Here is a 207933-nt window from a genome sequence, read left to right as displayed (position 1 = left end):
TCATTACCTAAACGAGTAAAAATAATTTAAAAACTACTTTGTGGATCAGAGATTATTCAGAAAGATAGACACACAATTCTGGAGTCACTCAGCGGGTGAGGCAGCATCTCTGGAGAAAAGGAAAAGAGTCAAGACCCTTCTTCAGACCCTAATCGTCACCTATTCGTTCTCTCCAGAGATGCTGCCTGATCCACCGAGTTACTCCAGAATGTTTGTGTCTATCTTCGGTGTAAACCAGCATCTGCAGTTCCTTCCTGCAGGGATTATTCAATGATGTGTTGAAAAAGGGCCTGGTCTTTAGTGAGGAAGGGTTTTCTGGCAAGTGGGTAAGCAGGTATATTAGTACGTTTGGTAGTCCGAGGTGCGAGCTGCGTGAGGTGTGTCATTTTGCTCCAACATCAGAAGCTCGCTTGTTTTGTTTGTGAGCAAAATGAAGAACAAACATTGGCAGTTAATAACCCCAATGAACTCATTACAGTGGATAATTTCAAACAGTCTTGTAAAAACTCAGAATTATATCCAGATGGTTGATACACAGTGGCTTAATTATAATAGACACCACCCAATGCTCCTACAGTGTGTGTGTGCTCTTACTAAATATTCAAAGCATCTGAAAAACAAAAGGTCTTATCCTGAGCAATACTTTCAATCTCTCACCAGAGCATTTACAATGCACAACACCCTTCCCAAACAGTCGGTCCACAAACAGAATATCTTAGATATCAAAGGTAGAGAAAAAAACTGGAGAAACTCAGCGGGTGAGGCAGCATCTATGGAGCGAAGGAATAGGTGAATAGGAGACCCGAAACGTCACCTATTCCTTCGCTCCATAGATGCTGCCTCACCTGCTGAGTTTCTCCAGCAATTTTCCAGCATCTGCAGCTCTTTCTTAAACATCTTAGATACCAATAAGCTTTCATGTAATCTCAGTCTAGATTGTGCTACCCGTAAGATCTATTCACCTCTTCCTTGCCTAGATTATTCCAGTGTCCCCTTTGGAAGGAAATATAGTGGCAAGTATCAAGTGTTCCTTTGTGGAATTGACAGGGTGAATTGGGCATTCAATTTAATTGTAGTGGACTGTGTCCTTTTAAAGTGAACATGGTGTTGAAGAATAGATAAGACACAAAATGCTGGAGTAACTCTGGCAGGATCTCTGGATAGATGGAGCGGGTGATGCTTCCGGTCGAGACCCTTCTTCAGAAGATTCATCCTCGGATGCTTTAACTTTTATGACCCAACAATGATCAAAATCCTCAATTAGAGCTGAGCCTCAACAACAACAGCTGAGGAGAAAGGGGCAAGGTCAGCTCACTCCATTGTGCATGACTGGGCTGTATTGAACTGCATTTCCTGCCGACTTCATAATCTAGTCTATATTTATTACATTATCTGGCCTCTTTTTATGGGGCCAAAGTCAAAATCAGATGTACCGTAATCCCAATCGACTTTAGTCACACAAAATGCAAATGACTTGGCACAGGTACATCACAGAACTTCCACTACAAGCAATTTCTCAGCACTGAAAGACACAACATGTACAGCTTACTACATTTAATTACATGGACGGAGGACATCATTGTACCTTTTGAATGTATAACACTATCATGGTGGTCACAGGAGTGATTATATTCATCACCATTTCATAAAGTTTCATTCATTGCCATCAACAGGGCAATCATTTCCCATTTCATTTTGCCTACCTTGATGATAAATGCCCATCTTGATTTCAAGCGTCAATATCTGTTTTGATCTTTGTAATCTCCATGTCTCGTGATTTCACTTTGGAGCTCCTGTGTAATCCACTCCCTGAGTTTTGCTCGTTACAGACTACTCTACAGTGTCATTATGGAGCAGATCATTCTGGTGCAACCCTAAAGGGCCTGTCCCACTGTAAGAGGTAATTCATGAGTCCCCCCCGAGTTTTCCCCTGATTCAGAGAAGAGAGATCGAGCAACTGTCCATATGGTGCCAGTGCAATAACCTGGCCCTCAACACCAGCAAAACCAAGGAACTGATTGTGGACTTTGGAAGGAGTAGGAGAGGGACCCACAGCCCCATTTATATCAACGGGTCGATGGTTGAAAGGGTCAAGAACTTCAAATTCCTGGGCGTGCACATCTCTGAAGATCTTTCCTGGTCCGAGAACACTAACGCAATTATCAAAAAAGCACATCAGCGCCTCTACTTCCTGAGAAGATTACGGAGAGTCGGATTGTCAAGGAAGACTCTCTCTAACTTTTACAGGTGCACAGTTGAGAGCATGCTGACCAGTTGCATCGTGGCTTGGTTTGTCAATTTGAGCACCCTGGAGAGGAAAAGACTACAAAAAGTAGTAAACACTGCCCAGTCCATCATCGGCTCTGACCTTCCTTCCATCGAGGGGATTTATCGCAGTCGCTGCCTCAAAAAGGCTGGCAGTATCATCAAAGACCCACACCATCCTGGCCACACACTCATCTCCCTGCTACCTTCAGGTAGTAGGTCCAGGAGCCTGAAGACTACAACAACCAGATTCAGGAATAACTACTTCCCCTCAGCCATCAGGCTATTAAACCTGGCTCGGACAAAACTCTGATTATTAATAACCACTTTCTGTTATTTGCACTTTACCAGTTTATTTATTCATGTGTGTATATATTTATATCATGGTATATGGACACATTTATCTGTTTTGTAGTAAATGCCTACTATTTTTTCTGTGTGCTTAAGCAAAGCAAGAATGTCATTGTCCTATACAAGGACACATGACAATAAACTCACTTGAACTTGAACTTGATTCGAACTCGGAGAACGTCCATAGCGAGTCCGTCGGAGTTCGTGGATGTCTCGTAGCGGCTCATACGAGTAACGGTAGGTACTCGGGAAATCCGGTAAACTATGAAAAATGTCCACGAGTAAAATAAATACTCGTGATGAAACAATTCGTTACTTTTTACTCGTACGAGTCGCTACAAGACATCCACGAACTCCTACGGAACCGCTACGGACATTCTCCGAGTTCGAATCAGGGGAAAACTCGGGAGAACTCTTGAATTACCTCGTACAGTGGGACAAGGGCTTTATGCTGGCATATAAAGATATCCTTGTGCTCCCTATTCCACCAACAGCCTTCCCTCTCCCAGTTATAAAAGTTCCCTAATTCAGAGGAATTATAATTTTAATCAGTATATTTTGAAATAATACATTTAAAAGTACTGAATTCATTTTTAGTTCAAATTTACAACAAATTGAAAACATTTTCACAGCTCCCGTACTATTTTTCCTTAGTCATCAAACTAGTAGAACAGTCTCATTTGGATCACATCCAAAGAGAAGGCAGTTCATGACTGCAAATACGGCTACAAATGTCCAAAAGTGCCAAAAGTGTATTTGCCAATCTGCCATCAGAAAGCAACCATTTGCAATGTTCAGCACAAAGATCCAACTTTGTTATATCTCCCAACTAACAATGATCTACATTTTCCTTGATCTCCATTCCCTTTGTCCTGTGTTCACACCTTACTCTGCCCTATCTATACACTTCCTTATCTATGTACCGCCCATTCCCCTGACATCAGTCTGAAGAATGGTCTCGACCCGAAACGTCACCCATTCCTTCTCCCCAGAGATGCTGCCTGTCCCGCTGGGTTACTCCAGCATTTTGGGTTACTTACTGGTATCACATCAGTGATCCCTAGTTCTCATCAACAAAGACAACATTAAACAAGGTACTCAACGTGTCTCTATGACTTAGTTGGACAAACAGTCTGAGAATTTCAAAGAAATGAAGGGTAAAAATTAGTTGGAAGATAAAGTTGATGTTATCAGGAGTCCTTCTTTCACCTCCGCAACATCGCCAAAATGAGACCCTCTCTCACACCTCCTGCTGCTGAAAGACTCATCCATGCCTTCATCTCCTCCCGACTGGACTACTGCAACTCACTTGTCCTTGGCATCAGCTCCACCTACATCAACCGACTCCAACTGGTCCAGAACGCAACCGCCCGACTCATCTCCCACACCAAATCCTGGCATCACATCACTCCAGTCCTCAAACAACTTCACTGGCTTCCCATCTCCCACCGGATCACCTACAAAATCCTGATCCTCACCTACAAAGCCCTCCACCATCTGGCCCCTCCATATCTCACTGACCTCCTCTCCCCCTACCAACCCTCACGGTCCCTCAGATCCACATCAGCCGGTCTCCTCTCCATCAACAAATCCAACCTCTGCAGTTTTGGGGACATAGCCTTCTCCAGGGCAGCTCCCAGGCTCTGGAACTCCCTCCCCCAACTGATCCGCAATTCAGTGTCCCTCACCATCTTCCAGTCCTGCCTCAAGACCCATCTCTTCACCTCTGCCTATCCTTAGCCCCACGTCCCCCTCCCTTTTCATCTGTGCTTGAATTGCCTCATATTGTGTTTTGAATTGAATTCTGTCTTTAATTTGTGTACTAGTCATGTCTCTACTATTTATTTCATTCCGCTTACATGTTTTTCCTCTATTTGCTAAATTTTTGTAAGGTGTCCTTGAGACTCTTGAAAGGCGCCCATAAATAAAATGTATTATTATTATTTATTATATTGTTCGATGATGATGCTAAACCCACCAGAGGAAAAGATGCAATGTGGCCATTGTATGCAATTCCATTGTAGGCGAGACTACAGAGGTAAAAGGGCTTAACAACCATGGTCTCATCCAGATACCTTAGTCAAATCTGCACCAGGTACCTCAATGACATTGGTTATGGATGTTTCATTTGATATAACAGGGACAACACTTTGAGTGGTGAACTCAAGCCAGGCTTGCTGGGTAAGATGGACACAACTTTGGGAGGCTCTAATTGGGAGATTGTAAATTAGTTGGGAAGCATAGAGGGGTCAAGGTGTTTTCTGAACGATGGGCTGATGTGATGCTGGTTTTGAAAGAGAGCGGGGCAATAGCCGAGAAGAAATAATCAGCCAATCTGGAGACCAGAGCGGAAATGTAATCAGCCATTTCACAGTATTAGGGTCAGGGAAGCAAGAGATGGGTCTCATTGACAAGACACAGCGGTCAAGAAGGATGGTAGAGAGATTCTGGAGCAAAATGCACGTTCATTACGGGGGCAGTGGGGAATAGTTGGTGGGTAATAAGCAAGAACAGGAGCCGAGTCAGTCGTCTACATGTTCTCAGTCTTAGTGACAAAGAAATTCATGAATCCATTGTTCTTGTGAAGGTGGAGTAGAAGAGAGTTAATAGAAGTGTTTTTATTGCAGACGTGGAGTGTCATTCTTTCAGTCCAGAATTCTGGGACAGTAAGTGTAGGAACGAACTGCAGATGCTGGTTTACACCAAAGATAGACAAAGATAAAATGCTAGAGTAACTCAGCAGGACAGGCAGCATCTCCAGATAGAAGGAATGGGTGACGATTTGGATTGAGATCCTTCTTCAGACTGAGAGTCAGGGGAGAGAGAGAGACAGAGATATGGAAGGGTAAGGTGTGAAAACGAGACATCATCGTAAGTTGCTCTGGCAGATGAGAACAGGGAGTGATAATGCTTAGTTGCAGATACACAGATGGTGAATGGGTAAAAGTATTTGTTACAACTATTGAAGGTCAAGTCATAGTTCAGATATGATAGAATGCAAATTAAACCATTTTGCAATTTCTGATGGATATATTGGTCCACTAAATCCATCACTTCTCTCAATCCACTGGTTCAGCTTCCATTTCAGAGGGGATATGGAAGCTGAACACATACTGCCACCAGGCAGAGAGACTTAAAGGCCTGTCCCACTTAGGCAACTCTTCAGGCGGCTGCCGGGGACTAGTTTTAATGGAATTCACCTACGACACCTGGTGACAACCTACGACAGCAAAAATTGTTGCCACTGTGGCCAAAACGTTTTCAACATGTTGAAGATTTTTCGGCAGTCGCCAGAAGTCATCTAAAAAAAAAAATCACTTAAGTGGGACAAGCCCTTAATGGTTCTGAATAATGGAAAAGAATTAAATCTTTTTATTTGAATTTCACAGCAATTTGCATACAATGATAACAGACAGTGACAGTCAAGGCATAATTGTGCAACAGTATGCAAGCGACCCTCAAAGCCCTTACCCTTACCCACCTTCAACCCACCCGAATCAGGTCGGAACCAAACGGGGAAGTTCCAAGAAAGGGTTCCATGTATCTAGGAATGTCTTGGTAGAGCCTTTGAGAGAGAACCTAAGTTTTTCAAGCTTTAAATTGTAAAACACCTCCTTAATCCAGCGGGTGTGTGTCGGGGGACAGGTGAGCCTCCAGTTAAGCAAGATCAGTCTCCGGGCTAACAAGGTTGTAAAAGCTAGAACCCGTTTCACCGCAACAGAGAGGTTGGTGTTGGGAGGGGTACCGAAAATGGCTGACAGTGGGTTTGGAGGAATAGTCTGGCCGTAGGCTCTGCTTATCAAGTCGAAAGCACTCCTCCAAAAGGCTGCTAGCTTAGGGCAAGACCAAAACATATGGCTATGGTTGGCAGGAGATTGATTACATCTGTTGCAGGTGTCCCTAACAGCGGGGTAAATTCTAGATAATCTTGCATTTGTGTAGTGGACTTTGTGAAGGACTTTGCATTGGATTAGGCCATGACGGGCACATATGGAGGAAGAATGGGTCAAGTCCAAGGCAGAGTCCCATTGCTGGTCTGTTAGTTTCGTATTCAGCTCACCCTCCCACGCAGCTTTTAATGAGGTATGAGGTTTCAATATAACCGACCCTAACAAGTTATACAAAACAGAGATGCATTTCTTCCGGTTGGGATCTAGAGCTAAGATGGTATCGGTCAGGGTTTCAGGGGGGCGATTTGGGAAATGGGGGAATGTCTTCTTCACAAAATCCCTAATCTGGAAAAAACGAAAAAGGTGGGAGTTTGGGAGGCTATAGTTGGACGAGAGCTCCGCAAAAGACGAAAAGATGCCATCCTTGTATAGGTTTTTGATACTACTGATACCGTTGCTATGCCAGGTTTTGAATGCGTGGTCTGTACTTGAAGGTTTAAAGATGTGGTTTTTAAGCAGTGGGGTCAAGATGGAAGGGCCTTGTAAACCATAGTTTTTCCCGAGTTGACTCCATATCTTGAACGAGAGGGACGCAATTGGGCCTGCACCCACAGATGTTATAGAAAGGGGGAGTTGGGAGCATAGGACAGACCGCAACGGGAGACGTGAACTCGCCTTTTCCATGTGTACCCAGGTCGGTAGGTGGTCGCAATCATCATTCATCCAATACAGGAGTGTTTGCAAGTTAGCAGCCCAGTAGTATCGCCTAAAGTCAGGAAGTGCCAAACCGCCGTCACTCTTAGGAGACTGCAGTATCGCCTTTCGGATTCTAGCCGGTTTGCTACCCCAGAAAAATTTAGATATTGTCCTTTCTAATTTATCAAAAAAAGATTTAGTGATAAGTATAGGGACGTGCTGGAAAAGATACAGGAATTTGGGTAGGACAACCATCTTGACCAGATTTATCCGGCCCACGAGGGATAGCGGTAAAACTGACCAGCGGTCAAAATCTCTTTCAGCTTTCTCAACCAGAGGCAGAAAGTTTGTGCGGAACATATTAGATAAGGGTGTTGTGATAGAGACGCCGAGGTAGTGAAACCCGTCCTCTGCCCATTTGAATGAGGTTAAAGAGCGAGGGAGCTGCTTAGCCAATGAGTTAATCGGTAATAGCTCACTCTTTTGGTAGTTAAGTTAATAACCAGATTACGCACCAAACCGTTCTAAAACATTTGTAATCACAGGGAGAGAGCTGACTGGGTTTGAGATGTACAGGAGCAGGTCATCCGCATACAATGAGACTTTATGAGTTGTGTCGAACCGTGTAATACCTTTAAAGCCCTTCTCTGAGCGTAACCAGACCGCCAAGGGTTCTATCGTGAAATATCCACCAGAAGTTATAAACGGATGGATTTGCTTTACAGTTCATCTGAAGTATCAAATTTATTTTATACCTGACCTAGATATAATATAACCATTTGTTTTATTCCCAACCCTCAATGCCCACAGTGAAAGGGAAAATGAGGGGAAATTACCAAAAATATAATTTAGAAAGCTGGTTTTTCAAAAAAACGACACAAATTGCTGGAGTAATTAAACGGGTCAGGGAGCGTCTCTGGAGAACATGGATAGACAAAATAATTTGCTTGTTTGTAATTCAAAGCAATTAAAAAAGGTAAATCCTTAAAAATACCAGCATTAATTTAAAAAACACAATGATAATTCACACCTGTTTAAAGATAAGAACATTTTCAGGAGTCAAATAGTTTTGAAGAAACATTGGTTAAAACTAGTTATATGTTAGTTATGGTGGCGAGTGGCAGAAATGGTTGTATACAAAAGGGCCGCATCCACATAGGTCCAGTGACCCGTGCCAAAATCTGACCGAGGGTGATCTGTGGTTGTGGACCTTGCCTATTCTTTCTGTGACCATTTGGGCATCCTCCTACACCCCAAATACACATCGAGGGGTTAACTGGAAGCTGTAAATTGCCCCAAGTGCAGATAGATGGGTGGCAGGAGAATTGTAGGACTGAGAGGGGGGGGGGGGGGGGGGGGGGGGGAGGGAGAGTCAAGTGTCAAGAGTGTTTTATTGTCAAACTGAAACAGAACAATGAAATTCTCTCTCTTGCAGCAGCAGCAGCAAAACAGACAGGTAAACGTAATACTCTGTGAACACCATAATAAACAACAAAAAGTCCAGTGTAATAGATTGCAAGGAAATAGGAGGCGGGATTCTGAGAGCCGGCAAACATACAACGGGATCAAAAGAATCAAAAGTTCAGATCAAAAGGCAAATGACAGAATATAGCACAGATTTCTGTAACCAATGAAAGCAATGAAGGACCCGGCGTGGGGGTGGGGGGGGGGGGCACCATGAGGGGGGAAGGGGGAGGGGGAGAACAATGGAGGACCCAGGGTGAGGGGGGGGGGGAGGAGGATCAAAGGAGGGGCAGGCAGGGGGGGGGTACATTGTAGCTTTGTCAGTGCCCTTTATGTGGTGACTATATGCATACCTTGGGTATTGCAAGCAAAGAATTAACCTGTGACTTGTCACAAGTGACAAAGTATTCACTTCCATTCCATTCCAAAACTGCCCTTGAAGGCATAATGGGCAATAGCAGGACATGCATACATCTGGATCTGAGCTGCTAATTATCAACATTCAATTATTTATTTCAAAAATGTTTAATTTAACTTTGACAGCACTTTACTTACAGCAGTTAAATTACATTGACTGAAGTCGAGTGATGAGTGTTGCAGGCTGCCAAGTTACAGAATGGACTGCTTACCTGGGCACTTCAGATGTGCATTGTGAATGGAGGCATGGTTTGATAAAATCATGGCCTTAAGTGCTGCGCTGAATGATAGAAGGGAATTAGAAATTCCAAAATTGTCTCCCCCATCTAGGCTACTAAGAATTTATATTGGAGAGGTTTGAGACTACCCATTAATAAAAAATAGAAAACAGCAACTGAAATTCACAAAATAAGTGATGATGTTTTTCAAATCCATGTGGTTTAATATTCCCATTTCACAGGAATGTTATCCATAAGTTGCAGAGTTGCAGGTAGTCAGAAGCCAGATCTTTCCAACTTTGTTTACAAAACTTATGATGAGGGAAGAGCATGATTTCCAGTTCCACACACTAGTTTAATTTTGAGACATTGTGAATTATGCCAGTTCTGATGTAATTAGTAACAGCCATGACCCATAACACCTTTGGTTGGGGACCATTCAATCAAAGTCAAAGTCAAAGTAGCCTTTCGGTCTGAACAAAATTTTGTTGCCTTGCAGTCCTACATATAGTAAAAAATGACAAAAACACACAATAAACACAAATTAACATCCACCACAGTGATTTGAATACTCCTCACTGTGATGGAAGGCAAAAGTCTTAAGTCTGTCTCTTTCCTCCTTGTTCTCCCTCTGCACCGAGGCGATCCAGGCTTCGGATGTTGTTACCCCGCCGGGCGATGGTAAGTAATGTCAGTCCCGCGGCTGAATTCAAGCTCCGAGAACGGGCCGGTTCAACAACAGAGGACGAAGTTGTTGTCGCGGGAGCTCCTGAGAACAGGTCACCAACCTACGAGCTCCCAACAATGTCGTCCACCGGGCCCGCGGCCGATCTTCCGAGGTCGGGTCGCCGCTGCCCGCTCTGAGCGGGTCTCCACTGCCGCAGCTGCTGCCCGCTACGAGTTCGTGTCTCCACTGCCGCAGGCCCCAGCTCCGAGGCCGCCAGCTCCGCTATTAGGCCTCGGCGCAGGCAGAGACGGAGACGGGGGATACGACAAGAGAAGTCGCATCCCCCCCGAAATAAGAGACCAAAAACATGTTTCTCCCCCCCACCCACAATAAACCAAAAATTAACTAAAACAGGACAAAAGAAAATAAAAAAATAAAAAAAAAAAAAGACGGACTGCAGGCAAGCCACAGCTGCTAAGGCAGTGCCACCATTTACACTGGTGGAGAGGTTACCTATATCATATTGACCATAGATAGACACAAAATGCTGGGGTAACTCAGCGGGTCAGGCAGCATCCCGGGAGGAAAGAAATAGGTGACTTTTCGAGTCGAGTCCCTTCTTCAGACGGGTCTCTACCCAAAACGTCACCCATTCCTTTTCTCCAGAGAAGCTGTCTGACCTGCCGAGTTACTCCAGCTTTTTGTGTCTATCTTCGGTAAAGATCTTTTGTGTCCATCTTGTGTAAATCAGTTCCTTCCTACTCATATTAATCATAAACAGTCCAAAATTCATTTCCTATCTATCTTTCTATTCTTAATGTACAGTAATTAATCTTAAAAACGGCTTCCTTTACCCAATTCTGTTTTAGCCATAACACTGTGGTTTTATAAATATGCATAATTAAGAGGCAATCATTTCCTTTGCACCAGTGTCTTTCTTTGAGCAACTTAGTTAATATTATTTCCCTGCTTCTTTACCATTTCTATGCAGTTTTTCTCCTTTGAGAATATTTCCAACTCCCTTGAGGATATTACTGTTGAATATGCATCCCCAAACCACGAGGCAATATATTTAAAGTTCTTACAAATTGCATACAGCAAAGACAAAGCAAAGCAAATACAGAGCAATTGAGAATATATTAAAGGGCTGAACTAATATTGGAAATGATGACTCATTTACAAGGTGTACGAGCATCATGGGGCGCTTGTGTAATATGGGTCCTGGGCATGGCTACTAAAGTCGCCAGTACAGACAGTGACATCTAACAGGGCAAGCAAAGCATTAGGAACAATAGTCAGACGGATTGATATCAACTCACAAGTCGTTCTACCTTCTGAACCAAATTCTTGTCGCGGACCTGTTTCCACCAATCTTTCCACCACCACGCCCAAGAAGCGACAAGCCAGACATCATTCTATGCAGATGCCGAGAAGTGGGTTCAACTCTGGCTGAACTCTGGCTGGGCGTGCACATCTCTGAAGATCTCTCCTGGTCCGAGAACACTGATGCAATTATAAAGAAAGCACATCAGCGCCTCTACTTCCTGAGATTACGGAGAGTCAGTATGTCAAGGAGGACTCTCTCGAACTTCTACAGGTGCACAGTAGAGAGCATGCTGACCGGTTGCATCGTGGCTTGGTTCGGCAACTTGAGTGGCCAGGATCAGAAAAGACTACAGTGCCCAGTCCATCATTGGCTCTGACCTCCCTTCGATCGAGGGGATCTATCGCAGTCGTTGCCTCAAAATGACTGGCAGCATCATCAAGGACCCACACCATCCTGGCCACACACACATCTCTCCACTACCTTCAGGTAGAAGGTGCAGGAGCCTGTAGATTGCAACGACCAGGTTCAGGAATAGTTACTTCCCCACAGCCATCAGGTTATGGAACTCAACTCAAACAAAACTCTGAACATTAATAGCCCATTATCTGTTTATTTGCACGTTATCTTTTATTTATTCATGTGTGTATATATTTATATAATGCTATATGGACACACTGATCTGTTCTGTATTTATGCCTTTATATTCTGTTATGCAGAAGCAAAGCAAGAATTTCATTGTCCTATCTGGGACACATAAAAATAAACTGTTGAATCTTGAACAACTTCTAATCTTGTGTGTGCTCGATAAGAAGAACTGATAATTAATGTAAATGCCATATCAAGCTCAATTGTCAAAATCCTCACCAACTCCCTCTCCCTGCATGTCCCTAGCTGATTTATTATCCTAAGACGAACAGGTTTGTCGGTTAATTGGCTTGGAATATGTGTAAATTGTCCAAAGTGCGTGTAGGGTAGTGTTAATGTGCGGGGATCGCTCGCTGGCCGATGCGGACTCAGTGGGCCAAAGGGCCTGTTCCTGTGCTGTAACTCTAAAATATCAGGCCTTTCCCAATACCTTGCGATCATTTGCCAACTGTTGACATCTGCCTCAAGAGTCTGTAATTCATACAATTACCTCAGAGGCCTTTTTGACAAGGTGCTTGCCCAATTGAATTTGTCAAGCACGCATCATAATTCCAGTTATTGCTATATGTCCCAAGAATGTTTTTTTGGTTTAATTATTGATGAATGTACGTTATAAGCCTATTGATGTTACGCTTTTCAACAACTACCTTTATGTGGTCAAGGTAAAATGATATCAGGATTTGAAACCTTAGATCGATGGCATGCATGCAACCTGGAAGATTGAATTTCACCTGATATGAAACCTAGCAGCAGGCCATGACGCGTAATCTAAAAAACGAGACAGAAGTTTAAAGATAATTATTTCCATTCAAACAAACACACACATCTTGTCTTCTTACAAACGTTACAAGACAATAACTCTGCTGCAGTGGTTGTAGTGGGCTTTTTGGATAAAGTAAATAAAACATTCTTCCTGAACACTATTTATCTGATGACCAGAAGTCAGAGGAAGTAAACCTACACTATGCAAATGTATGAAGTAATCAATCCCAAAACATTCACCAAAGCCTTATCTTTTCCTTCATCGAAAAATAGTCTTTTTTTCCCCCCCAATGTTTGTATTGTTTTCGGTTTTGGATTAAATAATTTTCTTTTGGTTTAAACATGCATCCTAACCATGAGGCAGGACACAAGGCAGAATTTGGAGTTAATGTTATGCCCTATTTGACAAGCCTAGCATCTACATTGAGTCAAAGCACATAAATTGTCTTTTCACCCCCAAATGGTCTACAGATGTCATCAGTTGGCACTCCCAATTCCTTCATTAAATCCTAGTTACACACATAATTGTTTCAAAAAATGTTTAGAGATACAGCGCGGAAACAGGCCATTCGGCCCACCGAGTCCGCATCGACCAGCGATCCCCATGCATTAACACCATGCCACCCTAAATTTCTCCCACATGTTTCTCCGATTCTTCTTATCGAGTTCTTCTTATTCTCTGATGATTGTTATTTTCCTCAAATAGGCCTCGTGACTCACATGATTGGGTCAGAATAGCATTGGGAATTAATTAACAGGCAGGAAAGCAGAGGAGGATTAATATTTGTTGTGGGTTAATATGACACAAGGAGGAGAGCCAGAGCTACAGCCAGCACATATATCTATGGACTGAGAACAATACAACCACATTTATTAGAAACACAAAGCCAGGAATAAAAGTAAATTGGGAAAATGCACAGAAACCACAAGGGAGATTGGTTAACCGGTATGACAAAATATCAGCAGATGAGGTAAAGTTCTGAGAAATGTTCAATTATCAACTTTCGTAGTAAGAAAGGAACAGTGGATATTCAATATCTTAAGTATTCTTAAATATTCTTAAATATCAATTCTTAAAAGCCAAGACTGGGGATATATGTTGGCTATCAAGAACAGCGGCTCAGAGAGTCAGGGTAAAAGTCCATCATTGAGACGAGGAACCATTTCATCACTTGGAGAGTAGCAAATATTTGTAATTATCTGGTTCAGGGAGCTATGAACGCTGACGTATGTTCAAAATTGTGATCAATAGGGTTTCAGGCGCGAAAAGAACACAGGGGATGTCCCAGAAGCATGAGAGAGAAGTGAGAGAGAGGGGGCATGAGAGAGGAGGGGGGGGGGGGGGGGAGGGGTCGTGTGTGGGAGAGAGGGGGAGAGAAATGTGGGGGGGTCATGAGAGAAAGGGGCGGTGGTGAGAGAGATGGGGGGACCGAGAGAGAGGGGTGGGGGGGGGGAGGGGGGGGGGGGGGGGGGGGGGGGGGTGGGGGGGGAGAGAGGGGGGGGGGGGGGGGGGGGGAGTGTTGACGTGTTGGAAAAATGAAGTTGATACAGAAGTTCACCTTAAGGATTTGCTGATAGGCAGTTGAATAGTTGAGCAGGCTTACTGTGGTATTTTATACCTCTGCACCTATTAACTATCCTTGCATACCAAACTTATGCTCTTGTCATTGTTACCCGTTTCTCCTTAGATCTTTGATTTATTTAGGTCAATTTATATAAGTGCATGCTTGTTGCCTTCCCCAACAGAAATGAAACCCTATAAGTAAATTTGCTCACCCCCTCCCTCCCTCCTCCTTTTATTTAACCACCCTCAGCCTCTTAAAATGTGTCAAAACATCAACCTGTTTGAAACAACTGAAAAGATTTTGGGGGGGGGAATATGTTCTAAAACAAAATCAAAAAACCAAAGTCACAGATTACAATTCTGGACCGCTAACTTTTTTTTCTTTCACAGGTGAGCTGAACATTTATCCAAATACACAACACCTCCATCACATTGCTATGAGTATTATGTGGAAAGCAAGGGCAACATTTTAGCTGCTTCATCAATTGGAGTGAATGACACAGAAAAAAAACACAACCTTTTATTCTGGAAAACTACAACTGAAAACTACCACTTTGAGAAAAGTAAAACACCACTCACTTGTTGCACATTTTCTTTCCATTACAAGTTGTTCTGTAAAGTTTGGAAAGGCGAGGGTTTGCTTAGTCTACCACTAACAGCTGGCCACAACAGCAGCAAAGCTACTAGAGGAGCTGTCTATCATCTATGGCCAGTAGAGTGATGGCAACTCCAGGCAAAGGGGGCGGGGCACTCACCCGCAACGTCAATCAAACGCCCACCGCGAATCAGCAGCCACTTCCGGGGACGAGCCGTCCAATCAGGCAGCTGGAGGTGGGTTGGGGGCGGGACCAGCGCGAATGCGGAAGTGGACTGGAGAAGAAGAGGGCGGGAAAGATGAAGGCAGGAGCTGGGTGGCTGCAGGAGCAATGAGACCACTGTATTGTCATGTGTGTCCACTGCACGCCAGCAGATGTTGCATTAAGATCATCAGCACAAGAAGCAAGTAATCTGCCGCTCATGGCACATCTTTGCAGAATGCATGCAGTTATTTACAATACAATCACCCAGTGATTTGGGGTCACAAATAGCAGTGGAGCTGGCACAGCTGAATTACTCCAGCACTCTTGTCCATTTGTAGAAACTAATCTATTCGTACGTACACAAGGCACAGTTGATGATATTACTATTGTACACCATTTCCCGCTTTGTATTAATGTTTGCGGTGATTAGTGGACTCCAGCTCTGGAAGATGACCCAATTTCACAGTGGAGTAGGGATGAAATAGGTGCAGACAGCTGTGAATTCAAGGTGTATTTTATACTCTGCAGAGCTGTTCTTTTATGCGAAGGTCAGAATGTCCAGTGCACCGTCCGATTGCCGACTTGATGTCACTCGTAGAAAAACTTTCTCGCAATTGTTGGGTGAGTTTCTTCTGAGATTATAATCACTTTTAAAATATGTGCTGAATTAAACTCTGCCACGCATGGTTTGTTGATGTTAGGTGAAGCAGAGGGTATATGTACTTTTATCTGCACTGACCTTGCATTCTGTTAACATGTATGCATTAATGTTATATCCTTAACTTTTATATGCATTAACCTCTACCTCCTGTTCTGTATTATGTTTACATATTCTGTTGTGCTGCAGCAAGCAAGAATGTCATTGTCCTATCTGGGCCACATGACAATAAAACTCTCTTGAATTCTTGAGTATATCTGAAATGTTTACGAGAGGGTATAGGCTTAAGGTGCGAGTGAAAAGATTTAATGGGAACATGAAGGCCAAATTTTTCACTGAGATGGTGGTGGGTAAGTGGAACAAGCTGCCAGTTAAGGTGGGTGCGATAGCAACATTTAAAACTAAATTGGGCAGGTACATGGATAGGAAGGGTTTGGAGAAATGTGGGCAAAGGTCAGGATAAATGGAACTGCATTAGTTGGGATATCTTGGTCAGCATAGATGAGCTGGGTCAAAGGACCTATTTCTGTGGTGTATCACTGACTCTGCTAAGTAGAAACATTACTGCACAATTTGTAGGTTGAATGCACAGCATCCTGGTGCATGTGAAGGTATAGGTATGTGAATGGCACGTCAGTGAAACACTTTATCGTAGAATAGCATCAGGTTTCTTAAGTAATGTTGATATTGTGTTGGAAAGAACTGCACATGCTGATTTACACTGAAGATAGACACAAAATACTGAAGTAACTCAGCAGGGCAGGCAGCACCTCTGGATAGAAGGAATGGGTGATGTTTCAGGTTGAGACCCTTCTTCAGACTGAGAGTCAGGGGAGAGGGAGTCATAGAGATCAGGAAGTGTACGAGATCAAAAGAAATGAAGGTCAAGGAAAATGTAGAATAGATCATTGTTAGCTAGGAGAAGGTGACAACAAAACAGAGAGACAATGTCATCAGGGGAACGGTCAGACTGGTCAGAGAACTGGGAAGGGGAGGGATGGAGAGAGAGGGAAAGCAAGGGTTTTTTGAAGTTAGAGAAGTCAATGTTTGTACCACTGGGGTGTAAGCTGCCCAAGTGAAATATGAGGTGCTCTTCCTACAATTTGCACTGTGCCTCACTCCGACAATGGAGGGAGGAGGCCCAGGACTGAAAGTTCAGTGTGGGAATGGGAGGGGGAGTAACAGTGTTGAGCAACTGGTATTGTGTTGATCGAGCAAATGTAGAATATTCCATCTTGTTCCCACCTTTTGTTTTGAAGATGTGGGGATTGGGGGAGGTTTGGGGAGTAAGGGAGTGAATGCTTTGTTGTTGGACATCCAATCTGTGAGCTGTTTTTGCAGTTCGTGTTTATGTAGCTGGTCCAGTTGAGCAGCTTGTCAGTGGGGAGTGAGTCCTGGTTGTTGATGGTTGGCTACTTGGTGATGGCAATGCTGTCGAAATATGTGGTTAGACTTTCCTGATGGTTCAATGGGGGCATCATCATTATCAGCATTATCAGTAAATCAGCATTATCAGTAAGATCTGAAGGAAATGTGCTAATTAAACTATGATGAAAGTATTGTAAGTAACTTCAAAGTGTAGAATTTTGAAGAAAATAACTGAAAAACTTTTGAAAGAATGCAATTATAATGTAACTCAAAAGGGAAACGCATTCAATTACAAAGGACCAAAATTCATGTGATAGGAGCAGAATTAGGCCATTTGGCCCATCAAATCTACTCTGCCATTCAGTCATGGCTGATCTATCTCTCCCTCCTCACTCCACTCACTTGCCTTCTCCCCATAACCAATCAATTTCTCCAATTTCAGGTTCTCCTTTCAGGTTCTCCTTGCATTCTCCCTCCCTTTACCAGCTCTCCCACAGCCTACTGCCTCCGCTTCTTCCTTTCTTTTCCCCGCCCCAACCTCCCCATCAGTCTGAAGAAGGGTCTTGAGCCGAAACATCGCCGATTCCTTTGCTCCATAGATGCCACCTCACCCGCTGAGTTTCTCCAGCATTTTTGTCTATCTTCAATACTTATGCAGTAGTAGCAGCTCATGGGATACCCCAGTTATTTTACAGGAAGCTATCAAGTTCAAGTTCAAGTGAGTTTATTGTCATGTGTCCCTGTATAGGACAATTACATTCTTGGTTTGCTTCAGCACACAGAACATAGTAGGCATATGAGGACAAAGATACAGGTAGTAGTGGGACTTGTTTTTCATAATGCAGGTCATTGCCACCTTTGACGTCACAATGGGTGTTGCATGAAGTTGTTAGACACTTGCCTCTTCATTGGCAGCTGAGTCCCAAGTCCTGAAGGCAAGCTCAGAAATCTAAACTAACACTCGCTCAGTACTGAGGCGGTGGTTGTTGGCTTACTAATGTCATTTTTGGATTGCACCATTAAACTAAGATCACAGCTGTTTTATCAAAGTGATATACAAAATCCCATCATTGAATGCAAACTTCCTGTTGAAAATCAAAACTCTGATAATGCTAGAAATCTGCAATTTAAAAAGCCCGCTGGAAACACTGGTTTAGCAGACTGCAGGGTATCATACAGACAGCATATGTAGAAAGAAACTGTTAATATTTCAGGTTGAAGACTTTTGCAGAATTTGACTTCTCTCAGGTATGCTGACCAATATTGCTGCTCCAGTCGCTTCACTAAAACATGTAATTTGTTCATTATAACATTCTTGTTTAGGGGAACGTGCTAAGTGAAAACTCTGCTACAGTTCGTGCAAAACAACAGTGACTGCATCTCAAAATATTTCACTAGGTCTAAAGCATGGTTAGATGTTCAGAGGTCAAGAATGACACTTAGAAAGTCAATCCTTTATATTTTTTAAAAGCCACATTATGAAAAGCCACATTTTCCCCTTAATAAAAAAACACATTGCAATTAAATTAGTTGATATATCCTTACAAATAGTCATTTGAAATTACAACTAAAATCAGTTGCATCAAAAAACGAATTCTAATTGCATAATTAGTGATGTTAATTCCTGAGAATACTGATAATTTGCTAACATTGCTATGCTAACATAGATGATACAGAATTCTTTTAATGTTCAACATCATGGGAACCGAGTAATGCATTTTAAATATTTAATTAGTATTGATTTCTGGAGTAGTTTTGTTCCAGTAATAATAACAAAAGAATGTTTTCAATTGTGGATAATGTCATTGGGCTTCTTGGGGAATGAAGTGGGCACAGGGACCAATTCTCACTTTATTTTTGATGGTGTTCGAAATTAATCTGATTTGCGGATGTGGTCATAAAGTGACGTTAGGATATTCCACAATATGTTTAATTCCTTCAGGTTCGAGATCACGCAAGCAGAAGCGGAGATGTTCTTCAGAGCTTGTGCCCCGTGAGGCTGTAGTTCGGTTGATGAAGCACCATCAGAACCTTGGTGATCTGCTCCTTGAGGTACTCAACTCCACTTCCTTTGGCAATATTCCGAGCGGCTAAATTAGGAAATAAAAAGAGCACAGCAGAGCAGTTTACATTTTAAACATGGGAAAGATAATTCTCAAATTATGAAGAAGTTCAGTTTGAAAATAACGAATCATTTTCTTTGCAGGTTACTGGGTCAGGGAGTGAACGTGATGGTGTTGACTCTGATGATCACAATGCTGGTACACCTGCCAGGGGATCATTTATTGGTAAGTTTATATCATTCCTCATGGAATATTTCAGTTTTTTAATAATATCTTGTCATTGTTGGCATCCAGCGAACGGGATGGATGGAAAGCCACTGTCTGCAAAAACGGACCAAGCACATAATAACATTCATGCACAGCATGCAGCCACATATTACATGCAAGGTCAGTCAAACTATTCATAAAAGTCATTGATTTGTCAGTATAGAATAACAATCCTGAAGTTGCTTGAATTTGCTTTGGTGTTCAGAAATGAATTTTATTGGCCCCACCAGTTGGAACATGATTTAAAGAAGTGAATATGGTGATTTTTTTTTGGATTTTTTTTGGCCTATGAATTGTTCCACCACCTTATAAAGGAGGTACAACTTCAGTTACAACTGACAATTGTATAACATTCACCCTTTACTCTCCCGGCCTTCCATCTCAATGTTGACTGAGCACATTGGTGGGCAACAGTGAAGTAAGCCAATGAAGTAAGCAGTCGAACTCACTCTGAATCAGTGAATGGATTTGTAGTAACTGAGTAGTGGCATCTCAGAAACTAGTGCCTCTCAGCATCATTTTATTCCTCTTTTGGTAAATAAAGTGAATCCTTGCTGGAGGGATTATTGAAACATCAGTATGTCATGTTTGGACAAACAGACCGGCTGAATGTCATTTGTTGTCATTGATAAACGTGAGAGTACATTTACTGACTTATCTCTGACCTTCAGGTCCTGAGCATTTAAGCAACCGGGGAACCCAATTAAAATTAGACACAATGCTGGAGGAAATCAGCAGGCCAGGCAACATCTCTGGAGAGAAGGACTGGGGGACGTTTCGGATAGAGATCTTTTATCAACCTTTATCCTACACAAGAGGTGGCACAGTGGTAGAGTTGCTGCTTTGCAGTGCTCACAGTGCCAGAGACAGGGTTCGATAGGATGCTATCTGTACGGAGCTTGTACGTTCTCCCCATGACTGCATGGGTTTCCTCCGCATTTATCTCCTACACTCTAAAGACGCACAGGTTTGTAGGTTAATTGGCTTGGTATAAGTGTAAATTGTCCCTAGTGAGTGTAGGATAGTGTTAATGTGCGGGGAGTGCTGGTTGGTATGGACTCGGTGGGCCGAAGGGCCTGTTTCTGTGCTGTATCTCTAAACTAAGTTAAAACTAGTTTTGGACAAAACATGGTATTATTGATTATCTGGTGCTGATTATGATGCGTAGATAGTTAAAAAAAAAAAAAAAAAAAAATCCCATCATTGTAAAATTGTTTTACATTTCAGTCACTTAAGAAATTGAAAAGACTTGTATTTTTCTGATGTATCTTCTCAGCCTCGGTGTTTCGCGAGCAAGCTTTAATGAAGGACATGCCTCCGGGGCTTTTGACTGCCAGAACAGCTGTGGAGAAAATTCAGCAAATCGAGCAGCTTGGGCTTACACCCAGACACACAGTTATGTTGGATGCTGATCAGCGGGTAGGTGAATTAATTTTAGTGCGCGTTCAATTGGTTATCAGTAGTTCATTTGAAAATCTGCTTCACTAACTGAGATGGATCATTGGAGTCGGTATTGGGGCCTGAATTGATGGAGTATACGGGCTGACGGCGCAGCGGTAGAGTCGCTGCCTTACAGCGAATGCAGCGCGGGAGACCCAGGTTCGATCCGGACTACAGGTGCTGTCTGTAAGGAGTTTGTACGTTCTCCCCGTGATCTGCGTGGGTTTTCCTCCGAGATCTTCGGTGTCCTCCCACACTCCAAAGACGTACAGGTTTGATGGTTAATTGGCTTGGTATGAATGTAAAATTGTCCCTAGTGTGTGTAGGATAGTGTTAATGTGCATATCACTGGCCGGTACGGACTTGGTGGGCCGAAAGGCCTGTTTACGCGCTGTATCTCTAAACTAAAGTGCAGTAAATATCACAACTGAGAAGAAAACATTTGTATGAAGAAGGTTTTCAACCCGAAATGTCACCCTACCTCCAGAGATGCTGCCTGTCCCGCTGAGTTACTCCAGCATTCTGTGTCTATCTTCGGTTTAAACCAGCATCTGCAGTTCCTTCCGATAGAAAACTTTCTTTTGTTGGTTATCACAGTTAAGTCTTGTGCAATGCATGGATCTGAAGCTGCCAAAGTAGTGTTGGTCGCCTTGGGAAAGGTTTATATCAATGAAGTTGGGGGGTAGAGATGTTTAGATGTTTATCACTGCTTAGCCAATGGTTAGTTTGCGTACTTTACAAATACTCTAGACCATGTTGTTTTCAGACGAGAACAGAAGCTGCTGGGGACACTGACAGTCGGACAGATCCCGAGGAAAGAGAAAGAGTTATTATTTTTCTTTGATCTGCAACCTTAGCTCTGTTTTGGGTCGAGGCCCTTCTTCAGATTCGTCACCCATTCCTTCTCTCCAGCGATGCTGCCTGTTCCGCTGAGTTACTCCAGTATTTCGTGTCTGTTTGTAGATTGCCTGTTTATTTAACTTGGAGGAAGTTTGTAATGGTCCTTTTACAGCTGTTAATAGAGAGACGTTGTTGCTATGGAATCTTGCTTAAAAGACAAAGGTAGACAAACATGCTGGAGAAACTTAGCGGGTGAGGCAGCATCTATGGAGCGAAGGAATAGGTGATGTTTCAGGTCGAGACCCTTCTTCAGATGGTAGACAGATTTGAAGACTAAAAGACAGATGGAAGTGGTTAACACAAAGTAGAGTGATTTTACTTCAATAAATCTTTTCAGTATCGAAAAAGGACAACAACCAAAATACAAGATAGAAATAGATCTGCAATGCTTTTAATGATTTTTTTTAAAGATTATTAATTCTGAAAGGAATGGAATGATCACACTCAGTTTTTAAAACATAAAAGGAATGATTGGAAAGTAAAAAATTATAGATTTTGTTTTTTAACCATATAACAATTACAGCACGGAAACAGGCCATCTCGGCCCTACAAGTCCATGCCGAACAAATTTTTTTTCCCCTTAGTCCCACCTGCCTGCACTCGTACCATAACCCTCCATTCCCTTCTCATCCATATGCCTACCCAATTTATTTTTGAATTATACCAATGAACCTGCCTCCACCACTTCCACTGGGAGCTCATTCCACACCGTCACCACCACTCTCTGCGTAAAGAAGTTCCCCCTCATATTACCCCTAAACTTCTGTCCCTTAATTCTGAAGTCATGTCCTCTTGTTTGAATCTTCCCTATTCTCAAAGGGAAAAGCTTGTCCACATCAACTCTGTCTATCCCTCTCATCATTTTAAAGGCCTCTATCAGGTCCCCCCTTAACCTTCTGCGCTCCAGAGAATAAAGACCTAACTTATTCAACCTATCTCTGTAACTTAGTTGTTGAAACCCAGGCAACATTCTAGTAAATCTCCTCTGTACTCTCTCTATTTTGTTGACATCCTTCCTATAATCTTTTCACAGATCTTTTCACAGATAATCAAAAGAGGTAGAAACAGTGCATAATATACACAATGAAGAATCTTGTGGGACCAAACAGAAGTGCTTACTTTAATTTCCTGATACCACCGTTTGATAACACTGACCTGGCTTGTTCTATTACAGGGTAAACTTGTCTGTTTACTGCAGAGTTTGCGAGAACTGATGTCTACTGGAATGCTCAGCCGGTTGCAATTCAGGGAGGAGATTTGGAAAGCAAAGGTGAGAGAAATGCTTCATAATTATATAGTCGCATAGCTGCATTCTTATGTCACAGTCATGAATTCAAAGGTCAGGCGAATAGTCAATTTATTGCCAAAAATATCAGTTCATCAAGTTTTATTTAGCCCTAAATCTATTCCATTATGATATTGTCCAATAAATCTTGATTTGTTGTTTCAGTATGAGGTTTTACTTTCTGTGGGTGACGCTGTGTTGTAATGGTGATAGTTGAGGAAGTAAATGTTCACAGAGATAGATGATGTGTAATTCAAACAGTCATCAGTCTGAAGAAGGGTCGTGACCTGAAACATCACCCATTCCTACCAGCCAGAGATGCTCCAGCAGTTCCTCCAGCATTTTGTGTCTAAGTTATGTGTAATTCAAATGCGTGTTGTGTTTCTTGAGCGTTGTTGGAGCTGCAGTCGTTCAGGTGACGAGGATGTTACATCATACCCACCCCACCCTAGTCAGCCTACTAGTTCCACTCTTCGCATCCTCGTTTCCCTGTCAATAGCACATCTTCCCCAGCTAATAATGGGCCATTGTTGGACACCACCCTTCCTGAGGTCATCTGTTACCAGCCCTATTTTCTTTTGGTCTTCTATATAATTCAGTCTGAAGAGAGATTCCACCCCAAAATGTCACCTATTCCTTTTCTCCATAGATGCTGCCTGACCCACTGAGTGGCTCCAGCGTTTTGTGTCATACCGTCATTCTCTTGATTTGTATCGTGTCTATGGTCAAAATCTTTTGGAGGATTAAGGAGCAAGACCTTTCATGGTTAATCTAGTAACATTTCTGATCAGTGGTTATTCACAGGATATCAATGGTGAGGAGTTAAGCCATTGAAAGTGTTGGGAGCACTGAGATCTGGGGTTAGGGTAACTGATTTGAGAAGTTTGTTTGACCTGCATTTCTTTGGTCTATAAGGAATGTGTGTGTTAAGGGACTTTTCAATAGACACATGGATATACAGGGAATAGACGGATATGTATCTTGTGCAGGCAGAGGAGATCAGTTTAACAACATCATGTTCGGCATGGATATTAACATAGATACTTGGAAAATAAGTGCAGGAGGAGTCCATTCGTCCCTGAGTCAGCACCGCCATTCATTGTCATCATGGCTGATCATCTATCAATAACCCATGCCTGCCTTCTCCCCATATCCCTTGTTTCCACTAGCCCCCAGAGCTTTATCTAACTCTCTCTTAAATTAATCCAGTGATTTGGTCTCCACTGCCCTCTGTGGCAGGTAATTCCATAAATTCACAATTCTCTGGGTGAAAAAGTATTTTCTCACCTCAGTCTTAAATGACCTCCCCTTTATTCTAAGACTGTGGCCCCTGGTTCTGGACTCGCCCAACATTGGGACCATTTTTCCTGCATCTAGCTTGTCCAGTCTTATAGAAACATATAAAATATTGAATGCTGAGGGCCTGTTTCCGTGCTGTACTATTCAATGTTGTTTCTGGAGAGTGGTGATCAGGACTGTATACAGTACTGGGTCTATTACCTAAGGAGCATTCTGTGTTTCTGCTAATAAAATAAGGCATCCCATGAGCATTGTAAACTACCTTAACCTACTAGTCCTACTGCGTTTATAAAAATCTATAACCATATACTTCAGGCTTCTTCTGTTCTGCCACACTTCTCAAAGTTCTCCTACTTATTGTATGTTCTGTTGCACTTCCTCAGATAGACTGCCTTGCATTTGTGTTCAGTTGTGTTTCCTCTGCCCAAATGACAAATCAATCTGCATCCATCAGGAAGTGGAAAGCTTTCCTCATTCCAGGCAATCACATCGCCTGTCCGCTTACAAGCCTCCACATTTCTATCTAAGTAATTAGTGTGTGTAAGCGCATGCATGGGACTGGATCTGAGCCCACTGCAAACGGACATGAAATCACAATCTCATCCACCCGTTGATGCTTGGACAATGCAACTCACCCCCTCCATGACACACTGAGGAGCACCTTCAGCAACAGACTGGTTTCACCAAGATGCAGCACAGAACACCACAGGAGATCCTTCTTCCCTGTGGCAAACAAACTGTACAACTCCTTCCCTTCTGTCGTGGGTAGAGACTCTCCTCTCTTCTCCCCCCCCCCCCCCCCCCCCCCCCCCCCCTTATCTTTGCACATCCCCACTCCTTTCCACTCATCACTTTCATTTCATGTTTTGTGTATCTTGTGTTTTATGACTGTTGGCAGACCAATTTCCTTCCTGGGATAAATAAAGTTCTATCTCATCGTGTCGTATACTCTTCACTTTGAACTGCTGAGCAAATTTTGGATACGAATTACCACTTTCCTTTGGGCATGTAACGTTGACCTGGCTGCCTGCAAGACTTGTTTAAATTCTTGCTGATATCGATGTATGCTCCTTCAAATACATTCCCTCGTTCTATTGTATGGAACAATATGTTGATTTCAGAAAAAAGTACATGGACTCAACACATTTGCAAAGAGCTCTTTTAAAGATGCAAAGGTGCTCTAGCACCAAAACATGAATTTGAAACATAGAAAAATAGGTGCATGAGAAGGCCATTCACCCCTTTGAGCCAGCACCGCCATTCAATATGATCATGGCTGATCATCCAAAATCAGTACCCCGTTCCTGCCCCCCCCCCCCCCCCCCCCCCCCCCCCCATATCCCTTGATTCTGTTCACCTTAAGAGATAAATCTAACTCGCTCTTGAAAACATCCAGTGAATTGGCCTCCACTGCCTTCTGTGGCAGAGAATTCCACAGATTCGCAACTCTCTGGGTGAAAAAGATTTTCCTAATTTAATTTAATGAAAAAACTGCAGATGCTGGAAAAATTGACGGTAGACAAAAATGCTGGAGGAACTCAGCGGACGAGGCAGCATTTATGGAGAGAATAAATAGGCAAGGTTTTGGGCCGAGACCCTTCTTCAGACTGAAGAAGGGGTCTATGGAATCTAGATGCGGGAATGGGGAGTAAAGGCAAACGGCTGGAGGAACTCGGTGGCTCGAGCAGCATCTGTGGAGGTTTTGATCCGAAATATTTATAAATATAATAGAGCCCTTCAGCCTCTACACTTCACCGATGTTCCTTGCCCTGTTGAGTTCTGCCAGCAGTTTGCATCTTGCTCCTCATTAGCTTGTATCTCAACACTAAATAAGTGAAACCTTTTTTTCTGCTTTCTTGCCATAAGAATTAAAAATAAGAGTAATTATCTGATTCCAGTTAACTTTTTGGGTCATTCTTAAATATTCTACATCTGGTAAATTTCGATGTTAAAGACTGCATGTTCTGATGAATATAATTTTTATTTGACATTTACAAAATTCCTTATTCTGTTGAAGGAAGTACCCATGCTGGAAGTTGTTTGGCATTTGCAGAAGGAGAATATTGTGAGCCTGGAAGAGCTTGTAACAAGGTATGTCCATTGAACATATAGACAGCATCGTGCATTCTAGAGTCAAGAGTGTTTTATTGTCATATGTCCAGGGATGCAGTGCTGTTGGACGGGCCACACTGGAGCGCCGCTCCGGCACCTCTTTATTTATTAAAAAAAAAAAAAAAATTAACTTGCGGGTGTGTGGTTGGGGAACATGGTTGAAAGAGTGGGAAAGGAAAGACCCATCACTACTGAGGTTCACGTGCTGTCTATATCGTGGAGGTTGTGGGCCTGGTGCTGAGCCTGGAAATCTGGTGAGGTGATGGCTCTGGCCCGCTGGTGGCCGGTGGAGAGGCGAGGGTCGGCGGACATGAAGAAGGGTCTTGACCCGAAATGTCACCCATTCCTTCTCTCCAGAGATGCTGCCTGCCCCACTGAGTCACTCCAGCATTTTGTGTTTATAGGACATTGGTCAGGCTGCGTTAGGAGTATTGCCTCAACATGGGGGCTATTGAATGGACACAGAGTAGCAATGTTACAACATTTTGAGATTTAAAAAATCAAGTCTGCAATTTATCCCATCAGAAAAAAGCATAAACAGAAGTTTAATTTAACACATAATTCACTTTCATATATTCAGTATTAAAAAAGTTATGTCCATTTTCATACTATGAAATTAGCATCTTGTTCCCTATTGCTTTTCCATTGACAATACAATAGCTGTGATCGAGGACAGTCAAAAGCCCATAACTTTCTTAAAAATTAAGAGAACTGAATGACATTTTCAGTTATTTTAGATTTAAACATTCTGAAACAAATATGAAACGATCTTACTTGGATGACCCTAAATTAAAGCATATAATTAGTTAGTTACCTAATTGTAGCTAATTACAAAATTCAATTACTAGATCTAAACATCTATCCATTTCTTAAGAAAATGTTAACATTTTTAAATAGCCTAAGTGTCCAAATAACATTCACACAAGAATTCACAATACAACATGATTTTTAAATCTCATTGTCATGAATTTATAGGCCAAATGGAAGGAACTTAATGTTTAATTCCCGTAAATTAATGGCCATTTAAATCATCTTGCTAGTGGGATTTTGTGGAACCCGATCGATTGGAACGTTGCGGCTGCAGTGAATTTGAACCCCATATCGGCAGGAAAAACACTGCCGGTTCGTATGGGGCCAAATCACATTTTCGCCAATGAAATTTGGATTAAAGTCATCCTAAGAAGCAAGTTTATATGTAAAATAAACGACTTGCCTTATGCTTTGTCCCCTACGTGAGATCCGTCCTGTTGTAGGCGTTGACGGCGTTAGAAGTAGCTTTTTATTTTACTCCAGGAATTAAATTGTCCCGCGATTTTAAAAAAAACTTCAGAGTTAATCCCCCCCCCCCCCCCCCCCCCCCAAAGGTGCCAAAGTCGAGCACATGGCCAGTGGCAGAACTGCAGCGCCGCTGGAGGTAGGTATTGTAACATCGCTACCCAGAGGAGGTTCACCAGAATGAAGTCTGGTTCAGGGGTTACTGGCTACACCGAAAGATTGGACAGACTTTAATTGTTTTCTCTGGGAAGCTGGAGGGTGAGAGGAGGCATGATAGTGTAAAAAATAGTGAGAAACGGAGTGTAGATCGTCAGAATCTTTTTCCCAGGATAGAAATATCAAATACTAGAGGGCATAGCATTAGATGAGAGGGGCAATGTTTAAATGAGATGTGAAGAACAAGTATTTTTACACACTGGCTGGTGAGTGCCTGATTCGCTTTGCTGGGGGTGGTGGTGGGGTCAGGTATAATAATGCTATGGTGGTCCGAAGGGCCTGTTCCTGTACTGAACTGTTCTCTATTCTACACAGCTGAACAAAATCAGTTAATAGAGCTGGAAGGAAAAATCATCCTTTATTGCTAATGACTTGAACTATTCAGTAAAGACCAGTCGGACTGCCCTCCTGATTAAATTGTATCTGTATGCTGTGTTGTCACCTTCCCATAGCTAACAATGATCTATTCTACATTTCCAATGAGCTTCATCCACTGATGTCTCGTTTTCACACCTTGCCCTTCCTTATCTCTGCATCTCCCTCTCCCCTGACTGTCTGAAGAAGGGTCTCGACCTGAAACGTCCTCATTCCTTCTCTCCAGAGATGCTGCCTGTCCCGCTGAGTTACTCCAGCATTTTGTGTGTATTTTAAATATTCTTCCTTTGTACATGATCTCTTTCCCCCAAAAATGTGCTATGTGGACATATCTATAACATTCTCATATTTATCTGCATTATTTCAATGGCTGAGTGTTTTCTTTTTGGTGCCATTTAATTTTGTAAAATTGTATATATTTGCTCTGATGTTGTGAAGGCTCTGATTTATTTTTTGACCTCTGAATCATGATATGTTGGAGATAATGCTCTGCTTTAATTGCAAATGATATGGCAGGAGGAGAAAATAAGTACCCCGTTCTAGCTTTCCCATCCCTTGATTCCTTTAGCTCTCAGAGATAAATCTAACGCTCGCTTGAAAGCCTCCAGTGAATTGGCTTCCACTGCCTTCTGTGGCAGATAATTCCACATTCACAAATCTCTGGGTGCAAAAGATTTTCCTAATTTAATGTTTAAGAAAAAACTGCAGATGCTGGAAAAGCCGACGGTCTCGTCTATCTCAAACATTAACTGTTCTATTCCCATGGATGCTGTGTAAGATTTGAGATGTTTTCCCTCGTGCTACAATCAACAAAACCAAAGAGCTGCATTTTGGACTTTTTTTATACGGGACTGGGACTGAGAGAGAGAAAAGCTGCGGTCAGTTTTAACAAGGGATGTCACAATCAGTGTGGCCCAAGATGGCCGCGGGACCTCGTGACCAGCCACAAAAGCGAAACCCCAGAGCTCAGTCTCTGGGTTTCTGCAAAGTCACGGCCTGAACAATAGATGGATATTGGCCGTGCAGGAACCCCCGAACCAGATCGCAGTCCAGACACTGGGGCGCTGACATCAGCAGGCATCACAATGCCCCAATCCGACCTACATAGTTAATCTCGTTAAGGGAGCACAATAGCTCATAGAAACCTACCTGGCCGGTGATGGGAAAACCAGTTAAACCCATCACGCTTTATCGCGAAACAAATGAACAGACCGTCTAGCCATCACCGGTACTCCCGGACATAACGCAGAACAAAGAGAGAGCTCGAAACCCATCTTGTAAGCAAAGAGATCCCGAGATCTGGCGGGAGATAGGACGGGTCAGGATTAGAATAACTGGCCTTCTTTGGGTTTAAGAAGGAAAAAGGAGGGAGACACAGAAGGAGTCACTGAACGAATCTGGTGACTTGCGGAGAGGGAGAGAGGACACAGGACAGCGCTTAAAAAGAACACGGTGTCTAGTGTGACACTTACTCCGGCTGGAGTCCCCGCCACGTGGAAAGAAAAAGGAAAGCAATAGGACCCCTGGGCGAGGTGAACCCCCGGGACCACCCGAAAGACCGAGACGACCGCCGCCGACCCTTCCACAGCCACCTAATCGGAGGAAGCAGCACGACCAGCCAGTAACCTCAGTAATCGCCCCATAGTGAGCATGTACCCCGATCCTGCACATCCTGGACATAGTTTAGTGTAGAGGGGAGGGGGTTATATTAACGTGGGTGTAAGTGTAGATGAGCTGGCAAATTTTATGATGTGCCGTACGTTCCCCATCCCGCACTCGAGTGTTGTATCGTAGTTATTGCGTCTATGATCCCGAAACAGGAACTGTAATTATGCACATGCCTTCTAGAACTGTGTCATTATTCATGTACCGTAGTCCCAACCGCTAAATAAAAGTTTTTTTCCTGTTTAAACCCTGGTCTTCAAGTCTGGTCTGGTTGAATTTTCTGCACTATCAACGCTCCTGCAACTAAGTCCAGTGTCTAGAACCGTAGGGGGTGAGTGGGTCGAGCCACTCGAGGGGAACCAGTGTGCGCGGCCTGGTCGAGGGACCAGAGCAAACCACAGGGACCTTAGGTCGGGCAAAAGCTCGACGCAGAAAACCCTTACAGCTGTCGGATATGGCAGGAGGATAAATCTGCCTCGTCTCACACTGGTGCAAGCTACCCTTGCCTATGTTAGTCACATGTAATGAAAATGTACAAATTCTCTGACTTGACGGCCATTTCGGATTGCTTCACATTATTATTTTCAATCTATTCGGGGAAAGGTTTGAGGTTTTGTGTTTAAAAGAAGCACGGTAAACATTACCTGGTGCTCCACATTCCAAATCATCGGAGTTTCTGAATCATTGGATCATGATTTATTGCAATTTTATGGTATTTCACTATTTCCCCCTCAATAGTGTGCCCTAATCCTGGAATTCCCTTTCTAGCATCACTCTGCAAGCAAAGTCAACAGAAGGACTACTGTGTTTCAAGAAGGTGGCCCAACACCTTCCCCATTAGAGATGGGAATAAATGCTGGTGATGTCTAGAACAAATGAAAAAACCTCATGATATTTGACGGGAAGGTCTGAAGAAGGTTCTCGACCTGAAACGTCGCCTATTCCTTAGCTTCATAGATGCTGCCTCACCCGCTGAGTTTCTCCAACATTTTTGTCTACCTCATGATATTTGAATGTCATTGAAGGGGAAATGGTTCTCTTTATCTTTTTCCTTACACAACTTATCTTAATTTATAACAGTGGTACATACATTCTCCTCCCTCTTTGCGACGGCACAGGAGCTACTTCACCTCTACTCCCCCCCCCCCCCCCCCCCCCCCCCCCCCCCCTCCCCCCCCCCTACCCCCCCCCCCCCCCCCCCCCATGGCTTGAATAATAATACACTATATTTGAAAATTGCAGTGGATGTTTAAATCTGAACCCCTGGATTGATTGAAGGAGAATAAGCTCTGCTGTTTCTGTGTTACATACAGTAATCCTGATGTGACCTTTGCGGTACGCTGGCTGTTTGACAACTTGTGCCTGCTTTGTTCGGAGGCTGAGGATCAGTACCAGCATCAAGATATACCGAGGCAGATATTGTCAGGTAGGGGGGAAAAGTGAAATTATATAACACACAGTATATGCAAAAGTGGAATTGCCTAAATTCGGGAGAACAACATTAATTCAGAATGCTTTAGTTATCTTTGGTAATACTCAGAAGAAGGGTCTCGACCCGCATCGTCACCCATTCCTTCTCTCCAGAGATGCTGCTTGAGTTACTCCAGTTTTTTTTATCTATCCTTGTGCTTTAATCATTGTTACACATTGTTGTGTCTCAACCGATTCATCATTCCTTTCAGTTACAACCACTGGGTCAGTGTGCTTGCTTCCAGAAGCCTTGACTTGTGTACTACTTCAGCAATGGGCAGCCCAGACATAGACAAGCTCAGGAATCACCCTGAAACCTTCAGCAAATTGTTTTCTGCAAAAGCTTTAATAGTGGAGATCCCCGAGTTGTACAGTGGAATCAAAAAATAGTTTCCAAAACATTTATTTTACTTTAGTCTATAATTTTAATGTGAAGTGGAGTTTTATTTCAATTTTGTGTTTTCTCTCTGCAGATGCTGCATTACCTGCTGAGTAATTTCACCATTTGTTTTATTTCTCTTTGTCAGTATCTAGCATGTATTCTAACTCGTGGCTACAGCACAATTCCCCTCTCCATTGTTTTCTTTAATTTCCTATTTACTTCTTCAGATCGATCAGCAATGATCACCACCACCACTACCACTGCCACCACCTGAGTTATTCAACCCCTCTCGGTCTTCAGCCTCTCACAGACTTTCCTTTTGTTCTGTCCACCCTCCCTCTTTGCAATCTAAAATGTTTCTTTGTTTTGATGAGGTCATTATATTAAAGGTCACATGTCTCACTTGAATTTGTTGTTTTCATAAGTGGAGGGATAATATCTGCAACCATTGCAGGAGGTTTTGGCCCTTTACCTGCTGGTTCCGGACCATAAATGGAAGTTACTTTAATCGATGTCATTGCTTTTGCACGGGTGACAAACCTGGTCCTTACAGCCTGGTTACCGGTATCCACAATGAAAAATAAATTCTTGATAGATAAATAATGGCAACATTGCTTCTTTACGATGAATGCAAGAAAATGGTTGCAGAATTATACTTTTTTTTTCTCTGATGAATGGATGGTGCTTTTTTTGTTTGTTTTTATGGCAATATTGTACGGTACTTTAAAGTGTATTTCAATTAAGGTACTTCAAGTTCACCTAGTTAAATAAAGTAAGGATTAATTCACCCTTCGAGTGATAGTTATACTGCTTGGAGACGGATCGTTCAGTCTAATTTATCCACACTGACCATGGGGCCTTCCTGAGATGGTTCCATTTTCCTGTATTTGGCCCAAATCCCTCTAAATGTTTCTTATGAATGAACCTGTCCAAATCTCTCTTAAACATTGCAATTGTGTCAGCGCTCATCACATTCCCTGACAACATGTTCCATATACCCACCACCTCCTGTGTGAAAAAACTTCCCCCTCGGGTTCTCGCAAGATCATAAGAGATAGGAGCAGAATCAGGCCATTCAGCCCATCAAGTCTATTCCGCCATTCAATCATGGCTGATCTATCTCTCCCTCCTAACCCCATTCTCCTGCCTTCTCCCCATAACCCCCAACACCCGTGCAAAAGGTTCTCTTTAAATCTTTCCTTTCTCACCTCCAATCTGTGCCTTCCCACTTTAGATTCTCCTACCCTGGGGAACAAAATGAACGACCAACCACCTTGACTATGTCCATCAAGATTTTATGAATCTCTGTAAGATTGCCTATTGTTTTTTTTCAGGAAAAATATTGCCAGCCTTTTCAGTCTCTCTGTATAACTCAAACCCTTTAGCCACAAACACTTTATTGTGTTTTCTGCAACCTTCCTAGCTGAATCACACCTATAGTACGGAGACTAGAGCTGTTCATAATAAGCCGTGTGTAGGCTTTCCACCAATTTGTTCAGTTGCTGTATGATGTACCTACATGTATGCTCAATACCCTGTCCAGTGCAAACCAGCATGCCTCAAACTGCATAGGAAAGAACTTGTTTAAATCGAAGGTAGTCTCAAAATGCTGGAGTAACTCAGCGGAACAAGCAGCATCTGGAGAGAAGGAATGGGTGACGTTTCAAGTCGAGAATTCTTCCGATTGATGAGTCTGAAGAAGGGTCTCAACCCGAGATGTCACCCATTCCTTCTCACCAGAGATGCTGCCTGTCCTGCTGAGTTAAGGGCTTATCCCACTTACGTGTCCTTGGCACGCAAATTACGCGACCTCGTGGTCGCGTTGAGGAGCACGGGCATCATATGGCCGCGTGGGGCTGGTCCCACTGAGAAGCGCGGAGGGGTATGTAGTTGCGTGCGACATCGCGCGGGGCGCTGAAATTTTTGTAACAAACGAAATCGTCGCGTGCCAACGGCCTGTCGTGGAACTGACGGCCAAAGTGGGTCAGGCCCAAGACCCTGGCGCGATGCAACGTCTCACCTTCAACAGCAGCAGAAGAAGGCAAACGATCGCCGAACTCGGCATGGGGCTCACGGCACTTGGGGTCCGGATCCGCCCCCATTTTTACTCCCAGAGCGAGGCCAAGAAAATTGAAGATAGACACAAAATGCTGGAGTAACTCAGCGGGACCGGCAACATCTCTGGAGCGAAGCAATGGGTGACGTTTCGGGTCAAGACTCTTCTTTCAGACTGAAGAAGGGTCTCGACACGAGCATCACCCATTCCTTGTCTCCGGAGATGCTGCCGGTCCCGCTGAGATACTCCGGCATTTTGCGTGCATCTTCAAATGACGTCACGTGCTCCGGATGGCTGTGCGGTCGAATGAAGTCGCGCGCGTCCTTCGCGGGACCATCTAGGCTCAACGTAATTAGTGTGCCAAGGACACGCAAGTGGGAAAGGGGCTTTACTCCAGCATTTTTTGTCTGCCTTAATCTGCCTGCACTACCTTGTCTCTCCATGCCACTACTTGCAGAGTATTATGTACTTGTATCCCAAAGTATCTTTAATCTCTAAACTACACTCACCCTGGGCCCTGTCGTACATGGTGCATGCCCAGTCCAGCCCAACTTCACAAAATATATTACTTTGCTCTTGTTTGAGTTCAATTCCACCTGCCACTTCTTCGCTCACATTTACAGTTGATCCAGATCCTATTGTAACCGTGGACAATTTTCTTCACCGTCCACGGCACCTTCAGGTTTGGTGTCATCCTCAGACTTGCAGTTATTGCCACCTACATTCTCATCCATATTGTTAATCTATATGACAAATGGCAGGGAGGCAAGCACCAATCCCAATGGCACTACACCGTTACACTACCTGCAGAGTATTATGACTTGAATCCCAAAGTATCTCTCTAAACTACACTCATCGCCTGTCCATAGTGCATGCCCAGTCAGCCCAACTTCACAAAAATATTTTGTATCTTGTTTGGCTCAACTCACCTGTCACTGGTTCGCCCATTTGATCCAGATCCTACCTTGTAGGACAATTTTCTTGTCCAACCTTGTTGTACTGTCATCCTCAGACAGCATCTATTGCCCACCTTCCTTCATCATATGTTGGTCATCTCTTCAAAATAGGGAGGCTTGACCAATTTGGTACACTGGTTACGATTTCCTTTGCTGAAGAACCATGCTCATTATCCCTAATTAGTCCTTGTTTTTCCAAATGCAGATGGATGCTTCCTCTCTGAACCTCTTCCAATGATGTTCTTCCCCCCTCCCCCACCACTGATGTTAGGCTCACCTGCTTGTAGTTCCGTGACTTTCCTTGCAACCATTCTTAAATTGAGGCACAACATTAGCCGCCCTCCGGGCTTCAGGTACCTCTCACGTGGCAATAGAAGATACAACATTTCTACCTGGGCCCTAACAATTTTAGTTGGAGATACAGCGCAGAAACAGGCCTTTCGGGCCCACCGGGTCCGCGCCGACTTGCGATCCTCGCGCACGTTAACGCAAGTCTACACACGGGAGGGACAAATGACATTTATGCCTAGCCAATCAACCTGCAAACCTCAATGCCTTTGGAGTGTGGGTGGAAACCAAAGAGCTCGGAGTAAACCCACTCGCGTCTCGGGGAGAATGTACAAACTCCGTACAGGCAAGCACCAGTAGTCAGGATCGAATTTGGGTCTCGGGCGCTGTAAAGGGCCTGTCCCACTTGGGCGCCATTTGCGCGTCATTTTAGCAACATCATTTACGGGCGTGGTGGTGTAGGCAGTGACGCCACCTGCATGACGTGCAAATGACGCCCAAGTGGGACAGGCCTTAAGGCAGTAACTCCACCGCTGTGCCATTGTGCTGTCCTCTTGTGCCCTAGTTGGACAGATCCAGGGCGTTTATCTACCTTCATGCACCACAACATCATGGCTAGCTTCCATGACCGCCCCCACGGTAAATGAAGATATGTATTCTCTTATATGATGTGCATATCAGAAAAGATTATGAATTGGTTTAGCTCAGACAAAGAATTCACAATATTTCTGCATTTATACTACAGATGCTGACAGGATTGCTTTGTATTTATTAACACTTCTTGACTGAGCATTTGACTAACGCCTGTGCGTTCTGATTCCGTTTTACAGCCAGTTGTATTTTTTTCAGATATCGTCGCTGAATTAGTGGGAAATGGATTTAAGGAATCAAATAATTTGGAATCTGACCGTAAAGAGCGGCAGTTCTCACAGGTGAGGATGATACAGAAACTGAAGGTTGCAATTTTTTGCAATAAATTTGTTTTGAAACTAACCCAATATATTGAGATGGTCTATTTTTCCAATTGCAGGTTTGTTTTGAGGTGTTGAACCGAATGCTTTTGTGTAAGTAGACTTTATTATTTGTGCATGTTATTGTGCATTGTTTTAGTCATTATATGAATCAAAAAAACAGAACGCTGGAACAACTCGACAGGGAAAGCAGCATCCACGGAAACTAAGATGTATGTTGATGTTTGGGCCAAGACTGAGGCTGGTGTATAGAAGGACATAAGTAATAGGAGAAGAAATATGGCCATTTGGCCCATCAAGTCTGCTTTGCCATTCAGTCATGGCTGATCTATATTTCCCTCCAAACCCCATTCTCCTGCGTTATCTCCATAACCCCTGACACCCATACTAATCAAGAATTTATCTGTCTCTGCCGGAAAAATATGCATTGATGGCCTCCACATCCTTGGGTGACAATAAATTCCACAGATTCACCACCCTCTTATTAAAGAAATTCCTCCTTGTCTCCTTCCTGAAGGAACGTCCTGTGATTCTGAGGCTATGACCTCCAGTCTTAGACTCTCCCACTAGTGTAAGCATCCTATCCACATGCACTTTCTCCAATAGAAGTCTGATGGACATCGACGGGGGGAGGGGGGGGGGGGGGGGGGGGGGGGAGACAGGACACTTGGGTATCAAGTGGAACCAGATGATCAGCAAATGGGAGTAGGTGGGGAAGGGAGAAAGGGGGGGAGGAGATAGGAAATGCAAACAAAAGGAGAAAAAAAACTGACGGGCATCAGGAGTGTAGGCTATCTGAGATTGGAAAATTCAGTATTAATACCATCTGTGTGCTACACATGCGGAATATGAGACGTAATATATTAATATAAATTTGAAATAGACCGTGGACTTCAAAATTCAGAGGATTCTGTACCATCAGCTCTTTGGATGCTCTGCACTCCGATTAAGCAGTCTAATTCCTCCGTGCTCTATTGAGCTCTAAATTGTCACTGTGAAAGCAGACAGCTTTCTCTCTCTGACCTCGGGTGCATCCACCCCCGCCTCAGTCCAGCTTTCATCCACTCCGTTGTTCTGTAAAGACTGACTATTCCAGCGTTTGGCCTTGCCAGGCTCCTATCATTAATTATTTGTAGATTACAGCTCAGCCACAACCCGACAGCTGGGTATTGGTATTGATGTCGCTGCTTGATCTTTTGTTACCTGCGCCTCCAATCCACGTCAGAGCATCAGAAATTGAAGCAGGGCAGGTGCATGTAGCCACTCTTGTTGAGCCACTCAACAAGATTGTGGCTGGTATTTTGTCTGCACTAGGCCCAAATATCCTTTAACTTCCATAATACCCCAAACCCGTCTAATCTGAATATATTCAGTGACTGAGCCACTGCAACAAAAACTTTTCACTGTCCTGTGACAATAAACAAATGTAATCAAGAGAGAGTTAGATATAGCTCTTGGGGCTAACAGAATCAAGGGATACAGAATTGAGCAGGAACAGGGTACTGATTATGGATGATCAGGTGGGGGGGGGGGGGTGGGAGTTCCTGCTCCATGGTCGGATAGTCGGCGACTAAACCATTTCCCCCCCCCCCCCCCCCCCCCACCTGGTCCGCCAGGTGAGGAGGAGGCTGTGGACCCCCAGCAGGACCAAACACAAGACCCGTCAAAGGGCGGATGAGCTTCTAGCGAGCCAGTGGCCATCCACACTTCAGTAGAAGTTGCGATCACTGTCGTACATAGCATTGTGAGGCACCGTGCCTGTTGATGTTTTCAATGATGATGATGATGAACCATGGTCATATTGAATGGCGGTGCTGGCCCGAAGGGCTGAATGGCCCTACTCCTACACCTATTTTCTATGTTAAACTCAAACTGTCCTTGAGTACGTAATTCAAAAGATTCACTACTGTTGTGTAAAATAGTTTCCTCGCCAGGAGAAATAGGATTTCTTGTGTAGATTGGCTCATTAGATGTATTTGAAGTGAAGGTAGATAAAGGAGTAGAGGCTTGGGATGGATTGTAAGGGGAGGAGGTAGACTTGAGGCACCAGTGGTTCTGTTATTTTATTGTGCTTTGTGTTTACTCTGTCAGACCATTAGGAATTTTGTATGTTTAGAGAAGTGAAGGGCAAGTCTCCAGGCATGTGATGGTTCATCCACCAACAGGGGTAGTTACTGGGGATTAACCCATTTTGAGACGTGTGTTTCCTTGTTAATGAGTGGTGTTGTGGTTTGCCCTCCTGTATTTCACTTGGGCATTAACACATTAGTCCCTAATCCTTCCTAACGGAAGAGATTGATTCAAAACTGCAAGTCTGATGGTGTCAATGACAGCTTGTATTATAGAGACCTTGATATAGAAATCCAAGGCACCCTTTAGATAACCCTTAGCTTATACATATTGGGTCAAAACTAATGACCATGGATTAGCTTGGTGGGCAGATTTAACAAATAAATCCCCGTTTCTATTTACAGTCTCTCCATGTTAAAATTCTCCTGGTCACTAAAGCTCTTGTCTCTGCCCAAAATATCTTGCACCCTATGATTTCTTGGCCATCGGAGCTCCTTTCTCTCTATCTCCAGCATTGTATACACGACAACCAACCGTACAGGCCTCTGCAATAATAATAATAATAATATTTATTTATATAGCACTTTTAAACAAAATCACTTTGAACCAAAGTGCTTTACAGAGTTTGATTAAACTAATTGAATAGATTAAATGTCAATAAATCCATACAAAAGAAAAAAGAAAAAGAAAAAAAGACACAGAACAGTACACTAAAGAAATCAACAAGAAACGTCCCCCCACAGCAGAATTCACTGTGAGGGAAGGCACTAAAAATATCCAGTTCTCCCCCTCATAGTCCACCCGAGGTCGGGGTCTATATGTGGCCTCCTCAGCCAACCCGATGTCCTCCCTAGGTCTGTCAATCACCTCCTGTTAATTTAAGACTCACCTCTTTTTAACCAAGATTTTGTTGACTGTTCACCTGAGATTTGATTTTACTTTAGTGGGAATATCTACATCACGGTGTCTGTTATTGCAGGCTGCTGTTGATGCTGCCTTAAGTTGTTGCTGTGATGTATGATAGTCCGTTGCTTGCTTCATGCAGATGGACCCTTGCTCAGACTTTTTTCCTTTGTTCTATTTTCTCTCTCCAGGGTTACTGGATAATTTGTGTAAGGAAAATGAAACCGAAGGTGCCTCTGTGGAAAGGGCAACTCAGTTCTGGTACATGCAAATCTCAACCAATTTGTTCATGACCTTGTGAATAATGCCATGAAAAGACTAAAAACTGCAGGACTGCTGGTTTAAGTGAAATGTCCTTTGGCCTTTTCTTAATTTTATGTTCCACTTTGATTCTTTACTGTTGCTCTTTCCTCAAGGTTTAGATTGTCTCCCTGAGGTAATGTTTCAAGCACAGTGATGTTTTGCCCTAGTTATCCACGTGTTGTCCAGTTAGTTGATTACAGAAGACATTATAGATGAAGCTGAAGATAGACACAAAGCTGGAGTAACTCACCTTTGGAGAGAAGGAATGGGTGATGTTTCGGTCGAGACCCTTCTTCAGACTGATGTCAGGGGAATGGGAGATACATAGATAAGGAAGTGTAAGGTGTGAAAATCGAACAAAGGGAATGGAGATCACGGAAAATGGGGAATAAATCATTGTTAGCTGGGAGAAGGTAACAACAACAGTAAAACTGGTGGGAGAACTGGGAAGGGAGACAGATGGGGAGAGAGAGAGGGAAAGTAAGGGTTACTTGAAGTTAGAGAAATCAATATTCATATCGATGGGGTGCAAGCTGCCCAAGCGAAATATGAGGTGCTGTTCCTCCAGTTTGCGCTGGGCCTCACTTTGACAATGGAGGAGGCCCAGGGCAGAAAGGTCAGCGTAGGAATGGGAGGGGGAGTTGAAGTGTTTGGCAACCAGGGAAGCTGGTTTGAACAGCTGAATAGTTGAAGCTGATTCCATTCTCTCCTGATATCTTTAGTTGCATGTGCTTCAGCAGAAGTGGGTGCACAGTGGACTATTAGCAAGGAGGCAATAACTGATGCAAGTCTCCTGAGCTCAGTGTGTTTCCTCGACTGCTACCCCAGCTATGCCGCCACACATTGGAAACTGGGCTTCAGAGTATCTCGGGCTGGGTATACAGTGGTTGGGATGGAATTTGGAAGTCAACGATGATCCTTCACCTTGCAAGCTTTGAGATAATGCTGTGTTAATACAAGGTTCATTTGCAAATATGGAGTTAGTACCGGAAAGTGGCACCAAGATGAAAATCAGCCATGACCAAACTTGATGATGGAGCTGATTTGAGGGATCAAATGGCCTGTAGAATGTTGCCAATCCATTACCCTTTATCAGAGAGGAAAGAGAAGAAATACATTTGTTTTATGTGGAGAACATTAAGGATAATCCCTTTTATAAGTACATAATGAGGAAAAAGGATGACCAGAGAGAGAAGGGACACCTCAGGAATCAAATGTTTAAGAAAGAACTGCAGATGCTGGTGATATCGAAGGACGATAGAAAATGCCGGAGAAACTCAGCGGGTGAGGCAGCATCTATGGAGAGAAGGAAATAGGCGGCGTTTCGAATCTTGAACCGAAAGGATGCTGCCTCACCTGCTGAGTTTCTCCAGCATTTTGTATCTACCCTCAGGAATCAAAGCAGTCAAGTCTGTGTGGAGCCACAGGAGATGGGTAAGGTGCTCAATGAATATTCATCCTCTGTTTTACTGTGTGTGGAAAAGGACATGATGGTCAAGGCACTCGGGGCAGTCAATGGCAGCATCTTGAGAGCAGTTAGTATTACGGTCGAAGAGCTGCTGACGGTCCTGACGCATATGAAGGTAGACAAATCTCTCGGGCGTGATCAGAGATATCCGACGACACTGTTGGAAGTTAGAGAACAAATTGCAGATGCACTGCCTGATATTTACGAGTGGTCATTAAATATGGGTGAGGTGCCAGAAAACTGGATGGTGGCAAATGTTATACCTCTATTCAGGAAGGCCTCAGAGAAAAGCCTGGTCACTACAGATCACTGAGCCTAATATCTGGTTTGGAAAGTTACTGGAGAGTATTCCGAGGGATAAGATGCCCATGCATTTAAATGGAGTGAGTTAGGAGTGACTGTATTAACTTTGCACAAAGCAGTTGAAATACCCATATGGTTGTATTTGAATGCAGTCTGAGTATTGGCACTTTGAAGAGCTTCAGGGAAAATAGAATTAGCAGACCTGGTTGTGGAAACAAACTGCAGATGCTGGCTTACAAAAAAAAATGACACAGTGCTGACATATCACAGGGGGTCAGGCAGCGTCCCTGGAGAACATGGATCGGTGATGTTTCGGGGTAGAGTCCTCCTTTAGACTTAAGTTCAGAAGTCTTTTCGAAGGGTCCCGACCCGAAACATCACCTACCCATGTTCTCCTGGATGCAGCATGACCCCCTGAGTTACACCATCACTTTGCACCAAATCTGGTTGTTCTCTGAAGAAATTAGAATAATTAGAAAATTAGAACAATTACTTTTCAGACCTGTGCCTGCAGACAACTTGTGTATTATTTGGGAGAGATTTGCGTGGTCGACGGAGGGGGATTTGGAGAATGAGGGGCTGTGATGGAATCCTCAGCAGAATTAAATTCCCAATGGAAAAAATACGGAAATAAATTTTTCTGACAGGCAGTAAGTAATGTGCCCATATGTGTAGCCAGAATTGACCTACTCTGGGTTAATATCACCTGCTTTATAAAAAAACGTAACTGAAGAAATACCATTTGTATTTTTTAGTCTTTATATCATTTAGTTGTCCTTGCTGCAGTATCTGACTTTATTTGAATTACCAGTTCATTTAATGACCATGCACAATGTGTATTTGGTATCTAAAAATGTTACAGATAACTAACATGGGTATCTTCCTTCTTTGTGAAAAGGTTCAATGGTTTTATCGAGGAGCATGTAATTTGGGGTTTATCTGGAAACTATAGAGAAAATATAAATTTAATGGCAATAATTATTAATATTTTAAATTGGCCTGGGACTTAATATTCAAAATGGTACAGGAGTTTGGTTTGTTTCTGTACATTTCTTTCTGAAATTTCATTTGTGATGGTCATATGCTTTGTATGTCACATGAGCTACAAGAAATAGGCACGGCCATTCTGTAAATGACCCAGTCATTCTCACAACATGGTACAACATAGTTTTATTAAAGATTACTTACAGTACACTTCAGCATGTTGTTACAGCTGTGTGACGATGATTAAGTCCCGGTCCCACTTTCCCCGAGATACTCACGAATTCTCCCGAGTTTTCCCCTTGATTCAAACTCGGAGAATTACGGTAATAGCCATTTGTAGGTACCCGGGGCAATTTTTTTAAGCTCGTGGACATTTTTCAACATGTTGAAAAAACGTCCCGACTTACCTGACTTACCTTAGCTGCGAAACATCTACGGCCTCCTACGAGCTCACTACCGACATTCCCCGACATTCCCCAAGCACGAATCAAGGGAAAAATGTGGGAGAGTTTGTGAGTAACTCAGGAAAGTGGGACAGGGCCTTTAGATTGCCAGTATGAGCTGAGTTATGATAATATGAACCGTGTAGTAGGCCGAGCGTTTACTAATAAAGTACCACAATTGGTTAGTGTGGAGTAACCAATCTACAATTCTAAATCGGAAATTATTTCAAAAAACGCATTCATATTTTTTTTTATTTTTTTTAATTTTATTTTTATTAGCTGTACTGTAAATCGCATTAATACATCGCATATATCTTATTACATTATGTTGTACCACTTCATTTTTTGAGCTTTAAAAAAGATAGAAATAAAAGAAGTAAGGAAAGTAAGCAAGAATCGTGAAGGTGCAGGAAAGTGTTGGGAGAAGAGAACCCCTTAGGGAAGGAATTAGAGAAGGAAGCAAAGAAAAGAAATAAGACCCTATCGCATTCATATTTCTTAACAACGATAATTAATATATGTTTTAACATGTTCAATATCATTCTTTCTGATTGGATTTGCATACACTAACAATTAGACATTTTTCTTGCCCATGTGTCAAGTTTTAGAACTGTTTGTAAAAATTGTAAACTGCTGCAATTAAATAAGAAAATGGTAATTTGAAGATGGTGATAATTTGTTCTGATTTTGCTTCTCAGGTTGAATGTGTTTGATACAGCATTGTTCCACGGTATATTGTCGCCGGATTTGTTAAAGCAGTTTTTCTACCACACATTAACTCAGATTCTCACCTTTAATCCTGTGCTTGAAGGTAAACAGCAAGAAATATTTGAAATCACTAATTATTTTTGGCTTGACCCAGTATTATGTAGTTCCATGACTGCCATGTTTTAGACTATAGACCGGTTCAACGCAGCAACAGGTCTTTTCGGTCCACAATGTCCATGCAGAACATTAATGCTAAATTAAAATAATCTCCTCTATCTGCTTACAATCTAGATTCCCCGATTCCCTGATCATTCATGTGGTTATCTAAAAACCTCTTAATTATTATATTACTATTATATATACTTCCACCACCTACCACTCTAAAATAAAATTTGCTCCCACATCTTTTAAAGTTTTCCCTTCCGATCTTAAAGTTATGCCTACTTGTCTTTAACATTTTAACCCTGAGAAAAAATTCTGAGTGTTTAAAGTGTCTCTGCCTTTTTATAATTTTGGACACATCTATCAGGTCTCTCCTCAGCTTCAGAGTAAACAATTCAAATATGTTTGACCACTCCTCATAGCTAATACCATCTAATCCCGCCAGGCAGCACCCTCTTCTGCACCCTCTCCAAAGCCTCCATCTCCTTTCTGTAACGGACCGACACACTACTCCAAATGTTGCCTAACCAAAGTTTTATACAGTTGCTGACTTCCTGACTCTTGTACCCAATACCCTGACTGATGAAGGAATAATACCGCTAAATCGTTATCTATTTGTGCTGCTTCTTTCAGGGAGGGTTTGTACTTGGACCCCGTAATCTGAACAACAATGCTGTTAAAGGGCCTGTCCCACTGTACGAGGTAATTCAAGAGTTTTCCCAAGTTCCCCCCGATTCGAACTCGGAGAATTACGGTAATAGCCGTTCGTAGGTACTCGGGGCTCTCGTGGACATTTTTCACCGTGCTGAAAAAACGTCATGAGTTACTGCGTTTCCCGAGTACCTGCCGTTAGCATTACGAGCCGCTACGAGACATGCACGAGCTCCGACGTAGCCGCTACGTATATTATACGTACTTACCACAAGTTTGATTTTTTTTTTAAACTCGGGAGAGCTCTTTAATTACCTCGTACAGTGGGACAGGGTCTTAAGGGTCGTGCTATTAACTACCTCTCCAATTGCAGCACCTTGCACTTGCTCAGATTAAACTCTCATTTCTCATTTTTCTGTCCATATCCATAACTGATCTGTATTCTGCTGTATCCTTTGCCTTCTTCACTGTCCGCTACTCCTCCAATTGTTGTTGTCATATATTTGCTAAAATAGGTCATTATACTGCAATGATTTTAAGTGTACTTTTAAAGAGCAACTTGCTGAGAGAAGTCTACCAGGGCACGATTGCTAGGAATTGAGGGCCTGTGTGGAGCCCTCCTGTGCACAAGTGTTGCGTTGGATGGCTTGAATGGGGCCCACTTTGGAGTATATAGTTCAGTTTTGATCACCCTGGTTTTAGTTTTAGAGAAGAGATACAGCACGGAAACAGGCCCTTTGGCCCATCGAGTCCGCGCCAACCAGCGATCCCTGCATATTAACACTGCCCTACACACACTATGGGCAATTTTACATTGATACAAAACCAATCAACTTACAAACCTGTAAGTCTTTGGAGTGTGGGAGGAAACCGATGATCTCAGAAAACCCACGCGGTCACAGTGAGAACGTACAAACTGCACAGACAGCACCCATAGTCAGGATCGAACTCGGGTCTCCGGTGCTGCAAGCGCTATGAGGCAGGAACTCTACTGCAGTGCCACCCTGCAATAAAATAAATGGTGCTAAGCTGGAAAGAGTGCAGAGAAGATTAAAGGATGTTGCTGGGATGAGGTGCTGAGAGGTTGGGCAGGCTAGGACTTTATTATTTGGAGCACAGGAGGGTGAGGGGTGATCTTATAGAGGGATATATGTTCATAAGGAGAATAGATGGGGCAGACGCACAGTTTTTACCCAAAGTAGGGGAACCTGGAAGGAGAGGACATCTGAACAGGTACATGGATAGGAATGATTTGCTGGGATATGGGCTAAATGTGGGCAGGTAGGGCCAGTGCAGATGGGGCATCTTGTCAGAATGGGGAAGTTAGGCCAAAGGGCCGGTTTCCATGCTGTGCGACGAGCTTATGAATACACTCTGCTCAAAACTGCTGAGCAAATCCTGGCAAAACACGAAGCAAAAACAAGTTGCCCAGTCTTGTTATCTGTAGAAGTTGTCAGATTTTTCACTACTATTGAATAGTCACTAAGAAACAAAGGGGAAAAAAGCTAAAACAAATTTAAATTGAAACTTTTTTATATGCAAAGACAATCTCTTGCAAACACTAGGCACTTGAAAACGTTCTTGTCTTAGTTAACCCATTGGGATCAGGGATGACCTTCTGTAGAAATTGTCTAATTTTATTGGCAAAGTCCTTCAATCACTTTTTCCAAGGTGGGCACTTCACTGCCCTTGGTATGGCTGCAACCTATGGTCCAGAAACGCCTCGACTTAATTTTGCCATGAAATTGCAACATATTTATGTGCTTTAACATTTTCCCACTCCTATAAACACATGTTGAAAGTGGATGTACTGTTAATTTCGAGTAATGAATAAGTCATGGATTTGCAGAGAACTGGATTTGTTAGGTAGGGGGAGAATATTTTTGCCTGCGTAAACTTGTATTTGTGCCCTTAGTTTTCACTTTGCATCAACAATACATTAATGATATTGCTGCCATCATTGGGTGGCACAGCTGGTAGAGCTAGTACCTCCCATTGCCGAGGCAGTGAGTTTGACTCTCACCTAGGGTGCTGTCCGCGTGGAGTTTGCACGTTCTCCTTGTGACCACTTGCGTTTTCTCCGGGTGCTCCCGTTTCCTCTCACACCCCAAAGATGTTTGGATTTCTCGGCGCATTGACCTCTGCGAGTTATCCCTGGTGTGAAGAGAGTGGGTGTGAAAGTGAGATAACGTCGAACTCGTAAGTGATAGGAGCAGAATTAGGCCATTTAGCCCATCAAGTCTACTCCATTAACCATGGCTGATCTATCTCTCCCTCCTAACCCCATTCTCCTACCTTATCTCCACAACCCCTAACACCTGTACGAATCAAGAACTAATGTGAACCCGTGATCATCAGTTGGGGACTTGGTGAGTTGAAGAGCCTGTTTTGAAGTTGTATCTTTCAATCAATCAATTTGGAATTTCTGCTAGATAGTTTAAATTACAAACAATTGTGTTTAAGAAGGAACTGCAGATGCTGGAAAATCGAAGGTACACAAAAATGCTGGAGAAACTCAGCGGGTGCAGCAGCATCTGTGGAAGGGTTTCGGCCCGAAACGTTGCCTATTTCCTTCGCTCCACAGATGCTGCTGCACTCGCTGAGTTTCTCCAGCGTTTTTGTGTACCTTAAATTACAAACAAGATTGCTCAAAATATTCTGATTTTTTTCCGATATTCATGTTGGTTATTCAGCTGTGTTTCTTTCTGACCATGTAACTTTGTAATCTCATTCAATTGGTGGGACTTCACATGGATGTCAATAGAGATAATAGGACTGGAAATGTAAAGGTTTTATTTAAACAGCATTTCCTCATTGGCATTCCTGTGACAGATGCACATGTTTGCTTTCTCAGTGCTGTTCTCGAATTTTGGGCGCAATCCAATTTGAGAGAAAATAATCACCATTACAATTTATCTGATTAAATAATTGCTGATTAGATCTTGGTAAACACGTCAAACAGGAACTGGCCTTGTGATATTGATCTGTGGGTGATAATCCCTCCAGTCTCAGTCTTTACTGAGATTTTTGTTACAGTGAGACTGATTATGGCTGTTCCAAAAACGCCTGCCCACACTCGCTCACTCGTCCAGCCATCCCTGATGGGTGACTAGTTCAATACATTCTGCTGCTCACAATATATGAAAGTGAATGCATGAACCTCTGGTTCTCTACCTTGGGTCGAATGGCCGATCATTGCAAAACTGTGTGGCTGGCTCACAGTGACATTCTGAAGAAGGGTCTCCACCTGAAACAACACCGATTCCTTCTCTGCTGAGATGCTGCCTGTCCCGCTGAGTTACTCCAGCATTTACTGGTACAGTGACATAGCAATAGAGTTGCTGCCTTACAGCACCAGAGATCCAGGTTCAATCCTGACTGGGTGCAGTCTGTATGGAGTTTGTACGTTCTTCCTGTGACTGCATGGGATTTCCCCGGGTGCTCTGGTTTCCTCCCACACTCCAAAGATATGTGGATTTGTAGGTTAATTGGCTTCAGTAAAATTGTAAATTGTCCATCGTGTGTAGGATAGTGATAGAGTATGGGGTGATTGCTGGTGGTCGCGGACTTGGTGGGCCGAAGGGCCTGTTACTACGCTGCATCTCTAAAGTCTAAACTAGTTGGAAGTATTACTTCACTACTTCTCAGGTGGATTGATAGACAAAATACTGAAATCTACTTTAACCTTTTCCATGTTTCATTGCTAGGAATACTGAAGGAATTGGTTCTAAATAACTAATCAGTCTGAAGAAGCTGTTACTTGAACTTTAACGTTATATATTCTTTGTTCTTTAGCGTCTGATGCTATTCGCATGCAGGGAGAGTGGTGCTTTGCAAAAACGAAGATCCTTTTAACAACCTTGTACAGGAAGGTAATTGATTATTAACAAATATAGTTGTATTTCTGAGAAACTGAAATTATTTCAAATAGAATAACTAATATTTAATTTAATTTAAAAAATATTGATGGAGTGGTCCAGCAAATCTAGGGAACCCATAGCATGCACTGGATGTGATCTGCAGCAGATTGTAAATAACCATTTATCTTGTGCAGTCTCCTCCTGCAGACTTCACCCTAAAGTTTCTGTGAATGAAAATGTACCACTCGTTCTGTGCCTGTATTGGGTAGCATAGCCAAATCCATATATCATCTCTATGAAATCCATACAGTAGCAATGTTACAAAATTTTGAGATTTAAAAAATCAAGTCTGCGATTTATCCCATCAGATAAAGCATAAAAAGAAGTTTAATTTGACACCTAATTCACTTTCATATCTTCAGCATTAAAAAAGTTATGGCCATTTTCATACTCGGAAATTAGCATCTTGTTCCCTATTGATTTTCCATTGACTTAAAAGAAAGGTTGTGATCAAGGACAGTGAAATGGCCATAACTTTATTAAAAATTAAGAGAACTGAAAGACATTTTCAGCTATTATAGATAGAAGCATTCTGAAACAAATATTAAACAATCTTACTTGGATGACCTGAAATTAAAGGTCAGGAAGCGAGCGGACAAGATCATCTCTGACCCCTCTCACCCTGGTCACAAACTCTTTGAATCGCTTCCCTCTGGAAGGCGACTCCGGATTGTCAAAGCTGCCACAGCCACACATAAAAACTGTTTTTATTCACGAGTAGTTGCTCTACTCAACAGCCAAAAATCTGTAGCCTCCCTTTGATCTGGTATTTTGTTGCGTCACATGCTTGATCAATGGTGTTTTATCATTAATGTTTTATGATTATTAATGTTTAGTGTTTTCTGAGTCATTCGTAACTCACTGTATGTCATGTTGTTACTTGTGTGCGGAGCACCAAGGCAAATTCCTTGTATGTGAATACTTGGCCAATAAACTTACTTACTTGAAAGTGGCAACTCAAGTAGGATGGTGTGGAGGATGAATGGCATATTTGCCTTTATATGTCAGAGTGTTGAGCATAAAAGCGGAAGTCATATTGCAGCTTTATAGGTAGTGGTTAGGCACACTTGGAGTACAATGTGCAGTTCTAGTTGCTGCGCTACAAGAAGAATTGGGGGCGGAACACTTGGATCCACCCATCACTTGCCTGATTTTGTCCCTTCCCCACCTCTCTTCCAACTTTCTCCCTTCTGCTGGAATCAGTCTGAAGAAAAGTCCTGACCCGACACTTCGCCTGTCCATGTCCTCTGAGATGCTGTCTGAATTCCTCCAGCACTTTGTTCTTTACTCGAGGTTCCAGCATCTGCTGTTCCTTGTGCCCACACTTGGATTAATTTAGTTCCGTTTATTATTGTCAAGCCTGCTGAGTAACAGTGAAAAGGTTTTCGTTGTTTGCTTTCCAGTCAAGAAAAGACTATACATGTCTACAATCAAGCTGTCCACAGTGTACAGATAAAGGGTACCATATATAACCATATAACAATTACAGCACGGAAACAGGCCATCTCGACCCTTCTAGTCCATGCCGAACACGTACTCTCCCCTAGTCCCATATACCTGCGCTCAGACCATAACCCTCTATTCCTTTCCCGTCCATATAACTATCCAATTTATTTTTAAATGATAAAAACGAACCTGCCTCCACCACCTTCACTGGAAGCTCATTCCGCACAGCCACCACTCTCTGAGTAAAGAAGTTCCCCCTTATGTTACCCCTAAACTTCTGTCCCTTAATTCTCAAGTCATGTCCCCTTGTTTGAATCTTCCCTACTCTCAGTGGGAAAAGCTTATCCACGTCAACTCTGTCTATCCCTCTCATCATTTTAAAGACAGAGGTCAGAAATCAAGTCCCCCCCCTCCCCTTAACCTTCTGCGCTCCAAAGAATAAAGCCCTAACTTGTTCAACCTTTCTCTGTAACTTATTTGCTGAAACCCAGGCAACATTGTAGTAAATCTCCTCTGTACTCTCTCTATTTTGTTGACATCCTTCCTATAATTAGACAACCAAAATTGTACACCATACTCCAGAATTGGCCTCACCAATGCCTTGTACAATTTTAACATTACATCCCAACTTCTAAACTCAATGCTCTGATTTATAAAGGCCAGCACACCAAAAGCTTTCTTTACCACCCTATCTACGTGAGATTCCACTTTCAGGGAACTGTGCACAGTTATTCCCAGATCCCTCTGTTCACCTGCATTCTTCAATTCCCTACCATTTCCATGTACGTCCTATTTTGATTTGTCCTGCCAAGATGTAGCACCTCACACTTATCAGCATTAAACTCCATCTGCCATCTTTCAGTCCACTCTTCCAACTGGCATAAATCTCTCTGTAGACTTTGAAAATCTACTTCATTATCCACAACACCACCTATCTTAGTATCATCTGCATACTCACTAATCCAATTTACCACACCATCATCCAGATCATTGATGTACATGACAAACAACAGTGGACCCAACACAGATCCCTGTGGCAGCCCACTAGTCACTGGCCTCCAACCTGACAAACAACCATCCACCATTACTCTCTGGCATCTCCCATTCAGCCACTGTTGCATCCATCTTGCTACTCCATCATTAATACCCAACAATTGAACCTTCTTAACCAACCTTCCGTGAGGAACCTTGTCAAAGGCCTTACTGATGTCCATATATACAACATCCACTGCTTTACCCACACCAATTTCCCGAGTAACCTCTTCAAAAAATTCAAGAAGATTAATCAAACATGACCTTCCAGGCAAAAATCCATGTTGACTATTCCTAATCAGACCCTGTTTATCCAGATGCTTATATATATTATCTCTAAGTATCCTTTCCATTAATTTGCCCACCACTGACGTCAAACTAACAGGTCTATAATTGCTAGGTTTACTCTTAGACCCCTTTTTAAACAATGGAACAACATGCGCAGTACGCCAATCCTCCGGCACTATTCCCGTTTCTAATGACATTTGAAATATTTCTGTCATAGCCCCTGCTATTTCTACACTAACTTCCCTTAATGTCTTGGGGAATATCCTGTCCGGACCTGGAGACTTATCCACTTTTATATTTCTCAAAAGTGTCAGTACTTCGTCTTCTTTGAATCTCATAGTTTCCATAGCTACTCTACTTGTTTCCCTTACCTCACATAATTCAATATCCTTCTCCTTGGTGAATACCGAAGAAAAGAAATTGTTCAATATCTCCCCCATCTCTTTTGGCTCTGCAGATAGCTGTCAACTCTGACTCTCTAATGGACCAATTTTATCCCTCGTTATCCTTTTGCTATTAATATATCTTCTTTTAGCTTTTCTAATTTCTTTCTTAAGATTCTTTTTACATTCGTTATACTCCTCAAGCACCTCATTTACTCCATGCTGCCTATAATTATTGTAGATCTCTCTCTTTTTCCGAACCAAGTGTCCAATTTCCCTTGAAAACCATGGTTTTGTCCAATTTTTACTATTTCCTTTCAACCGAACAGGGACATAAAGATTCTGTACTCTTAAAATTTCACTTTTAAATATCCTCCATTTCTCTTCCACATCTTTCCCATAAAACAAACTGTCCCAATTTACTCCTTTTAAATCCTTTCGCATCTCCTCAAAGTTAGCCTTTCTCCAATCAAAAATCTCAACCCTTGGTCTAGTTCTGACCCTCTCCATAATTATATTGAAACTAATGGTATTGTGATCACTGGTCCCGAACTGTTCCCCAATGCATACCTCTGCCACCTGACCCGTCTCATTTCCTAACAGGAGGTCCAGCACCGCCCCTTCTCTAGTAGGTACTTCTACATATTGCTGCAAAAAACTATCCTGCACACATTTTACAAACTCCAACCCATCCAGCCCATTTACAGAATGTGTTTCCCAGTCTATGTGTGGAAAATTGAAATCTCCCACAATCACTACCTTGTGCTTACTAATATCTGCTATCTCCTTACATATTTCCTCTTCCAATTCTCGGTCCCCATTTGGCGGTCTATATTACACCCCTATAAGTGTTGCTACCCCTTTCCCATTTCTCAGTTCCACCCAAATAGCCTTGCTAGACGAGCCCTCTAATCTATCCTGCCAAAGCACTGCTGTAATATCTCCCCTGATAAGCAATGCAACACCTCCACCTCTTGCCCCTCCAATTCGATCACACCTGAAGCAACAAAATCCTGGAATATTTAGTTTCCAATCACAGCCCTCCTGCAACCATGTTTCACTGATCGCCACAACATCATACTTCCAGGTGTCAATCCACCTTTCATCCACCTTTCTTACAATGCTCCTAGCATTAAAATATACACATTTAAGAAACCCACCCTCTTTTATTCTGTTTATTGTCTTTTTCTTCTCTCTCCCCTACATTTTGGGTCAGAGTGCTACCATTCTCTGCCTCCTGCCTCGCACACTGACTGCTAGCTTTCCCAATTTGAGTCCCTCCCCCCAACCATACTAGTTTAAAGTCTCCCCAGTAGCCTTTGCAAATCTCCCCGCTAGGATATTGGTCCCCCTCGAGTTCAAGTGCAACCCGTCCTTTCTGTACAGGTCGCACCTTCCCCAAAATGGTCCCAATGATCCAGAAACTTGAATCCATACCCACTGCACCAGTCCCTCATCCACTCATTTATCCTCCCCCTCACTCCATTCCTACTCTCAGTTTAGTTTAGTTTAGAGATACAGTGCCGCGTGGCACAGGCAGTAATCCTGAGATTGTTACCTTTGCAGTCCTTCTCCTTAACTCTCTACCTAACTCCCTAAATTCTTCTTTCAGGACCTCTTCTCTTTTTTTACCTATGTTGTTGGTACCTATATGTACCACAACCTCAGGCTCCTCTCCCTCCCATTTCAGGATTTCTTGGACACGTTCAGACACATCCCTGACCCTGGCACCAGGGAGGCAAACTACCATCCGGGTCCCCTGTCTGCGTCCACAGAATCGCCTATCCGACCCCCTGACTATAGAGTGCCTATTACCATGTTTGCTGCATGATAAAGTCCAATTAAAGCTAGTTCAAAGGTTTGCAATGAGGGAGGTGGGAGTTCAGCACCGCGCTCCAGCTGGTCGGAGGAGACCAGTTGCCTGATCACAGCTGGTAGGAAACTGTCCCCAAATCTGAAAGAATACATTTTCAATCTTCTGCACCTCTTGCCTGATGGGAGCGGGAGAAGATGGTGTGGCCAGAATGAGATTGGCCCTTGAATATGTTGCTGGCCTTGTTGAGGCAGCGTGAGGTGAAGATGGATTCCATGGAAGGAAAGTTGGTTTGTGAGATGGTCTGACGCTGTGTCCACTGCTCTCTGCAATTTCTTGCGTTCTTGGATGGAGCTGGCCCAAACAAAGCTGTGATGCATCCCAATAAAATACTTTGTAGATGTTGGTGAGGATTGTAGGGGACATGCTAGACTTCCTAAACCTTCCAAGAAAGTGGAGGCGCTGGTGTGCTTTCTTGGGTATTGCTTCACTGTGGCTGGAGATATTTATTCCAAAGAACTTGAATCAACTTTGGTGCCATCAATGTATAATGGGGAGTGTCTTGCTGACATTGAGGAGCAGGTTGTCCTGGCAGCAGGTTACAAGGTTCTCCATCTTCTTGTACTCTGTCTTGTCATTATTTGATATCTGGCCCACTATGGTAATGTCATCTGCAAACTTGTAGATTGAGTTGCATTGGTATTTGGCTGCACAGTCATGAGTGTAGAAGGTGTAAGGGGTGGAGAAGGCATCGTGGTGGGGCACCAGTGTTGAGGATTAATGTGGAGGATAATTTGTCACCTTTCCTCTGAATCTTGGCATTCTTGGTCGGTGGGGGCACTGTGAGCCGGCAGCCCTGCCAGCAGCGTGTTTGTTTTTCTACTTTTTTTTGCTTTTTTAGTTTGTCTTAATGTATGTTTTTAATGTCTCTCGGTGTGTCTTGTGTGGAGGGTGGTGTGGGGGTCTAAGGGGGAAACCGTTTTGGTCGTCTCCTCCACGAAGAGGCGACTTTTTCCATGTCGCCTCCCCCGTGGCCTAACATAGAGGATCGGTGCGGCTTTTCCCGGAGACGTGCCTGGGGCTTCAGCAGCGGGCGCAGCAAGGACGCTTTTGTCGCGGAGCGGGTGAGCCCTCGCTGGGGGTCGCCGGAGGAGAGCGCTCCGATCCCTGGCCCGTGGCAGCCTGAAGCCGCGGTCTGCGGAGATCCAGCTGGCGGCGTCTGGAGCCTGGGATCCCCTGTTGGGGACCTGGGAGGAGAAGAGCTCTGACCGCTGGCCCGCGGCCTACCGCTACCGCGGGTGCGACGGGGACTTGCCCTCCGGAGCGTAGTACATCGCTGGGGATTCCTGGAGAGGAGCTCCGACTGCCGGCCCTGCAGTCTGTGGTGCTTCTTGCTGCGGCGCGGCTATCTTCGACCGCCGGCCTGCGGCCTACACCAACTTGAAGCCGCGGTCTCCGGTGGGGGGGCACCGATTCAGGACTTACCTGGACTTACCTTGTCTGAACATCTGGATGCCCGCAGCGGCGACTGCGGACGGTTGAGGTCCCGACCACGGGGGAAAATGGAGGAGGACTGGCCAAATTTTGAGCCTTCCACCAAAGTGATGAATGCTGTGGTGGATGTTTGTGTTACATTTTTATTGTGTCTGTGTGTTCTTTTTTATTGTACCGCTGCTGGCAAATTCATTTCACTTGCATTTTATGTGCAATGTGACGAATAAAACTTGACTTGACTTATTCTGGTGTGTTGGTCACGAAGCTGTGGCTTATATTGCCTTAAGTCAAAAGCTTCATGTATGAGAAATGAACATTATGGTTTGATTAATTTTCAAATTCTGGACTGTTTTAAATGCCACAATAATGCTGGGATGAAAACCTTGAATGGATTAAGCATGGTCAGAGTGTGGAAACAGGCCCTTCAGCCCAATTTGCCCACACTGGCCAACATGTCCCCGATACACTAGTCCCACAAGCATGTGTGTGTTTGGACGTGTCTCTGCTGCAGTCCTGCTTTGCCAGAATGTTTTTTCCAGAGATTTTGTAAAATGTACAACTTTGCCTCAGTAATCTCACTGTTGGGCTGTATACAAATCAAGGACTGGTATTTATTTGGGTCAAAATGATTGAGAAAATCTGAACCAAGTTGGGTTACATATGTTTCAACTGGTTGCTATTGCTATTTCTTCTTCTGCCTTGTTAGCAGTAACGAGTTAGCTATTAATTTTCTACATTTTCATCTTTTTGCTCTAGTCCTTTTATCCCTCTTTCCTTCTCCTCTGGAAGATTATTACAGAGTAAGTCTCACAGCTGAAGGAATGAGTCTGTGTCTTTCAGTCAACTGATTACCTATACATTTCCACAAAACTCTCCAGGCTGTTCAGTATCTTCCTCAAATCTCTAAAACCGGGTGAAAATCTCAGCATTCGTGGCCTGAGTTCAGTACACAATATCTGAAGCTTTGCTTTTACTTTCTGACATATATTCATACTCTTCTTCTGGGCGGCACGGTGGCACGGTAGTGGAGTTGCTGCCTTACAGCGCTTGCAGAGACCCGGGTTCGATCCCGACTACGGCTGCTGTCTGTGCGGAGTTTGTACGTTCTCATCCTTGACCGGGTGCGTTTACTCCGAGATCTTTGCTTTCCTCCCACTCTCCAAAGACGGGTTTGTAGGTTAATTGGCTTGGTACAAATGTAAATTGTCCCTCGTGTATGTAGGATAGTGTCAATGTGCGGAAGGGCCTGTTTCTGCACTGTATCTCTAAACTAAACTAAACTTGTATCCTCCATGTCACAGATGCTTTGAACAGTTCTAATATTGAAATGTTGCATGACCGTTTAATCTGGTGTGAATTTATCGTGTTTACTTCTCACTTTCTCTGTGCAGATCTTCGTGCTGTTCAGCGCAGAGGAGTTGATTGTTCATCTTCGGCAAGTTCTGGAGACCCATGAGGTGAACTGGCAGAACGTACTATCCTGTGCTTCCACGTTGTTGGTCTGCCAACCACCGACCCAACAGCTATTGAAAGGTATGGAAATGACTTTGGTAAGGTGGTAGTACAAATGGATTTTATATATATCAAGGTGTATCATGTGTCGGATCGAACAGCAGATGCTGGTTTACACCAAAGATAGACACAAAATTCTGGAGTTACTCAGCAGGACAGACAGCATCTCTGGAGAGAAGGAAGATATCTGGAGTCAATATCATCACCATCTACTTCAAGTAGCTCTTGCGTTTCTTCTCTCTTCATCCCTCCCCCTTCCCAGTTCTCCCACCAGTCTTACTGTCTCCGACTACATTTTATCTCTGTTTGCTTTGTTGTCACCTTCTCCCAGCTAACATTAATCTATTCTACATTTTCCTTCATCTCCATCCCCTTTGCCCTATTTTCACACCTTCACAATTCCTTATTATCCATCTCCCTTCCCCCACCGACGTCAGTCTGAAGAAGGATCTTGACCTGAAACGTCACGTATTCTTTCTCTCCAGAGATGCTTCTGTCCCGCTAAGTTACTCTAGGATTTTGTGTCTATCTCTGGTTTAAACCTGCGTCTGCAGTGTTCATACACAATATCATCACCACCCTGGCCACTTTCTTATTTTGCTGGTACTGTTGGGCAGAAGGTACATGAGCCTGAAAACTGTGACCACCAGGTTCAAGAACACCTTTCTGCCAGCAACTATCAGTCTCTTGAATACTACAACATCGCTAATCTCAGCAACTATGATCCTCCATGGATTGTGTGTTTAGTTACACAATGGAACTGGGTTTTGCACTATTATGTCTACCAAGTAATATGGTTATTAATGTATTGTATTTTTGTTTATTATGTATTTACTGGTGTGCTCTTATGTTTATGGGCCTGTTTGTATGTATTACCCTCTCCACCATGCAGCTGTTTTTCCCATACTGTTGCATTTGATTAAATGGAGAGGAGGAGTGGGTGAAGTTTCGGGTCGAGACCCTTCTTAGTTTGAAGAAGGGTCTCGACCCGAAACATCACTCATTCCTTCTCTCCCGAGATGCTGCCTGTCCACCTGATTTTGTGTCTATCTTCAGATTCAGATTCCAGCATTTTGTACAGAGACAACGAAATGCATCTTCAGTTTGAACCAGCACCTGCAGTTCCATCCAATGCATTTGGTTAAATGGTGGCCAAGAAAAGCAGAGGCCTAGACTGATGATAATCCGGAGATCCAAGTTCAGATCCACCATGGCAGCTATGGAATGTGAACGTGATTCATAATTTGCATTTTAAACCAAGTGTGGTATAGCCATGAGCAGGAAGGAAGTGCAGATGCTGGTTTAAACCGAAGATAGACACAAAAGGCTGGAGTAACTCGGCGGGTCAGACAGCATCTCCGGAGAAAAGGAATAGGTGACGTTTTGGGTCGAGACCCTCCTTCAGACTGAAAGTTAGGATAAAGGAAAACAAGCAGGGATTATATTGCAGGTCTCTCCCTTCACTTTTTTTCCCTGTTGCCAGCCGGGCAACCTTGGCAGCTTTTTAGGTTGCCAAATGACAGCTTAGGTGGTCATTTAAGACGGTTTGCATGACTCGTGCGATAATGTGCTCGGACGAAGTGCGTAGTTACCAGTCGGAATTATGCTCAATGAAGCATTCGTATATTATTTCTGCTTCAAATAAAGTCACAAACCAAACATATTCACCAAACAAGACATGATATATATATACCACAATGACATGCAGCAAAATTATAATACAGTATCTCAACTCTTTTTACACATCGCAATTAATGCAATTTCTATTATTTCTTTCCACTTCCAAACAAATATGTGGCTGGATTATTCAGCGTTTGATCAACTTGTGTCAATAAATCCTGGACCATGGTAACATATATGCTTAACCATGCGCACTATAGATTGATGCAAGCATGTTTTCTGTGAAGGACCGAAAATTATCATGACATGGCCACAGCATGGGTCATTATTGCTATTGGTACAGAAACACTCTCACTTCCCACATAATTTATCCACAACAAAATATACACGTTGCAAGGAAATTTCTAAAGGCATTTTATGATAATAGCTGTTAAAACCGACTATACCCATCTGACAGGTTAAACATTACACTAACTGACAAGAGATGGCCAAAGGACATAACTACAGCAAATGTTCTTTTGGTAATATGTTTAAAGGTGTCAAAACGCCACATTGCGGGACATTCAGATTAGATGTACGTGTTGTGAACAGCAATGAAGATACCCAGTTTGTACGCACCAGATTTTAAAAAAATTATTGATAAACGCTGTTGCCATCATTCCCACTTCAGAATTGACATTAAATTTCAACTGAAATATCTCCTGATCAAATTTGTAATGTATATGACCGACTGTAGAAGTAAAATCTGGATAAATCCAACGTATAGTTGTGAATGTTGCTCATTAAATAATTACAGTACTGATACTCCATATTAAGAGCATTGATTTGCCGTTAAAATGAATTCTGTAATAACGCGTCAACGGTAGTAGTGACAATCGAACACTGCGGTTTTAATGTTTCACGTGTTCACAATTTAATTAATCCATCTTTATGGATTAAAACAAATAATAACATTGGGAATTAAAACACATTTGATTGCATTCCGTTATCAAACATAGTCAATGTTCGCTCTGAAGATATTTCCAGCACAATAGGGTCAGGGAGGGGGGGACGGGGGTGTGAATCAGTGTGGGATGGATAGATGGCGGCGGGGGGGGGGGGGGGAGAGAAGGAGGAGGAGGGGGGGGTGAGCTACTGTCGGGCCGCGTGCTGCTGCTGTTCGCTCCGACCATTTCCGACCCTCCATCTCCCCGCACCTAGTATCTTTGCCCCGCATTAGAGTCGCCGCCACCACTGACACGAAACGTCACGTTCCTTTTCTCCAGAGCTGCTGCCTGTCCTGCTGAGTTATTCCAATTTTTAGTGTCTATCTTTGGCATAAACCAGTATCTGTAGTGCCGAGCCGGGCAAAATGACTCGGCATTTAGGTTGTCTGGTGCACTTTAGGTTGCCAATGGCACCTGGGCAACTGCTAATTTCGAGCCCTGTATAGTAATGATGACCACAACAATCTGGTTTACTGGCATTCTTCAGGGGAGAAAATCTATATTCCTTACTTAGTTTGTCTCGTGGAAATCCAGACCCGCTAGTGTGGTTCACTTGTAAATCCCTTTGAAATGGCCGAAAAATCATTCAGCCCGAGGATAACCAGTGACTGGCAATAATTATTGGACGGCATGGTGGCGCAGCGGTAGAGTTGCTGCCTTACAGCGCTTGCAGTGCTGGAGACCCGGGTTCGGGCGCTATCTGTACGGAGTTTGGACGTTCTCCCCGTGACCGCGTGGGTTCACTCCGACATCTTCCGTTTCCTCCCACACTCCAAAGACATAGATGTTTGTAGGTTAATTGGTAAATGTAAAGATTGTCCCAAGTATGTGTAGGATAGTGTTAATATGCAGGGATCGCTGGTTGGCGCTGACTCGGAGTGCTAAAGGGCCTGTTTCCGCACTGTGTCTCTAAACTAAACTAAATTCATTAAAAATGAATGTGATTTTAAACAAAATAGAATTAGTGGAAGAATCTAGTGGAAATTCATCAGATTTTCTTTTTAATATTTATTTTATTGGAAGCAATTGTACAAGGAGAAAGTAATTGACATAACAATGATATAATTTTCGTACAGCTTCAATTTTAACATTTTATAAACTAATAAGTAAATCGGAATAAAGAAACAAGGAAAGGAGGGAAGGGAAAAAGAAGGGAAAAAGAAAAGAAAGAATTTCAAAAAAGATACAATAAAGAAAAACCCCTGAACTAACGAAGAAGTGAAAGAAGTGGAGATATCCCACTACCCTTCCCTACGCCTGCTCACCAGACCCTAGCGTCGGTTTTGAATTTGTGTTCCACCATTATGTTGTTGAAGAAATTCAATGAAAGGAGACCATATTTTAGAAAATTGATTTGTCAAACAAAACAAGCCTTATTTTTTCTAAATGGAGTGTCTCGGTCATTTCTGTGATGTGTTCCTTGAAACGGGCTGAGAGATTATAGTTCCCTCCAAGAGCATAAAATTTAAATGTTTTTTGATGGTTGACAAGCAAACGGAAACTGCAGGTGGTGGAAATCTAAAATTTAAAAAAAACCAGATTGCTGAGAATGCTCTAGGTCAAGCAGCAGCTGTGGAGAGGGAAACAGAATTATCACGAGGAATGGCAGTGCATTTCTGGTGTTTATTTTAACAGTTATAATGTAATACTCTCTTCAAAATGGCAAAGGAAGCAGGTGTAACAGTAAACTTAGCATCCAGTGAACGGGGAATTGGGAATACAAACCCGAGGGCTTAATGGACAATTAGCTGATCTCTTGGGGCAGTACTTATAATATATTAGTGAAAATATTGTCTGTTGCAGCTTTGCTTGAAACACAGTGTATTCCTCTTCATCCAGTAACATCTGCTTTCTGCCAGAGCGTGCACATTAATTTGTGTTAATGAAACTGAAAGAAGACAAATGCCTAAAACAGTGGAGAGAACTATTCATGCAGACTTTCCCTCTGGGGTGGCAGATTGCAACCTTCACGTGCTCCGCCCAGTTTCGACGAATGCAATCAACCTGGTGTGCACAATCAAACAAGATCAAATAGTACAAGTTGTCCTACAACTTTAAGCTGTGCACGCCAAACGCAAGAAGAAGAAGACTTTCCTTTGATTGTTACGAAAAGACACACGCATGTTGAAAAGCATGCTTATTGATGTGCTCTGAATCATTTATTTAATCTCCCTGGATTTGGGCGGCCAACATATTAGATTCAGTAACCCTGCTGTGGAGTATCGGAACTCTATTTTGGTTCGGAGCGTTATCGATTTGGCTGTAATCATGAGTCATACATCTGCATTCTCATTTTGTTCTTTTGCCATTTATTGATCTACCCTGCTTGAAACGAAGGATGTCAGTTTATAACCAAGAAACAACGGAATAAAAGCTGACCCATAACGTTCAGGGACTTTATGAAGCCATTTTGGAGTCAACCAAATGGTTCAGTTGAGTTTATTGTCACATGTACCGAGGTACAGTGAAAAAGCTTTTGTTGCGTGCTAACCAGTCAGCAGAAAGACAATACATGATTACAATCGAACAATTCACAGTGTATTGATTCATAATGAAGGGAATAACATGAATATCGTTTAGTGCAAGATAAAGCCTGTAAAATCCAATCAAAGATAGTCCGAGGGTCTCCAATGAGGTGGATAGCAGTTCAGGACCTCGTTAGTTGTGGTAGGGTGGTTCAGTTGCCTAATAACAACTGGGAATAAACTGTCGCTGATGGTGGGCTTGTTTTTCCTTTTTAATTGTGTTGATCTGGCAGTTTAGAATTCAAATTGTTCAAATTGCTGTGCACTATTGATGAGAAATCTTAATCGGAGCGCCAAGCCAAGAATATAAAGGAGGATGGTAAAAGCTTCTTTAGATATGTGAAGAGGAAAAAATAGTTAAGACCAAAGTTGGACCCTTGAAGACTGGAAAAAGGTGAATTTATTATGGGGGAACAAGGAAATGACAAATTAATTGAACAGGTACTTTGGATCCGTCTTCACTAAGGAGGACACAAACAATCTTCCTGATGTACTACCGGCCAGAGGTACTGGGGTGACGGAGGAACTGAAGGAAATGCACATTAGGCGTGAAATGGTGTTGGGTAGACTGATGAGACTAAAGGCTGATAAATCCCCAGGGCCTGATGATCTGCATCCCAGGGCACTTCAGGACGTGGTTCCAGAAATCGTGGATGCATTGGTGATCATTTTCCAATGTTCTATAGACTCAGGATCAGTTCCTGTGGATTGTAGGGTAGCTAATGTTATCCCACTTTTTAAGAAAGGCGGGAGAGAGAAAACAGGGAATTATAGACCAGTTCGTCTGACATCGGTAGTGGGGAAGATGCTGGAGTCAATTGTAAAAGATGAAATAGCGGCACATTTGAATAGCAGGATCGGTGTGAGTCAGCATGGATTTAAGGGGAAATCGTGTTTGACTAATCTTCTGGAATTTTTTGAGGATGAAACTAGGAAAATGGACAAGGGAGAACCAGTGGATGTAGTGTACCTGGACTTTCAGAAAGCATTTGATAAGGTCCCACATATGAGATTAGTGGGCAAAATGAGGGCACATGGTATTGGGGTAGAGTGCTGACATGGATAGAAAATTGGTTGGCAGAGAGGAAACAAAGAGTAGGAATTAACGGGTCCCTTTCAGAATGGCAGGCAGTGACTAGTGGGGTACCGCAAGGTTCGGTGCTGGGACCGCAGCTATTTTCAATATACATCAATGATTTAGATGAAGGGATTCAAAGTGACATTAGCAGATTTACAGATGACACAAAGCTGGGTGGCAGTGTGAACTGTGAGGAGGATGTTATGAGAATGCAGGGTGACTTGGACAGGTTGGGTGAGTGGGCAGATGCATGGCAGATGCAGTTTAATGTGAGGTTATCCACTTTGGTAGCAAAACAGGAAGGCAGTCTATTATCTAAATGGTGTCAAGTTGGGAAAATGTGAAGTACAACGGGATCTGGGGTCCTTGTTCATCAGTCACTGAAAGTAAGCATGCGGGTACAGCAGGCAGTGAAGAAAGCGAATGGCATGTTGGCCTTCATAACAAGAGGATTTGAGTATAGGAGCAAAGAGGTCCTTCTGTAGTTGGATAGGGCCCTAGTGAGACCACACCTGGAGTATTGTGTGCAGTTTTGGTCCCCTAATTTGAGGAAGTACATTCTTGCTATTGAGGGAGTGCAGTGTAGGTTTACAAGGTTAATTCCCGGGATGGCGGGACTGTCATATGCTGAGAGAATGGAGCGGCTGGGCTTGTTTACTCTGGAATTTAGAAGGATGAGAGGGAATTTATTGTAACATATAAGATTATTAAGGGATTGGACACGCTAGAGGCAGGAAACACGTTCCCGATGTTGGGGGAGTCCAGATCCAGGGGCCACAGTTTAAGAATAAGTGTTAAGCCATTTAGAACGGAGACGAGGAAACACTTTTTCACACAAAGTTGTGAGTCTGTGGAATTCTCTGCCTCAGAGGGCGGTGGAATCTGGTTCTCTGGATACTTTCAAGAGAGAGCTAGATAGGGCTCTTAAAGATAGCGGAGTCAGGGGATATGTGGAGAAGGCAGGAATGGGGTACTGATTGGCCATGATCACATTGAATGGCGGTGCTGGCTCGAAGGGCCGAATGGCCTACTCCTGCACCTATTGTTTCAACAAACAGCTGGATGTTTTTGCAAATTAATGTGTTGTATGTACTAAAGTAATTCATAAATATCAAATGTTTGCACATCACTTTAAGCCATTGTATTAAACTCTCCTACATGGTTCTATTTTTTGCATTCCTTTCTTCGTTTACCCCCATGGAGGAACAACGATCTATCTCTTCACCCTTGGATTATCCTTGATCGGACTTTGCTGGGTTTACTTTGCACTAAACGTTATTCCCTTATCATGTCGCTATACACTGTAAATGGATCAATTGTAACCACGTATTGTCTTTCTGCTAACTGGTTAACACGCAAGAAAAAGCTTTTCACTGTACCTCGGTACACTTGACAATAATCTAAACTGAAATGTAGAGAGTAAAGGGCTTGTCCCACTTGTCCGTCATTTGCGTGCCATTTACGCGATCTGGTAGCGTGTGGGTAGCGTGGGACGGGTGCATGGAGTGGCGCGGAGGAGTGTGGAGTTGTGTGCGGTATCGGCCTGTCATGTAACTGACGGCCAAAGTGGGACAGGCCCAACACTTTGGCGCGGCGCAACATCTCACCTCCAACAGCAGCAGAAGCAGGCAAACGATCGCCGAGCTCAGCCTGGGGCTCACGGCCGTTGTGGATCCAGATCCGCCCCTACTCCGACTCCCAGAGCGGGGCCAAGATGATTGGAGGAAGACATAAAATGCAGGAGTAACTCAGCGGGACCGGCAGCATCTTTGGAGAAAAGCAATGGGTGATGTTTCGGGTCGAGACCCTTCTTCAGACTGAAGAAGAGTCTCGACCCGAAACATAATCTATTCCTTCTCTCCAGAGATGCTGCTGGTCCCGCTGAGTTACTCCTGCATTTTGTGTCCACCTTCAAATGACGTCACGCGCTCCAGACGGCTGTGCGGACGCATGATGACGGTCGTGGCCGTCGCGTGTCAGTCACTGCCGGCCTGTCGCGTAAATGACGGCCAAGTGGGATGAGCTCTTAAATAATAGTTTTGAAACATTATGTGTGAGATCTGTATTCTGCACTTAGTAGCAACGTTACAAAATTTTGAGATTTAAAAAATCAAGTCTGCAATTTATCCCATTTATTAAGTATATTAAAACTTAATAAACTTAATAAATGACACCTAATTCACTTTCATATCTTCAGCATTAAAAAAGGTATGGCCATTTTCATACTCGGAAATTAGCATCTTGTTCCCTATTGCTTTTCCATTGACTCAACACAAAAGCTGTGATCAAGGACAGTCAAAAGCCCATAACTTTCTTAAAAATTAAGAGAACTGAATGAAATTTTCAGTTATTATAGATTGAAGCATTCTGAAACAAATATTAAACAATCTTACTTGGATGACCTGAAATTAAAGCATATAATTAGTTAATTACCCAATTGTAGCTAATTACAAAATTCAGTTACTAGATCTAAACATCTTTCCATTTCTTTAGAAAAGGTTAACATTTTAAAAAAGCCTGTGTCCAAATAACATTCACATAAGAATTCACAATATAACATGATTTTTAAATCTCATTGTCATGAATTTATAGGCCAAATAGAAGGAATTTAGTGTTTAATTCCTGTAAATTAATGGGCATTTAAATCATCTTGCGAGTGGCATTTTGTGGAACGTGCTGGTTTGGAACGTTGCGGTTGCAGTAAATTTAAACCCCATAACGGCAGGTAAAATACTGCCGGTTCGTATATTTACATAATGACATTTTCGCAACTTGAAATTTTGATTAATGGCATCCTAAGAAGCAAGTTTATATGAAAAAATAAATGGCATACCTTGCCTTGTCCCCTACGTGAGATCCGTCCCGTTGACGGCATTTGAAGATGATTTTAACTTTACTCCAACAATTAAATGATCTAGCGCTAATTTTAATAAACTTAATAAAACGGCAGTCAAAGCGATTTTTCTTTAGCAACTAAACAGCCTGACAGAAATCGATTTGAATAGGCTGCAGAAAAATAGCATTTTAAACCCGCCCCCCCCCCCCTCAAAGGCGCCAAAGTCGTGCACACGGGCAGCGACAGAACTGCAGTGCCGCTGAAGGTAAGTTTTGTAACATACCTACACTTTGTGTCGAGGCTGACCTGATATGTTGTAAGTGATGAAATTGTGGTTTTAAAATCGTAGTTCAGTCTTTGTAAAGTACCTGGAATTCCTGGAGGAATCCCGAGTCGTCAATCAATAGTCAATAGTCAGATTTATTCATCATATACACAATGAAGAGCAGTGAAATGAATTTGCCAGCAGCGGTACAATAAAAAAAGAACACACGAAACACAATAAAACATTTAACACAAACATCCGCCACAGCATTCATCACTGTGGTGGAAGGCACAAAGTTCAGTCAGTCCTCCTCCATTTTTCCCCGTGGTCGGGACCATAAACCTCCGCAGTCGCCACCCTGGGCGGCCAGATGTACAGGCAAGGTAAGTCCCGAATCGGTGCTTCCCTGCCGGAGAACGCGGCTTGAACGCAGGCCGGCGGTCGGAGCTCTTCTCCAGGCATTCCCAGCGAGGGATCCTGCTCCGGATGGCTAGTCCCCGCCGCGCCCAAGGCTAGAAACACCTCGGCTTCAGCTGTTGTAGGCCGTGTGCTGGCGGTCGGAGCTCTTCTCCTTCGGGGTTCCCAACGAGGGATCCCTGGCACCGCGGACCGCAGGTTCAGGATATAACAGTCGGAGGGCCAGGGATCGGAGCACTCCCTTCTGGTGGCCCTTGGCGAAGACTGGCCTGCACCGTGATGAAAAGTCCACGCTGCGCCCGCTGCTGTAGCTCCGGGCCCGTCTCCGGGAAAGGTCGCACCAATCCTTGGTGTTAGGCCGCGAGGGAGGCGACATGGAAAAAATCGCCTCTCCGAGGAGGAGGTGAACGAAAGCAGTTCTCCGCCCCCTCACCACCCCCCACACAAGACACACCAAGAGACATTTGGGCACACTAAAAAAACAAAAAAAGTAGAAATGACTAACACGCTGCTGGCAGGGCAGCCGTCCCACACCGTACATTCAGTGACATCCGAACGGTTCAGTGGTTTTCAGCAACGGAAAACCAGTATCTTCATCTTATTCAGGGGTTACTGTTACTTTCATCACGTCAAATTTTTACTGGGGATCGTTTTTTCATCTTTTCCCCAGAGCTGCTGGCCAATCTACTGACAAATTCCTTTGAAAACTACGAGTTGGAGAGTATCATCACTGCGTTCCTGCTTGTACGACAGGCCGCAGTGGAGGGACCGGCGGTTTTCATCAGCTATTCGGAATGGTTCAAGGTAAGCCTGGATGTTTGGACAAAGCACGTCTGGACTTTATCTTGCACTAAATATTACTCCGTTTATCCTGCATCTGCAAACTGTGGGTGGCTTGGTTGCAATCATGTATAGTCTGTCTGACTGGATAGCATGCAACAATGAAGGCCCTTCACTGTACCTCTGCAATTCTCTCCCCCAGAAGGCAGTGGAGGCCATTTCATTGGATGTTTTTAAGAGAGAGTCCGATATAACTCTTGGGGCTAACGGAATCAAGGGATAAATGGAGAAAGCAGGAACGGGGTACTGATTTAGCCGTGATCATATTTAATGGCAGTGTTGGCTCGAAGGGGCGAATGTCCTGCACCTGCTTTCTTTTTTCTATTTTTCTACCTCGGTACACGTGACAATAAACTAAAGTTAAAAACTAAACTAAAAACACCCCTGGAATGCGTGAACCCCTCGGAATGCAACCCACCTGAAATGAAAAGTATGCTCTTCTTACCTCCAAGACAATAATAGAATCATAGTACTCAGAACTGCAGATGCTGGTTTAAACCAAAGATAGACTCAAAAAGCTGGAGTGACTCAGCGACTCAGACAGCATCTCTGCAGAAAAGGAATAGGTGCTGTTTCGGGTCGAGACCCTTTGTCAGTCTGAGAGTTTGGGGAAAGGGAAACGAGAGATGTAGACGGTGATGGAGAGAGATATAGAACCAATGAATGGTGATAAAGGGAACAGGCCATTGTTAGCTGTGGCCTAGGTGAAATCGAGTTGCAGACAATGAATTTCAACAAGACGCCTTTCAAGTTGGTACGACTTGGGTGGGGGAGGGATGCAGAGAGGGGGGCATGCAAGGGTTAGTTGAAGTTAGAGAAATCAATATTCATACCACTGGGTTGTAAGTTGCCCAAGCAAAATATAAGATGCTGTTCCTCCAATTTTTCTTTGGCCTCACTATGACAATGGAGGAGGCCTAGGAAGGTCGGTGTGGGAATGGGAATTAGTGTTTGGCAACAGGGAGATCAGGTACGTCCAGGTGGAGTTATCCTGAGTTATCACGTCCCACAGCCTATCAGTAGTTCGTAAGTTCTGGGAGCAGAATTAGGCAATTCGGCCCATCAAGTGCTGTTTAAACCTGAGATGGGGCTCTTGGCAGAATTTCAGACACTATGGGGGGGGAAGTAAAGTCATGTCCACCCACATCCCTCCAGCAATTACTTTAATTCTGTGATCTTACTCTAAATGACTGCAAATGAATCATTTTATTAATCATTTCAAAATAAATTATGAGGCTATGATCTTGCTCATTCAGGCTGGGAATTGCTGGTATAATTGTTGATGTGCATGGAGAAAATCTTGTGCGTTTCCAAAATAAATGAAAGGATAAAGTGGGAGAGTGTTCTTAGTTTAAGAAGACAAGTTGGTGTTATTAGGAAAGTAATTGAAGATGTAGGGTGCATGGCACTCTGAGACAATGTGCAGGAAGGAACTGCAGATGCTGGTTTAAACCAAAGATAGACACAAGATGCTGGAGTAACTTAGCGGGACAGGCAGCATCTCTGGAGAGAACGTTGGGTGGGGGAGGGATGAAGAGAGGGGGGGATGCACGTTTTGGCGTCGAGCCCCTTCAGGACGTTTCTGGTCGAGACCCTTATTCAGGGCTGAAGAGATCTTTTCGACCTGAAACGTCACCCATCCCTTCTTTCCAGAGATGCTGCCAGTCCTGCTGAGTTACTCTGAGACCGAGTCTGCTCAATTCAATTTAAGATGTATGTCATGATCCTTCATTTCTCATTATTCATTCCATTCTGGAAAATCAATGCTGGACCAGTTTGTTGCATCAATGTTATGCAATGCAACACCACATAAATACAAATAAATATTTGGGAAGAGATTGGCTTCAATTGGTTGGTTTGATAGAACTTTATTTATTGCAGGAGGGAAGTTGTGGAAGCTGCGATTTATATTAAAAAAAAACAACCTAAAATCTGCTTTTTGTTCAATTTGTTGCTATTATTCAAACAATTGCAAAGCGGTCACTTAATTTTGAGACCCTATTTTTGTAGACAATCCTATCGGATAAAACAGATGATAATAGACAATAGGTGCAGGAGTAGGCCATTCAGCCCTTCGAGCCAGCACCGCCATTCAATGTGATCATGGCTGATCATCCCCAATCAGTACCCCGTTCCTGCCTTCTCCCCTGACTCCGCTATCTTTAAGAACCCTATCTAGCTCTCTCTTGAAAGTATCCAGAGAACCGGCCTCCACAGCACTCAGCCAGAGATTCCACAGACTCACCACTCTCTGTGAGAAAAAGTGTTTCCTCGTCTCCGTTCTAAATGGCTAACCCCTTAGTCTTAAACTGTGGCCCCTGGTTCTGGACTCCCCCAACATCGGGAACATGTTTCCTGCCTCTACCGTGTCCAAACCCTTAACAATCTTATATGTTTCAATAAGATCCCCTCTCCTTCTAAACTCCAGAGTATACAAGCCCAGCCGCTCCATTCTCTCAGCATATGACAGTCCCGCCTTCCCGGGAATTAACCTTGTAAACCTACGCTGCAGTCCCTCAAGAGCAAGAATGTCCTTCCTCAAATTAGGGGACCAAAACTGCACACAATACTCCAGGTGTGGTCTCAGTAGGGCTGTGTACAACTGCAGAAGGACCTCTTCCGGTAGGCGGCGCGGCTCTGGCCAGCAGCGGCCTCTGCAGCCTGTCCGCGTTTTTATTATTTTTTGTCTGTGTTTTTATGTAGTTTTTGTTATTTTATGTTGGGGGTGTGTGTGTGGGGGGGGGTGGGGGTGGGGTGGGAGGGGGGGGAAACTTTTGAATCTCTCCCTGCAATGGAGACCCGGCCATTTCTCGTCGGGTCTCAGGTGTCGTTGAGGCCGCAACGAGGAGCGGCCTCCAACAGGAAGAAGCCGGGGACTCTGGTGCCGACTCACCGTTGCCGTCGCGGAGCTGGCCGAGACCGGAGCGGGTGGAGCGGTGGAGGAGCGCTGCCGCTGCTGCTGCTGCTGCCGATGCCGCTGCTGCTGCTGATGCGGAGGCTGCTACTGCGGGTCTGCGGACGGCGGCACCGGGAGCCCGCGGATCCCTGGAGGGAGACCGCTTTTCGGGGCTCCTGCAACGGCGAATTCTCCCGCCCGTGTTGCGGGGTTGAAGAGCTCCTGGAGCGGGGCCTGACACCACTGCCCCGCGCGGCTGGAATGGCCGTGGGACTCTGCGAGCGCACACCGGGGGCTCCAACACCAAGACCCGGTGTGCGACCTCGCACCACCCGGCGTGGCTTCAATGGCCGCGGGACAATCGCCATCGCCAGCCGGGGGCTTTGACTTTGACTCTGACATCGGGGGGGGAGAGTGCAGTGGAGAGATAAGTTTTTTTGGCCTTCCATCACAGCTATGTGATGGATGTTTATGTAAAATGTAATTATGTTGTGTCTGGGGTCTATTTGTGTGTAATGTATGGCTGCAGAAACGGCATTTCGTTTGGACTTCCAGGGGTCCAAATGACAATTAAATTGACTCTTGACTCTTGACTCTCTTTGCTCCTATACCCGACTCCTCGTTATAAAGGCCAACATGCCATTCGCTTTCTTCACTGCCTGCTGTACCTGCATGCTTACTTTCATAGACTGATGAACAAGGACCCACAGATCCAGTTGCACTTTCCCTTTTCCCAACTTGACGCCATTTAGATAGTAATCTGCCTTCCTGTTTTTGATACCAAAGTGGATAACCTCACATTTATCCACATTAAACGTCATCTGCCATGCATCTGCCCACTCCCCCAACCTGTCCAAGCCACCCTGCATTCTCATAGTATCATCCTCACAGTTCACACTGCCACCCAGCTTTGTGTCATCTGCAAATTTGCTAATGTTACTTTGAATCCCTTCATCCAAATCATGCCAGGTTGGATTTGTAGGAAAGAACTGCAGATGCTGGTTTAATGCTAAGGTAGATACAAAATGTTGGAGTAACTCAGCGGGACAGGCAGCATCTTTGGAGAGAAGGAATGAGTGACGTTTCGGGTCGCGACCCTTCTTCAGACTGATCTGCACAAAATGCTGGAGTAACTCAGCGGGACTGGCAGCATCTCTGGAGAGAAGGAATCGGTGACGTTTTCAGATCGAGATCCTTACTTACTTCTAATTTTTTTTTTATAAATGTTTTAAATAAAAAATAATAAATAGATCCTTGAGGATTTTATAACACTGCTCTAGTCAGAAATGGCTTTAATCTCAAAGTCTGAAGAAGGGTCTCGACCCGAAACGTCACCCATTCCTTCTCTCCAGAGATGCTGCCTGTCCCGCTGAGTTACTTGTGTCTATCTCCAAAAGTAAGGTTGTTTTTTCCCCCCTTTTTAATAGAAGTCCTTTGGGTCTGCGAATGGTTACCATGGTGGCAGTAAGAAGGCTCTGATCTTCCTGCTGAAATTCCTGACGGATCTGGTGCCATTTGAAACTGTGCAATACTTAAAGGTAAGAAGGTTTATTGAAGTTCAGGCAGCAGCTGAGGTCCGATATCTCGGTCGGTATTAATAAATTATTTGGAACAAAAATAACTAAATGGTGGTACAGCGGTGGAGTTGCTGCCTAACAGCGGTGGAGATCCGGGTTCGATCCCGTGTGTGGGGGCTGTCTGTACGGAGTTTGTTCCTTGTTGTAGGGATCAGTGTGTAATGCTTGGGAAAGCATACTGGCTTGAAAGCCATTTGTTCTCATCGATAAACACGAGTGAGGATATTTACTGACTTGTCTGACCTTCAGTTCTTGAGTATTTGAGCCACAGAGGAACCCAATTGAAATGAGACACAAAATGCTGGAGTAACTCAGCAGGCCAGGCAGCTTCTCTGGGGAAAATGAATGGGTGATGTTTCGGGTCGAGACCCTTATTTATCAATCTTTATCCTATGCCAATACATTTTATGCTACACCAAGGGACGACAGCAGAAGCGTTGCTGCCTTACAGCGCCAGAGACCTGGGTTCGATCCCGATTACGGGTGCTGTCTGTACGGAGTTTGTACGTTCTCCCCGTGAACGCATAGATTTTCTCAGACATCTTTGGTTTCCCCCCACACTCCAAAGACGTACAGGTTTGTAGGTTTATTGGCTTGGTATGAATGTAAATTGTCAATTGTGTAGAATAGTGTGAATGTGGAGGGATGGCTGGTCGGTGTGGACTAAGTAGGCCAAAGGGCCTGTTTCAGTGCTGTATCTCAAAACTAAAACTACACATGCGAGAAGCCCAGGACATAATGCAGAGAATACTGGAGGTAGGGCAGCATCATAGAGGACAGCAACACAGTCAGTTTTAGGCAAGGGCCCTTCATCAGAGCTGGTTAAAGTGGGATTTAAGTTGCAGAGGAAGAAAGTGGAAAGAGCAGAGGGAACGTACGTGACTTAGATCTACAACCTATCACAGGCACAACAACTGTTTCATCATCTTATCGTTAAATTAGACCAGGGGTTCCCAACCTTTTTCCTCCCCTTTACCCCAGGCAACTTTAATAGCACATGACAATGTTATTTCACTTATTTATGAACAACTAATGATGAACAGATACCAGAACCAAACACAGTCAGTCAATGAGAAAGAATATCCAGAATCAACAAATTTACCCCCTGGGGGTAAATTTACCCCAGGTTGGGAACCCTTGCATTAGAGGGACAACACCTTTTATTCCACCATGGTCTATGGAAACTATGGTATGAACTTTTCCAATACCCAGTGACCCTAACCTACTGCGTTGCCCTCTCTCTCTCTCTCCTTCCAATCCACCTCCCATTCTGCCCTTTTTGTCACCTTACCTAGAAGCCCTACACCCCCATCCATTAATTTAGTCCCACTACCCATTCTGGCACCATGCACCGACCCCCTACACATTTTACCCCCCCACCCCGGTCCACCTGGTGCTCGGTCTGGAGTGACAGGGGAACTGTGGATCTGGGGTGACAGAGGAACTGAAGGAAATTCACATTGGGCAGGAAATTGTGTTGGGTAAACTGATGGGACTGAAGGCTGATAAATCCCCAGGGCCTGATGGTCTGCATCCCAGGGTACTTGAGGAAGTGGCTCTAGAAATCGTGATCATTTTCCAATGTTCTGTAGATTCAGGATCAGTTCCTGTGGATTGGAGGGTAGCTAATGTTATCCCACTTTTTAAGAAAGGCGGGAGAGAGAAAACGGGGAATTATAGACCAGTTAGCCTGACATCGGGTGGTGGGGAAGATGCTGGAGTCAATTATAAAAGATGAAATAGCGGCACATTTGGATAGCAGTAACAGGATCGGTCCGAGTCGGCATGGATTTACAAAGGGAAAATTATGCTTGACTAATCTTCTGGAAGTTTTTGAGGATGTAACTAGGAAAATGGACAAGGGAGAGCCAGTGGATGTAGTGTACCTGGACTTTCAGAAAGCCTTTGAGAAGGTCCCACATAGGAGATTAGTGGAAAAAAATTAGGACACATGGTATTGGAGGTAGAGTGCTGACATGGATAGAGAAGTGGTTGGCAGACAGGAAACAAAGAGTAGGGATTAACGGGTCCCTTTCAGAATGGCAGGCATTGACTAGTGGGGTACCGCAAGGCTCGGTGCTGGGACCGCAGCTATTTTCAATATAGATCAATGATTTAGATGAAGGGATTCCAAGTAACATTAGCAAATTTGCAGATGACACAAAGCTGGGTAGCAGTGTGAACTGTGAGGAGGATGCTATGAGAATGCAGGGTGACTTGGACAGGTTGGGTGAGTGGGCAGATGCATGGCAGATGCAGTTTAATGTGGATAAATGTGAGGTTATCCACTTTGGTATCAAAAACAGGAAGGCAGATTACTATCTAAATGGTGTCAAGTTGGGAAAAGGGTAAGTACAATGGGATCTGGGGGTCCTTGTTCATCAGTCAATGAAAGTAAGCATGCAGGTACAGCAGGCAGTGAAGAAAGAGAATGGCATGTTGGCCTTTATAACAAGAGGAGTTGAGTATAGGAGCAAAGAGGTCTTTCTGCAGTTGTATAGTGCCCTAGTGAGACCACACCTGGAGTATTGTGTGCAGTTTTTGGCCCCTAATTTGAGAAAGGACATTCTTGCTATTGAGGGAGTGCAGCGTAGGTTTACAAGGTTAATTCCAGGGATGGCAGGACTGTCATATGCTGAGAGAATGGAGCGACTGGGGTATACCCTGGAGTTTAGAAGAATGAGAGAGGATCTTATTGAAACATATAAGATTATTAAGGGTTTGACACGCTAGTGGCAGGAAGCAGGTTCCCGATGTTGGGGGAATCCAGAACCAGGGGCCACAGTTTAAGAATGAGGGGTAAGCCATTTCGAACGTAGACGAGGAAACACTTTCACACAGTGAAATTCTCTGCCTCAGAGGGCGGTGGACTCCCGTTTTCTGGATACTTTCAAGAGAGAGCTGGATATAGCTCTTAAAGCTAGTGGAGTCAGGGGATATGGGGAGAAGGCAGGAACGGGGTACTGATTGTGGATGATCAGCCATGATCACATTGAATGGTGGTGCTGGCTCGAAGGGCCAAATGGCCTATTCCTGCACCTATTGTCTATCAGCTTTTTACCTCCTCTAATAATTCCCATTATTATTTTCCTTTCTTGTCAGATGCCAGCACAAGTGGCCTTTTGTGTTCCCACTTATCAAACTCCAGCAGCTGTCTCTACCTTCACCCTCTCACCCTCCCCTCTCCAACCCCCCCTCCCCCATCATGCCCTTGTTGATAACTACTTTCACCCATATGCCATGATTTCCCAGTTCCTCTTCTCCCTGGTCCTACCTGGCTCCACCTGCCCATTGCCCATCACCCCTCCTTGGTCCAGCAGATTCAGATTCAGATTCAACTTTAATTGTCATTGTCAGTGTACAGTACAGAGACAACAAAATGTAGTTAGCATCTCCCTGGAAGAGCGACATAGAATAAATCTATTTACATGCATACAGTCATAGTGTTTTTCCTGTGGGAGGAGTGTCCGGGGGGGGGGGGGGGTGATTGGCAGTCACCGAGGTACATTGTTGAGTAGTGGGACAGTCGCAGGGAAGAAGCTGTTCCTGGACCTGCTGGTCCGGCAACGGAGAGACCTGTAGCGCCTCCCGGATGGTAGGAGGGTAAACAGTCCATGGTTGGGGTGAGAGCAGTCCTTGGCGATGCTGAGCGCCCTTCGCAGACAACGCTTGCTTTGGACAGACTCAATGGAGGGGAGCGTGGAACCGGTGATGCGTTGGGCAATTTTCACCACCCTCTGCAATGCCTTCCGGTTGGAGACAAAGCAGTTGCTGTACTGAATTATAAATTAAATAAAATGTACTCAGAACAAGTAATAAAACTTTATCAAAAACCAAACAATTACAGTTTGAATTTGGAGACAAACCACAAAAATTATTAGCACGCCAGCTGCGAAAAATGGAAGGGGAAAAAATAATTCATAAAATTAGAACAGAGACAGGAGAATTATTAAAAATGCCCAAGGATATAAATGATAGATTTCTACAATACTATCATAACCTTTATTCAACTAAAACTGTAGCACAATCAGAAGGAATAGCAGATTTTTTAATAAAATGTAATTTAAAAGGTTTAGATTCAAAGGATAGAGAATTATTAGAAAGGGAAATTACGATAAAGGATATTGAGGAGTCTATTGGCTCTCTTAAAAATGGTAAGGCAGTAGGGCCAGATGGTCTAGGTTCAGAATTTTACAAGAAATTTCATGATTTGCTGTGCCCACGCTTGCAAAGACTATATGATTATATCTACACCCAACAGAAACTCCCAGATACCTTAAATGAATCTATAATAACGCTTATTCCTAAAGCTGATAAAGATCCGGAAGATCCGGGATCATACAGAGCAATTGCACTTCTGAATACAGACCAGAAAATACTAACTAAAATACTAGCACGTAGATTAAGTACAGTGATGAATAAATTAATACACCCTGACCAAACAGGCTTTATTCAGAAACGGTATTCATATTATAACCTAAGAAGATTATTTAATATTATATATACCAAGAGAATTATTAATGAAGATTTAGCAATAATCTCACTTGACGCTGAAAAAGCATTTGATCAGGTCGAATGGCCTTATTTATTTTCGGTGATGGAAAAGATGCAGCTAGGGGAGAAATTTTGCACATGGATAAAACTGCTATACACAAATCCTACGGCCAGAATACTTACCAACCAAAGACTGTCATCTAAATTCAGTTTATCTAGAGGGTGTAGACAAGGATGCCCGTTATCTCCATTACTATTTGCACTTGCAATTGAGCCACTTGCAGAAAGAATTAGGGGGCATCCGGAAATATATGGGTATAACAGTAAAGACACAGTGAATAAAATTTCTCTATATGCAGATGACGTATTAATTTACATCACAAAACCAGAAATTAGTATCCCAAACCTATTAAAACTAATAAACCAATTTGGTGCACTTTCAGGATACAGAATAAATTGGAATAAAAGTGAAATTATGCCAATAAGGGAACATAATAAACAGATAATACAACAATTCCCATTTAAAGTAGTAAATGAAAAATTTAAATATCTAGGTATCTATGTAACTAAGATATATACATCATTATTTAAAGCAAATTTCCCCCCATTATTGAATAAATTACATAAGAATATCCAATACTGGAAAACATTACCTATTTCAATGTTGGTAAAATTAATGCCATAAAAATGGGCAAATATTATACCTTTTTCAGACGATTCCGATATACCTGGCAAAAAACTTCTTTAAAAATTGGACTCTATTGTTAATGATTTTATCTGGGATTATAAGAATCATAGGATAAGCAAAAGACACCTGTGTAAATCAAAAAATAATGGAGGCTTGGTTTTACCTAACTTTTGTTTTTTTATTACTGGGCAGTGAACTTTCTGGTTGGGAGAAATAGACCAGCAACCAGACTGGTTAAAACTGGAAAGGGAAGATTGTATGCCTTATGATATTGGTTCGATATTATTTGCTACGTCTAAATTAAACAAGAAAATTTATAAGGAAAACCCTATAATATTTAGTGCTATAAAAATTTGGAAACAATTAAAAAAGACATTAAAATTAGATAACTTATCTCTTTTTCTTCCAATTGTGAATAATTCATTGTTTAAGCCTTCATGTTTAGACGGGGGTTTTACACAATGGAAGAATAATGGAATTAAAAATATAGGACACCTTTACAAAGAAGGCTCTTTTTTGACATTTCAGGAGTTGCAACAGATTTATGGACTTCGAGGAAATGATTATTTCAGATATCTTCAACTCAGAGATTATGTTAAATCGAATTCTAAAAATTTTCGAAATAGAAACCCAGAGATTCTTGATGAATGTTGGAATAAGCATCCTAATACAGAAAAATTAATATCTTATATATATAATATCTTATTAGATAGTGACATTCCTTTGACGGACTTACACAGACAAGCATGGGAAAAAGAATTAAACCAGGTAATAACGAAAGACACTTGGGAAGAAAGTCTACAACACATACATCAATGTTCACTAAACGCGAGACATTCTCTAATACAATTTAAAGTAATACATAGGTTACACTACGCCAAAACAAAATTACATAAAATTTTTCAACATATCTCACCTATATGTGATAAATGTCAACATTTAGAAGCTACGTTATCGCACATGTTTACAAACTGTACAAAAATTAAAAAATTTTGGGTAAATATTTTTAGTATAATATCCAAAGTAATCAACACACAACTGGAACCCAACTCAAAATTAATAATACTCGGAATATTAGAATCAAATCAAACACTTAGAATAACACAAAGAAACTTTATCGATTACAGTTTAATAACAGGAAAAAAATTAATCCTAAAATTTTGGAAAGGCCCTACGGCCCCCACAATCAAAATGTGGATTATAGAAATGACGGAGACCTTAAACATGGAAAGAATCAGATTTTCCCTGTTGGATAAACAGGAATTATTCGTTGGAACATGGTCTCCTTTTATTGATTATTTAAAGGGTCAGAATAGTTCAGCACAGGAACCTGACTAGCACCCGGACTAAAGATTGGATGAAATGCTATACTTCGAAATGTACGAACATATCTCGAATGATGTTTTTAAACTTTAATAAATTTTTCCATTCTTCTTCAACTACCTCTTTCACTCCTTTTCCTTTTTTTATTTTTTATTTTAGTTTTCTTTTTCCTTCTTCCCTCTCTCTATTTCATCTATCCCTTTAGCCCTATCTAGTTATAAAAAAAAAAATGAAGAAAAATGCAAAAAGTATTGGAGACAATGTAATAATAACTGACAATATTATCAATTTAAAAATGATGTAATAATGATGTAATAGATGTAATAGATCATGTACCTATCTCCAATAATAAAAAAATAAAATAAAAAAAAAAAAAAAAAAAAAAAAAAACAAAGCAGTTGCCATACCATACTGTGATACAGTTGGTAAGGATGCCCTCGATGGTGCAGCGGTAGAAGTTCACCAGAATCTTCAGGACAGCAGTCACCTACTGTCCATATCTTGCCTCTCATCTTCACACTGGCTATCTTCTTCCATCCCCACTTTCAGTCCTGATGCAGGGTCTTTGTCTGGATAAAATTGCCAATTCCATCCCGTCAACTCCACCCCAGCCATTGATGCTGCTTGACCTATTGAGTTCCTCCAGCAGTTAGTCCAGATTCCAGCGTGTGCAGTCCCTTATCTGCGAGTGTCGTGGCCGTCAGAAGCCCCAGTGCTGGTTGGTGTATAATACCAAGGTTATGAGACATGCTTAATACACCACACCTCGTCTTGGGAATCGGAAAACTGAGCCAAAACAATGTCTGTTCTTTGTCCGTTTTTCTGTGTAGCCTTTACTGGTTAACACCAAGCCCGTGATAACCAATTGCATTTAAAATGGACATTGTTTATTTGTTTGAATTATTTAAAATAATTTTGGGAGATAACCAAGATTGCAAAGTGTCAATATAGTCAAGAGGGTTTTATTGTTCGGGGAGTCCAGAACCAGGGGACACCATTTAAGAATAAGGGGTAAACCATTTGGAACGGAGATGAGGAAACACTTTTTCTCACAGAGAGTTGTGAGTCTGAGGAATTCTCTGCCTCAGGTGGATGCCGGTTCTCTGGATACTTTCAAGAGAGAGAGCTAGTTAGGGCTCTTGAAGAATAGAATAGAATAGAATAGAATTTTTATTTGCCACGCAACCAGGGTTGGTGGTATTTGGGTTCGGTACATGATGGTACACTGCTTTAGTCACATTAACACATATAACAACACAGATCATAGTAATAAAGTGCATCCATTCCACATCACAAATCACAAATCTCACCAACAGAACATAGTGCAAAAGAACAGACAAAGACCATAGACAAGACACTATATACATCAAGAGTCCTTAGTATTGTCTGTTATTGGAGGGAATTGAGTGTTCTTATTGCTGAGGGGAAGAAGATGTTTTTAAAACGGGTGGATTTTGTGGCAAGTGACCTGAGGCTGGAAAAGGTGGTTTGCTGGATGGGAGGGGTCGGAGATGATCTTTATTGCGGAGTCAGGGGATATGGGGAGAAGGGGGAGAAGGCAGCAACGGGGTACTGATTGGGGATGATCAGACATGATCACATTGAATGGTGGTGCTGGCTTGAAGGGCCGAATGGCCTACTCCTCCGCCTATTGTCTAATGTCATATGTCCCAGAGAGAACAATGAAATGCTTCCAATAAACAGCCCCAGCTACACTCTGTTGCAGCGCCAATGACATTCTCTCTGCTACACAGGTTCATATTTTGCATCCTCCATACGTGCCATCGAAATATCGAGCTCTACTTCTGGAGTACGTGTCACTGGCTAAAACCCGACTGGCAGATCTCCAGGTTGGTGACAATGTCAAATCCCTGTCAAGTCCACGGCAGGATTGACGAGCAGATTTTGTCGTCTTTCACAGTAAAAACAACCCTGCTGAATGTGGTTTCCATTTCATCTTTTTACTTTAATTTATGACTCGTGCGAATAACAAAATTGCTGATATACAAAAAATAAACATGTTTTAAAAATAAACCATTTCATTGCAAAATAAGAATTAATTCTGTCTGGTTGCTGTATACCTCTATTTCCAGGCGTCAGTTGAGGATATGGGTCTATATGAGGATCTATCAACAGCCCATGAAGCCCCTAAGGTCAGTACAGGAATAGGCAGACAGGTTTAACACTGCTAAATCAAAGAACTGGCACGAGTACTAGATCATAAGGTCATCGGGTCATAAGGAATAGGAGTAGAATTAGGCCATTCGGCCCATCAACTCTGCCATTCAATCATGGCTTATCTATCATAGATGCAGCAACTCAGCGGGACAGGCAGCATCCCTGGAGAGAAAGATTGGGTGATGTTTCGGGTCGAGTTCCTTCTTCAGACTCGACCCGGACGTCACCCATTCCTTCCACAGATGCTGCCTGTCCTACTGAGTTACTCCAGCATTTTGGGTCTACCTTCGATTTTAAACCAGCATCTGCAGTTCTTTCTTACACATGGCTGATCTATCTCTCCCTCCTAACCACATTCTCCTGCCTTCTCCCCATAACCTCTGACACCCATACTAATAAAGAACCTCTCTATCTCTGCCTTAAAAATATCCACTGACTTGGCCTCTACTGCCTTCTGTGGCAAATAATTCCACCTATTCCCAATTATTGCTTAACATTTACTAACTATTGTAAAAGAAGAACCTTTTGGGCAAAAATTCTAGCCTTTGATTTGCTAACTCTTGGACTGTTCCTTCAAAGACAACATTGCGTCTTGCAAATTCTATGTCCACAATAAAATCCCATGTGGGGAAAGCCTTGGTTGATAACAATTAAGTATCAGAAAGGAAATATTCTGCTTTGCTTTGATTAATTTTGTTTGAATCTCTTTCGACAGCCCCAATGTCAAGCTCTGCAAGATGTTGAAAAAGCTGTTCAAATATTTGAAACCACTGGGAAAATCCCAGCCAGTGTAATGGAGGCAAGGTATGGTATGGCTAGTTTTCAAGTGACAAGGTCTACCTGAAGTAAAAATTGGTTGTGCAGCATTGCACGTGGACTGCAAAGGGGTATGGAGAAAGTGGTTTCCAAATGCATTGTCCACATGCCTACCACTTCACCAGCTCCAGATATCATTTAAATGTGAGTCATATGCTCACCATGTGCTTACAAAGATAAATTAAGTTGTTCCCTGTCCTCGGGTACCTTCCCCCAATCTTTGTAATGACAGTCATCTACTGTTGTCCAGTATCTCTCCCCAATCATGCCACAATGAACTTTCCTTGCATTTCTTTCCCAAGTGCTTGAATTCTCACATTTTGCACAGCTGCCCCTTGTCTTGATGCAAAAGGTGACTGAAAACCAAGTCACAGCTGGCCACTGTGTGACCGCATTGTCCTCCTCCATCTCCGCAGTTTACGGTTGCCCATACGTCTTTCCATCAATGCCCCGTCTTTACTCTGTAGTCAGTGTCTTCAGCCAAGACTCATTCCCAATATTATTATCACCAGAGTCCCACAGTTCAGTTTGTTTAGTTTATTGTCACGTGTACTGAGGTACAGTGAAAAGCTTTTGTTGCGTGCTAACCAGTCAGCGGAAAGACAATACATGCTTACAATGGAGCCACTTACTGTGTTTTGATACATGATAAGGGAATAACGTTTAGTGCAAGGTAAAGCCAACAAAGTCCGATCATGGATAGTCTGAGGGTCACCAAAGAGGTTGATTGTAGTTCAGCACTGCCCTCTGGTTGTGGTAGGATGATTCAGTTGCCTGGTAACAGCTGGGAAGAAACTGTCCCTGAATCTGGAGGCGTGTGTTTTCACACTTCTATACATTTTGCTCGATGAGAGAGAGAAAAAACGACTTGTCCTTGATTATGCTGCTGGCTTTGCCGAAACAGTGTGAGGTATAAATGGAGTCAATGGAAGGGATGGTGGTTTGTGTGTTCTGCTGCATAAAACGCATGGTGCTGGAATAACTCAGCGAGTCCGGCAGCATCTCTGGAGGATATGGATAGGCATGTAGTTCCTTGTGTTCTCCCAGTTATCCTGTTTTTCCTTGATAGGCTGCCTCTTGGTGACTTCAGCGCTAGACACGAGTTCAGTTTCTAAATGGGCAGGCACAACTTTCAGACCTTGTCTATGGAGCTCCCAGTCTGTACCCAAGCATGTGGGCTTGGATCAGTGGCAGCTTCCCCCATATACCTCATGTTTCCAGCAGAATGTACCTCATGTTTCCATCAGATAATCGTGTTGACTGACAAGTGTTAGGGCTGAGGGCAGTCACTGTGGTGCAGCGGTAGAGTTGCTGCATTACAGCAAAATGCAGCGCCAGGGACCCGGGTTCGATCCCAACCACGGGTGATGTCTGTATGGAGTTTGTACGTTCTCCCCGTGATCTGCGTGGGTTTCATCCAAGATCTTCGATTTCCTCCCACACTCCAAAGGCGTACAGGTTTGTAGGTTAATTGGCTTGATAAATGTAAAAATTGTCCAGTATAAAAATTGTCCAGTGCTGAGTGATGCTCTACCTAAAGCTGTTCAGCGTACTACATCCAGACCCAGGAATACAGCAAGTCAGGCAGCATCTGGGGATGCAACGGGCAGATGATGTTTTGGGTTGGGACCCTTCTACAAGACTGTAGTCTCCTGTGCCTGCATATTTTTGTTCAATACTGCTCCTGTGGTGTCCTTGTAGGATACAGCGTGGAAGCGGGCCCATCGGCCCACCGAGTCCACGCCGACCAGCGATCCCCGCACACTAACACCATCCCACACACACACACACACACGGGACAATTTACAATCTTTACCGAAATTAATTAACCTACAAACCCGCACGTCTTTGGGAGTGTGGGAGGAAACCGGAGCACCCGGAGAAAACCAGCGCAGGTGACGGGGAGAACGTACAAACTCCACATAGGCAGCACCCGTGTTCAGGATCGAACCCGGGTCTCTGGTGCTGTGAGGCAGCAACTCTACCGTTGCGCCACCTGGAATTAAAAATTAAACTCCTGTTTTTAAAAACCTCAGAATAAAAAGGTAAATAAGTGCAGAGCACTTTGTAGTGCAACTTACGTGTGTCACTGGTGTAGCAATAAGCAATAAGGGTTCAGGATAGTGAGTTCAGCTGAGCTTCTCGAATTGTCAGAGCAGCACTCATCCAGCCTGTATTCCTCCTTGCTCCTGGCTTATCACTTATAGATGGCGGAAAGGCTTTTGGTTGTTGGGAGGTAAATCTCCTGTGACAGATCTTATTGAAACATATAAGATTGTTAAGGGTTTGGACACGCTAGAGGCAGGAAACATGTTCCCGATGTTGGGGGAGTCCAAAACCAGGGGCAGCAGTTTAAGTTCGTGAGTTTATTGCTATGTGTCCCTGATAGGACAATGAAATTTTTGCTTTGCTTCAGCACACAGAACAAGGGGTAAGCCATTTAGAACGGAGATGAAGAAACACTTTTTCACACAGTTTTGAGTCTGTGGAATTCGCTGTTTCAGAGGGCAGTGGAGGCCGGTTCTCTGGATATTTTCAAGAGAGAGCTAGATAGGGCTCTTAAAGATAGTGGAGTCAGGGGATATGGGGAGAAGGCAGGGACGGGGTACTGATTGTGGATGATCAGCCATGATCACATTGAATTGTGGTGCTGGCTCGAAGGGCCGAATGGCCTACTCCTGCGCCTATTGTCTATATTGTCTATTGACAGATACCCAGCCACAGATATGCTCTTTTAACAACATTGTTCATAGTCTTGAAGGGTCACAGAAGGGTCTCGACCCGAAATGTCGGACATTCCTTTTCTCCAGAGATGTTGTCTGACCTGCTGAGTTCCTCTAGCTTTGGTGTCTATCTTCGGTTTAAACCAGCATCTGCTGTTCCTTCCTACACATTGTTCATATTGACCTTTTGCTAAATTCATAAGATACATTTTGTAAATTATTGGAAATGAACAGTTTTACAACAGACAAGGGTGGTGCAGCGGTAAAGCTGCTGCCTACCAGCACCTGCCGTGCCAGAGACCCGGGTTCCATCCTGACAACTGGTGTTGCCTGTACGGAGTTTGCACGTTCTCCCCGTGACCTGTGCGGGTTTCCTCCAAGATCTTCGTTTTCCTTCCACATTGCAAAGACGTACAGGTTTGTAGGTTAATTGGCTGGGTATAAATGTAAATTGTCCCTAGTGTGTGTGTGTAGGATAGTGTTAATGTGCGAGGATTGTTGGTCGGTGCAGACTCGGTGGGCTGAAGGGCCTGTTTCCACGCTGTCTCCCGAAACTAATAAACGATACAATTTCAAAGCTGAGCTTATTTGTTTGTTTTGCAGCATTTTCCGAAGACCGTATTACCTGGCACGATTTCTGCCTGCTCTGCTTGTCCCTCGAGCGGTTGGTATTTCTTGTACCTTGCAGTTTAATTGTGATCAACAAAGCTTCATTTGAATTTTGACATTTCTCCACAAAATGTGGAATAGTTGAATTTTAATGACTTGTACCATTATTTACAGCTGCCAGACTCACTGGATTCACACATGGCCTTTATTGACTCCTTAAAAAGGCAAGTTGACTCTCTGGTCCTTGAAGTGATCTGATCATCTCCCATTGAAAGGGACAAAGCAATTACCAAGATAAAAAACCCATCTATTTGCGTGGCATCCATCATTCCCTCCGATAAATAGTATTTGAATGTAGTCATTGCTGAATAAATAATTGTGGTGCATCTACAAGGTATAAATCTATTCATAATTCAACTTAAGATGGTGGCTTTACTTGCATGCCATTAAGTGGTGTGTAGAAATGGGGAAATGGGATCTTCATCTTACTGATTAATAAATAATAAAGGAGCCTAGGGATGAAGTCTGAGTGTTCCCATGTTCACGTTGTGGGGTGGAGGGGGGAGGGGTGGGTGGTAGGGATGAGAATGGTTAATTATAATAGCGCAGTGGTAGAGTTGCTGTCTGACTGCGCCTGAGACCTGAGTTTCATCCTGACTACGGGTGCAGTCTGTACGGAGTTTGCATGTTCTTCCTGTGACCTGCATGGGTTTTTTCCCACGTACAGATTTGTAGGTTAATTGGTTTGGTGTAATTGTAAATTGTCCCTCGTGTGTGTGTGTGTGGGATAGTGCTAATGTGCGGATTAAGAGGGTGCCATTTGCTAGGCTGCATTTGTTTTCCTCCTCCCTCACCCCCACCAGAATGTGGGGGAGGATAAAATAATGGATTAAGTGGGATTAGTGTAAATAGGTGGTTGATGGTCAACATGGATTCAGTGGGCTGAAGAATCTGTTTCCAAGCTGTATCTTTTTGAATGTGTTAATGGTTATCATAGTGTTTTGTGTTAGATGATGGCGTGCAAGTGAGATGCTCCTGCACGTTGAAATCTCCGTCGACTGGGAAATGGCATCAGGAGATCTGGATCAGATAGCATGGGCGGGTGGCTCTGGGCCTTTCTGATGTTTGCCCACAGAGCTTCAGTTGAGGATGCCGTGGCTTGGCTTGAGGTGACACAAATGCTGTGACTAGGCTGGAGGGCAGAGTTGGCAGGGGTGGCAGTCGGGGATCATCACTGAAGAGGGCTGGGAGCTCGGGTCGGTGAACAATTTGTCATTCTGTTATCCTTGGAATTCAAGTTGTGACAATCGACAGTTGTGAATGTGTGATGCAGTCTGCAGCTTTACTGTGTGTCATTCAATCAGTGGTTGTTGTAGTATATAATTGTATTTATTTCTGCTTTATGCTGCAATTAATGGCTGGTCAACCCTTTGTTTTCCTTCATCAGGGCAGATAAAATACCTGATATCATGTACGCAAGCTATATTCACGCCTGCAACAGAGAGAAGCAGCAACAGCTTGAAGGTTAGACCCGTCCGCAAACCTCCATGAGATTGTGATGTGGACCAGGCATGAATGGGTTAACATATGATGTACGTTTGACAGCACTGGCCTATATTCACTGGAGTTTAGAAGAATCAGGGAGGTGGGGGGAGCCTTATTGAAACGTACAAAATAGTGAAAGGCTTGGATAGAGTGGATGTGGAGAGGATGTTTCCACTAGTGGGAGATTCTAGGACTAGAGGTCATAGCCTCAGAATTAGAGGACATTCCTTTAGGAAGAAAATGAGAAAAATCTGGAATTCTTTGCCACAGAAGGCTGTGGAGGCAAATTCAGTGGATATATTTAAGGCAGAGATAGATAGATTCTTGATTAGTACGGGTGTCGGGGGTTATGGGGAGAAGGCAGGAGAATGGGGTAAGGAGGGAGAGATAGATCAGCCATGATTGAATGGTGGAGTAGACTTGATGGGCTGAATGGCCTTATTCTACTCCTATGACTTATGATATGAACATTGGGCAGGTGATTGTCCTGACCTTGTCTGGGAGAGGATTGGGTAATGGGACAGGTGCAGGTCATGTCCATTCAGTGGTCAGTTGCAAGGTGATTGGCAATAAGGGACTAACTTAGAAATGGGAGTTTGTACGTTTTCTCCCCGTGACCGGCGTGGGTTTTCTCCGACATTTTCGGTTTCCTCCCACGCTCCAAAGACGTACAGGTTTGTAGGTTAATTGGCTTGGTAAATGTAAAAGTTGCTTCTATAGTGTGTTGGATAGTGTTAGTGTCCGGGGATTGCTGGTCGGTGTGGACTCGGTGGGCCGAAGGGCCTGTTTCCTTGCTATTGAAGTTGAGTAATAGTAATGTCCTCCTTCATTCATTGAGAACGTCGTTTGGTTCTCTCTTTCAGCCAGTGTCAAACACTTCCCCAGTATTGTTCATAAGGTCATAAGCGATAGGAGCAGAATTAGACCATTTGGCCCATCAAGTCTACTCCGCCATTCAATCGTGGTTGATCTACCTCTCCCTCCTAACCCCATTATCCCGCCTTCTCCCCGTAACCCCGACACCCGTACTAATCATGCAAATCGTTCAGTTGTCCAACAATATTAAAGCCTATTTGTCATTCGTACACAGTTACTCTTCTTCCATTGGTAGCACCCGTGCAGGTTAATTCGTCACATTAACTGTATTTTAATCTGGTGAAGCATGCCATGCCAGTTGCAGCAGCCCCCAGCACATTCTCCGCTTTCCCACTGAGCAGCATCTGTACATAGGGGAGGGTGACTGTCTGGTGGTGAGTGGCCAGAAGGAGAGTGTAAATCACCCCAACGTTCTCACCATTTTCAAATACTGGTTCAACCTCATCCTTCCTTCTGTCTCTTTCAACAAATCCAAACTCCTACTCTTTTACTCTTAACTCTCTTTGGTTTTTCTCCACCCAACTCCTGCTCCTCGTGGGTTCTCCATTACCCCAACTCTTCATCCTGACCCTCCACTTTATCTCACAGCACATTTACCTTGTGGTCTTGATGTCAAAGAGAGATGATGCTTTCAAGAGAGATGATGCTTTCAATGATGCTTTCAAGAGAGAGCTAGATAGGGCTCTTAAAAATAGCGGAGTCTGGGGATATGGGGAGAAGGCGGGAATGGGGTAGTGATTGGGTATGATCAGCCATGATCACATTGAATGGCGGTGCTGGCTCGAAGGGCCGCATGGCCTACTCCTCCACCTATTGTCTATTGTCTCTCTCCTCTCTAGTCGTTTTTTATCCTTATTTACAGGCATTTGCACAAGTTTATGATTTCTAATAAAAATAATTGCTGGCAGTTCACCAGTCACTTCATGTTCTGGGCCATGGGATAACTATAGTGCACACATTTTATAAAGTCATAACCAGACGCATTAAATGCTAAATGCAGATACAGTGGTGAATATTTACGTATATATTCATTAGAAGTCATCTGCGAGTATATTGTTGGCAATTTTAAGTGAAGCTTGAAACTGTAGATTGATGTACAGGTACTTGAAAATCGAATCTTAAAATTGTAATGAAATAGCATAAAATGTAGATTTTAAAAATTAATTTATCATTTTGAAATTAGGTGTTTCTACGTTTGAGGCAATGGATCATGGAAGAGAGCCGATTGAAGTGTTGTCAGCCGCTCTAGAAGAGCTAAGGAAGGTGGCCATCGATCCAAGCAAAACTGATGGTAGGAGAGGCGTGGTGTTGGAATGACACTGGTCGTGTCATAATCGTAACTACATTTGAGAAAAAAGTGGAGGAGTTTGGGTGCAGATTTCCCTTGACCTAAGAGTTAAGAGGCTAATAGCATTGGTGTTTTTTAAGAAGAAACTTTAACATCTGTTTTTGATGTGAATGGACAAAATACAAGCAATGGAAGCCATTTTGTTCCTTGGGACAATTCTGCCATTTAATACATCAAGAGTGATCTGATTGTAACCTCCGATCTGCATTCCTGTCGATCCTTGGTAACCTTCTTTCATCTCTTTACTTATCAAGACTCTGCCTCTGGTGTAAAAATATTTAATAATTTTGAGGAAGTTCCTTAGTTCCAGATATATCCACAAGACACTAGTTTTGCTGCCCATCTACCCTGATGTTACCGTCAGAACGTTGTATGGTTCAGTCATAATCCCTCTCTCCCCCTCCCAAACTCCAATAGATCCAAGCCGAGCCTATCCAACTTTTCCTCATAAGACTGTTCTCATCACGTATTATTCTTGTAAAATCTCTCCCAACTGCTTCAAAAGCATTTCACATCCATTCTTAGATAAGCTGAACAACATTTTACATTGTGCCTCGAATATGATCTCAGCAAAACTTTTACAACTGAAATATTAACTCCCACTTTAGTATTTAATTCCTCGCGTAGTGAATGGTAACAATGTATTAGTTTACCCCAATACCTGAATAATAGTCAGTCATAGAGTGATACAGCATGGAAAGAGGCCCTTCTCCCCAACTTTCCCACATCAGCCAACATGTCCCAGATGCACTAGTCCCACCTGCCAGCATTTGGCCCATATCCCACTAAATCTGTCCTATCCATGTACCTGTCTAACTGTTTCTTAAATGTTGGGATAGTCCCTCAACTACCTCCTCTGGCAGCTTGTTCCATTCACCCACCGCCATTTGTGTGACAAAGTTACCCCTCAGATTCCTATTAAATCTTTTCCCTTTCACCTTAAACCTATATCCTCTGCTCCTCTATTCGCCTACTCTGAGCAAGAGACTCTGTGCTTCGTCAATCATGTACTTGGACCACTCGACCCCTCTGCTCAAATAGCTCTGTAAACATAGTTAAGTTGAGTTAGTTCAAACGAGTGACCATTTATTGTGAGATTATGCCCTAGGTACTATTGGCCTGGGAGGTCCATGTTCATTCACATTGAACTTAATGGTGTTACCCGTGTTATACTTGACTTGTTTCCTATCCTTCTGCTGTTAGTTGAAACATTAAGTTCTGATAATTTCAAACCTAGAGCCCTGTGATTCTGTATCTCTGCACCCTTTAAGTGATACTCTGGAGGTAAATATTCTTCTCTGGATAGAGAGCACCAAGATATAGGAATAGAAAGGAAGTCATCTTGAAGGTCGCAAGGCACAATTAAAAGAGAATACTACCCATGTTGTATTCAACATGTGCCTGATGCTATTAATAAGATATTAAATTGGATTCCGAAAATAGACATTAAAAGCTGGAGCAGCGACTCTGGAGAGAAGGTATAGGTGACGTTTTGTGTCGAGACCCTTCAATGTTCAGGGATAAGGGAAACGAGAGATCTAGACGATGATGTAGAGAGATAAAGTGCTTGGGTTTTGCTGAGTAAGGCTTGTGGCCTTGGCCCTCCACTTGCATTCCCTATTGTTTCATGCTTCTGTAGGCAGCTGGGACATGAGGAGATTCCACCAGAGAGTTGAGCAATTGCAGGCTGTCGAATGATGTGGGGAGATCGAAACAAGCCCGTGTCCACAAAACTCTGAAAACTGAATGCCAAACTGCAGATTCTGGAAATAAAGTGATACAGTGTGGGACCAGGCCCTTCGGCCCTAAAGCTCACACCGGCCAACATGTCCCAGCTACACTCGTCCCACCTGTCTGAAATAATAAACAGAAAATGGTGGAATTCAAGTCCGGCAGAATCTGTGGAAAGAGAAAGAGTTATATGTTATATGTAAACCGTGTAGGAAAGAACTGCAGATGCTGGTTTAAATCAAAGGTAGACACAAAAAGCTGCAGAAACTCTGGAGAGAAGGAATGGGTGACGTTTCCGGCCGAGATCCTTCTTCAGACAGATATTAATTAAGAAACCGAGTTAGTTCCATATTGAACCCTCCGCTCCAATTTTACCTGTTGTCCCTTTTGATATATTTTCAGATATTTTCCAAACCCTTCTACAAGAAATGAGAAATGGAAAAAATGTTTTTTAAAACTAAAGCAGGAACACTTTTTGAGAATGAGAACAATTAAAGCAAACACACATACCTTTCCTTACCTATGTTCCCCTGTAAATCACCAGTTGGTTGAATGGTAGTTGATCCTGCACCGTCAGACTCGGTAGCGAGAGAAGGTCCTGTGGACCAAAGATCTTATAGCAGAGCTATAGGTTCTGCCGTAGGATCTTTGCTGTGGACTACTGGAAGATAGACACAAAAAGCTGGAGTAACTCAGCGGGGACAGGCAGCATCTCTGCAGAGTGGGAATGGGTGACGTTTAGGGTCGAGACCCTTCTTCAGACTACTTGCTGGGCTAAGGGGCAGAGCACAGCTTACAAATGGCAGGTGGAATCCTGGATTGACCTGTATTTAACAGGAACATTGGGTCCGTGCATTGTCGCCTCAGCTGAAAGCGGATTTTGTACTTTTGTTTGTGTTCCAGTTGTTTCTGCTCAGATTGCTGTAATCAGTGGTCAATTGAAAACTATGATAGACGATGAAGACCATTGCACTGTGATGGATAAACCAATCCAACTAGATACTGTTGTGGATAGTCTTGGGCCTCTGGAAATGGAGGTGAGCTTTCTTTTGGTTTTGATTTTAAATAATTGGTTCAAGAAGCATTTGTGAATAATACCAGAATAATACACTTTCTGGGTGTGTCTTTGTGTAGCGAAGGTGTGTGTGCGCAAGAGAGAAATCGTTTAACCTCAGAGCTTTTATTCTGCTACAACCTATCGGATAACGTAGCTATTCAGTCATTTCATTTGTTTAACTGTTCAATTGTTTCATCAGGGCTATGTGCCTGTACTCAAGATTCCATGCTGCTTTGTATTTAATCAGGTTTTGTGCTTATTTCATCCTAGGGCTATAAAGTGGTTGAGCCAAAGTTTAGTTTGGTTTGAAACAGGCCCTTGGGTCACCAAGTTCAGCGATACTGCTTGAAGTATTTATATCAATCAGAATAGAATAGAATAGTTTCTTTTTGTGCTTATCTGATTTTTATTTTGCCACTCCTACGAAAATAAAAAGTGCCAGTCAGTGATTCAAACAAAAAAGATTAGTTTGGTTTAAACAACTAAAAGAGATACAGCACGGAAACAGGCCTTCTGTCGATTTCACAGGTACCCACCCTTAGTATGTATCGCCCCTGCGCTGGCGACCAGTGCGATAGCAGTGGGGTTAAAACACTTTTTTTTAGTCTGTTCCCTTGTACTTGTGAAACTGTACTAGACGGCAACGGTTCAAACAGGGAGTGTCTGGGGTGGGAAATGTCCTTTATGATACTCTGTCTCCTTTAGTTTATTAACCTACGAACCTGTGCGACTTTGGAGTATGGGATGAAACCAAAGATCTCGGAGAAAACCCATGCAGGTCATGGGGAGAACGTACAAACTCCATATAGACAAGCACCCGAAGTCAGGATTGAACCTGTGTATCTGGCGCTGCAAGGCAGCAACTCTACTGCTATGCTGCCTGAAACCTGAGGAGGAATTTGAAATGGGGGCAGCAACCTTGCATGCCTTCCTTATCCCCAGCACCCTTGCCGAACTGCAACCTTCAAGGAATCTGTCTCCTTTAGTTTATAATCTAACTTTTGTAGTCACACACCACCTCTCTGGTTCTTTAAGTTTCAGTCCCAGATCAGTTTTTAACACATTTGGCCCATCTAAAGTGAGAGTGGACACAAATAGCTGGAGTAACTCAGCGGATCAGGCAGAAAAGGAATAGGTGACATTTCGGGTTGAGATCCATCTTCGACCCGACACGTCACCCATTCCTTCTCTCCAGCGATGCTGCCTGTCCCGCTGACTTGCTCCAGCATTTTGTGTCTATTTTCAGTGTAAACCAGCATCTGCAGTTCTTTCTTACACACGATCCACTGCATATAGTGCTGTACAAACAGATAGACAATGCCACTAATTGCAGTCAGAGGTCTCTGAGCTTAGTTTGAGCTCTAAATGGGATGGGAGGTTTTTCCGTTTTCCTTTCCTTCACTCTCCTTCCCTAGATAAACACCAAATTAGCTTTGATGTTTATCTACTTTGGTTTCTTGCTGCTTCTGATAGGCAGTGGGTGTTTGGTGAGGCATCATTAGTGATTGTTATTAGTTTTTCTATAGGATGGATAAATCAATTCATTCTTCCCTGTTGATTTTTACTGCCATTTCATAAATGATTGGCTGAGAAGAGTATACAAGGCTGTTCACTGTGGGATTGCCCTTGCCTCTTGCTGCTCACAGAAACAGGCAGGGTGTCAGTTGAGACACTGTTTCTCAATGGATCCGTTGCACGATCAAAGATAGACAAAAATGCTGGAGAAACTCAGCGGGTGAGGCAGAATCTATGGAGCGAAGGAATAGGTGACGTTTCGGGTCTCCTATTCCTTCGCTCCATAGATGCAGCCTCACCCGCTGAGTTTCTCCAGCATTGTTCTCTACCTTTGATTTTTCCCGCATCTGCAGTTCTTTCTTAAACGTTGCCAGATCAATGTCTGTTTGATTGATGTCAACTTGAAAAGTGGAAGATTAATTTTATTGTGAATGTGAATGCATCTCACAAAATCAAGGGAGATGCTAAATGCATTTCGTTGTCTCTGTACTGTACACTGACAATGACAATTAAAATTGAATCTGAATCTGAATCTGAAATTGTTGCCATTACCAAAGGCTTTACAGGAGAAGAATTGGGCTTCAATAACATTTTCAATATAATTTATCAGTCATATTTTGTGTCGCAATATGAGGGCACTGAATTAAGTGGATGACACTTTTATGGTATGCTGTAAATTGAGTGGAAATCCTCATCAAATGGTTTCATTTCATCTGCGTTACTTGCAGCATAAGCACAGACATCTTTGCAACATAGCACTGATATCTCTGTCTGGTGAACATCATCTGAAATTAGTTTGGAGAGTCGCAAGATGAGGAAAACCAGTCATGTGATATCATAATCTTTTTCACCAAAGATTTATTACATATAATAGAAATAGTAACAGGAATAATTCTTGCCATCATTTAAATCATGTGGAAAGATTGGGATCATTTGAATTTATTTTTTTCCATGGAAAATTAAGATGCAATGGAGACATTTTGAGGGGAAAGAGAATTCACTGTATTTAGCTTAAAAGATGAGGTAGTCAAAGTCTGGAAGGAGATATGAAGATATTTCCCTACAGTGTATATGCAACACTGTCAAAATGAAGTTTTTAATTCATTGATAATTCCAATTCTTTAAAAGTTAAAGGGGTCAAAATCTGTTTAGAATTGAGAAGAGACAATATAACGATATTGATATTTCTCTTATCAATAGAACATCGAGAATATAGAAACGTACTGTACAGAAACAGGCCGTTGTGGCAAATGTAATGTCATGATCATATTGAATGGCAGTGCAGGCTCGAAGGGCCGAATGGCCTGCTCCTGCACCTATTTTCTATGTTTTCTATGTAAAATAAACTGACCTCAAAACAAAAAGACACGGTGCAGGATGAACAGCAGATCAGGCAGCATCTTTGAAGATCGTGGATAGGTGACATTTCATGTTGGGACCCTTCTTCAGACTCATTGTAGCAGAGGGGAGAAAGCTGGAAGAGAGGTTGAGGACAGGACAAAGCCTGACAAGTGATAGGTGGATACAGGTGAAGGGGGGGTGGGGGGGGGTGGTAGGGAGATGAGAGGGCATATCCAAGTGCCTATCTAAAAGCCTCTCAATCACCACTGTTGTATCTATGGAAACTAAGAAGTGCAGATACTGGTTAATACATAAAATGCTGGAGTAACTCAGCAGGTCAAGCAGCAACCCTGAAGAACATGGATATGTGACATTCTGCGTTGAGAAGGGCCTGTTTCAGTGTTGTATGATTCTGAGACTCTTAATCAAACATGGGGAGAAGCTGCTGCGGGGAGAGTGGGAAAGGATTGCGGACTGATCAGTGAGATGAACGCAGAGGCCTGTTTGTATTCTGTGTTTTTTTTCTTTTCTTTATAAATTGTTATTCTGTTGGTGTCAATACCCATTTTATCTAAGTGTACCGATGCATATAAAACCTTTACCTCCATGGAAATCTGACTATTATTTAAAAATGTGTAACAAATGCAGCGGGTCAGGCAGCACCTCTGGAGAACATGGGCAGGTGATGTTTCGGGTTAGGATACTTCAGAAGATGGTACCTACCTAATGTTCTCCAGAGATGCTGCTTGGGTACCCAGACGTGGCGTCGAAGGACGAAGCAAAGAAGTGGAAGCCAAATAACCGAACGGAAACAAAGTCGGAACGCCAAATAACAGAAAGGGTGGGACGCCTAAAAGCAAACTGACCAAAAGGCCGCTCTGCATACAGGCCAACTCACAGAATGGCCGCTCTGCATACAAGCCAACTCACAGAATGGCCGCTCTGCTAAAAAGTCAAATAATGGACATGATGTTCTTGGGCGGGGCAGGACATGTCAGCGATTGGTCCAGACTCCCGAGTCCATCACATCACTGGCTGGTGGAGATGGAGGGTGGGGGTCATTTTCCCACACAAGCCATAGGTGACTGGGCAATCTGAACCCAAGCAACAAGTTGTAAGCGGCCGAAGAAGTACATCCCCCAGGGCAGCCCCCACTATCCCACGGCCACGGCCGCCCTCCACCGCGTCTCCCCCGTGCGGCCGAACTGTGACCGGCTGTGTGTCGGCAGCGCCGGGTGGAGCAGAGGTGAAAGATCAGCACCTACCAACAATGAAGGCACTGAAACCAGCTGCCACAAGCCCTTCCCACAGGATGGGGTCGGCATTAAAACTCAAAAAAGAGTTACTGATTTAAAAACAAAAATGTTACATGAAAATAGTTCTTACATTCAGGAACCTGGTTAATTAAGTGGGGGGATGGATAGCAGTGGCGGTGATGGCGATGCCACCGGGGGAGGGAGGATAGCTGGGGCAATGCTGCCCAGGGGGGGTTATAGTGGGGGCGATGCCACTGGGGGAAGGGAGGATAGCTGGGGCAATGCTGCCCAGTGGGGGTGATAGCTGGGGGAAGGGAGGATAGCTGGGGATGCCCAGTGGGGGTGATAGCGGGGGCGATGCCACTGGGGGAAGGGAGGATAGCTGGGGCAATGCTGCCCAGTGGGGGTGATAGCGGGGGCGATGCCACCGGGGGAAGGGAGGATAGCTGGGGCAATGCTGCCCAGGGGGGGTGATAGCGGGGGCGATGCCACCTAGCAGTGGAGCGCCGCATTCACCCACTGTGCAAACTCTTTACCGACTCGATCTGCCGCTGCTGCAAGTTGATCACAGGCGGCAGGTGACCGCCGCCGCTCTTTGACAGCGGGAATATCCAGCTCATTGCTGGAGGTGTTTCAGGGGCGACCCTGGCTCAGCAGCCGATCGGGTGCATTAATACAGACCGCTGGCCATCTGGGGGTCTGACCACCGGCAGCAATCAGTCGGCCGTCGCCATCGTCCGACCGACACACAGCCCGTCACAGTGCGGCTGCACGGAGGAGGCGAGACGGAGGGTGGCCGTGGCCGTGGGAGAGTGGGGGCTGTCCCGAGGGATGTGTTCCTTCAGCAGCTTACATCTTGGTGCTCATAGAAACATAGAAATTAGGTGCAGGAGTAGGCCATTCGGCCCTTCGAGCCTGCACCGCCATTCAATATGATCATGGCTGATCATCCAACTCAGTATCCCGTACCTGCCTTCTCTCCATACCCCTCTGATCCCCTTGGCCACAAGGGCCACATCTAACTCCCTCTTAAATATAGCCAATGAACTGGCCTCAACTACCCTCTGTGGCAGAGAGTTCCAGAGATTCACCACTCTCTGTGTGAAAAAAGTTCTCCTCATGCTCGGGTTCAGAGTGCCCAGTCACCAATGGCTTGTGTGGGAAAATGACCCCCACCCTCCCGTCTCCATCGGCCAGTGATGTGATGGACGCAGGGGTCTGGACCAATCGCTGACTAGTCCCACCCCCCCCGGCGACATCATGTCCATTATTTGACTTTTTGGCAGAGCAGCCATTCGGTCAGTTGGCTTGTGGGTGACGCAGCCTTTCAGTAAGTTGGCGTTTCGGCAGAGCGGCCTTTCGGTGAGTTTTCTTTCAGGCCTCCCACTCTTTCGGGTTAGTTGGCGTTTCGGCTTTGTTTCCGTTCTGTTATTTGGCTTCCACTTCTTTGCTTCGGCTTCTCGTCCTTCGACGCCACGTCCGCACACGGCTACTTACTACTTGACCCACTCAATTGCTCCATCTCGTTCTCTAGATGGGAGCACAAATGCTAACGGTCATGTCCTTTTATAATACACCGAGACAGCGCTGGAGAAAAAAACTAATTTGGCTATGTGTAATAATGTTTATATCCACAGGTCAGAGACCTTCTGTTGAAGAGTTTTTGTCAGACCTTTCTCGTAGTTTCCAGTTTCAACCCACCACAGAGGTAAGCGATTGTTGTGACTTTGAGAAAGAGTACAAGTTATTTGAATGATAGGAAAATGTCCCTTATGTCACTCATTAGAAAATGGGCTGTAAGTTGGTGTCTGTATCAGGCAAAACCTATGGCCCTGCACTATAGACCAGAAATCTATTCATTTAGTTTAGTTTATTATAGTCACGTGCATCGAGGTAGAGTGAAAAGCATCTCGTGAAAGAAAAGACTACACATGAATGCAATCAAGCTGTCCACAGTGCACAGATGAAGGATAATGGCTACAACATTGAGATCTGATTAAAGATAGTTCAAGGGATCTCCAATGAGGTAGATCAGAGGTCAGGACTTCACATTATTTAATGAGAGGACAGTTCAGTTGCCCGATAACAGTTGGGAAAAGATTGTCTTTGAAGAAGGGTCTCGACCCGAAACATTGCCCATTTCCTTCGCTCCATAGAAGCTGCCTCATCCCTGCTGAGTTTCTCCAGCATTTTTGTCTATCTTTGAATCTGGAGTTATGTGTTTTCAAACATTTGTATCTTTGACCTAATGAGAAAGGGGAAGAGGTGCAACTGGGGTGAGACTGGCCCTTGATTATGCTGGTGGCCTTGCCGAGGCAGCGCGGAGTGTAGATGGAGGTTTGATTTGTGTGATGTTCTGGGCTTTGTCCACAACTCTGCAGTTTCTTACAGGTCTTGGATGGAGCTGTTCCCAATCCTGGCGATGATAATTCCTGGTAAAATGCTTTCTACAGCGCGTCTGTAGAAGTTAGTGAGGGTAGTCGGGGACATGCCAAACTTGCTAAGCCTTCAGAGGCGTCAGTGTGCTTTCTTGGCTGTAGCCTCAGTGTGGCTGGTGCAGGATATATTACTGGTGATATTTATTCCTAGGAACTCAAAGATTAGTTATCATCTCTACTTCGGAGCCATCAATGTTTGTCTGTGTATACATGTCATCGTCAATCAAAGCAATTATATGGAAATATAAATCCATTATTGTGCAGATATTTTAAGAAAAACCTTCTCCAAGTCAAACTTTATTTTCGTTTTGTTCAAGAAGGAACTGCAGATGCTAGAAAATCGAAGGTAGACAAAATTGCTGGAGAAACTCAGCGGGTGCGGCGGCATTTATAGCGAAGGAAATAAGCAACGTTTTGGGCCAAAACCCTTCTTCAGACTGATGCAAGGGGGTGGTGGGAAGAAGAAAGGAAGAGGAGGAGCCAGAGGGCTGAGGGAGAGCTGTGAAGGGAAGGAGACAGCAAGGGCTACTAGAAATTGGAGAAGTCAATGTTCAGGCCACTGGGATGCAGACTGCCCAAGCGGAATATGAGGTGCTGTTCCTCCAGTTTCCAGTGGTGCTCACTCTGGCCATGGAGGAGGCCCAGGACAGAAAGGTCGGATTCGGAATGGGAGGGTGGGGTTGAAGTGCTGAGCCACCGGGAGATCAGGTTGGTTAATGCGAACCGAGCGGGGGTGTTGGGCGAAGCGATCGCCAAGCCTACGCTTGGTCTCACCGATGTAGATCAGCTGACATCCAGAGCAGCGGATGCAATAGATGAGGTTGGAGGAGATGCAGGTGAACCTTTGTCGCATCTGAAACGACTGCTTGGGCTCTTGAATGGAGTCGAGGGGGGAGGTAAAGCGACAAGTGTAGCATCTCTTGCGGTTGCAAGGGAAAGTGCCCGGGGATTTTATTTTAGTTTCTGATGTACAATCCTAGTTCTGAGTGGGACAGGCCTATTACTTTTCCAAAATCAATGTGGGGAATGCTGCATTCTCTCTCCATGTTTAGTTGAGAAGAATCATTGAGTCATAGTGTTCAGAAACAGGCCGTTCAGCCAAACGCATCTATGCGACCCAGATGACCAATTAAGCTAGTCCCATTTGCCTACAGTTGACCCATATCTCTCTGAACTTTCCTTTATGTCCAAATGTTTTTTAAATGTTGTTATTTTACCTGCCTCAACTACTTCCTCAGGCAATACTGGAGTAACTCAGCGGGACAGGCAGCATCTCTGGAGGGAAGGAATGGGTGACGTTTCAGGATGAGACCCTTGCATGGGATCTAAGGAATCTGAGGTAGGGTCTCGACATGAAACATCACCCACTCCTTCCATCCAGGGATGCTGCCTGTCCCGTTGAGTTACTCCAGCATTTTGTGTCTTATCTTTGTGTAAACCAGCTTCTGCAGTTCCCTCCTACTAACTTTCTCTGGCAGCCCATTCCATATGAGGGAGCTTTCTTCTTCCATATCTGAGGAACTCCTTGAATGAAATCACGTTGAACTATCCGTCATGTATTTCTGCCCTGACAGAGCACTCTCTTCCTGATCAGCTACGTATTTGGGTTGAAGTATCATCTTGGAGGCATGGTGATATATCTGGGCTGACACGACATGCCTATGAAATAATGATGGAGTGTTGTATTGTAAAATTATTTCTAATTATGTGTTAGAGGACCTGCGGGTCATGTGATCCTTTGGAAATCTCCATTCCAGAGTTGAGATTAGAGATACAACGCAGAAACAGACCCTTCGGCCCATCGAGTCCGCACCGACCAGGGATCCCAGCACATTAACACTATCCAACACAAACTAGGGACAATTTACATTTATCCCAAGCTAATTAACCTACAAACTTGTACTTTGTAGTGTGGGAGTGTGGGAGGAAACCGAAGATCTCGGACTAAACCCACGCAGGTCACGGGGAGAATGTACAAACTCCGCACAGACAGCACCCGCAGTCTGGATCGAAACTGAATCTCTGGCGCTGTAAGGCAGCAACTCTACTGCTGCACCACCGTGCCACCCGTACAAAGCTATGGAGACTGCACCATTGAATATTTTCACGACCAAAACAGACACATTTGTTATGTATAGGGAGTCAAGTTCATGGGGCACAGGATACTGGAGCTGAGACGATGGTCAGATCAGCCATGATCTGAGTGAATAGTGGGACGGGCATTTCTTTATATTCTCATGTCCAAGCAGCACTTACATAAAACAAATTATCTGGTTACTGTGACTTTAGTGGTTCTTCTCCAAATCAAAATGGGATGTAAACCTCATTGGCCACTGAGTTCAGTTTAGTTTATTGTCACGTGTACCGAGGTACATTGAAAAGTTTTTGTTGCGTGCTAACCAGCCAGCAGAAAGACAATACATGATTACAATCAAGCCATTTACAGTGTATAGATACATGATAAGGGAATAACGTTTAGTGATAAGGGAATAACGTTGAGCCCTTCACTTTGAGAGACCTGCAGAACTTGTACTGTCGTCAACCTTTTACAGCAGCTCACATTTCAGAGGCTGACAGCCCTTCATTATGTATATGTTGGCCACTTTTAAGTAATAGATGTATAACTTTGTTTTTGCAGGCAAGGTGAATGGGCCTCTTTGTTTGTGAAAATGTTGTGTGGACATAGAAGATTGCTGAGTGCTGTTCTTCTCAGAGTCCTGCATCTCACCTGTCGCCAGGTAAGGGGCTGGCACGATGGCAAAGTTTCCGAATTAAGAAAAGGAGATTAACAAAGTGTTATTTTCTTGCTGGGGGAAGCAATTAAATATTTTTCTTTCCTAGCGTTCATAAAGAACAAGTAGGAATAAGAAGATAGACGCAAAAAGCTGGAGTAACCCAGCGATTCACATACATCTCTGGAGAAAATGAATAGGTGACGTTTCCGATCAAGACGCTTCTGAACGTCACCTATCCCTTTTTTCCAGAGATGCTGCGTGACCCACTGAGTTACTCCAGTTTTTTGTGTCTTTCTTCGGTTTAAACCAGCATCTGCAGTTCCTTCCTATACAAGTGGGATTAAAATGTTAAATAATTTTATGGCACTTGTGGCTTAATGTTCAAATTGCCACTTTATAAAGTTGGTTCCACTTGAGTTCTTTGGTGATGTTATTGGCCAGGATTCAGTAGTGTAACGACAGCGAAGTTAAGGGCATGTCCCACAGGCGATTTGTTTTCGGCGACTGTCACAGTCGTAGCAGATCACCAAAAAAATCAGCGACTGGACCCCCCCCCCCCCCCCCACGACAACCTTCCACCTAGTCGACGTCAAGCTACCGGTGGCCCATTAGGACCAACACCTCCAACAACACCTACGACAACCTACGACCACACAGGCGACAACCAAAGTCAACCTACGACAAGCTACGACAAGCAATGACCCTGTCGGCGACAACTGAAGACAATTCCGTCGCCGGTACCTGTTGCCGGTTGACGTAGGCTGACGCCAATGGAATTCACCGAATCAGCACCTGGCGACAACCAACGTCACCTGGCGACAACCTGCGTCGTCCTGGTGACGACCAACAACAGCACCTACAACAGGAGCAGACAAGCTACATCAAGCCCACAGTCGCCAAAAGGTTTTGAACATTTCAAAATCCAGCGGCGACCAGAAAAATGTTACGGCAACTTGAGTAGGCTACTCACGACCATACAGGCGTCACCTCGTGACCATGTGGCAACAGCCTAAGTGGGATGTGACGAACATTTCCCTAATTAATTGATGGAAACTTCAGCATATTGTCACTGGTGAATCCAGAAATGTGGAAGTTGCTGTGAGCACTTTGCTTCTCACTCAGCTGTAAGGTGCACTCTGGTGCCTCATCAAGTTCACTGTGGGAGTGCCAACCCCAAGGTAGCATCCTAAACTTGTGTTATACCCTCACATTGAAAAATATACCCTGTCTTTGAAGATGACCAAGATATCTTCACCCCTTCAATGAGATGGAAAATAATGACAACCTCATTTAAGTATTTAGCAACTTAAAAAAAAATGTTGGGTTGGTGATTATTGGTCTGGAAAGGTAGATCGCATGCAATCCAGGGAGAGCTAACTAATGCTAAACACAATTGGCTTCATGATGGGAAGACAAGGGTGATGGTGTAGTGGATGTGTTCAGACTGGATGCTTATGACTACTAGTGTGCACCAAGGATCGGTATTAGGTCCATTGCTGTTTTTCATCTAAAACAACAATTTGTTCAAAAGGTCATAAGTGATACGAGCAGAATTAGGCCATTTGGCTGAAAAACGTCTACTCTGCCATTCAATCATGGCTGATCTATCTTTCCCTCTCTACTCCATTCTCCTGCCATCTCTCCATAACCCCTGACGCCCGTACAAATCAAGAATCTATCAATCTCTGCCTTAAATATATCCATTGACTTGGCCTCCACATCCTGGTGTGGCAGTTAATTCCACTGATTCACCACCCTCTGACTAAAAAAAATCCTCCTCATCTCCTTCCTAAAGGAACGTCCTTTAATTCTAAGGCTATGACCTCTGGTCCTTGAATATCCCACCAGTGGAAACATCATCGCCACATCCAGTCTATCCAAGCCAATTTGGATGAGAATGTGCAAGGCTTTAAATCTCAACCGCCGGCCTGCAGACTACACAATCTTGAAGCCGGTGAGGAAAGATCCTGGACTGGACTCTGGACTCTGGTCGTCCATGAATGGAGGAGGACGGCCAAGATGTTTTGTGCCCTTCCACCGCAGTGATGAATGCTGTGGTGGATGTTTATGTTACATTTTGTGTCCTGTTTATGCAATTTATTATTTTGTTAACCCATCTTTATGCTTTGTATGGAACTGATTTTTAAATTATGTAAAGCATTTTGGGGTCAATGAAAATTGACTATAAATGTGCTATATAAATAAACTTATTATTATTATTATTATAAGGCATTATTAGTAAATTTACCGATGAAGGAGAGCATCGTAGGTAGTGAAGATGGTTATTCTGAATTATAGCAGGATCTTGATCAGCTGGGCAGAGGAATATCAAATGCAGTGTGATTCAGCAAAGTGTTAGGTGTTGCATTTGGGGAGTCAAACCAAATGGAACCTTAATGATGAACGCTGAGCAGAGTTGCAGAGCAGACGGATCAAGGAGTACAGCTGCATTGTTGGATAGACAGGATGGGGAAGAAAGCTTTTTGTGCATTGGCCTCCTTCATTCTGGGAATTGAGAATAGAAGTCGGTAACGTTATGTTGCAGTTATACAAGGCGGTGGTGAGGCCGCACTTGGAGTATTGTGTTCAGTTTTGTTACTCTGCTGCAGGAGAAATGTCATAAACCTGAGAAAGGTGCAGAGAAGTTTTACGATGATGTTGCCAGGACTATAAGAGTGGGTGGGAAGGCAAAAACGTTATCTCCTTTGATCAGGAGGCTGAGAGTGACCTTGTGACATACACAGCTTTTTTTCACCAAGTCGAGTTAAGAGTGTTTTATTGTCATATGTCCCAGATAGGAAAATGAAATTATTTATTTGAGATGGAACTGCAGATGCTGGAAAATCGAAGGTACACAAAAATGCTGGAGAAACTCAGCGGGTGCAGCAGCATCTATGGAGCGAAAGAAATAGGCAACGTTTCGGGCCGAAACCCTTCTTCAGTCTGTGGTGGATGTTTGTGTTAAATTTTTATTGTGTATTGTGTGTTATTTATCATTGTACCGCTGCTGACAAATTCATTTCGACGATGTGACGAATAAAACCATATTGTATTGTATTGTTAATCATTGTGAAAACTGTCTTTAGTAATGATTGAGGTAAGATTGCTCGCTATCCTTGGGAATGCCGATCTTTCTGTGGAATTGAAACCTAGTTTCTTTGTATATAGGCCTCTTCTCTGAGTGATGTCCATGTTTTGGGACTGGCTGGCTTCACGCTTCACATACACATCTTGAGGATCTCCCTTTCTGTCGAGAGCTTGCAATCAGCTGGCAAAGAGGAAGTATCATTTGTTAATCACCTGAACCAGTCCCTTGTGTGTCGAACTGGGGAATCTTCCACGTTTTGCCTGAGGTAAGTGCAGAGTGCAGGCCAGGTGGAAAGGGTCGGGCACTAAGACCAATGAAGGAAGAGAGAATAAAATGGAGCAAACTAACTGGGCACCATGTACTCCCCAGAAACATTTACTCCCACCATCACCAACTTGAGTTCACATAGCGTATCATCTACAAAATGCACTGGAGTTGTTTTCCTGGATTACTCTACCAGCTCCTCCCAAACCCGAAGGAATGAATGAATACAGTATTGTTACATTGGACATTTCTGTGAGCAAATTTGGGCCCCCATTTCTGAGGAAGGATGTGCTGGCTCTGGAGAGGGTCCAGAGGAGGTTTACAAGAATTATCCCAGGAATGAGTGGGTTAGCTTATAATGAGCGCTTGACAGCACTGGGACTGTACTCGCTGGAGTTTAGAAGGTTGAGGGAGGACCTCATTGAAACTTACAGAATAATGGAAGGCAGAGATAGAGTGGATGTGGGAAGGATGGTTCCACTGGTGGGAGAGTCTAGGACCAGAGGTCGTAGCCTCAGAATGAAAGGGCGTTCTTTTAGAAAAGAGATGAGGAGGAATTTCTTTAGTCAGAGGGTGGTTAATCTGTGGAATTTATTGCCACAGAGGGCTGTGGAGGCCAAGTCAGTGGATATTTTTAAGGCAGAGACAGACAAATTCTTGATCAGAACGGGTGTCAAGGGTTACACAGAAAAGCAAATTCTTGATCACGTTTCGGGCCGAAACCCTTCTTCAGACGGGGTGTCAAGGGTTGTTGGGTGAAGGCAGGAAAATGGGATTTGGAGGCAGAGATCAGCCATGATTGAATGGTGAAGTAGACTTGATGGGCCGAGTGGCCTAATTCTACTCCGAAAACTTGTGAGCGGTCGCAGTGATATTCTTTGTTTGGCGTACCCAAGGTATGCAAAGAGTCGCCACATAAAGAGCACCCACAGAGTATCCCGGGTCAGGGTCCCCCACGCTGGGTTCTCTGTGGCCTCCATCATTAAGAAGGATGAGCAGCAAGCTTTATGGGATCACCACCACGGGCAGATTCCCCTCCAAGTTGCTCGTCACCCTGATCTAGACGTATTGCTGGTCCTCCATTGCCACCCCAACAGCACTGCGCTTGCCTATAGTGCCTCATGATGGTCACCCGGAGTTCTGAAGGGCAGTTAGGAAGTAATAATGAAAAGGGTCTTGCCCGTCCCTTCTCTCCAGAGGATGCTGCCTGTCCCGCTGAGTTACTCCAGCACTTTGTGTCTATCTTCAGGAATAATAAATGCTGTCTTTGCCAGCAATGTCCACATACCTTAATTAAAAACAATATTTATGTATACATTTAATTTACAGTAGATTCCATCTGTGAAATGCAATGACCTTAGATCTAAAGTCATCTTTTCTACAGACTCGTATGAAAGTGCAGCAGATAGTTTTTGTGCAAAACAAGGTGCTGGAAGATTGCAGTAGGTCGGGCAGCATCTGTGGAGGGAATGGACAGGCAACATCTCTTTAGACTTTAGAGACACAGTGGGAAACAGGCCCTTCAGCCCACTAAGTCCGCACTGACCAGTGATAACCCGTACACTAACAATATCCTTCACACTTGGGACCATTTAACATTTTTAACCAAAGTAGATTAACCTACAAACCTGGATATCTGGAATGTGGGAGGAAACCCACAGGGCCAACGCACAAACTCCGTACAGACAGCACCTGTAGTCAGGATTGAACCCAGGTCCCTGGCGCCGTAAGGCAGCAACTCTACCGCTGTGCTGCCCTAGTCAGGACCTGTCTTCTGATTGATGGGGTAGGGGCAAATGCTTTAAAAAAAAAAAAAAAAAAAAAACTAGACCAAGTGCAGACCTGTTGGGTCTGTTCCCTCAACGTGCGGTAGTGGGGGAAGGAGGCGGCATGCAGCGTCACACACACTAACTTTATTTTCCCCCCCCCCCCCGCACTCACGCTAATTACCCCCTTGATATTATATTAATATTATTAATTTGCTCCTTTTACCCCATAACCACCCTATCTACTGATGCATAGCCCCCAACTTGCAGTCACATCTAGAGAGGGGGGGGGGGGGGGGGGGGGTAGAGAGAGAGGGCAGAGAGAGAAGGGGCAGAGACAGAGAGAGAGAGAGAGAGACACACACACACAGAGGGGCAGAGAGGGATAGGGGGGTGGAGAGGGGGGAGAAGAGGTGGGGGGGTGAGGGGGGAGAGGAGAGAGAGGGTGAGAGTGAGGGGGGTGCTGAGAGGGGGGTGAGGCGGGGAGCGGGGGGTACGGGGGGGTTGGAGGGGAGGGGGTTTAGGGGAGGGAGGGTGGGGGGGGGGGGGGAGAGAGAGAGAGAGGTCAGAGACAGCAACGACTAGGCCTCAAAGCCTGCCAGGGGAGAGAGAGAGAGAGTCAGAGAGGGACAAACGGATCTAGTAAACAGAGTAGGGATAGGGAGAGAGAGGTGGGAAGAGAGAGGGGGGGAGAGAGAGAGAGAGAGAGAGAGTGCCTTTTTACTTCAACTCAAACCCAAACAACCATTTGCAGGCAGTGATTTTTTACTTCAAACTAACCATATATTCTTTTTCAAACCACATTAAGGATACTCACAGTGATGTAGACATTTGTTCAGTGTCATTCAGCAATCAGAGTGACAGAGACTAATTGACAGAGATTCATCTTGCAGAGACTAATTGAGGCACACCACCTGGTTTTCCAGCAGGGGCAGCAGAGAGAATGGTGAATTTTGTAAAAACATTAATATCTCTGTCATTTTTCATCGACGGGAAAAATCCTCGGCACACATGCGGCGGCGGAGAGGGGCTCTGAGCGAGGTGGCCAAAAATGATGGCCGTAGGTAGCGGCGTTCTCTCGGAAATCGCAGCACAGATGGCCAAAATCGGTCAAGGACAGAGATTTAGTAATATAGATAGAGGTGGGGGTGGGACAAAGCCTGGCAAGTGATAGTCAGATGCAGATGAGGTTTTGTTTCGTTTTTATTGGTGCCTCTCTGTATCTTATTGCTCGACACAAGGTGTGTAAGCATGAGAAAATATTTGCCTCGTGTCCCTTTCTCATCTGAATGCATCTGTGTTCTCTCTGGCAGGTTTTGTACAGCGGCAGTGGCGTATGCAGTTTGCTTATCCTCGTCCCGCTGCTCTTCAGCACTTGATGTTGTACAGCAGTTTGTTCCTCCTGTATTCATGCAAAAGGTGAAGTATTTTGTCATCATTCTCGTGCTTTGGCCAACTTTACAAAACAACAACTCTCATCTTCTAATTGGACGTTCTAATTCGGCCCTTCACAACAATGGGAGGATTAAATTCCTGTAAGTCTGGAGAAGGGTCTCGACCCGAAACGTCACCCGTTCCTTCTCTCCAGAGATGCTGCCTGAGATACTCCAGCATTTTCTGTCTCTCATCGGTGTGAACCAGCATCTGCAGTTCCTTCCTACGCTAATTCCTGTATTATCAGCGTTTACTTCATATTGGTTACGTGGTGATTTCTATAAAAGTCACGTCAAGTGGGCCAGATTTTGTGGTCGGGAGAGAATACAAAGTTGGGAACTCCGAATGGTCGCTCAAAAAGTTTGAGGGTTTTTGAGTATTTGGAGGCCATTTTCAACACAGCTGCCTGCAGAGAAGATGTCCCTTCTGTGAGAAAGATAAGCAAAGGCAAGTGTGTTTAACCCACCTGTGGAATACTCAGTGGCCTGCACCCTTGCAGGACTTGTTGATTTAAGTCACTTTGCCAGTAAATTCCACCCGGCCCTCAAATTCACTTGGATGACTCACCTCTGCCCCTTGCTTGATCGCTCAGCATCACCGGTGATAGACTATCGACAGACGTCTACTACAAACCCACCATTCCCGCAGTTGGCCCGACTGCACCTCCTCCCACACTGCCTCTCGTGAACACGCTATTCTCAATTTCAATGGACGCAGGAGTAGGCCATTCGGCCCTTTGAGCCATTCAATGTGATCATGGCTGGTCATCCACAATCAGTACCCCGTTCCTGCCTTCTCCCCATATCCCTAAGAGCTCAATCCAACTCTCTCTTGAAAGCATCCAGGGAACCGGCCTCCACAGCCCTCTGAGGCAGAGAATTCCACAGACTCACAACTCTCTGTGTGAAAAAGTGTTTCCTCATCTCCGTTCTGAATGGCTGGCCCCTTATTCTTAAACTGTGGCCCCAGGTTCTGGACTCCCCCAACATCGGGAATATGTTTCCTGCTTCTAATGTGTCCAAACCCTTAATAATCTTATATGTTTCAATAAGATCTCCTCATCCTTCTAAATTGCAATCGGTATGAGCAGTTTCTCCGTCTCTGCTGCATCTCATCCAAGATGCAGCCTTGCAGTCTAGTGGGTCCGAAGATGTCCTCTTCTTTATTAAAGTGTATTTTTTCCCTCCCCCCCCCCCCCCTCCCTCCCTACCCCCCTCGCCCCACCCCCCCCCCCCCCCCCAACCCCCCCCCCCCCACCCCCCCCCCCCCCCCCCCCACCCCCCCCCCCCCCCCCCCCCCCCCCCATGACTGCTCACCTGCATCTCCTCTGTGTCCCACTCCCCCTTCCTCCAAGGATAGATGATTCACATCCTCACCTGTCACCTGACCAGCCTCCGCATACAACACATTATTCTCTGACATTACCACCCCCTCCAATGTGATCCCACCACCACCACCGACATCTTCCCCCCTCCACCCTTTCCTGCCTTCTGCAGAGCCCACCCCCTCCGTAACTCCCTGGTTTACTCATCCCTTCCCACCCGTCCTCCCTCTCCCCAAGTACTTTCCCCTGCCACCACACAGTCTGGGGTCGTGTAGTGGTAGGGTTACTGCTTCACGGCGCCAGACACCCAGGTTCGATCCTAACCATGGGTACTGTCTGTGTGGAGTTTGCACGTTCTCCCTGTGACCACGTGGGTTTCCTCCGGTTTGCTCCCACATTCCAAAGATGTGCAGGTTTGTACGTTAGTTGGCTTTGGTAAAAAAGAAATTGCCCCGTTTGTGTATGTTTGTGCACTGGGTGATCGCTGGTCGGCGCAGACTCGGTGGGGATGATGGGACTGTTTCAGTGCTGTATCTCTGAAGTCTAACGTCACAGGAGATGTAAAACCTGAATAGACACAAAATGCTGGAGTAACTCAGTGGGACAGGCAGCATCTCTGGATAGAAGGAATGGGTGGCCTTTCGGGTCAAGACCCTTCTTCAGATTCTAACCATGTTAACTGCTCTTCCCATTCCCACACTGACCTTTCTGTCCTGGGCCTCCTCCGTTTCTAAAGTGAGGCCACACGCCAATTGGAGGAGCAACATCTCGTATTGTGCTTGGGTAGCTGACAACCCAATGGTAGGAGCATTCAATTCTCCAACTTTAGGTAACTACCACTTCTCTTCTTTCTTTCCCCCCCCCCCTCCCCTCTTTCTCTCCCCGCACCCTGCCCTGTGCCTTACCTGGACTTGCACCTAATTCCCCCCTCCACTTTCACCCATGTTCCTTCCTCTAGCTTCACAATCTGCAATCCTTTTGTCTCACACCTTCTGTCTTTTCATCTTGGGCATATGGTTGGACAAAGGCCAATTAAAATGCCCCCTCGCTGGTATCCACCTGTTACTTGGCCAGCTTACTCCGCCCCTCCTCACTCGCAATCAGTAGGACGTTGGTTTTGGTATTAATATTATTGTCACATGTACTGAGATATTGTGGTAAGACTTTGTCTTGCGTGCTATCCAGGAAAATCAGATCATATATCTGTACATCAGGTTGTGGAATAGAGAAAATGTGCAGAATTTAGTGTCATAGCTACAGAGAAAGTGCAGATTAAAAAAAGTGCAGGGGCCAAAGTAAGGTAGATTGAAAGATCGTGTATTTATCCTTAAGGGCCTGTCCCACTGTGGGGGCCTAATTTGCGAGTTTAGGAGAGTGTCATGGTCTTGTTGTATCGCCGTAGTAGAACACCTCCTACAACCTCCTACGACCATGTAGAAGACCTCCTTCGACTATGTTGAAGACTAACTTCGACTATCTATGATTTATTCGCTGATGCTCTCGGGAAAATTGGACACCGAATGGTGGAGCGTGAAGACGACCACCTTCGATTGCCTACGAATAACATGCCGGCCTACTATGACCCACTTCGACTAAACCTATGAATTAAAAAAAATTGATTTTTTTCCATGCCGACCAATTTTTACTTGCAGACAATATTTAGCATGCTTAAAAAATACTCCTCGACTAAACTGAGGCCACGTATGCGGAAATCTCTCTCTCGAGCATGAGGGAAAGTTACAGTGACCACGTGTCGACCATGCTGCGAGTTTGTGGCGAGCGCAAACTCTTCTAAATTCGCAAATTGGGGAGGGATGGAGGGCGGAGCATTCGTGCACGATGGACTGGCAATACTTGGAAAATGAACATCGGGAACGGAACTAGGAATTGGCCATGCAGCCTTCACCACAAACAGGAAGGTCATGGCTGACCTTTAACCTGGCATCATTTCCCTGCACTAACTCCTTCAATCCCAAAATATCCCTTCATTTTTTTAAGTTGGGAAGTTGTTGGTGGTATTTAAGGCTTGTCACACAATGAGTAATTCACTGATTACACCAGTCCCAAGTCCATCTGCTGTGTTTATTAAGTAGCGATCGAGTCCTTTGCTTGTTTTGCTGCTGAATCTATCAAAGTTACACTCATTTAGGGTGAGGCTAATTTATATTTCCCCCACTGCTCATCTGACTATAATTCATTGGTCTCTGCTTTTACTGCACCTGTGTTCAGTGTAGTTTATTGTCATGTGTAGCAAGGTACAGTGAAAAGCTTTTGTTATGTGCTATACAATCTGCAGAAAAACAATATATAATTACAATTGAGCCATCTACAGTGCATGGATACATGATAAAGGAATAACGTTTAGTGCAAGGTAAAGCCAGCAAAGTCCGATCAAGAATGGTCCGAGGGTCTCCAAAGAGGTAGACAGTAGTTCAGCACTGCTCTCTGGTTGTGGTAGGATGATTCAGTTACCTGATAACAGCTGGGAAGAAACTTCCTGAATCTTGAGGTGTGCGTTTTCACACTTCTATACCTTTTGCCTGATGGGAGAGGGGAGAAGTGGCCAGGGTCAGACATCCTTTGTTACGCTGCTGGCCTTGCAGAGGCAGCGTGACGTATAAATGGAATCAATGGAAGGGAGGTTGGTTTGTGTGATGGTCTGGGCCACGTCCACAATTTGCTGCAATTTCTTGCCGTCTTGGATGGAGCTGTTCCCGAACTGTGCTGTGATGCATCCTGATAAAGTGATTTTTCTGGCGCATGTGTAGAAGTTGGTGAGAGTTGCAGGGGGACATGCCGAACTTCCTAAGCCTTCTAATGAAGGCGTTGGTCGTTGCTTCAATGTGGGTGGTCCAGGAGAGTGGTCCAGGTGATGTTGACTCCTGGGAATTTGAAGTTTTCAACCATCTCTACTCCGGCGCCGTCAATGCAAACGGGTACGTGTACAACTTCAACATTGGTAATAGCTCTCTATTAATAATAACTGTGAGTGCTCATTACCCTAATGTAGGTCCTGGCGCAAAAACAAGTCAGTGTTCACGAGGACACGAGAGACTGCAGATGCAGGAATCTTGTTCAAGTAACAAACTACTGGATGAACTTAGTGGGCCAGACTAAAAGGTCCCGTCCTGAAATGTCATTTGTATGTTTTCCCCCAAGGATGCTGCCTGACCCGCTGAGTTCCTCCAGTGATTGTTTGCCGTGCATGTATAATTTTCCTTGTTTTGTTACTTTAGCTGCAATATGTGATTCCACGACTGATTCCAAAATGCCGAAGAGACCATGATGTAGTAGTGGAACCGATCTGGATAAATCTTGCTGGTCTTCATTTAAACTGGACTGCTGCAGCAATCTCACTGTTTAAACACCACACATTCAAGGAGCTTGCAGAAATGAAACATTTCCAGGTAACTCTTGTATGCAGCTTTTCAGATCGCCTTTCATCCTACATAGAATGTAGAAAAGTTGAGCACAGGAAATGGACACAAAGCTGGGACGGACAGCATCGCTGGAGAAAAGAATAGGTGACGTTTCGAGACTGAACCCTTCCGTTGTCGGATGTTTTTGAGCCCATCTTCAGTTTAAACTAGCATCTTCAGTTCCTTCCGACACAGTACAGCACAGGGACAGGCCCTTCAGCCCACAATATTTGTGCTGAACATGATGCCAAGTTAAACTGATCTCATCTGCCTGCACATGATCCATATCCCTCTTAGAAACATAGAAAATAGGTGCAGGAGTAGGCCATTCGGCCCTTCGAGCCTGCACCGCCATTCAATATGATCATGGCTGATCATCCAATTCAGTATCCCGTGCCTGCCTTCTCTCCATACCCTCTGATCCCCTTAGCCACAAGGGCCACATCTAACTCCCTCTTAAATATAGCCAATGAACTGGCCTCAACTACCCTCTGTGGCAGAGAGTTCCAGAGATTCACCACTCTCTGTGATAAGTTCTTCTCATCTCAGTTTTAAAGGATTTCCCCCTTATCCTTAAGCTGTGACCCCTTGTCCTGGACTTCCCCAACATCGGGAGCAATCTTCCTGCATCTAGCCTGTCCAACCCCCTAAGAATTTTGTAAGTTTCTATAAGATCCCCTCTCAATCTCCTAAATTCTAGAGAGTATAAACCAAGTCTATCCAGTCTTTCTTCATAAGACAGTCCTGACATCCCAGGAATCAGTCTGGTGAACCTTCTCTGCACTCCCTCTATGGCAATAATGTCCTTCCTCAGATTTGGAGACCAAGACTGCACGCAATACTCCAGGTGTGGTCTCACCAAGACCCTGTACAACTGCAGTAGAACCTCTGCTCCTATACTCAAATCCTTTTGCTATGAAAGCTAACATACCATTCGCTTTCTTCACTGCCTGTTGCACCTGCATGCCTACTTTCAATGACTGGTGTACCATGACACCCAGGTCTCGCTGCATCTCCCCTTTTCCTAGTCGGCCACCATTGAGATAATAGTCTGCTTTCCTGTTTTTGCCACCAAAATGGATAACCTCACATTTATCCACATTATACTGCATTATACTTAGAATTACCAGTCCAAAGCCTCTTAAATGCCACTTTCATATCTGCCTCCACTACCACCACCCCTGGCAATAGTTTTCAGGCCCCCACTACTCTCTGTGTTAAGAAAAACTTGCCCCGCACATCTCTGTTAAACTTTCCCCCTCTCACCTTATAGCTATGCCCTCCAATGTTGGATATTGCAACCCTCAGACAAAGGTTCTGACTGTCTACCATGTCTCTACGTTTCATAACTTTCTATACCTCCATCAGGTCTTCCCTCAATCTCTGACGTTCCAGAGAAAACAATCCAAGTCTATCCAAGTCTCTCCCTGTAGCTCAACCCTCTAATCCTGGCAGCGTTCCAGCCATCTCCAAATGTGGCCTAACCAAAACCCTATAGAGCAACTTCATAACTTCCTGACTCTTATGTTCAATGCTCTTACCAATGAAGGCAAGCATACCATGTACCACCTTTACCGCCCTAGCTCCTTGTGCTGCCACCTTCAGTGAGCTATGAACTTGAACTCCAAGATCCCGCTGCACATCAATGCTGTTAAGGGTCTTTCCATTAAATGTAAACCTTCTATTATATTCAACCTCTGAAAGTGCAACAATTGACACTTGCTCGAGTTAAACTACATCTGCCATTTCTCTGCCCGTTTCTGCAGCTGATCTATACCCACTCTACTGACAACCTTCCTCACTGTCTGCAACTCCTCCAATTTTAGTGTCTTCAGCAAACTTATTCACCAATGTAAATGCTTTTCCATTCACAAACAGCAGAGTCCCAGCACAGATCCCCGTAGAACTCCGCTGGTCTCAGCCAGAATATCTGCTTCCCAGCACCACGCTTTGACTTCTATGAATAAGCCAGTTCTGAATTCTGACCAAGGCATCGTGAATTCCATACATCTGATCTCCTGGATCAGTCTAGCATGAAGTGCCTTATCAAAATCTTTACTAAAATCCATGCACACAACATTCAATACCCTACTGACAACAGTCTCCTTCATCACCTCCTCAAAAAATCAAGACACGACCTGCCGCGTACAAAGCCATGCTGGGTATCCCCGATTAGCCCCCTTTTCCAAATGGGAGTAAATCCTATCTCGAATAATTATTTCCAATAGTTTCCCTACCTCTGATGTGGGACTAACTGACCTCTAGTTCCCAGGATTCCCTCTACTCCCCATCTTAACCAAAGGAACAACACTCTCCAGTCCTCTGGGACCTTGCTTGTGCCTAGAGCAAAAACAAAGATCCTCATCAAACCCCTTGCAACCTCCTCTCTGCCTCTTACCTAGATCCCATCAAGCCCTGGGGATTTATCCACCTTGATGTTCTTCAAGAGCATCACACCACCTCCACGATCTCAAACTGCCCTAGCATATTTGTATTCGCCACATTGATCTCGATATCCTCCAAGTCCTTCTCGTTGGTGAATACACATGCAAAATAATTGTTTAGTACTTGACCTACATTCTCCGACTCCAAGCATGGATTTCTTCCTTTATCCCTGAGTGGTCCTACCTTCTCCTGGATCATCCTCTTATTTTTAAACTTTGTATAAAAAGCTTTGCAATTTTCCTTAATCCAACACTCCAATGTCATTTAATGGACCCTTTTAGCCCTTCTGTGATCGCCTGCTTCAGCTGTTTCCTAGTTGTTTTATATTCCTCATCAGCCCCACCTCCTTAAACCCGACATGCGCTTCCTTTTTCATCCTGACCATGTTTACAACCTCTTTGGTCATCCACGGATCCCTTACCTTCCCTCCTTACTCCTCCTTACTGGAACATGCCGAACTTTGATCAGCTGGCCTTTAAACCACTCCCACAAGTCATTCTTTAATAGACTCCAACATGTATGTTGAATTATGATCAGAAAAGTTGAATTATCATTGAAAATAATGTTGACCTACAATTAAACCCACATTACTTCTACGTTAAGTTGTGATATTTTCAATGTACTGTATGCCAATCAATGTTAAAGTACTCTGAACATAACATGGATGATGTATTGTGGCATTATGTGTGGCACTCCATCTGAATCAGAATTCAAAAATAACTCTCAAATCAGTAGCATTGCACTAATTTATATTAGGATTTGGAATTTACTGCCACAGAAGGCTGTGGAGGCCAAGTCAATGAATATTTTTAAGCAGATATAGACAGATTTTTGATTAATATTGGTGTCAAGGGTTCATAAGGTTCATACGGTTCATTCATTGCCACATACACTTGACGGGACGGTCTTGAGTCCCGTAGCCGGCGGCGTTCGGGCCCTCCGCGTCGAGGCGATCAGCTCCTGCATCGGGGGGTTGTCAGCTCGAACCTCGCGTCGGGGCTGGACGAACCTTCTGCGGCGTTGGAGCTCCCGACTAGCCTCACCCGAGACTGCGAGCCCTTGATGGTAAGTCCGCAGGCCGCGGTGGGAGCGATCCCAGGCCAGGGATCCGCTCCGATGTTAGGTCCGCGCCCCGCGGTGGGGCTCACGACAGTCCGAGGAGGCTCCCAGCTCCAGCGATGGTAGGCCACAGAGCCCGGAGAATGTGATCCGAAAATTGATCACATCTCCGGGAAGGTAAGAACCTGAAAAAAAAAACCTGAAGTTTCCCCCGATTTCCCCCCCCCCCCCCCACATAAAACAAATCTCCTATCACTAATGAACTTAGGATGGTTCTCGTACAGTATTATTTCAATCCATTTAAGCAAACAAAATCTTGAGAAAATTTGCTGAAATGAGGATGGTAAGTAACTGAAGTTCCATCGTTCAGCTGGCCTAACGTTGTGTTACATGGAAGTTGTCATGTCCTGGTAATTAAACATTGTCAGCAGCGACGACTTGAATGTGTTGGAAAGATCAAAGTGTAGCTGAGGTAGTTGTGCATCTTGGCATGATATCAGGAAGTTACATGTTGTTGAAATTAAAAGGATCTATTCCCTGTTTGTCTGCAGCTAACATTTTACGATTGGTTGATGTTTGAGCTGGAGGTTCAGCCACATGGAGACCTGCTCTCTGATGTCGACCGGTAAATATCTCGTTGACTTTAATGTAAATATGGAAAACATTTTTCTCCCCGCAATGTTGAGCACTAAATAACCAAACTGATTCCTGTTGAAGGAACCAGCTGGAAAACAAACTGCTTCTTGTTTGATTTGGAAATAAAATCAAATTTTCAAAGCATGCAGAAGCGTGTATCCACTTAGGATGAATAGTTGACTGTTTTAACATTCAATGAAATACATGTGTTATGCTATTTCATATATAAATATATATATATATAATGCCCAAGTGTGGGCCTTTTTTTTTAACAATGGAAGATATAATTTAACAGATGAATATATTTTAAAATGTCCTCAATTTGCAGTTCGCCTTGCTCTCTGCTGATCAATTGAATATTTAGACCAATTGGGCTTAATTAGTATAATTGGCCATTTACTGAGGTGTACACGCAAGAAAATAGTGTTGGTAAATCGGAGGGTGTCATTGCTGCATTTGCCTTTTCCAGTGGTCATTGACAAGAGACTTTCATTGCGAAATGTTTTCTGCTTTAATTGCAGACAAGAGTATCAGCATTGGGCCTGTTACCAACATTATCTGCCATCTCCCCTTGCCGCAGGAGGCTGTGGCGGAGATTTACTGACTGCCTGTAGGACGATTATTAATTCATTAATGGATTTCAGTAAAAGGTACATTTCCAGAAGATTAATCTAATGACAATGCCATTCAATGTTATAATGTCACAGACTATTACTATTTCCCACTCTGACTTGCCTTCGTTTCTCTGAAAATTTGTGGCTATACACCAACCTTCTGTCATCTGTCAGTTTTACTTCTTGCCATACACGGGTTATCGTCTTGCAGCGCCTGTAGAATTTTTTCCACAAATTTGAAGTTCACATTTTATTTAGTTTGGAGATACAGCGTGGAAACAGGCCTTTCGGCCCACCGAGTCCGCGCCGACCAGCGATCCCCGCACATAAACTCTATCCCACACACTAAGGACAATTTACATTCATACCAAGCCAATTAACCTAGAAACCTGTACGTTTTTTGAGTGTGGGAGGAAACTGAAGATCTCAGAAAAAAACTCACACGATCGCAGGGAGAACGTAGAAACTCCGTACAGACAGCTCCCGTAGTCGGGATCAAACCCAGGTCTCTGGTGCTGCAAGTGCTATAAGGCAGCAACTCTACCCACGGTACAGTGACACCAGAAGATAGTTCAGACACAAATTGCTGTGCACTTACTTTCAATTTAGCCTTCACTGAGACCCCCAACCCTACACAAGATTGTAGCCATACAATGACTAGTCAGCACCATACTTCTGTGGCTGAGGTGAAACAGTGATCGAAATGGTGGATCTCCCAGGACCAGGCTATTCTATTGCACTTCGGGTGTGCTGACGCCTGCATGTCCCCAAATGCAGGATACACGACTGCAAGATTTCTGCTAGTGGGGGATTGCATTTGCACTTAAAATAATATTGAGGTGGCACGATGGCGTAGCGGTAGAGTTGCTGCCTTACGGCGCCAGAGACCCGGGTTTGATCCTGACTACGGATTTTTGTACATTCTTTCCGTAACCTGCTTCTCCGAGCTCCAGTTTCCTCCCACACTCCAAGAATGTGCAGATTTGTAGGTTCATTGGCATCGTATAAATGCAAACTGTCCCTAGTTTGTGTGCAGGATAGAGTTAATGTGCGGGGAATGCTGGTCGGCGCCGATTCGGTGGTCCCAGAGGGCCTGTTTCCGCGCTATATCTCTAAACTAAACTATTGGACCAGTCTTGGTCTGAAATAATGGTCTGGTTGTCGTAAGAGCCAATCCAATCAAGACAGCTGAAGAAATTAAATTATTTATTGTTTTAAGTAAGTGGCTCGGCTGCAGTTATTTACTATCACTTATTTTTCTACTCTTCCCCTTCACACCCCGTCCCCCGATCCAAGTGATTAGCCAGAATAAAATATTGAAACTTTCACAGCACAAAACATGTCTCTCTGGTCAAGGAGAGGATAGGGTGGGAAAGATACAGTCAATTCACTGCCCATTAATCCAGCATTTGAAAGACAGATGAACTGTGGTTATGTGGACTGGCACAGATGAGTTGAGGCCAGCATAGGTCAGCCACGCACATAATGTGGGGCGGAATTGAGAGTCAGGGAGCCGACACCTGCTACTATATTGTTGTGTTCCTATTCGCCATTGACCAAACATTTCACTGGAAGAACCAAAAAACAGATTTGAAAATCCCAAACCAATCGAAGAAAGAAAGACACAGAATGCCGGAGTAACTCAGCGGGGCGGGCAGCATCTGTGGAGAGAAGGAATGGGTGACATTTTGGGACGAGACCCTTCTTCAGACTGAGAGTCAGGGGAAAGGGACATTAGAGATATAGACGATGATGTAGAGAGGTATAGAACAAAGGAATGAAAGATATGCAAAGAAGTAACGATGATAAAGGAAACAGGTCAGTGTTAGTCTGTGCTAGGTGAGAACAAAAAGCTGGTGTGACTAAGGCGGGGGAGGGATGGACAGAGGGATTGCAGGGGTACAAGTTGGAGAAATCAATATTCATTCCCCTGGGTTGTAAGCTGTGGAGATCGTTGTGGGTTGAAGCACTAAATGTGATCAAGCGTAGTTTACAAGACACACGCATGTTTGCAGGCTGTACGTTACATCATATCCTTGTACATCACTTTCAGCCTCTATCCAGTTAACAGTGGAGGTCCTTGTGTGTTTTGAGAAATAGGATTTGCTTTCATTGTTAATTGTAGTTGTATGATTATTTGCAGAGCTAAGGTTCAGAGCTTTGAAGAATTCAGTTGTTCAAGACGTCCTTCATTCAACAGATCGAGTTATGAAAACATTATTTGTCGACTGCAGGTAATATTCCTCTCACAGCGTTAGCCCTGAACATTTCATTTCAGTTCTGTTTCTGTATAGGTCTAAATGGCACTTAAATATTTTACTTTAATGCCTTAAATTATAACTACATTTCATGCTGCACGCTCTTCATATTTCTGGAAAACAGTTTTATCTTGCGGTTAATTTGCAGTTTGGGCGAGTGCACCAAGTGTGGCAGGCATTGAGCTGGGCTCCAGTGGTGATGGGTGGAGAGCAGCATTTTACATTGTCACAGTGCTGGTCAGAACCAGAGATTAAACGTGGTGGACTATTGAGTGGAATGTGCCCGGGTCTCTCCATCACCTTAATAATCAATGTCCATTATTTAATGTATTTCACCAATCATTTAACAGATTTGTTTTTGGAAAGAGTGAGCATCAACTTTAATTAGCTTTTGTAAGAACATAACAAATAGTGCAGCATGGTGGGGCAGTGATAGAGTTGCTGTCTTGCAGCTCCAGAGACCCGGGTTCGATCATGACCAAAGATCTTAGAGCAGAGCAAGATAGACCACTCCTGCGAAATACAATGGACTGACGTGTAGTATGCATCGGAGCGTAACTTCCGCCATTTCAGTAAACCCTACCGGACCAGTTATGCCTCTGGCCGTGTAATGCGCGTGACGTTGGGGGACAGTTGTGTGTTTTTAAATGTTTTTTTTAATTTTCTTTTTAAACGGCACATACCTTGTACAGGGAGGAACTGCAGATGCTGGTTTAAACCGAAGACAGACAGAAAAGGCTGGAGTAAATCAGCGGATCAGGCAGCATCTCTGGAGAGGAATAGGTGATATTTCCGGTGGACTTTTTCGATAGCTGCCATGACCTGTTTGATGTCATCCTTCGCCCTGCTCCTAGCCTTGGCCCGCACCTATCTGCCGGACGCGTGCGTGCGTGTGTGCGAGTGTCGAACGCGCGGGCAGACGGACGAAAGCAACGATCATAGAGCGGAATATGTGACATTTCGGCTCGCCACCCTTCTTCTGACGGACAGTCAAGGGAAGCGGGAGATATAGGCATATCTTCCCTTCATTTGTCCTTAGTACCGTCTATATCCCTTGTTCCTCTTTCCCCTGACTCAGTCTGAAGAAGGGTCTCGACCCGAAATGTCTCCTATTCGGCTCTATGATCGTTGCTTTTGTCCGTCTGTCCGCGCGTTCACTCTCTCTTGGTGCCGGCGCTTCTCCCCTCAGACTCCGCCACACACACACACACACACACACACACACACACACACACACACACACACACACACACACACACACACACACACACACACACACACACACACACACACACACACACACACACACACACACACACACACACACACACACACACACACACACACACACACAGCATGTCCGGCAGATCGGTGCAGGCCGAGACCAGGAGCAGGGCGAAGGATGATATCAAACGGATCATGGCAGCTATCGAAAAAGTACTGAAATGGTAAGGGGGAGATTTAAAAAACACCTGAAGGAAATAGATGATTAACAAAAAAAGGGGGGCCGGCGACCGCTCCGTGTCCGTGTCGGAGGGAGGGGGGGGAAGGATGTTTTGGAGTTCCTCTTTCCCCTGACTCAGTCTGAAGACTGGTCTCGACCCGAAATGTCACCTATTCCTTTTGTCCAGAAATGCCATCCAACCCGCTGCATTTTGTGTCTATTCTTTAATCTCTCAGCCTGATATAACAGAATCTCCCTGAATTAGCTTGACGCCATGATGGAAGCCGGTTACGGAAATGGAACTGAAGATTACCCATGACCCTACTACAGCTATTTTTAGCGGAGTGGACAACCTTGCTCCGCTATAAGAGCTTTGATCATGACTACAGGTGCTTGACTGTACAGAGTTTGTACGTTCTCCCCGTGACCCGCTCGGGTTTTCACTGATTTTTGGTTTCCTCCCACACTCCATCTCCACTTGGAGATTTAAAACTGAAAATGGATATTTTCATTTTTTTTAGTAACCAAAGTTATCAACGTATAATTTTTTGTGTGTTGGAAAACAGAATATAGTGGCACAGCTGGTAGACTTGCTGCCTCACACGCCAGAGATCTGTGTTCGATCCTGTCCTCGGGCACTGTCTGTGTTGAATTTGCACATTCTCCCTGCAAGCGTGTGGGTTTCCTCCCACATCCCAAAGACGCATTGGCTTTGTAGGTTAACTTGTCTCTGTAAAATTGCCCCTAATGTGTAGGGAGTGGGTGAGGAAAGTGGGATAACAGAACTTGTGTGAATGGGTAGACAAAAATGCTGGAGAAACTCAGCGGGTAAGGCAGCATCTATGGAGCGAAGGAAATAGGCGTCATTTCGGGTTGAGACCCTTCTTCAGACTGATGTGAGGGTGGGGGGGACAGGAAGAAGAAAGGAAGAGGTGGAGACAGTGGGCTGAGGGAGAGCTGGGAAAGGGGGGAGAAACAGGGAATACCTGAAATTCAAGAAGTCAATGTTCATACCGCTGGGGTGTAAACTGCCCAAGTGAAATATGAGGTGCTGCTCCTCCAATTTACGGTGGGCCTCACTCTGGCCATGGAAGAGGCCCAGGACAGAAAGGTCGGATTCAGAATGGGTGGGGGAGGTGAAGTGCTGAGCCACCGGGAGATCAGGTTGGTTATTGCAGACCGTGCGGAGGTGTTCGGCGAAGAGATCGCCAAGCTTACGCTTGGTCTCACCGATGTAGAGCAGCTGACACCTAGAGCAGCGGATGCAATAGATGAGGTTGGAGGAGGTGCAGGTGAACCTCTGCCGCACCTGGAAAGACTGCTTGGGTCCTTGAATGGAATCAAGGGGAGAGGTAAAGCGACAAGTGTAGCATTTCCTGCGGTTGCAAGGGAAAGTGCCAGGAGAGGGGGTGGTTTGGGTGGGAAGAGATGAATTGACCAGGGAGTTACGGAGGGAGCAGTCTCTGCGGAAAACCAACAGGGGAGGAGATGGGAAGATGTGGCCAGTGGTGGGATCCCATTGGTAGACAAAAAAGCTGGAGTAAATCAGCGGGTAAGGCAGCATCTATGGAGCGAGGGAATAGACGACGTTTGGGGTCGAGACCCTTCTTCAGATTGATGTCGGGGGGGAGGACACACGAAAAAGAAAGGAAGAGAAGGAGACAGTAGGCTGTGGGAGAGCTGGGAATTGGGATGGGCAGGAGGGAGAAAGCAAGGACTACCTGAAATTAGAGAAGCCAATGTTCATACCGCTGGGGTGTAAACTACCCAAGCAAATATGAGGTGCTGCTCCTCCAATATGCGGTGGGCCTCACTCTGGCCATGGAGGAGGCCCAGGACAGAAAGGTCGGATTCGGAATGGGAACAGGGAGTTGAAGTGTTGAGCCACCAGGAGATCAGGTTGGTTATTGCGAACTGAGTGGAGGTGTTGTGCGAAGCGATTGCCAAGCCTGCGCTTGGTCTCACCGAGGTTGATCATACGCTGAATAATCCAACCACATTTTTGTTTGGAAGTGGAAAGAAATAATAGAAATTGCATTGATTGCAATGTGTAAAAAGAGAGGAGATGCTGTATTGTAATTTTGTTGCGTGTCATTGTGGTATATATCATGTCTGGATTGGTGAATATGTTTAGTTTGTGATTTTATTTGTAGCAGAAATAATATGTGAATGCTTCATTGAGCATAATTCCGACTGGTAACCGAGCACATTATCGCACATGTCATGCAAGCCATCTTAAATGACCATCTAAACTGTCATTTGGCAACTTAAAAAGCTGCTAAGGTTGCCCGGCTGGCAACAGAGAAAAAAAATTAAGTGAGAGCCCTGCAAGGTGTATAATATTTTTGACACTGTCATATGCCTTTCTTACATATGCTGTCACAACGCATTGTAATCTCTAAACAACCCTTCAGTAATTTTCCTTGCCCTCCATATCAGAATAATAGTGTTTTAAGCCAATAACTCGACACTAGCACTGGCAATAAATAAATAAATAAGCCCCGCTTTCCAGCCCCTTATCTCATTGGCCACGCTCGGCTGCAAATCAGTGTCAATCTGGTGGACCATCTTCCTCTAGTCGTGCGGGTGGGGGATTGGGAGGGGCCTCACAAGTGGAACAGCTTAGGGCCTCTCTTCATCTAAATCCGGCCCTGGTTAATTGACTTGGTATAAATGCAAAATGCAAAATGTAAAATTGTCCCTAATGTGTAGGATAGTGTTAATGTGCAGGGATCACTGGTCAGCACGGATTCGGTGGGCCGAAGGGCCTGCTTCCGCGGGTATCTCTAAACTAAAAAGATGTTCAAATAAGCTGCCATTCACAAGTTGGCGGCTACATCTCAATCCACTTTCTTGCCCGATCTTGATCTCCTTTCTGTCTGATGCCCTCAGGATGATCACTTTGTGAGTGCTCAATAACTGAGCAAATGCAATCTCTCAAAGAAACTCGCCCTGATTTACACCCTGGTATTTTTATCAATTACATTTGTAGTCTTTTAGGGCATTATTTGGTCGAGATCTTTTTATTAGTTTGTTCAACTTGATCCAATTGCTTGCAGGAAATGGTTTTTGATCTGGAAAGTGTACGGGCAAAAGCACCACGTGAAGATGGCCATTTTCTCCTGGATGTGTTTCTGGACAGACGGGCAAAGCTGGAATTGCAAACCTTGAGCAAGCAAATAGAGCAGCAGATTGAATTGCAGCTATTTACCCGGTAAGAACAAAAACTAAAATCCATTAACAATTATCACATGCCTGTAGTTGAAGATCCTGAACTACTATCTACCTCATTGGTGACCTTCGGGCTATACTTGATCGGACTTTACTGTCTTTAATGTTATTCCCTTGTCATGTATCTGTACAATGTATATGGATCCATTTCAAGCATGTACTTTCTGTTGACTAGTTAGCACGCAACAAAAGCTTCTCACTGACAATAAACTGTACAATCTCAATTCAGTTTGAGATTGTACAGTTTTGGCATTGAGAATTGTGCTTGTAAGCATTCTCTTCTAATTATATAATTAACACATTTCTTGAGGCCAAAGGAAAAGAAAATTAATTTCCTAATTGTACATTGGCGGATTCTAAGCTGAGGTCATTGTTAATTGTTCAGAACCTTGGGTGTTGCCACGAAAGCTTCAAACTAGTGAGTCAAGGAAGCGAGATGCCCAACCATGCAGTGAATACCATACTAAACAATTAATTTCTTGTTATTGACTGAAAGGTCTCGACCTGAAACTTCACCCATTCCTTCTCTCCAGAGATGCTGCCGGGCCCGCTGAGTAAGCAGGAGCAGGGTACTGATTTTGGATGATCAGCCTTAATCATATGAATATTGATTTCTCTATTTTAAAGTAACCCCTGCATTCCCTCTCTCTTTCTCCACCCCTACCCCACCCCAGTCGTAAAGCCAGTTCCACTGTTAGCATCCACCTATCCCTTCATTATCACCTCTTCCGCAACCAACAATGTACCATTGTGGGCTCCACCTTTCCTTGGCCATCGGTGTCGGCTCCGATTTGTTCCAAACTTTCCCCTAGCTCTAGTTTCCCTCTCCCCTGACTCTCAGTCTGAATAAGGGCTTCGACCCTAAACGGCACCAATTCCCCTTTCTCCAGAGATGCTGTCAGACCCACTGAGTTACTCCAGCGTCTTGGGTCTACCTTGAAAGCTAGATCGGCCTGCTCCATTATGCCTAAGACATGCAGAGTTTCATCTTCAGTGGCAGTATGATGATTTAATGAAATGAAAATGTTGTTTCACATATAAGAATCTGCCTCTTCTTCCGGCTTGACTAGAATTTTGGTGGCACTTCCTCCTTGTGTGCTGTTTAAAACACGCATCGATGGATTGAAGACAACCTTGGAATGTGAAGAATTCTTTCACTTTACAAATGCAGAACTGGTAAGTCAGGTTTTGTAAATGCAGTAAACAAATTATGTTAATATAAATATATACCGAAAAGTTCCAGTCGGCTTTTGAAGTGAAAATAATGGCTCTTGGTAGGAATAGTTTAATGAATTGTTTATTGATAGAGATATCCTGTTAAGGTGCTGGTCTGTCTTGACTTACACAAGTTCACAAGTTAGAATTAGGCCATTCGGCCCTTCGAGCCAGCACCGCCATTCAATATGATCATGGCTGATCATCTAAAATCAGTACTCCGTTCCTGCTTTTTCCCCCATATCCCTTAATTCCTTTAGCCCTAAGTGCTAAATCTAACTCTCTCTTGACAATATCCAGTGAATTGGCCCCCACTGTCTTCTGTCACAGAGAATTGTCACAACTGTCTGGGTTGAGAAATGTTTCCTCATCTCAGTCTCAAATGGCCTACTCCTTATTCTTAATCTATGACCCTTGATTATGGGCTCCCCCAACATCGGGAACATTTTTCCTGCATCTACCCTGTCCAATCCTCTAAGAATGTTATATGTTTCTATAAGATCCCCTCTCATCCTTCTAAATTCCAGTGAATACAAGCCCCAGTCGACCCATTCTTTCATCATATGTCAGTCCCGGCATCCCGGGAATTAACCTGGTGAACCTACGCTGCACTCTCTCAATAGCAATAATGTATTTCCGCAAATTAGGAGACCAAAACTGCACACAATACTCCAGGTGCGGTCTCATCAGGGCTCTGTACAACTGCCAACATGCCATTTGCTTTCTTTACTGCCTGCTGTACCTGCATGCTTACTTTCAGTGACTAATGTACAAGGACACCCAGGTGTCGTTGCACCTCCCCTTTTCCTAATCTGACACTGTTCGGATAATAATCTGCCTTTCTGTTCTTGCCACCAAAGTGGATAACCTCACATTTATCCACATTATACTGCATCTGTCATGCATCTGCCCACTCACCCAATCTATCCAAGTCGCCCTGCAGCCACATCGCAGCTCACACTGACACCCAGCTTTGTGTCATCCGCAAACTTGGAGATGTTACATTTAATTCCCTTGTCTAAATCGTTAATATATATTGTAAATAACTGGGATCCCAGCACCGCGCCTTGCGGCACCCCACTAGTTACTGCTCATTATTTTCCTACCAGTCATCTTTTTCTAACAAAGACCATATTTTTCTAACAAAGACCAAAGATTTAAATTAGATAATACTATATATTAATACAATCCTGACAAACTCATGCAATAGGAAGAGCAAAGGGGAAGATACAGAGTGCAGAATATTGTACTCAGCATTGTTTAATTTAGTTTAGAGATACAGTGCATTTGTTCCAGAGATAAAGTCCAATGTCCACAATGAGGAGAGGTGAATCAGACTGTACCCGGCCTAGCTGATGAAAGGACCGTTCAGAAGCCTGAAAATAACAGGGAAGAAGCTGTTCCTGTGTACTTTCAAGCTTCAGTACCTTCTGGAAAAGATCATCCACACATTCATCTCCTCCCGCCTAGATTACTGCAACTCCCTTTACACTGGCATCAGCCAATCTTCCCTGTCCCGCCTGCAACTGGTCCAAAACGCCGCAGCGAGACTCCTGACGGGCACCCTAAAAAAAGGGACCACATCACCCCGATCCTGGCCTCTCTCCACTGGCTCCCTGTGCGGTTCCGTATAAACTTCAAAATACTCCTCCATGTCTACAAAGCCCTCAATGGGCTTGCCCCCACCTACATAAAAAGTCTTCTCATCCACCACTCCACCTCCAGGCCCCTCAGATCGGCCGACTTGGGGTTGCTGAATATCCCACGGTCTAGGCATAAGCTCAGGGGCGACCGCGCCTTTGCGGTTGCAGCTCCTAGGCTGTGGAACAGCATCCCCCTTTCCCATCAGAACTGCCCCCTCCATCAACTCTTTTAAGTCAAGATTAAAGACTTATCTATAGTCCCAAGCCTTTCCTGACGTCCTCTGAGTGAGGGCTACATGTATATATGTATGTAGTCTGTTTTGTTGTGCTATTCTTATAACAAATGTAAAGCTCTTTGGCCAACGAGAGTTGTTTTTTAAATGTGCTATATAAATAAATGTGACTTGACTTGACTTGACTTCTGCTGGATGGGAGCAGGGAGAAGAACAATTGAACGGGGTGGCACGTCTTTGATTAGGATGGCTGCTTTTCCAAGGCAACATGAAGAACCTCATAATGTTCCCTTTGTTTGCTTCCCACCAATGTGTCGGGGGATCTAAGAGGGGCTTCACAATTCTCCAACCTGTGTAGTCCTTCTTTAGTACCACTGTTTTCTGGGGTCAGCAGTTTGACATGCAAGTTCCATGTGTTCCTGCCTGGTCCTCCTGTAAGTAACAGGAGTCCCAAAGCAGGCAATGGTTGGAGAAGAAAATTGGCATGAAGTCTAACCATGACGGCCTTGACATTAAGGGAAGTCTATCCAGGACCAGGCTGAGCCATCTTGTCTTGCCTAGGTGAGTTTTAACAGTGCTCCACCTTCAGGGTGGTTCTGGGGTTGCACAACTCTGCAGCTTAGCCCGTCTCCCTCAGGAGGCTGAAGATGCTGTCCAGTCTGCTACCCGCACCACCAGATCATGCAGCCACATTGTCCACCCACTGATGCGGTTGAAGGCACCAGCCGGGACATCGGCATCAATGATGGGAGCTGGTGCAAGATGGCCAGCCGCTCGCTTCACACGGGCGACACGCATACATTAATCAACCGGAGCGGAGAGTTACGGTACATTACGTCCTCCATGAGGAGGTGTGCCCAACCATGGCCCTCACCTCAGTAGTGGAGATAGATTCAAAATGCTGGAGTAACTCAGCGGGACAGGCAGCTTCTCTGGGGAGAAGGAATGGGTGACGTTTCAGGTCGAGCCTGAAGAAAGGTCTCGACCCGAACCATCACCAATTTCTTCTCTCCAGAGATGGTGCCTGTCCCGCTGAGTTACTCCAGCATTTTGTGTCCATCTTCAGTGTAAACTGGTTCCTGCAGTTCCTTCCTGCACATGCAGTAGTTGAGACGTCTCCTCCCCATAGCAGCTTCCCCAGGCTGGAAGCACGACAGTCCCAAACTGCCAGTCCATGTGGCCACCATTGCAGCCACCTGCGATAGTGCAGAGGTGTAACAGCTCACACGCTTGGAGAAAGGGCACGTTTACCTCCATCTCAGCAAGGTACTGCAAGGCATTTACACATCACACGCTGCTTTTTACACTGAGTGATACCACTTTAATCTCCATTGTTGCCTTGAAGTTCATGGTTCACCAACTAAAGATGGAGTTTCAACTAACTGCCTTTGTTTTAATGGGTGTATTCAATTAAAGCAGTGATTTCAAATATTGATTTCTTTGTTTTGCAGCGGAATGGCTACTGCAAGGAGTTTGTGCTTCCTTTTCACATCGTCTCGCACTTCTTCAGAGTAAGGAATCTAGTTCATTACTATCTCCTGTGCATTGTATTTAACATGTGTACGGCATCATGTTTCACCCTGTAAGATGCAGATTGAGGCTGAGACGTAATATTACGTAATGGGACCACAAGCTCCATTCTGCTACTAACCTCTACAATCGCTCAGAATGGATAATAATAATAAATAAGCTAGATATCCAACTCATTTGTTGTCCATTCTGAGCTATCCTGTGAGGTTTAATACCACAGTGGAGCTCGCTACATCATTTCAGAGTTGGGCGAACAATTATCTACAGATTTTTGGCCAGGATACAGAGTTTATTGGCTGACCAGTTGAGTTTTCCTGCAAGTCTGCTAGCTTCATGCTGTTTTGACCGATGCCAGGTTTTTATATTACTGACAAGGCTGCCAGTTATTGGCCATCCTTGACTGCCCTTGTGAAGCTGGCGATGAGCTGCCCTGAACTACTGTGGTCTTTGGGTGAAAGTACTTGCTCCGTGCTCTTGGGAAGGGCGTGCGGTAGTTTGGATCCAGCAGCAATGAAACCCTGGCAATATATGTTTAAGTCAAGACTAGCTCCGCTTGTCCTTGCTGGGGGCATTTGTGAGTGTTGGAGTAGCTGGGGTGAGTGACTGCACTGCACTTGTACCTGCACTTTGGTTTGGGGGACTGGGCGATCATTTCGCTGAACACCTTCGCTCAGCCCGCCCAACCTACCTGATCTTCCAGTTGCTAAACACTTTCATTCCCCTTCCCATTCCCACACTGACCTACACAGACCTTTCTGTCCTAGGCCTCCTCCATAGTCAGAGTGAGGCTAAATGCAAATTGGAGGAACAGCATCTCATATTTCGCTTGGACACCTTCCAGCTCAGGGGTATGAGTCTTGATTTCTCTAACTCCAAATAACCCCTGCATTCCCTCTCCATCCCTCCCCCACCCGAGTCGAACCAGCTCCCACCTCGCTGCAGCTATCAATGGCCTGTTTCCTTCATCATTGTTACTTTTTTGCATTTTTTCATTCATTTGTTCTGTACCCCTCTACATCACCCTCGATATCTCTCATTTCCCTTTCCCCTGACTCTAGTCTAAAGGAGGGTCATGACCCGAAACGTCACCCATCTCTTCTCTCCAGAGATGCTGCCTGTCCCGCTGAGTTACTCCAGCATTTTGTGTCTATCTTCGGTTTAAACCAACATCTGCAGTTCCTTCCTACACAACCTAAAAACCTGTACTACGTTGGAATGTGGGAGGAAACCGGAGCAACTGGAGAAGACCACGGTCACAGGGAGAATGTACAAACTCCATACAGACAGCACCTGCAGTCAGGATGGAACCCGGGTCTCTGCTCCTGTAGCCACGATAGGTAGCTGGTTCAATATCTGGCCAGTGATATTTCCCAAGGATACTAATGGGCAAAGTTTCAGTGATGGCATGCCATTGAATGTCATGAGCAAAGACTCTCTCTTTGGAAGTCATCATTTTATGGCAAGGAATGTGACTTGCCACTTGTAAGGTCATAAGGAATTAGGCCATTCGGCCCATCACGTCTACTCTGCCATTCAATCATGGCTGATCTATCTCTCTCTCCCAACCCCATTCTCCTGCCTTGTCCCCATAACCTCTGACACCTGTACTAATCAAGAATCTTTCTCTTCCTTAAAAATATCCACTGACTTGTCCTCCCCAGCCTTCTGTGGCAAAGAATTCCACAGAATCACCACCCTCTGACTAAAGAAATTTCTCCTCATCTCCTTTCTAGAACGTCCTTTAATTCCGGGACTATGACCTCTAGACCCAGACTCTGCCACTAATTATCATCCCGTGTCTGAGCGTTCTCATGGTCTTGCTGCATGCAGCATGCATGGACAACCTCAACTAAACGTTTGTGAATGGAGCACAGTGCAATCATCAGTCAGTCTCCCCACTTCTGACCCAAGCAAGTGAAATCATGATAAAGTCAAAGAGTCTTACAGCGTGGACACAGGTCCTTGGGCCCAACTTGCCCGCACCGGCCAACATGTCCAATCTAGTTTGAGTTTTGAGTTACAGTGAGAAACGGTCCCTTCAGCGCACCAAACCCACACCGGCCAGCGATCTCCACACACTACACACATTAGGTACAATTTAAAAAATATATATTTATACCAAGCCAATTAACCTACAACCTGTTTGTCTTTGGAGTGTGGGAGGAAACCGGAGATCCTGGAGAAAACGGGGAGAAGGTACAAACTGTGAACATGCAGCACCCGTAGTCAGGATCGAACCCGGGTTTCTACCACTGTGCTACCGTGCTGTCATTTCTTGTGCTTGGTTCATAACTGCTTGTCCAACCTGCTTGTGTTTGCCTCATATCCCTCTAAACCTGTACGAACTGTACACCTGTACTCCTAGATGCCTCTGCTCTACAACATTGCCCAGAGCCCAACCATTCACTGCGTAGCTTCTGCCCATGTTAGTGCCCCCGAAATGCTACGCCTCCTTTCTCTGTATTAAATTCCATCAACCATTGCCCAACCGATCAAGATCCAGCTGCAGATTTTGACAACTATCTTCACTATGTGTAACACCACCCACTTTTGTGTCATCTGTAAACTTGCTACTCATGCCATGTACGTTCTCATCCAAATCATTGATTTAAATGTTTCAATATCCATTGGAATCCAACATGGTTTTAGTGTTGAAGTTTGCATGTGGATAAAAATGATTACATCGAAGATGTGTACTTACCTGTAATAACTAGACGTCTTCAGTTTACATGTAAACAGTTTATTGAGAAGCATTCACAACATAATAAATGGGAAATAAAAATGTATGTATTGATCTTGTAGACTTTAGAAAGACATGATTACATTTAGCAGATGAACATTCCAGGGGAGTTAAATTTTAGAGATGATTAAATATAGTACAGGTATTTCAATTCCAAAAATGGAAGTATTATGGGAGAGTATCATTGGACAACACAGCAGTTAACTTGCAGCCTTACAGCACCAGAGACCCCAGTTTGAACATGACACAAAGTTTGTAGGTTATGCCTGTGACCGTGTGGGTTTCCTTCCACTTTCCAAGCAGGTTTGTAGGTTAATTGGTTCTGTAAACTGGCCCTAGTGTGCAGGACATGGAACTGGGATAACATAGAACCAATGTATGAGTTCTCGTTGGCCAGTGAACAGATTTCCATGCTGTATTTCTAAAGTAGAGTGACGTGGTGAATGGAAGGATTAGTTGTCACTGATTTTAGTGAATAAATGAAGGTGGTTCAAATGACCATTCTTGGTAATTTTTGAAAGGAATTGTAATTTACTGGAGGCAGGAGAGAGTGGACATGGAGACAAATATTCTCCCCACCCAACAGCTGGAGGAGTAACGACTTGAGGCCTCATGGAAACGTGTTTGGGGATCGCTGGTAGGCTTAGACTCGGTGGGCCGAAGGGCCTGTTTCTGCACTGTATCTCTGAAGTAAACTACACTGAAGAGATGCAGGCAGACGGCTAGGATGGATGACAGAATCACACCTCGTTGTACCACTGTCCCTCTCTGAAGCTTCAGGACTGTTTGTTCACCATCGCACGAGCTGTTACCCTTGTTATTTTAACAACAAAATCTGAGTTGTTGCTGGTGCAGTGTGGTAATAAAGATCAGATCCAACCCATGTGGGTGGTTCCTTTGTTTGAGATGAAAGTATTAAAGATGAGCGCGATGTACTTTTGCATTTATTCTGCATGACATGAAATGGGGCAGATGACCAGGGGTGGAACATGTTGCTCCTTGACACGGTTCCTGTTCTTCACTGAGATGGTGGATTATCTGTGATCGAACTCCAGACCTGCCTTGGTACCGTTGCACATTTTCCTTTATGCCTTTGGTTGGAAAAACCCTCACATGAATATTACTTTGCTTTGTCCCGTTGTTTGGTGCTGCAGGAATGAATAGGAATATTAAAACACATTTAAAGTGAGCTTGCACATCTAGGGCATAGATTCATAAAAGCAATGCTATATAAACAGTGTTTACATTCTGAAATAAAGTCAGTGAGCGTTTGGAACATGCATAACATAAATAATTCTGTACATTTCAGGGTTTGCTGAATGCCTCTGTCCATTGTGAAAAGCCCAGCAGTGCTGTTGATGGTATTCTAAGCAATAGCAAAGTCCGGTGCCCTCTACTCGTGCTGTCTGCAACGGTAATGGCAGTTGTGCATGTCCATATTTGTGTCCAAACTTTGTGATTCTCTTTGTGTATGACGGCCATGGGCGGAAATCCCAGGTGGGACACGTTCCTCCCATGTTTTGAGAGGTGGGGGACAATCCCCCCCCCCCCCCCCCCCTATGTTTTGTAATCCGGATTTTGAAATTTGGTGAAAAAAAATCTATTAAAACCTCCGCTTTCAGCGAGACAGTGTGGGTGTCACCGTTAAGCGCTTGTTAATTGTCTCTATTAACATCGTATTAACACGATGTGTCACCAATTGTGTTTCGACCTTCAAGTATTACTGAAGTTGTTCACGGAGAATTCCTTAAAGCTGTCTGATGCGGGTACAGTTACCATTTGAACTAATTGGCTGTATTGGTGGATGGGAAAGATTTAAACGAGTATCGGATTTAAACGGGTCGGGTCATCAAGGGCTCCGGTCGAACGGGTTTCCTGGCTGGAGTTCGGAGTCGGTCACCAACCAGGTCAGCTCCCGATGTTACCGTCCACAGGGCTCACGGCCGAAGCCTCCGAAGCCTCGCGTGTGTGCGAATGTGCGCGCTGCCATCAAGAAATTGTGCCCCACCCATGTTTCGAGAGCGATTTCCGCTACCATGGTCACTCTGCTACATGGCCACTCAGCTATGACCTTTGTCATTTTCCATGAGGTCATAATTCTTTCCAGTGAAGTACAGACTCTCCCAAGTCTCGGGCTAAGTCATTAAGCACCCTTATCGCCAGGCACAACCAGCCTGTTAACCACTGCTTGCTATGTTGCGCAATATTCAGCATAAAATCGATGTGATTTCAACTGATGTATGAGGACCCAGTGTGGGGGGGCTGCCGTGAGGGAGGGTGGAAAGGGGTGGACAAAGGGGGGACCTGGGGTGGGGATACTTTGTAACTTTGTCACCGCCCTTGATGTGGTGACTATTTGCATACCTTGAGTAATCAAGCAAAGATTTTCACTGTGACTTGTCACATGTGACTATAAAGTATTCAACTCACTAACAAGTTATTTATTCCTGTTCGGAACTGGTGAATGCATCATGTTCATCTGCTTTTATCCCAGAATAATAGTGTATAACATTTACTCTGTCTGGTGATTCTGGATGGAGGTATATGCTAAGCTTCTTTGTGTAGGAAAGAACTGCAGATGCTGGTTCAAATTGAAGGTACACACAATGTGCTGGAGTAACTCAGCGGGACAGGCAGCATCTCTGGAGTGAAGGAATGGATGGCGTTTCGGGTCGGGACCCTTCTTCAGTGGCTTTGTGTCCTCATGATGTAGCCTGCAGAGAGATTGCTGTCAAATCAGTTCTTTGATTCATTTGAGGATTTTTGTATGGAATACACTGGTTTATGTGAACACACATAAATCTCTCAATTCTACATCAAATGATATATTGAATAAACATAATGGCAGCTAGCTTAATTTAGTTTAGAGATCCAGTGGGGAAACAGACCCTAGGGCGCACTGAGACCGCACCGACCAGCGATCTCCACACACTAACACTACCCTACACACACTGGGGATCATTTGCAAAAACACCAAGCCAATGAACTGAAAAACCAGCGTCTTTGGTGATATGGGAGGAAACCGAAGATTCGGAGAAAGCCCACGCAGGTTACGGGGAGAACATACAAACTCCGTACAGACAGCACCCGTAGTCGGGATCAAACCCAGGTCTCTGGCGCTGCAAGCGCTCTAAGGCAGCAACTCTACCGCTGCGCTTCCGTGCCGCCCATGGGCAGAAGTAACTTGTTTATTTAAAACGTTAAAATAAGCTGCACAAAATGGAGCAAAAATTGCCTCTGTTGTGCCCCAAGGCTGATATTCATACATTTAGTGCTGATAGTTTATCAAATTTGCAGATGACACAAAGCTGGGTGGCAGTGTGAACTGTGAGGAGGATGCTATGAGAATGCTGGGTGACTTTGACAGGTTAGGTGAGTGGGCAGATGCATGGCAGATGAAGTTTAATGTGGATAAATGTGAGGTTATCCACTTTGGTAGCAAAAACAGGAAGGCAGATTATCTAAATGGTGTTAAATTGGGAAAAGGGGAAATACAATGGGATCTGGGGGTCCTTGTTCATCTATCAATGAAAGTAAGCATGCAGATAAAGCAGGCATGTTGGCCTTCATAACAAGAGGAGTTGTGTATAGGAGCAAAGAAGTCCTTCTGCAGTTGTAGAGGGCCCTAGTGAGACCACACCTGGAGTATTGTGTGCAGTTTTGGTCCCATAATTTGAGGAAGGACATTCTTGCTATTGAGGGAGTGCAGCGTAGGTTTACATGGTTAACTCCCGGGATGGTGGGACTGTCATATGCTGAGAGAATGGAACGGCTGGGATTGTATACTAGAGTTTAGAAGGATGACGGGATCTTATTGAAACACATAAGATTATTAAGGGTTTGGACACGCTAGACGCAGAAAACATGTTCCCAATGTTGGGGGAGTCCAGAACCAGGGGCCACAGTTTATGAATAAGGGGTAAGCCATGTAGAACGGAGATGAGGAAACACTTTTTCACACAGAGAGTTGTGAGTCTGTGGAATTCTCTGCCTCGGAGGGTGGTGGAGGCGGGTTCTCTGGATACTTTCAAGAGAGAGCTAGATAGGGCTCTTAAACTAGCAGAGTCAGGGGATATGGGGAGAAAGCAGGAACGGGGTACTGATTGGGGATGATCAGCCATGATCACATTGAATGGCGGTGCTGGTTCGAAGGGCCGAATGGCCTACTGCACCTATTGTCTATTGTTTAATGAATAAGTAAACTCCTGGCTTGTCAGAGGTCAAGTTGTGCTTCACAGTGAAGGCGAGGAAATCGAGGGGAAAAAGAAAATACGAGTCATTTTCTTTGAAATGGTGCAGTGATTGTGTCCGTGGGAAGCTGTCTGAATGTCTGTATGTCCTCACCTTGTGGCTCCAATAAGCAACAACAGATAAAGTGGAAATGAATAGTGATCTGCTAATCTGAATGAAATAAACAGGCTTCAAGGATAAATACTTTGTTTGTTTTTGTCTGCCATTTCTTTACCGTGAGTGCCGTACGTTGGAATACTGTGACCCACAGGCACCAACCCAAGTTAGTGTAGATGCAAGTCCAGAGGAGCGAGGAGGGGGGATTGAACGGTAGACTAATAAAACACAGTGTTTGTGTTCCGTGTCCTTGAAGCTTGTTTATTACATTCAGATCAAGGAGAGGATCGGACAAATAATGGTGATCATCTATTCTTACGGCAGCAGACAGTCAGGGTGGGCAGTAGGACATCAAAAACCATAGCCGTGAGCACTGGCTCACCCCAAGGCTGTGTCCTAAGCCCCCTGCTGTTTAGTCTGCTTACACACGACTACTGCTAGACTCAACAACAACTTCATCGACAAGTTCGCTGATGACACAACAGTAGTGGGTCTCATCAGTGACAATGATGAATCGGCGTACAGGATGGAGGTGGAGCTGCTCACAGGATGGTGCAAATCCCACAACCTCATTCTTAACGTGGGAAAAACTAAGGAGATGGTGGTTGACTTCAGGAGGGCGGGAAAACAACACCATACACCTCTGCACATCGACGGAGCTGATGTGGAAAGGGTCAGCAGCGTGACGTTCCTAGGACTACACCTGTCAGATGACCTGATGTCCACGACCAACACCACAGCACCGGTCAAGAGAGCCCAGCAGCGACTACACCCTCTCCGAAGACTACGTAAAGCAGGTCTCCCCACTACACACCTACGAACTTTTTATAGGGGGACAATCGAGAGCACATTAACCTACGGCATCACTTCCTGTTTCGGGAGCTGCAAGGCGTACGAACGGCACCAACTAGACAGGATTGTGAAGACCGCCAGCAGGATTATTGGTGCTCCACTCCCTTTCTTGCTGGGCATATACAGGAAGAGATGTATCAGCAGCCATCTCCATCATCAAAGATCCCTACCACCCATTGCATCACATATTCTCCATCCTGCCATCTGGGAAGAGGTACAGGAGCATTAGCTGCAAAACCAGCAGGATGCTCCTCAGCTTCTTCCCACAGGCTATAAGACTGATAAACGGACTTTGCCCCCTGCCAAAGTATCGCGCACCAACCACCAACCTGGACACACTGCAGCAGAGCCACTGTTGTGCCGCTGCCGATCGGAACGCCTGTTGATGTTTAGTAGAGTGTTAATTTGTTCATGATATATGTATTTTTATTTCTATTTATTTTTAATGCACACTGAATGGACACTGGTTGAGCAACGTTTTATTGTTTCCTCTGGGTATGTGAATACTCAGGAAATGACAATAAAGATATACAATACAATTACCCCGTACTCTCTGTCAGCCTGAAGATGTGACCGTTTTGGTCATTTCAAAATAAGGACCAAGGCAGCTAGTCTACGATTGGGCCGATGTGTTTGTTCAACATAAATCATTGACTATCGGGTGCCTTTTTCAAGTCTCTGAGCATTGAAACATGAGATCTGCTCTGTCTAACTTAATCAACAATTATAATTTTACGTGGATATAGTTTAACACGAAACAAAATGTTGGTTTCTTTCTTTCATCTTTCAGCCACAGTGTTTGAATCTGTGCTGGACGTACGAATCTCTCATACAGAAAATCTCTCTGGTGCCTGCAAGGTCCACGCTGTGGAATCCCAATGCTGTTGTCAGGGGGAGATGATCAAACAGGCCACTTGTGAAGATCGACACAAAATGCTGGAGTAACTCGGCGGGACAGGCAGCATCTCTGGATAGAAGGAATGGGTGACATTTCGTGTCGAGACCCATCTGTCTGAACGTCACCCATTCCCTCTCTCCAGAGATGCTGCCTGTCCCCGCTGAGTTACTCCAGCATTTTGTGTCTATCTTCGGTGTAAACCAGCATCTGCAGTTCCTTCCTGCGGATTTCGGCCACTTGTGAAACATCTGCATTCATACATTGTGTGATGGGACGAATGACTCCCAAAAATTTGTGACTTATTAGAAATTAGTTTTCCACGTCTAACGGAGGAGGGTGATTAAAAAAAGAGCTGGAATTTAACGGCGTTGCTCCAGAATATCAATGATGAAAATTTGTTCCCAGAAGGATCAATCGAAAGATTGAGTCAAGCGGTTAACAATGATACCATCCCATTTCTGCTTTCATGTGTTGCTATTTTACTCATTTCAAATGGGCTATACCGCCATTTAAAAAACAAGAATCTTGGGTATTTGAATGCAAATGTAGAGTGTTATATGATATGTTTCAAAAATACATCGTTTAGAAAGTTCTTCATGCTTAGAAATCAGAGCTACCAAGATTAATTAACCACAACCCCTCTCCCCAATCTTAATATGACTATATATCTATTTAGTCTCAATTGTGATTCACCTTCTAACTCTTTGATATCTTGGAAAATGTGTTCCGTGAGATGACTAAACCTTGTTCCTAATGCCAGCTTTTTTGTTTCTTCTCCATGCAGTATTGGTGGGCAAGACTGGAGCCTGTACTCTGCACACAATGGAAACGCTCTAGTGACACCCCATTTCCCAGAGAACTACAGACGATGCTTGACAGCCAGCTCTGGGCGAACAGGTAATCCAGGGAAAAGGGGAATGAATAATGACAAAAGAAAACCAAGTAGGGTTTGAACCAAGTGAAGATCCTCCCCGGAACTCTGGAACATTATGAATGTTCTTCAACGAGCTCCACATTAAAAATCATATCAAATTAGTTGTTAGATGCTCTGAATGTTCTAGTAATACTGCTGCATGCACAAGCATGGTGAGGTGCAGGTCAATGAAAATCTTGCTGGCTGAAGCATCACAGGCACTTAGACTGACAATGCACAAGAGCATAACTCGTACAAAAAGGGCAGTAGGGGTCGAGTTGCTGCCTTGCAGCACATGCAGTGCCGGAGACACGGGTTCGATCCTGACGATGGTGCCGTCTGTACGGAGTCTGTACGTTCTCCCCGTGATCGCGTGGGTTTTCTCCGAGATCTTCAATTTCCTCCCACCCGCTAAAGACGTACAGGTTTGTAGGTTAATTGGCCTGATGTATGTGTAGGATTTAGTCTGCATTGTTCCCTTGCTGAGATGGGATTAGGTTCTGTGGGTTTGGTCAAAAACCTGATGGTTACAGGAAAGTAGCAGTTGCTGAACCTGCTGATGTGGCAATTCTGGACTATCTCCCTTTTGTGTGTTTTGTATTCATCATTTGGTATTTGTTTTTTGGAGAACTACTGGGTGTTACTGGCAAGACCAACTCATTCCTAATGGTTCTCGAGGTAGTAATGAGCCACCACTTTGAACTGCTGTAGTCCTTCTGGTGAAGGTCCTCTGGTGGTGTGTGGTAGGGACTAACTTCATCACATTCATGAACCTGGGAATCAACCCCCCCCCCTGCCACTGGATGCTCAACCTTCTGACTCGCACAACATAATCAGCACCTTCTCCATAATAATTCTCAAGACCAGTGTCCCACCAGGATGTGTTATTAGTCCCCAACTCTGCTCCCTTTACACTGGCGACTCTGCAGCCAAACTTGGCTCGATCTCCATCTACGTTTGCAGACGACACCACTGTGATGGGCTGAATCACAAACCCTGATGAGGTAGAGTACAGAAAGGAGATGGGGTATTGAGTCACATGGTCTCATAGAAACATATAAAATAGGTGCAGGAGTAGGCCATTCGGCCCTTCTAGCCATTCAATATGATCATGGCTGATCATCCAACTCAGTATCCTGTACTTGCCTTCTCTCCATACCCCCTGATCCCTTTAGCCACAAGGGCCACATCTAACTCCCTCTTAAATATACCCAATGAACTGGCCTCAACTACCTTCTGTGGCAGAGAATTCCAGAGATTCCAGTGAAAAATGTTTTTCTCATCTCGGTCCTAAAAGACTTCCCCCTTATCCTTAAACTGTGACCCCTAGTTCTGGACTTCCCCAACATCGGGAATAATCTTCCTGCATCTAGCCTGTCCAACCCCTTAAGAATTTTGTAAGTTTCTATAAAACCCCCCTCAATCTTCTAAATTCTAGCGAGTACAAGCCGAGTCTATCCAGTCTTTCTTCATATGAAAGTCCTGCCATCCCAGGAATCAGTCTGGTGTCGGGACAACAACCTCTCCCTCAATGTCACCACGGAGGAGCATAGCGGGGTACATGTCCCAGTCAGCATCAACATTGCCAAAGTGGAACAGTTTGAGAGCTTGATGTTCCTTGGAGTAACTATTACCAACTATATGTGGTGGACCAACCACATTGAAATGACAGCCACAGACACACCAGTGCCTCTACTTCCTCAGGAGACTGAGGAAATTTGGCTTAAAAACGGATACCTTTCACAAAATTCTCCAGATGCACCACAGAAAATATACTGTTGGGTTGCGTGACAGCTTGACCTGGGACCAGCTCTGCACAAGACTGCAAGCAATTGCAGAGAGTTGTGGATGTGTCCCAGTCCATCTCACAGACCACACTCTCCATGTAGACTTCACTGTGTCTAAGAAAAGCAGCCAAGTTAATCAAAGACTTGAACACTAACTTCAGCTTTGGTTGGTGTCGCCATCTGTGGCTTTTGAAAATGTTTGCACACGGCTTCTGTGTGTTGTGATTCTTCAGTTTGAGGAAGGTTTGCGTTTTAAGCCCTTTATGGGGTCAGATACATTTTGGGAGTATATGAATAAACGATTGATCCTGCAGAATAACAAGGACCAAGGTCATCTCCAAGGACCTTATTTGGGGGGCCACCATCGACTCCACAGTCAAAAAGGCCCAACAGAGTATGTACTTCCTGCAGCAGCTGAGGAAGCACAATCTGCCACAGGCAATGATGTTCCAATTCTACACGGCCATCGTAGAGTCTGTCCTCACCTTCTCCATCATGGTCTGGTTTGGCTCAGCCACCAAGCACGACACCTGGAGGCTGCAGCGAATCGTCCGATCAGCAGAGAAGATTATTGGCTGCAACCTTCCCTCCATTGATGAACTGTACACTGCAAGGGCCAGGAAGCGAGCGGGCAAGATCATCTCGGACCCCTCTCACCCTGGCCACAAACTCTTTGAATCACTTCCCTCTGGAAGACGACTCCGGATTGTCAAAGCTGCCACAGCCAGATATAAAAACAGTTTTTATCCACGAGTAGTTGCTCTTCTCAACAGCCAAAAATCTGTAGCCTCCCTTTGATCTGGTATTTTGTTGGTTCACATGCTTGATCAATGGTGTTTTATCATTAATGTTTTATTATTATTAATGTTTAGTGTTTTCTGAGTCATTCGTAACTGTCACTGTATGTCATGTGTTACTTGTGGGCGGAGCACCAAGGCTAATTCCTTGTATGCGAATACTTGGCCAAAAAACTTACTTACTTAACAGGTTAAGCAATCGGATGAGGCCCTTGGTGGCTTTTTACTCAGATTATCGTAACAGTTGAGACACAAAACTTAACGAAGGGAAATTGATATTTTCACGTTTTATTTCCATTGTCACAGGTTACTTGTAGGAAAATTGGAAAGTGGTCCACCCTGTTGCCCCTGGGTGCTTGGCGCCTTCTTGTACTTCACCCTGCAGAGGGGGAATAGCCTGAAGATGCTGCAGACAGCAATGAGAGAAATCTGTGCTGAAAATAAAGAGGTAATCTATAACAACACATGTTCTTGCAATCTGTCAACTTTGTGGAAGAAGACATCAAAGGCTACTGCGTAAAAAGTTTAATCATTAAAATATTGATCAAAATATTTTTTTGTATAGTCTATTTGGTTACAGTATTAGAGATTAGCTACCATGTTTAACACTTGTTTATTGCCTGTAGGTAACTTTAAGGCATTGTTTTTGTAAAGGTTGCATTCCAATAACACCATGGTGTCAATACATTGTGGATGTTTCAGCTTGTATCCTCAACATTGTCAAATTGCACATTTCTATGATGAGGGACCAGTCTGGAGAAGGGTCTCGACCCAAATCGTCTCCTTCTCTCCAGAGATGCTGCCGGTCCCGCTGAGTTACTCCAGCGTTTTGAGTCTATCTTCCTGCAATGATGTTCTCTCAAGAGAGTAATGAGTTCTAAAAGCTTCAGCAACAAAGTCTTTTGTAGACAGATGATGTGTTGGGTTGGGACCATTCTTCTGAAAATTTCCTCTGTTTAATACATTTTCCTGCGTTACTTTTTTCCGCCCATCCCTTTTACTTACTTAAGGACCTGTCCCACGAGCATGCGGTGAGCGCGACCAAACCGGAAGCGGGGGCCGCGCGGAGGTCGAGTGAGTGACATGAAGTTCGAGCGAAGTCCGCGGGTGACGAACGGCGTCAAGACGCTGCGTATGCCCGTCGAGGCGGTGCGTATGGCACCGAGGCGGCTGCGGGCCACGGGGAATTCTTGAACACGGTCAATTTTTCGGAGTCCCGCGTGATGTCGGGACCAGCTCCGCACAACTCCATACAGCTCCGGCGATCTAAGTGGGACCGGCCCCGCGAGGCCGTACGACTCAAGCGACCACGTTAGGTCGCGCTTGTCGCATGGAGTCGCATGCTGGTGGGACAGGCCCTTTACTTTATTACTGCCTATTATGCCTCCTGGCATGTAGGGCAGCAACAAAGGTCCTCCACTCCTGTGTGTTCTGGGCGAGCTTCTGGACACCAGCCCAGGTCAGCTCCATTGTTTTCATTTCCTCCTCTACAGTTCGACGGCAGGTGGTTTCGGGTCTTCCTCTTTTCCTTTTCCCTTCCGTTGTCCAGTGCAGGGATACTGTCTGGTTCTCTTCTCAGTATATGGCCAATCCAGTTCCAGCGACCTCATGAAGATGGTGTCCATGCTCTCTTGGCATTGAGCAAGGAGATCTTGGTTGGATATGGTGTTTGGCCAAAATATTCTAAGGTTTCTTTTCCGGTTCTTAGTATGGAAGACCGACAGCTGCTTCATGCTGCAGTATTCCGAGCCTTATAGGAGGGTGGAGAGGACACAGCTCTGGTATAACCAGCTTGGTATTGCTGGGACCTCCATACATTGTTTAGCATTCTGAAAACATTCCTAGCCTAGTTTAGCCGGTCCTTGATGTCATTGTGTGCTCCACCATCGTGTCTGACTTTGCTACCAAGATAGGTCAACTCCTCAGTTATGGGAAGATCATTTCCATTCACTTGGATTGTCAAGGGTTTTGGATGTTTAGTGTCATTACTTCAGATTTTTCCTGGTTTATCTTCAGGCCAATTTGTTGTGCAAAGTCACTGAAACGGGATGTTTTTTCCTGCATGTGCTTGTGAGTGTGGGAGACCAGAGCCAAGTCATCAGCAAAATCAAGGTCTTACAATGCTGAGGAGACGGTCCACCGTATGCCTCTTGCTTGGTCTTCGGTTGTCTGATGCAGCACCCAGTCAATAACAATATTGAAGAGTAGCACTGACATCACACACCCTTGTCAGACTCCTGTCTTCACCTGGAATGTGTGGGTACTGTTCCCTACTCTACAAGAGAAGTTGGCGTAGAAACTCTAAACGACTTCGACCATAGGCTGTGGGATCCCATACATTCGTAGTATGCCCCAGAGCTGTGTCGGTGGATGCTGTCAAATGCTTTCTCGAAATCAACGAAGTTGATGTATGTCTGACTCTGCCACTCTCTACACTGTTCTAGTATGTTACGAAGGGCAAATATCTGGTCAATGCATCCCCGCCCACCACAAAACCCTGCCTGTTCATTCCTGCGCTGTTTGTCTACTACGTCTGAGATACATTGTATAATAATCTTTGCCAGAATCTTGCTTGGAATTGATAGAAGAGTGATCCCTCTCCGATTGTTACACTCGCTTAAGTTGCCTTTCTTTTGTATCCTAATGATGACTCCTTCCGACCAGTCATCAGGTATATCCTTCCTTTCCCAAACAGCTGTGAAAAGTGGTACAAATACTTCAGCTGCAAGTTCTGGGTCTGCCTTGGACAGTTCTGCATTGAGGTTTCTTGGCCGGGGGCTTTTCCATTTTTGAGAGACTTATGGCTGTAACAATTTCCTCCTGAGTTGGTGGTTCAGTGCTAATGTCCAGGTCATCCTCTGCATGTTGGGTGTTAGCCTTTATTATGGGCGGTGCTCTATTCAGTACTTCATTGAAGTGTTCCACCCAGCGAGCTTCTTGTTCTGCTTCTGTAGTTAGGAGTCGGCCCTTTGTGTCTACAATTGGTGTCTCAGTGGTTCGACGATTTTTGCCACAGATTATCTTGGTTATCTTGTAGACCTTCCCTTGCTCCCCTTTCTCAGCTGCATCTTCTGCTTGATTAGCAAGATCGTCCAGGTACGCCCGTTTGTCAGCTTTGCCTTTCCTCTGAACAGCTTTGTTTGCTTCTTGGTACAGCATCTTGTATCTTTCTTGCAGCCGTTTGGACTTTATTTGCTTCTTTAATTTTTTCCTGTTGCCGTCAGTCATCCACTCCTTTTTTGTCTTCTGCTTAATCCCAAGGCAGGCTTCGTTGGTTTTCACATAAGCTATTTTGGTTTGTTCCCACACAGTATTAATATCATTTGCATTTGGCTCTGTGTGATCATCCATATCTGCTAGTGCCTGAAACCTGTTCCTTAATTGTAACATGAAAGAGCCTTTCACTTTTCGGTCATTTAGTTTCTCAATGTCAAACTGTTGCCTGCCTGTCTGTTTGCACCCTGTTTTCTTCAGTTACACTTTGAGACAGCCAGGTGGTCACGACCAACATCACTTCATCGTTTAACCTTAACATCAAGTAATGAGCATCTCCATCTGCCATTAATCATCAAGTGGTCTATCTGATTCTTATCCTTTCCATTTGGAGAGCACCATGTCAGTTTGTGGATGTCTCGGTGCGGAAAGGGTGGTCCCTCCAATTACTAGGTTGTAAGTGGTGCAGAGTTCTGTTAGTCTCTCTCCATTCTCATTCATATTACCACAGCCCTTTTTCCCCCCATAGCTCTTTCCTGGTCTGTGTTGTTGTGTACAACCTTGGCATTCAGGTCTCCCATCACAACCTTCATGTCATGTCTTGGTGCGTTTTCTAACAGCCTGTAGTTGCTCATAGAATTCATCCTTAACACTATCATCACACTACTGTTTATTGGAGCATCACACTGGATGATGGTTGTATTCATTTACTTCCCCCCCCCCCCCCCCCCCCCCATTCTGATCTTCACGAGTCTACTATTGACAGGTTCACACTCTATCAAACTATTCTCTACTCATTTCTTTAAAATGATGGCTGCTCCTTCTCTGTGATTCTCGCCATCCCTTCCTGAGTACAACACCATCTCCACTGTGCTGGTCCTAAGTCTCCCTGATCCCGTCCATCTACTTTCACTGACTCCAAGAATATCTAGGTTGTATCGTCTCATCTCTGATGTCACTTGTGCTAGTTTCCCTGTGTCGTGCATTGTTTGTACATTGCAGAAACCTATCCTAGTCTTATATTTGGCATTTAGAAGCTCCACCTTCCTGCCAGTGGCTTCCTTTCAGCTTTCACCGTTGACATTCATCCTAGCATCTGTCGATAGCCCTGGAGGTCCATCACGCCCAGCAGTGTTGATTCCTTAAGTTGCTGTTTCCGTAACATATTTGTTTTATGAGACAGGGTTGTTAACCCTGTGCTCAACCTCCAACCTGGAGGACCAGTGGATCGCTCCTTGTCTCGCCTCTACCCTTCGACCTGTCCTGCATGGGAGACCCTAACAGGAGACGAATCTCCCGCTGGCATAGCTCTAGGGGTCACTGAGACACACAAGCTCCCCGACCACGACAAGGTTGCAATCCATCCCTTTTAGGCTTCTTTAAAGTGGGTCCCTGCATGGGAAGATACATATTGTTATTAAGAAGTACTTTGCTGTTTACTTTAACATTTCCATTCATTTTGTATCAGATAACATTATTTGAGGGTTGGTGCTTCCATTAATCTATTAGTTTCTTACTTTTTAATACTTTTAACATTTTAAGAATGCATGGAAATCTACTGCCCCCTAGTGGTTCTCAGAATCTCAGCATTTTTAAGTTAAATCTTGTAGTGAAATCAAAGTCTCACAGAATGGAGATTGACCAAGGTGGAGTTTATTTGTTGCTAAGAAAGGGCAACTGTTTTAAATTAAATGTGTGTAATATGTGCAATATGCACTAAGATGCTTTAAGTAAGTAAATTTGCCATCCATTGCTGGTCCACCCTGCATGTGTGGTTGATTCTGAAGAGGCTTGGCAAGTGTGTCCCAACACAAATTGGAGGAACGACACCTCGTATTTCGCTTGGGTAGCTTACACCCCAGCGGTATGAATATTGACTTCCCTAACTTCAAGTAACCCTTGCTTTCCCTCTCTCTCCATCCCTCCCCATCCTAGTTGTCCGATCAGTCTTCATTAAATGTCATCTCTGTTTGCTTCGTTATCACCTTCTCCCAGCTCACAATGATCTATTCTACCTTTTCCTTGAACTTCGTCCCCATTGATGTCTTGTTTTCACACCTCACGCTTCCATATCTCTGTGTCTTCCTTTCCCCTGACTCTCGGTCTAAAGAAGGGTCTCAACCCAAAATGTCACCCATTCCTTCTCTCCAGAGATGCTGCCGGTCCCGCTGAGATATTCCAGCTTTTTGTGTCTCACTCAGTTATACTAGTTTTGCTTCATTTAAACAAAAATGAAGTAAAACCAGAAGATGGTGCCTCTGGTCTCCACTCGGGCACCAAATACAGTTGTGACAAAACTGTGTCAGCACGTTGCAGCTCTTGCAGCTCTTACATCCCAACTCCAGGTGCTGTCTCTACAGAGTTGTTAATGTTCTTCCCGTGACCACGTGGGTTTTCTCTGAGATCTCCAGTTTCCTCCCACACTCCAAAGACATACAAGTTTGCAGGTTAATTGGCTCAGTATAAGTGTAAATTGTCCCTAATGTGCGAGTTAAGGGCCTGTCCCACTTACGTGTCCTTGGAACGCAAATTACGCGACCTCGTGGTCGTGTTGAGCCGCGATGGTCCGGCGTGATTACATGCACAGCCGTCTGGAGCGAGTGCCGTCATTTGAAGATGGACACAAAGCTGGAGTAACTCAGCGGGATCGGCAGCATTTCTGGAGAGAAGCAATGGGTGACATTTCGTGTCGAGACTTTTCTTTAGTTAGAAAAGAAGGGTCTTGACCCGAAACGTCACCCATTGCTTCTCTCCAGAGATGTTGCCGGTCCCGCTGAGTTATGCCCCTGTACCACTTAGGAAACCTGAACGGAAACCTCTGGAGACTTTGCACCCCACCCAAGGTTTCCGTGCGGTTCCCAGAGGTTGCAGGTGGTTGCCGGAGGTTGCAGGTGGTAGAAGCAGGTAGGGAGACTGCCAAAAACCTCTGGGAACCGCATGGAAACCTTGGGTGGGGCGCAAAGTCTCCAGAGGTTTCCGTTCGGGTTTCCTAAGTGGGACAGGGGCACAACTCCTGCATTTTGTGTCCATCTTCAATTTTTTTGGCCCCGCTCCGGGAGTAGAAATGGGGGCGGATCCTGACCGCAACGGCCGTGAGCCCCAGGCCGAGTTCGGTGATCGTTTGCCTGCTTCTGCTGCTGTTGGAGGTGAGACGTTGCATCACGCCAGGTTCTTGGGCCTGTCCTACTTTGGCCGTCAGTTCCGTGACAGGCCGTGGATGCGCAAAGATTTGTTTGCTACAAAAATTTCAGAGCCCCCCGCGATGTCGCACACAACTACATACCCCTCCGTGCTTCTAAGTTGGACCGGCTCTGCGAGGCCATACGAAGCCCGCACACCTTAACGCGACCACGAGGCTGCGTAATTTGCGTGCCAAGGACACGTAAGTGGGACAGGCCCTTTAGGATAGTGTTAATGTGCGAGGATCGCTGGTCAGTACGGACTCAGTTTGCGGAAGGGCCTGTTCCGCACTGTATCTCTAAACTAAACCGCATGAAGTCTCATGGTATCAGGTCAAATATATGGAACTAAACGTCCTTTTGATTAGCTCCTACTGTCTTCCCTCAGTTGATAAATCAGTGCTGTTTGTTGAATTACATTTGGACGTAGCACTGAAGGAAGCAAGTGCGTGGACTGCAGAGTACCCATGTAGCACAGAAGCTCCACCATTGACTGAACGGACAGAGTTCTGGAAGATGCAGCTGCACATTCTTCTCAAATACCTACGGCAGATGCATCTGTCCATTGCAGCATGTGGACTGTCTCCACAATGTGCGATGCTGTATTGTACTGGAACAGCCTGGCTGGTGACATGTCTAATTCAAGAGTGTAACGGGCCTGTCCCACTTACGCGATGTTTTCGGCGACTGCCGGCACCCATCATAGGTCGTTGCAGGTCGCCGAAAATTTTCAACATGTTGAAAATCCAGCGGTGACCAGAAAGATGCTAAGACTCTTTGGGCGACTGAGGAAATGACTCACGATCATACAGGTGACATGTTGCGGGGTGAAGCCTGTATGGTTGTGAGTAGTCGCCCAAAAATGTCATACCTTGTTCTGGTCGCCGCTGGATTTTCAACATGTTGAAAATTTTCAGCGACCTGCGACGACCTATGACGGGTGCCGGAAGTCGCCGAAAAAGTTGCGCAAGTGGGACAGGCCCATAAGTTTTCAGTACTGTACAGTGCACAGTCCTTGCAGAGATGGTCCAGTCTTCACAATGAGGCCACCTTCCATTGAGATGTGTGACATTACCATATAACCATATAACAATTACAGCACGGAAACAGGTCATCTCGACCCTTCTAGTCCGTGCCGAACACGTATTCTCCCCTAGTCCCATATACCTGCGCTCAGACCATAACCCTCCATTCCTTTCCCGTCCATATAACTATCCAATTTATACTGGAAGCTCATTCCACACAGCCACCACTCTCTGAGTAAAGAAGTTCCCCCTCATGTTACCTCTAAACTTATGTCCCTTACTTCTCAAGTCATGTCCCCTTGTTTGAATCTTCCCTCCTCTCAGTGGGAAAACCTTATCCATGTCAACTCTTGACTATCCCTTTCATCATTTTAAAGACCTCTATCAAGTCCCCCCTTAACTGCAGCTGCACCCGCTGAGTTTCTCCAGCTTTTTTGTGTAACCTTCGATTCTCCAGCATCTGCAGTTCCCTCTTAAACACTGTGTATACTCCACTGCGTTATCTCTTCAAGATATGCCTACCTTGAAGAAGTTCTCCTCTTCTCTCGGCCCCCGATCAGTCTGAAGAAGGGTTTCGGCCCGAAACGTTGCCTATTTCCTTCGCTCCATAGATGCTGCTGCACCCGCTGAGTTTTCTCCAGCTTTTTTGTGTAACCCCCCCTTAACCTTCTGCGCTCCAAAGAATAAAGCCCTAACTTGTTCAACCTTTCTCTGTAACTTACTTAGTTGCTGAAACCCAGGCAACATTCTAGTAAATCTCCTCTGTACTCTCTCTATTTTGTTGACATCCTTCCTATAATTGGGCGACCAAAATTGTACACCATACTCCAGAATTGGCCTCACCAATGCCTTGTACAATTTTAACATTACATCCCAACTTCTATACTCAATGCTCTGATTTATAAAGGCCAGCACACCAAAAGCTTTCTTTACCACCCTATCTACTGACGTTACATTACAAGCATGCTAAGTGTAATGGACCCTGAGCCGATGTGGCAGTGCAAAGCTCAACATCCATGAGGCACAGTGACACAGCATCAACCGCAGAGCTGTGCACTACCACAATGTAGAACCCCTCTGCTCAGCTTATCCTCGCTCTGCCGTTACCATCAAGCAACGTGGTCAACTCTGGTTCAATGACAAGTGCAAGATGGCACGTCGGGAACAGCCAAGTAAAGCTGAAATAGATTGAAATGTGTGTGTTAAACATCCGGAACAGCCAGAGACAGACACAAAATGCTGGAGTAACTTAGTGCCTCAGGTAGCGTCTCTGGAGAAAAGGAATGGCTGACGTTTCGGGTCGAGACCTTTCTTCAGACTGAAAGTCACGGGAAAGTGAAACGAGAGATATAGACGGTGATGTCGAGAGATGTAGAACAAATGAATGAAAGAATCCTTGTGATTGAGGCAGTGCAGCGAGATTGATCCCTGGGATGGCGGGACTGTCATATGAGGAAAGATTGAAAAGACTAGGCTTGTATTCGCTGGAGTTTAGAAGGATGAGGAGGGATCTTATAGAAACATATAAAATTATAAAAGGACTGGACAAGCTAGATGCAGGAAAAATGTTCCCAATGTTGGGCGAGTCCAGAACCAGGGGCCACAGCCATAGGATAAAAGGGGAGGCCATTTAAGACTGAGGTGAGAAAAAACGTTTTCACCCAGAGAGTTGTGGATTTATGGAATTCCCTGCCACAGAGGACAGTGGAGGACAAATCACTGGATGGATTTAAGAGAGTGTTAGATAGAGCTCTAGGGGCTAGTGGAATCAAGGGATATGGGGAGAAGGCAGACACGGGTTATTGATTGGGGACGATCAGCCATCACAATGAATAGCGGTGCTGGCTCGAAGTGCTGAATGGCCTCCTCCTGCACCTATTTTAATGTTTCTATATGCAAAAAAGTAACAGTGATAAAGGAAACGGGCCATTGTTAGCTGTGTGCTAGACGAGAATGAAAAGCTGGTGTGACTTTGGTGGGGGAGGGATGGAGAGAGAGGGAATGCAGGAGTTAGCTTTTCTAGCTTAATCAAGACCCAATTGCATAAAGCAATGTTGTGTTGAACGGACATCTCTCACTGCACTGTTAGTATCAACAATCTGTGGGCTCATGAAATTTGGTGCAATCATTCGCTTTGCTTCAGTTCCAGGTTTCTGTCCTATATGTGACTTTGATGCATTTGGTTTCGTCACTCCTGCAACCAAAGGTAAGATTGTCCCATCATCCCCAAAAGTTTGCGTCGGTGTTCGACCAAAGATGAAAATGGTTTACATACGCTAGAAATTTGACAAAGTAATGCTGGAAATACTCAGCGGGTCAGTTACAATCTTCGAAGGAAGAGTTAAAAGTTTTCGGTTTGATGGCCTTTCGTCAGATAACAAATCGACAGTATTCTGCTGTGGAAATGTTGCCGGTAATGTTTCTACATATAAAATTATAACTAGCGTAGCTTCTGTCTATTTACATTCTGGTTGGAAAGACTGTGTTCATCTGTGACAAAGCAGGGGCTAATTGCTTCTTCTGCGCCACCCTGAAATGAGGAGACTGTATGGAGTTTCCGCAATGGTGGGCCTGCAACATAATATACCCACACCAGCTAAAGAGAAACATAGAACATAGAAAATAGGTGCAGGAGGAGGCCATTCGGCCCTTCGAGCCAGCACCGCCATTCATTGTGATCATGGCTGATCATCCCCTGTCAATAACCCGTGCCTGCCTTCTTCCCATATCCCTTGACTCCACTAGCCCCTAGAGCTCTATCTAACTCTCTCTTAAATCCATCCAGTGACTTGTCCTCCACTGCCCTCTGTGGCAGGAAATTCCATAAATTCACAACTCTGGGTGAAAAAGTTTTTTCTCACCTCAGTCTCAAATGACCTCCCCATTATTCTAAGACTGTGGCCCCTGGTTCTGGACTCGCCCAACATTGGGAACATTTTTCCTGCATCTAGCTTGTCCAGCCCTTTTATAATTTTATATGTTTCTATAAGATAGCCCCTCATCCTTCAAAACTGCAGTGAATACAAATGCCAGAGGGCAGATTTCCTCTGGCAATTACTTTGCAGATGTATCGGTCAATTTGCCTACAGCTTTTTTGGAGTTCTGTTAACTTGAATTATTTCTCTCTTTTTTTCTTATTGCAAAGGGTGCAAAATGGTTGATTTTCGTGATACTCGGGTGCATTTAATGTGTGTTCCATGTAAATGATTTGGAATTTGGATCGAATTTTCTGGCTCTGCCAAACATCTGACATTCATTTGTTTTTTAAAAGGAAACCTCTGACTTAACTGTTCCATTAAAAACATGCGCTGATATGATCATGATTTTAGAGGAGCAGAACCAACCCTGGCTTGATATCTTTATGGTGGTAAACAAGGGTAGGTTATTTGACTTTGAACTAATTTATTTGTCACTAATGTATCAAATCCTGTCTATTTTATAACATAATCCTGTCTATTTTATAAGATAATGACTATCTCGATGCATATTACCCACAACAAACTGAAGTTATCGGCACTCAAAGGAACCGACTTTGAGAAATAAATGCAAACAGCTTAAATACACACACAATTGGAAAAGGGGGGTATGGAAAGAACAGAGGCAGTTAGGTACTGATGGCTATGAAGCCACTACAGTTCTAGAATAGGAATCTTTAAAAGATGGCTAACCAAAAGTGGAAAGAATGAGTAAAGGGCCTGACCCACTTTCACAAGCTAATTCACGACCTCTGCCGAGTTTGCCCTTGACTCGTACTCGCAGCTTGGTCGTCACGAGGTCGTAGGTAGGTTGTGATGCCAGTCGTGGGTACTCGTGTCATCAAGGTCGGGGCGTTTTTTTAACATAATGAAAAATGTCCACGAGTAAAAACAGGTCGTGAATTAGGTCGTGAAAGTGGGACAGGCCCTTTAAACTGTTTTATTTACTGATATGATGAGACAAGCATGCATTGGGAGGAACCAAGAATAGCTACAGAAGCATCGGGACAGGCAAATACAAATATTTTGTATAAAGCAGTTCTTAATCTGGGGGGGTCAGGACCCCCATGGGGGGGGGGGGTCGTTTGGGGCTTTACCGGGGGCCATGAAGGGGTCATAAATAACATATCCATTTGTTGAGCCCATTTTTAGGAACCTGACAAAGGTACATACGACACACAGTATTGTGTTCGGGTATGCGTGTACATATGCCAAAAAGGTTAAGAACCACTGGTATAAAGCATATTAGTAAAGGTATATCAAGGAAGTGAGTAAAAATATTTTAGAATAACTGGAGAATTTCAGCCACACCAATATAAATTGGATCGAAACGGTATAAGGGGCCTACAACATTAAACCGGTTTCCTTTGCAATCTGAACATGCAAATATAATATTAGCTTTCAAGATTATTATAGGGTTTGATAAAGTGGACACTGGAGATTGTTTCCATTAGTGAAGAGCTTAGCTGTATGCCTATAAAGAAATCGAGTCGCCATGAATTGTTGTAGAGATTACACAGGCACTAGGTGGAGAAACGTCGAGGGTTAACTTCATATAAGCACAGGAAAAGCAGTAGGAGATAAGGGCAGAACAAATGCCAAAGTGGATTAGTTGGACAGGATGGCCTATTCCTGTGTAGGAAGTAACTGCAGATGCTGGTTTACACTGAAGATAGGCACAAAATGCTGGAGTAACTCGGTGGGTCAGGCAGTATCTCTGGAGAAAAAGAATAGGTAACGTTCCGGGTTGGAACACTTCTTCGGACTGAAAGTAGAGGTGATGGGGAGGGGGGGTGATAAATTGGAAGCGATAAAAGGCACAGAGGGCACAGCGGTAGTTGCTGCCTCACAGTGCCAAAGTCATGGGTTCGATCCTAACTACGGGTGCTGTTTGTACAACGTTTGTATGTTCTCCCCGTTACCGCATGGGTTTTCTTCGAGTGCACAAGTTTCCTCCCACACTCCAAAGACGTACACATTTGTAAGTTAATTTGGCTTGGTTAAAAATTGTAAATTGTCCTTCGTGTGTAGGATAGTACTACTGTGCAGAGATCACTGGCCAGCGCAGACTCGATGGGCTAAAGTGCCTGTTTTCATGCAGTATCTCTAAAATAACCTTAAAAAAAAAAGGCCAGAACAAATATGGGCCGTGCAGAGATGATCTCACGAAGGGTGAAGCCCAGAATGGCCTTCTGTTGGCTGGGAGAGGTGTAACAAGACAGATACAAAGATGCAAAGAATAGGACTGGTAGTATGACCAGGGTGTGGGAAGGGGGAGAGAGAGGGGAGGAAATGCAGGGGTTACTTGAAATTAGAGAAACCAATGTTCATACTGCTGGGTTGTAAGCTCCCAAACGAATGATGAAGTGCTGTTTCTCCAGTTTGCAGGTGGCCTCACTCTGACAGTGGAGGAGGCCCAGGACAGGAAGGCGAGTGTGGGAATGAGAGGGGGAGTTGAAGTGTTTAGCAACCGGGAGATGGGCAACCAAGCTGGACAGAGTGTAAGCTTTCAGCGAAATCTTCGCCCAGTCTGCATTAGGTCTCGCCGATGTAAAGGAGCCGGCGCCAGATCCAGTAGATGTGGTTGGAGGAGGTCCAAGTGAACCTCTGCCTGACCTGAAAGGACTATCGGAGTCCCTGGACAGAGTTGTGGGAGGAGGTCTAGGGACAGGCGTTGCATCCCTTGTGGTTGCAGGGGAAAGTTCCTTGGGAGGGAGTAGTTTGGTTGGGAAGGGATGAGGAACAGGGAGTTGCGGAGGGAACGTTCTGTGGAAAGCAGGAAGGATGGAGAGGGGAAGAGTGACTAATGGTGGGATCCCGTTGGAGGTGGCGGGAATGTCAGAGGATGAAGTGTTGTATGCAAACTCCATCAGCCTTCACATACAGCACATCATCCTCCGACATTTTCATCACCTCCAACGGGATCCCATCATGAGTTTGTTGTCATAGAGAGAGTGTAAAGTTCCAGAATAGTCATGATTGGAGTATAGGTTCATCACTGAGTCAATGGGCAATAATTAATTATGCAGATTAGTCAGATTTATGTTAATGTTTGGTCATAAAAACCTTTTAAAAAGACATGAGCTTGTGCCATTTCTTCCCCTCCAATGCAACAGATTACAAGCCACACCAGATCCTATTCAGCATGATCTCAGATGTGGAAAGAAAGCTGCTTCCTATTGTCTTTTACAGGTATAATATGTAGCTAGTGTAAGCTATTAATGAAATATGTTTAAGCCCCAAATGGTTTGATTTAAAATTGAATTTAAAACTTGATGATGTATCTCATAGACTCATCATAGAGTGATACAGTGTGGAAACAGGTCCTTCCGCCCAACTTGCCCACACCGGCCAACGTGTCCCAGCTACACTCGTCCCACCTGCCTGCGCTTGGTCCATATCCCTCCAAACCTGTCCTATCCATGTACCTGTCTAACTGTTTCTTAAATGTTGGGATAGTCCCAGCCTCAACTACCTCCTCTGGCAGCTTGTTCCATACACTCACCACCCTTTGTGTGAAAAAGTTGCCCCTCAAATTCCTATTAAATCTTTTCCCCTTCACCTTGAACCTATATCCTCTGGTCCTCTATTCCCCTACTCTGGGCAAGAGACTGTGCGTCTACCTGATCAATTCCTCTCAAAATCTTATCCACCTCAAAAGATCACCCCTCATCTTCCTGTGCTCTAAGGGATAAAGCCCAGACTACTCAACCTCTCAGTAAACAATGCCCTCCATAATGTTTGGGACAAAGACCCGTCATTTATTTCTTTGCCTCTGTACTCCACAATTTGAGGTTTGTAATAGAAAAGATTACACGAGGTTAAAGACATTGTCAGATTTTATTAAAGGGTATTTTTTATACATTTTGGTTTCACCATGTAGTAATTACAGCTGTGTTTATACATAGTCCCCCCATTTCAGGGCACCATAATGTTTGGGACACATGGTTTCACATGTGTTCGTAAATGCTCATGTGTATATAATTGACTCCTTAATGCAGGTATAAGAGAACTCTCAGCACCTAGTCTTTCCTTCAGTCTTTCCATCACCTTTGGAAACTTTTATTGCTGTTTATCAACATGAGGACCAAAGTTGTGCCAATGAAAGTCAAAGAAGCCATTATGAAACTGAGAAACAAGAATAAAATTGTTAGAGACATCAGCCAAACCTTAGGCTTACCAAAATCAACTGTTTTGGAACATCATTAAGAAGAAAGAGAGCACTGGTGAGCTTACTAATCACAATGGGACTGGCAGGCCAAGGAAGACCTCCACAGCTGATGACAGAAGAATTCTCTCTAATAAAGGAAAACCCCAAACAACTGTCCGACAGATCAGAAACACTCTACAGGAGTCGGGTGTGGATTTGTCAATGACCACTGTCCGCAGAAGACTTCATGAACAGAAATACAGAGGCTACACTGCAAGATGCAAACCACTGGTTAGCCGCAAAAATAGGATGGCCAGGTCTTCTTTTGTGTCCATCTTCCATGTTTCAAATGTTGACATCGCTGTAATCGTCCGTCCTGAAAAGGACGGCAGCTTCTGACGACAATCAGTGGTAGCCGTCACTTGTCGCAATAGACGATAGTGGTGGCAGAATTAGCTCAGGATACTTCCAGTTTCCAGCCCCGCCACATGGACACTTCTGCTTTGCCTGTTTGCCAGGTTACAGTTTGTCAAGAAGTACTTAAAAGAGCAACCACAGTTCTGGAAAAAGGTCTTGTCGACGGATGAGATGAAGTTGAACTCATATCAGAGTGATGGTAACAGCAAAGTATGGAGGAGAGAAGGAACTGCCCAAGATCCAAAGAATACCACCTCAACTGTAAAACACGGTGGTGGGGGTGTATTGGCCTGGGCATGTATGGCTGCTGAAGTTACTGGCTCACTTATCTTCATTAGAAACATAGAAAATAGATGCAGGAGGAGGCCATTCGGCCCTTCAAGCCAGCACCGCCATTCATTGTGATCATGGCTGATCGTCCCCAATCAATAACCCCTGACTGCCTTCACCCCTTATCCCTTGATTCCACTAGCCCCTACAGCTCTATATAACTCTATACAAACATTGATGATACAACTGCTGATGGGAGTAGCATAATGAATTCTGAAGTGTATAGACACATCCTTCCTGCTCAAGTTCAAACAAAGGCCTGTCTCACTTAGGCGATTTTTTTCGGCAACTAGGCTGTTGCCACATGGTTGCGGGGTGATGCCTGTATGATCGTGAGTTGTCGCCTAAAGAGTCGTAACGTTTTTCTTGTAGCCACTGGATTTTTAAATGTTCAAAACCTTTTGGTGACTGTGGGCTTGACGTAACTTGTCTTCCCCTGTCGTAGGTTGTCGCCAGGATGACGATGTCGGTGAATTCCATTGGCGACTACCTACGTCAACCTGCGACAGGTACCGGCGACTGAATTGTCAGGGTCGGAGCTTGTCGCGGGTGGACGTAGGTCGGCGGGAGACATGACCTCCCACGTACAAAACCATGCTGACTATCCCTCAGCAGCCCTTGCCCATTCAAATGCCTGTATAACCTATCCCTCAGAATACTCTCTGGTAACTTTCCAACTACAGATGTTAAGCTCTTAGAAAAATCTATTTTCCAAATGTTATATTTGCAATCAATGTAAATCTGAAGCTTCTTCACAGACACGTCTTTATAAGCAACTGGCAGTTTTTGAACCTTGAATGCATTTTATTATTCAAGTGAAGCATCGCAAGTGGACTTCTTTGACCTAAAACTAAATGTTTTCTTAAATGCTGACATTATTTTGCATAAGAAAGTAGAACCTTCGCAGTGCGGGGTGTCATTAATATTTCTTAATTTCCCAATAGTTTATTGATTATTCTGGATCCAAAGCTGGTTTCCTCAGTCATCAAGCACTCAGATTTTCTGTTCGTAGCCATCACTCTGCATTCGGCAATGGTCAAGCTCTTCCTCGATGGAGAAAATATCATCCCAGTCTCGGATCAGCCCGATTTGCAAAACTCCAACCAGGTAACTTCCTAGTTAATCAACAGAAATGGTTAATCTCTTGCTCCCAAATTGCTATATTCCACTTTGAGCCCAAAAGGTTTTCAGTTCTGTTGTAAGCTGTAGTTCCAGCTCCCTCGTGATGACACTGAGAATAATCTAGTTGTTATACACCATCACCATCATTCATTTCAAAATCGTATTGTTCCAAAGGCAGGTACAGGTTTGTAGGCTAATGGACTTGGTATAAATGTTAACTGTCCTTGGTGTGTAGGAGGATGTTAGTGTGCGGCGATCGCTGGTCCATGGCCCGTTTCTGCGCAGTATCTCTAAAGTAAACTTTAAGTAATTGTTAGATTTGCTGTAGTAGTAGTAGTAGTGGGTGACATCTGTAGAATTAACACATTTAAAAAACATTTTTTTTTTTCATTTTATTCGTTTCAGTTAAACCAGTACTAGCCAAGTATACCTCCTGCAACCAGCCCATTACTTTTAGATAATAGCAGCAGATGCAAAAATTGAGTACACTACTATTGATTCAATTTAAATGACTACTTGGTACTTAAGTCTCACCTTGTGAATGGTTTCAGAATGTAGTCCAGTGTCAGTATTGATAAAATTTAGGTTAACAATGTCCTGTTTTTAGATTACTCAGAGTTACATTGCCAGTCAAGAAGGTTGCAAAAATATTCAGCAGTACCATTTGCAACCACCCTGTGTAAATGGCCTGTGCCACTTGGGCGACCTAATCCGCAAGTTCTGGCGAGTTTGCCCTCGACTCATACTTGCAGCATGGTCGACACGAGGTCGTAGGAGGTAACTCTCCTTCATGCTCGAGAGTGGTCTCCGCGTACTCGAGGCCTCAGCTAGGTCGCGGCGTTTTTTTCAATATGTTAAAAAATGCCCGCGAGTAAAAAAAAAGGTCACCTTGGAAAAAATCGAAACTTTTTTTATTCGTAGGTTTAGTCGGAGTAGGTCGGCATGGTAGTCGAAAATAGTCTTCATCATAGTCGAAGGAGATCGTAGGAGGTATTCACTCTCCACTATTCAGTGTTCAATTTTCCCGAAGTTAGTTGCAGCTAGTCGGAGGAGGTCTTCAACATGTCATTTTTTTAAACTCTTCTAAACTCGCCAATTAGGTAACCCAAGTGGGACAGCCCCTTAAACCTTTAAATGGCTATAATAATTCAAAGCAGTCATAACTGTGCTTCTGATGTGAATTGTTTTGCTACTGTTCAATAGCAGAGTTCTTTCTTGAGTAACGGGAAACTGTAATGTAGCACTGAGTAAAGAGCTATTTTGTTTTGCATGGTAACATAGTGTAAGAACAGGGATTGTCAGGTATCAATCTAAGTTATTGGATTGAATCTTTTATCAATAATTAAACTTTGCTTGTGTTTACAGCCTGATCCTTTGGAATTGATAACCAAGGGGCGGAGGTTCCTCCTTCGTGTCATTCCGAGCTGTTCTGGTCAAATAATTTCACAGCACAACAAAGTAAGAGATTCCAATAAAATTCATTAATGATGATTTTGTACAGAAGTTGCTGATTTCATACTTTCTAACCTTATTGAACAGGAGTATACTTGGCACTTTAAATTTAAAAAAGTTGCACTCATGGGAGGAAAATGCAAACTTAGATTCTCCACATCAAATTAGAAATAAATATTTTTAGAAGGTTCTAAGAATAGGATTTTACCATAAACGAAAGGCAACTATAAGATTTACAAATCCAGCAGTAAAACATTAACTCAAAATTTGTTTCTAATATTATTCAAGACATTCTAATAGAAGAATGGGGGGGGGGGGGGGGGGGGGGGGGGGGGGGGGACCTCATTGAAACATACAGAATAGTGAAAGGTTTTGGATAGAGTGGATGTGGAGAGGATTTTCCACTAAGGGAAGAGTCTAGGACTAGAGGTTATAGCCTCAGAATTAAAGGACGTACCTTTAAGAAGATGGAGAAATGTCTTCAGTCAGAGGGTGGTGAATCTGTGGAAGGCTGTGGAGGTTAAGTCACTAGATCTTTTTAAGGCAGGGATAGATAAATTCTTGATTAGTACGGATGTCAGATGGGGAGCAGGCAGGAGAATGAGGTTTGGAGGAGATATAGATCAGCTATGATTGAATAGCAGAGTAGACTTGATGGGGCGAATGGCCTAATTTTGCTCCTATCACTTGTGACCTTATGAATCCAGTCTCGTTTTCTTTGCTTGTACAAAATCTCCAAACTATGAAAGTGCTGGAATATAGTTAACTCAAGATACTTAACCTTTCAGTAGATAAGTGCCTCATCACATAAGTTGAGGTAATGTCCCTTCCTGGTTATTTTTCACAGCAGCTGCAGTGCTTCATTTCTATTTTAAATATAAAATACTGTAAGCTCATTAGGTGAATCAATTTTAAGCGAGGAAAGAAACTAATTTAATGCTTCAGGTCATAGACTTTGCCAACACCTGTAGGTTTTTTTTCTCCTATTAATCCCTTGCCCACCGATGTTGTGGTGGGGGAGAGGTACAAAAGCACTAATCCTTCATTATTCTCTTCCAACACCAGCAGTGGCCACTGATTTAGCATGGGCAATCTTTTGCTGCAGATCAGAAATACCTCAACTCAATCATTTCTGCTTCTGTCATTAAACCATTACTATCCAACATTTCCACAATGTTTCCCATAGATTAATGGCCAAACACATTTTGTTATTCTGATGCTACCATATTCATAGTTTTGTTCAGCTCAATTTACTCGCTAGAGCTTAGAATCCATTCTCAATTTGTAACATGCACTTTACCAAACTCTGTAAAATGAAATGGATTTCTTTTTTTTTTCAGCTGCAGGCTGTTTGCAAGGACATTGACCTGGAGCTGAAAGCTTCACTTGACCATCAACTGCAGTTGTGCGCTGGTGATGGACTCTATTCTGAACCCACACTTTTATGAAGAAGAAAATGAGTGAACTGCAGAAAGATATATTTTCAGCATTGTAACTTTGCAATAGTGAAACACAGGCAAAAAAACAGTGCAGGTTTTCAAACAACTTAAGAACTAAATAACTTTTCATTAATGGATACGTATTTAAATACGAAAATATCATCTGGTTGTCATCCTTCATGACGTATACAAAAACATTGTAGATTCTCCTTGAATAAATTAAAATAACTAACTTTGTTTTGACTTTGAACATCTTAGACTGTCAATACTAGAAAATAAAGTAAATGTTTTGTAACTTGAGGTGCATTATTACACGGGTACAATTTCAATATAAATGCAACTTATACAACCACTCCAGATTTAAAAGACTGCACTGTTTGGGGACTTCCCTGCTGTTATGGATTTTAAGATTAATGAAAAAAAATCATCCGCAATTATATATTTGGAGGCAGTAAAGAGAAATTCGCTTGAGCCAAGGCAATGATTTATGTACAATTCAGGATGGTTTAGGCTGGATGTTGGCAGAGGAAATAATCATCCAAACCTTCCTAAAATGGAATAACTATGCAATGGAACTATGGAAGGAATCAGTAAATAACTGACCATGGGAGATTTTACTCCAATTCTGCTAATCACTGTTGGATACAGAATCCATATTCATAATTATTGCTCCATTTATGTATGATCCTCCTCTTTAAAATCCATTTGCTTTTGTTGTAAAGCAGTTACATAACATGAACACAAAACATATGCATAACCTTCTGTTCAAAGCGGGCATTGAATGCAGTGAGCTCAATAACTGAAGACAGTAATCTGCATTTAAAGTTAAATTGCATTCATTGAAGGGCATGAGGAGTGAATCACCCAAACTCCTATTCAAAGCCGTACCACAATAAAAACCTATACCACGTGAACAGAAGTATTGATAATGGCCTCCGTTCAATGCTTAACAATTTGTACAGGCTGCACAAGGCTAGAAATCAACATATCTCTCCAAGTTTCATAAGTTGAGCTTCTAGCGTGCTACAAGTATTTTGGCACTTTTTAAATAGTGAGCTATTTGGAACAACAGAAGGGGAGTGGATGAACGCCACCTGCCACGCCAGTCTCGGGTGCGCTGTACCAACGCTAATGTGGCAAACACAAGATTAGCCTCCCTGAGAGTGAATCTGCAAAATGCATCTGGCCTGGATGGAGTTGCTGGACACATCCTCGGGACCTGTGTGGATTAGCTGGCAGAGGTATTCACAAACATCTTTAACTCTCACTACTACATCCTGAGGTTCCATCTACTTCCAGAAGACCACTAACGTCCCGGTGCCAAAGGAAAATAGTGTGCCTTGATGACTGCCGCCCAGTGACTCATCACCATCCACCATCATGAAGTGCTTCGAGAACAGTAATGGTGCACATTAACTCCAGCCTCCTTGATCCACTGCAGTTTGCTTGCCATTGTAACATATCCACAACAGACGCTATTGCAGAATCGACTGAATCCCACGACAGAAAGCAAAGAACAGACGACACTTAGCTGAGCCAAACACCTTGTGTCTCGTTTATTCCAGAAGCCCCTTTTACCTACATTCTCCTCAATGATAACCCGTGTGTAGATAAGGTCAATTAGTGCGGCTGACCTTAGAGTTGTTATTGAGCACTTGAGGTTACTGGCGAGTCGCCAGCAGTGACAGGCTGTATGCAAAACCAACGTGGGCGTGAAGCCGCCACATTATCCCCCTGGCCCGAAACTCATGTCATGAATACCTAGACAACAAGGATTCCTACTTTTCGACCACAGCTTCCCCTTCAACACCAGAATCCCATCCAAGCTCCTGGACCTAGGAGTCAGTGCACCCATCAGTCACTGGATTCTTGATTTTCTGACCCGCAAACCTCAGTGAAGGTACAGAACACATCGTCACCAATAATGATCAACACTGGTGCAGCACAAGAATGTATTCTCGGTCCCCTACTATACCCCCAATACACTGTGCAGCTGAATTCACCTCTAACTACATCTACATGTTTGCGGATGACAGCACTGAGGTGGCTGGATCACAAACAATAACAACAGAGTACAGGACAGAGATGCAGAAGTTGGTAACAATGTCAGGCCAACAACCTCTCAATGTCAGCAAGACAAAGGAGCTTCAGGCAGCGTAGTGGAGTACATGCCCCAATCAGCATCAATGGTTTCAAAGTGATAATGCTTTAGAGGTTCAAGTTCCATGGCATTAATATTATTAATAATTTGCTGAGGACCAACCACATTGAAGCAACAGCCAAGAAAGCAGACCAGTACCTCTACTTCCTCAGGAGACAGAAGAAATTCGGCATGTTTCCAATAACTCTTACAGACTTCTACAGGCGCCATTGAAAGTTGGATCACAATTTGGTTTGGGAATAGCTCAGCCCGAGATTGTAAGAAATTGCAGAGTTGCAAATGTAGGGCAGTCCCTCACACAGAATAAACTTAATCTACATTTCACGCTGCCTTGGGAAAGCAGCCAACATAATCAAGGACCTTTCCCACCCCAGTCATTCCTCTTTCTCTCCTCTCACGTCAGGCACAAAATACAGAATCTCGAATACGTGCACCACCGCTCTCAGGAGCAGCTTCTTCCCCTCTGTTATCAGAGTTCCGAACAGTCCTTCCAATTGCTAGGGTTCTGCCTGATTCACCTCTACCCCATTGCAGACATTGGTCTCTGGAACTGGTGTGCTATGATGCTCAGAACTATATTCTCCACACTAACCTCTGCTCTACCTACTCTAGGTGAGCCTGGCTTGATTGCATATATGAACAGTAGTATCGGATTTGATTGGATAGCATGCAAAACAAAGCTTTTTAAAGTACCTCAGTACATCTGACAATAATAAACCTAAAACTAGATGTCTATAATCTTTTGAAATTAAACATTGCCCAAGATTGCATTTGTTCGTATTAATCCGTTGTGTCTTGCCGACACTGAAAAAGGGTGCAAGATTCTTTATACTCATCGTTTAGCTGTTGATTAACTATTAACTGGGTTCCTGCTTAATTAACGTTTCTATACTTAGCTGACTTGATTCAATTTCAATAGGTTTGTTTTTATCTGTATTCTGGGTCAAGGGATGAACCATGGACATATGAACATTCAAATTGTGAGCCTTCTCGAACCGCTTCTCACATTGGTCACAAGCAAATTCAAGTTCAGCTTCGGCCTTGTGCTTGGTCATATGGTATTTCAAGGATGCTCTTTGCCTGCACTGGAAACCACAAACTTCACACCTGTAGGCACAAAATCAAAACTTCAATTAGGTCTCCATGATCAGTCTGGTTGTTCAATGTTTACTGGTATTAGCATTTGTGCGTCACTGATTTCTGTAGGATACCGTTTCCTACTCTCCTTTTTTTAACTTTAGCTGCAAGTACAGAATCAGATTCTATAATCTATTGCTTGTGAGGCCTTCAAGATGATCATCAAATCAAGGCTTTGCTTTTGAAATGCTGCCAAAGTTACTGCTTAAAACAGAGTAAGTAATTTACACTGTACATGTCCAACTGATTTAATGTCCCTCCCCCACCAAACCTGTTGCACTGGTTCAAAGTCGTCTTGTTGAGTCTCAGTCTGTTTTCACCCTAGACCACAGCTATGATGGCTTGTCTCTTTTATCATTGTTTCCTTTATGCATATCTTTCATTCATTTGTTCTATGTCTCACCATATCTGTCTATATCTCTCATTTCCCTTTCTCCTGACTCTCAGTCTGAAAAAGGGTCTTGACCCGAAACATCACTATTCTTTTTCTCCAGAGATACTGTCTGAGTTACTCCAGCTTTATGTGTCTATCTACGGTTCAAACCAGCATCTGCAGTTCCTTCCTTCCTAGATCATCTGTTTGTGAGGGTTCTGGACAGTAAAGGACACAGTTGGATCCTTGCATTTTTAATCCAGTTGTGGGAATACATGGAGGCATGAGAGACTGCAGATGCTGCAATCTTCAGCAAAAATACCTCCTTGAGCAAACTGTTGGAGAAAGTCAGTAGGTCAGGCAGCATCTATGGAGGGAAATTTTGGGTTGGGACCTACAAAATTGGTGGAGATAATTGGTAGCCAGAGGAAAGGGTGAGGCAAGAGCTGGCAGGTGAAGGGTTAATCCAGGTAAGGAGTTGAGTGGTGGGTGAGTCAGCTGGGGAGGGAAGAGTGGAGATGGTCACAAGGCAGGTGGTGATGGGTGGAGATGACAAAGGGGTGCAGAGGGTGAAATCTAAGAAAGAAAGGTGAAATGTCAAACCAGAATGATGGGTCAATGGGAGTGGGAAAACAGGGGAGCCAGAGTGGTGGGGTGTGTGAAGAGCAGGACGAGGAAGCAAACACAACCGGGTGAGGAGTGGTGGGAGTGGAGGAAAAGGACCTGGGCAGATCAGAAGGAGAATAGGAAGGAGAAACAGATCCTCATCTGCTCCAGTAGCCCACAACCCAACAGCATTAGCAATACATTCTCACATTTCAGGTAACCCCCCCCCCCCCCCCCCCACCCCAGGACATCTTTCTTTCCACTCCACCTCAACCCCAAGTCACACAGTTCCTTTTCTCTATCTCCGCAGGGTCCACCATTTCTCCTCCACTTCCCATCCACCTACATCCCGCCTTCTAGTTCACAACTCACTCTCCACCTTCCTTTTTTAAATCAGATTCCACCATCGGCACACTTTTGTCTTCTCTACATCACCACCAACCTTCTCCTAGCTGAATCATCATTTTCCAGTCATCCCATCTGTTCCATGTCTATGCTGAACAAAGGTACTTCAGTGCAATAAAGTTCTAAAGTGGGCCCTAATGGCATAGTCTTTTGGCTCTGAAGAAATGGACCTAATCCTAGACTAAGCCAAGGTTGATTGAGATTTATTGCCCAAGTCTAATGTTCTGGCACAATACAGCTAACACGTGTCAAATAAAGTGCTATAATTCAATGTTGCAAAATTAAGGTAATTCCTTTCATCATAATAGGTTCTCAAATTGCCACAACTAAAGACTATAAAACATTGCCAAACCTTGATCAGTGCCCTGTAAAAAATCTAATCCAAATTCTAACTTTTCAAGCATTAGCTAATTGAATGTTTCAACCATGAGGCCCATTCCTGTTTTTGAGCTTGCCAACATTCCTCTCTCTTCTCGGGTTTATGGAGAATCTAGATTTAGCTACTTGCATGCTCAATTAGGGAATTAACAAAATTAGACAATAAGATCTGGGATGTGAATTTTAATTATCACCTGCTTCCCTTTATACTTGTGTCATTTTTGGTAAAATCACAGTGTTTTAGATGGTTGAGAAACATAGAAAATAGGTGCAGGAGGAGGCCATTTGGCCCTTCGAGCCTGCACCACCATTCATTGTGATCAAATGGCTGATCACCCACAATCAGTAACACATGCCTGCCTTCTCCCCCAATCCCCCTAGTCCCCAGAGCTCTATCTAACTCGCTTTTAAATTAATCCAGTGAATTGGCCTCCACTGCCCTCTGTGGCAGATAATTCCACAAATTCACAACTCTCGGAGTGAAAAAATGATTTCTCAACTCAGTTTTAAATGGAGTCCCCTTTATTCTAAGACTGTGGCCCCTGGTTCTGGACTCCTAAATTGGGGCCTAAATTAGGCTTCCCCCTGCATCTAGCTTGTCTAGTCCTTTTACAATTTTATATGTTTCTATAAGATCCCCTCACATTCTTCTAAATTCCAGTGAATACAAGCCCGGTCTTTCCAATCTTTCCTCATATGATACTCCCGCCATGTGAGGAAATTTACTTGGCGACAAGCAATGGGTAACTTCCGTTAAACACAATGAAATAGATATTGAGAATGATTTGGTGTTTGTAAAGATAGCGTTATTGTAGCCATCATTGTGACTAAGCAGTCATTTCCACTGAACATTGTCTCCCCATCAAATTTAATTCATTCAAAGTGTCATTCCCCAAAGCTCTCATCTACTCAAACCTCTTCACTTCCTCAGATCCAGCATCATTTCCTTACTATTTCCAATTCCTAGTGCTTATCTTTAGACTGCAGACTGGCCACACCAAGGACCTGCTCCTGCTCACCATCGTCTACTCTCTTCTCCCATCAGTGGGAGTCATTCGGCCCAACTTGCCCACACCTACCAAGATGCCCATTCTACACTAGTCCTACAAGCCTACGTTTCGCCCATATCCCTCTAAACCTTTCGTATCTATGTCGCTGACCAAATGTCTTTTAAATATTATTATAGTACCTGCCTCAACTACCCCCTCTGGCAGCTCATTCCATACCCACCACTCTGTGTGAAAAAATGTCCCTCAGTTTCTTATTAAATCTCTCCTCTCTCACCTTAAACCTGTCCTCTGGTTCTCCATTGCCCTACTCTGGATAAAAGACTCCATGATTCTACCCAATCTATTTCCCTCATGTTCTTATACGAGTACTGAAGCCCGGAGAGCCGTTGGTGAGAGGAGGAGTTACCAGGGCGGTGAGTTACAAATCGAGCGCGAGGCTTACTTTCACAGAGGCCCGGGGAGCCGTTGGTGAGAGGAGGAGTTACCCAATCTGCAGCGTTCCATCTCACTTACAGTGAAGGGGTCTGGTGGAAGCCTCTGATTGGTGGAAGAGGACCAGAGGAAGCAGCTGATTGGGTGCAACCCCAGGTTTGCATTTCTGCTTTCAGGTTGAGGGTTCTGTGAGTGAGGGTTCTGTGAGTGAGGGTTCTGTGAGTGAGGGTTCTGTGAGTTGAGGGTTCTGTGAGTGAGGGTTCTGTGAGTTGAGGGTTCTGTGAGTTGAGGGTTCTGTGAGTGAGGGTTCTGTGAGTGAGGGTTCAGTGAGTGAGGGGTTCTGTGAGTGAGGGTTCTGTGAGTGAGGGTTCTGTGAGTTGAGGGTTCTGTGAGTTGGGGGGTCTGTGAGTTGAGGGTTCTGTGAGTTGAGGGTTCTGTGAGTGAGGGTTCTGTGAGTGAGGGTTCTGTGAGTGAGGGCTCTGTGAGTTGAGGGTTCTGTGAGTTGAGGGTTCTGTGAGTGAGGGTTCTGTGAGTGAGGGTTCTGTGAGTGAGGGTTCTGTGAGTGAGGGTTCTGTGAGTGAGGGTTCTGTGAGTGAGGGTTCTGTGAGTGAGGGTTCTGTGAGTGAGGGTTCTGTGAGTTGAGGGTTCTGTGAGTTGAGGGTTCAGTGAGTGAGGGTTCTGTGAGTTGAGGGTTCTGTGAGTGAGGGTTCTGTGAGTGAGGGTTCTGTGAGTGAGGGTTCCGTGAGTGAGGGTTCCGTGAGTTAAGGGTTCCGTGAGTGAGGGTTCTGTGAGTGAGGGATCTGTGAGTTGAGGGTTCTGTGAGTTAAGGGTTCCGTGAGTTGAGGGTTCTGTGAGTTGAGGGTTCTGTGAGTTGAGGGTTCTGTGAGTTGAGGGTTCTGTGAGTTGAGGGTTCTGTGAGTTGAGGGTTCTGTGAGTTGAGGGTTCTGTGAGTTGAGGGGACAGTATTTATTAGTAAAGGTACAGTTTAAAGGATAAAGATTTTTATAGAGTGAGGGAGTTGATTTAATTTGGGAGTAAGCCATGTCAGTGGAGATTGGCCCTGTGGTTTGCTCAGCCTGCAACATGTGGGAGATCAGGGATATGGTCGGTGTCCCTGGTGACTACGTTTGCAGGAAATATGTCCAGCTGCAGCTCCTGGCAGACCGCATTGAACGATTGGAGCTGCGGCTGGATTCATACTGGAGCATCCACGATGCTGAGAAAGTCGTGGATAGCACATACAGCGAGTTGGTCACACTGCAGGTAAAAGGTAAGAGGACAGAAAGGGAACGGGTGGCCAAGAGCCAGCAGAGCAGTAGGCAGGTAGTGCAGGAGTCCCCTGCGGTCATCTCCCTCCTAAACAGGTACACCATTTTGGATACTGTTGGGGGAGATGGCTCGTCAGGGGAATGCAGCAGCAGCCAAGTTCATGGCACCATGGATGGCTCTGCGGCACAGGAGGGGAGGAAAAAGAGTGGAAGGGCAATAGTAATAGGGGATTCAATTGTCAGGGGAATAAATAGGCGTTTCTGTGGCTGCAAACGAGACTCCAGGATGGTATGTTGCCTCCCTGGTGCAAGGGTCAGGGATGTCTCTGAGCGGCTGCACAACATTCTGGAGGGGGAGAGTGAACAGCCAGTTGTCGTGGAGCACATTGGCACCAACGATATAGGTAAAAAAAGGATGAGGTCCTACAAGGTCCTACAATTTAGGGAGCTAGGAGATAAACTTAAAAGTAGGCCCTCAAAGGTAATAATCTCTGGATTACTACCAGTGCCACGGGCTAGTCAAAGTAGAAATAGGAGGATATTGCTGATGAATACGTGGCTTGAAAAATGGTGCAAAGGGGAGGGATTCAAATTTCTAGGGCATTGGAACCAATTCTGGGGGAGGTGGGACCAGTACAAACAGGACGGTCTACACCTGGGCTAGAATGGAACCAATGACCTTGGGGCAGTGTTTGCTAGTGCAGTTGGGGAGGATGTAAACTAATGTGGCAGGGGGATGGGTGCAAGAGCAGAGAGGCAGAGGGGTGTAAAATAAGGGTAGAACCAATAGGTAGCAAGGTGAAAAGTAAAAGTGGCAGGCAGGCAGACAAATCCAGGGCAAAAATCAAAAAGGGCCACTTTTCAACATCATTGTATAAGGGGTAAGAGTGTTGTAACAACAAGCCCGAAGGCTTTGTATCTTAATGCAAGGAGCATTCGTAATAAGGTGGATGAGTTGAATGTGCAGATAGCTGTTAATGACCATGATATAGTTGGGATCACGGAGACATGGCTCCAGGGTGACCAAGGCTGGGAGCTGAACATCCAGGAATATTCAATATTCAGGAGGGATAGACAGAAAGGAAAAGGAGGTGGGGTAGCGTTGCTGGTTAGAGAGGAGATTAACGCAATAGAAAGGAAGGACATTAGCTTGGAGGATGTGGAATCAATATGGGTAGAGCTGCGAAACACTAAGTGGCAGAAAACGATAGTGGGAGTTGTGTACAGGCCACCTAATTGAGTATTTGAGTTGGGGATGGCATCAAACAGGAAATTAGAAATGCGTGCAACAGAGGTAAAACAATTATAATGGGTGACTTCAATCTACATATAGATTGGGTGAATTAAATTGGCAAGGGTGCTGAGGAAGAGGATTTCTTGGAATGTATGCGGGATAGTTTTCTAAACCAACATGTAGAGGAACCAACGAGAGAGCAGGCTATTCTAGACTGGGTATTGAGTAATGAGGAAGGGTTAGTTAGCAGTCTTGTTGTGCGTGGCCCCTTGGGTGACCATAATATAGTTGAGTTCTTCATTAGGATGGAGAGTGACATTGTTAATTCAGAAACAAGGGTCCTGAACTTAAAGAAAGGTGACTTTGAGGGTATGAGACGTGAATTGGCCAAGATAGACTGGCAAATGATTCTTAAAGGGTTGATGGTGGATATGCAATGGAAGGCATTTAAAAACTGCATGGATGAACTACAACAATTGTTCATCCCAGTTTGGCAAAATAACAAATCAGGGAAGGTAGTGCATCCGTGGATAACAAGGGAAATCAGGGATAGTGTCAAAACAAAAGATGAAGCGTACAAATTAGCCAGAAAAAGCTGCCTACCAGAGGACTGGGAGAAATTCAGAGTCCAGCAGAGGAGGACAAAAGGCTTAATTAGGAAAGGGAAAATAGATTATGAAAGAAAACTGGCAGGGAACATAAAAACTGACTACAAACTTTTTTATAGATATGTGAAAAGGAAAAGATTAGTTAAACCAAATGTAGGTCCCTTGCAGTCAGAAGCAGGCAAATTGATCATGGGGAACAAGGACATGGCAGACGAATTGAATAACTACTTTGGTTCTGTCATCACTAAGGAAGACATAAATAATCTGCCGGAAATAGCAAGGGACCGGGGGTTAAATGAGATGGAGGAACTGAGTGAAATTCAGGTTAGCCGGGAAGTAGTGTTAGGTAAATTGAATGGATTAAAGGCCGATAAATCCCCAGGGCCAGATAAGTTGCATCCCAGAGTACTTAAGGAAGTAGCCGCAGAAATAGTGGATGCATTAGTGATAATTTTTCAAAACTCTTTAGATTCTGGAGTAGTTCCTGAGGACTGGAGGGTAGCTAATGTAACCCTACTTTTTAAAAAGGGAGGGAGAGAAAAAACGGGGAATTACAGACCAGTTAGTCTAACATCGGTGGTGGGGAAAATTCTAGAGTCAGTTATTAAAGATGGGATAGCAGCACATTTGGAAAGTGGCAAATTCATGGTGGATAAGGGAGAACCAGTGGATGTGTTATATCTGGACTTTCTGAAGGCTTTCAACAAGGTCCCACATAAGAGATTAGTATACAAACTTAAAGCACACGGTATTGGGGGCTCAGTATTGATATGGATAGAGAACTGGCTGGCAGACAGGAAGCAAAGAGTAGGAGTAAACGGGTCCTTTTCAGAATGGCAGGCAGTGACTAGTGGGGTAAGTGCTCAGTGCTGGGACCCCAGCTATTTACAATATATATGAATGATCTGGATGAGGGAATTGAATGCAACATCTCCAAGTTTGCGGATGACACGAAGCTGGGGGGCAGTGTTAGCTGTGAGGAGGATGCTAGGAGGCTGCAAGGTGACTTGGATAGGCTGGGTGAGTGGGAAATGCATGGCAGATGCAGTATAATGTGGATAAATTTGAGGTTATCCACTTTGGTGGCAAAACAAGGAAAGTAGACTATTATCTGAATGGTGGCCGATTAGGAAAAGGGGAGATGCAACGAGACCTGGGTGTCATGGTACACCAGTCATTAAAAGTAGGAATGCAGGTGCAGCAGGCAGTGAAGAAAGCAAATGGTATGTTAGCATTCATAGCAAAAGGATTTGAGTATAAGAGCAGGGAGGTTCTACTGCAGTTGTGCAGGGTCTTGGTGAGACCACACCTGGAGTATTGCGTACAGTTTTGGTCTCCTAATCTGAGGAAAGACATTCTTGCCAGAGGGAGTACAGAGAAGGTTCACCAGACTGATTCCTGGGATGGCAGGACTTTCATATGAAAAAAGACTGGATAGACTCGGCTTGTACTCGCTAGAATTTGGAAGATTGAGGGGGGGATTTTATAGAAACTTACAAAATTCTTAAGGGGTTGGACAGGCTAGATGCAGGAAGATTATTCCCGATGTTGGGGAAGTCCAGAACTAGGGGTCATAGTTTAAGGATAAGAGGGAAGTCTTTTAGGACCGAGATGAGAAAATCATTTTTTACAGAGAGTGGTGAATCTGTGGAATTCTCTGCCACAGAAGGTAGTTGAGGCCAGTTCATTGGCTATATTTAAGAGGGAGTTAGATGTGGCCTTTGTGGCTAAAGGGATCAGTGGGTATGGAGAGAAGGCAGGGATGGGATACCGAGTTGGATGATCAGCCATGATCATGTCGAATGGCGGTGCAGGCTCGAAGGGCCGAATAGCCTACCCCTGCACCTATTTTCTATGTTTCTATGAAAGTAAGCATGCAGGTACAGCAGGCAGTGAAGAACGCTAATGACATGTTGGCCTTCATTGCGAGAGGATTTGAGTTTAGGAGCAAGGAGGTCCTACTGCAGTGGTACAGGGTCCTGGTGAGACCGCGCCTGGAGTATTGTGTACAATTCTGATCTCCTAATTTGAGAAAGGGCATTATTCCTATTGAGGGAGTGCAGTGTAGGTTCACCAGTTTATTCCAGGGATGGCAGCACTGACAAATGATGAAAGAATGTGTCGACTGAGCTTGTATTCGCTAGAATTTAGAACAATGAGAGGGAATCTTATAGACACATATAAAATTCTTATAGGATTGGACAGGGTAGATGCAGGAAAATTGTTCCCGATGTTGGGGGAGTCCAGAACTAGGGGGGGGGGGGGGGGGGGGTCACAGCTTAAGAATAAGAGGTAGGCCATTTAGGACTGAGATGAGGAAAAACGTTTTCACCCAGAGAGTCGTGAATCTGTGGAATTCTGGATGTTTTCAAGGGAGAGTTAGATTTAGTTCTTAGGGCTAAAGGAATTAAGGGATACAGGGAAAAAGCCAAACGGGGTACTGATTTTGGATGATTAGCCATGGTCATATTGAATGGCGATGCTGGCTCGAAGGGCTGAATGGCCTACTCCTACACCTATTTTCTATGTTTTTATACACCTCTATAAGACCACTCCTCATCCTCCTGTGCTCCAAGAAATAAAATCCTAGCCCAATCTCTCCCTATAGCTCAGGCCCTCAAGTCCTGACGATATTCTCATGAAGCTTTTCTGCACTCTTTCCAGCTTAACTATGGCAAGATGACTAAAACTGAACATAATACTCCAAATGTGGCCTCACCAACATCTTGTACAACTGTAACATATCATCCCAACTTCTATGTACAGGAAGGAACTGCAGATGCTGGTTTACACCAAAGATAGACACAAAATGATGGAGTAACCCAGTGGAACAGGCAGCATCTCTGGAGAGAAGGAATGGGTGATGTTTTGGGGCAAGACCCTTCTTCGAATGTCATCCAGAGATGCTGCCTGTCCAGCTGAGTTGCTCCAGCATTTTGTGTCCATCCCAACTTCTATACTCATTCTAAAGTCACTTTTACTTGCATGCTCTTGTCCATGCAAATACATATGTCATCTTAAGTCATCTGTTACAAACTAATTTATCAGCTCTTCAATTTATCCCCTTCCAACGTTGAGATACGGAGCAGTCGAGAACAACATTATTTTTGTCCTGGTACAACCTAAATTTAAATTTAAAAATATTGTCACTGAGGTCTAATTTTCTAGTAAGGTATCCATTGCACATCGCTCCAGCTGAGGGAGGTGGTGCTAGAAATAAGTTGCATTAATACAAGCAATTGGTATTCACCGGTCTCACCTGTTGACTGGTCAACTGTACAGAAGCATTTATTTCTAAGTGGAGAATTCCATGTTCCTCTCTTGTTTAACATATTGAAGTTTCTCTCCTCCATACTTTCTCATGGCTCACCTCCATAAACCACCAAATAGACTTGTGGATGATCTAAAATATTTGTTGCTACCAAATCACCATCTAGGTTTTTTAAATGTATTTCTCCAAAGCAGCAAAGCGCAACACTGACAGCTCTCTAGCAAGTGTCATCTCACTGGAGTTTCACACAATTCCCTGGTTACTTACTGTAAAGGTTTTGCTCCAGTATGGCGCATTTGGTGAACCGACAGGTGTTTCCGCTGTTTGAAAGTCTGTCCACATTCATCACAAATGTAATTTCTTTCCTCTGTAATGTTTAAAAACAGAAATTATTTTCAGGTAGAACTGAATACAACACAGAACATAATGCAGTAAGGCAGTGGCCTTTGCGATGCAACCTACCTCTCAAGTGAAAACAAGAGCAGCCTTCGAATTTAAGAATTATTGGTACCATTATCCAACTGTATGTTGTATGATTATAGCAGAATATTTTCCCCCCCACTGTATCTAGGTACACGTGTCAATAACAAACCAATACCAAGATTTTGTCCTTTTACTAGTATATGGATTGCCCTATCTTTCTAAATAGTTTTGTGTAGAGACAAGAAAAATAAGACAAATACATTGGGTAATTTACACCATAATTTACACACATGTATTGTACATTATTGAGGGTGTGGTAATGATGTCATGAAGGTATACAACATGGAAACAAGCTCTTCAGCCCAACTTGCCCATGTCAACCAAGATGCCGCTCTGAGTTGGTACAATTTGTCTCCGTTTGCCCCATGTCCATCTTAACTATTCCTACTCATGTACTTGTCCAAATGTTTTTTTAGACGTTGCAATTGTACCTTCATCTAACACTTCCCCATGGCAGCCCATTCCTTATACACACCAGCCCCTGGGTGAAAAACATGCCTCTCAGGTCACCTTTAAAACTTACCCCTCTCACCTTAAACCTATACCTCCCTATCGTTAGACTCCAATACCATGGGAAAAAGACGTGGACCTGCCACGTTATCTGTGCGCCTCATGGTTTTATAAACGTCTAAGGTCATCCCTCGGCCTGCTTCATTCCTGAAAAAACAGACGTGTCTATCCATTATAACTCGAGCCCTCCAGTACCAGCAACACTCTTGTGATTCTTTTCTGCACCCTTCTCTCGCTTAATCCCATCTTCCTATAGAACGGTGACCCAAATTCCACACAATATTTCAAGTGTAGTCTCATCAACGTCTTACACAAATGTTGCATGATGTACCAACGCTTGTACTCATTATCCTGCCTGATGTTTTTAGTTTAGTTTAGAGATACAGTGTGGAAACAAACCCTTCTGCCCACCGGGTCCGCACCGACCAGTGATCCTCGCACACCAACGCCAACCTACACACACAAACGCACACACACACACGAGGGAAAATTGACAATTATACCAAGCCAATTAACCTACAAATCGGTACGTCTTTGGAGTGCGGATGGTTTTACTGCCCCGACGGCGGGAGAACAAAGAGGAAAATGATTGAACTTTATTGCCTTCCATCACAGTGAGGAATGTGGAATCCACTGTGATGGAGGTTATGTTGACTTTGATGTGGTTGTGTGTCTTGCTGCTTTTCACTTAGTATGGCTGTATGATAACTCAAATTTCACTGTACCTTAATTGGTACAGGTGTAGCGGGGACTCGCAGGAGTCCAGCCAAAAACTAGTCGACACGAGTTGTGTGCACTAGACGTGTTTCATCTCTCTAATACAGCTCCCTACTCCCCCGCTGCGGCTGAGCCACATGGGTTGCAACCAGGTGCCGCCACACATGTGACAATAAACTGACCTTGAAACCATGACACTGGAGCACCCGGAGAAAACCCATGCAGGTCAAGGGGAGAAGGTTCAAACTCTGTACAGTCAGCACCCGTAGTCAGGATCGAACCCGGTTCTCTGGCGCTGCCATAGACTACCTTCTCCATCTTGTCTACCTCCGTCATCACTTTCAGAGATAGACACAAAATACTGGAGGAACCCAAGCAGCATCTCTGGGGAGTAGGAATGGGTGACATTTCGAGTCGAGACCCTTCTTTAGGCTCGTCTCGTCCCGAAACATCACCCATTCCTTCTCTCCTGAGATGCTGCCTATCCCGCTGAGTTCCTCCAGCATTTTCTGTCTATCTTCGGATTAAACCAGCATCTACAGTTCCTTTCTAGCACTTTCAGAGAACTAATCACTTGACTATTTACTAACTATGTACCTACATTTCAATGGTCTAGAACACTCACCAGGACCCTTCCATTCACTGTCAATATCCAACCCTGGCTTAATTTCACAAAACGCATCACCACGCACTTGTTTGACAAATCGCATCTGCCACTTTTGCTTTAATGTTATACCTTAGGGCAGTTATTGAGAATTCTAGTTTTTTTAATGATGAAATCCTTTTAAAACCAAGATAAATTACATATATCTCAGACATGTCTAGCCCCAAGTACCTGTTTCTGGAAAGCTTTCCACAGTGATAATGGAGGAGAAAGAGACAAGCCATGTGAAATTTTGACCCTACAAACTCCAAAAAAATAAATGAACCTGAGATTAACTACAGCGCATCAATATTTGACTGGTCAGCACCATGCTCAGGTGGCATTCTTCCCCATTTTCAGCCCACTAATATATGTTGCATCAAAGAAATTATGGATATTCTTGTTCAGTTCAGAAAACCCTCCCAGATTACAGAACAGACAATAACTAACAAAGGTAGAAGACAAAATGTGACATCATTTAAATGCATATTTGATGCTAACATTGATAGAGCACTTACTTACCTGTATGGATCAGCTTTACATGGCGCTGCAGGTAGCGATCAATCAGAAACACCTTGTTACATCCTGGGTGGGGGCAAGGTCTTTCACGCACCTCTTCATGCTGCTCTTTTATGTGTTTCTAAAAAGTATTAATTTACTTGTTACAAACTGGACTCCTGATTAGAGCAAAACACAAAGGACCTCAGCGAGTCATGCAGCAAGGGCTGAAGTTCCTTGCTGTATTGTTCCATGTTCTGTCTGGAAAGGGAATAGATAGGCAGTGTTTTGGGTCAGGCCACTTCTTTGCTTGGAATTAGGGGGAGGAGAGCTGGAAAAGAGAGGTGGGGGCGTTACAAAATGTGGCAAGTGATAGGTCTCAATGTTCACACCATTAGGCTGTAAGCTACACAAGCGGAATATGAGGTGCTGTTCCTACAGTTTGCACGTGGTCTCACTCTGCCAATGGAAGTCGCAGTGGACAGAAAACTCAGTATGGGAATGCAATCTATGGGGATACCGTTGTAGTGAAGGCTAATAATTAGTAACAATGTTTAAAAGGCATTTGGACAGATACATGGATAGGAAAGGTTTAGAAGGATATGGGCAAAACGTGGGAAAATGAGACTGGTGTAGGTGGGGTGCCTTGGTCGGCATGGACAACCAGGACCAAGGACCTGTTTCCATGCTGTGTGACTATAAATGCACCATCAGAGCAACCAGCCCTATTTATGCACTTAATCACACACCCTCGTTAAAGTTGCTTACAAACAAAAGTCATGTTCGCTTTCACCTGGGAACAATGTGGCATGTACTACATGCAAGATAAAACCAATTTAATCAGAAGTTTACTTTTGGCCAAAAAAAGACAATAAATGCAATAATAAAATGTTATACAGAAGGGTGTAGTAACATAAGTTAACACCATTTTTCTCATTTTTTGTTGTATTACAATGTGAACATGTACCCGAGAGGCATTCCAGTAATGAAGCTGTTTTTCAAAATTATTGTAATGTTTTTGTGCCTGCAAAGACAATGTAATAAATAATTGATGTAAAATATCCAAATATATGCCATTAGGGAGCATTTGTAATTGAATGCAGTGCTCTATTCTGACATCCTTCATTTATTTACCCCGGGAGAAATGTCTAATTCTGTATGGTTGTGTAACTAAATTAGAAATATCAAATATTGTGTTTCCATCTTTCAAATAAAAACATGAAATAAATTATTCATGCACACTGCTGACATGTGTTACAGGAAAGCTTTCCTTCACCCCTCTTAGCCAAAATCGGCACTGTGACAGACTACATGATAAAACAAAGAATCCCAGAACAGTAACATCCAATAGGTTAGAAGGGTCTCGACCCGAATCGTCACCCATTCCTTCTCTGCAGAGATGCTGCCTGCCTGAGTTACTCCAGCATTTTGTGTCAATCTTAGGTTAGACTGCCCAATGCACTTTGTCACTCAAGTCCAATGGATATTCGTTAAGAATTTAGAAAAACGGCACAATCCCTTTTCACAGGGTTTTGCCTTGGACAGCGCAATAGCGCAGCTGGTAGAGCTATTGCGCGATCCTGACCTCTGGTACTGTCTGTGCGTAATACGTATGCACTCCCTGAAAATGCTTCTGTTTCTTCCCACATCCCAAAAATGTGGGTTCATCAGTTAATTGGCCACTGTAAATTACTCCTAGTATGTTGACGAGTGATATAATCAGAGAGGGAATTGGGATGAATATAGGGAGAATAAAGTGGGTGTTTGATGGTCAGCATGGACTTGGTATGCTGAGACTCCTGTTTCCATGCTGTATCTCTACACGACTCTGTGGCTCAACTGATAGAAGTATAATGTACACCTTAAATTCAACTCTGTCTTTTCATAATGTAATCAATAGTGACATGTACTTAACTGCAGACAGTACATAAAACACGTTACCACAAAGCACTAGCAATGGTTTCTAACTGATGAAGTAATGCCTTCCATTACCAAGAATTTACTCAGAAGTAGCTAAATTAACGTACCGGCAAAGGAATTGTGAACAAAAATAGTTTCTGCATACATTTAAACTTGTTTTAGAAACATTAAACTGAAGGGTGATCCCAGCCAATGTTATTTCAAACAGATTTATTAAGTATCATTCATGAAAAGTGATGGAGAGTATTAAATCAGTAGAAGTGTTCACATCAATTCAACAATGGTCACTAGATAATGTTTCACATGCTTTCTTTAAACCCATTGGGCCCCAGCTCCTCATGCTCCCATGAAACTCCATGGGACCCTTGTAACACACTGGGGTCCCTGTTTCCCACATTCATTTTAAACTCACCAAGATCCCATTTGTCCTGCCCAAATTTACTGGGGCCCTAGTTTGTGTGCTTTAAACATATTGGAGCACTGTTTCCTGTTCTACCGCAGTGCCCACAGTTCATTGAAACTTAACAGGTTCACTGTACAATTGTGTAACATCTAAATTGAATGAAAACATTCCACAATTCTAAAAGCTTTGCCAGTTAGTCACCACCACCATGCCCAATGGTTGAAGTTTTACTGTAAAAAGAAAAAAAACACCTCAAGCATTGTTTTGATGAATGACTTGCACGTTTCCGTTTGACAAAAGATGCAGTTTGATTTTGATTTACTGAATCCTCATATGGAGCAGACTAATTAGTTTCAGATGTTTCTCACCATCCATTGCAGCTAGTAGCCATCACCAAAATCAGAGATACCACGCACAATGCAGGATTGTGGTATTCGTATTTTGTATCTCTACAGATTCACTGTACTCTACTACACAAATTCTTCCTTAAGAATTTAACCACTAAATGCAGGACAGGTAATATAGTGTGACTTAGGAATTACATTAGTAGCATTCTAAAGCTCCAATAGTCTAACAACAGATATAGAAGGTCTAAAATCTAATCTATTATTTACAGTCGCTCCAAAAATTATCCGAATCTCATTACTATGGCAAGTATAGAATTTCCCCATTGAGTTAGTGTTTAAAAGTAAATGCCAGATTAAGTCTTACATTGGATGATCAGTCAGGATTACAAATTCAAGTCCTGGCATTGGTCTTAAATTGCAACCATTTGATTGAAATTCATGTGATTACCAAGTGATTATACATGACAACCTCATTGAAACGTACCGAATAGTGAAAGGCTTGGATAGTGTGGACGTGGAGAGGATGGTTCCACTAGCGGGAGAGTCTAGGACTGGAGGTCATAGCCTCTGAATTAAAGGATGTTCCTTTAGGAGGGAGATGAGAAGGAATTTATTTAGTCAGAGAGTGGTGAATCTGTGGAATTCTTCACTACAGAAGACTGTGGAGGCCAAATCAATGGATATTTTTAAAGCGGAGATAGATAGATTCTTGATTAGTACGGGTGTCAGGGGTTATGGGGAGAAGGCAGAAGAATGGGGTTAGGATGGAGATATCGATTAAATGGCGGAGTAGATTCAATGAGCCGAATGCCTAATTCTGCTACTATTACTTATGACCTTATGACTTATGACCATAGTAAGCTGACAAGCAAAAGCCTTAATTTTTAAAATTTCCACTTAGTCTTAAGTATAACTTTACCTTAAGTCCGTCAACTCCTCTGTAAACAGCACAGCAACCCTTATACTGACATCGATACATGGTGGGGAAATCTTCCCTGAAAAATACCAAGACGTTCCATGTAATCACATAACTTGTGGCATCAACAACTGTTTTGATTATTATCTATATTTCTTGTAATATGATACTGACACTGGTTAACAATGACGGTGACTGTGCACGTTGTCCAAAATGTTGACTTCAAATTACATAATTAATACGGATATTTATTGGTATGAACTTAGAAACATAGAAAATAGGTGCAAGAGTAGGCCATTCAGCCCTTTGAGCTAACACCACCATTCAATATGACCATGGCTGATTATCCAAAATCCGTTCAGGCTTTTTCCCCCCATATCCCTTGATTCCTTTAGCCCTAAGATCTAAATCTAACTCTCTCTTGAAAACATCCAGTGAATTGGCCCCCACTGCCTTCTGTAGCAGAGAATTCCACAGATTCACAACTCTCTGGGTGAAGAAGTTTTTCCTCATCTCAGTTCTAAATGGCCTACCCCTTATTCTTAAACTGTGACCCCTGGTTCTGGACTCCCCCAACATCGGGAACATTTTTCCTGCATCTACCCTGTCCAATCCTCTAAGAATTTTAAATGTTTCTATAATACAAGCTCAGTCGACCCATTCTTTCATCATACGTCAGTATCATACATCATACGTCAGTATTGCCATCCCGGGAATTAATCTAGTGAACCTATGCTGCAGTCCCTCAATAGCAATAATGTCCTTCCTCAAATTAAGAGACCAAAATTGCACACAATACTCCAGGTGCGGTCTCACCAGGGCCCTGTACAACTTAATTAGAAAACAAGCTAGATTTGCACCCATGCAGAACTCATGGACTTCAACTTCACCACCAATTTCCATCCTGCCCTCAAATTTACTTGGACCATCTCCGACACCTCCCTCCTCTTTCTTGATCTCACAGTCTCCATTACAGGAATAGAGTATCGACTGACGTCTATTACAAACCCACTGACTCCCACAACTATCTGAATTACACTTCTTTCCACCCTGCTTCCTGCAAAGATTCTTTCCCCTGCTCCCAATTTCTCCGTCTACAGTGCATCTACGCCAAAGATGAGATGTCCTCATTCTTTAGGGAATCCTTAATCATAGTCGAGGCCCTAACTCATATCTCCTCGGTACCCTGCAGCTCCGCCCTTGCTCCCCTCCCCCTAGTCGTAACAGAGACAGAGCCCCCACTAGTCTTTACCTTTCACCCCATCAGCCGTCGCATACAACACATAATCCTCCAATGTTTTCGCCACCTCCAACAGGATCCCAACACTAGTCACATCTTTCCATCTCCACTCCTTTCCGCCTTCCACAGAGACCGTTCCCTCCGCAGCTTCCTGGTTAACTGATCCCTTCCCACCTAAACCACCCCCTCCCCAGGTACCTTCCCCTGCAACCGCAGAATATGCAACACCTGTCGCTATACCACCTCCCTCGACTCTCAGGGACCCCAACAGTCCTTTCAGGTTAGGCAGAGGTTCATTTGGACCTCCTCCAACCTCATCTACTGTATCCGTTCAAGATGTGGACTCTTATACATTGGCGAGACCAGAATGGAAATTGGGGGTGAAGTTGAAGTCCACGAGTTCTGCATGGATGCAAATCTAGCTTGTTTTCTAAGTAAGTTGTACAGGGCTCTGGTGAGGCCACACCTGGAGTATTGTGTGCAATTTTGGTCTCTTAATTTGAGGAGACAGGGCGATTGCTGCGCTGAATACCTTCGCTCAGTCCGCCTGAATCTACCTGATCTCCTGGTTGCTAAACACTTTAATTCTCCTTCCCATTCCTACACAGACCTTTCAGTTCTAGGTCTCCTCCATTGTCAGAGTGAGGCTAAATGCAAATTGGAGGAACAGCATCTCATATTTCGCATGGGCAGCTTCCAGTGGTATGAATTTTGGTCTCTCTAACTTCAAGTAACCCTTGAATTCCCTCTCTCTCTCTCCCTCTTCCTCCCCCACCCAAGTCACACCAGTTTCTCGTTGTCGACCCGAAACGTCACCCATTCCATCTCTCCAGAGATGCTGCCTGACCGACTGAATTACTCCAGCTTTTTGTGTCTATCTGAGATTTCAATTTAGTTGTTAACAGGACCAACCAATATACTTATTCATTACATAGAAATAAATATCCAATACACATATTTGAAGTTTCTTTAGATGTGCATTATTTTCTTCCTTAATACAAGATGCCCATGGGATGAATTTTCCCCAAGGAAAAAGGGGACAGTCCGCCTAACCATATAACAATTACAGCACGGAAACAGGCCATCCCGACCCTTCTAGTCCGTGCCGAACACATAATCTCCCCTAGTCCCATATACCTGCGCTCAGACCATAACCCTCCATTCCCTTCCCATCCATATAACTATCCAATTTATTTTTAAATGATAAAAACGAACCTGCCTCCACCACCTTCACTGGAAGCTCATTCCACACAGCTACCACTCTGAGTAAAGAAGTTCCCCCTCATATTACCCCTAAACTTCAGTCCCTTAATTCTCAAGTCATGTCCCCTAGGCCAGGGGTGGGGAACGTGCGGCCTTCTGGACCATTAAGTGCGGCCGTTTGAATGAATCCAAATTTTGTAGAGCAAATCCTTTTATTTTTATTAATATGTTTTTGTTTATCTTTTATTATTTTTATTTTAATCTTAAAATCAACCTATTTAAAATACCAAAGAGTAAAACAAGATTCAACGAAATAATACTCCCCGACTGACGGCCACAATTAAAACATTAGTAAGTCATGAGGGCTATTTTAACAAAATAATGTACATCTAATTGAAGTTTCTTGGATGCGGCCTTAATAGATTACAGCTAACTTAATGCGGCAAGGTTCCCCACCCCTGGCCTAGGCCTACATGATCTCCCGGGTTGCTAAACACTTTAACTCCCCCTCCCATTCTCATACTGACCTTTCTGTCCTGGGCCTCCTCCATTGGCAGAGTGAGGCCTGATGCAAATTGGAGAAACAGCACCTCATATTTCGCTTGGGCAGCTTACAACCCAGCAGTTTGAATATTGCTTTCTATAACATCAAGTAACACTTGCTTTCCCTCTCTGTCCCTCCCCCACCCTAGTTTCGCTGTCTTCATGATTAATTTTACTGTTTGTATGTCTCGTTGTCACCTTCCCCTCAGCCCACAATGAACCATTCTACATTCCCTTGAACAGCATCTGCTTTGATCTGTCGTTTTCACACTTTACCCTTCCATATCTCTAGTCTCTCCTTCCCCAGACTCTCAGTCTGTAGAAGAGTCTTGACCCGAAACGTCATCGCATTCCTTCTCCCCAGAGATGCTGCCTGTCCTGCTGAGTTACTCCAGAAATAAATATTCATGAGCTCATCAAACCCACTCTGTTCATTTAACTTAGCCCTGGCTGGTTAAAGGAGTTTCCCAATGGTTATGCAGGAAACATAATTTTGGTGCCCAAAATCTAGAGCAGTACTGGGTGCCAACATCAACAATTGAAACATTAACAGAATATTTAACATTCATACCTTTCCAAGTTTGACTTTGGTTTCCGGCCACGTTTTTGTCCAGATTGTTTCTTCACATCCTTAATATTGCACTTCTTAACTGGTAACTTACTCCTAGAAGAGAAATAAGTCTTCATCATCTATTATGCAGCTTTTCACTAACTATTCCAATCTGAATGACTCTATTTCTGAATGAAAATTTAAAAACATTTCAAAAATTGGCAAAACATTTTGTCTTCTATGTAATTTCACAGTTACATGAACTACATTGATTTTTGCATGTTTTTAAAAAGTCGTCAAAAGTAAAATGAAATAATATCAAAGTCTCACAGGTGTAAAAGAAAGACAGTAGTGTGCTTTCTTCAGCAAATGAGAAATCACATTTAACTTCTGTTGATATGTGCCAACTATGATGTTACAGCTACAGAATTAGAAGAAAGCAAGGCTTTCCTTTTCACAAATGTAAGGACTATAATTTCAAATGTATTTATGTGTGGCAAATATTAATGGAAAATCTACTACAGAAGGGAATATTCTGAGAAGTCGAAAACCCATCTGCCATCATTTTCCATTTCAGTTTCTTTGATAGAATGATCAGACTACACACCATTTCCAGTCTGGAGAAGGGTCTCGACCCGAAACATCACCCATTCCTTCTCTCCAGAGATGCTGCTGGTCCCGCTGAGTTACTCCATCTTTTTGTGTCTATCTCCAGCCATACTTTGTCAGCTTCTATAGTAAATGCCAAATTGTGTTGAAGTATAAGATCATGCCATAAGTGATGGCAGAATTAAGCCATTCGTCCTATCAAGTCTACTCCGCCACTCAATCATGGCTGATCTATCTCTCCATCCTAACCCCATTCTCCTACCTTCTTCCCATAACCTCTGACACCCATACTAATCAAGAATATAAAATCTATCAAATTTTAAACTTTTATGATATCAAGACATTAAATCTATAAGCTCCAACATAGTGACAATGTTTTAAGTATCATTTAAATAAATAATCTAATTACCATTGTGCAACTTATTAGAAAATTAGTAACTTAGGGATTATTAATATTGTATTTTCATCAATAATGCACCATTAAAATAATAATTATTTAAAAGCAAAATGTTAACGTGTTTCTGCATCGCTGCAGCTAGCCCTTTTATTCTAGGCAATATTTGAAATTATGGTAATATAACTGATCAAATGTTGCATTATTTATTTTTAAAAAGCCTTCAAATCATTACAAAAGGGAACAAAAACTGGAGTGCAGAATAGTCAAGGTAATAAAAAATGATTGAAGGTAAATCAGATAAAATAGATGATTAAGATCAAAACCAGGCGATTCTAATATGTAGCATTTTAGCCCAAATTACCAGGAAAATATCTCAGCTAGATAAAAATGCTGGAGAAACTCAGCGGGTGAGGCAGCATCTAGGGAGCGAAGGAACAGGCGACGTTTCAGGTCCAGACCCTTCTTCAGACAGAAATATCTCAACTACTTTGTTGAAACCCAAGCTATTACTTATAAAAGGTAAAAGCTTGAACCTATGTTGATTCACAAATACTCACTTCTTTTTCCAATATGGTTGAAAAGACTCATCTGAAGAGCCATTCTTAACTTTTATTTCTCTGTCATCTTCACTTGATAAATACCTTAAATAGAACGTAAAGATTTTATGTTCTGTTCAAAATTCAAATTAAAGATAACAATTTACTGCCCCATTTTTCCTTAAATAATTAGTGAATAGCCATAACACTACATACTGTTGCATCTTGATATTGAATTGAGTTAGTAAAATAGTTTCAAAAGGCTACAAGCGTTATAACTAGCGTTCTACAAGCGTTTGTGGGCCGGCATGGTGACACAGTGGTAGAGCTACTTCCTTATAGCGCCAGAGACCCGGGTTCGAACCAGACCGCAGGTACTTGTCTGTACGGAGTTTGTACATCCCCCCATGTGCATGGGTTTTCTCTGATATCTTTGGTTTCCTCCCACACCACAAAGGCGTACAGGTTTGTCGGTTAGTCGGCTTGGTATACAAGTAAAATTGTCCCTAGTGTGTATAGGATAGTGTTAATGTTCGACGATCACTGGAGAGTGTGGACTCGGTGGGCCGAAGGGCCTGTTTCCGCGCTGTGTCTCGAAACTAAACTAACTAGAACGGTGGGATTTTAAACATTTCTCAATTGGGTATATTACAGTGCAGGGAAGATCTAGTTAAGATAATTGGATACGAGGGGAAAAACTGTCTAGAATAAACAATGTAGAAAAGGGGAAGGTGAGAGACAAATACGTTTTAAAAGTGCAACAGTTTGAAGCTTTAAATCACAATACACAATAAATCAAACAATGTGAAGAATGAAGACCCAATGAATGAAATAAAGGGTTTACAATTAGTTAAACTGTTTCTAGAAATCACAGCAATTGTGCAAAAGTACAAAATGTACCTATAATTCTGGTAATCTTGGTGCATTAAGCAACCATGTTGTTGGAAATAGTGCCAACTACCACAAAGTATCGCTAATTTTGCGATCCTGCTTGAAATATTTTAATTAAGTATTGGTCAATTATGGATATCAATATAAACCACTGTGATGAACCCCCTACCTTTCAGAAAGATCACTGGACTCCAATCCATCCACAACATCATTTCTTACAGAACAAGATGCTTCATTGCAGTTCACTGGTTCTAAAGCAACAATGATGACAAGAAATGTACACCGTTACAGAAAGGTTAGTACATGAGAGAATCAATGCAGCATAAACGTATTTTCCCACAATTAATTTTACAATCCATCACGTCTTAATCCAGGTATTATCAAATTGCTGGGCGGAAGATTGCAACCTTCACATGGTCCGCCCTGTTTCGACGAATGCAATCAACCCAGCATGCACAATCAAATAGAACAAGTTGTCCTACAACTTTAGGCTGAGCATGCCATAGGCAAGAAGAAGATCAAATTGCTCACCTTTAATTAGAATCAAATAAACATAATCATTTGTTGTCTAATCCAAGGTTATATATCAGCCATGTTGACGCCACAAGTCCTATTCATTACTGATACAAACAACCGTATTTGGTGTAATTCCTACGCCTGTGTTGACCACCGGGTGGCACTGCTACGGCTGCCTCACCAGCAGTCTGTCTCGCCCTTTTCTTCCTTTGTTGTTTTTTCAGTACGTGTTATATGTATGTTTTAGTCCTCTTTTGCTTTGTTTTATGTGGGGGGGGGGGGGGTTGGGGGAAACTTTTTTTAATCCCTTACCTCGACGGAGATGCAATTTTTTTCCGTATCGTATCTCCGTCCGCACTGCGGCCTAACATCGAGGAGTTGGCAGCCTTTGCTGGAGACCGACTTTGGGAGCTCCAACGCGGGAGCCTGCGGACTTAATCGTCGTGGAGTTAGCAGTTCTTGTCGGGGATCGACCTTGGAGCTCCAACCACGGGAGCCCGCAGACTTGGTTAGGGACCAACATCTGAAGCTCCAGGCTGCAGCAGTTTCGAATGCCCCGATCTTGGGAGCTTCGATCGCCTCAACGTGGGGGCTTCGATCGCCGGCTGCGGGAGTTTCGATCCCCCCGACAGCGGATGGTTTGACTGCCCCGACCGCGGGAGAATAGAGGAAAGAAGATTAGACATTTTTGCCTTCCATCACAGTGAGGAATGTGGGGAACCCGCTGTGGTGGATGTTTATGTTAACTTTTATGTAGTCGTGTGTCTTGTTGCTTTTTTTAGTATCGCTGTATGGTAAATAGAGTTTCATTGTACCTTAATTGCTACACGTGGCAATAAAGTACCTTAACCTTTGATTAACGCAGGAATTGTAATACAGCAATTCTTATCGGAGCTATCCTTAAGAAATTAAATTCCAAAATAAAGATGTGTATTCCGTCCAGTATTTTGTCAAAAGATTTGATGATATGCAAAGTTATTCTCGAATCAATTTATTTTAACAAATGTGGTAGTTTGAATCATTTCAGAACATTAATCAATTGAAGTATCTGGAGCTCTACATCTCTAAAACAATCTCATTCTTGCAATGGTGTAGGGGGTGCCGTCCTGTGTAGTATGGCTGCCCAGCCTGCAGCTGTCCGTTTTTCATCTTTTTTTAAATTTTTAGTTAGTTGAGTGTTTTGTTTTTAGGAGTTCTAGTCTTTTTTATGTGGGGGGTGGGGGGGAAGGGGGAAATTACTTTCTAGGGTCCCTACCTGGTCGGAGAGGCGACTTTTCTCCGGGCTGCACCTTCGACCCGGACTCGCGGCCTACCAGCAGGCCCGGAGCGGCGTTTCCTGAGTGGCCCGCCCAGAACCTCGGCTTCGACGGTGGCACAGCACTGGAGCGCTATCGCGGAGCGGGCGATGCCTTGCCCGGATCGCCGCGCTGGAGCTCCGGTGAGCTGAAGACGGCCAATGAAACATCGCGGAGCCGCGGATCTGTGGAGCGGCCAGCCGCGGATGGCGGCGCTGAACTTAACATCGGGAGCCTGGGATCTCTCGCCGAGATCACCAGTTGTGGAGCTCCATCCAGCACGGCCTTGTTGGCTTCGGAAGCCGCGGTCTCCAGTATGGAAGCGGCTGTTCCACCTGTCCCAAGCTGCTGTGAGGAATCTCCCAACGCCGGAGCTACATCACCCGGCGAGAACGGCCTGGAACATCGGGCCTCCGTAAAGGCGACTGCGGAGGCCTCAATAGGCCCGACTACGGGTGAACTGGGGATGGGGACTGGACATTGTGCCTTCCCCAACAGTGGGAACCATTGTGGGGGGATGTTTTTATGTTTATTGTTAAATTTCTTTAATGTTGTGTCTAATCTTTATCTGTGTGCTGCATGGCAAGACAAATTTTACTACACCATTTGGTGTATGTGACAATAAATGTCCTTTGTCCTTTGTCCATTCATCCAAGCTTAGCAATAATATTTTTAAACATTCAATAATTTGCACATTTTTCACCCAAACAGATAATCTGAAATAATCTGAAATAAGTACAAAAAAGCTGGAAGCATTCAGCACATTAGGCGGCATCTGTGGAAAGGAGAATTAACATTTCAGATTGAAGAATTGTGGGGAAAACATGGTGGTTTTAAGTTTAGAAATAACTCAAAACAGTTTATTCTTAGGGCACTTTCCTATGCCACCAACATCTCTCACTGCCCAGGTACCCAAAAATCCTTTCAGGGAATCAGCAATTCATTTGCACATATACCAATTGAGTGCATTGTATATAATGCTCACGATGTGGTCTCCTTTACATTGGACAAACCAACAGCAGATTGGGGGACACCTTGCGGGTATCTCTGTCACATCCTTGTGCTTCCAGTTGCCTGTTACCTTGTATTCTTCGGGACTAAATATTGAATTTATAACCTGCTTTCTCTGGCCAGTTCTGCTGTAGGTTATCCATCTGTAATATTGACTCCGTTCTTGGTCGATGAGAGCGTGAAGGGCCACCGTGAGGAGGGAGGGAAAGAACAAAACTATTTTCTATGTTTCTATGGCCTGGCCGTGAGGAGAAGTTTCTATGGGTCTGCCATGAGGAGAAGAACAATGGACAATAAGGGGCAGGGGGGACAAAGGATTTGGCAGTGGGGGATTTGGCAGTGGGGGAACTGTTGGGGGGGAAGCCAGCATGCTTTGTAACTTTGTCAGTGCCGTAGGTGGCTGCTATTTGTATACATTGTTTGTGTCAAGCAAATAATTTCACTGTGCCTAGCCACATGTGACTAAGTATTCCTATTACACAGCCATTCCCATTATTCAGCTCTTTTGACATTGGGATTGAATTCTGATCTATTAGACTGGGAACAAATGAGTTCCGAAGCGTGGTATTCTGAACTGAATCTCCACCACTCTGAAAATGAAAGTGATATTTTAACGATAGGAAGAAATCTGAATATTCAACACTCCAAGTTATCTTCCCTGCTACTTGGCAAGCATAATACCCAAATTGAAAAACAGCACGTTCAATGTTATGGCAGACCCACTGTGTTCAGTGCCATCTGGATACGTGGCTCTGGAGCAGAGCTGAAATTCATAATCCTCTGCCTCACAGCAACCATGGAGCAAAGGCAGATTAAAATCAATTATGCATTTGGATTGCTTGAGGGGACATGCAGCTCATGTTGTTCCAACCACGTATTTAATGTAAATTATTGATGGGATTTTGAGTTATGCTAAACAATTCTTGAGTAGAATACATTATGGGCATTTGAAAATGTTGGCTTATAGTTTACAAGTTGAATTGATTAACTGATAAGTTTGAGGTGATGTACTTTGGATGACGAATAGGGGTGGGATATACTCAATGAATGGCAGTACCCATAGGAATTTTGAAGAACAAATGGACCTCAGTGTCACATCTAATGGTGCCTTCATGAGTTGTGGTGCGGTGACTTTACAGTACAACTCAATAATATATACTAGTTGGGCCACAGATGGAGCACTGTGCACAGTTCTGGTCACATTACAGAAAATATGCCAGTGCACTGGGGCGGTATCAGAGGAGATTAGGACGTTGCCTAGATTGGAGCATTGATGAGGAAAGACTTGATAGGTCAGGTTTGTTTTCCTTGGAGCAGAGGATGCTGAGGGGGTTACCGTTGGTGGCAAATAAAATGGTTCTAGATTGGGTAGATAGTTAGAAATGTTTCCCCATAGCAGAGGTATCTTAAAGTAAATGCCATAGAGTTAGCCAATTGGCAAGGTCTCTTTCTATGCTGTATGTGCCAATAACTCTATTTCATTAACATATTTCATAGACCTCTCATTAACATATTTCATTGACCTCTCATTAACATATTTCATTGACCTCTCCCAACGTCCCTGCCAACATTTATAACGCAATAAGCATTATATTAGACCATCTATATATATATTTTTTAAATGGTATAATTTGGACCTTACACAAACTATGCCAAATTTTAGTTCAGATATAAAAACAGCTAGATTAACCAATAAGTAGAGAAATATCACACAATAGTAATAATCAGAAAATATACAATGCAGTCCAGTCTCGTGTAAGCTATCTTCCCACGATGATAGAATTGATTGAAATAAAAGAGCACAGTCTCATGGATTTTATGATTTATCACAAGTAGCTTTAATATTTCCAGAACGTTCCCATGTTCAGTCAGTTAATAATACTTTTTTTTTTAAATCAAGATATATATAAAACATACAATCCCATAATTTAGTAATAAAATAAATGTCTTACTTTTCACATTTAATGGTTGAGTTGCATCTTGTACCTGAACTTTTTCCCAAGAGCACTCTGTATATTCAGGATCTGAGCGCAAGAACATATCCTTCTTCAATAGAGATTCTGGGTTGTCCACATCCACTGACCGCGAAGTGGCTCCACTGTATATACAAGGCTGAAAGTCTGCTAACACTGGGACAGGTTGATGCTTTACAACATTGTCACCCTCACCATTTTCAGTCACTGTTCCATTCCGAGGTGAAAGGGTTATTGAACCATCCAGAACTTCCTCCATTGAGTCCTTATTTCTACTGGATGGGCACTGTCCCTCATTCAAAACAACGCTGCGACTTGAATGCATGTCCAGGATGTAACTGTGGCCCTCTGGACACCCCCACACAGCACCGACTACTCCTCGATACTCTGCTGTTAAAACACTCTGTACATGTGGCTGAGAACCACAGCTACTACCATGATGGTGAGCCCAGGTGACCAAAATCTGTAGACCCTGTGGGCTTGCAACTAGGACACTGTCGTTTAGCATCTGCTTAAAGTCACCTACAAATAATCAAAAAGATTTAGTAAATCTAGAGAGTTTTTTTCAGACTGCCTCAATATACACAGCAATTAAAAAGAAAAAACAAAGAAATTATGAAAGACCTCATGGGAAAAAAATAGAGACAGGCATTCTCAACATTCATTCCCTCCATATTTGTTGTGCAAAGTTTACAATGTGAACTGTTCGTTAAATGCACTGTGATCATTCATCTAGGCTACGCAATGAGCCCATGCTTTTCACCATCATTGAGGAGGTGTATGAGGGCATCATCCCCTGCACTTTCCCTTGTAATTTGTACACCATACTGATTTAGAAATATGCCAACAGTCCATGAAAGAAGCTGGATGTACAAAGTAATTCTGGAACTCCTTTCCCTATAGCACTGTGGGTGTACTTTCACCAGAAGGACCATATTAGATCCCATGGTAGATAAAAATAGTGGAGAAGCGCAGCAGGTGAGGCAGCATCTGTGGAGCGAAGGAATAGGTGATGTTTAGGGTCGAGACCCTTCTTTAGAGATCTTAAATATTTGATCCCATATTTAGTTTAGAGGCACAGATACAGCGCGAAGACAGGCTCTTCAGCCCACCGAGTCTGCAACGAGCAGCAATCCCCACACATTAACACTATCCTACACACGAGGGACAGATTACATTTATACCAAGCCAATTAACCTACAAACTGTAGATCTTTGGAGTATGGGAGTAAACCAATGATCTCGGAGAAAACGCATGCAGGTCACGGGGAGAACGTACAAACTCCGTACTGACAGCACCCGTAGTCGGGATCGAACTCGGGTCTCTGGCGCTGTAAGTGCTGTAAGGCAGCAACTCTACAGTTATGCCTCCGTGCCATTTAATAATTTTTTTAAATCCTAAAGCCAAGGGCCAATAAAAACATGACCTAAAGGAAGAGTGCAGGAAATCCTGCAGTTAACCAATAAACATGACACGTGTCTCCAAATCCATGGGCAGGATAGGTGAACCAAAGTCACCGACCTTTCCCATGCCAGCATCAAGACTGATCACACTCAACTCTTTGAACTAGCCGCATTGTCCATATGCCTGACACTAGGCTCCCAAACCAAGCAAAATGCTCTATCATAGACTCATACAGCACGGAAACTGGCACCTCGGCCCTACTTGGCCTTGTCGACCAAGATGCCCCATCTAAGCTTGGTCGCGTTTGGCCCATATCCCGCTAAACCTTTCCTATCCATGTACCCGTCCAAAATATGAAGTTTTCCAGGACAGAGAAAATGGTTCAGACCTATCTCAAAGTCCCCTTAAAAAGATAAAACTTCCTTGGATTCACAGGAATCGATGGCCTGTGATTATTTAAAATGGAGAATGAGCATTCAGAAAGCACCCAAGCACCTCAACTCTCGATTACAGGAACATGTGGAGGTCAGGTGCAAACAGCAGGAAGGAGAATATAACAGCATGAATAAACCCATCCACAGTATCACATACCACCAGCCTCACACGAGGCAGAATCCAGCACTGGACTCATCAATCACCTTGAAACTATAGTGGAAACAAGTTATGCTTAGCTCTGAGGGTGTCCTTAAACATATATTGATTCTGAGCCCATCCAACCCTTGAATTTAAAATTCTCATATTGATATTCAAATTCCTCCAATGGCATTACCTTTTCCTATGCTTATATTCTTCAGAAGATTTTATGTTTCTTCAAATCAGCCCTTTTAAGCACAATTACTTAAATCCTTCTTAGGCATCCACAACTGCCTTGAGCAACCAGCTTTGGCATTGCATCTGATGCCTCTTTGTGTGTCTCCTCCGTAAAGGTTACCTGTAAGAAAGCATCTCCTTTCTGGGCTCAGTGTCAAACTTTGTTAAGTTACACTCCTGCACCCAAGAACCTCCCATACTGATAAAGGTGCTGAATAAATGTAAGTTGTTGATATTCACACACGTGACACTATTCTAGGCAGAGTTCCTTGATGCACAGTGAATATCGTGGTTCACTTACCAGACACAGAATTGCTTAACGGAGATTGTGAAAGTGATTGCACTGATGATGTTTCAGTTGCTGCAACACATCTACAATAATAAAATGTAGAAAAAAAGGCATTATATACAATTAAGACCAAAAGCAAAAGGACTCTTGCCCTGTAAAAGGGTCTAGCCATCTTGAAGAATTAGATCTGATTACATCATTAAAAAAAAATTAACAAACTAGCATTTAAAAGCATAATGGTGCTTATGAAATAACCAGATTGTCGTAAATATCAACATGGTAAATGAATGCCCTTCAGTGACGAAAGTATGCCATCATTTGTATTTTGTGATTATGACTCTTAACTGCCATAGTAAGCCATCTAGTTGTATGAAAAAGATCACTGCATCAAAATGCAAGACTATCTCCAATGGTTCACAACGATAGCTCACTGCAAGTGGTAATAGACAATGAACCATGCCCTTGTCAGCAATCCCCATCTTCAATCAATGAATAAGAAGAATCTGAATATAGCCATGGTTTGGAGCAGGTCTCTGTGGCAAAAAAAAAGTTTAAATGCATTTTACAGTTCTTTGTATCTAAACAGCCTAGCTTTTGTTAAAAGATAATTGATTTGCTGAATTCTAATGCTTACCTTCAGGGTTATAAAAAGCAAATCATGCCTCAAGTTGATATAGCCATTACTAAAATATCCCACACAACTTGCATAAACAGTGCCCTCCATAATGTTTGGGACAAAAACCCATCAGATTTTAATAAAGACCATTTTTATACATTTTGGTTTCACCATGTAGGAATTACAGCTGTGTTTACACATAGCCCCCCAATTTCAGGGCACCATCATGTTTGGGACACAGCAATGTCATGTAAATTAAAGTAGTCATGTTTAGTATGTTGTTGCATATCCTTTGCATGCAATGACTGCTTGAAGTCTGCGATTCATGGACATCACCAGTTGCTGGGTGTCTTGTCTGGTGATGCTCTGCCAGGCCTGTATTGCAACGATCTTTAGCTTATGCTTGTTTTGGGGGCTAGTCCTCTTCAGTTTTCTCTTCAGCATATAAAAGGCATGCTCAATTGGGTTCAGATCAGGTGATTGACTTGGCCACTCAAGAATTGACCATTTTTTGCTTTGTAAAACTCCTTTGTTGATTTAGCAGGTTGATCATTGTCTTGCTGTAGAATGAACCGCCGGCCAATGAGTTTTGAGGCATTTGTTTGAACGTGCGCAGATAGGATGTGTCTATATACTTCAGAATTCATTATGCTACTACCATCAGCAGTTGTATCATCAATGAAGATAAGTGAGCCATTATCTTCAGCAGGCATACATACCCAGGCCATAACACCCCCATCATCATGTTTCACAGATGAGGTGGTATGCTTTGGATCTTGGGCAGTTCCTTCTCTCCTCTATCCTTTGCTCTTGCCATCACTCTGATATAAGTTAATCTTCATATCATCTGTCCACAGACCTTTTTACCAGAACTTTGGTTGCTCTTTTAACTTCTTCTTGGCAAACTGTAACCTGGTCATCCTATTTTTGCAGCTTACCAATGGTTTGCGTCTTGCAGTGTAGCCTCTGTATTTCTGTTCATGAAGTCTTCTGCAGACAGTGGTCATTGACAAATCCACACCCGACTCCTGAAGAGTGCTTCTGATCTGTCGGACAGGTGTTTGGGGATTTCCTTTATTAGAGAGAATTCTTCTGTCATCAGCTGTGGAGGTCTTCCTTGGCCTGCCAGTCCCATCGCGATTAGTAAGTTCACCAGTGCTCTATTTCTTCTTAATGATGTTCTAAACAGTTGATTTTGGTAAGCCTAAGGTTTGGCTGATGTCTCTAACAGTTTTATTCTCGTTTCTTAGTCTCATAATGGCTTATTTGACTTTCATTCGCACAACTTTGGTCCTCATGTTGATAAACAACAATAAAGGTTTTCAAAGGTGATGGAAAGACTGGAGGAAAGACTAGGTGCTGAGAGCTCTCTTATACATTAAGGAGGCAATTAAACACACCTGATCAATTATAAACACCTGTGAAGCCATGTGTCACAAACATTACGGTGCTCTGAAATGCAGGGACTATGTATAAACACTGCTGTAATTTCTACATGGTGAAACCAAAATGTGTAAAAATGGCCTTTATTAAAATCTGACAATGTGCACTTTAACCACATGTCTTTTTTTTTTCTATTACAAATCTCAAATTGTGGAGTACAGAGGCATAGAAATAAATGATGGGTCTTTGTCCCAAACATTATGGAGGGCAATGTACATGCCTTTAAAATAGCTGCTACTAAAATATTCCACACAACTTGCATTTACATGCCTTTAAAATAGAGAACATCCTGAATGTTTTGCAGGAAGGATAACAAATTAAAGATTCAGAAGCCTATTATTTAGAGTATTATTTAACCCACATTTCGAGTATTGTCTTCAGTTCTGAGCACCACGTTAGAGGAAAGATATCAAGCTGAAAAGGGTACAGAGAAGATTTACGAGGTTGTTGCCAGGACTAAAAGGTCTGATCTATAGGGAGAGGTTGAGTAGACTGAGTCTCTATCACTTGGAGCGCAGGAGGATGAGTGGTGATCTTATAGAGGTGCATACAATCATGGGAGGTATAGATTGGGTAGATGCACCAGGTCTCTTGCCCAGAGTAGGGGAATCGAGGACAAGGTGAAGGGGAAAAGATTTAATCAGAATCTGAGGGGTACCTTTTTCACACAAAGGGTGGAGGGGGTTAATGGAACAAGCTATCAGAGAAGGTAGCTGAGGCAGGGACTATCTCAACATTTAGGAAACAGTTTGACAGAGCTGCCAAGTTTTGTCAGAGCATTTCAGTATTCTAGTACCTGAAAATCATTATGTTGCTGAGGAAATCAGTATTTTTACACGGTGCCATTTTGCTGAAAAAAGTGTAATTTATTTATGTGCGGTCATACCCATGTAAGAGTACAAGAATGCATAACCTTACTACCAATTGCCATGTCTTCTACGCACCTTACTTGACAGTGCATTCATTGCCATCTCTTTGTATACTGCTGTTTGAACGGCTGCTTCCTGCTTTTAGCAACAGATGATGATGTGGAAGCCATTTTTGAAGCCTCCCTCTCCCTCCCTCGCTCCCTCGCTTCCTCTCCCTCCTTCCTCTCTAGCCCTCCCTCTCTCTCCCACCCTCCCTTTTTATCTCCCTCCCTCTTATTCCCTCCCTCCCTCTCTCCCCTAACAGTCTGTGACCCATAGCGCTGTGGCCATTGCGCTATGTGTAAAGGCAATAGTGCTCCAGCTGGGAGCGCTATTTTTAGAACCTATAGTGCTGTTTGTTAAATTCCCACCGTTAAACTGACAGCGCTGTTTAAACCTGGAGTGGGACAGGCAGATCAAAGCTTCCAGATCTTGAAATTTAAAATACTAATAGATTTAATCTGCTATAATTTTTAGAGGTACAGTATGACTTTTTATATCCTTGCATTTTTTAAGCAGCAAGATGAAACAGGAAGTCGTGCTGATTTAAAAAAAAACATATTTTACAAAGTAAATCAGTACATCTGTATTCTGATCACATTTCTGTACAAAATATAGAAAATACGGATTACTTGGCAGCTCTGTACATGTATAGGACAGGTTTGGAGGGGTACGGGCCAAACATGGGCAAGTGGGACTAGTGTAGCTGGGAATATGTTGGTAGGCAAGTTGGGCCAAAGGGCCCGTTCCTGCACTGTATCACTCTATCACAAGAGGTGAAGAATCTGGACTCTGTCTACTGGTTGTGCCGAGGATGAACTATGGGATAGATCATGTTCGGCTATTTATTGAAGATGCACATGATTGAAAATCGTTTTTGCCTACTTTCACCAGCAAGATTGCTAATAAATTTTAAATAGACCATATCAAAGGAACTAATTGAAACATACACAAGAGGACTCAAAGTGCTGGAGTAACTCAGCAGTTCAGGCAGCAAGTCTGGAGAACATGGACAGGTGATATTTTGGGTCGAGACCCTTCTCTACTAATTGGAACATAGCAGCTTTTCTACTTCTCCACACAAGAGAATTCCTTCATGTCTGGTACTATTCCAATAAACTGCTGCCTACAATAAAATTCCAGTAATCCAACACTCTGTGATCCAGATCATTGGCTGTTACTCCTATTGTTACTCCTAGTGTAAACCCACTTTTATTTCATTACTTTTACGTTACACGCTAATATGAAACCTTTTCCAGTGAACCCAAGATTAAAAGAAGTGGGAAAGATACAAACACTCCAGAGACCAGTTCACTGCTGGCCGCACTCTCCACTTGTACTCTGGACCCCTAGTTCACAAACCGGACTAATGAGTGGATTAGAAAATAAACCATCAGGGTTTGTTTATGTTTAGAGATACAGCACAGAAACAGGCCCTTCGGCCCACCAAGTCCATGCTGATCAGCAATGCCCGCACACTAACACTGTCCTACACACACTAGGGACAATTTACAATTTTACCAATCCAACCACCTTACAAACCTGCACGTCTTTGGATTGTGGGTGGATTTCTGAGTAACTAAATGCCAGATTATCAGTGCTTTACTGGTACACTTTTCTAAAGTGTGGTGGTATAAATTTAACACAATATTCAATGGCCTCTGTCCATTTTTTCTTTATTGATGCAGATAAGTATTGCATATATTTTCCTGATCGTGCTATTTCCTGCCATTTTCAGGCCATCTTTAACTGCAATATGTCTGGAAGAGCTTTGTAAAAGCAAAATCAAATACCAAACTGATATGTGAAAGGGAGGTTTACTGAAAGCTCGGTACGTTTGAAGAGGTACATTTGAAGGAATGTCACAAAGGAAGATAGAAAGTGGGAAAGGTAGGGAACTGCAGAACTCAACACTTCAGCAATGATCACCAACAAATGGTGAATGCAGTTTACAAAGACAGGACTAGGGCAAATTTGCTTTATCTGTCCATTAGAAAGAATTTAAGACAACAATCCTCTTTTGCTGATATTAGGCAACAATGTTGTGAGTTGAGCTTCACTTTATGACCTGCAGTATCTTATGCAACAGCAAGCTAGATGGAGAACTATTCCCACGCACAGATCACCAACACACCAATGATAAAGATCCACGAGTAGCTAAATTATATCTTTGGATAATTATAATCTTAAATCTTTATTTCTTACAAAAGCAAGTACTCAGATTATTGCATACATAATAAAGCCCATTGGTTATCGTTAAACAGTAGCATACAGTCAAATTAATGATATGAGTACCTGCTAGCCTTTTGTCCATGTTGTACTGCAGCTACTGGTGAAGTATTCACTTTTTGAATGAAGTTTTTCAAGATAGTCCAACACTTATAAAACTGAGCGTGACAGTTCCTACAGATATACTGTGGCAAAGTGGAATCCTGCCTCACAACAACACCAACTAGCTTCTGGAAATCACCACAGAAAGTCTGTTGTGCTCTGCGCTGCCTCTCTGGACTCGTTTCAATCAGAGGAACTTTTGCAAAAACATTACGAAGGCTCCTGGAGGAAAACTTTCCATGGCATAGACGGCAGTAGCTGGTGGTCATAATAAGAGATGCAGCTAATGAGAAATAGAAACAGATATAATGTGAGTTAATGCACAGTAGGGTGGGAATCAAATATTTAAGATTTTTATAAATATATTTCACTTAGCACAATGAGATATAAGGCCAGATACATTTATGAATTATTATTGCTACTACACAAATACAAATAAAATTGTGACCTTGATTTTTAGAAAGCACATGATTTAATTCTGAAGATTAGTATTCAGGGATAAAAGGACAATTGATCATGCTACTGGTGCAGAAATAATGGAAACTGGTACAGCAAATCAAGAATGTTTTGGAAAAGGACCTCAACTAATTCTCATTAGTTTTTGTTGTTTTTTTTAATTTGTATTTTTTATTAGAAGCAATGTGCAGTAGTATAAACCGTGGCATAAGACATAATACATTTTGTGTACAACTTCTTGTTTTAAATTTAACAATAGAAATGTCACAGAAGAAAGAAAAAGAGAGTAAAGAGAAGAGTAAGGGAAATAGTGATGTGTAAACCCCTGGAGTACCACTCTAGGAGTTAACAAGTGATAGTTTGTAGAAGGATAGAGAGAAGAAACCCATAGAGTTGTAAAAAAAAAGGAAAAAAAGAAAGAATGGAAAAACAGAAATGGGATATACCTACTTCTTATCTTTCCACACCCCTCACCCAGTTCAGAAACGGTTAATTTCCAGAGTTGTGTTGCACTATATTATACTTGTAATAAGTCGATGAAAGGAGACCATATCTTTAAGAATTGCTCTGATTTTCCTGCTCGGACGAATCTCATATCTTCAAGATGTAGCATCTCAGACATGCTTGTGATCCACATTTTAAGCGTTGGGGTGGGTGCATTTTTCCAAAATTTAGGTATAAGTTTTTTTGTTGTTTAACATTAAAATAAGAATATTTCTAGTTGTTAGTTGTTAACATTAAAATAAGAATATTTCTATTTTGGAGTCTGTATGAAAAATATGAGAGAAATATTATTCTTAATAAGAACAGAAAATGCTAGAAATACTTAACAAGTCAGGCCACACCTGTGGGAAGAATAACAGGGTCAACATTTCAAGTCAAAGACTCTCCCTCGAAATTAGGAAGGAGACCAAACAAGCTCTTTAAACTACAGGGGTGGTGGAGGAAGGGGGTAATCTCCAAAAGCTTAAAATGAGCTTGACTATGGGGATAAACCGTAAAATAAATATTCTGTTTCATGAGTGAATGGGAGCAATTAGAGTAAGAGAATATGCAAAAGATCATAGGCCAAAGAATGTGGTAGTTACACAATGCAGAGCAGGTACGCATGCCTGGTGATTCACACTGGGAATACTCTCCAATCTAAGATGGAAAGAATAGGAAAATAAAGTAATATATAAACCAACTGAACCTTTTTTCCCCTTACCTGCCAGGATGCTTCTCTGCTCTGCCTTTTGTAACTCCTATATTCTCTTGTCTATGTTATTTTGTCTCTGTTCTCATTCTCTAACTGCACCTACTCACTAATCAGATTACTGTTTATAGCTTCTCTACATGGTCACCCTGGTTTTACCCTGCCAGAGACACCGCCATCCTCCACCCTCATTGCAGTTTAATGTTCTCCTATGCAGTTCCAGAAACATCAACACAGTTTCAGTTTCCACAGCTGCGACCTAATCTACTGAATATTTCCAGCATTTTCTGTTTAATTGTAGATTACTAGCAACTACAGTTTAAAAAATAAATTCACTATTATTCTCAATGTCCAGTATATTGAACAATAGTATAAAAGCACAATACTAATCATTTCAATGTGCCTGCCTTTCCTGATATGTATTGACTTAACATTTTCATTATCCCTATGGAATCATCTTAATATTTAAATTTATTTTGATTATACAGAAGTTTCATGAATGAAAATGATACGATAGAATCTTATTTATCCCAGGAATGAAATTAATTTGCAAAATTACAAAAGAATGTAATTTTGTAATTTACTTATCTGTAGTAATATTACAATGATTTTTTTTGGGCTCAAAATTTTAATGAATAATCCAGAAATAAGAAATAAAGAACATAAATACATTGATGCAGCTTTTATTAATTAGGACTGACATTTCACACCTTTTTTTGTGTTGTCACCGTTTAATTAATTGTTGGTCCTTTCAGCATTGACATTCTAAATACAGGTACCTTATTTCCCGGCAATGAAGACGCTATTTTTTACCCAAAAATAAGGCACAAACATTTACCTGCGTCTTGGAGGCCGAGGGTTAGGTTGTTTGCCAAGAAAGACAGACTTGGCTACCCCTCAGTACAGCAGCATCAAGAACGATGTTGTGTACTGAGGAATAGCCAAGTCTATCCCTCATTGCTGGCAGCTGATGGGAAGCGGCTGTGAAAGGACAGCGCCGCTGGGGGGGTCTCTCTCTCTCTCTCTCTCTCTCTCTCTCTCCCCTCCGCCCCTCCCCTCCCTGTCCCCCCCCTGTCCCTCCCCCCTCCCCTCCCTCCTTCCTCCACCCCTCCCTCCTCCTTCCCCCCCCCCCTCCTCTCCCCCCCTCTCTATCCCCCCCCTCTCCTCTTCCCCCTCCTCCTCCTTCCCCCCGCCCTCCTCATCCTCACCCCCCCCTTCACCCTCCCCTTTTCCTCTCCCACCCCTTCCTCCTACCCAGTCCCGGGGCAGGCGACCTGGGAACTGCAGCCAGTCCCGGGGCACGCAGGCAATGTTTCCCACCTCTGGACTAAACCAAACCCTTGATCCTGTCCCACCATCCTTTTCTCAAAATTTAGCAACTTAAATTGGGGGTGCGTCTTCGACGCAGGTGCATCTTCATTGCCGGGAAATATGGTAAATCAAGTACAAGACATTGTAATATGACTGCAAAATGAAAATCCCAACCCTTGCACAGTGAGTCTGACTCAAGGACGAAGTACCAGCTTCCGACCATCTTTTCATTGATCATTTTCTCTTTGCAAAAGTTCTAGAGACTCTTATCGGCCAAAAGTGGATACTGAACATTAACACATCAGAGTTCCAAGGTAATAAAGCATGCAGTAATCATTTATTTTTTAAGTTTTAGTTTGTTGAAAATACATTGCAAGTTTAAGGTGGAGTTATGATTTTGTTTTCTTAATTTAGTTTTGGTCCGTTGAAAATGCAATTGAGAGGTTGAGCTCTTTGCAAGACTTCAGTTATGACTTAGTTTTATTTTTATTTTTATTATTTTTGGAAACGCAATTGAGAGATTGAGCTCATTGCAAGTTTAAGGGTGAGTTTGACTCCATTTGGTCTTATTTTATCTTCCTCAATCAAGATCACAATTGACAGGTTGACTAATTGTGTCACATATCCTATGTGATTGAAAATCCAAGTGAGAGGTTGAGCTCATTACATGGTTTGGTCAAGTTCGTCGTTTATTTTTTCGTAATGTTCGTCTTTTATTTCTATTTTGATTCATGTCCTTTCAATGGCACCTAGTAGTTTGTTTTAGTTGCAAATACATAAATGTAAGTATATCTTGGGAAATATAGGAATGTTTAAAAATTGATTATAGAGTGTAAGGCCTTATCTTAGAATAGCGACATACATAAGATGAGAATTTTTATTTGGGAACGCTCCCAAATTATAGAGTATAAGAATAAGTTTAAAATTGATTGTAGAGTATAAGGCCCTTTCTGGACCTTCCTACTCCACCACCACCCGATCCCCAACAATTGGATCATGAGACCCACCAGACGTTCACTGCCCTGAAACGAGCCCAGACTCAGGCACAGGCCCTGGGTCTGCCAGACTTCGAGAAGCCATTCAATCTTTTTGTGCATCACAAGTCAGGTTTCGCACTGTCTGTCCTCACTCAGCTTCATGGAAACCACCAACGTCCATTCGCCTACTGCAGCACCCAGCTCGACCCAGTCAGCAAAGCCTTACCTGGATGTCTTCCATCGCTGGCTCCAGCATACTATTCAGTGAACCAAGCACAATCCATCACATTAAACCACCGCATGTCCCCCTTTCAGTTGACATTCTCCTCACAAAATACGCCACACAGCCTCTGACGATTGCCCGCCTTTCAAAGTACGAGGTGGAACTTCTGTCCAAACCCAACATCACCATCAGGCGGTGCATCACCATCAACCCCACTACCCTCTTACCCAACAAAAGATGACAGCGACCCCCATTGCTGCGAGACATTTACAATCGCAGTCAGCAAACCCCGTGTCCACCTCACTGACATTCCACTGCCTCACCCGGACCTGATTCTCTTCATTGATGGCTTGGCACTATGAAACTGCAAAGGACACAGCAGCTATTCGCACTTACAAGAGCATGCATCCTCACCAGGGCTTCCATTCACAGGTAAAGGAGGCCCAGCTTGACCCAGCAGACAGGAGGTTTGGAACCTTGCGATTTTGTTTATATCAAGACCTTCATGCGAAAAACTAATCTGCACCCCCACTTTGAGGGACCCTTCCAAGTCCTTCTAACTACAAATACAGTGGTCAAAATCAAAGAACGTCCTACCTGGGTCCACGCGTCACACTACAAAAAGGCCGCACCACAACAGTAACATAATCGCATAGAAGAAGCCTTATCTCCAAGAATGTGGGTTTTGTGGACTCTTGCCATTATGGTGACACTCAATTGTAATGCCTTCTTATACATGACGCATACTTATGCCAAAACTACTAACACATCTGCATGCTGGCTTTGTACACATGTCCCCACTAACAATTAGGGTGGTACCAACCATCCTTTGTTGCCAACACCTCCTCACCCCCCTTCTAGGTCACTACCAGCCCTAATTGCATACAGCAACATACATTGTGTGTGCAGGCACAAAGCATACCCCTGACTGCTGGCCAATTGGACAGGATCTTGCTACCTAGGCTACGTAATCCCATATATATATACACGCACACAATGTAAAAACGTTGGGGGCAGTAGTGCACAGGATCTACCACAAGGTCAGTCGAGACATAACTGAAACAGAACGGTACTTCGCTATCCTCTTCCCCACGCATGGATGATTCCCTAGAATGATTCAAGAAGTTAGGTCGGCAGCGACAACTATGGAGAAATTGGGAAACTATAGAGTCCCTTTGGAAGAAATCAGCCTACTACAGGGACTCATCAGTCATTGTCATAGTCGCCACCCTGTATTGTATTGCTGCCTTAATCCGACATTGCTGCACTCCGCTAGCTACCATAGAGCTGCCAACTCTCACACATTGAGCGTGAGAATCACGCATTTCACCAAATTCTCACGCTCTCACTTTGATCACAAATTTCTCATGCTCTGTCATGGGAAATTCTGTGATCACCGAGAATTTCAAAACTAATATCAACTGCATGGGCCGCGGGTGTTGGAGAGCCGGGGCGGAGGGAGGGATGGATCAGTGGGGGGCAGATGCGGACGGGGAGTCGGGGTATTCGAGTGTTTGCGGGGCTAGCGAGTTGCTCGCTGCAGCTCTGGCAATGGAGCAGCCTCAGTGCAAGAGTCCCGGGACGGCGGAGGCGTCGGAAGCGTTATGCTGCTGCTGTGAGAGTCTCTGTTCCCGAATTCGCCCTGGTGACCGGCATGGATTAGGCAGTGTCTCGGTGCAGCCTGGAGGATAATCAGTGGCTGCTGGAAGTAGGTACCAAGCACTGGGTAGAAACGGTGGAAGATAGTGGCATTGGAGAAAGCATCCTGCTTGCCTGCTATATTTTCACTTACTGTAACTGCAGGAAAAATGTTCCCAATGTTGGGGAAGTTCAGAACCAGGGGTCACACAGTTTAAGAATAAGGGGTAGGTCATTTAGGACTGAGATGAGGACAAACTTTCTTCACCCAGAAAGATGTGAATCTGTGGAATTCGCTGCCACAGAAGACAGCGGAGGCCAATTCACTGGATGTTTTCAAAAGAGAGTTACATTTAGCTCTTGGGGCTAGCGAAACCAAGGGATATGGGGAAAAAACAGGAAAGAGGTACTGATTTTAGATATACAGACATGATCATATTGAATGGCAGTGATGGCTCGAAGGGCCAAATGGCTTATTCCTGCACCTATTTTCTATGTTTCTATGCTTGAGTATATGGCAATAAAACTCAATCACTTGATTTTGAAGCATTCATGCATGGTGGAGGTGCAATGTAGTCACAGTGTGATACAGTGTGAAAACAGGCCCTTCGGCCCAATTTGCCCACACCCGCCAACATGTCCCAGCTACACTACTTGCTTTTGTTTCATATCCCTCCAAACCTGTCCTATCCATGTATCAGTCTAACTGTTTCTCAATTGTTGGGATAGTCACTGCCTCAACTACCTCCTCTGGCAGCTTGTTCCATTCACCCACCACCCTTTGTGTGGAAAAAGTTACCCCTTAAAAAGTTACCTCTTAAAAATACTTCAAACAAAAAACATTGAAATCATACTTCTACAATGCTCTAAAACATTGATTTGAATACATCAAATTTCAAAAAGTCCCTACCCTGGGAGGGATGCACCCTCCTCCCACACTCTCGCCCCTCCCACACTCTCCCCCCTCTCGGTTGCTCCACTCCCTCGCCGAGTACCCCCAAGGCCAGTGATCACTGATTGCTCAGGCCCCCACACTTTCAAAAATACTCCGTGGTCCCTGGTTTGGACGGAGAGCACTGCCAGATGTGAGCGGGGAACTGAGGCCAGTTTTCCGTGATGTCTGGATCTCAATGTTCAGCACTTCATGTTTCGGAGTTGGCTAATGTTATTGATTTGTAATTAGCCCAATTTGCCCGAGTTGACAAAACCTTAATTTATTCATCTGGAATATCTAGGGGGATGGGCTAAGTGTAAAAATATATTTGACAGGTTGAATAGAAATGTCCCCAATCTCAATCCCCAAGACCCTGGTAAGAGCCTCATCTATAATAGAAGAGGGGAACCCCCGTTCCCTGAAGAATGAGGACATCTCCAATGCCCTGGTTCGGAACACCTCATCCTGGGTGCAGATGCGGCGTAGATGGAGGAATTGGGAGTAGGGGATGGAGTCCTTACAGGGAGCAGGGTGGGAAGAAGTGTAGTCCAGATAGCCATGGGAGTCAATGGGTTTATAGTAGATGTCGGTCAGTAGTCTATCACCTGCGATGGAGATAGTGAGGTCTAGAAATGGTAGGGAAAAATCGGAAATGGTCCAGGTGTATTTGAGTGCCGGATGGAAGTAAGTGGTGAAATGGATGAAGTCAGTGAGTTGTGTGTGGGTGCAGGAGGTAGCACCAATGCAGTCGTCGATGTAGCGGAGGTAGAGTTTGGGGATAGGGTCGCAGTACGTCTCGAACAAAGATTGTTCGACGTACCCTACAAAAAGGCAGGCATAGCTGGGGCCCATAGCTACGCCTTGTATTTGGAGGAAATGGGAGGAGTCAAACCAAAAGTTGTTAAGGGAGTATGTACGCTATTTGCACGCTCTCCCTATGACCATGTTTGTAAGTCAGTTGGTACGTTGACCACTGTAACCTGTTCTTTACATGCACATGAATAGTAGAATCTCAGGGACATTGTTGGGAATGTGGGAGAATATAATGGGATTAGTGTAGGATTGGTGCAAACAGTGTGTACTCAGAGGGTCAAAGGCCCTGTTTCTGTGCTATATGACTACTGTAGGATCCGAAAGAATATCTAATATGGAGAAATGTAAAGAATATTTTTTCAAATGGATTGGACAAATTGACGTGAAAGACCAAAGGTCCCTACAATTGTTCAAATTGCCCAAGAAGATTTTAAGTTGATGCATTGGAGCATGATTAAACACTCAAAGGCTTGCACCATGAATTGATTTGGTAAATTTCCCATGTCATTGTTAAGGCTTGACAATATCATACATACGATACATTAAGTTTGAAGTGTATTGACAATTTTGCTGCATTTTTGGACACGGCAGATCCCCAAATCTGCATTTATGATAAAGAACTATTGTTGTTGTCACTGGATGTAGGTGAAACTGTGTATTAGTGGTGAAAGGTTGGTGGGGATGAAGCAGCTACTGCAATGTTGTCTGCTTCAGACACTTCAGTGTATAATTAATAATTACTACCAAGTATTCTGTATGCTAGACTACTTTCCACAAACGGCTCTCAGTTTACCGCCTCATGAACAAAATGGTAATTTCGACAACACGACATTTAAGTATCGGCCAAAATAGTTTGGGGAGGTCAAAAGGTTTCATTCTATCCTAACGAAGGACAAATGTTAAAATGATCATAACCAAATCTGTGAGGATTATGAAGGTATCCATATGAAGGTATCCATCTGCTGTCATAAGGAATAGGAGTGGAATTAGGCCATTCGGCCCATCAAGTCTACTCCACTATTCAATAATTGTTGATCTATCTCTCCCTCCTAACCCCATTCTCCTTCCTGCCTTCTCCACATAGCCTCTGACACCTAGACTGATCAAGAATATATCTATCTCTGCCTTTAAAATATCCATTGACTTTGCCTCCACAGCCTTCAGTGGCAAAGAATTCCACAGATTCACCATCCGCTGTCAATGGAGTTGAAAGTGAATCGGATCTGCTTGGCGTCGAAAAGGCTCGGTTATTTATCTCTCTCCCTACCGACCACCACTGACCCGGCCCAGGCCCGCTCACAGCTGCCAACAGACGTGGCTCGGCTCGGCCCAGCCCCCCTCCCCTCCTAAGCTGTCACCGATCTGGCTCGGCCCCGGCCTCCACCTATTCCTGACCTGACCTGTCCAGGCCTAACCCGGCCCCCACTGACCTGTCCCTGCCCAGCCCTGGCACCCACCCCCACTGCCACTGACCCAGCTCGGCCCTGGGCCCCGGCTCGGCCCAGCTCTGGCACCCCAGCCCCACTGACCTGTCGGGGCCCGGCCTGTGGCCGGCGGCTCTGCCTCTGCCTCCCCCGTGGGGCCGGGGCCGCCGGGCGCGGAGCCAGCGCTGCCGCTGGGCCTCCGACAGCCGCTCCATCTTCTGCGCCACGGCTGAGGACACGAAGCGCCCGCACTTGTTCCGCTTCATCCTCCTCCTGCTCCTCCTCCTCCTCCTCCGACGCGAGGACAACTTCAAACCATAAACATTCTCCTTCAATTAGATCGAGAGTCGCCAAACGGGGACTGTAAACAACCGGAATCGGCAGCAGCAGGAGCGGCGGAGCAGAGTGTCCGCGCTGCCCCACGATGCCCAGTCAACCGTTCCGCCGCCGCGGGGGAGACGCAGGCAGCAGACACTGAAATGCTGGAGTAACTCAGCGGGACAGGCAGCATCTCTGGACACAAGTAACGATGTTCAGGGACCAGATTCTGGCTCCACCATTCCTTGATCATCGTTACATCTTGCATATTCATTCATTTCTATATCTCTCTACATTCTATATTGTTCCATAGCTCCCGCTTCCCTTTCAGTATGAAGAAGGGTCTTGACCCGAAACGTTCCTGTCCCGCTGAGATACTCCAGCATGTTGTACTTGGGCCAATATTTAATGTTGGATAACCAATGATTAGAGGTGTGTCTTTGTCTATCTCTATCTCTCCATATCACCGCCTATATATCTCCCGTTGCCCTTTCCCCTGACTCTCAGTCTGGAGAGAAGGAACAGGTGACGTTTCGGGTCGAGACCCTTCTTTAGACATAGTCCGGGGGGTTCGAGAGATATGGAACAACAGCTCTAGGGACTAGCGGAATCAAGGGATATGGGGAGAAGGCAGGCAGGGGTTATTGATTGGGGATGATCAGCCATGATTTTGGTCCATTGTCAAGGTACGTGAAGCCAACAGTTGTGAACCTGGGTTTTAGGATGGACAGTGACTTTAAATTAGATCGCCAAATATGCGCGGTGGTTAAGTCCAGCTTCTTTCACCTAAGGAAGCTGGCGAAGGTGAAGCCCATTCTCGAGCGGCAGCATTTTGAAACAGTAATCCATGCCTTTATTACATCTAGGCTGGATTACTGTAACGCGCTCTATTTTGGTGTTGCTCGTTCTTCACTGGCTCGTCTCCAGTTGGTTCAGAATGCTGCTGCTCGCCTTTTGACAGGGACTCGAAAGAGGGAGCACATATCGCCAATTCTGGCCTCCCTACACTGGCTCCCGGTGCACTTTCGGGTTCATTTTAAGTTACTGTTATTTGTTTTTAAATCTCTGAATGGGCTCGCCCCGCCTTACCTCTCTGAGCTGCTCCACCCATACACTCCTGCCCGGTCCCTCAGGTCAGCTGGTCAGCTGCTCCTGGAGGTACCGAGGTCTAGTCGGAGGCTCAGAGGGGATAGAGCCTTCTCTGTTGCTGCTCCGGCACTCTGGAACACCCTGCCGCTGCACATCAGACAGGCCCCCTCACTGTCCATCTTCAAATCCAGTGTTAAAACGCATTTGTACTCCCTGGCTTTTGACCATGCCTGAGGCTTTGCTTCTGTTTGTGGTGTTTTTGATGTTTCTTTATTTTACATGTCTTTTCCTACTATTTCTTTTGATTGTTATTTTTGGTGTGTATTAACTTTTTTGTCAATGATTAGTGATGTACAGCACTTTGTTGCAGCTATGTTTGTTTTTAAAGTGCTCTATAAATAAAATTATTATTATTATTATTATTATTATGATCACAATGAATGGCGGTGCTGGCTCGAAAGGCCGAATGGCCTCCTCCTGCACCTATTTTCTATGTTTCTAAATAAATGAAAGATATGCAAAATGTAACGATGATAAAGGAAAAGTGGAGACCACGATGATCCTTGCTAAATGTTATTATTTTGCATATCTTTCATTTGTTCTATATCTCTCTATATAGTTCTCAGTAGGTTAATTGGCTTGAATGTAAAAATTGGCTTAAATGTAAAAAATGTCCCGTACAAACTGTCCAACTTCCAGTCTAGTCCCTGGTGGACTCTTGGG

The 207933-nt window shown here is 43.8% G+C and overlaps 2 protein-coding genes across 2 annotated transcripts; one reads left to right on the top strand and one right to left on the bottom strand.

The window, feature by feature from the left end:
• The first annotated feature begins 15133 nt into the window (after positions 1-15133).
• LOC129705459 (Fanconi anemia group A protein-like) lies at positions 15134-159200 on the top strand. The gene is made up of 43 exons (XM_055649032.1): positions 15134-15687; positions 19035-19144; positions 19299-19380; positions 20699-20841; positions 22937-23032; positions 26364-26437; positions 31303-31415; positions 35991-36073; positions 36172-36205; positions 39277-39346; positions 43285-43397; positions 47903-47979; positions 55875-56016; positions 66393-66526; positions 70886-70996; positions 79295-79390; positions 79634-79693; positions 80434-80522; positions 83861-83921; positions 84041-84090; positions 85314-85390; positions 87471-87578; positions 90270-90403; positions 96173-96243; positions 99612-99711; positions 102877-103061; positions 106140-106245; positions 110821-110991; positions 115059-115132; positions 115665-115793; positions 117901-117991; positions 122519-122673; positions 123761-123866; positions 127233-127292; positions 131361-131465; positions 136933-137045; positions 139952-140093; positions 149206-149268; positions 150334-150439; positions 153154-153229; positions 155879-156041; positions 157422-157514; positions 158849-159200. Exons 1-43 carry the CDS (start codon positions 15621-15623, stop codon positions 158954-158956), a joined length of 4341 nt encoding a protein of 1446 aa, XP_055505007.1. The 5' UTR covers positions 15134-15620; the 3' UTR covers positions 158957-159200.
• A 565-nt stretch (positions 159201-159765) lies between these two features.
• On the bottom strand, positions 159766-206580 carry LOC129705460 (zinc finger protein 276-like). Its single transcript, XM_055649033.1, is given in 12 exon segments — positions 159766-162215; positions 172098-172197; positions 174706-174823; positions 178271-178346; positions 181825-181917; positions 183367-183450; positions 184406-184487; positions 189011-189553; positions 191547-191617; positions 196797-197115; positions 205909-205960; positions 205962-206580. Coding segments are annotated over 12 exon segments (1896 nt in total). The 5' UTR covers positions 206070-206580; the 3' UTR covers positions 159766-161965.
• Between the last annotated feature and the right edge of the window lie 1353 nt (positions 206581-207933).

This window comes from Leucoraja erinacea, chromosome 17, assembly GCF_028641065.1.
Source record: "Leucoraja erinacea ecotype New England chromosome 17, Leri_hhj_1, whole genome shotgun sequence".
In the NCBI taxonomy this organism is placed as follows: domain Eukaryota; kingdom Metazoa; phylum Chordata; class Chondrichthyes; order Rajiformes; family Rajidae; genus Leucoraja; species Leucoraja erinaceus.
Note: the sequence above shows the minus strand (reverse complement) of the source record. Positions and strands in the feature narration are given on the sequence as shown.

Excerpts from the sequence above, each read along its gene's own strand:
- LOC129705459 (XM_055649032.1), top strand. The coding sequence starts at position 15,621 with ATGTCCAGTGCACCGTCCGATTGCCGACTTGATGTCACTCGTAGAAAA. Across the intron at positions 19,381-20,698 it reads TGCCAGGGGATCATTTATTG|CCTCGGTGTTTCGCGAGCAA; the intron begins GTAAGTTTATAT and ends GTATCTTCTCAG. Across the intron at positions 26,438-31,302 it reads CTGGAAGAGCTTGTAACAAG|TAATCCTGATGTGACCTTTG; the intron begins GTATGTCCATTG and ends TGTTACATACAG.